This window comes from Taudactylus pleione, unplaced genomic scaffold (genome assembly GCF_031769625.1).
Source record: "Taudactylus pleione unplaced genomic scaffold, aTauple2 ptg000464l, whole genome shotgun sequence".
Lineage (NCBI taxonomy): Eukaryota > Metazoa > Chordata > Amphibia > Anura > Myobatrachidae > Taudactylus > Taudactylus pleione.
Window position 1 is genome coordinate 272,989 of NW_028284866.1, and position 288,358 is coordinate 561,346.

Consider the following 288,358-nt stretch of genomic DNA (forward strand, 5'->3'; position numbering starts at 1 on the left):
GAGATTGTTTTGCCTTAACATAATATATTTTTACAGTATAACCCTTTTGAACACAAAGGTGGACACAGGGGTGTTTTTAGAGAGGAGGGGGCCCGTGTGCCTGGCCCTCTCCTCTCTTGCCTTCAGCCGACTGGCGTGGCTGGCCGGCCACCGGAGCATTAGTAGACTCTGGGCACTAGTGTGTGCCCGGAGTCTTCTGCGCATGCGCAAAACGCCGGAAGAATGGCCGCAGCGGCAATTTTCCTGGCTTTTTGTACAGCGCTGACACCCAGCGCGGGACCTCGGAGAGGAAAGTTTTAAATAATATGGTTGCAGGGTGTGCGGTGCGGGCCCCCTGGACCCGGGGGCCTGTGTGTATAGATATGCCCCTGGGTGGACATATTTTGTGGTGTTATAAAACTTAATTTGAAAGCTGCAACTAGTTGATGGGAAATACAAGTGAATGAAACTAACATCGCATTTAAGAGGAACATTAATCCACTACAAACAGACACTAGTTTTCAGCGGATTTTGGGAGTGATCCAGCAGTGTGCAGAATGGGTCCTGCTAAAACGCTCACAGACTGGCAGCAGACTATCAGTGATTGACAGTCTGCTGCCGTTTGTGGGCAGAGAGGGGGCGGCGATGCCGTTGCAGGGGAGGGCAGAAGCCAGGGTCTCCGGCTGATGGAGATTTCCTGGCCTCTTCCTCTAAACTGTGGCGGCCGGCTACGGGACCCCATGGGTCGCCTCAGCTGGCCAATGTTACGCAGATTATCCGATGCTGCATTGCACAACGCAGCTCGGATAAGTAATGCACAGGAGGCGTGATGCTGCCTGCGTGCAGCTTTGCAATTACGATCCTTGCAGAATCAGGCCCTTTATTATGAGTGTGCTGGATGCCCTGCGGTACAACACATGGTCCTCCCAGTGCACATCTAAGTCTACATGTATTGTCCTCTCTCTATAGGCAGTTTAAATACATCCCATTAAACACATCATTTTACTCATTTAATACTTCTCAGTTTAGCCCAGAGGTTCCCAAACGCGGTCCTCAAGGCTCCCCAGCAGCTTAGGTTTTAGATATATCCACGGTTGAGCACAGGTGATTATATCAAATTGACTGCAGTACTAATTAAGTCACCTGTGTTCAACCATGGATATAAATAAAACATGAACTGTTGGCGAGCCTTGAGGACCGTGATTGGGAACCTCTGGTTTAGCCTGACCTGTGGCCAAAATGAATTATGAGATCAAGGGTACATTTGTGCAATATATGTTTATTGGATCCTCTGTTTTTCTTGAAAAAATACATTACAAAATAGAAGAGTGAGGAGAAGTGGGAGAGTTGGTAAATCTCAATTACAAATAGAAATAATTTCTCAAAAGAAGCGGCCTTTAGCAGGAGCAGTTACGTTAGAGCTAACAGTGTGATGATATCTGGGCACAATCAGCAAACCTTAGCTATGCACTTGAAGAATTGAATTCCAGCCGTGGGTACCAGGTAGAGATAGACTCCAGATTCCCCTCCGGGCTCACTCGGAGGTCCTCCATGGACATATATAAATCTATACGGGCAAACCACTCCTTAAGTGTGGGGAGGGAGTAGATCGCCAGCGTCCAGGAATCACGGCTTCCGCAGCGCTATTAAAAAACTTTACCAGGGACTTTAAAGTTTGAGAGATGGCCAGGGAATAAATTAGGGAGCCAAAAGAGGGGTTACAGGGAGTGTCCTCACCCACAATAGACTTAGCAATAGAAATCACCTGGTTCAAAAAGGGTCGTAAGAGACTGCAGTCCCACCAAATATGCACTGGGGAACCTATCTCCATATCACACTGCCAACATTTATCCGGTAGCCCAGGGAACATTTTGGCTAGCGTAAGAGGGCATCTGTACCAGCGAGACAAACCTTAAATTGTGTCTCAATCACAGAGTAAATAAAGGAACTAACAAATGTGTTTTGAAAAATTATGTTCCAATCGCAATCCTCGAGTCAAGTCAAGTTGTAGGTCTCGCTCCCAATCTTTAGCATACTTGGGGAGGGTAGGGTACATGTGTTCAATCAGGAGTGCATAGCCCCTCGAGAGAAATTGCGCCGGGCACAAAGGGGCCAGCCACAAATCCTCAAAGGAAGTCAAAGGTTTGGAACCAGCTGAGCGAACTCCTTTGTTGTAGAAAATTCTTCAATTGTAAATATTTCCAAATATCAGATGGGGAAGATCCCATTTAGCCTGCAGAGCAGTGAAAGAAGACAAGCTGCCCCCAACCACCAGCGGGCCAACTCGTTGTACTCCCTAGTGCCTCCAAAAAGCATACACAGAACCGGCGACACCTGGGGGAAAGTCAGGATTACTAAAAAGAGGGGTCAGAGGGGAGAATATGGAGGACACGTATGTTAGTTTCCTTAGTCTATGCCAACGGGCCAGAGTGGCGCCAATGGTGGGATGGGAGACAACAGGAACTTTGGACCTCCAGGGTACTACGCAGTAAGTATGGGAAGGGAATGATTCTCAAGGTGAACCCACTGCTTAATGTCAGTTGTCTGTGACCAGTCCATTATCCTACCCAACAGAACAGCGTCATAATAACCTGAGAAGTGTGGTAACTGGAGTCCCCCCCATGTGTCTGCGTCTAAAGAGGATTGCGTGCTGAAACCGAGGTCTTTTGTTTCCCAATACAAAGTTCCTGACGATATTATGTAAACCCCGAAACCAAAACTTGGGAATATGAATAGGCAAGGTTTGGAGGAAGACTAAAACCCTAGGGAGGACATTCATTTTACTTACACTGATTCTACCGAAGCACGAGAGCCACTTGGTACACCAATCTCTAAGTTCAGAGCGGAGTGTAAGGAGTAACCGTTTAAAATTGTCAATCAGACGGGAAGAATCAGTATGTAGGGTCAAGGGTACATTTGGATGTTTTTATGACATGTCACTTTTTTGTGTGAAAGCTTTTATTCCATTGTTTGTAGTTTGCCAAAGTGAAGTGTGAGAACGCAAAATTAATTTCATAAAAAGCAGAGCACTAGACACAAGTGGTTAAATTTACTAAGGGTCAGATTTTAAAATAACTTTATATCAGCCCATAACCATCTTACATGTAGAACCATCTGTAAGAGCACTTTTTATTTATAATGACTTGTAGTTGTTTTAGAGATATTTCATAATCAATTAAATATATAATATATACTTCCCTTAAACAACTACTAATTTAGGGCCTGATTCAGAGCCGTTCGCTATTTGCGGTCGTTCGTTCAAAAACAAGGGGTGGCTATTCAAATGATCCGTTCGCAAATTGCAGTCTGTTCACACCTCTAAGTCTGAACGAGCGAGCAAAACATACGCTCGTTTATTTGATAAAAACGCCCCCTGGCCGCTCGCACCATACGTCATGTCCGCTATTTATTAGATTAATCGAGTACATCGTACAGCGTATGAACTGCTCGCTATTCTTGTGGTTGGTTTTTTCAACCGCTATTTTGCAAGCAGTTCTGAGTTAAAAAAAACCAAGTGACGTGGTCAATGACGCTGGTGTATTATGCACTCCCTTAAAATGCCCGTTTTGACCTTTAAGCACGCCTGCGTTCGAATTCCACTCCCCCGTTTTCAAGCACCTTCCCCTGTTACCACCCACATACGCCTCATTCTGTCACTCAAAATAGCAGGCACTCGCTATATAGCGTACAAACGATTTTCGGCCGCACTGACTGCTTCGCGCATGCGTACTAAAAACCGTACGCATGCGCAGATGTGCGAACCTCGCTCGGAACGAGCGTACGGCCGCTAGCGAGCGGCTCTGAATGAGGGCCTTAGGCAATATTCATCCACAGTTCCTACTGCAGGATCAACTCTAAATTGTGACGGTATTTGTATTATATATTTTGTGGCCTGCAGATGTCGCTGTTGTAGTCTATAGTTATGTTACAAAGTGCTTCTGGGCCTCAAGTTGAAAAATACTGTACATATGTACAATTACATATATATTATTCTTATTATTATTAATAATATTGTTATTTTTATTATCCTTTATAAAACACTAACACATTAGACAGAGCTATACATTAAAGGGATCAAGACACAAGTAAATTCAATATGAAACAGAAAGTCGGGGTACCATGCCCAATATAAAGACCCCCACACACGGAGCAATATATCGGCTGATCCGAGGGTTTTGAACGATATCGCCGCTGTATCGTTCTGTGTGTGAGCATGATATCGCCCGCTGCGCGCTCCCTTGGGGTCGTCCGTTGCTCCTCCAGATCTTTCTGCATGTTCAATTGATCTGGGGGAACGATGAGAACGATCCCATGCAGCGCTATACGAAGAGGGGGGCGCAGGCAGATATATATATATATATACACACACATATATATACACAGTATATATGTACTATATATATATATATATATATATATATTAGGTCTTACACAATGCCCACAGTAGTTTCCCTAAAACACTAAATGCCCACTGTAATGGTGCCCCTTATGCCATGCCCACTGTAATGGTGCCCCTTACGCAGTGCCTCAAGTAGTAATAATGCCCCCTGTAGTAATTCCCCTGGTAACAATGTCCCCTGGTAATAATGCCCTTAAAAGTAATACCCTTTGTAGTAGTGCCCACAGTAGTAATGCCCCTTGTAGTGTCCCAGTTGTAGTGCTCCCAATAGTGCCCCCAATAGTAAGACCCCAGTAGTGCCCCCATATGATGCCCCCAGTAGTAAGGCCGCTGTAGTGCCCCATATGATGCCATCAGTAGTAAGGCCCCTGTAATGCCCCAGTAATAAGCCCCCCTCCCGCGCACACACATACATGCACAAAAAAAAGCAAAACTTACCTTACCTTAAACCCCGCATCAGTGCCACTACCATAGTGCACGGCGAGACCCGGAAGCTGGAGCTCAGGAGTAAGCTCCGTCCTCTGGCTGCAGCTGGCGCCAGGGGGGGAGAGAGGAGAGAAGGAGCCGGGCAGCCGCTGGTAACACAATCTCAGCGGGCACCCGGCAAATGGAGGGTATGATCGCTGGGCCGGCGGGCCCCATAGCAACCGGGCACACTCAGAAACGCCCTCCAGTGGTCCGCACCCCTAGGTAGCCGCCTAAGCTTGCCTAATGGAAGCGCCGGCCCTGCCCAGAATGTTATTGCATATTAAACTTGCAAATGATGATCTGCTGTAAAATATATAACTAAATCATATGTACCCTCATAACTATATATAATTATAAGAGATGACATCACAATTTACAAATATAACAATATCATGTAAAGCAATTTTATATACTCAGTACAGTGATATATACTCAGGATATTTTGGTAACTATGTTGCCCTTACATGTAAAAGCTGCTATCTAGTGATTAACCCTTTTCTTGTATTGGAGGTGCGCTCTGTAAGCTGTCTTGCTTTGCCATTACATAGTACTGGGACTCAGGTACAGGCTTAAATAGCGATACACAGATTGATATAATACTTGTGTGTGGGCATGACGTCACACCATGGAAAGTCACCCATACAGAGGCACCGCGGCAGGCAGACATAGAATAAGGTGAGTGTGGGGGCATGGAGGGATACTGTGAGGGCATGGAGGGACACTGGGGGCATGGAAGAACACCATGGGGGTATGGAGGTACACTGTTGGGGCATGGAGGAAGACTGTGAGGGCATGGAGGGACACTGGGGGCATGGCGGAACACCATGGGGGTATGGAGGTACACTGTGGGGGCATGGAGGAATACTGTGAGGGCATGGAGGAAAACTGGGGGCATGGATTAACACCATGGGGGTATGGAGGTACACTGTGGGGGCATGGAGGAATACTGTGAGGGCATGGAGAAAAACTGGGGGCATGGAGGAACACCATGGGGGTATGGAGGTACACTGTGGGGGCATGGAGGGATACTGTGAGGGCATGGAGGAAAACTGGGGGCATGGAGGGCCACTTGCCTACTTTTGTAGTTACCTCTCCGGGAGAAGCCCGGAGATGAGATGCAATTGGGCATCTGACCATTTGCGCCATTAGGCCCCGCCCCCTCATGGGGCAAAATTCAGAGAATCACGCATATTTGAATAGGAGGCAGGGCCAAATGACACAATTATCATAGAATCGCGTCAGTAAGTCACGCCCCCTCCTCATGGACTGCGAATTCCCATGGGGTGCGGAGGACTAACAAAAAAAATGTAGTGTTCCAGGAGGGTAGGCATGTATGGTATGTGTTAGAGAAGTTTTTAAAGTTCTATTGAAACCTAGGGCCAAGGAGTATTTTGCAAGCAAAACAAAAGGTTAAAAACAAGGGCGTTTGTGTATGTGATGCTGGTACATTTGTGTATATATTGCTGGTACATTTGCTACTAGTGCAGACCCGCACACAACGTGTGATAGTTGGCACTTAGTATATGCCCATAACGGCAGGTTTTTAGCTGATGCGTTTTCCGTCTGTGATTTGGGGCACATTTGCTTTCAAACTCTTCATCGGGCCCTTTGTGAGAATTTATACAATAAACATCCGTCAGCTCAGGATCCAGACTCCTTGGCTCTCTGAGGAATAAGCAGAGTAAGAAAGTTTATATAACTGTGCACCAGCTCTATAAATAGACCGGCAGTCTTCATGCGCATTTACTTACATGGGTTCACTTGCTCAGCTCATATTGCTATAAGCAGGTCAGTCTGTGCATACATCCCTTACACTAGCTAACACAAAGCAAATGTAACAAAAGCCTGGCACACTCTACATTACAATGAGCATGTGCAGGAGATTGTAAACACTATAGACTCATCAGCCCATGCATAGAAACATCTGGGGTGAGGAGCTCAGTCATATGACAGAACCCACCTGTGGAAAACACACGTATCAGTATCTTCGTAGTCATTTTGAGGAATAATAAGAAATAATAGTCGTCTTATTATATATCAACTGACATTAGAATACTGATTCTAGGCCAATAATTCATTATAAAGGATCAGTAAATCCTGGTCACCTGCTTACAGTCATATACCTAATAGCACAAAAACAGCAGCAATGTATTTAAAATGTGAGACTCTTTAGATAGTCCTATGGCTCCCAGGCTTGTCTATGAAGCTTGGGGGCTTAGTCAGATGCAGGGTCCATTTCTGTGTCTTGTGCCAGGATCTCATCTACGACTTTACACTAATGCCGCTACCCTTCCCTGGTGTACATCCATGCGCCTGAATGTGCAAGGACTGAGACGCCCACCTTGAGAGTCTTTACACGCTGAAATACTGCTTGGTGCATCTTTAGATGCATCAGTCCCGTGCTAGGTGCGGATTTTCCAACAGAATACGGCCTCCAATGTACGCAATTGTGTCTGAGTCACATCGGTCAACTACATCAGCGACACACCTGCGACGCTCCCCTAATATGCCCGTAAGACGAATCTTCTGAGTCACTGCCCGATACATTTCTGAGTCCCTGTATCTCTATGGATACTACCCCTTTTTGCACCTTTTTCGTGCCTTTGACGCATGTGCAGTTGAAAAACACAAGACCATTACTGTGATTATCGGCTTTGCTTCCTGACTCACAGATTTGGGCCCTGTGATTAAAGAGTGCACAAGAGCGAGCTCTGTACAGTCATGGCCAAATGTTTTGAGAATGACACAAGTATTGGTTTTCATATAGTTTGCTGCTTCAGTGTTTTTAGCCCTTTTTGTCAGATGTTACTATGGTATACTGAAGTAATATTACAAGTCAAAGGCTTTTATTGACAATTACATTAAGTTTATGCAAAGAGTCAATATTTGCAGTGTTGACCCTTCTTTTTCAAGACCTCTGCAATTCGCCCTGGCATGCTGTCAGTCAACTTCTGGGCCACATACCGACTGATGGCCGCCCATTCTTGCCTAATCAATGCTTGGAGTTTGTCAAAATTTGTGGGTTTTTGTTTGTCCACCCGTCTCTTGAGGATTGACCACAAGTTCTCAATGGGATTAAGGTCTGGGCAGTTTCCTGGTCATGGACCCAAAATGTTGATGTTTTGTTCCCCAAGCCACTTAGTTATCACTTTTGCCTTATGGCAAATTGCTCCATCATGCTGGAAAAGGCATTGTTCCTCACAAACTGTTCTTGGATGGTTGGGAGAAGTTGCTCTTGGAGGATGTTTTGGTACCATTCTTTATTCATGGCTGTGTCCTTAGGCAAAATTGTGAATGAGCACTCCCTTGGCTTAGAAGGAACCCCACACATGAATGGTCTCAGGATGCTTTACTGTTGGCATGACACAGGACTGATGGTAGCGCTCACCGTTCCTTCCGGACAAGCGTTTTTCCAGATGCCCCAAACAATCTGAAAGGGGATTTATCAGAGAAAATAACTTTATCCTAGTCCTCAGCAGTCCAATCCCTGTACCTTTTGCAGAATATCAGTCTGTTCCTGATGTTTTTCTGGAGAGAAGTGGCTTCTTTGCTGCCCTTCTTGACACCAGGCCATCCTCCAAAAGTCTTCATCCTGTGTCATACAACAGTAAAGCATACTGAGACCATTCATGTGTGGGGTTGTTTATCAGCCAAGGGAGTGGGCTCACTCACAATTTTGCCTAAGAACACAGCCATGAATAAAGAATGGTACCAAAACATCCTCCAAGAGCAACTTCTCCCAACCATCCAAGAACAGTTTGGTGATGAACAATGCCTGTTCCAGCATGATGGAGCACCTTGCCATAAGGCAAAAGTGGTAACTAACTGGCTCGGGGAACAAAACATCGAGATTTTGAGTCCATGGCCAGGAAACTCACTTCCCACTGCACCCTCCTGAATATACATACTAGATCACTTTCATTGAGTTAGAAAAATACTTTTTTTTCACCTATACTATGATGTCTATTCATCACCATACCTGGTAAGTGAGGTTGTTCCTCTGAATGCGCACAGCCACCACTTATAATGCACATATCTTGAAGCTGTAACATCCTTTAAATAACTTATTCTTTTTTAAGACCAATAATATTTAACCACTATAGCTTGAGTCTCCCATATAGAAATATTCCGAAATACGGAATATTCCGAAATACAGAATTTTTTTAGCATGACTCAGATAATGAAACCTTTGATTTTTGATGGTTCAATGTACACAAACTTTGTCTAAGGCACAAATTATTTTAAATATAGTATAAAATAACCTTCACGCTGTGTGTATAAGGTGTATATGAAACATAAATTAATTTCATGTATGTACACAAACTTTGTTTGAGCCACAAAATGATTGAAAATATTGTATAAAATTACCTGTAGGCTGTGTGTATAAGGTGTATATAACACATCAATGCATTATGTATGTATATTTGGGTCCTATTCCCAAGATATTTAATTATGGTATGCAAATATTCCAAACTACGGAATATTCTCTTATCCAAAATACCCCTTGTCCCAAGCATTTTGGATATGGGAGACTCAACCTGTATTAACCATATTAAAACAAGAGCCATTACCCTGGGAGTATCACCTGACAGCAGAGGTGGCATACTATGGGCTGAACTAGTGACATCACCGACGCATGTAGCAGCCTCGTGTCGCTGTGTGTAGCAGACAGATCCACTTTAATACGCCAGCCTGGTTTAACAATGTCTGCAGTGAAAATAGATTTTGGCATTTATTCCGCAAGCCCCTGCCAGATCCGTAACCGTTCTGGGGAACATCATTATCCTGATGTGTTGTGATGACTAAAAGGACTTTACTGACCAAAACCAGATAAAAGTCTTCACAAAGCAAGATGAAAAAGGACAGACGTCAGACATAATGAAACCCTTGTAATGGGCTGGCGCACATGCTTCATCAGAGTGTTTGTAAATACAGGCAGATCATTTGGCAGAATAGAGAAATCGTGTTGCATCTACATTTGTCCTTACAGATGGGAGATGTAAGCAGGTGGTCTCTGATTACATCCAGCCATTCAGGTCCTGCCTAGAAATGTGCTGGAGGACACTGCTCTTTGCTATGAGCTACCATGTAATGTCATTAATATTCTTTTAAAAGCTTTAAGACAATTTGATTTGCTCTCAGTAACACTTTCCAGTAACAGTAATTAATTGGGTTTCCCACTTTCAGACGTCTGTTTTTATTGGCTTGTTCATGTCACCATGGCACGTTTGCTAAATGTCTTCCTTTAATGTTTGTCTGCCATATATCTATATTCGTTCGCTTAGAGCTATTTAGTTTAGCCATACCATGATATTACATAGAGCTGGTGCTGATAGATGTATACAGAGCATTGAGTACTGGGGCAACTGAAATAATACAACACTTCCTGATGATATAAACCACATGACTGAATATAATAATAGAACGCTAAAAGATGATGTAATGTTATAAAACACCTAAGTAAAAAGCAAAAAGCATAACAGAAAGCTAAACGATAACTAACATCCTCAGTCTAAGGCTAGTGATACAATGGCCTTTTCCAGTGCAATGTATTCTGAATACTAGTGTGTTCATTACCCACCAGACATACTCCATAATTGGGTGTGGCACAACCTAACAATGGGCCTCATTCAGATGTGAACGCTAATGAAATCACAGCTTCTATCGCGTACGCAGCTGCTGAAAATGTATCCAAGTGCATACAAATATGCAGCGACCATCTCAGTAACCCTATGCTCGCGCATAATGGGCGAGGGAACTGATACCCTGGCGCCATATTATATGCGTAGGGGATAGCAGATATAGGCAGATACACGCCTCTAAAATGACACGACTGTGATTAGCCGCCACGCCCCGTAACCTCCCCCAAATAGTTCCTGAATGTCAATCACTGTGCAATTAATATCTTCACTGAAAACTGCAAAGCAAAGGTACCTTGGGGCATGCACAGTGCAACCGTCACGCATGCACAGTACCGGAACACTCGTTCAGTCAAGTCCTTCAAATGATGGCGCTATGAGCAACTGCTTAAATAGTCTAATGGCGGTGCCAACTTTGCCCACAAATGTGATGCATGAGGCCAAAGATAAATACCCAGCATAAGGCCAAAGAGACCCGGCCACAGCTATAACGGATCTGGTGGATGACCACAGGAATGCCCATACACCGCAAGAGAAAATGTCTTCTCCAGAAGCAGAAGAGGAGGTTCAGTTGAAAATAAATAGTGAAGGGCAGCAATGGCTGCCAGCAACTGGCTTGATATTGCAGCAGTGATTGTTTCATAGTTCTTGCATCCATCTTCACCTGTCTTTCCTAATGCCAACCGTACCACACCACCGGTAGCTGCACAGAAATGCCAGCCAGCAATGGCTGCTTTAATCCTGGTGGCGGATAATGCTGTTGCTTTTCCAGCACACACTTCCCACACCACCAGCTACAATTATTACTCTGCTACCTTATTTATTAATTGTTCCCCAAACCTATTATGTTGTAAGATCATTTGCAGAGAACCATTTTTACCATCTATCCTTGTATGTTATTTATTTGTATCATGATCTCCTCATTGTACATCGCTATGTAATATTTTGGAGCTTTCTTTGTTGTAAGCATGAAGGTTGTTTTTTTTTTAGATTGTAGACTTGTAATATCTCATTCTCCCCATCACGCTTGTTTCCCTGTAATGTTCACCAATGATCCTTTACAATAACCTCACTGCATTACCTCATCACATTAATTCTACAATGACGTGTGTGTGCAACTTCAGATCAATAACTCCATATAACCCAGTAACCGAAGAATCCCACAGGAGAATAATCATATCTTTGATGTCAGTCAGAGACTCCAAAAACAGTAATAAATGACAGATATTGTGCATTACGTAACTAAAGCTTAAATGTAGCCACAGAAACCAGTGGCTGAAGAGTACAAACCTGCATGTTATAGGGGTCTATTTACTAAGCAGTTTTAGGAGACAGAGTGAAAAGTGATAAGAAAGTGATAAGGTGCCAGCCAATCAGCTCCCAACTGTCATCTCACAGGCTGTGTTTGAAAAATGACAGTTGGGAGCTGATTGGCTGGCACCTTATCACAGACTTATCACTTTTCACTCTGTCTCTTAACACTGCTTAGTAAATAGACCCCATAGTCTTTTGTAGCTGCATCACTTAGCACAACTTGTTTTCTGATCTGATATTTGTTTAGCCACTACAACATGTACACGATAAATCAAGGTATGAAATAACAAAAATATAATATAAAGATGCACTGTTTGATCCTGTATGCATGCATGTTACCTTCTGTCAGTGACACAAATCAACCAAGATATGAAGAATTAAAGCTGCACAACCGCTTAGCAGTGGACGTTATCGGTCACCATTTTAAAAAGTGGGATGGGTGTGAGCAGAAGACCAATAAGAAGCTGCTTGTGGCTTCAGACTGGTCCAAGCAGGTACAGCTCCCTCCAAGTTAGGCCTGTGATGTGAACAACAGAGCCTTTCCTAAAGTGACAGCATCAAGCAGCGATAATGGTGCTTTGGTGAGGGGAACTGTGGGTAGGCTAATCAGCTTTAATGTATGCCATTTACTAATTCGAGGGCCATATTACGGGCAGCATGGCCTGGGGCTGAACATATTCAAGGGCCTATTATGAGAAGCAGAGGTGTGACCAGTGCTGTGTAAGTGTGGTCAGTGCCATTTGGGCATGTACACCCCCTACACTATCAGCCCCAATGTCTTCCTAAATATGCAAAATAATAAAAATCTCATCATTTTGTGAGGAAAATAGAAATACAATTTTAATACTTATGATTTATGGCTGACCATGTGGCCAGCTGGTGGCTGGTCACCATCATGCTGATGATGGGCCTATTTTTATGCGGAGGCCTGGAGCTGTAGCTCCATCCGCCCCATTGTTAATCTGGCCCTGGCTTTCACACACATAGTAAAATTCTTACAAAACATGTTGACATCCTTTTAAAATAAGGGACCAGTGTTGGATTTGCTTTCACAAATAACATTTTACTTCTAAGTCTAATTAAGCTAAATTTAAAGAGACAGATCTAATATTTTCTGACATATTGGATTCATTCTTAGTATATGGAAACGGCCAAAATCTCCCAAAAAATACACCAATGGCATGTCCATGTTCACCTGTGTATACCAGATATATGTACTTTTCCCAATGTCTGGGATAATTACAGAAATATTGTACCTCACCATTTATCACACAACAATTCTCCTGAATACCATGTGTAATGATTGTGGGGTCAGGAAGCATTCCGTACCATTACTGGGCTCCCCATTGTCAGTGGGACAACAGCCCATTACTGCCATCTTGAAACAGCGCCCAAGTGTGCCCATTATACCCCTAAAGCCAACAAGCAAGAACAAGCCTAATAAATAACTAATGACAAATTTTACATTATGATTTGGGAATTTATATTTCCATCCTTGAAAATTTTCTTTCAGAATTTTCTAAACTCATATTTCTACTTTCATTATGTGCTCAATCATTAACTTTCTACTCTATGGTTCCAAGTTGGAAGTGGTCCCCACCTAAGTACTATACCAGATGGGTTGTTCTACAGTTAGTGGTCTATCCCATTATGGACAACCATTTATTTAGCAAACTGGAAGGCTGTAGATAGGAGAGAAAGATGGTGGAGAGATGTAACGATGGTTGGCTGGAATAAAACCATTTCTAAAGTGAAATTATATTGTACCTCCTTTAAGTGATGCATTCCAGAGGAAATGATTAAAGTGGGCAATATCCACTGGGGTTAGCAGATCAGCAATTCAAGTAGCTTCCAGAATATAAACATAAGAAATGCCTCTAAAACACCTCTCTCCTCAGGAAGAGTTATACGTTACAGGAGGACTTGGAAGTTTTTCAATTAAAATTGTTCATAGAAATATTTAGGTTAAATAAAATATATTATTGTGGAAGTTATGGGGTAGATCAGTTAGAAGCACCATCAAGGGCCTTCATAAGTCTTCATAAGTCTCATGGGGTGAAATTGTCTAACTCCCTGGATATTTCAAATGCTATTGCAGAGTATTAAGCAAATCTCACTAATTTTAAAATGGACCCCGAGCACCCCCCAATCGACATCTTCTACTATTTCAGATTTCCTGTCTGGTTTATCATTACCAGAACGTGATACCCAAACAAAAGTTTCTCTTAATGCCCCTTGGATAGAGGAAGAGTTTAGATCTGTTATATGTGCTTTGCCAAGAGATAGCGCCCCTGGCCCGGGTGGTTATTCCACTCATTTATATGCCACCTTTGTGTCTGCACCAATATTAGTGGAAGTATTTAATGCGGGCACATCATAGAGTGCTTTTCCATCAGAAATAAAAGAAACTTGTTAAATCACTATCCTTAAACAGGGCAAGTACCTGCCATATGTCCAACACTATCGTCCAATTACTGAACACCACTAAATGGTCATAAACAGACTTTCAAGAAATGAACATCCAGCTTTACTGTCAAAACTTCAGTCTCTGCATGAATATAATTGACAAAAACAATCCCTCAGCTATTTTGGCATCTCGTTGACTGTTAATGAAGAGGATCTGCTAGAATATAATTAAGGCCCATTGCTACGGAAACTTGAGTCCTTTACGAAGTACTGGAAAAGTTATTAGGTTTTTGTAGATGGGTAGATTGACAGCAAATAAAATTATGGATCTCCTTATCCTTAGAACCATTTCACCCTTTTAGGTAAATAAATCTAATGCTCTATTTAATAGATATATTTGGAACAACAAGAGGGCAAGGTTTTCTAGATAATATATATCTACGCTTAAACCTTGGGCCAAAATGGAGAAGGGTATATTTGGAGAGTTCCCCTTGTGTGGATCCCAGGAGAATCCCGCACCCTTCCGCCATACACATCCAAATCAATAGCCACATTTAAAACGTGATACACACTGCTAGGTTATTTTTTATGTCGGCTGCCTTCGGCTAATTTATTCGTTCAAAGTCTGGAATTATTATTCCCAAATCTGGTTCTGTCTACCTGATTTAATAGTGGTATCTTTTCCCTAGAACATTTATTTTCTAATAACATGCTTATGACATTTTCTCGATTACAATCTGGCTATTCTCTTACTTGTAGAGATTTTTATAATTTTCTACAAGTTTGCCACGGGATTCAAACTTTACTCCATTTAAATTGTCCCCCGCAGTTCCCCCATCACTTCCTAATGTTTTTTATTACGACTACAGGCCTTAGAGGAGGAATCACTAAATGGTATAATTTTATTTTGAGCAAACTGCAACCTGAAAAGATCCCTGCACAATCAATCAAAATGGAAACTTGAACTGGGGGTGAGTTTAGATCCGTTAGTATAGAGAAATACATTTATGTCTCTATTTAAAATGTCAAAATGTATCAATCATATTGAAATGTTATTAAGATATTTTATCAAATGTATCCGACTCTGGATAGATTGCATAAAATATATCCATCTCAATCTAGACTTTGTTGGAGGAAATCTGGCCAGATAGGGGGGACACTACATTCTGGAGCTGTCCAGTGCGTACATCCCTGTGGAATGAAATAGAGTACGTTATATTTCAGGTGATTTGTGGTCTTACGGTTTCAGTTAATCCAGAGGTGGCATTGTTGCCTGTATTCCCTGATTCTATTCTTCAAATTGGACATATCCTCATATATTATAAAGCAGACACACAATAGCTCAGCTATGGAAACAGGGTACTCCTCACACACTCCTGGTAATTGTTTCAAAAATCACTCAGAGCTTTAATATGGAGACTTTAGATTGCTCATATAGCACTACTCCCAAATCTCCAATGCGGAAGCCCAGCAAGGGTGAAGATCCCGATCGTCCCTAAGGTAAGTATCGCTAACCTAATTCTACCCCCTAACAAACCCTTATGGGTGCCTAACCCTAATCTCCCCCCCAAGTGCCTAACCCTAATCCCCCCTCTAAGTGCCTAAACCTAACCCCCCCTTCCCCGCTGCATAAACCTAAGTCCCCCGGGGGGGTGCCAAACCCTAACCTCCCCCTGGGGGTGCCTAACCCTAACCCCCCCCTTCCCCTAGCCTAACCCTCCCAGGGGGGTGCCTAACCCTAAGTCCCCCTGGAGCCCTAAAACCTAACCCTCTTCCCCCCGGCGGCTGTCCGTGCCCGGCTTACCTTCGTTCGGTATGCCAGGCGTCGGTCTTCCGGCGTATGGTTAATGTCAAGCGTCAAGTTTTCGACACCTGTCATTAGTACCACGCCGGGATTAGAGAAACTGGAAGCCGGCAGTCGGCATTTAGACTGTCGACTTCCAGACTACATCCCTCCAATACAGACGTGGGATAGCTAGTTCCCATATATACCCTTCCCCTTCTGTGTTACACCTGTCTGTCTGCTCCCCCGTTTAGAATGTAAGCTCTCATGTGCAGGGACCTCTTCCCTCTTGTGCTACTCTTTACATTTTCTTCTACTCTCTACTCCCCATTAGGGCACCTAACACGTGACTGCCAATTCCCGGCAGCTTATTGTGAGTGCTTTAATCACTATTCCAGCAAATGTATATAAATCGTGTCCTTGTCCTCCACAGTAATGTACTGTAAGTTAATTGTTTCTTGTTCACCTATTAGTTCTATGTACTATGTAAAGCGCTGCGGAACACTTGTGGCGCCATATAAATAAAGGATAATAATAATAATAATAATATATTACAGAGGGACAGGGTTCTGATATAGAATCATAATATCTTTATCTTTAGGGATATTTTATTATTTTTAGGACTTCACTGATTTAAGATTAGTTGTTTTTTGGGGGGGATTTATGCCCTGGAGTTGTGGGTTCTTTGAAGCATGTATTCAAAGCTGTATCTGATTACAATCGATTACGATTACAAATTGTCAATTTCATATGGTTTCAAGCCTATAACTAGCTTAAAAACAACTTACCCCTTTGTCACTATTTTGAAAGAAAATGTATAACTACCATATTGTACTGTACCTACTTTTATGTTTCCTATTCCCTCCCTTTTCCTTTTTTTTGCTGTATCCCTATGTTCTTGAATGAACAAAAAATCAATAATTGATAAAAACTCAAGTAAAAAAATAACTATAAAACCATTTGTAAAGTGAAATTATATTTGTACCTCTCTTAAGCGCTGCATTCTGGAGGCAATTATTAAAGTGGGGATGTCCAGTGGGGTGGACTAGATAGACAGACAGACAGATAGATAGATAGATAGATAGATAGATAGATAGATAGATAGATAGATAGATAGATAGATAGATAGATAGATAGATAGATAGATAGGAGAGATATGAGATAGATAGAAGGACATGAGATCGATAGATAGATAGATAGATAGATAGATAGATAGATATGAGATAGATAGACCACATGACACACATTTCCATACATTCCTGGATTGAACCAGGTTTTATTAGGTTTACAAACAAATGACCCATAGAATATGGGGGATAAGTCACTCTTATTGGCCTTACAAGAAAATTATACCTTTTTGAGAGCACAGTCCAGTCCCAACTTATCTAGCTTACCATGTGATTACAATGGCATTTGTACAGGTTCTCTATAGCTCAGATAAAGAAGAGTAATGGTAATGGGGAACAAGCAAGTGTACGTTTGGCAATGAATGCAGAGCAGCAGAATTGATTAGAACTCAGCTGAAGCTGCTGCTCATTGTCTTCCAGACGCTTCTCTGCCTGCACAGAATGATCAGTAGGAGGCATCATGTAATTCGCCCATTCTTCTCTCAAGTAGGTGCCATTTTTATTAACTTTGGATTCAAAGGTTAAAGGTAGATAATACACTTCTTGCAATACTTCTAAAATGCTATCATAATGACATAAGATTAATTAAGAGAGGGTCCACAAAAAGATGTACAACATTCTTTAATTATCTTGGCTGTCAAAGGGGCTTCTGCACATGTCTCTGCTACGTTCCACGGTTGTAGCCCCCTTAGCATCTAAGTAAAAGAACAGTCTTTCTATTGCATATGGTATTATTGGAAGTATGTTATGATTGTGCTCTAGCAAGTTGCCTACCTGAGATTGGAAGCGACTACGTTTGTCAAAGAGTAAGAGATAGAGTAGTTGCTCGTCATAGTTCGTACAAAACCAGTCCTTTTGCTTTGGGAAACAAATCTCTTATGTTACATTATTTACAAGAGGTGACCTACGGTGCATGTGTCCTAATGTACACCTAAGCGAATGGCAGCTGTAATCTGTGACAGAGAACATTCAAAAATATGGCTACACTATGACTGACAGCAACTCAATGGGAGAGCAATAGGACAGGTTTGCAAGGATAATAAAAATAAAACTATTGCAGTATTTATCTATTGGAAGCATATTGTTTTAGAACAAAACGGATGTCCTGAGATTGGAACGGAAACAATACACAAAAGGTATAGTATCGTCCTTGTTCCTGCCCAATGACACATTGCTTTGGTCCTTTAGACATGTATGTGTGTATGTGTGCCAGTTGTTTTTTGGCAACAACACCAGCTGGAATGTCAAAGGTCCAGAAAAAGGCATATGCGGTACTTTAATGGCTTTAAATTTCTGTGGCTGTGATTTCTTCAAACTGAATCTCTGCACCATGCAGGTCAAAATCATCAAGCTCCCTTGCCTCCAGTTCTAGAGTCAGCTGTTTAATGTCTCTCTCCAGCTCCCGGTTCTGTTGGTACATCTGGATATAGTTGTGCTGTAATTGCTTTTGATAGCGAATCACCTTCTCTTTTTCCTCCTGCCATATGCGACGTTCGTCCTCAAAATTTTCCATTTGTTCCTGATTTCTCCGGCGTTCGTTCACCAAAGCTTCCCTGAGCCTCTCCATGTACTGCTTCAAGCCTTGCATGTTCTCCGTGTTCTGCCGCTGTGCTTTGGCCTCGTCGCTCTCGTAAAGCAAGAATGGATCTTCCTTCTCTTGGCAGTGGCACAGCCCGTGCCGAAGGCTGGCTACGGCTGCTTCTCTAAGACTAGACACCTCTTGGTCCAACTTACTGGCCTTCTCCCGTAGCAGTTCCGCCTCGTTCTTCTTGCGCTGTAGTTCATTCTCGCACACCTCCAGCTCCAGCGTCTTTGTGTGAGCAGTTTCCTGGAGCTCCTGGACTTGGTCTTCACTAACCTGGAGGTCTGATCGAGCTTCTCTCAGCTGGGATCGGAGCAGCAATATTTCATTGGACTTCTGAGCCAGCTCAGCCTGGACGTCCTTCAGCTGCTGTTTAAGCAGTGATATTTCACCCGATTTCTGGCAAACCTGAAAGTAGAAACATTTAATTGTAAACTATGGTAATGTGTTCCTCTGTCCACATAAAGAAAATACTTTTGAACAGAATATATTGTTTCATTTAAAGTAATAGTTTTGCTTTATTTCTGAAAAACCTTTTAAAGCCGTAGTGCCTGCAAAATGTTATTGCTAGATAAGTGCCTGATGACCATCAGCAGTGGCTCCTACCCTCTTGAATGAGGGGGGGCTTCCACTACCCAAGGAGAGGAGGAGACAGTCCCAGCACCTGCACAATGGATCTGGCAGGAGCTAGGACCGGCGCATGCACACAAGCAGTGCGCAAAACACTGGCTTCTAGGGACTGCATCGGCTGCAGCCCATAGAAGCCAGGAAGGGCTGCCCGAAAGGCAGAGGAGAGGCTTTCCACTGAAAGCATGCTCCCTGCTAATCCAGCCCAGACTGGCAGACCCATGGGGAGAAAACACCTCCCCCGGGGGACTGCTTGCCCTGTGTGTGACTGGCAGGTAGCGCTTCTATTTGGAGTCCACGTCACAGTGTAGCCAGTGCAGTCACGGACTGTAAATGGTTCACTGAGTTGGTGGATATTACTGGGGGAGGGGGTGGGGTGGGGGGGCTGCAGCTAAAATCCATCACTGGTTACTGTGATGTCTTAATGCTATATTTGTGGTATCAGTTAAAATGCATTGAAATAAATTATTCATTATCATACTGGTTTGTCAATCAGGAATTAATGTTTATACTGTGCGCTAATAACTACTGTAAAAGTTTCCTCCATGACGGCAAACTCTGCAAACCTGTCCAATTATTAATTGCTATTAACATACATTTATATAGTGTCAGCATACTCTGTAACGCTTTACAATTGGGGACAGAGTAATAAAATAACACATGTATGGAGAGATAGAAAAAGCAGTAAGAGGGCCCTGCTTATAGTATATGTGATACTAGAAAAGCTTTACCGACAACACATTTAGTAAAGAAATATTTTGGTAACCTATAGTACACTGGTTCTCAACTCCAGTCCTCTACTACCCCCAACAGTAAAGTAGATTGACTTATATGTGCATGATTAAAGAAAACTAGAAAACATGACCTGTTGGGGTTACTTGAGGACTGGAGTTGAGAACCACTGCATATAATACATTAAAATGTTTTCCTCGGACTCTTTGGGGCTTATTCAGAGTTTCAAGCACGGTAGCCATGGAAATAAATGCTGTTAATCTCCTATATGAATAAAGTTTGTACTAGATTCTGAACTGCAAATGAATCTTTAGGTGAATGCAACAAAATTCAACCCGAGATGTCTTCCCCCCCCCCAAAAAAAAAAAAAATATATATATATATCCATGGATACCAAGGTAAAAAAAAACCTCTAATATTGTTTTCAGGAGAGATTATATGTAAAGTACCTCCCACTTTGTCTCCTCCAGTCGCGGCCCCAGTTCTGTTTGCTCTCTCTCAAACGAGGCACAGCGTTTCTCCAGCAGCTCCCTCTCCTGGAGAAGTTGGGAAAAGTCCTCCTGCTGCTTCTTCTTCTCCTGCTGCAGCTGGAATATCTGAAGTTGCAGAACCTGCTGCAGCCGCTGAGCCTTCTGGGAAGCCTGCTTTATTTTTAGGGCACAGCTTTGGCGGAGATCCTCCATCTCCAGCTCACATCGCTTCTGTTTTTCTTCATAGACCTGTGAATAAAATGAGAAAATCCTATCAAAGCATTCCATCTACATCACATACCCAAAGCCTGTCAAATTATGTACGTAATTATGGACTGTATATATATATATATATATATATATATATATATATATTAGTCTACCTGTAGCCTACACATACTGAGGGCAGATATTTTGTAGGCTGAATATCGACATTCAAGAGAATGAATCCTATCAAATCTCATGAATAGAAGCTCTGGAGGCAACAAGTCAGCTTAAGATAATTACAACACCTTCTAGCTTTATTTGTATTTTCTCTTAACACAGAGATATAAAAGACAACTAATGGAAGCGCTTTACAGAGAATTACAGTGGAGTTTACAATCTATTTACCATATCACGTATACACACACACACTTACACACTAGAGTTAATTTTTGTCTAGAGCCAATTAACCTACCAGTATATTTTTGGAGTGTGGGAGGAAACCGGAGCACCCAGAGGAAACCCACGCAAGCACAGGGAGAATATACAAACTCCACACAGATAGGGATGTTATGAATTGGAGGGATTTCAAAGAAATGAGAGGAGACTGTTTGTTAAATACATACGGACAGAACGGCTGTGACAATTGGTCTGTCTTACCAGGGTTCATATAATATTGCTGACTATGAAAAAGTGATAATTATGTGTGTGTATTTTACCCAAGTGATGTAATCTAATCACACACAGGCATGAGAACATTATATACAGTAACCCAAAAGTCTTCATCAAGATGAAGTGACCATGAATAGCCTTAATACTGGCTAAATAAACTTCTTAAATTGTTGTGCTTTATTTTTTATCATCAATAGTTTTTTATTAGAAATTTGTCCGTGAAACACGTACAAAAAGGAGGTACAGAAAGGAGAAAAGGAGGGGGGAGGGAAGGGAATCAGGAGAAATTACAACATTTCCAATCGTACAAAATGTATAAAAAGCAAATAGTATGAACAACAGATTGTTCTCGTATCCTATGGTTACATTGTAATAAAACATCATTGGGAGATGAGACAACAACAAGCCTTTCAATAAAATAGGAAACTAAGGGGTTTCGAGGAGAAGTAATGCACCTTCCCCAGCTGCAGTAAACTTTGACCAACTAGACCACTTCACTAGAGGGGAGGAGGTCGAGGAGGAGCCCGGTAACCCTACAGTTTCCATTAAAAAGGCAAAATGAATCTTACGGATTATTTTAGAGAGGGGGGGATGAACATTTCCAATGTTGAGCAATAGCTGCTCTTGTGGCAATAAATATATGTCCTAGAACGTAGCAATCCGCCTTAGATAGACCCGAGGGGTAAATATGTAGCAGTGCCAGAGCAGGGGACTCCTGGATGCGTACTTGTAGGACTTTATAGGCTAATGTGAACACCTCGTTCCATAGGGGACGTATGCGAGTACAGCTCCAGAAGATATGGAATAAATCGCCTAATTCCATACAGTTTCTCCAGCAAAACTTCGATTGAGAATGCCAAATTTTATGTAGTTTAGCTGGCGTGAAGTAGAGTCTCTGTAACAATTTATATTGCATTTCAAGGAGGTTATGGCATCTCGAGAAGCGGTGGGCTGTTAAGTATATGGATTCCCATTGAGGAGGTGTAAATGTGGTTTGTAAGTCAGCTTCCCATTGAAGTTGCGAGGGAGATTTACCCGTTTCCTCTCTATCTTGGTATACGGAGTACCAAAACCGTATTGAACCTCTGGAGTTCCCTGATGACAATCTGGATAGGATGTGGGCAGGTGGAATGTGTAGCGAGCCAGGGATTTTAAACATACTCAATAACCAATGGTATATACGGGTATACATAAATAATTCCCTGTGAGGTAAGTTGTATTGTAGCTGAAGGGAGGCAAAGGTTCTAATAGATCTATTATTAATCAGATCAGAGACAGAAGAGATACCGCAGGATTGCCATCGAGAAATGTTTAGATCAGGTATTAAATGTGAGAGGGTTCCTAAGTAGAGGTTACTAGTCGGTAGAGAGAGTCCCCTAGTAGAGATTGCAGTTAAATCCCAGGCCATTAATGAGTCTACAACGGCTCGAGGAGTATCTTTCGCCACAGGACGTAGTTGTTTGGGGGTCCACAGAAACTCCCATAGGGGATATGGGCATAGTTCCCTCTCCAAATCTACCCATGGTTTGGTCCCATGGGGAAGGGACCAGTCGCCTATCTGAGCCACCAGACAAGCATAATGGTAAGCGAGCAGATTGGGGACTTCGAGCCCACCCAACTTGCGCTGTCTAGTTAATCGAGAATAGGCGATCCTAGGGGTTTTTCCCCTCCAAATGTATTTCAAAATTAAAGAGTGAATTTGTCGAATATAATTTTTTTGGACTAGATAGGGGATTGCTCGGAACAAATACATGAGCTTTGGTAAAATCGACATTTTGAACGCAGCCAGTCTACCCAACCAAAATATTTCAAAACTTAACCAATGTTTCAATAGGTCATCAATATGGGTCAAAAGGGGATTAAAATTTAATTCTGCCAAGTTGGACGTAGTGTTAGATATGTGAATCCCTAGATATGGTATGAACTTCTCCTTCCATATGTATTTGAAATTTGTTTTAAAACTTGTCAATGGGATATGGAAAGACAGGGCCTCTGTTTTAGTAGTGTTAAGTTTATAGAATGACGAAGCGCTATAATGATCTATGATGTTGTGTAAGGCTGGTAGTGAAGAGCATGGGTCGGTAACGAATAGGATTACGTCGTCTGCAAACAAACTCAGTTTATGTATTGAAGAACCCACCTTAATTCCCAGGAATGCACTAGAACCTCTAATTGTAGCGGCAAATGGCTCGACGGCAAGAATGTACATAAACGGGGAGAGGGGCAGCCTTGTCCAGTACCATTTTTTGTTATTTCAAAAATTGGAGATGGAAATCCATTGCTCAAGACAGATGCCGATGGACAGCTATAGGAGTGCCGAGATAGAGGTTGTGTTTTAAACAAAGTAAAATATATCTATATAATAAGCGAGAAAGTGTGTGTCTGTCTGTTTGTCCTTTATGCACGGCCAGAGTTTGGACTTAGCTCCCCCAAATTTCACATGGTGGCATAGTTTGACCAGGATTCGGTTTGTGCCTAGGTTTGAACTTCGTCAGGGCCACAAACTGTGACACTATCCCATAAAACCGGGATATCCTTAAATTACACAGGTTCTGGGGCTGAGGGGCTGGCTTCATACACACACTGTCACAATCATGAGCAGCTCAGCATATGGAGATTACAAACAGCAGGGGAGATTGATCGCAGCCACACGGTGCCACTGCGGGCGGGCCCCCTTTTTTTCCGGGAACGGGACATCAGTCCCGGCATACCCCCGATGGCAGCTCTGCTAGACATGGTCTTCAAAGTTGGTCTGCAGAGTGATTTCAGGGGGTGATTCAGCTGCGGACGCAGTGACAGGGATCACGCAGATTCATGATTATCGGGAATCTGCGCATGTGTCTGACCTGTACTGCGCATGTGCGACGGCCTCCGTTTCCCAAAATGGAGGCGTGTTGCCGACATTGGGGAATGGAAAGGCCAGGTCTCTGATGGCTGCCGAAGATTTCCTGGCCTCTTATACTCATCTGCGACAGCCGGCTTGCATGACCGCAAGGTCACTTAGCCGGCCGAAGGGATCACAGATGATCCAGTGCTATGACCTTAGAAGCAGCCCGGATCAGTAATGCATGGTGTGTTAGTAGCTGCTATAGCACAGGTATGGATCACTTCGTACTATGGTCCTGATTCAGAGTCACTCGCTATTTGCTATAAAAAAAATCCGCCCCCAGGCCGTTCGCATAACTGTGGGTGACCACCCACAGCTTGTGTGGGCGGCCTGGCGATGGTCGCGATTATAGCATCCATCGGGCTTGCAACAAGACCCTTGGGGTAGGGTCTCGTCCACCGCAAGCCCCAGTGAACGTCCTGCTCTAATAGAGCAGGAAGTTCACTACTGACATCACGTGTGATGTCAGTAGGGCCGTCCACAAACGGCAGGCGTTCCTTCAGGAGCGACTTCGTTTGTGCAGCCACCCCCCCGACCCGCCTACAAAACGGGGCGAGCTGCCGATCAACATAGACAGTGGCCCCCGTTTTGCTGTGACCCAAGTTCTCACTCGCTCCGGGGCTCGCGCGGCGTACGCACTGTCCGACCATCGACCCACTTGCGAGTGGGTCTGAATCAGGCCCTATATCTGTGATTAATTCTTCCTATGCTGCCAGCAAAGGTACAAGTACAATGTACCTCATTTAACGTTTGACTTGATTACTGACTGGAAGTTTTTTCTTAGTTACATATAAAATAAAACGACAATTGATTGCTCTCTTTACCACAATATATCTAAAGAGTGCCTGGAGCAATCAGTTGCTCTTCAGAGGCCACATAATTAATTGACTGGCATCTAATGTGTCTTAATTGATACAAAGATAAATACACCTGTCTGTAAGAGGTCCCGCCTATGGTTACAGTATTTATGAACAAGAGCTTCAGCGTGAAGATCAAAGAACATGCAGAGCAAATACCAAAGGGGGTGAATACTTTTACAGGAACTGTGGGCCTGATTCTCGCACGATGTGTATGCAAATTGAGTAGGCAGTACTATAGCACAACAAGGCATTAGCACGCCCACTATTTCTTAGAGAGCGATCACATAGTGTATGCAGACACCCACAAGATTGTTTTAAGACGCCCACTTGTGCACGTCATGTCCAGGAAGTGTATGCAACCATCGGTACATCGGGTAACATCGGATGCGATCGCAGCACTTGAGGTTGCCCATACCCTGCCACAAGCACTGCGAGCACTTCAGTGTAAAAACAAGCCCGGTGACGTGTAGTATGATGCTGTCTTATAATTATGCACACCTCTAAAACACTGTTGAAATATTTGCACCTCCACTCCTCCGTTTTTAATGCCCAGCCCCTGTTACCACCTACAAATGGCTTCCCCTGTCACTCACTTTGCTGGGCTGTCTATACGCAGCGAGCTAATGCATTGTGAACTTTTGCTAAGGTATGCACATGAGCACTGCAATGCATGAGCACAATGCATACACACTGCATACCATCGACAGCAGCGAGAGTATGCATCTTAGCTAGCCGGTCTGAATCAGGTCCTGTATTCTTTATTCTGTAATAACATGCAGAAGAATGTATTTAAATTCAAAGACTGAAATATTCTAAATCCTTACTGCTAAGTACATACAGAGCCTGCAGATCCATTCAGGATTGTCTTAAGTCAAAAATAAAAGGATAAAGTAATGATATCAGAGTGACAAACAGCTGTCCCTTTCCACCAATCACTAGGAGCCTTAGGAGTAGGCGGAGAAAGACAGAAGCAATCGCTGCCCTTTAGGCTCTGTGCATTGTTCTCCTGCCTTGCCCCTGCAGCCTGCTAAGCTGAACAAAAGTGTTTTCCCTCATACTGAAAGTCAACACCAGTAGGAATACGCTATAATAAAAGCAGCAGCAGCTCAATACTTCTCAGTCACTAACGTACAATGAAATGGCAAAAAAAACACGGTAAAGGGAAGATTGTAAAGAAACTCTGCATTATATTTATTTCTAACATACAAGCTTTAATCTGCGAAAGTTTTACACATTTAGATGGTGCCGACACTATGGTGTCAACATACCGTTCTGGAATCATGAAATCTGACAGCTAAAACTCCATACACACGGAGCGATCAGATAATGATATCGTTGTCTGATCGTCCTGTACCCTCCTGGTGTGCTGAATGATCGATATCGATCATCCAGCACACCACCTACTTACCATCGACTATAACGACCCCCGCGATCAACGATCATGGGTCCCTATAGTAACTTGCTCGATATCGAGCAAGTTGACCTGCATGCACGGGCGATGGACGATATCGATATCGTCCATTAAGTGCCTGTGCATCGCAGGTCGTTGGTGGGTTGGAAGAGGCCAAAAACTGAACGATTTGAACGATATCGTTAGCATTCAAATCGATCAGTTTTATCGTACTTTGTGTACGCACCATTACTTTGCTCATCTATAATGAGTATGCCCGCACTCCCACTGCTCATCAGCTACATGTAACACCTGCGAAACTGGAAAACCGGTTAATAATACACTAGTAATAGTCTGCTAGTAATAGGTTTATTGTATGTAACACATATATATTCCATCGTTGTAAGGAGCGATCATAATAGGCTCAGGGCTTGATCAACAGGATAAAACAAAAACAGGAATAAATATAGAAAAAAATAATCTGCATGGAAAAACATTCTGGAAAATGGCAGCCACTGGGAACCCACCATAAAAGGTGAAAGGCAGGAACACAGATAATAAATATTTGGATTTGCAACCCAAAATTGAAATTTGGGAGCAACTAACCATATAAAGTAGGGATTACAAAATGTGCTCCTTCATGGTTTCAACATGTACATAAATTGCACTTGCTTGGTTCAGTTTGGGACTGTGAATATGAATGAATATGTCTGACCTGGCAAATAGCCGCCTCATTTTCATCTAGATTTTCCTTCAGATGCTGCAATTCCATTTCTCTGTCTTTTAATTTATCCTCCAGCTCTCTGATGAGAATCTCTTCGTTAATGGGGGACCGGTCACATGAGCCACTATCAGAAGACGGGTTCCCCCTTCCACTTAACGACCCTGTGCTCTTACTGGACGATGAGCGGCCGCTGTCAGAGTTCGAAGGACGTGTCCGAGCTCTGGACGTTCGGTCAGAGAATCCATTAATACTAGGGTGATTGTCTAGGTTAATATGACTCATGGACATGCTGACAGGTTCTAGCTGGTGACTGCAGCTCGTGCTGTAGGTGGGAAGACTAGACAGCGAATTCCGGCCAGAGTCTGACATTGTTCCAGAGACGGAACTGTTCCGGCAGCTTAATGAGTTGTGCTTGTCACTCATCCCCATCGAGTTTCCGATGATAAGGAGGTTTAAACTGCCTTGGCTGTCAGACAGGCTTGGGCCTCCGTTCCGCTGAACCAGATACTGTAGAGAGGAGTTACGTTTTTTCGGCACCACTGGTTTGAAAGCTGTAGGTTTTATCAAGGTCTTCTCAATGTTCTGTAATAAGAGAAAAGGTGAGATAAATTGTCAATAACAAGGTATATGACACATTCTAAATCATTTTTCTCTTATTAACCAGACTGCACAGGTCGCTTTGTACGGCTTAAACTGTAAGCTTCTATCAACATGGAACACAAGTTACCCCACACTAATGAGCTGTAAGGACCTGATTAATTCAGAGCTGGATGCTGATGCTGCAGTGACTACATCTTTATGCCGACGCTGCAGCGATAAGCTTCCTACCGATGTGCCCACCAGCTGTGGCGATAATCCACCGCTGCTCGTATTAAGACACACCATCGGATGCCAAATTGGACGCACCATCAGAGATGGCACAGCGGGGAAAGACAATTGGGTAAATTATTCTTTTGTTTGTGTGAAAACAAAGTTCTAGAAAAAAAGTTTAACACTAGAGGTGTGTACACACACAACGATGTAAGTAATGAACGAATTTCGTTGAACGATTTTCGTTCAGTTTTTCCCTTGAACGAAAATCGTTTTATAAAGTAGTTGGTTTTACTTTACATAATAAACAATTTTCTGTGTGTTGAAGGAAAAATGTTGCAACTTCTATTGAAAATCGTTCAGTTGGCCAGTATGACTGAACTACAATCAACAAACTAGAACACGCATGAACGATAATCATTCATGGTTTATCGTTTTACACTGGACGATTTTTTGAACGATTGAACGATAACGACGTTGTTATAGTTAAATTGTTAAAAAAATCATTGTGTGTGTACGCACCTTAATCCTTCTAGCATGTAGTCACAAATGTATACACCAACGGCTCTGTGACAACCTACTAAAAGCTTGATGGGTGCATTACTGTAGGCCCTAACATGCAGTGTCATGGTCATTCGTATAGATTAATTATAGTATACGAGGCAGGCTGGAAAATCTCTCCTAAAGAAAAATAGAAACGTAAATTACTTGTCTAGACATTCCCATATCAGTATACCAATGCAGCTGGTGTCATGTTTAAATTGCTGAGGACTACAGCATAGGACTATATTTACCGGGAAAAGAAAGTCGGCATGATCTGCACATAAAACAGATCACCCGAACATTATAACGATTTAGGAAAGTTTGAACTTGATTCCTGTATTTTTTCAACTTCATTAAATTACATTGTTACAATGCTATTAATGTAATGTAATGCCCATATATATAGCAATACAATTGTCCTGACATACAAGGTAATTCAAATTATAAAGCCTGAACGATGTAATTTTCAGTTAGTCTCTAAGATCATACTGCATCATTGTCACTAAGAAGGCTAATCCCAGGAGGATCCCGGGATTTTGTCTTACAATTGGCTAAAGTGTGCATGCGCTATTAGGTATTTTATTTTAATGCCAGGCAGCGCTGAGCACATGCAAGTCGCTCATATTCTGCCTGGCTGCCCCGGCTGTGCGTGTGACATCAGAGGTCACACTGCGCAACCCCACGCCAGACCGCTCCTTCAGCCGTGCCTGCCCGCCCCATTGACTAACTCAATCGTGGATGTCCCGGGATTGAGCATTTTTTCAATCCCGAATCCTGGGATTAAAAAAACTACCCGGGATTGGCCTCCCTAGTTGTCACTGTAACAGAATTGCTAGCCTTTAAAGCAATATAAGCTTTAAACCTAGAACAAGAGCAGCATGGTTGGTGTAATGGTTAGCATCAGTGGCAGCTCCAGGGGTGGGGCTGCAGCGCAGTCCAAAATTCAAACAGGGGAGTCACACCAACTGCCAGTGAGTCCCAGCCATCTATATTAGGCAGCGTTTGAAAGGACAGTTGGTGAGGCTCCACTAATTGAATTTTGGACTGCGCTACAGCCCCGCCCCTGGAGCCGCCACTGGTTAGCATTACTGACTCTTAGCACTGAGATCTTGGGTTCACTTCTCCACCAAAGTCCTAACTATGTGGAGCTTGTATGTTCTCCCAGTGTGTGTGTGTGTTTCATCTGGGTGCTCCGGTTTCCTCCCACAATCCAAAAATACTGGTAGGCAAACTGGGTTCTGACAAAAAAAGGAACCCTTGTGTATATGAGTCTACATGTGATAGGGAACATAGATTGTAAACTTCAGTGGGGCAAGGGCAAAATACTCTCTGTAAATTACTCTCAAAGTGCTGGAAAGGTGTGGGGCCCAATAATGTCACCTTTGTCCAGTGCCTCACTGGTCCCTTAGAACAGACTGAGTATATTGTGCCACTTAAGCCACAAAGATCTGTCTACAAGTTCCTCCATGTAAGAGGACTAAGGGGATTTTAAGAATTAGTTCGACAAAATAACATTACCCCACTGGTGCACTGCAAGCTGGATGAAGGTGACCTACAAGGACAGTTGCTGTGGCCTGAGGGAAGCAGGACAGATAAAGGAGAGACGGGATGGCTGGAAGGTCAGTCTTGTAGCAAATCAAAATGAATGAGCTTCACTCTGACTCAGTGCACCGATTGTCCCTGTACTTGTACGTAGCTTAGTTTCATGTGTGAGACAAATACCCCTTTCAGACATACGACCCTGGAAATTTCATGCTCAGACCCGGGAATTTCTCCTGTGTAAAATCCTGGGTATTTGGTCGAGACCCCCCTTTCACACTACAGTGTCTGCCCGGGACATTCCCAGGTAAACCCCTTTCAGACATAGGGGCCCATTTATCAAAGTGCATTTGAGGTAAATTCCCCGAAAACACCTGTTTTCGGGGGTTTACCTCAAATACTTAGTATCCCCCGAATGTATGAAGGAGGGACCGCAGCAGGTATCTCTGATACCTGCTGCGATCCCTCCATTGCCGCCGGCAGCCGCCTCCCCCATAGGTTTCTATGGGGGATGCGATGCTGCCAAATGTATCAATATCAGGAATGCGAAGCATTCCCGATATTGGCCCCAGCAGCTAACGCCATCTGAAGATAGCGTTAGCCACTGTGTCCTATGGGCACCTACCGCATTTCAGCCGGGAGTTTTAGATTACCTGCCTCTCTGCCGTCTGCCCCTCCTAGCCTATCCCCTCTCCCGCTGCTGCTTATGAGGTCATCAAAATGCAGCAGGCAGCCGGCCAATCACAATCCAGCCATTTTATTTTATGTTATTCTATAAAATTATTTGTTTTATTCCATATTTGCCAAGCACCCCCCTATACGCCCGGGAAATTCCCTGCTCAATTGGAGGGTCGGCTCCTCGGGAACGTGTTCCCGGGCAGGTACCTTTCAGACATACACGACATCCCGGGAATTTGGCCTAGGCAGGCCAAATTCCCGGGACTCTCAGTATGTCTGAAAGGGGTATAAGGGGGACATGTATCAAACTTCTAAAAAGGACAAGTGTAGGTGTTGCCCATAGCAACCAATCAGCTACTAGCTATCATTTTAAAAAATGTACTAGATAAATGATAGCTCGTAGTTGATTGGTTGCTATGGGAACACCTATACTTGTCCTCTATAGGTTTGATGATAATATGCTACAGATAGAGGGGAATGTGTTGTTAGGGGAGTGGGGGATGCTACAGATGTGATAGATGGGATGAATGGGTTTTTCCTCACAGTGATGAGGAGGGGGCTGTGCTACGGGTGGAAGGTGAGAAGAAAATGGGACGGAAATGTGTCACTACAGTGGTGAGGGACTGGGTAATGTGCTGCTACAGGGGAGGGGGAAATATGTCACTACAGAGGTGAGGGGCTGGGTAATGTGCTGCTACAGGGAAGGGGGAAATGTGTCACTACAGTGGTGAGGGGCTGGGTAATGTGCTGCTACAGGGAAGGGGGGAAATGTGTCACTAGAGGTGAGGGGCTGGGTAATGTGCTGCTACAGGGAAGGGGGAAATGTGTCACTACAGAGGTGAGGGGCTGGGTAATGTGCTGCTACAGGGAAGGGGGAAATGTGTCACTACAGAGGTGAGGGGCTGGGTAATGTGCTGCTACAGGGAAGGGGGGAAATGTGTCACTACAGAGGTGAGGGGCTGGGTAATGTGCTGCTACAGGGAAGGGGGGAAATGTGTCACTACAGAGGTGAGGGGCTGGGTAATGTGCTGCTACAGGGAAGGGGGAAATGTGTCACTACAGAGGTGAGGGGCTGGGTAATGTGCTGCTACAGGGAAGGGGGAAATATGTCACTACAGAGGTGAGGGGCTGGGTAATGTGCTGCTACAGGGAAGGGGGAAATGTGTCACTACAGAGGTGAGGGGCTGGGTAATGTGCTGCTACAGGGGAGGGGGGAAATGTGTCACTACAGTGGTGAGGGGCTGGGTAATGTGCTGCTATAGGGAAGGGGGAAGTGTCACTACAGAGGTGAGGGGCTGGGTAATGTGCTGCTACAGGGGAGGGGGAAATGTGTCACTACAGAGGTGAGGGGCTGGGTAATGTGCTGCTACAGGGGAGGGGGAAATATGTCACTACAGAGGTGAGGGGCTGGGTAATGTGCTGCTACAGGGAAGGGGGGAAATGTGTCACTAGAGGTGAAGGGCTTGGTAATGTGTTGCTACAGGGGAGGGGGAAATGTGTCACTAGAGGTGAGGGGCTGGGTAATGTGCTGCTACAGGGAAGGGGGGAAATGTGTCACTAGAGGTGAGGGGCTGGGTAATGTGCTGCTACAGGGAAGGGGGGAAATGTGTCACTACAGAGGTGAGGGGCTGGGTAATGTGCTGCTACAGGGAAGGGGGAAATGTGTCACTACAGAGGTGAGGGGCTGGGTAATGAGCTGCTACAGGGGAGGGGGGAAATGTGTCACTATAGTGGTGAGGGGCTGGGTAATGTGCTGCTATAGGGAAGGGGGAAATGTGTCACTACAGAGGTGAGGGGCTGGGTAATGTGCTGCTACAGGGAAGGGGGAAATGTGTCACTACAGAGGTGAGGGGCTGGGTAATGTGCTGCTACAGGGAAGGGGGAAATGTGTCACTACAGAGGAGGGGGGCTGGGTAATGTGCTGCTACGGGGAAGGGGGAAATGTGTCACTACTGAGGTGAGGGGCTGGGTAATGTGCTGCTACAGGGAAGGGGGAAATGTGTCACTACAGAGGTGAGGGGCTGGGTAATGTGCTGCTACAGGGAAGGGGGGAAATGTGTCACTACAGTGGTGAGGGGCTGGGTAATGTGCTGCTACAGGGGAGGGGGGAAATGTGTCACTACAGTGGTGAGGGGCTGGGTAATGTGCTGCTACAGGGAAGGGGGGAAATGTGTCACTACAGAGGTGAGGGGCTGGGTAATGTGCTGCTACAGGGGAGGGGGGAAATGTGTCACTACAGAGGTGAGGGGCTGGGTAATGTGCTGCTATAGGGAAGGGGGAAATGTGTCACTACAGAGGTGAGGGGCTGGGTAATGTGCTGCTACAGGGAAGGGGGGAAATGTGTCACTACAGTGGTGAGGGGCTGAGTAATGTGCTGCTACAGGGAAGGGGGGAAATGTGTCACTAGAGGTGAGGGGCTGGGTAATGTGCTGCTACAGGGAAGGGGGGAAATGTGTCACTACAGAGGTGAGGGTCTGGGTAATGTGCTACTACAGGGGAGGGGGAAATGTGTCACTACAGAGGTGAGGGGCTGGGTAATGTGCTGCTACAGGGAAGGGGGGAAATGTGTCACTACAGTGGTGAGGGGCTGGGTAATGAGCTGCTACAGGGAAGGGGGAAATGTGTCACTTCCTAGGTGAGGGGCTGGGTAATGTGCTACTACAGGGAAGGGGGAAATGTGTCACTACTGAGGTGAGGGGCTGGGTAATGTGCTGCTACAGGGGAGGGGGAAATGTGTCACTAGAGGTAAGGGGCTGGGTAATGTGCTGCTACAGGGGATGGGGAAATGTGTCACTAGAGGTGAGGGGCTGGGTAATGTGCTGCTACAGGGGAGGGGGAAATGTGTCACTAGAGGTGAGGGTCTGGGTAATGTGCTGCTACAGGGGAGGGGGAAATGTGTCACTAGAGGTGAGGGGCTGGGTAATGTGCTGCTACAGGGAAGGGGGAAATGTGTCACTACAGAGGTGAGGGGCTGGGTAATGTGCTGCTACAGGAAAGGGGGGAAATGTGTTACTACAGAGGTGAGGGTCTGGGTAATGTGCTGCTATAGGGAAGGGGGAAATGTGTCACTACAGAGGTGGGGGGCTGGGTAATGTGCTGCTACAGGGAAGGGGGAAATGTGTCACTAGAGGTGAGGGGCTGGGTAATGTGCTGTTACAGGGAAGGGGGAAATGTGTCACTACAGAGGTGAGGGGCTGGGTAATGTGCTGCTACAGGGAAGGGGGAAATGTGTCACTACAGAGGTGAGGGGCTGGGTAATGTGCTGCTACAGGGGAGGGGGAAATATGTCACTACAGAGGTGAGGGGCTGGGTAATGTGCTGCTACAGGGAAGGGGGGAAATGTGTCACTACAGAGGTGAGGGTCTGGGTAATGTGCTGCTACAGGGAAGGGGGGAAATGTGTCACTACAGTGGTGAGGGGCTGGGTAATGTGCTGCTACAGGGAAGGGGGGAAATGTGTCACTACAGTGGTGAGGGGCTGGGTAATGAGCTGCTACAGGGAAGGGGGAAATGTGTCACTTCCTAGGTGAGGGGCTGGGTAATGTGCTACTACAGGGAAGGGGGAAATGTGTCACTACTGAGGTGAGGGGCTGGGTAATGTGCTGCTACAGGGAAGGGGGGAAATGTGTCACTACAGTGGTGAGGGGCTGGGTAATGAGCTGCTACAGGGGAGGGGGGAAATGTGTCACTACAGAGGTGAGGGGCGAGGTAATGTGCTGCTACAGGGAAGTGACATCCCTGGAGAAGACACAGGTAGGAGAATGAATAGACACTGAAGTTTAGTGTAGTGAGGGGAGAGTTAGAGTGAGTAGGGGGTGAGACAGGCTCCCGGAACTCAGACCCACCCCCATGTGTGCCTCCCCAGCCTACCCGTCCCTACTACAGGGGAGGGGGAAATGTGTCACTACAGAGGTGAGGATTGGGGGAATGTGCTGCTACAGGGGAGGGAGGAAATGTGTCACTACAGAGGTGAAAATTGGGGAATGTGCTTCTACAGGGGAGGGGGAAATGTGCCACTACAGAGGTGAGGATTGGGGGAATGTGCTTCTACAGGGGAGGGGGGAAATGTGTCACTACAGAGGTGAAAATTGGGGAATGTGCTTCTACAGGGGAGGGGGGAAATGTGTCACTACAGAGGTGAGGATGGGGGGAATGTGATGGTGAGGGTGTGGCTCAAACCCTGTGTGATATAAACATACTCATGGCCATGAAGCACTTTGGAACATTCTGGAAAGGTTTAAATGTTCACTTTGCAGCACCCAAAGAACAGAACACAGGATGCAACAAATGTTTTTTCGGTACTTGTGTACTTTACAGACTCTTTGCAGAGAGAACTCAAGTGTCCTACACTCATTATTATTATCAATCATGGTAATGTCTAAATCCCCTTCACGGAGAGGACCCTGACGTCATCAGCCAGTGTCTAGAGTCATTCCCTACCATCCAAGTGGGCATAGAGGGGGAATACAACCTTGTGGCGAGTGTAGCGAGCCACCGAGCCTGCGAGTGGACAACTTTCTTCTTTAGGTGGGGACAAGTTTCGGTACTTGTGTACGTAAAGTACACAAGTACCATTTAAAACATTCATTGGGTTCTCTCTGCAATGAGTCCGTAAAGTACAAGAGTACCGTTTTTCTTTAAGCACTAGCCCTTATTGTTTGTCACAGAATTACAGCAACAAATATAATACCTAATAAATAGTGTGGTTGGAATAACATGGTGACTGACAGCGTGAGCTACGTTGGGTGACCTATTCTTTTACTCAAGCATTGTTCCCACTAAATAGAAGCTCCAATTTTAGCTTTTATCTGGAAAATAGCCTTTATCTAACTCAAAAATGATTGACTGCTGGAGAATACTTTGGGAACTTCAGGTCTGCTTTACAGCAATACAGATGTGTCCACATACATCTATTCTCTGTGTACTACAAGTCGCGTTACACATAACACGTGAGTGTCGTGTGACTTTTGGTGCCACTTTTTACACCGAACGTCTTTTGGTGCCACTTTTTTACCTTCATATGTGTCTTATTCGCAGAGCGGCTGTGACACTGTAACATAGCGTTTCGCATGCAGATACACCCGCAGTCCCACACAGAATACAGACATCCCGCATATCGTTTTAATCAGCAGAAGCTGCTTGTCTGTTTTATGTGCATCGCTGTACGAATAAGACACATTTGTAGGTATGAGACAACTAGAAGGGCTGTTTAACACGCAAGGAGGCTAGATGTATGTGGATACCTCTGAATATAGTTAGTAACAGAATAAATAATAGAATCAGTAATAGAATATTGAAATGATAACTGTAATTTCTTTATCTTAATTTTTTCGGAATGGGTATGTAATACCGACAGTCGGGATGCCTCCTGTCAAAATACCAACAGCGGCATTCCGATGGGTTGGTATCCCGACAGGGGTCGGGTTAGTATACTAACCCTCCCCCACCCTTCTTGTAGCCTAGCCCTAACCCTCCCCACCCTGCACCCTAACCATCCCCATTAGTGCCTAAACCTAAGTTTCCCCCCTTCGTGCCTAAACCTAACCCCCCCAAGTGGTGCCTATCCCTAATCCTCCCCACCCTGCACCCTAACCCTCCCCGTTAGTGCCCAAACTTAAGTCCCCCCCCTTGTGCCTAAACCTAACCCTTCCCCCAGTGGTGCCTAACCCTAAGCCTACACCCTAGGGGTGCCTAACCCTAACCCCCCCCCAAACCTAACCCTGCTACGCTGCCTAAACCTAACACTCCCCTCCCCCACAGATAACAGCTAAGACGCCCCGGACATACCTCATTCGGGATGGCGTCCTTCTGGATTCTGGAGTCAGGATTAAGATAGGTGTCGGTATTTCGACGCCTATCTTAAGTCCTGTGTCGGGCTTCCCCCGTCGGGATTTAGACTGCTAACTACATCCCATTTTTTCATGTGCTGACCCTGAGATCTGTTAAGATACATTCTTACTGCTCTAATCTCACTATAAAATTGTGTCCTACTACAAAAGGTGATTGTAAGAAGTGTCTGGGAAAAGTTTTCAGTAAGCTTAACAGGCCTGACGCGGATAAAAGCTCTGGGGCTTGTTGTACATCCAGGAATACAGTATTACTAAGCTGGGTTAGCCATGTAAGTACCTTAGCATTCTGCTCTAAAAAGTCCTGATGCTGTAATTGACTCTCATTATATGGAAGTTGGGAAACCGAAGCTATGCGTGGTGAACCGCAAATTGTTTTCTCTGTCTTGTGTTTTTCTGAGATTTATAATTATAAGACAAAAATATAACAGTGAAATGTTACGTGTTCTGTTTGCTTTATTTCCTGGATGGTATAAAAACTATTACACTAAATTAGATGTTTTTGAAAAAGAAAAAAGGTTAAAAAACAAGAAGCACAAGGAATGATCCTTGTATAAGTTAATATCACAGCCACTAACTGGAGACTGCATGTTTTTGCATTCAACCAGGCAATGTTCAGTTGGCCAGAACTAGGTTGCAAAATGCTAAATATTCAAAAAGAAGGTGACACACATAAAGTTCCTATGTGACACAATGTATTTACACAGCGTGTAGGTTACGGGGTATCCCACGATTGCTAGTGATGTCTATCCCTCCTCCCTGGACATCCCACAAATTGCTGGAGGAGAAGGATGGCAACTCTACTCCCTCTCTGGAGCAAAAGGACCCATGGATCGGCACCTCATGCGCCATATAAAGAGTTATGTTATCAGTAGGTTATACAAGATATTTGCACAATATAGGAGAAAGAGATGAGAGGATGATGGATGAAAGAATGGTTGAAGAGAGTTGGTGGAGATACAGTAGGAGGAAGAGGGAGAGAGACATAGGAGGAAAAAGGATAGAGATGGGAGGTAAAGGGGAAAATTAAGAGATTGGTGGAAGAGTAGGAGAGACAGAGATGGGAGGAAGAGGGGATGAGAAAGAGATATAAGAGGAAGGCGGGAGAGAGATGGGAAGACAAGATCAAGAGAAAGAGGGGGAGAGTGGAAGACGGAAGGAAGAGGGGAAAACGGGGGAGAGAGATGGGAAGGTGGGGAAGAGAGATGAAAAATAAAGACCCTGCAACACCAAGAGCAAAAGCTACCAAACTGGCAAATTATGGATCCAAAATACTAGTATCTGTGGCTTTAATAAAGTGAATGTGTGCCCTCAAATTTTAATGGGAGTCATTCTACTGATATTTTATTGGGTGGAGTTACCCTGAACGGCCTTTGAGGTTCTTGAAACATATTATGTTATCCAATAAAGAATTAAGGCCCGTTACTATTTTTCTCCTTGGAACAATGCATAAGTGCTGCTGACACGTACAGTAAAGTGCCCCACTCAATCCCTAACTGCCCGGAACAAAGGTAAAGGAACAGTAAGAATCATATAAATGTAAAGATAAAGATGGCCTACACTGTATTTTAGCAAAATAAAAAAAAGTAATTATAGACGTTTTTATCCCGTTTTAAAAGTAAAGTAAATACATTAGCACTAAAAATATCCCGCTAAAGGGGCTACTAGGCCCCTTTAGAATTATCTGGAGATGATATATGGGTATATTTATAAATATCTAGCGATATGGTTGATTTTTTATCGCCACAGTGAAAATAAACTACTGTATCGCCATCAATTATTATTAAAATCTCTGCTGCCTCTGAAGCTGGCATGGAGTGGTAACGGGTAACTTATTGCTTTGCTGGGCAGCGATGGGGCATGCACCTCTATCACTCGGCTAGTCGGCTCATGCATCTGAAAGCGCAGACTTTAACCTTCATTTCCACTAAAATATATATCATTGATTCCAGTGAATATTAAAAAGTAACTTCTGTGAAACAACCTAATAATCAGCATGAGCGGTTCGGCTTTGGTTCTTTTTGCCAAATTAGCCCAAGTTTGGATGAATTCAGCTTTATCTTATCTCAAAAACACATGAGAGCCGGATAGCCAATATGAGGACGACTTTCAGTTCCAAACCGCTTATCTCTACTAGTAACATAGTTTTAATACAAAGTAGTCAGCAACAAGGCCTAAGTATGTTCACTGTGTTATTCCAAGCATATACAACTCAGCCCATAACAAAATAAATGCTACCTTTTCTAGTTTTCCAGATACGGGAATGAGCTTTGGTGGAGGTCCTCGTATATTCCCACTGATGGACCGGTCTTCCCGCATATCGTCCACATCACTGTAAGGGCTAGTGGGGGCTCTTGCTTCATGCCACTCCTCTTTAAAGTCCTCATTCACATAGGTATAATTCCCATTACTACCAGGCGCAGCAGCACAAGGTTTCTTTGTAGGAAGTCCGTTAAATAACGGGTCCTGGGAGTTATAATTGTTTTTTAAGAGCCCCTCCTGTTGTTTAAAAAAGTTTGGCATGCTGACAGGTTTTCGGCACTTGCTGCTAAATTCAGAGGCCTTGCACTGCTTGTCATGATAAGGTCTACCAGATATTAGACTGCTCACACTTCCCATTGTGTTCTCCGTAACCGGCGACCTTGAGCCTGGCAGGCTTTGGGGAACGTTGACCTCGGCGTTCTGGTCAATGGACGGGGGAAAAGCCTGCACTGCAGCCATTGTGTAGGAGACTGGAAGACGTAGGTCTACATAAGCAACCTGAAGCAAAAAAAAAGAAAACAGAACAAAGAATATGTTATATTTCTTAGTACTTTTAATCTCAAAGCAAAGTATTTGTGGTCTCGTTGGAGTATCCAACAGATAACCACTAAGCTCGGCTTCACATGGCTGAAGGCTGTTTCTCCCTACTTCCCTTTGGCCCAGTGTGCACTGTTTCCCTACATTTCAGGACACAGATGAAAGCACTGAAATTAAGATTTAATGGAGCAAATAAAAGGATGTTAGACTAGTTCTGTTCTGGAGGGATGTTTTCCAATTATTTATTTCTTTTGGTGGGAGAGCAACAGCATTTTATCAAAAAGTAAACATGGGAAAGAACATTATCTGGAAGAAATATTTTCAGTACTAAATTCACTTCAACGTCTCTGGGCTGTTAACCCTACAGAATCAGGTGCAGGCTTTGGATGGGGGGAGCAGCTCCTGAGCTCACTCAATTACTTTCGAGAAAGCGAGATAAAGGGCAAAATTTACTAAGTGGCGGGTTCTAAACCCCAGTGGTTTGGTGGCGGTTTGACGGCGTGTTCTATTGTGTTCTAAACCCCGGGGGTTTGGTGGCGCTTTTGCAGTGGTTTCTAAATGACAGCCCTGTTCTATTCTATTCTAAAATGTGTTTTGACAGCAGTTTTGCAGCGGTTTTGGCCTTAGTAAATCTGCAGATAGCAAAACCGAGGCTGAACCGCAGTCAAAACACATTTTAGAATAGAATAGAACAGGGCTGTCACTTAGAAAGTGCTGCAAAACCGCCACCAAACCCCCGCTGTCAAACCACCGCTTAGTAAATTTTGCCCACTGAATAAAAATTAAATAAATTCCAAGAACAAAAGAAGAAAAAAACAAAATAGGACATTAACAGTGCAGTGTAATGTACACATCATCTTTGAAAAACAATTGCTGCAAAATGTTAGCAAATATATATATTTTATAACATATACAGTGTATTTCATAACATATACAGTGAGCATGCATTATTACTTAACATCGTAGACACTGCAGTGATGGCGTGAGAACTAACCGATTATACCAATATCATTTACAGAAGTTTATACATATATCAGCATTACTTGTGTAATATAGCAATATTGTATTGACTTTATACTGTATACTTGTTTTATTATTATTATTATCCTTTATTCATACAGAACCAACAGTGTTGTACAATTATATATTGATACTAAAAGATTCAGACAAATAGAGGGTAATTGCATTAAATGTGATGTTATGATAGTCCAGCTTTGATCATTTCACTGCGCACCCCTGGCAGTGCAAAGCAAAATAACTGATATTGCAGACATTATGTGCCGCCATTAGGAGAACTCCCACACCGTTCCGACGACACATCCCCAACTGTATTTTATTTAACTGCCCTGATACAAACAGTAAAGAGGGCTATTCTTGCAATAACTATCTAGAGCAGAAGTTCTCAATTCTAGTTCTCAAGTACTCCCAACAGTTCATGTTTTCTGGATTTTTTGTCTGTGGAAACAGGTGGGATAATTACTGACCCAGCAAAACACATCAACTCTCCTGTGCATGATAAAAAAAATCCAGAAAACATGACTTGTTGGGGGTACTTTAGGACTGCAGTTGAGGACCACTGATCTAGAGCAGTGGTTCTCAAACCCGGTACTCAGGACCCCAAGCGTTAATTTTTTCCAGATCACCTGTGGCTCTTTAAAATGTGACAGTTGGTAACACACCTGTGCACCTGCTAGGTGATCTCGAAAACATGAACTGCTTGGGGTCCTGAGGACAGAATATGAGAACTAATGATCTGTTATTGACCTGTAAATACCAGCAAGTGCTGATGGCTTTCCAGGATCTGTAGTTCCACAACAGCTGGAGAGCAATAAGTTGCCTGAATCTAAGCTATAGGGAGGAAAACAATTAAACATTTATTTCCATAAATAGAAACAAAATAATTAAGATTAAAATAGGGAGAAAAATGGACAATCGCGATCTCTAAGGCTGGGTACATACTTGTACGACCGGCAATTGTGATGATTGTTGGGGTGATTTACCCCGGACCATGCAAGATTGTCGGTACACATTACCCGAGGTAATGAACGACAGAACCATACCCCATTCCGTGCTTCATTACACTGCACAGCCCCGCATAGGATAACGTGTGATCACGCGATATCGCATACGACCTGCAGGAGCGAGCAATTGGGCATACACACAATATGCCTGATCTGTCGTTTCGATTTGCTGAAGTTGGGTCGATATCATGCAAGTGTGTACCCACCCTAACAATGCAATGTTTCTAACTAAGGTAAGCATATAATGTAGCAAAAGTTTACCTCGTTATAAAGTGTGTCATGTACTGTAACTAGAACAATTGTAATTAATTTTGTGGAAACAGAATATAGTGTCACAACCAGTGCTATTTTTCAGCAGGAACAAGCAGGAACTCAGGGCCCGATTCAGACTCGCTCGCTAGGATGCGTTTAAACGCAGCCAACCGATTGTTTGGAATCTGCGCATGCGTACGCATCACAATGCGCGAGCACGAACTAGTGCGAGCGATCGGGAAGCGTTCGCTCGCTGCGCGTAGACAGCCCGGCTGAATGAGCGACAGGAGAAGCCGTTTGTGGTTGGTGACAGGGGCTGGCCGCTAGATACGGGGAAGTGGTGGTGCGAACGCAGGCGTGCCTGAGCATCTTAACACCGTTTCAGAGGTGTGCATAATTAAGAGGCAGCGTCATAGTACACGTCACCTGGTTGTATTTCACACTGAAGCACGCGCAGTGCTTGCAGTAGGGTATGGTCAACCACAAGTGCTGCTATCACATCCGATGGTACTCGATGTTACCGATGGTTGCATACACTTCCTGGACATGACGTGGGAAAGTGGGCGTCTTAAGACAGGCTGGTGGGTGTCTGCATACACAATGCGATCGCATGCTAAGACATAGTGGGTGTGCTAATGCCTCGCCGGGCGATCGCCTGCCTTGCCGAATTTGTATACGCATCTAGCGAGCGAACACATCTAGCGAGCGGGTCTGCATCAGGCCCTCAGTTCCTGAACCTCTCATTAACTATGATATAATGTCCTGGGCCACAATGTATTTTCCATAAAATGAGTTTAATTTTAAAGTCCCTTTTGAGTGCCTTCTTTTCTAAATACTAGCTCCACCCCCAGTAGCTCCAACCACAGTTCCTGAACCTATTTGCCCAGAAAAATAGCCCTGCTCACAACACATGATCACGCTTGGAAAATTTCCACTATTACACAACAGTCTGAGCTGCAAATCACAGTCAGTCATTTCAATAAATCTTTTAACCAAACAGGAAAAATTGGTTTTCCAGATATATAAAATTTACTAGCTTAGGTGCCAAAATAAATGGAAGTAATTGAATAGTAATATATCTATAAGGAGAAAGATTTATTGAGTGTCCCTGAATCTGAGATGCAATAGGGCAAATGTGTAATCATTATATGATAACAAAAACATTGGCCTTCCCTAAAAAAAAAAAAAATAAGCTCTGGGTTCTTAATACTAAACTGTATTTCATATACACTAATTAACACTGCCAAATAAATACAATTGATAAAACAGAGGGTAGATTTGATACAAGATTCTCGGACCCTAATTATGCTATTTACAGTTTTCATGAGGTTCAGTGTGAATTTCCTGGAGTTGCAGTACAGTATTCCTATTCATAAACACTAGGACGTACAGTAGTTACTATCTGTCAGGAGTGAGAGTACAGTATCATGGTCACTGCCTGCCAAAGGTAATCTTTATTCAATTAGGATTATAGCTCTCAGTTATTGGCTAGCAGAGCGTCAGGTGAGATGTGAATAAGTGGGCGCATACATTAATGTAGTTATGAGACTGGTCTCAATTCGGCCAGAGGAAGCCCGACAAGGGACTTAAAATAGGCGTCAACAAGGGACTTAAGATAGGGGTTAGGGTTAGGTACTAAGGGGTAAGTACGGGGTGCCCCTTAGTGTTAGCCACGCGGGGGGGAGGGGGAGGGTTAGGTTTAGGTAGCGTAGCGGGGTTAGCGTTGTTTCGGGGGGGGGGGGTTATGCATCACTGTGGGGAGTTAGGCTCAGGCATGAAGGGGGGAGACTTAGGTTTTGGCACTAACGGGGAGGGTTAGGGTTAGGCTACAAGAAGGGAGGGTTAGGGGGAGAAGGGGGAGGGTATGTATACTTACCCAACTCCTGTCGGGATACCAAACATTGGGATGCCGCTGTCGGTATTGTGACAGGAGGTATCCCAGCAGCTGGCATTACATAATCCCATTAAAGACACAAAACATACTAATGGGCATTGGGCACTATGGAACAGTGCGTGGAGTAATTACCCACAACTTGGTGGAGTTTTATGCAACTGTATATTGTAAACATAAAACCTATTGAACACTATGCTAAAATAAAGTACAACTGTAGCTTCCAAAAACAAATTTCAAAACATTTTCTGTGTGGCGCTGCTCTTCATAGTGATTGTGGATGGAAGGATAGCTGCGTGTCTGGCTCATGTCTGTGTGGCGCTGCTCTTCATAGTGATTGTGGATGGAAGGATAGCTGCGTGTCTGACATTATCAACAAACAGCACCAATTGTTTGATTTTTCCCATGAATGACAGAATCCCCAGATAATAGATCCCAAACCTGTATTGCCCAGACCTGAAAGGGTGAAATCCTTTCAACAGAACAGTTTTGTGTCTGGTATCTTTGCTGATGCAGCTTTTCTGTCATCACCCAAAGTCTCTGTTTAGCAGCACAATACATGATTTTAAAGTAAAAATGTGTTACTCATCTCAGGTCACGTAAGTCAAATATGAATAATGTCTCCCTGCTGAGTATTATTATTACTACTAAACCTCTTGTACAAAAAGAACAGGGAATTCTGTAGTTTAGCTTTTTGTTTGTTTTACATTGTGCAACATTTATTCAACTCTACATTTGTTATAGGCGTAGATCATTTATGGTAGAAAATCAGGGTTACTAACCATCAATAAATTTCATACTTTCCAAATGTCCCAAATTGGGAGTCTCGATTTCAGGGCACTGTCCCACCAGTTGGCACAACGGTGCCACTTCTTAGGAAGTTGCTAGGTGTGTGTGAGCTGGTGGCAGTGGCAATTCCAAGCTTATTTGCAGATCTAGAAGGGGTGTTGGGGACGTGGCCTTGGCCCAATGTGGTATGACATTGCCCCTTTATGTGTTAACTCCAGGATAATGTTGGAAGTACACTTATACCAATTTCACATCGCAAACTCGGCTCTGACCCGAGAGTTGGAACACGGGTCCAACCCAGCTGCGAATCGGGTCTGATCCCTTTCACACTGCACCTTCGACCAGGGTTATTCCTGGGTTGGCCCTGTTCACACAGGACCCGGGTGAGTCATGTAAAACCCTATGGATGTCATTAACAATTGATTTTTTCAGGCTCACAAAGATAAGATCACAAAAGGGAACAAAAGGGAGGGGTGGGGACTGCTCACAGTATTGCGGGAATCATGGCTGATGGATTACCACTGTGTAGTCCTAATTTCATGAGTGTTTGTGCTTTACTGCTGTTTGATTCAGCTAGTGAGAGCATGATGCAGCTTCTGACAGTATAGTGTACAGTTCACTTCTTTATCACTTCAATTAGTCTTCATTGTAATGACAGTAGTGGTATAAACGCCCTCCATGCTGCCATAATAATACCTCTGCTGTTGTCTGCAGTGTGCTGCCTATGTGTTTGGCTGCTGACATCATCAAGTGAGACCCAGGAACATCCAAATCAGTGGTGTTTGCTGAGTCCCAGGTTGGATAACCCAGGTTGGGCCCGTTCACACTGCACATCAACCTGGCTTGTTCCCAAGTTCAACTTTGGTCGATTGCAGGGTTGAAATGCAGAGTCGCCGGACCCAGCAATTTTTCTGTTTCACACTGCACCTCGACCCGGGTCAACACGGCAATATACCGGGTTACTTTTGCGATGTGAAAGGGGTATAAGTGTAATGCAGTCAGTAAAATTGATCTGCTCTACTATACAAAATACCAAAGTAATTCAGATGCCATGGTGCTGCTTTTGCAGATGACCCCATGTACTATTGTCCCCCTGATGTAGCACTACCCAGCCCAGGATATAGCTAGCTACTTATTTTAGGGATTGGCACACTTATTTGATATGTAATTAATTATTCTCTTTTAGGGGCCCATTATCATTAACTATTTGCGACATGTTCCCTGAAAACACACGGTTTTGGAGGATAACTGCAAATAATTAGTATACCCCAGATGTAGTATGGACCCCCCATTTCCAACAGCAGCCACAACCCCCATAGGTTTCTATGTAGATGCGATGCTGTCGAATTTATCAAGCTGTGGCAATGGCCGCGGCAGATGCTTGGTCTGTAGACCGTACATGTGCTGGAGTCTCGGCACAGGAGTGAAGAGACCGCTGACATGGTCACTTCACTCCAAGCACATCACAGGGACAGTCTCCTTTTGGAGCCTATGTCCCCGTGGGTGCAATTTAATACATCCGGGAGGTATGATCACTACTGCTATGCAAACATGGGTGCTAATATCGTGCCCAAATTGCATTGCTAATGTGATCATTGATATAAGGGCTCCTATAACAGTAAGGGGCAAAATCAATTAGCTGCAGCTTTTGTCGTGTGGTCTATTCTCCTGGGTAAAATGTCTGGGGCTATTCAATTAGAGACCCGCGATTAACCCGCGAGCAGCCGTTAGCGCTCATTTCTGCTCACACCACTGGAGGGCGACAGCAGAAATAAGAGCTAAATGTTGCCTCAGGACTGCTTGCGGGTTAATTATGGGTTTCTAAATAACTAGCTTTGGGCACTTCAACCAGGAGAACAGACAGCAGGACACAACCCTATGGCTAATTTAATCTGCCACTATATATACACATGAAGATGGTGTTATAATCACCAGATCATATCCTTACACCATGCCGTTACAACAGATAAGCCTCCTAGGAGATGTGGGCTCCATTCAGACTTGGTCGCAAGATGCGTTCGCTCGTTCCCAGCATATGCAAATTCGGCTAAGTGACAGCAAGGCAGGCGATCGCACGGCAAGGCATAAGCACGCCCACTATGTCTTGCTGTGCGATCGCTTTGTGTATGCAGACGCCCACCAGCCTGTCTTAAGACACTCAATTGTGCACGTCATCTCCAGGAAGTGTATGCAACCATCGGTACATCGGGTACCATTGGAAGCGAACGCAGCGCTTGAGGTAGACTATACCCTACCGCAAGCACTGCGAGCACTTCAGTGTGAAATACAACCAGGTGACGTGTACTATGATGCTGCCTGTTAATTATGCATGCCTCTGAAACGTCGTTATTTCGGTCAGGCACGCCTGCGTTCAGATCTACACTCCCCCCGTTTCTAGAGGCCAACCCGTTACCACCCACAAACGTCTTCTCCTGCCAATCACTCTGCTGGGCTGTCTATGCTCGGCGAGCGAACGCTTCCCGATCTTTCACAGTGGTTACCCAAGCGCACTGTGATGCATACGCATGTGCACAATGCAAACCATCGCCAGCTACGAGCGAACGCTTCTTAGCGTCCGGGTCTGAATCGGGCCCTGTATCTGGAGATGAAGCCTAGTCTAACCAGGCCACATCTCCACGTGTGCATGCCTCTACTATACATACATGCATGGCCGCAATCCACCTATCCAGCTGTAGGGGGCCACAACTTTGCTGGGTACAAACTAGATGATTTCTCAGACCATATGGCGAATTGGACCGATATATCGTCCGGGTCAGCTAGTGTGTATGCAGTTTGAGTGGCGATATCAAGGTCGTTCCGTCGGCTGAGCGACCCAGCTGCCGATGCCAGGAAGGTGAATGGTGCCAGTGAACGATGTATCGGGCGGTTGGACACAAGATCGCGCAGTGTGTATGGACCGCCCGATATCGGTCCATCGTACCATCGGGTTAGATAATATGTACTCGGTTTAAATGCATTTAGTGCTGTTACTCAGCATCAGGCCCAACACAATTACTTAAACAAATCAGAACTAAATACATTCTCAGAGGACTCCGTCCTAACCAAGTCCTGTCCCAGAAATCTCAGCGTATTCGTTTTCTGGGATCACAATTACAAATCAAATTGAATTAGATATCTATCTGGGAATATGGATCTTGATACTCTTTCACCACTTCCTGGAAACCTGGTTTACATCAGCTCCTAATGTGGTATAAACCCAAGTTCCATCACATCTCAGAGGATGAATCGACTCTCTGGCTTTTAACCTTCTCAATAAACATTCTGCTGCTGTCTGACTTTTACATCTGATTCCTGCGCTAATCCCCCTCCGCCTTCTCCGCTTTCATGTCTGCAGATGCCTGGGTTCCTCTGACCTCACTTTTGCTTTGTACAGGGATTTCCTTAGCCCCCTTCTCAGTTGCTACTCTCTTTCTGACTGTAGCCAGGAGTTCAAGAAGCCTTTGCGTGACTACTTCACATTTGTGGAAACACTAGACACCGGGCCTTGCCTTGTGCTAATGAAAACCTTTGCTGCCAATGACAGCGGAGAAATAACACAGACTCCTTTAATGCTACACCCTTGATAGCAAACACCTGCTGAGTGCTCCAAGGGCAACTGAGCCATTCTTCTCCCATGTTTTCACCTCTGCAGCAGGGTCATATATCACCATATTATCAGCCTGGGTAATGAACCTGGGGCAAAGTAAACAAGTGACAGCTTTTTCTCTGTCATCTGAACAAGTAACCTAAGAATGTCTGCCTTTGCTAGGTGACTAGACCAATGCACAAAAATAGAAGCAATTACAATGGTTTTATAATCTGGCGTAAGGGTTAGCATTACTGCCTCGTAGCCAGGGCTGCCATCAGAAATTGTGGGGCCCGGGACTAACAAAGTAAGCAGCCCCCCCGCTGGGATTATTCCATGATTTTTAAAGTGTGCAGACTTGTGCTTATGTGTATATATATAGATATATATATATATATATACACCCACACACATACACACACGCACATTCCTGATAGCTTAGTTAGGCAGTGTCCCATCTTCTCTCCGTCAGGGTCAGCTGTCACATTGGATCTTTCTCCCAGCACAAGCTGGGTGCAGGCCGCTCACTCTGCAGCGTCCCCCTGCTCCTGTGCTTTGCCATTTGCTCCTCCTCCTCGGCTCCTCTCAGCCTCCTCTACTCGATATGCAGCCGCAGGCACACAATAGAGCATACACGGCATGATGTCATTACGCCGTGCAAGCACTAACATGCCGTGACTAGAGGCAGGGGAGATGGAGCTCTAGAGCTTTTTCTTGTAACAGTTAGCCCCCCTGGTTGTTACCGAGCAGACAGGCGGCCGCGGCGCGGAGCAGACCGGAGGGTTAGTAGAAAACATTTTTAGCCATCTGGCAAATGGGTGGTTCGGTGCACCCCGGACCACCCCTTAGTTTAGCCTATGTAGTGAACGGGCCCCGGCGGGCACCCTCCAATTTCTGCCAGTGTCCGGGCCCGGGACTCCAGTCCAGACAGTCCCCCCCTGATGGCGGCCCTGCTCACAGCACTGCGGTCCTGGGTTCGATTCCCACTACGGCCCTAACTGTGTGGAGTTTGTATATTCTCCCTGTGCTTGCGTGGGCTTTTTCCAGGGGTGCTCCGGTTTCCTCCCACACCAAAAATATACTGGTAGGTTAATTGGCTCCCAACAAAAATTAACCCTAGTGTGTGTGCATGTAGTAGGGAATATAGGCCCTCATTCAGAGCCACTCGCTATTTGCGGTCGTTCGTTTTAAAACAAGGGGTGGCTATTCAAATGAACCGTTCGCTGTTTGCGGTCTGTTCACGCCTCTAGGTCTGAACGAGCGAACAAAACTTGCGTTCGTTTTTTGGAAAAATACGCCCCCTGGCCGCTCGCATCCTACGTCATGTCCGCTATTTATTAGATTAATCAAGTACATCGACAAGGGTATGAACTGCTCGCTATTCTTGTGGTTGGTTTTTGCTACCACAATTTTGCAAGCAGTTCTGGCTATAAAATAACCCAGTGACGTGGTCAATGACGCTGCTGTTTTAATTATGCACACCCATAAAACGCCCGTTTTGACCTTTAAGCACGCCTGCGATCGGATCTCCACTCCCCGTTTTCAAGCACCTTCCCCTGTTACCACCCACATATGCCTCATTCTGTCACTCAAATTATCAGGCATTCGCTATTTTGCGAGCACATGAATTTCGGCCGCACTGAGTGGTTCGCGCATGAGTATTACGATCCGTACGCATGCGCAGTTGGGCAAACATCGCTCGGAGCGAACGAGCAGCCACTTGCGTCCGGCTCTGAATCAGGGCCATAGAGTGTAAGCTCCACTGGGGCAGGGACTCATGTGAATGGACAAATATTCTTTCACAGCGCTGTGGAATACATGTGCGCTATTTAAATAACTGGTAAGAAATAACTAAAACAGTATATTATTTTATACGATTACTTTTTTTCAGTGTTTTTGGACTTACTAGTAAATAGGTTTTTGGATTTTTGGATAAAATATCCCTGTACTAAAGGTTCTTTGGTATCATTGGTGGCTCTGTGCCTACATTACCGCAGTGATACATAATACAGCATGGTCAGTATTTACCAATCTATAGCTATCCTGATGGCAGTAGTTACCAGTGAAAAGCAGGTCTTTTCGTCACTTGTTAAAGTGACTGTGGCTGCTACCTCCACACAGGTCTATGGGGATTGGGGTAAGGGGTGTAAAAAACAGTTTAGCATATGTAAAAATTGAGAAAAAGTGGAAATAAAAGCCGAATCTCCAGTGAATAACATTGGAGACTTGGCTTATCTCGGCTTCACACACCTTATACATACTTACAGGGAAAATCTTTGTCTTTTCAACTGTCATTAAAGTTAACGACTGCCGGAGTCACCCAGAAACTGACATGAAGATCTATCGGCTTCCTTGGTCATTATATTCAGTATTGAAACAGCTTTAGAAGGTATTTTGAAACTAAGCCTTGTTTATACAGATGCCCAGACTGACAGACTGAGTTCTGAGCAACTAGTAAGCTCTGAGCCACGTCCTGAATGTGAAGTTCATGATTTCACTGAAAGAAATGTGGTTCGTCCATGACACTAGTCCTTTATTCCCATGATGCACTGCAGCTCTGTACACACCAACAGGCAGATGACAGTAAAGTAAGGTGCCAGTTGGGCTACAGTATATCACTACAAAGTCAATAAGGGTTTCACATCATTTTGTATTTATGTAAAAAAGTACAAAGTGTTTATTTATTTTTTACATTATTTTGGCAAACAGTGATTTATTTGGGAGGGGGCTGATGAAGCAGAAAATATAAGGAGGCGATCCAGAATTACGTCCAGCTGGCATAGAATTACCTTTATTTCCTGTTACCTGGCTGTACCCTGCATTCAACTAAAACCGGATTAGTTTTCAGAACAAAAACATCTTTACTCTGTCCCACAATAAGACCAATTAAATAGCACAAGGGAAATCAGCTTTTGTCCAGCCCCAGGTGCAGTTGTTTAAGCAGGGAAACTACATACAGACTGCATTCAAATGACTTGAATTATTGGTGCACTACAGTTGGTGCATGTTCACTGGACAGTTATAATCAACTTTTATACATTTTAAATTATCCATTTTAATAAATATTGATTCACAACAAGAATATGAACTGACCCTGAGTATTGTATCCTAGATAAAACAACTAAGAGGTACATTTAACCAGTATTAAGAAATGGATAAAACTGTAGAAGGGCAAATCTTTAAAACCAGTTCCTGGGAAATAGGGACAGTTGGTAATGACGGTTCAATTACCTAGAGTTCCCACATGTACCAACATGGAATTTTAACAAATGAGAGGACCCGTGTGCAAGTTTTTGCACAGGGCCCTCATCTGCCTGAATAATGTAGGGATGGACATTGGAAGCCAGTGGTTAGCAACCATCGATGTTACCAATCTGATGGAAATTCTTGTTCCATTGAATTGTGAGTTTTCAATGGTTGCCAGCCATCGGATGCAGCATTCTAGTGCCCATTCTATGGCTGACAGACTTGTATGCAGCTGAAGTGGTGCCCGCAGCTCAGCTTATGTCATACTCGCCTACCCTCCCAGAACGACCATGAGGCTCCCGATAACCAGGAGGGGCAAGCAGAATCTAGGCAAGTATGGCTCCGACTGCTTCTCCGCATGTGCACGTAGTAACAATCAATAGTTTTACCATTGAATGGTTTTGATTTGTCGGAAGCCCCCAACCATTTGATGCCGGGCTTCCGATGTCCATCCTTAGACAAATGGCAGCAATGTCTCTGGCACAGTGCTATTTTGCACATGCTCCATGTATCCAGCAATTTTTGCAGAAATACTGTGCCAGCCTCAACCCTTTTATCTACCTTTTCCAGGGTGCTCTCCTTAGCCCAGGGGCCCGTGTGCGCCACACACCCTGCACCCATTGTGAATATGCTCCTGGTAACAACACAACATGTTCTCTTAAATAATAGCATTAGTTTATAGTGCATTATTAAAATAGTTAGTACTGTTTGTGGAATGATTTAATATGCATGAGAACCCAGCCTATCATTTTACTATGAGCTCTTGGGATCACCTAGAGCACAGGTTCTCAAACTCGTTCCACAGGACCCCAAACAGTGCATGTTTTCCAGTTCTCCTCACAGAATCACAAGTGAAATAATTAGCTCCACCTGTGGATCTTTAAATGTGTCAGTGAGTAATGAATACACCTGTGCACCTTCTGGTTGACCTGGAAAAAGTGAACTGTGTGGGGTCCTGAGGACCAAGTTTGAGAACCTCTGACCTAGAGGCATGAGGCAGTATCTTATATATTATATATTACTATCCTCTATGTATTGTTTAACAGTATTATTTATTTGTTTTATTGTACAATGCTATTCAAGTAGAAGCAAATACGTAATGCTTATCATAAAACAGGATCAAGTTAATAGGTTTCATAAAGGTGACTTTTGACAACTTAACTATAATAAACCATGTATATCTTGGATGGAAGAGACCACTGTAAGAAAGCCATGTCAAGTACTGTTCCACTGTCCTATAAAGGCAATTACAAAATAATTAAAAGGAACAAACATGGTTAAATAGGAGACCTCAACCCTGAAATTATTACCTTTGAGGACTTTATTCTATGTAATAAAAAGACCACCAAACAAAATGACTACGTACAGTGTCAGCTTCCGGTACTGGCCAAGGGCTGCGAGGTAGAGATCGAAAGACCTCTCTCCTTCCCCTGGAGACTCCATAGACAAACAGTAGTTTACACCATCTGAAGATGGTGTAAACTACCGATGCTAAACTCCAAAAGCAAAGCTTTTTGGAGTTTAGTACATAGGGGTCGGATCGTAGTCCCCATTGATAATAATGGGGACTGCGATCTGCAGTGCTAATTAGCACTTTGCCAAAGATTTCTGTGAAATCTCCTGCTTTGTGCTATTATTACATAGGATCGATACATAAAATTAATCAAAAACTGCAGTTTCTGCATAATTTTGTGATCTGTGAACCCCATACATTGCAGATTTTTTAATACAATCATCTGCAAATTGCAGAATTGCAAATGTATGGAGGCCTATACTCAATCCACTATCAGAGACATAATACTTACGGGAATCAATCGGGAAACCGGCTGACGTAAGCCCGACAGCCGGCTTCCCGATTGCTTTATCCAGGCGAGGGTTAAATGACAGGCGTCTAAATCTAGACGCCTGTCATTTAACCGACGCCGGAAGACCAGCGCCCGGCATCCTGATCGAAAGGATGCCGGGCGCCACAAGCGGATAGCTGGTGGGGGGGGGGGGGGGTGTTAGGTTTAGGGCATCCGGGGGGACTTACGGTTAGGCACCCACCGGGAGGGTTAGACTAGGGGAAGGGGGGGTTAGGGTTAGGCACCCCCGGGGGGAGGTTAGGGTTAGGCACCCCCAGGGGGACTTAGGTTTAAGCAGTGGGGAAGGGGGGGTTGGGTTTAGGCACAGGGGGGAGGTTAGGGTTAGGCACCCCTAAGGAGGGTTAGGTTAGTTTGTACTTACCTAGGGATGATCGGAATTTCCAGCGCTGTCGGGCTGCCGCTGCCGGGATCTCTGCATCTGTCGGGATGATGCTGCTGGGAATCGAACTGCCGGCCGAGCGTCAGCCGGTATTTCATACCGAATGCAATATTTACCTTGACACTGTTCCAGAACACATTTCCCAAACGTGTGATTTACATTATATATTTACCTTTGTTATCACTTGCCAGTCTGTATACAGCATGCTGAAAACCTTCACCCAGAAAAACTGTCCTCTGCCACCTATAGAGCCCCCCTTCTCCCATCTCTCAGATTAAATAAAGAGAAAAATACTATTATACTAATATGAGTAATTTGTTTTGACTCCATTTTCTCGTGTTTGCTTATGTTCTTATTATATTCATCAAATGATTCCATGGGGAGATCACAGCAGCAGACTGCCAGCATCGCTAGATTACCCGAATCGTGTGTATCTCTCGTTGGAAATCCACAGTCACCATGAAACTGCAATTTAATTTATCCTGGAAGGCATGTCAGATATCTCTGACCTTGTGCATGCGCAAAGGAGGACAGGGAAGCCAGCCGTGATAGATACTACTAACTCAGCCGGCCCAGCCAGGCCAGCCTGTCTGTCACATCGCTGTGCCGCGGGCCTGCTGACAGGCAGTGAGCCTGCTTTGTGGAGCATATTATTATTGGGGGGGCAGCAGGGGGTCTGGGGCACATGTGGGACTGGGGGGAGCCTGCGCTTGTTGAACATGGAGGGGCAGAACTGTAAGTGGGAGGAGTAATGAATAGAGAGGGAAGGAGTCCGTATTAATTCTTAAACCGCCCCCTCTAAAAGTGAAGTCTAGATCCGCCACTGCTCAGTGTATAGTATAACGATGGTGACAGGCAGGGCTGGCCCAACCTATAAGCCGGGAACGCGGCCGCGTAGAGCGCCAGACTGAGCAGGGCGCCACGGCAGTCACCCGGCCGGAGGCTCGAGTCCCTGCTGGAGGGGGAGGAGGGAAGCTCTCCTCCCCTCTCATCTATAGAGCGATGAAGTGATCAAATTACCAAAGTTGGTAATCCGATCCGAGGCTCCGAGCAGTGCTGGCTGGACCGGGTGATGGGTCATGTGCCTCCGGGCAGACTGTGACACAGCTGCCTGCGCAGGCGCGCCGCAGTGCTCAGGAGGGCGCCCGCCGACGTCACTGCCAGCCAGACCTGTTCCCTGCCTGCCGCTTTTGGAGCCAGCAGGTGAGTCTGAGTAAGGGGCTGTGATGGAGGGATGCTGTAATAAAGGGGCTGTGATGGAGGGGGACTGTAATGGAGGGGCTGTGATGGAGGTGACTGTGATAAGGGGGAGTGAGAGGGGCTATGTTGAGGGGCTGTGAAGAGGGGATATGAGGGGCTGTGATGGAGAAGCTGTGATGAGGGTAATATGAGGGGCTGTGATGGAGGGGTGCTGTAAAGGAGGTGCTGTGATGGAGGTAATGGAGGTGACTGTGATGGAGGTGACTGTGATGAGGGGGACTGAGAGGGGCTATGTTGAGGGACTGTGATGAGGGTCATATGAGAGTCTGTGAAGAGGGGATATGAGGGGCTGTGATGGAGGGGGGCTGTAATGGAGGTGCTGTGATGGAGTGACTGTGATGGAGGTGACTGTGATGAGGGGGAGTGAGATGGACTATGTTGAGGGGATGTGAAGCTGGTATATGAGGGGCATGTGATGGAGGGGATGTGATGAGGAGGATATGGGAGCTGTGATGAGGGGATATGAGGGGAGTGAGAGGAGCTGTGATGAAGGGGGTTGTGATGACTGGGGCTGTGATGAGGGGTGCTGTGAGGGGCTGTGATGAGGGGTGCTGGGCTGTGAGGGGCTCCATGAGGGGGATGAGTGAGCTAGGATGAAGGTCCACTGAGGGGTGCCAAAATCTATTACCGCTTACCAAACAACTTTGGCTCGGGCCGACCCTGGTGACAGGTCAATACTCTGTGTACAATAATTACTATGGTGACAGACCAATACTCCGTGTACAGTATTACTATAGTGACAGGCCAATACTTCATGTACAGTATTACTATGGTGACAAGCCAATACTTCCGTGTACAGTATTACTATGTTGACAGGCTAATACTCAGTGTACAGTATTACTATGTCAGTGGGGCCGGACCCAGATGGTAGGCGTTCCCATGGGAATGCCTCCGTCTGGCAGCCACGCCCCCGGCACGCCCACTGTCGTGCGCATGCGCACTAGGGCACCATCGACCCGCTTGCGAGCGCTCAGTGCTCGCGAGCAGGTCTGAATCAGGCCCACAGTTCACTAGGGCCTCTCTACAATACTGCATCGTTTCCAAGTATTATGGGATAGATACTTATTACATATTCTGGTGCTACATAACTAAAGGACAATAGTAGTAAAAATAATAATAATCAACATAATAATAATAATAATAATAATAATAATAATAATAATAATAATAATAATACAGGTTGAGTCACCCATATCCAAATATTCCAAAGTACAGAATTTTGTTGGCATGACTGAGATAATGAAACCTTTGATTGTTGATGGTTCAATGTACACAAACTTTGTCTAAGGCACAAATTATTAAAATTATTGTATAAAATTACCTTCAGGCTTTGTGTATAAGGTGTATATGAAACACAAATGAATTTAATTTCTATACACAAACTGTTTGAGATACAAAATTATTGAAAATATTGTATAAAATTACCTGCAGGCTGTGTGTATAAGGTGTATATAACACATAAATGCATTCTGTGTGTATATTTGGGTCCCATTCCCAAGATATTTCATTATGGTATGCAATTATTCCAAAATATGGAATATTCTGTTATCAAAACACCTCTGGTTCCAAGCATTTTGGATATGGGAGACTCAACCTGTACTAATAATCATCATAATCTATATGTACTGGATCGGTTATCTGGAATACCTGAGACTAGAGATGTTCCATGTAAGATTTATTTATTCTCAGAATTTGGAGCATTATGCCTAAAATATATGAAATTACATATAGAAATCCTGTCTTCTCGCTAAATCTTCCATCTGAATTTAGTTGGACCGTCCTGATTTCTGTATCCAAAAAACTATGTACTTTAGTGGCAGAACCATACAATTTAGGGGCTGGTGGACTAGTTTGGCTGGACTGCAGACATGGGCTAAGAAGAGGTGAGGTGTGTCACACTGTTACTGCATTCTCTTCTTTTATAGCGTAGCAGTGAAACCAAGGAATTACTAGTCTAAAAAAAAAACGGTGGTGTTGACCAAAGTAACTAATCAGATTCTGGGTACCATTTTCCAGAAAGTACTTAATGATAGCTTCCATCTGATTGGTTGCTATGGGCACATCTAATTTTCCATTTTAGAAGTTGTACTGCATTAAATGTACCTCATAGTTTTCATTTATAATATTGATCATAATAATGTGTGTGTTGTTTAACTCCGTGTTTTAAACTAATTCCATATCTTTCTGCTAAGACTTATTTTCCAATACCCATCAAATGAAAAACATAACATCTACCGAAAAGAAACCAACATAAGAAAATAGCAATCAAGTAACAAGCTGTACCCCATGGTATAGAAATAAATCTAATTTAGATCACGCGTGACTTCCATCTATTTTTTGCCCATCTGTTGTATGAGAACAATGCCCGTCATTCACACTTGTTGTTACAGGTGCTGCAGGCTTCCAGGATAACATCTGTACTCACATTAGATGATTAGCAGCGACAAAGCTTTGGACCTAGCGAGGGAAAATTATTTATAAAATTAATAACATGTTTTGTAATGTTCTCAGAAGGTCTGTAAAAATAGCTAAATATTCCAAACATCATCAAAAGGGACACACGCACCTTGTGCTTCCTGCTATATCATTTCCGTTCATGTGGCCATTTTCCCTGCTTCTCTCAGCTTCCTTCCTAAATAAGAACCAGGCTGCAAGGGTGTAACTATAAGCCACCGAATACCACCCTATGAGGCCCAAATTGATCTGTCACCATTTCAGTTCTCGTCTCAGGCAGCAAAATATTTGGGCACATCTTTCCAAACTGGTGTCCGTTGTGTTTCCTATATTGATTGCAACATCAAGTTTATCTGTTAAGCCAATTGTAGAATTCCGGTATATTGAGACATATATTGTAAATTGCAATTTATGTTAACTAGCATACAAAAGGCTGCCAGCATCGCTAGATTACCCGAATCGTGTGCATCTCTCGTTGGAAATCCACAGTCACCATGAAACTGCAATTTAATTTATCCTGGAAGGCATGTCAGATATCTCTGACCTTGTGCATGCGCAAAGGAGGACAGGGAAGCCAGCCGTGATAGATACTACTAACTCAGCAGGCCCAGCCAGGCCAGCCTGTCTGTCACATCGCTGTGCCGCGGGCCTGCTGACAGGCAGTGAGCCTGCTTTGTGGAGCATATTATTATTGGGGGGGCAGCAGGGGGTCTGGGGCACATGTGGGACTGGGGGGAGCCTGCGCTTGTTGAACATGGAGGGGCAGAACTGTAAGTGGGAGGAGTAATGAATAGAGAGGGAAGGAGTCCGTATTAATTCTTAAACCGCCCCCTCTAAAAGTGAAGTCTAGATCCGCCACTGCTCAGTGTATAGTATAACGATGGTGACAGGCAGGGCTGGCCCAACCTATAAGCCGGGAACGCGGCCGCGTAGAGCGCCAGACTGAGCAGGGCGCCACGGCAGTCACCCGGCCGGAGGCTCGAGTCCCTGCTGGAGGGGGAGGAGGGAAGCTCTCCTCCCCTCTCATCTATAGAGCGATGAAGTGATCAAATTACCAAAGTTGGTAATCCGATCCGAGGCTCCGAGCAGTGCTGGCTGGACCGGGTGATGGGTCATGTGCCTCCGGGCAGACTGTGACACAGCTGCCTGCGCAGGCGCGCCGCAGTGCTCAGGAGGGCGCCCGCCGACGTCACTGCCAGCCAGACCTGTTCCCTGCCTGCCGCTTTTGGAGCCAGCAGGTGAGTCTGAGTAAGGGGCTGTGATGGAGGGATGCTGTAATAAAGGGGCTGTGATGGAGGGGGACTGTAATGGAGGGGCTGTGATGGAGGTGACTGTGATAAGGGGGAGTGAGAGGGGCTATGTTGAGGGGCTGTGAAGAGGGGATATGAGGGGCTGTGATGGAGAAGCTGTGATGAGGGTAATATGAGGGGCTGTGATGGAGGGGTGCTGTAAAGGATGTGCTGTGATGGATGTAATGGAGGTGACTGTGATGGAGGTGACTCTGATGAGGGGGACTGAGAGGGGCTATGTTGAGGGACTGTGATGAGGGTCATATGAGAGTCTGTGAAGAGGGGATATGAGGGGCTGTGATGGAGGGGGGCTGTAATGGAGGTGCTGTGATGGAGTGACTGTGATGGAGGTGACTGTGATGAGGGGGAGTGTTATGGACTATGTTGAGGGGATGTGAAGCTGGTATATGAGGGGCATGTGATGGAGGGGATGTGATGAGGAGGATATGGGAGCTGTGATGAGGGGATATGAGGGGAGTGAGAGGGGCTGTGATGAAGGGGGTTGTGATGACTGGGGCTGTGATGAGGGGTGCTGGTAAGGGCTGTGATGAGGGGTGCTGGGCTGTGAGGGGCTCCATGAGGGGGATGAGTGAGCTAGGATGAAGGTCCACTGAGGGGTGCCAAAATCTATTACCGCTTACCAAACAACTTTGGCTCGGGCCGACCCTGGTGACAGGTCAATACTCTGTGTACAATAATTACTATGGTGACAGACCAATACTCCGTGTACAGTATTACTATAGTGACAGGCCAATACTTCATGTACAGTATTACTATGGTGACAAGCCAATACTTCCATGTACAGTATTACTATGGTGACAGGCTAATACTCAGTGTACAGTATTACTATAGTGACAGGCCAATACTCCGTGTACAGTATTACTATGGTAACAGGCCAATACCCAGTGTACAGTATTACTATGGTAACAGGCCAATACTCAGTGTACAGTATTACTATGGTGACAGGCCAATAGTATACTCCGTATACAGTATTACTATGGTGAAAGGCCAATACTTCCGTGTACAGTATTACTATGGTGACAGGCTACTACTCAGTGTACAGTATTACTATGGTGACAGGCCAATACTCAGTGTACAGTATTACTATGGTGACAGGCCAATAGTATACTCCGTATACAGTATTACTATGGTGAAAGGCCAATACTTCCGTGTACAGTATTACTATGGTGACAGGCTACTACTCAGTGTACAGTATTACTATGGTAACAGGCCAATACTCAGTGTACAGTATTACTATGGTGACAGGCCAATAGTATACTCCGTATACAGTATTACTATGGTAATAGGCCAATACTTCCGTGTACAGTATTACTATGGTGACAGGCTACTACTCAGTGTACAGTATTACTATGGTGACAGGCCAATACTCAGTGTACAGTATTACTATGGTAATAGGCCAATACTCAGTGTACAGTATTACTATGGTGACAGGCTAATACTCAGTGTACAGTATTACTATGGTGACAGGCCAATACTCAGTGTACAGTATTACTATGGTAATAGGCCAATACTCAGTGTACAGTATTACTATGGTGACAGGCTAATACTCAGTGTACAGTATTACTATGGTGACAGGCCAATACTCAGTGTACAGTATTACTATGGTAATAGGCCAATACTCAGTGTACAGTATTACTATGGTGACAGGCTAATACTCAGTGTACAGTATTACTATGGTGACAGGCCTATACTCAGTGTACAGTATTACTATGGTAATAGGCCAATACTCAGTGTACAGTATTACTATGGTGACAGGCTAATACTCAGTGTACAGTATTACTATGGTGAAAGGTCAATTTTCAGTGTATAATTTTAGAATGGTAACTGTTCTATATCTACTGCATTGTATTAACAATGTGATTACTAGTGTATAATATAACATTAATAATATATAATATTTAGTAACAAATGATGCACTGCTATTCAGGGTTTTTAGGTGATAGGTATAATATTTCTAGCACCATATGCCAATGGAGAATTACAATTCCATAATATATAACATACAAACAACATAGCTCTTGTGCAGGTCAAAGGCCTCAAAAACAGACCTTGTGTACCTCATCCGGCCTGAAACGCAGCTGGCTAGACAGCCAGATACAGCTACACAGTATTATCCTAACCAGACAGTACTAGACCTGTAATATATTTTAATCCCCTACTGGAACTGCATCCAATAACAGTTTATACCTTAGCACTTGTGTGTTCTCTTTCGCAGTAGCTTGCAGGAGGTTGGGAAGAAACAAACAGCATTTGTGCCATTAATTCCATTAGGGTGACCCACACTGTAAACTAAGACTGTAATTTGTGCAGTAATTGGTAACACTTCCTTGAAAACCTTATATACTAAAAGAATCTCCCCTCTACTCACACACGCTGCCTGATTGTTGGAGGCAATTTACTTAGTCATATAATATGAACACTTTAGTACAATTGTCATAAAATGATGCAAGTAAAAGCATTCTCTGTGCAACAACTGAGGCTAATCTATAACCCAGATCCCGGTTATAACAGAGATGAAGAGGAGACATGCACAGCATTGTACAGTGTATACATGTTCCCTGCAGCTGTCCATTAACCTTGCACTGTACTTGATGTGCAAATTATTTTGTTCACTACCTTGGGAAACAGACTGACCAGCATCTACTATCAGCAGGCAGAAAGTGCAAAGCTAGGCACAACAGACTTACAGTAATATACATTACATAGTAGTGAGGCACCAGGCAGGGATTCTGAGATGTGGGGGGCAGGTACAGGGTACATAGTCCTGCCAGTGTGAGGTAACAATACAATTATGTCCTCTTCTGCAGAGGCCCCTGTGTAACCACAACCCCACACACTGGGCCATGGTGCCCTTACCAGTGCCAACACATCTCTCGGCAGCCCTGGCACCAGGATCAATTTGGACCAAGTCTGCCTGTCAGCTATCCGATCATTTTGAATATGATTTTTCTCCGGCACTGTACTCATTGGACAATATCACCGGCAATAACAACCATGTGCGCTGCCAGCTTTACATTTGCTGCCCAGGCATAGGCTACTGCTCTTTGGGATCTGCTATTTCAGACAGAGAGAGGATCACACTGCCTGTGTACTGTATGTCATCTACAAGACGGCAGGCAACATCCTCTCACAACCACTTCTTTGTTCTGACAAGCTCCAGACTCTCTTCTGTATATACATATTTGACAACAAATTAAACAATTAGTTCGCAAAAGTATAGAGTTAAGGTGCATACACACGGTCAGATCTAAATGCACGATTTGAACGATAACATTGTCGTTCATAGCGTTATCGTTCAAATCGTGCATTTTTGGACCCCTTCCAACGACCAAACGACCATCGATGCGCGGGCACAAATGGTCGATAACGATAACGACCATCGACCGTGCATGCTGGCCAACTTGGTCGATATCGACCAGGTTAACTGGTTACTATAGGGACCCATAGTCATTTGGGGGTTGGTGCTGTGCTGCATGATCGATATCGATCATCCAGCACATGCAGGACGATAAGACAAAGATACCTTTATCACTGTCTGATCTGAACGTGTGTATGCACCATTAGTCTCTCTTATGAAAACTTTAACATTTTGGGAGCAACTGCTGAGATCTGTGTCATTCTGGATGAATGTCAAACAACCAAAGAGACACTGGACATCTGTTTAAAAAAGAACAAATGTATTCACAACAGCACTGCAAACCAATCAAATACATGGTAATTGTTATTCTGAATCTAGGAGCCATATAGACACTTCTAGGGGCCAAATGAAGTAATTGATACCCCTTTCACATCGCAAACTCGGGTCGCACCTGGGATTTTGTACATGGGTCCATCCCGGGTGCGACCACTTTCAGACTGGCAGCCCAAACCGGCTTATTGCCTGTTTGATGACGTCACCGCCATCACATGCCGAGCTGGTGCTTGGAGCTGAGATCATCTCCAAACGCCGGCTCTTCCTATGCTGTGAACGGGACCCGGGTCGATGCCAGTTCACATTGCACCACGAGACGGGTTGAACCAGTGTTCAACCCAGCTCGTTACCCAGGTTGAAAAGCCGGGTCGCTAGACCCGGGTTATTCAACTGGGCCCTTTCACACTGCACGGTAACCCGGGTTATTGCTTGTACTGTAAAAGGTGTATTAGTGGATTTGCTGGAACGCGGATTTGCAGATTCGTTATGAAACCTGAAGGTGGTGGACAAAGTGTGGGTCATTTCAGAAAACTGCTGCAAATACAAAGAGGTAGTGCTGACGATAGCTAGCAATCTACTACTGTCATTTTCTAGTATGGTCTACAAAATGACAGCAAATATGCCCCCTTGTTCCTATGCAGTCCAATATCTTCCAATGCAGAGTTGTTCACTCTTTGGCTTTATATAGGCGAGAATGAAAATATCAGTAATTATGTTTTACAGAGAATATTTAACCATCCACATCAACCAGAAAATAAAACTGCGCAAATTTGGAGAGAACATACAAACTCCACATCAATACTGCTGTGGTAGAAACCAATTCCTTGCCCCAGTGCTGTGAGTCAGTAATGTTAAACACTGTGCCACCATGCCGAATACAAACACAACTAGAAAATCCACCCAATTTAAACAATATATACATGCAATGTATACTTCTTATCAAAATATCTTTTATAAAAAAATTGTTACCCTTATGGTTATTATCTGAACAAAAACATCTAAAATATGTTACTGCAAAAACCTTAAACCCCAGGAAATTCATAACAAACAAACAATAATTAGAAGACATACTTTATAAACATAATATTTCTTGCGGAATTCCTCCTTTGTGATGTTTATGTCCAGATTTTATCATAGTTTTCTTTGTTGGAGTTAATTTATAAATATGTAAACATCGCCTGAGAAATGAAACATAAGAAGAGGATGAAATAACTCAATGTATAACGTAACAAGGCCCCACATTGTAACAGCCACGTGTTGTGCAGAACACTGTGCTCCTCTTATAGCAGTAGTGTAACAAAACAAGACAAACAAAGGTCTGTCATGTTAGAGGAAAAATATAACCCATGTACAACATAAATCATATCAAGAAATGAAACCCCCAAGTGATAAATCAACCTGCAAATATCAAGCTTTCAAAAGGATCCTATTGGCCAAGGTCTGTCGTCACAGCAGGTTTCACAACCAATAGGATGTATCCATACCTCAACAATGACAACTCAAATATTAAATTGACAATAAAAAAGTGTAAAAGTAAAAGTGAAGCATAAGTGACATGAAAACAAATTTTATAGTACTCCTTTAATTAGGGTTCAGGCATCCTTTTGTTAAGGATATTTGGGTAGAAAATCCAGAGATATTATATCAATTCAGATAATATTAACATGATCTTTAGCACTGTCATCATGTCTCTGTTCAGTATCTCGACATTCACAATGATGAAAGCAGATCATGACATTGATTATGTCGTCATGGTTAAAATGTCAACATAATTAATGTCGACACCTGAAAATTGGCAGCATTGTCATAATACAGACATTTCCATGAGGCTTACGGCTAGCATTAAAGTTAGAATAGGATTACCATTAGGCTTAGGGTTGTCATTAGGCTTGAGGTTATCGTAGTATTACCATTAGGCCTAGGGTTGTCATTAGGCTTGAGGTTAGCGTATGAATTACCATTAGGCTTGAAGTTAGCATAGGATTACCATTAGGCTTAGGGTTGTCATTAGACGTGAGGTTTGCGTAGTATTACCATTAGGCTTAGGGTTGCCATTAGGCTTGAGGTTAGCGTAGGATTACCATTAGGCCTAGGGTTGTCATTAGACGTGAGGTTATCGTAGTATTACCATTAGGCCTAGGGTTGTCATTAGACGTGAGGTTTGCGTAGTATTACCATTAGGTTTAGGGTTGTCATTAGGCTTGAGGTTAGCGTAGGATTACCATTAGGCTTAGGGTTGTCATTAGACGTGAGGTTTGCGTAGTATTACCATTAGGTTTAGGGTTGTCATTAGGCTTGAGGTTAGCGTAGGATTACCATTAGGCCTAGGGTTGTCATTAGACGTGAGGTTATCGTAGTATTACCATTAGGCCTAGGGTTGTCATTAGACGTGAGGTTTGCGTAGTATTACCATTAGGCTTAGGGTTGCCATTAGGCTTGAGGTTAGCGTAGGATTACCATTAGGCCTAGGGTTGTCATTAGACGTGAGGTTATCGTAGTATTACCATTAGGCCTAGGGTTGTCATTAGACGTGAGGTTTGCGTAGTATTACCATTAGGTTTAGGGTTGTCATTAGGCTTGAGGTTAGCGTAGGATTACCATTAGGCTTAGGGTTGTCATTAGACGTGAGGTTTGCGTAGTATTACCATTAGGTTTAGGGTTGTCATTAGGCTTGAGGTTAGCGTAGGATTACCATTAGGCCTAGGGTTGTCATTAGACGTGAGGTTTGCGTAGTATTACCATTAGGCTTAGGGTTGTCATTAGGCTTGAGGTTAGCGTAGGATTACCATTAGGTTTAGGGTTGTCATTAGGCGTGAGGTTATCGTAGTATTACCATTAGGCCTAGGGTTGTCATTAGGCTTGAGGTTAGCGTATGAATTACCATTAGGCTTGAAGTTAGCATAGGATTACCATTAGGCTTAGGGTTGTCATTAGACGTGAGGTTTGCGTAGTATTACCATTAGGCTTAGGGTTGCCATTAGGCTTGAGGTTAGCGTAGGATTACCATTAGGCCTAGGGTTGTCATTAGACGTGAGGTTATCGTAGTATTACCATTAGGCCTAGGGTTGTCATTAGACGTGAGGTTTGCGTAGTATTACCATTAGGCTTAGGGTTGTCATTAGGCTTGAGGTTAGCGTAGGATTACCATTAGGTTTAGGGTTGTCATTAGGCTTGAGGTTAGCGTAGGATTACCATTAGGCCTAGGGTTGTCATTAGACGTGAGGTTTGCGTAGTATTACCATTAGGCTTAGGGTTGTCATTAGGCTTGAGGTTAGCGTAGGATTACCATTAGGTTTAGGGTTGTCATTAGGCGTGAGGTTATCGTAGTATTACCATTAGGCCTAGGGTTGTCATTAGGCTTGAGGTTAGCGTATGAATTACCATTAGGCTTGAAGTTAGCATAGGATTACCATTAGGCTTAGGGTTGTCATTAGACGTGAGGTTTGCGTAGTATTACCATTAGGCTTAGGGTTGCCATTAGGCTTGAGGTTAGCGTAGGATTACCATTAGGCCTAGGGTTGTCATTAGACGTGAGGTTATCGTAGTATTACCATTAGGCCTAGGGTTGTCATTAGACGTGAGGTTTGCGTAGTATTACCATTAGGCTTAGGGTTGTCATTAGGCTTGAGGTTAGCGTAGGATTACCATTAGGTTTAGGGTTGTCATTAGGCTTGAGGTTAGCGTAGGATTACCATTAGGCCTAGGGTTGTCATTAGACGTGAGGTTTGCGTAGTATTACCATTAGGCTTAGGGTTGCCATTAGACTTGAGGTTAGCGTAGGATTACCATTAGGTTTAGGGTTGTCATTAGACGTGAGGTTAGCGTAGGATTACCATTAGGTTTAGAGTTGTCATTAGGCTTGAGGTTAGCGTATGCATTACCATTAGGCTTAGGGTAGTCATTAGGCTTGAGGTTAGCGTAGGGTTGTCATTAGAGTTAACGTTAGGGCTGCCATTAGGTTTAGTATAAGGTTACTGTTAGTGTTGTTCCTGTCATTCTCTTCCTAACCCTATGTCGTCATAACATCAGGGCTAACATGCTGAATATCGAAATTATGAACACGTTGATATTACGACCATGTAGACATTCTGATATTGACATTGTGAATGGCTAACAAATATACTGAACCCTTGGCACCAATATGACCCTCATTGTAGACATATCACATTTTCGCCATTCAGTAAAAAAAAAAGAGATTGGTGAAATGACAGCATTTTGCAAATGTATTTGAAGCAATATTCTGCCCTTCATTAACAAGATGAATTCCTCCGCCCTCCCCCGACCAGCCTAACAATGACAAATGTCAGGGATGAAATGCTGCTGCTTGATTTTAGCAAATGAAAAGCTCCAGGCTTTTATCTTGGTCATAAACAATATTTATGCAGTATTTATTCCTCTGGCCATTCCAGTGTCTCTGCTAGTCTTCAAGGCCAATTTATTTTTCAACCCAATCTCCTATTTTCAACTTTTGTGTTTAGAACGGTTAGTTACAAATCTCTGAAACAGCCAGACAGACGGAAGTTGTCAGGAAACACAATTCGTTTGGATGCTGAAGTAAAACATGATGGCAAGTTGAAATTAATAGTACAAATTGATCCTAAATACTATGGCATGAGACAACGCTCAGGAAGCAAGGAACGTAAACATTTACTGGTCTGTTCATTTTACTTATTAATGGTTTATTCTCAGAAAAGACTCAATGATTTAGTTGGTCCTTATCTGCCATTAATATTGGGAATTCCAGTATAAAGTATGTTTATTTTCCATGTCAAAAGTTCTAGGATCAATATAAGGTGTCTCCTAATTGCATGAGTGACTAAATTGGAAAGTCCTGATGCTTGTACCCTTGGCCAGGAGGCGGGCTGTGGGGGAAGCCCCGTTTGTGCCCCCAGAGTACCGATTTGGAAATGTATGAAACTCATATGGGCAATGGAGAATGTAAACTTTTTAGTAGGGTAACAGACACTATACCACAGCTTTATTGCTGTACATCCCTTTACTTGCCCTGGCCAACTTTTTTTCCCAGGTACCTCACTTTCTTTCCAGTATAAAGCTGGGGTCATAAATTAGAGCACTATTTATTTTGGCAACTTTTTTGCTTACTTACACCATGTCTTTTTCTCTCGCAGATTATAGGATACAGATGACTATTACGTGCTCAGTCACCTGGACTAAAGAAGTTGGTGTTATAGGATTCCATGCACTTCTCCCCTCTGCCACCATCTCTGCTAATACTCTGACTTCGGCCATGTTTGGGATCCCCAATGGCGATCAAGCATGTCCCCTCTTGCCACCTATTTTTGACCTCATTACAGAACTAATGGCAGCTACAATTCATGTAAATTCAGGGATATCCGGGGTTTGTGTGGGGACCACAGAGCATAAACTGGCCTTATATGGGATAGTCATATTATTAACCATCACAAATCCACTCAGCTCACTTCCACCCACCCTGACTGAACCTGAACTATATTACTACACCTCAGGATTTAAACTCAACCTTCATACAACAGAAGTCCTTGACTTTTACATTTCACAAGTAGGCAAGGCCTTCCCATTCAATTGGCGACTTCAGAAGATTAAGGGGTCTATTTACTAAGCTGTGTTAGGAGATAAAGTGAACGGTGATAGGGTACCAGCCAATCAGCTCCTAACTGCCATTTTTCAAACACAGCCTGCGACATGGCAGTTACGAGCTGATTGGCTGGTACCTTATCACCATTCACTTTATCCCCTAACACAGCTTAGTAAATAAACCCCTATATACGTTACCATCAGCTCTTTCAGGATAACTTCCCAAGCGCCCCCTAAGTCTTCAAATTCCTCAAACACCACGATTTGGGCAGGAAATCATCCTTGTGCACACCTCTGAGTTCTCCAGAGATCCGCTAGGGTGGTACACTGGGTATCCCTAATTTTAAACACTATTACCTCTCTGCGCAGCTTGCTCAATGCATCTTATGGAATAACATGGGTTCCTCTAGAGCAGTGTTGGCTAACCTTGACACTCCAGCTGTTATGGAACTACATAACCCAGCATGCACTGCTACAGTTTTGCTATTAGGGCATGCTAAAACTGTGACAGGGCATGCTGGGATATATAGTTCCACAACAGCTGGAGTGTCAAGGTTAGCCAACACTGCTCTAGAGTATGGGTTCATCTAGAGGCAGAAGCTCTTGGGCTGCTTTCCCCTGCTTCCCTCCTCTGGCTCCTACGGCTTGACACCCGAAAAAGGCTTGTGATCACCCCTTAGGGGCATATTCAATTAGAAGCGAAAAGTCCATTGCCAGACTTTTCGCCGTCATCGCTGGTTTCAGATGCGAAATAGTATCGTGCTAGTCCCCGCATATCCCCGTATTCAATTCCAAATTGGCAAAAACGGGACCCGGCGAAAACGAAATAAGCGAAAAGTCCTGTCATTTTTGGGGAAATCAGCCTGACACCCCCTCAAAGATGCTCTGACATGGGGGATCACTATGGGTACCCCCGAATAGCCCTGCTAAAGGTATTTGGAGTCTTTAAATGGTCTCAATAGGTGCTATTTAGCTTCTTTGGGAAAGTGGTGAAGAATAGCATTTATCCACTTTTTTGGGGAAAAATAAGTAGTGCCATCAAATTTGGGGTACATGAAAATGGGTACTAGCATATTTTAAACTTGCTGATGTGATGTCTTAAAAAAAGTGAAAAATCCCCCCCCCCCGAGTCTATTTCGCTAGTTTTAAAGTATGTCCCCCAACTTTTTTTTTTCACCCCCAAAACGGAAGCAGTTTTTGGGGTATCCTGTGGTACTTTAACAAAATAATTTGACACAGAATACCTTTGGGGGACTGTCCAATGGGTGCAGGGTGGTTTTTGGAAGTTTGCACCCCAAAACCCCAAATCTGCACTTTTTCTCGCCTATTCATAGGTGAAACATTTTCGCAGGTCCTGATGCAGTGACTTTTCGCACCGGCGAAAAGTCAGAAAAATTTAATATGGGGATAATTGAAAAGCGGCAAAAATGACGTCATCGGCGAAAAAGTATTGCCGATAATGGCTTTTCACCGGCAATTGTATATGGCCCTTAGTCTCCCATTCCCTGTTGATATGAACATTTGGCCTTTCTCATCCTCCCACCCCAATCATTCTGCTATTCAACTCTCCGGATTTCCCTCCTGGCCTGGTCCGATCAGCATTCTCTCTTTGGACAAAAGATGGTAAGAGAGACCTAAATGATTTTATTTGCAAAACCTCCTTTCCCCTATTCTCTGACATCCAGTCTACGTTTCACATTCCCTCTAAAAAACTTTTATCAATGCCAACAACTGCAAAAATGTCACAGCAAAGTTAAGCACCGCCCCTGACTTCTGTTGAACTGTTGTGTTTGCGTCAATCCCTCATCACTTAATTCTCTCTTCCTACTGTTCTTTCTCCTCTTCATCTTACGGTTCTAGCCACACCTCCTTCCCTCCCTTCCTTTTTCCGCCCAGTTCTATTTTCTCTCCACATATTCCCAAAATGGGTCTCACAGCATTAATTATGTTATCGTCCACTCAACCTCGCTCAACTGTTTATTTTAGTATTAGTGACCTATGGTTGGGTATTTTCTTCCAGATGCCGTGTACTGTGGTAACCACTAATATTAAACATACTATTAAAAATAAAAAAAAATATTCCATGCACTTCTGGAGGCTCTTTCTTAGGGGAATCTGGGAGGTCTTGAATCCATAAACGAGGCTTCCGTGGATTCAAGGGTGAGAGGATCCATCCCTACCATTGTAGCAGAGGTGGTACTTGGCCATGTGAGATGAGCACTTACTTTTTTGTAAGATGGGCAGGAAAGATCACTTTCCCATCATGCATTTGTTTGTGTTTTCCTCCTTTTGTGCACTACAGCAGGTGTGACTGAATCATGTACAAAATGAGCAGAAGATATTAACTGCATAGAAATCAGTGGTCAGACTCTAGTAAAACATATCTTAAAAGATACACACAAATGGAGAAGTAGCAAACCAAAAATTGACGTTAAATAAACATATATATAAACATAGCAGACGGTATCCATATGACTACAGCAGAGGATTGTGTTACACATAACACATCAGTGGCCATAGCTCCTATTTCACTGGGACAATAAAATGCAGCACGTCAGAAACACCACAGTGAGAGAAAGTGACCAACTGGAACATCCTCTCTCTCTAATTACTCTCTAAATCTCCTGCACTTACTTCCCAATATAATTACATACCAAGCAGACCATTAATCACCTGGGAAACACACTGTTTATACAGTGTTAGGCGTCTCTTGCATATACAGTGCCCTGACCTGCAGTGTTCAGACCCTTATATAGTGGTCATTTGTTTCTGAAGAAATAATTATATCACACATTTAGTCCAGTTAACATTTTTAATGAAAACTCAAATGTTGACACTGAAACTGTTTTTCAATACCAGTTTATTTCAGCAAATATATATATGAAAAAATGAAAAATGCTGCTTCCCTAATTAAACTGACTCCTCATATTTATATCTAGTGCTTTTTAAAACAGCATTGAGACCTGCACAGGTCATATGAAAGCACTGGGATTGAAACACAGGACCCCATTATAAAATAACTTTCCAACCTCCATTGACAATGTTCCCCCCAGTGGTCATAAATCCCTGTTTTATAAACCAACTACCCTGACCAGTCTATTTTTTTTTATTATTTATTATTTGTGTCTAACACAGGTGACTGCAATCATAGATAAGGTATATAGGGCCTGATTCAGACCCACTCGCGAGCGGCTGTCCGCTCGCAAGTGGGTCGATGTTCTGCACTGAGCATGCGCACGACGGAGGGAGCTCCGTCGTGCGCATGGGCCAGACGCGACGAGCGAAGGACTTTCCTTCGCTCGTTGTGTCTGATCAAAGGGGGCGTGCTGTCGATGTTGATTGACAGCACGCCCCCTTTGGTGGGCGTGCCGGGGGCGTGCCTCCCTGACGGGGGCGTTCCTAAGGGAACGCCTACCGTCAGAAGCCGGCCCACTGACATCACTAGTGATGTCAGTGGGAGTGATTTTGGCTCTGATAGAGCCAAAATCACTCCGGGCCTTGCGGTTGAAAACCTCAACCGCAGGCTCCGGCTCGCAGTTTCGATGGTCGCCATGGTCAAGACCATGGCGGCCATCAAACTGCTCGCTCGTATAGGCTGTGGGTGGTGACCCACAGCTATACGAGCGTCCGGGAGGACGCTCCATAGTTATGGAGGACGGCCCTCATTCAGAGCGTGCGCTCTGCTCAGAGCGTACGGCTCTGAATGAGGGCCATAATGTCCAGGAGCAGAGCATTTAGTACCTGCTGGAAGGGGTCATGTTGAAGGGTCTAGCAACCAATCAGGATCATGCTCTCATTGTGTAAACTATGACAGAAAAAAAAGAGACAGGTACATTCTGATTGGTTACTCCGGACAATAAACTCTACTTTGAGAATTACCATATAGGGCCTGATTCAGAGTTGCACTCAAAACCGATGTTTACATACAACTCTGATGGTTGGCAATCTGTGCATGCATCCAAAAGGCGCAGCTGCTGTGTGAATAGCGTACAACTTCTGGGCTGATATAAACCTATATAGTGATATAGTGCTCACTCACTAACATTGTACTAAACCGCTAACCCTGAATATATTCCTTATTTAAAATACAGTTCTTTATATAGCGCACACATATTACACAGCACTATACAGAGAATAGTTGGCCATTCACATCAGTCCCTGCCCCAGTGAAACGTACAATCTATATTACCTACCACATGAAGAACATACAAACTCCACGGTCACAGTATGAGGATGTCATGCTAACTCATGTACTATGCAATTCTATTATGTGTTTAATGCAAAGCAATACTTTCTGGGTATCTTTGCGTGTGCCACATCAAGTAGGGTGTCCCTAAAATTGTGCACTAAAGATGCCCTACTGGCAGGTGTACGTGGCAGAAATGTACAATAAGGATGAATCCTCGCCACACAATGAGAAATAGATCATTGGAGACACCTCTTGAAAACCAATTTTGCGGCCCAGGCGGTGACCACGGCCTAACGGACATGAAAGTTCTGGTGCCAAAAGGAACCTACCAATCTCGCAGTGAGAGAAAGACCCGTGGATATACATTTCTGATGATATTTGATACACTTATAATTATAACAGGCCTCAGTTTAGCCTCTGTATTTATGTAATTGTGTGTGATTGTCGCCTCGGTGATCCAAATCCCATTTAAAAGACTATAGGGGGTAAATTTACTAAGATGGGAGTTCTATTAAGAAGTGATGTTGCCCATAGCAACCAATCAGATTCCAGGTATTATCTTCTAGAAGGTGCTAGATAAATGAGAAGTAGAATCTGATTGGTTGCTATGGGCAACATCACTTCTTAATAGAACTCATATCTTAGTAAATTTCCCCCAGGCTTTCACATTGCTTATCTGAGACACAATCCTGAACATCGCTGGTTTATATACACTGGTTTAAAACTCATAACACCACATGTTTGTTTTTTTAACCCTATTTAAAAAAAGAACTGTATGTCTGAACATGTGTGCGTGCATACGTGTGCATATATGTTTGTAAGCCTATTTCTCCATTAAATGGTATCACATTCATGATATCTATTTTCTCCTTATTCATCTGATGACAATAGTACCAGCTTTCGCTTCTTATATTGTTGTGCTCACAAGTTGACCTTTCCGAGAAAGTCTAATGACATTGATATGCCTATATCACTAAGTAATGTCACACCGAACTGCAAGTCATGTATTGAATACAAATGCATACGGCCAGTTTCACACCAGAGCTACCACTATATGTGCAGTAAAATAATGCCAGCCGCACGGGCCTATAATTTAATGGGATTTTCCCATCGGATGATGACACACATATTCCAACACAGGCGACACGGTTGGAAAAAAAAAATGGAGCTGAGATCATGTGACTCATACTTTCAGCTTGGAGAGGAGAAACACCACAGTAACTGATGAGTAAACACCAATGATAAAGCTGAAATTTGGGAACAAAACACAAAATATTTTTTTATACTTTCTCTATGACAGCCACATAGATGTTCATATATACAAATGACAAAATGGCTGATGTTTTCTTTCCAGCAGAGCCTGCAGTGAGTCATCCTAACCTCTGCCTCCCATCCTTTCATCCATTATTCACGTGTGGGAATATGTTATTGAAGCACCCTCATGTTGGGTCTGGGATGGAAGAAAGTACTGTGGATGACTGCAATCATGTCACGCAGCTCCTCGGCACACTGTATGCAGACCATAGCCTCATATAACACAACCATAAAATGCTACTGGAAATAAGTCAAATAAGGTTTTAAAAGTTATTGTTTATTAAAAAACAATAAATAGCATGGACAAACAAGTGAGCGTTATCTGAGGAGTGATTGCAGGAACTGCTCTGTACAATGGGAAATCCTGCATTCCCTGAGCAGCAGCTGCAAAACAGATCTGCACAAATAGCATTTAAAGGCAAATATTGGCGGGATGGGAGCAGAAAATCTACCACATAACAGGAAATGTTCCTCAAGACAGGGCCGGGGAACTTCAACCGAAGTGGTTTAAAAATGTAAAACATGTTTCGCAGCCATTTGTAAGACCATAGGAATGACCCTAGACTAAGGCCTCACCCCAGTTTTTATTGTACATGTAAAATGTTGCAGCTCCAGTCCCTTGCAACGTGCCACTATTCTTTAGCATCAATAATAACCATGAAAAGTGGTTCTTATTCTTGTCTGACTTTCATTCCCATTCATCAGTGACCTCAATACAGAAAAATAATGAACGCTGTGAATGTTTTATTCCCTGTGGCAAGCTCATACTACAGTAGCCTAATTAGAAGCATACACTGAAATATGGGATTTTTGCTAAAGGGCAGATGGCGTAGACGTGAGAGAGTGGAAAGAAAGGCAGGAAATAGTGTTCCCACAAATCTGGCCATTGGGTCAGCACTGAAAGAGCCTATGTAACCTATAAACCTGATCTACTGCTCCATCCTTCACCACAAGAGTACAAGTATGTGCTTTGAACTAACCCACCATTGGCTGCTGCCTGTTTCGTTTGAATGCCATCAAAAACACGATTGTAAAACGGGCCAGGAATTACTGATTCCATTTGACATAAAATACCGTCCTTGAACAATCACCACTCCAATCTGATCCTGTGTTACTCGGAGTCTATTGCTTATGTGCATTTTCAGTGTTACTAGAATTGCTAAACATTTTGTACATTGGCAGAAAGACAAGCATCACCCTAGTGTCAAATAAGTACTAAAAGCAGGAAGTTTAAGGCAGGACACATACTCTACCAAGGAGCTTGCAATCTATCCTGCAGGAGTCAAGTTATGATATATGAATTTCAAAGTTCGGAATCGAATCTGTGAGACTGTGCACATTTCTATCAATTACTATTAGACTTGCACAGGTAACTGTAATCTATCATCAGACTGTGCAAGTATCAGTCTGCAGATTCCTATAAATTACTATCACAATGTGCAGTTTCCGATAAGACTGCCCAGGATGCTATAAATTACTATTAGACTGCGCAGGTTGCTATTGATTAATATCAGACTGCGCAGGTTGCTATAAATTACTATCAGACTGTGCATGTTACTATAGATACTATCTGACTGTGCAGGTTGCTATAGATACTATCAGACTGCACGGGTTACTACTGATAACTATCAGGCTGCACAGGCTGCTATAGATTACTATCAGACTGCGCAGGTTGCTATAGATTACTGTCAGGCTGCGCAGGTTGCTATAAATTACTATCAGACGGCCCAGGTTGCTATAAATTAATATTAGACTGCACAGGTTACTAACAATTATTATCAGGCTGCACAGGTTGCTAGAGATTACTATCAAACGGCCCAGGTTGCTATAGATTATCAGACTGTGCAGGTTGCTATAGATTATCATCAGACTGTGCAGGTTGCTATAGATTACTATCAAACTGTGAAGGTTGCTATAGATTACTATCACACTGCACAGGTTGCTATAGATTACTATCACACTGCGCAAGTTGCTATAGATTGCTATCACACTGTGCATGTTGCTATAGATTACTATCAGGATGCGCAGGTCGCTACAGATTACCATCAGGCTGCACAGGTTGCTATAGATTACTATCAGACTGCGCATGTTGATATAGATTACTATCAGGATGCACAGGTCGCTATAGATTACCATCAGGCTGCACAGGTTGCTATAGATTACTATCAGATTTAGCAGGATGCTATAGATTACCATCAGGCTTCGCAGTTTGCTATAGATTACTATCAAACTGAGCAGGTTGCTATAGATTACTATCAGGATGTGCAGGTCGCTATAGATTACTATCAGACTGCACGGTTGCTATAGATTACTATCAGACTGCGCAGGTTGCTATAGATTACTATCAGACTGCGCAGGTTACTATAGATTACCATCAGGCTGTGCAGTTTGCTATAGACTATCAGGCTGCGCAGGTTGCTATAGATTACCATCAGACTGCGCAGGTTGCTATAGATTACTATCACACTGCGCAGGTAGCTATAAATTACCAGCATGCTGTGCAGGTTGCTGTAGATTACTATCACACTGCGCAGGTTGCTATAGATTACCATCAGACTGCGCAGGTTACCACAGATTACCAGCAGACTGTGCAGGTTGCTATAGATTACTATCATACTGCGCAGGTTGCTATAGATTACTATCACACTGCGCAGGTTGCTATAGATTACCAGCATGCTGTGCAGGTTGCTGTAGATTACTATCACACTGCGCAGGTTGCTATAGATTACTATCATACTGCGCAGGTTGCTATAGATTACTATCATACTGCGCAGGTTGCTATAGATTACTATCACACTGCGCAGGTAGCTATAAATTACCAGCATGCTGTGCAGGTTGCTGTAGATTACTATCACACTGCGCAGGTTGCTATAGATTACCATCAGACTGCGCAGGTTACTACAGATTACCAGCAGACTGTGCAGGTTGCTATAGATTACTATCATACTGCGCAGGTTGCTATAGATTACTATCACACTGTGCAGGTTGCTATAGATTACCATCAGACTGTGCAGGTTGCTATAGATTACTATCAGACTGCGCAGGTTGCTATAGATTACTATCAGGCTGCGCAGGTTGCTATAGATTACCATCAGACTGCGCAGGTTGCTATATATTACCATCAGACTGTGCAGGTTGCTATAGATTACTATCACACTGCGCAGGTTGCTATAGATTACCATCAGACTGCGCAGGTTACTACAGATTACCAGCAGACTGTGCAGGTTGCTATAGATTACTATCATACTGCGCAGGTTGCTATAGATTACTATCACACTGCGCAGGTTGCTATAGATTACCATCAGACTGTGCAGGTTGCTATAGATTACTATCAGACTGCGCAGGTTGCTATAGATTACTATCAGGCTGCGCAGGTTGCTATAGATTACCATCAGACTGCGCAGGTTGCTATATATTACCATCAGACTGTGCAGGTTGCTATAGATTACTATCACACTGCGCAGGTTGCTATAGATTACCATCAAACTGCGCAGGTTACTACAGATTACCAGCAGACTGTGCAGGTTGCTATAGATTACTATCATACTGCGCAGGTTGCTATAGATTACTATCACACTGCGCAGGTTGCTATAGATTACCATCAGACTGTGCAGGTTGCTATAGATTACCATCAGAATGCGCAGGTTGCTATAGATTACTATCAGGATGCCGAGGTTGCTATAGATTACCATCAGACTGCGCAGGTTACTACAGATTACCATCAGATTGCGCAGGTTACTACAGATTACCATCAGGCTGCACAGGTTGCTGTAGATTACTATCACACTGCACAGATTGCTATAGATTACTATCAGGCTGTGCAGGCTGCTATAGATTACCATCAGACTGCGCAGGTTGCTATAGATTACCATCAGACTGTGCAGGTTGCTATAGATTACTATCACACTGTGCAGGTTGCTATAGATTACCATCAGACTGCGCAGGTTACTACAGATTACCAGCAGGCTGCGCAGGTTGCTGTAGATTACTATCACACTGCACAGATTGCTATAGATTACTATCAGGCTGCGCAGGTTGCTATAGATTACCATCAGACTGCGCAGGTTACTACAGATTACCAGCAGACTGCGCAGGTTACTACAGATTACCAGCAGACTGTGCAGGTTGCTATAGATTACTATCATACTGCGCAGGTTGCTATAGATTACTATCACACTGCGCAGGTTACTGTCACTATGAAACTTGCGTCTTGCAAAAGGAGATTGCAGACTAATCTACACTAAATGGAAGTGGCTGCAGTGTAATTCATGGGTTACTAACAAGTGAATTTCACAAACTGCTAAACAATAACAGACACAGATATAGAGGTTTAACTAGTATATTCACCAATTCCATAAAAGTTATATTAGATGACTAGCTAAATAAATCTAGGTGAGATAGGGACATAGAGAAATATCCCATATGTACTGTGCTCTCGGTGGAGCCCTGGAAACTTGAGACAGTAAAGTACTTTCTAATATGTAATCTTCAAATACATATGTTCCCGGCTCACATTTTCCAGACCCAGCTGTCTGAATGAGACTTTCTTTGAATCACACTTTTCTTAAAAGCTGTTAAGTTTGTGTAAAAGTCTCAGTCAGTCTGAAGGATTCCAACATAAACATCCGGAGTATCTGTGTCTGGGATGGACAGAGATGGAGGGGAAAATACAGGCATTTGTGGAAGCTGCCTGTACACTAACCCCATTCAGTGCTCAGTCTTTTATCCCTGCATCCCACACAAGCTTGCTATCCTCACATGTACATGCAAAGCTCTCTTACCTTTCCTTTTTTCCTCCATGGTGTCAAATATTCACCAACTTGCAAGTTCACCCACGGGCAATGCTTGACTGCAGAGCTCGCGGATCCACAGCTTCCTTTCCTGGCTGATTAGCGGACACACTTTCCAGATAGCAATGTTAAAGTCTTTGGCTGAAGCTCTTGTTGAACTGATCAAGTTTGAAAATGCTGCACTCCTCCTCCTGCTGGCTCGCTCCCACCCCATCCCCTTGTCAGGATTTCCCCCCCTCCGCCTCCCAACATTGACTGTATTTCCAGCCCACTGCCTGGAGCTGTCCCTTCAGTGGCCTCAGTGGAGAGAAAGAACAGACAGGCTACTAAGACTAGTCAGTGACCACCAACAGTCATGGAACGGTTACATACTGTAGGGCACAAACACATCTCTTGTTTAATGTCAATCAAATTTATAGTGACCTAAATTTACTTCAGCTGTAGCAGCATTATAGCTACCTGCGGACATTTCGCTCAGAGCTGACAGTCGTACTGTGCTGACAGCAAAGAAATAAAATAAAAGATATTGTACAGTTGTCAGTAACAGTTTTGTTTATAAGTTTTGGCAACTCTGCTGGCACGGACATAAGAGCTGGTTATTTACAAACTGAATAAACACTAATGTAGATTTCATTATTTCATTTTTGTTTAGAAAAATGAAAGACTTCTAATTAAAAGAAAAACACAAATGTATAATTAATAACATTACCGGGGAAAGGTCTGGCATAAATGGGATAGGATGCTTCATATACAGATGTGTCCTGGATACACCTAAAACGATTTCTCGGACAATATGCTCGATTCCGACGGATTGAGACGACATATTGTTCACATTGTCAGATGTGTACGCACTACGTGCGCTGCTGTGGCGACGTCCATCGCATCTTAAGGTCGACCGAATATGCAGCTCAATCTGTCAAACTCGATCAAGATTTCTGGCAAATCTTGCAGTGTGTATGTACTACCAGACAACCAGGCGATATGTTATAACGATCTAACCATCAAACAATGCCAGATATATAGTTCGGTTGTTTGGAAGATTGCGCAATGTGTATGCACTATATCGTTTGTCAGGGAGTTCAAGGGAAACCTGGACGAGCATCGCATCGTTTGCTGATCATCTAATGTGTACCCGGCTTTACTGTTTCAGTCGCACCAAATAGTCCGCCCCTGGCGCGACGAGCGACTGTTTCGCTCAAATGTGCGTCTTAGTCACATAATTAAAAACAAAGAAGCTGCAAAACGGCATTGCTAGCGTCCGCTGATGAATTTGGTGTGCGACATTTGTACACCTGCAAGTCTGAATCTGTGTAAAGAGCGCTCCAAGGCAGCCGCGGCTTTTCCTCACGCCAGATTCCGCTTCATCTGCGGCTCTGCATGTGTGGAAAACTAAATACTATGGCTATAAAGTAGCAGTCTAGTGTCTCTGGTACACTGTGAGTGGCTTTTAGCTGCGATTAAGATACAAAATGATCTCAGTTGCACCTGGCGTCTTTCGCCACATGACGTACAGACAACCAGTAAGGCCCAGATTTATCACCGAGTGATACTCTTTTATCACAGCCCTATCCTGAGTAACACATCTATAGTAATTCCAATCTCATTGATTGCATGATCTATAGCACACACTTCAACAATGAGGACATCCCATAGGTGAAGGAGATGAAGACTGAATGCAATAAGGTGCTCAGACCACAGCCCCCCTCATCATTTATGACCAGCTTGGCTAAATGGTGTAATAAACAAACAAAAACTTGCAATGTTGTGCCTTCATATCATCTCAGGACACAGACCATCTTTCCAATGTATAGTATAGAACACAGGCTCTCCAACTCGGTCCTCAGGACCCCAAACAGTGCATGTTTTCCAGGTGTTTTCCAGGTCCCAGGTCCAAATACCGGTGCCGGAATCCCGACAGCGTCAGGAACCCGGCTCTGGTAACATAACAGCCGGCATCTCGAGGGTAAGTATCTGGAGTTAGGGTTAGGTACTAGGTGGAGAGTTAGGGTTAGGCACTAAGGGGGGAGGGTTAGGTTTAGGGTGCGGGGAGTGGGAGGTCAGGTTTAGGCACAAGGGGGTAGGTTAGGTTTAGGCACAAGGGGGGAGGTTAGGTTTAGCACAAGGGGGGAGGTTAGGTTTAGGCACAAGGGAGAGAGGTTAGGTTTAGGCACTAGGGGGGAGGTTAGGTTCAGGCACCGGTGAGAGAGGGTTAGGGTTAGAGGTAAGGGTTAGCGTTAGGGTACTTAGCTGATGGTGTCGGGATTCTGACTGTCGGGATGCCGCTGTTGGTATTCTGACCACCGGGATCCCAAACCCAACCCTTACAAACTACACAAGGAATCCCTGATTGTGTCATTTCAATCCACGGCAGCCGAAGCAGATATGGAATGCTTTCTCTATGACACGTTAACTCTAATTTTGTAGAATTACTAATTTCCTGAGAAATAACACAGTGTGATTAAAATCATTAAATAAGTATCCAATTTTAGATATATTTTGAAACTCCAATGGAGTGTAGTGCCGCACAGTTCACAAAGAAAGAAAAAATTACATGAGAAATTTCTATTGTCTAGAAAGATATTTCTCCACTTTTCAAAATTATCCTTAAAACCATAAGTGCAGACTAAATGCATATCATTACATATGGCAGTAATTACCCACCAAGCCAAGAGCTGTTATTATCTAATCTTCGCAGTGCGGTGGAGCTGTCACTTAAATACATTGCAAAACATCCATTATTCATGTGGCCTAAAATACAGAAATGTATAATGTATCCCTGACGGTTCTTCACACTGGGGGGAACAACTATTGCACACCATTAAACTCATTTTATTGCTACAGAGGGCCCAGAGCCGTAACTAGGGTAGTGTGACCAGTGCCATGGCACAGGGCACCGCAGGGCAGGGGGCGCTGTTTGGGCCTGTCAATTTTCCTGTTTATTATCATTCTCACTTGTAACTTATTTTATCCCCAGCATCTCCTGGCCTCCCCTAGCTCTTCCCTGGCCCTTCCCCATGAGGCCATGGCCCTTTTTTGGGTTCGTTATGTCCCTATTTGAAAAATAGGGGGCGTCAATGATCATTCTGGCACAGGGCACCAAAAAGTCTAGTTCCGGCTCTGAGAGGGTCCATATAATCCATATTTAAGGGTAAAGTAAAAGGAAACACAAAAATGTTACAAAATATTAATAAAACTTGTTAAAGATATATGGTCATACCTTAAGTGATACACATCTATTGTATCAGATTTACTGAGGTATACCCTATACGACCCAGCCTACGGCGCAATGTGATGTACCAATACATCACGTACGCCGCACACACTGCACGAACGGAAGCCCTGATTCAGAGCCGGACGCTCTGACAGAGCGCTCGCTCTGAATCAGGGCATCGCTATTTTTTTTTTTAGAGCGGACCCTTGGCCGCTCGCGTAGCTGTCAAGACCATCACAACCATCGGGCTTGCGACGAGACCCTTGTGGTAGGGTCTTGTTGCCGCAAGCCCCAGAGAGATTTCGGCTCAGAGAGGTTTGCCCGTCGCTATCCGGGTCTCGATGGAGCCGGCTCCGTTGTGCGCATGCTCTCTGGGCCACCATCGATCCGGTTGCGAGCGCTCAGAGCTTGCGACCAGGTCTGAATCAAGCCCAGAGTGTACAATGGGCAGGTGTGTTGCTACATGCATGTAACGGCACCGCGTTGTCCACCACATCATCCCATCTGCCGTGCAGCACAGTAGTTGGGACAATGTGTTGAACAACCTCCTTGGATGCGCTATTGGGGGTACACAATGCAGAATCCGTACGATATATCGTTCCGATCTCCTCTGCAAAGACATAGCGTATGACACATCGTATAGTTTGTACCAGCTTTACAGCTTATGATAAGGCAGCGGACACAATGATATTCCTGGGGAAAAAAGGGCAATAAAGAGTGATAAAAGGTGCTACACACAACAAAATACAGCTGTAGCATTTTTATGTATAAATAGTAAATATTTCTGGAACTCACATACTGCAACTCCACTCTTCCCAATTGCCCTCCGAAATGCAGTCAGCTAAGGAGCATTATGTAAGGCAGCACTCGGGTAATTAAGTATTTGAAAAGTTAAATGGCTAATATTTTTTTCAAAACTTGCTTCTTTTTTTATTATTATTATTTAAGTTAAAAACATCTTTTTAAAACCAAATGTAAATATTTTAGTTGAAAAATATGCCATGGGGGAGCCTAGCATCTACCTTTCTTCCAGTGTCCATATGCCCACACTATAACATTGCCCTGACTCCCCAGTAGCATTGCCCTCACCAACTCCTGTTGTAATAGTTTCCCCCAGTAGTGGGAAAAGTATAACAAGCATCTTCGACATATCAGCAAAACGGGGAGATTTATCAAAATCTTCTACAAATGACAAGTGGAGGTGTGGCTTATAGCAACCAATCTGGTACTAGATAGCATTTTATAGAATGTAGCAGACAAGTGATAACTAAAAGGTGACTGGTTGCTATGGGTAACAACTTCACTTGTCCTCGTTTGAAGCTTTGATAAATCTGCCCCTTTTTTATATGGCAGCTGTGTGAGTCAATGCCTCTAGGTGGGTATACACCTGAAAGATGCAGATCACTCGATCTGCAGATATATCTGTAGATGATGGTCATTCATACACACTGAACAGCCATCATCTATCCGGCAGCCGCGGGTCCCGTTGGTAGGGAGGCGGGTTGGAGGCAGGGACGTCCCCCTCCCCGTGGCTGCCGCTGTGTGTGTACGGGCGGTCTGCACACTTGCCGATGGACAGACATGTCTGCAGATCTATCTGTCCAATGGCTGTGCAGCACAGCCAATGCGATGTCTGTGAACGACGCGTTTCAGACATATCGTCTGTACACACTGGCCAATGGCCAGCAGATATATTGCCTGATCAACTGATCGGCCAATATATCGGCCAGTGTGTACCCAGCATCACCCACTACACTCACCATGCTTTGAGAAACCATTATGAGGACAATGAATCACAGGCTAAGATCAAGTATAGATGTGCCTGGGTGGATTAGTAGGTTTCCCCTATGGGTGAAGCACCACCCCCGGTCCAGGGCCAGAAATCAATAACATGAAGGCCAGAGGTTACTCCAATGCTGTATGAGCAGGGGGCGCCATAACATGAACAGTAATGTAATAGGGGCCGGATTCAGAATTGTACTCAAACCCGATGATTTGCGTACAACTCCAATGTTAAAAAATGTGCGCATGTGCGGGATCTGTACTGCATATATGCAGAACAGTGCCCAGATGCCACAGCCTGATTGACAGGCTGCAGCAGTTTGGGTGCAGCGTCAGGCAGCGTCCCAGAAGAGGGGGTGTTATGTCCTTGCATGCAGCTCCACTGGCTTCATCTGCGTAAAAACACCGGCCATACCGAGTAACCTGAAGGTTACTCAGTTGGCCAATGGTCACACAAGAGTGATCCGACGTCACAGCTAATCACAGAAGCCGTCAGCAATCGTCTCCTTATTAGCATATTATTGCACAGTAGCTGCATCCTAAGACGCAGTTATTGTGCAATATCGTACATCGCTGAATCAGGCCCTATGTATCATGCACTCTGGGACACATAAACACATACAAAAAGATTCAATCAACACCTCTTTTTCCTTTTCCTTCACTTATAGGCAAAGACAATTAAAAAAAAAATGCTGGAATAAATGCTCCGTCTGTAAAGGCAGTATTTTTAATTTGTGTCATTTTTTTACAGCACTTCTGCCCTTATTTTGGGCTTTACGTTACATCTGTCCATGCCCAGAACGTGGGTGCAGGCTTACAACAGCACCATACAATTAGATGAATATTCAACTTTTTGGGGAAAAAAATATATGTTATTTTAAAATTGGTTTTCACGAGACCTTTTATTCTATAATAGGATCTCTTATAATTGCATAAAGTGCCACCATTTCCTTCCGCTCTTCCAATACTGCAATTATTTAAAAAATATGCTCCCTGAAGTATAGTGCTCAACAAAACCCCCAAATGTTTTGAATTAACATTGCTATCACTTACTTCTGGGTCCAGACCTGCTGTGCAACTGCAACATGCGTTGTGTATTGAGAAGAACTCCAGCCCATCAGGGAAGGATCAGACCATCCCACTCTGGTCAGGCTCATCACATAGAGCAGTGCTTCCCGATCTTTCTTCAATTACAGACCACTATAGTGTTAGCAGGTTTTTTATTCACTGTACCCCTAGGCCAAAAGATTCTTATTCAAAAATTCAGGAAAAATTATAAAATTAAGTAAATTGTGCTTACCGGTCATCCTTAGGTTCCGTTATGTGGTGGTGGACAGGGTTGCGCTCTGTCTGTCCACATATTTTATGATTGGCAGCCACTATCACTTGTTTTGCCTATCACATTGACCATAAATAATTTGATTTGATCTTGGACCAAAATTCACCTTGGCACCACGGTACCCAGTCTGGGAACCACTGCCATGGAGGAAAGTGGACTAACACCATCTTCAGGGATGACTAGCTTACGGAGATCACCTTTTCTGAACTTTTTAAATAGAAAACTATGGGAACGGCTTCTACGAGCAAAGTAGTTTGGTAAATAGATGATATCCCAATATCCCAGATATCTCCTGCTTTAGGGGGTGATACTTAATTCTGCCTTAAACAGCTATTAGCACAGAACACATTTGATAAATAGGCCGCTTACGTTACATGTACTGTACAGCATTTTGTGGCGTTAGTCACAGCCTGCGGCTACTTAAGGACATATATAAAGTTGGCACTGTCCTTAGGGATGGCACAAATAAATGCACGCCACATCCTCATTCCTCTGTACCCAACACAACATTCTGCAGGGTTAATGACTTAAACATTTTTTAACCAGAAGTAAAACTAAATTAACATAATGAGAATATATTAAAGTAAAAATATCTGTAAGTTTCCGATGGATTTAAAACGTATTTGATTATTTGGGTGTACTAACATTTAGGACCAGGGGCAGAAAATATATAGTTTGGCTATAATCACTTAGTAATCATAAAAACAATATATAATTGGATCCTGCACAGCCTAGCACTGACATTCAACGCTCACATCCGGACCCACAGGGTTAGCTCTTTATCTGATGGGTTGTAAGAAACACACTTGGCACTTGAAGTTATGTGTGGGATACCAGGATGTAAGGTTACAACCAAAACATTGCAAGCCTGATGGGAGGGAGTAGGACTAGTCACGGAATTCCAGTTCAAGCTAAAATTTAATTAGTGAGGATAAAGGTTCATGGACAAGAAGGAGTTGATATGAAAAATAATAATAAGAAAAATGTTAATAAGTTCACTCCAGCTGCCGAGAAGCTTCTGATGATGGAAAGTGTTCCAACCTAAAACAATGTGCTTTTTACAGAGAAGATGGACTTTTAGTCTTCACCGTATTCTCTATCATCATGCAATTTCAAACTTAACCTAGGAAACATTTTGATAGGTGGATGTTTGTGTGCCTACTTCTGTAACTGCTATGGACAGGGCTTGTGTTTCAGTGCGGAGCCTGATTGGTAGGAGTGGCAGCATGTTGACTTTGACCATGGAAAGATTGTTGGTTCCATATCGGGTGCTTTGAGTATCTCAGAAATTGCAGATCTCCTGGGGTTTTACACACAACAGTCTTGAGTTTACATAGAATGGTGTGCAAATGAAATAAAAATGTAAAAAAAAAAAAAAGAGTATTGTGGGCAAAAATGCCTGGTTACTGAGAGAGGCCAGACTGACAGGAAGACCAGAGTAACTCAAATAACAGTGGTATGGAGAAGAGCATATCTGAATGTACAGCACATAGAACCTTGAGGTGGATGGGCTACAGCAGTAGAAAATCACACAGGGTTCCACCTCTGCCAGCTAAGAACAGGAAACTGAGGCTACAGTGGGCACAGGCTCACCAACACTGCACAACTGATGATTGGAAAAAACATTGCCTGGTCTGACGAATCTAGATTTCTGCTCCGGTGACACATGTGACGGATTACGTCCGCGCATGCACAGTGGCTGCCGGGGACTCGAACCAGGAAGCAGTATAATAGCGTTAAACTATAAGACTGCTTCCAGCTCTTCACCGGGATAGGCACTTATCGGAGCCTGTCTCCTGGCAAGGGCATTTAAGTACATTTATTGTCCCATTGCAAATTTGGGAGAAAAATATTTAGGGAAAGAGAAATGAAACAATGGAAACTGTACTGAGATCTGTAGATCTGTAGGCAGACTTACAAGCACCCTTATAGGAGTGCAGATGTGCTTAATTTTTCCCAGGAAAACCAATTGCTTGCATGTTGTATATGCATTTATAAACTGAAGCACTGCTTGCTCAACAGAGTTGAAAGAGACTGTTTGCGCAATTCCATTAATCCAAATGATACAAAAGATGATTTGCAATACATTGGTGATTGTTCTGCTGTACTTTGCAATAATCCAGGGTCACACTCACCGTCATTAAAATTAGCATGGAGAGCATAAGTATCTATCTCAGTGAATTAGAGAAGTTATTCCGCAGCACTGTAGCAGACACAAGTGTGCCCCAGAACGTATCTCAGGGCTGCGAGCCACGGCTTTTTTCTGCAGACGCAGCAGCAGAAACGTGTTCTATTCATCAGGGAGGTGACTTCAAAGCATGGCAGGGTGGATTGTGTTGTGTTTATTGTTAGCTCCTTGGAGACAATGAAGATTTCCCAGGCTCTGCTGAGCTGTAAGGAATGATTTCTTTTCCAACCAGCACCAAATAATCACTGCCATTCTTCTCTTCCCATTTTCAATTTAGAGACTGCTGAGTAATAGAAAGCAGATGAAGGAAGAAGGGGCCTGGCAGCCTAAACCCTAAGTTTATGTGACCATTCTGGGCATTCATGCTCAAAATTTTGGTTCACGTGAAAGATTTCCACACCCTTCCCCCAAATGCTCTCCGCATTGTATAATAGAGCATTTTATTGGAAGAGGTTACGGCTAATCTGTTTATGCCACCAAGTTAATTTAAGGCAGATATTGTGGCACACAGTCCGGGCGTCACTGGAGCTTACAAACATTTCCTAATGACAGAATAACATGTAAGTCTGAAATCCTGATGTAGAGATGCTTCCACAAGATAAGGAGCCAGGGGAAAGCTGGCAGTGGGCACAAGGGTATCCAGCCCCTGGTCACTCTGGCTTGTAAAAATGAAGGTTGACGGTGTAGTCCACGTACATAGAATGTATATAGCTCTATATTTAATTGGTCTGACTGGACCAGCAGCCACACAGCTTTCCCACAAGATTACAGGAGAAGGATGTAGGAATATTTTGCAGGAACACGTGACGGTTCTCATCTGTATTATTTAATGTATTCACAATTTATCATTCTGGTGCGACTCCTGTACCGTGGCCGATTGTCCCTACTTCTCAGGACAATCACAGGTTTTTGAAATTTATCACTGAAATTGTCACATATATATAATAAGCGAGAAAGCATGTCTGTCTGTCCATCTTTTTGTCCTTTATGCACGGCCAGAGTTTTGAACCTAGCTCCACCAAATTTGGCATGAGCTTCATCAAGGCCACACACTGTCACACAATCGCTAAAAATGGGGACACTCTTAAAATTACATAGGTTCCAGGGCTGGCTCCAGTGGAAATTGGCAATCTGCCAAAAAAACCTGTGAGAATTCAACAAAAGTATCCTTTTCACCTCAGTCTGAGCAAACTTTATGACTCATGCAAGTTCATTATATCCAGAGCCTGTGTTTGCATGCAAGGGCGTAACCAGGGGGGCGTAGAGAGCCACCATGGGGTGTGGCCTAATTGCTGGGGGCGTGGTCACACCCCTTAGGAGCAAAAATCTTGTTTGCAGAGGAAGTGGTGCTGCGCACTTGGAAGGGGGGGGCACTGTGAGCCCCTCAGACCAGTGCAAATCCAGGGGGAGGGCACGATCAGTGTGATCGCTTTAACCCATAGGCAGAAAAGACTGCTGCAGCAGCAAGCAGTCTCCCATTGCTGACCAGCAGCAGCTGCTGACAGGTAAGAGGGAGGGAGGTTGGTGGTGTCGGACCCTGCCCACGCTGGGCCCCTCCAACAAGCCGGTCCAGTAGTACCCGCGCTCTCCCCCTCTCGGCACCCCAGGGCGTAACTAGAACTTTGTGGGCCACATAGCAAGATCTTAAAAGTGTTTACCCCAGAGGTAAAAATAAGACGTACATTTTTCCCCACACAGAACCCATTCATGTTATGCCACACAGACCCCATTCAGATTATGCCACACAGTAGTACACTTTATACCACACAGTAGTAGTGCCCCTTATGCATTATGCCACACAGTAATGCCCCTTACACATTATACCACACAGTAATGCCCTTTCCAGATTATGCCAGATAGTAGTGCCCACACAACAATAGTGCCCCTTACACATTAAGCCCACCCCAGCAATTCACCTCCCCAAGTCCCTCCAGCAGCCTCTCGCCTCCCCCATTCAGAAGCCAGCAGGTGTGGATTTGGGGCCGGGCCGCCAGCTAACTACAGCTGGCGCACCAGCAGGCAGCGGCAGACATGGACAGCCAGCGCAATTTGAATCTGGCGCCTGTTATGAGCCAATCAGAGCTTGCAGACCGGCAGCCAATCAGGAGCCGCCACTGCTGATTGGCTGCCAATCCGCGAGCTCTAACTGCCTGCCAGTGCGCCAGCTGTAAACAGGTGGTGGGCAGGCACCAAATCAACACTGCTAACACCTGGGTCCCCCTCGACGGCCCTGACTGGACCGGCCCACCTTGTGTGCATGACTGGGTGCAGGGGGAGCGGCGGGCCACAGAAGCAGCTCAGGCACCATAGCAGCCGCACCCCTTGCACCCACAGTAGTTACGCCACTGTTTGCTAGTATGTTAGCAAAACAGTGGGGTCCTTTTCAGGATAAATGGAATGGGGTTATAGGTGAGGACAATGTAAACTAATAAAGGCTGCAGGTGTACTTCAGGTTCCCGTCTTCAACCCAGGCAACACTGGGTATCCCAGCTAGTTTTTAATATTAACCAAATGCATAATAAAATTCCACTTAGGTGCAATTCTTACACTGTATTCAAATACGTTGGGATTTATAAAGGTGGTACCTACGGAAGGGTAGTATTTAAAAGGCAAAAAAGTATCATGTGTCATAATAGGGATTGTAGTCATACCTATCAACATTGTATGGAGATCTCACAGTGATATAGTGGTTAGCATTACTGACTCACAGCACTGAGGTCACGAGTTCAAATGACGACCAAGACCCATTCGGCCTGGAGTTTGTATGTTTTTCCCATGTTTGTGTGGGTTTACTCCGGGTGCTCTGGTTTCCTATTCAACTCCGATAGTATACTCGTAGGTTCACTGGCTTGTGAAACCAAAAAAAATAACTCTAGTGTGTATATGACTGGGACTGTTGTGAAGGACTAAATATTTTCTATAAAGTCTTATATATTTAGATATGTCACAGTTTATAAATAAATAAATACATTTAAAAAGTGCCAGTTGCTGTGCAACTCCACGTATCATGATACAGTATCCTGCAGCTGGGGCAAGGCATAATGATGCTATCCACTGTGGTCCATGAACTGTATTATCAAGTCGCCGGGAAGTTGCTAATATCCGGGATTTAGCATTCCAGAAAAACTCTGAAATTCGTGAGTCTCCTGGACATTATGGGAGAGTAGGCAAGTTTTACTCCCAAATCCAGTAGGACAGTAACTTGCTTAGTGTGCTTACATGCACCAGCTCAGTGGCAAACTGTCTGTGGAAACAGGTCATAAGCTGCCAGCCTCTCCTGTGGAAGGTCGCTACGGAATCCCATGCATAAAGTTGTTCCATACAACAAATCATTGACACTATGCCACAACCTCCAGTGTAATTTGCCATAGAGATGATAGCAGAAATGGTATTGCGGTAGCATTACAAACATGAAACTGCTGCCATCCTATGAACATGTGATTATGTACAGGGGATGTGACTGCTAAAGATGCTGAAACCCAGTGTAGACCGTTTTAGTCGTGGTGAAAATCCCAATGTAATCTGCAGCAATAAAGTCTGTACAATTGAATAGGAGTACTTGCTATTAAGCTCCAGGTACCATATCATCACTTACTAAGATGAGATCAACTGATGGGCATTGGGGTGGCATCAATGCTTATTAACACACAAATGGCAAGAGAGGGAATGGGGGTAATCCCACCTTGAATACCAGGCCAGGTTAAACACAACGTAACCTTTAAAAGGTACAATGGTGCTTCCTGTTCTCATATACCATATAGAAAGGTTCTATTTTTATTCTGATCTACCATTACATTCATAAAAAAGTGCAATAAAAAGTCACTGGTGAACAAGTGCAAGATGTTGCACAGAAGATGTGACATGGCACAATTGCCTCAATGAGAGGCTGAGAGGCTGGGAGACTGAGAGGCTGGGAGGTTGAGAGGCTGGGATGCTGGGAGGCTGAGATTCTGAGAGGCTGAGATGCTGGGAGGCTGAGAGACTGAGAGGCTGAGATTCTGAGAGGCTGAGATGCTGGGAGGCTGAGATGCTGGGAGGCTGAGATGCTGGGAGGCTGAGATGCTGGGAGGCTGAGAGCAGAGAGGCTGAGAGACTGGGAGGCATGCTAAATGGAGCAGCAATGAGTCTGTGGAAAGAATAGTGTCTGTATGACCAGAGAGGAGAGACCTATGCAAAGATTTAGGGGCTTGATTGTATTATAGTGGGGAAATGAAGTTGCACAGTATTTTCTTCAATAACACTTACTATACATTTATACGGGATGCCGCAAGTCTATATACCGACACCAGAAGACCGGCAAGGGACAGAACATAGGCGTCAAAATAGCGACGCCTATCTTCATCCCGACGCCGGAGTGCCGAAGGACGCCGGACCAATCGAGGTGAGTCCGGCCTTCCCAGCACTTAGCCGCACACCCCCCTTGTTAGGTTTAGACAACCCCGGAGGGACTTAGGCTTAGGCACTCCCCTGGGGAGGGTTAGGCTAGGGGAAGGGGGGGTTAGGGTTAGGCGCCGCTGGGGGGAGATTAGGGTTAGGCACCCCCCTGGAGAGTTAGGTTTAGGGTGCTGGAGAGGGGGGTTAGGGTTAGGCACCCCAGGGGGGGACTTAGGGTTAAGCACCACCCTGGGAGTTTAGGGTTAGGCACCTCTAAGGGAGGGTTAGGGTGGGAGAGGAGAAGGTTAGGTGACTTACCTGCCGCTGTTGGGAATTCCTCCTGTCGGGCTGACGCTGTCGGGATTTGAACCAGCAGCTAAACAGCCGCCGGCATTTCAATCCCATTCCCATTTATACATTGTCTTTTAAAATCCTGTGTGTTTACAATGTATACGATACAAAGACGTGGAAAAAGGCAATAAATCCCCTATTCCTGAGAGAAGCCCTGTTTGCAGTTTATTGCTTGTTAACTTGACTACTGGGAGTATTATTCTATTGTTACCGCGTTCGTACTGCCTGCACTCTATTATAAATGCAAATACACAGAGACATGAGGTGAGGAATCATTGTCATCCATATATTTTACTGAACTTATACAGCAACATAAACTGCAGTATATCCTACTATAAAAGTAGCACATTTTCCCTGCAAGGCACTTACCCAGCTCCCAGGATACTACATCAAAGTCAGAATTTTTGGCTAGCACAGTACATATATAAATGTACAGTATATAAGCCCTTTCCGCATGGTCTGCCTGGGTCTATATTAGTAATGCAGAAGTTAGCTTTGTTTTCCTGCGATTAGAGAACACTTTAATCATTTTGCATTCTGTATTCTGCCAAGCCGGCTTTATGGAGGCACTTTCCATGCACAGGCTGTCATTCATCAAATGTAAGTGTACTGAGTCACTTCAGGCTGTGTCTATTTATACACTATCTGCCATAATGCACCAACACAAGGCAGAGGATCAGTCCTTCAGGTACTTTTCACCTCAGCAGACCTTGACAATCTGGTTAATATAAAACACACATAACTAAGTTTATGTATATACTGGGTTTACCAATCTGCTTAAAAATCTAGGCAACGTATAAAAAAATCATAGCGATAAAATAAAAGAAATATGGAATAAAAGATCATATGACTATAGGAGCCTGTAAGTAAGACATCCCCCCACCATGTTAGGGGACCACCACGTTAGGGGCGCTTCCACATTGTTGGCCCCCATCTCTAACATTCTACAGAATACCCAGACTCATACCTGGAAACTTTTATAATCATATCAACATTGAATAGCTGCAACCTAAAGTTCATTCCTGAGCACAAGTTCTATATAAAGTAACTTGTACACAACGACTGCTTAGCAACCAAGACCTGTCGTAAACAAGTAGACTGTTGTAGCTACATATTTCAGAACAGTTGTCATTTACTAAACATATGGGCAATTTAGAGGCCTACATAGGAAATGCATGCATTTAAAATATTTAAAAAACCAGAAGCAGGCATGCAGAACCAATGGCTGAATAGTACAGCAGGCCTAAGGGAACAAGTTCTAGTACTCTTGCATCTGGAATTATGAAATTATTACAAAGGATGCAGATATAGTGACAAATGCAGTTACACGTCAATCAGACCTGCATTGTGCACCAACTACAAGATTACAATATAGGATCTTCTCCCACCATGTCCCAAGTGTAAAAATGCCTTATGCTGGGCATACACAGCCAGATAAAATGTCTGTCAGACCGACAGACATTTTATCTGGCCGGCTGCCAGCCGCAGATGTCGCCGGCATACACTGTGAGAGAAATCTCACAGTGTATAGCCCGACATCCGCTCTCTGCCCCCGGGGGAGGAGACATTTCCCTGTTCCTTCCGTAGGAAGGAACACAGGAAATGTCTGTCGGCTGCGCTGGGCATACTCTGCCCGATGCGGCCGACAGTTTACCGGGTAATATCGCATCGGACGGGCATGCTGGACAATCCAGCATGCCCGACCGAGCAATATTTAACCCTCGGTCACCCCCCCACACGCTACAATTATCGCGGCGATCCGCCGATATCGGGCGGATCGTCCCGATAATTGTAGCGTGTATGGCCAGCATAAGGAAGGTTTTAGAGTCAACTAATATCACAGTAGCCATTTCCAAGTCTGGCAAATGTCACGGCTGCAAACAAAATACAAAGAGTTACTTCCAATTGAGAGATATTTAAAATGAAACAAATAATCTGAGTGTCATTTATGTGGCAGAATAAATAGGGCACTGTACATACAAAGAGAGTCTTAAAGAAGCAAAACACAGCATGAGCATGTTACTAACATTACAGACAAGGGATGTAGGCAGCATAGCCCATCTCTTCTGTTTAGATAAAGTCACAAACACAATCCTTCCAACTAAAGTGCTTAGGGGAGGATTTCGGTTCCTAGGAATTTGCCAGGTGGGGATCATGTAAGCAAACATGTCATACAAGGAGTCTCTTTGAGTGATCACTTTAATACCATATGGTGTGGATGCAAAAACAGAAATGTCTCTTTACCTTAACCCATTCATGTCTATAGGGGAGATGTACTAAGCTCAGGAAAGTGAGACATTGGAAAGTGATAAATGACCAGCCACTCAGCTCCCAAATGTCATGTTACAGGCTGTGTTTGAAATATGACAGTTAGGAGCTGAGTGGCTGGTGGTTTATCACTCTCCAATTTATCACTGTCCAGAGATTAGTACATCTGCCCCATAGTAGGTTTGGTACATATTTGGGATGGTATTGAAAGTGAGGTCCATCCTAATTGTCTTTTTTTCATAATCCATTACTTAAAAAAAGGAGTAATGTGTGCGCACATCCCAGTGTGTATATAAGTGAATTACATTGATTATCTTGTTACAATAGCATCTGACAAGGAGTGGTATATAGGGGCTGATTCAGAGATGTACGCTAACCCGATAGTTATCACACATCTCCGATAGCGGGAGGACTGCGCATGCGCAGGAGGTGTACTGCGCATGTGCTGCGCTCCGTCTACGAGTTCGCTCGCAGGGCCTCACAATCAGGCTGCGGCGTTTAGGAGGCGGAGCGGGGCGTTCCTGGGCAGCGTTCCCAGAAACGGGGGCTTGTCGCCCTGTTTTCCGTGAGGGATGAGGCCAGGGTCCGCGTGGGTGCATGCAGACTTCCTGGCCTCGCAAGGTGCCGGGACCCAGTCAGGCTGCAGTAAGCTTCAGCTACTGCAGCCTGGCCGAAGGGACAACAATAGCGACCGATAGACGCGATTGTTTCCGATGGTGACCCCAGGCTGCGACTTCGGTCGAAGCACTGCGATCATGCAGATGCAGCAAGGAGGTGTGTGACACCTCCTTCTGCATTTGCATTTTAAATGGACGGAATTGCACAGCCGCTTGTGTGCGCTTGTGTGCGGCTGTATGCGCTTGTGTACGGCTGTGCAATTTCATCCAACTTGAATCAGGTTCATATTCAGCAGCAAGTGTACACTGTAAGGATCTGAGAGACTTTGACAAGGGCCAAATTGTGATGGCTAGACGACTGGGTCAGAGCATCTCCAAAACGGTGGGTCTTGTGGGGTATTTCCAGTATGTAGTGGTTATTACCTACCAAAAGTGGTCCAAGGAAGGACAACGGGTGAAATAGCGACATCATCATGGGTGCCTGCGTGTGGGGGGCAAAGGCTTGCCCATCTGGTCTGATCCACAGAGGAGCTACTGTAGCACAAATTGCTGTAAATATGTTTTTTTGCTGGCTGTGATAGAAAGGTGTCAGAACACACAGAGCATCACAGCATGCCGCGTATGGGGCTACACAGCCGCAAACCGGTCAGAGACCTCATGCTGACCCCTGTCCACCACCGAAATTGCCTGTAATGGACACGACAGTGTCAGAACTGGACTATGGAGCAATGGAAGAAGGTGGCCTGGTCTGATGGATCGCATTTCCTTTTCCATCATGTGGACAGCTGGGCATGTGCATTGTTTACCTGGGAAAGAGATGGCACCAGGATGCCCTATGGGAAGAAGGCAAGCCTTCGGAGGCAGCGTGATGCTCTGGGCAATGATATGCTGGGAAACCTTGGGTCTTGCCTTTCATGTGGATGTTAATTTGACAGGTACCACCTACCTGAACATTGTTGCAAACCAAGTACACCCCTTCATGGAAACAGTATATATACTAATATAATAAGAACACTGTCTGTCTGTTTGTTCCAAGTTGGCACAAAAACTACTCAACTGATTTTCATGAAAACTGCATCATTTTGTAGTGGAAACTCCTAGAATAACCTGCACTTTATTTTATCTCCATCCGTCAAGTTAAAGCTGAGCAATTACAAAAATAAAATTTATTGGCATCATCAAAGCAAGAGATAGATGTGGCACCATGCGCGCTGCCGGTAAGGGGGGCGGAGAGAGGTGCTTTGTGCCGGCGCTCACTTAAATAGGATAAGCTACATAGCAGTCTGTGCACAGGGCACACAGTGACATTGGTGTGAGTTGTGGGTGAATAGAATAAGCTACATAGCAGTCTGTGCACAGGGCACACAGTGACATTGGTGTGAGTGGTAGGTGAATAGAATAAGCTACATAGCAGTCTGTGCACAGGGCACACAGTGACATTGGTGTGAGTTGTGGGTGAATAGAATAAGCTACATAGCAGTCTGTGCACAGGGCACACAGTGACATTGGTGTGAGTTGTGGGTGAATAGAATAAGCTACATAGCAGTCTGTGCACAGGGCACACAGTGACATTGGTGTGAGTGGTGGGTGAAGGTGCTGCTGCCACCAGTCTGTATAGCACTGGGCCACTTCTGCGACAGGCCCCCTTTGCAAATCAATGCAACTAAAACACTTCAAATAAAAAAAATTAAGGCAAAGGAGATTTCATAGTGGGCAAAGCCATGGACAACAACTAGTTACTCTGTATACATCAAGCGTGAAACGCTTTGAACGCAGCCGAAACATGACCTGATCACTAATATAATAAAATGCTGCAGGCTACTCAACTTACATTTTAACCTATGCACAATCAGGCACCATGCAGGCAGCTGGATAGTGTCATAGGACACTCAGTAATATTAACTTTGTATAATACATAGAAGTGAAAAGTGTGTTTGCTTAAAAAAATGAAAGTTTCTAATTTAAGGGGAGATGTCTCAAAACCTCTAAAGAGGACAGGTGGAGACGTTTCCCATGGCATTGGGTCAGATGGTCGACAGTTACCATGTCAACATTCATAATGGCGGCACCACAATGTAAACATTAGAATGTCAACATGATTCAACATACAGGAAAGTGTTCCATTAGTAAGTAACCGTTTACTACAGCATTACAATAGTAAGTAGTAGCAGTTTAAGTGTTTAATTAGTTTACTCAATATTCTGAACAGGATTGCTTATGTTCTGAAGCCGCTTAGTTATACTAACCCAGGGGGCGCCATGTTCTGAACGTGAACCTAAATTACTTCCAGTATAATTTATAAATAACTTTATATCTGTCGTCTGTAGTTACACTATAATAATGCATACTGTGCCGCAAGCTACACTAACCTTTGCCGCGGGGTCGTTTTAGTCCAATGGATCAAACTGAAAACTACAACAACCCAGAGGGTGATAAAGAACAAGCAATGAAATGCCGAATAACTGGCTTGGGTAATGCCGGACCTATGCAAGGATGACTTTGTTTATTATCTTGTTTTAATGAACTGCAGCCAAATCTAAAGGGGGGTATCCACTAGACGATAAAGTTGAACGATTGAACGATAATGATAAAATCGTTCGATAATTGTTCGATAATCGTTTGAACATCGTTTGCAAATCGTGCAGTAATTGTTTCTAACGGTGTACGATGCGCGCTCCGGCTGGTTGTTTCCTCCATCGACTGAACATGCAGGTCAATTTCACTTGATTGCTTACAAATCGTTTACACATCGTTTACACATCGTTCAAGCTGAACGATCAAACGATGAACCACTATCTGCCCACTATAGCTGAAAGCTCTCAATCACAGATTGAAATAACATAGTTTATCATTAGATCTTTTGCAAATCTTTTGCAAATCTTTTACAAATCTTTTGCAAATTGTTCAGAGTGGAAGATCAAATTTCAAGGGAAACTTCAAGGGAAAATCGTTAAGAGGTTGGACAGGGATAAAATCGTCTAGTGGATGCCCCCCATAAGTTTTTTTCTTTTTGGGTGCAGTTCTCTTACAAGAAATACTTAAAAGCTTTTGACAATAGAAGTTTCCACTGTACCGTTTTTGAGAAAACTATACAAACTTGTACATTATACAGTTAATTGACTGGTGCTATAAACAGTTGGGTTGGGGGTGTTCAGGATGTTCTCTACTTAAATCAGATAAGTATTTTAGACCTAAACAGACACCCTGATTCTTTGTAGATCTGCCCTGGAAGGTTAGGTCAGGGGAAAACAGAACACTTGAATTCCCTTTGATGGATTAGCACGCTTCAGTTCCTCTATTTACCTTCTGCAGTAAATGTACACCTAGAAAGTTATCAAATAACCACAGGCTGAATGAAAAGAAACTGCCAAGAAAGACCCAAATGAGCCTTGTGCCTAGTGCTAGAGCGGACATGTATTGCGGCTTTTCGGAGAATTAAATTGCAAATTGATAAGGAGATTAGAGGCGTTTATCACCTGACAAATAAGCTTGGAATATGAAATGGTCATTAGATCATGGCGTGTTCTGCTATCACTAATATGATTTGGTAATATATAAAACACCCTTGTACTAGCCCCCTCCCCCCATATGGGAATCTTAAACTGAACATACCCATTTTTAACTGTTAAAAACATAGATGCAACTAAGTATACATTATCAGAAAAAGGAAAAAAAATATAACTAAACAGTGCACCAACATTAGTCTTTTCACAGCTCTCATATACCGCATATATAAAATAAATAGAAATTTAAATAATAATCCTTTTTTATGCTTTTTGACTTACAGAGTAAAAACAAAATACGATGAGCTAATGGAACAATGAGCAGACTGCCAGCACAGAGATTTTGCAACCCCACTTTTGCAGCCTATGTAGCCTCTAGTCTATACTGAGGCCAGATGGGAGGCTATGGCATGACAGGTCAGCATGAAATAACAACACACTGTATGAGGGAACAGAACAAGGATATTCTGGATCCTGACCATGTCATAGGGGCCAGTATAATTTCAATTGTTTTTCTATTATAACTTGTTAGTATAATGACACAGTTGTTTCCTAAAACATCGCAACAGACATCAACAACCCAGACAATCCGTCATGTGTAAATGATAACAGATAAATTCACCATATACTGTACTAGCTGTAGGTGTGTAATTTAGGTCATTGGGTCACATAGCAAAATTTGGAGATTGGGGGAATATTTGAAAAACGTAAGACTAACCTCTAACGCCACCCCAGGCCTCCACTTTACTCTACTGACACCTGAGGCCTCCCCTCTGCACTTATGGCTCTGCAATTCTGACACCAGAGGCTTCCGCTCTGCATTCTGACACCAGAGGCTTCCGCTCTGCATTCTGACACCAGAAGCCCCCGCTCTGCATTTTGACACCAGAAGCCCCCGCTCTGCATTCAATTTCTGACACCAGAAGCCCCCGCTCTGCTTTCTGACACCAGAAGCCCCCGCTCTGCACTTCTGGCAATGGAGGCCCCCGCTCCTGCTCTTCTGACACTGGAGGCCTCGGAGTTGCTCTTCTGAGAATGTGTGGAAGCTAGCATCTATGCAGTGTTACTCTGTTTGGACTTTCAGTTCCACTGTGATATTTATTCTCAGAAGAGCAGAGGTGAGGGGCTTGCAGAGCAGATGGACAAGCATCACCAAGGCCCACTCATTGCCAGACCTCTTAACAGATACATGGGCTACTCTGGCAGTAATTATTGGTTGTTATTATTATTATTATCCTTTATTTATATGGTGCCACAAGTGTTCGCAGCGCCTTACACAGTACATAAATATAGTGAACAAGAAACCAGTAACTTACAGTACAAAACAATGCAGGACAAGGAGAAGGATTATATACATGGCAGCATTAGCGATCATAACACTCAAATAAGCAACAGAGCGTGAGCAACCAAGTGCTAAGTGCCCTATTGGGGAGTGAGGAGTAGATAGAAGTATAAGTAAGGAAAAGCTAAAGAGGTTAGAGGGCCGTGCTCGTGAGAGCTTACATTCTAATGATTCCATGGATTAATTTAGGTCCATTAGCAAGCATTATTTTGCACAAACTACAGTCTTACAGACATGAAAAGCAGGCAGGGACGATGTTTTATGCTAATAAAAGTGATGAAACACAGCAACATAAAAAAGAAGTCATTTATATATATCCATTAACACGTACTCAGTCTTTTGTCTCTAAAAAACAGGGATCTCTGGATAATCCCTGCTGTCAGATACACAAGACTGACCAAACGTCATTAAGTGCATCTGTATATGATAATGCAATCCACACACCACTTACACTCTAGGTGCCCTGCTATATTAGCACATGAATTGCTGACAATATACATCATAGAGACCCCATTATTATGAGCTCAAGGCAATCATTGCATTTAACAACCCCGTCTATTCTATTTATGCCTGAAAGTGACATATATTGATCGGAGCCTTTCATTTTACCAGCACATCTAAAACGCCCAGCGTTCACCTCAGCGGGGGTACACTTATCAATACAACAGCAAATGCGAGGATGTACACAAAGTGGGGAGATGGTGTACAATATACAAGGAAAGATACAAGTTATAAAATGTAGCTATACGATTTTATCATACATTGATAAAAAACAAAACAAAATCAACATAAAGCAGTTTGTCTTCTGTATATGATACTGTGCTGCCTACGCCCAATGCCAGCTCATGGCGGCCTCCCGCAATACAATGTAGTCATTCAATCTGATTGTTTCTTTTACTGAATGAAAAGTTGTGTATAGCGAATGATCCACCCAGCATGGAACAGACATCCATGTATGAATAAGAAACAGTCCATGGGGCAATGAGATTAGTGTATATCATTATATATTGCACGTTACATATTATTTTATAAAGTATAGACGCAGATAACAAGTGTTTCCAAAAGCAAGCATTTAAAGTTACTAAATAACAGGAAAGATCTAAACCTGTCTGAACCATAGTATGTATCAGATCCTGCAAGCGCGAAGGGATCTCAGCCGCAGCAAATGGATTGGTGCTGTATCATAAGCAGGTGCTATGCGGCTTTACTAAATCAGGCAAGAGAAGGGTGCACGGAAAACATGTATAGTATATTTGCCCATATGCCCATTTTACGTATATCACGATGCAGCCGCATACTCCAAATTGTCCAAATTTTTTCTGGATAGTCCCGTTTTTCTATCACTGTAACCTGTCCCACCCACAGGCTGGAGTGTCCCATGGGGGGGCAATGCTCTCCTGAGTAGATGCATGAGAGCCTGGGGGCAGCTCAGCCCAGTACCGAGAGAGCCTGGGGGCAGCTCAGCAGCTTGGGAGCGCTGGGCATGACCCAGAGTGACAAGAAATGGGGGCGTGGTGCATGGAAACACCCAATGTCACACCCCACTGCCACAAGGCCACGACCATTTCTCGTGTGCGCAACTTCGGCATACAGAGTCCCAACTCCTGGATGTTATGAGGTATGAGACCCATCTGCACCATTTCCACCCAGTTCCGCTGCTTCCATAGTAAGTATAGATATGTAGATGTGATCATAGGCACAGCAGCAGTTTATATGAGGACAAGTGCAACGTAAATCTGGCCTGAGACTGTCACGAGATGCTGCTTATACATTTAAATGAATGGATGCAAGCGATGGGAAGCAAACAAAGAGAGTGGGAGTTCCGCAAGAAATTAGATGCAGGAATGGAGGTCCCTTAAGGTGGATGTGCAACCCTTCCCTGGGATAAATTAATATTCACGAGACTGCAGCCTATCAATGTAGAAAATATCTAAGTTTGGGCCACAAAATCTATTTTGTATTTAAAAATTTGTTTTACCAAGAAAATGTGATAAAAACAAAAACACTGCATCATTCGGTCACACTAAAAAAATGCAAGCTGAAAATTTCCAGTGAAAAATTCTATTTCCAATTAAAAGCTCAATCGTATTAGCCGCGAAGGGGGTGAACTGCCGTTGCAACGGTGTAGAAACATCGGGAACGGCAGCGCAACTCACCCCCTCGCGGTCCGATCTCACCTCAGACTGCGCACAAAAAAATCTGCAAGTCTGTCGGTACCATAAGTGTGTCCCGCAGTCGGTACCATAAGTGTGTCCCGCAGCCCACGTGGATAATTGGATTGAGTCCTAGGTATTCCGAGTCAGTATTTAATTTTTATAAGACAAAACAAAATGTGTATTCTATGTGCGGAATTAAATTCTTGGCGAGATGCCACGGCAATGTTTGGCTGTGCACATCATCGAGAATTTGATTAATTCTCCTATGCACCTCTATGGGATGCAAGGAAAAATTGCCAATTGCCGGTATCCGCAAGGTGCTGATATTCTGACCGTCCCAATGGCAATTCACATATATCGCCTGAAATTGTAATTAATTTAAAACATGCGGAGATTGTAGCGTAACCTGGGACTGTTAGGGAAAACAGGCACCTACCATCAAATGTAGATAACGAAATGTGGTACAGATGTGTCCTTGCCTGGTGTGAGCGAGCCGTCAGGTTCCATGCAGCTCTGCTAGCGTCTGGCATCTTTTTGTGCGGAAAATGAGTCTAAGTCACAAGGCGATGCGACTAGGACGCACCAGAACTGCGCTGATTAATGTTATATGTGACACTTGTATATCTGTGTGCACATGAAAATGTAAATGGCACTCGGCGTGAAAAAAAGCTGTGTCGCGTCGCATTGCGATTTAGATGCATTTTTGGCAAAAAAAACCGCAAAAAAGACGCCCAGCGCTAACAGAGTCTCACGGGACCAGGAGCACCAAGAGGGGCTGTTTGACGCGACTGCAGCAAAGACGAGTGAGGACCCATCTGTAGGTAAATAATAAAGATTTATTTGAACTCAACTAACCTCACCCACAATGATTTGCTTTGTTTTGGGTAAAGTAAATCTTTTGAACGAAAACACTACTTACATACAATGAAAGAAAGTCGGCATTTTCCATTTTCATGACTGAAAGAGCAAAATAAAGACGTGGCCTGGCAGTCCCTGGCTCAGACGGAAGACAACACTAGTGGGTAAGGAAAGGCCATAAATCCCAACTACAAAGCTAGAGGAAACAGGAGGGAAAGGTAAAGGGGAGTTTATTAATGGAAAACCTGTCAGCCTCGCTTGCTTTTTCTCCCTGCATGGCTGCCTTCCAATTAGCAATGGATTTAGTGCAGTGCTTAGAAGATACAGAGAATAGAAAAGGCAGCCTTAGAGCAGAGGAGCCAGTGGAAAACCGGCGAGCTGGCAGGAGAGTAACAAAAAGCAACTCAACGACAGCTCTGTGCATGAAAGGCTGTCAAGATCTCGAAAAGGCGTCTCGGCTGGAAAATAAGATCCCAGAATCTATCAGAGCTGGAAGAAGTCTTTATTAAGATCATTTTATAATTCCACATTTGCTGGCACCGATGGGCAGTGCCTTGGTTGCAGCTGCCTACCAGCAAAGGGAGACCTCAACCCTGAGAAGAAAGTCCACATTGTTCCTCGGGCTAAGTGAAGTCTCTCTGTTCACTTGTGGTCACCAGGGGCAACGCTCTGCTCTTTTTGTGGCAAAGGCTGTTCACACAGGGGTCGGATCAGGAAAGCTTTCTCCCAGAACCATGTTCTTTGTGAGGTTAAGTCAAGTAAGCAGGCCCTTGGTTCCCTTTACACTGGCTCAGCTTCTCACACCACAATGTTACAACATCAGACAAGAGAAGACAATGAGTACTATAACCTCTGCACCACACTTACTCTCCAGCCCTAGAAAGCATATGAGAAGCGCTCGGCTTATATCCAATGCTCTTACCAAGTTCAATTGGTCTCTTAATATTAAATAAAGGAACAAGACTGTCAAGTTAAAATTACCTCAATCTGCTATGGTAATCGTGTATATTGTGTGTGTGTCAGCATACGAGTCAGCTGAGTCGGATGCAGTACCGATGTTGGACACAGTTGAGGCATTCAGAGCCTATGCGCAGAGAGTCACAATTGCGATTAAGTCCCAAAAATGTCTTGAAAATGTATTGGGCCATCCTGGAAGGTGACAGGGGAGTGGCTAAGCGAACGCACGGAGATGGTCCATCTTATGGGCGTGTTATGGGACAGTCGCAGGCGTGTCGCTGTAGTGGTTTGCGAACTCAGCATTACAAATCGCTCACATTGGAAGCCATAATTAGCATGGGGCTGTTGCAAGTTACGATGGTGCGACCCATGGTTGCGTCTAAAGATGCACCAAGTGGGGTTGTTGTGTCTGAAGACGCCCAAAGTGGGCATCTCAGTCCTGAGCACCAGGGAAGGGCTGGTAGCTGTGTTTGCAGACATGTGGCTGGCAAAAAGAAACAGACATGGGCGCCGCTGCATGCAACTCAGAATCAGACCCTAAGGGGTATATTTACTAAAGTGAAAGTTTTTAGAAGTGGAGATGTTGCCCATAGCAACCAATCAGATTCTACTTAACATTCAACTAGCACCTTCTAGAAGATAATAGCTAGAATCTGATTGGTTGCTATGGGCAACATCTCCACTTCTAAAACTGTCACTTTAGTAAATATAGCTCTAATGCTGGCCATACACCTACATGATTTCGGGCCGATTGCCCAATTTTCGACGAGTCATATGATGGATCTTGTGAAAATCGTGTATTTTTTTAGTAAGATAAAATCCGATGCGCACTTCCGCAGCTCCTATAATCGGATCTTATGATCAGATGTGCATCTCTAATATGTTCCATCTTATCGTGTGCAGATCGTGACGTTTATTTTGTTCATGCGATCCATCATGTGACAATTCAAGTCATTTCAATGATTAATTCCCTAACGAGTGCGTGAGGCAAAGGATCGATCATACGACAGATCCTGTACTATAAAAAACAACAAATATGCTGCCGGGACTGCCAGGGAGCTCCGGGGAGTCGGATGGTGAATCGGAACTGATGCTGGTCGTGCAGGTGTATGGCCAGCATAAGTGTCACAGCTGCTGACACTGTAATGTAGCGTTTCGCATGCAGATACAGCTGCAGCCACACACAGAATACAGGCATGCCGCATATCATTTTCATTTTATTTAAAAGTGTTTTTTTTCTAAGTGGTATTACATGCCCAGCATAATTTAAAGAGTTACACAGGAGGAACACAGGAGGACAACAGTTATAATAGAACTCTTTCCAACTTTGAAACAATTTAAAAGGATCTTCTGAGCTTCTGGATACCCTGCAACTCAGCCACCAGCTTTCATTATAACCTGGACACACATTTATCCAACACCCTGCTTCAGCATTGCAAGCAACTATCAGTTAGTTTGATGCACTTTCATTTTTGTATTTATGTTTAAATCATTCCTGTACCACTGTCAATTTATCTCTATACCACTGTAGTATCTTCCATTGTTTAACAACTCCAAACTCAATTTATTTATTAGATACTACTGTAGTTGTACCTTTACATCTACCAGCACTGTTCTTCCTTTTATCTAATTTTTAGACATTTTAACTGTACTGTTCCTGTATCTCAATCTCATCACTACTACTGCTGCTCCCCCTCCTATTCCCTCATCTACACTATGGGGTAAATTTACTAAAGTTCGATTTTGATTTTTTAATGATTTGGCATTCGATTTTGCATTTGGGTATTTACTGAAGGCCAAATAAAATGTAAAATCGAATTTAAACCCAAATTTGACTCAAATCGCACTCAAATCCAACATCGGAAAAACATCAGTACTTTTACCAACACACAAATACCTTATTTACTATTATTCGATTTGAAATCAAACACAAAATCGAACTTCAAATGAATAGACCTGCTTCATGCTTTCGATTTCAGCATGAGCAGGTCAGATTGACACAGATACATGCATACATCAGTGAGATGCATGCAGGTATCTTACTGTAAAAAGCTTAGAAAGAGTTAAATTTAGAAAAAAAATTACATGGGGTCCCCCTCTAAAAAAGAACCAGCCCCAGACTTTTCATTGCCAGTCCTGGTTGTCTAAATACAGGGAAAAAATTGCGTAGGGTTCCACTGTACTTAGCACAACCAGCACTGGGCTCTGATCCTGTCCTGGTTCTAGAATTACAGGAGAAAAAATTGCGTAGAGTCCCTCTGTAATCTTCAGAACCAGCGCCGGATGCTTTCTAGTGGGGGGCTGATGCCACAGCCAGGGGAGCCCTATCATTGGGCCCCCCAGCCGCAGCATCAGCCCTGACCACTAGTCAGCCCAGGCTAGGGATCCCTGGGGAGTTGGGGACCCCTCCAATAAAGGAGTCCCCCTCTCCAGGACACCCCTAGTCTAGGCTGATAGCCTGAGGCTATCCCCTCCACCCCTGGGCGGTGGGTGGCGGGTTGATAGTGTAAGTGTAGTGTAAATATAGAAAAGTGTAAGCATTGTCTATACAGTACAACTGCAGGTCCCAGCAAGCCTCCCCCGCATGCTGGTATTTGGGGAACCACAAGTACCAACATTTGGGGCATTAAGGGCCCGCTGGTACCTGTAGTTCACCTGTAAATAAATGTTTAATTTCACGGTGTGTGTGTCTTGTTTATTTAAAGTTTTAATACATACATACACACTCACACATACTCACCTACATTACCTGGAGTGGTCCACTTCTCGCTGTAGACATCCATGGTCTTCTTAAAATAAAAAAAGGATAAAACCTGAACCATGCACTAAGTAACAACCCGAATGTAGAGCTCAGACTCGGCTTCTGCCTTTGTAGAGCCGTATCTGAGCGTTCATTGGCTGAGAGAGGCCAGCCCCCGCCTCTCTCAGCCAGTGAACTGCTCCCTCCATTAAAGTCAATGGTGGGAACCGCATAAAAAATTTTAATCACCCTGCGGCTCTCCATTGACTTCAATGGAGGGAGCTGTACACTGGCTGAGAGAAGGGAGGGCTGACCTCTCTCAGCCAATGAACGCTCAGATACGGCTCTACAAAGGCTAGAGCAACGTCTGAGTTTTTCATTTGGGAGATAACAACCATCGTGGTTGTTATCTGTTGCGTGGCTCGTGTTTTCTTGTTTTTTTATTTTAAGATGACCGTGGATGCCTACTTTGGACCGAAGAGGACCGATCCACGCATAGGAGAAGGTGAGTAAGTTTTTTTTTTACCACAGGTACCCTATGAAAATGTGTGAGTGCATGTATGTTTAATAAACTTATACTGTATATACTGTATACTGTATGTTTTTATTAGGACTACTGGGAGCACTACCAGGGGGGATTACTTCTGGGGGCACTACCAGGGGGGATTACTTCTGGGGGCACTACTAGGGGGGGATTACTTCTGAGGGCACTACCAGAGGGAATTACTTCTGTGGCCACTACCAGGGGGGATTACTACTGGGGGCACTACCAGCTGCTGCATTTCCCACCCTAGGCTTATACTCGAGTCAATAATTTCCCAGTTTTTTGTGGTAAAATTAGGTACCTCGGCTTATATTCGGGTCGACTTATACTCGAGTATATACGGTACTCCTATTTCACCATTGTCCTCCTATTCCACCACTAAGCCCTGCACGCTCCCCTTTCTCCAAGTTACCTCTCTTCTCCACCCACACCACACTAAACCTCCACCTTGCCCACCACCTGCTGTCACCCTTCCTCATTTTAAAGCCCACCATATATGCACACTATCCTTATCCCCTTGCTCTAAATCAATTTTAACCCCACACTACAGTAACCCTAACAATCTCCCTCTTCTCTCTCCTTCTAACTCTGTCCCTCTCTCCTGTGTGCTCTGGAAACCCAGTTCTGTCTATAAGCAACTGGTCCCCGTCTGTGACAGCTTGATCTCCAAATCCTTGAATCTCCTACCCATCACCAAATCCTGGATTTACCCATCTGACATCACTTCTCCTGCAGCTACCTCCTTTGGGGGCCTCACAGTATTTCACACTCCCTGGCCGGGATATTGCCACAGTGTTGGGGTACTTCTATTGTCTGTTCACCCTGACCAACTCTTACATACTAAACTCTCCATTTCATTCTCTTCATTCAGTGCTCATGGCATTCGCTTCTTCCAACTTCTTAGAGTAGCTATCTCTTTCGTCCCCCGGCCTTAGCTCAAAATTCCTTGAAAACTTTGTTCCCTGGCTCCTAATCTTCAAATGGGCTCTCGAGACCCCTTTCTTCTTCAAAGCTTTCCAGCGCTCATCCTAACCAACTACTCCATGTTCCTTCCTCATAATCCAGCCCATTTGTGTCACCCCTGTTTGTTTGCCCCTCCCCTTTATAATGTAAGCTCTCACAAGCAGGGCCCTCTTCCCTCATGTGCTTCTTCTTCCCTTACTTATATTTTAATTTACAACAGCACCTAACACTTGGTTGCTGACACCCTGCATGCAGCACTGTTATGGAGCAATTTTTATAAATCCTGTATTTGTCCTGCATTGTTTGTACTGTTAATAACTGTTGTTCTTGTGTGCTCATTTGTTTATGTACTTTGTAAGGTGCTGCGGAACCCTTGTGGCACCATATAAATAAAGGATAATAATAATCAGCATAAGCTGCTTGTGTGTCCTATTTGCATCATTTTGCGAATAAGACACAATTTACGGGGGAAAAAAAGTCACCTGAAAAGAGGCCCGGCAATACAGAGTCTATACATTAAAAATACAGCAGCTCGGTCCAGACCAGGAGTAGGCAACATGTGACAAGTCTAGATGTGGCACTTTCTAGAATAGTATTTGGGTTAAAATGACTACAGCATAAAGGTTGGTGGCCTGCATTGTACACCGTGTAGCCCTGCTTAGGAAACATGTCATTGAGCCCTTTAACAATAGAATTAGAAAGGGTTTCTTTGAGGGTTTTTTTCCACAACAGAGACGTCAAAATAAACCAAATTACATTGTACATGCAGAGGAAAAGTTGCAGTGATATTGTATGACCTGAAAGATTATAATTTATTTATGAACACATCCCCTGCTTCCTTTGCTGGTTAGATTCCAACCACAATAAAACCAAATTTATCATCTAGTAAAGGAATTAATGCCAGACAGGGGCCCATCCGGCTCATTAAGAAGAATACACCAGACTGATTTCAACGGATGGATATAAAATAAGAACTTAATTGTGTGTTACAGTTTTGCTGTTAGGTCATCCAAAAACTGTGGAAGGGTAAGCTGGGATGTGTAGTTCCACAGCAGCTGGAGTACCACACCTTGTCTACCTCTGCTGCAGACCATGGATTTTTAGATCTATAAAAACACACTGCACACAAACTATACTGATTAAACACGATAAGATTATGAGTTACATCCCAATTTCTACATGACTCACTGCACAACGTCTTGGAAACGTCTGGAAAGAAAAACACGTCAATATATTTATATGGCAGTACAAGGAAAATAGCTACAAAAAACTTTTTTTGTTTAATATCGGAAGTATACAGCAATTAAAGCAGTGCAAGGTTATTATATATATATATATATATATATATATATATATATATGGAATCGGTATGAGATGCTGGTGGTTCAAATACTGACACTGGAAGCCTGAATGGTATCAAATTCCAAAAGGGGCAGGAAAGTACCCTAACCCTCCCTTAGTGGTGCCTAACCCTAACCAACACCCGGTGGTGCCTAACCCTAACCCCCCTTTCCCGCACCCTATATCTAACCCTCCCGGGTGGGTGCCTAAGCCTAACCTCCCACCGGTGGTGCCTAACCCTAATCTCCCTCCAGGGGTGCCTAATCCTAACCCCCCCCCGTCCCCGGCTGACCACACATACTTACCGTCGTCCGGACGTTCAAGATTCCAGCGGTCGGGATGCCGATGCCAGTATCTTCATGCCATTCTGGATATCGGCGTCGGCATTATGCCGAGCGGCGGGATTCCAGCATCGGTATTTCGACTGCCAGCATCCCATCCACCGGCATATAAACTGCATCCATATATATATATATATATATACATATATATATATATATTAGGGGTGTGCACCGGCCACTTTTCGTGTTTTGTGTTTTGGTTTTGGATCTGGATCTTTCTTCGTGTTTTGGATCTGGATTGGTTTTGCCAAAACCACCCTTCCGTGTTTTGGGTTCTGGGTTTTGTGTTTTGGATCTGTATTTTTTTGAAAAAAAGCATAAAAACAGCTAAAATCACAGAATTTGTAGGTTTTTCTGCTCCTATGCTATTATTAACCTCAATAACCTTAGTTTCCACTCATTTCCAGTCTATTCTGAACACCTCACACCTCACAATAGTGTTTTTATGTCCAAAAGGTTGCACCGAGGTAGCTGGATGACTATGCTAAGCGACACGAGTGGTCGGCACAAACACGTGACCCATCTAGGCGTGATACTGCAGTGGCAGACAGGATGGCAGTTTGAAAAACTAGGCCCCAAACTGTACATAATGCAAAGAAAAAAAAGAGGTGCAAGATGGAATTGTCCTTGGGCCCTCCCACCCACCCTTATGTTGTATAAACAGGACATGCACACTTTAACAAACCAATCATTTCAGCGCCAGGGTCTGCCACACAACTGTGGCTGAAATGATTGGTTCGTTTGGGCCCCCACAAAACAAGCTGGCAATTAATCTGTCCCTGCACAAACTGGCTCTACGGAGGCAAGATGTCATCCTCATCCTCCTCATCCACCGATTCCTCACCCTCTTCAGTGTGTACATCCTCATCCTCACAAAGTATTAACTCGTCCCCACTTGAATCCACCACCACAGGTCCCTCTGTACGTTCTGGAGGCTGGTCTCCCTGGAAGAGCTGATAATTCATTTTGATGAACATCATCTTCTCCACATTCTGTGGAAGCAACCTCCTACGCCTTTCGCTGACAAGGTTCCCGGCTGCACTAAACACTCTTTCGGAGTACACACTGGAGGGGGGGCAACTCAGGTAAAATAGAGCCAGTTTGTACAGGGGCCTCCAAATTGCCTCTTTTTCCTGCCAGTACAGGTATGGACTGTCTGACATGCCTACTTGGATGCTGTCACCGATGTATTCCTCCACCATTTTGTCAATGGTGACAGTATCATATGCAGTGAAAGTAGACATGTCAGAAATTGTTGCCAGGTCCTTCAGTCCGGACCAGATGTCCAAACTTGGTCCTGCCTGCCCTGCATCACCGCCAGCGGGTTGCTTAGGATACCTACGTTTTTTCCTGGCAGCCCCAGTTGTGGGAGAAAATGAAGAAGGAGCCGTTGACGTGTCACGTTCCGCTTCAGCTGACAGTGTGTTCACCAGCAGGTCTTTGCACCTCTGCAGGCTTGTGTCGGCCGGAAAGAGAGACACCACATAGGCTTTAAACCTAGGATCGAGCACGGTGGCCAAAATGTAGTGGTCTGATTTCAACAGATTGACCACCCTGGAATCCTGGCAAAGCGAATGAAGGGCTTCATCCACAAGTCCCACATGCCGAGCGGAATCGCTCCGTCTTAGCTCCTCCTTCACTTTCTCCAGCTGCTTCTGCAAAAGCCTGATGAGGGGAATGACCTGACTCAAGCTGGCAGTGTCTGAACTGACTTCACGTGTGGCAAGTTCGAAGGGCTGGAGAACCTTGCACAACACGGAAATCATTCTCCACTGCGCTTGAGTCAGGTGCATACCACCTCCTTTGCCTATGTCATAGGTGGATGTATAGGCTTGAATGGCCTTTTGCTGCTCCTCCATCCTCTGAAGCATATAGAGGGTTGAGTTCCACCGCGTCACAACCTCTTGCTTCAGGTGATGGCGGGGCAGGTTCAAGAGTGTTTGCTGGCGCTCCAGTCTTCGGCACGCAGTCGCTGAATGGCGAAAGTGGGCAGAAATTTTTCAGGCCACCCAAAGCGTCTCCTGCACGCCCCTGTCGCTTTTCAGAAAATTCTGCACCACCAAGTTTATTGTGTGAGCAAAACATGGGACGCGCTGGAATTTGCCCAGATGTAATGCCCGCACAATATTGGTGGCGTTGTCAGATATCACAAATCCCCAGGAGAGTCTAAGTGGGGTAAGCCACTGGGCGATGATTTCCCTCAGTTTCTCTAAGAGGTTGTCGGCGGTGTGCCTCTTACTGAAACCGGTGATACACAGCGTAGCCTGCCTTGGAACGAGCTGGCGTTTCTGAGATGCTGCGACTGGTGACGCTGCTGCTGTTGCTGCGTAAGGTGATACATCTACCCAGTGGGCTGTCACAGTCATATAGTCCTTAGTCTGCCCTGTTACACTTGTCCACATGTCCGTGGTTAAGTGGACATTGGGTACAACGGCATTTTTCAGGACACTGAGGACACTTTTTCTGACGTTTCTGTACAGTCTCGGTATCGCCTGCCTAGTGAAGTGGAATCTAGACGGGATTTGGAACCGGGGACACACTACCTCCATCAATTGTCTAAATCCCACTGCACTAATGGCGGATACCGGACGCACGTCTAACACCAACATAGCAGTCAAGGCCTCAGTTATACGTTTTGCTTCAGGATGACTGCTGTCGTACTTCATCCTCCTCGCTAAGGACTGTTGGAGGGTCAATTGTTTAGTAAAAGTAGTGGTGTTCCTACTTCCTCTCTGGGGTGATGAACGACTCCCAGCAGCAGCAACGGCAGCAGGAGGCGTAGCAATGCAGGATCCTCCGGAGGAATCCGGGATAGGAGAGTCAGTCATGCCAGTGACATGGCCTGCAGGACTACTTCCGATCCTGACTAAGGAGGAAATTGACGAGGAGGGAGTTGACGGTGTGGTTTGCAGGCGCTTGGATACAACAGGACAACGGGATTTAGGTGTCCCTGGACTGCTTACGGTCTTAGCCAAAGTTTCTGAACTTGACAGTAACTTATTATGAACGCGCTGCAGGTGCCGTATAAGGGAGGATGTTCCTAGGTGGTTAACGTCCCTACCCCTACTTATTCCACCTTTACATAAGGTACATATGGCAAGACAGTTGTTGTCCGGATTTGGATAGAAATATTGCCAGACCAAAGAGGTGGAATGTTTGGTCTTCTGCCCAGGCATGACCGTGATGGGCTTTTTCATCCCACGGACAACAACTGTCTCCCCCGGAGCCTGATTTAAACAAACCACATCACCATCAAAATCCCCCTCGCCAACTTCCTCCTCAGCGCCAGCTACACCAGTATCCTCATCCTGTTGTACTTCAACAGTGACATCTTCAATTTGCATATCAGCAAGTGGACTGTGGGTGCTCCTTTCAGCACTTGCAGGGGACGTGCAAATGGTAGAAAGAGCCACCTCTTCCCGTCCAGTGCTGGGAAGGTCAGGCATCGCAACCACCACCACACTTGGACTCTCCTTGGGGATTTGTGATATCTTCTTAGAAAGCACAGTACTTCACTGTGCTTTTGCCAGCTTAACTCTTTTGATTTTTTTAGTGGGAGGAGGGCTTCCATCGTCATGTGAAGCTGAACCACTAGTCATGAACATACTAGGGATCGACCTTAGCCGTTCCTTGCCACTCTGTGTCGTAAATGGCATATTGGCAAGTTTACGTTTCTCTTCAGCTGATTTAAATGTTTTTTCAAGGTCATTTTCCTGAACTTTGTCATTTGGGATTGTATGTGCCCTCTATTATGACATCGGGCATCGGCCTTGGCAGACGACGTTGATGGCATGTTATCGTCTGTGTCATGACTAGTGGCAGCAGCTTCATCACTAGGAGGAAGTGATTCTTGATCTTTCTCTATTTTATTTTTATCGGAGAAAGTTTGGGCCTCCATTTATGTTATATCGATTTGATATAAACGTGTGGCTAAACACAGAAAATATTTTTTTATTTTTGCTGGAGAGTAGTGCACTTTGTGGGTTACACCAGCCTTTAAGAAATGAGCCAGCCGGCTCTTTACTTATGGGACACAGGCGCACGCTTGGCGCTGCTCCTTTGTTGATGCACGTGCGGCTACTGCGCACACAATTCACAAACACAGAAAATATATTTTTTTTTGGTTTGGAGTGTACTTTCGGGGGTTACAGCACCCTTTAACGGTCAAGCCAGCCGGCCCTTTACTTATGACACAGGCGCACGCTTGGCACTACTTTGTTGATGCACGTGCGGCTACTGCGCACACAATTCACAAACACAGAAAATAATTTTTTTTTTGGTTTGGACTGGAGTGTACTTTGGGGGTTACAGCACCCTTTAACGGTCAAGCCAGCCGGCCCTTTACTTATGACACAGGCGCACGCTTGGCACTACTTTGTTGATGCACGTGCGGCTACTGCGCAGACAATTCACAAACACAGAAAATAATTTTTTTTTTGGTTTGGACTGGAGTGTACTTTGGGGGTTACAGCACCCTTTAACGGTCAAGCCAGCCGGCCCTTTACTTATGACACAGGCGCACGCTTGGCACTACTTTGTTGATGCACGTGCGGCTACTGCGCACACAATTCACAAACACAGAAAATAATTTTTTTTTTGGTTTGCACTGGTTTGTACTTTGGGGGTTACAGCACCCTTTAACGGTCAAGCCAGCCGGCCCTTTACTTATGACACAGGCGCACGCTTGGCACTACTTTGTTGATGCACGTGCGGCTACTGCGCACACAATTCACAAACACAGAAAATAATTTTTTTTTTGGTTTGGACTGGAGTGTACTTTGGGAGTTACAGCACCCTTTAACGGTCAAGCCAGCCGGCCCTTTACTTATGACACAGGCGCACGCTTGGCACTACTTTGTTGATGCACGTGCGGCTACTGCGCACACAATTCACAAACACAGAAAAAATATTTTGTTATTTGGTTTGGAGTGTACTTTGGGGGTTACAGCACCCTTTAACGGTCAAGCCAGCCGGCCCTTTACTTATGACACAGGCGCACGCTTGGCACTACTTTGTTGATGCACGTGCGGCTACTGCGCACACAATTCACAAACACACAAAAAATATTTTTTTTTAGCACTTGGGGGGAGCACCCCTGATGGACAGAGCACCCCCTGGACAACACTACAGCACCCCTTTAGGACTGGGACACTGCACAGGACTTTGGAGTGGACACAGGCCCTATGGAGAACTGACTGCACAACACAGTCCAGCCAGCCCCTATGGACTTTGAAGTAGTGGACACAGCCCCTATTAACAACAGCAGCACAGCACAACACAGCCAGCCCCTATGGACTTTGAAGTAGTGGACAACAGCAGCGCAGCGCAGCACAGCACAACACTACTCTGCACTACACTACACTACACAGCCCAGCCAGCCCTAACTCCCACCCTCCCTCTTCACTGTCCACAGCCAAGTGAGAAAATGGCGCCGACGCGGGTACCTTATATAGGATCCAAAACCCGCGAGACTCGGAAGGCGGGATGATGACGTTTTGCCTCGATTTCAGATCCGTCAGGCGGGAAAAGTCGAGCCTGACTCGGATCTGCCTCGGATCGGGGGGGCTCGGGGGGGTTCGGATTTCAGAAATCCGAACCCGCTCACCCCTAATATATATATATATATATGTAAGGACAAACACAACCGGCACTCACCCTTCAATTGAGACTTGCCCAGATGCTGCAACCAAACAATTCCAATATTCCAAAGACAGTCCATCTAAACCCCACTGAACAGTCCCACCATAATTTAAGTATGAGGCTCATTAAGCGCTCAGCTCTTTACATTTTAGTAAGAATCACAGGTCTAACGGGTGTGGTATGATTGGTCGACAGTCATCATATCGACATTGATCAGGTCGACGTGAGACTGTCGACATGGTTGAACTGTCAACATGCATCATGTCTACATGGATGATATATCGACATGATGAACTGTCGACAAACCATCCCTGGTGGACTAGTGACTTCTTACCTTCTCCCAGCAGTGGCAGCAGCAGTTCCAGCATCTTCCTTTTGTTGCAGCAGCATACCATGATCCGAGAGTTCGTGGGAAAGGGGCAAGGCTAACATTATGCAAAAAGCGCCATTCAGCCCGCCATCTCCACACGGACCTGTGATTCCCAGTATTATCGCCCCATCCTGCCCAATCCATAAGGATATGGTCGGGGCGCTGCTCCTTTGTTGATGCACGTGCGGCTACTGCGCACACAATTCACAAACACAGAAAATATATTTTTTTTTGGTTTGGAGTGTACTTTCGGGGGTTACAGCACCCTTTAACGGTCAAGCCAGCCGGCCCTTTACTTATGACACAGGCGCACGCTTGGCACTACTTTGTTGATGCACGTGCGGCTACTGCGCACACAATTCACAAACACAGAAAATAATTTTTTTTTTGGTTTGGACTGGAGTGTACTTTGGGGGTTACAGCACCCTTTAACGGTCAAGCCAGCCGGCCCTTTACTTATGACACAGGCGCACGCTTGGCACTACTTTGTTGATGCACGTGCGGCTACTGCGCAGACAATTCACAAACACAGAAAATAATTTTTTTTTTGGTTTGGACTGGAGTGTACTTTGGGGGTTACAGCACCCTTTAACGGTCAAGCCAGCCGGCCCTTTACTTATGACACAGGCGCACGCTTGGCACTACTTTGTTGATGCACGTGCGGCTACTGCGCACACAATTCACAAACACAGAAAATAATTTTTTTTTTGGTTTGCACTGGTTTGTACTTTGGGGGTTACAGCACCCTTTAACGGTCAAGCCAGCCGGCCCTTTACTTATGACACAGGCGCACGCTTGGCACTACTTTGTTGATGCACGTGCGGCTACTGCGCACACAATTCACAAACACAGAAAATAATTTTTTTTTTGGTTTGGACTGGAGTGTACTTTGGGAGTTACAGCACCCTTTAACGGTCAAGCCAGCCGGCCCTTTACTTATGACACAGGCGCACGCTTGGCACTACTTTGTTGATGCACGTGCGGCTACTGCGCACACAATTCACAAACACAGAAAAAATATTTTGTTATTTGGTTTGGAGTGTACTTTGGGGGTTACAGCACCCTTTAACGGTCAAGCCAGCCGGCCCTTTACTTATGACACAGGCGCACGCTTGGCACTACTTTGTTGATGCACGTGCGGCTACTGCGCACACAATTCACAAACACACAAAAAATATTTTTTTTTAGCACTTGGGGGGAGCACCCCTGATGGACAGAGCACCCCCTGGACAACACTACAGCACCCCTTTAGGACTGGGACACTGCACAGGACTTTGGAGTGGACACAGGCCCTATGGAGAACTGACTGCACAACACAGTCCAGCCAGCCCCTATGGACTTTGAAGTAGTGGACACAGCCCCTATTAACAACAGCAGCACAGCACAACACAGCCAGCCCCTATGGACTTTGAAGTAGTGGACAACAGCAGCGCAGCGCAGCACAGCACAACACTACTCTGCACTACACTACACTACACAGCCCAGCCAGCCCTAACTCCCACCCTCCCTCTTCACTGTCCACAGCCAAGTGAGAAAATGGCGCCGACGCGGGTACCTTATATAGGATCCAAAACCCGCGAGACTCGGAAGGCGGGATGATGACGTTTTGCCTCGATTTCAGATCCGTCAGGCGGGAAAAGTCGAGCCTGACTCGGATCTGCCTCGGATCGGGGGGGCTCGGGGGGGTTCGGATTTCAGAAATCCGAACCCGCTCACCCCTAATATATATATATATATATGTAAGGACAAACACAACCGGCACTCACCCTTCAATTGAGACTTGCCCAGATGCTGCAACCAAACAATTCCAATATTCCAAAGACAGTCCATCTAAACCCCACTGAACAGTCCCACCATAATTTAAGTATGAGGCTCATTAAGCGCTCAGCTCTTTACATTTTAGTAAGAATCACAGGTCTAACGGGTGTGGTATGATTGGTCGACAGTCATCATATCGACATTGATCAGGTCGACGTGAGACTGTCGACATGGTTGAACTGTCAACATGCATCATGTCTACATGGATGATATATCGACATGATGAACTGTCGACAAACCATCCCTGGTGGACTAGTGACTTCTTACCTTCTCCCAGCAGTGGCAGCAGCAGTTCCAGCATCTTCCTTTTGTTGCAGCAGCATACCATGATCCGAGAGTTCGTGGGAAAGGGGCAAGGCTAACATTATGCAAAAAGCGCCATTCAGCCCGCCATCTCCACACGGACCTGTGATTCCCAGTATTATCGCCCCATCCTGCCCAATCCATAAGGATATGGTCGGGGTGCCGGAGATCCACCCATGCCTCCGGGGGATGCGGGGAACTACCCGAAAAATCAGGAGTCTCCCGCACCTTCCAGGAGAGTAGACAAACATGCAATGGACTAGAATAGTACTTGGGGTAAAATGACTACAGCATAAAGGCTGGTGGCCTGCACTGTACACCGTGTAGCCCTGCTTAGGAAACATGTCATTGTGCCCTTTAACAATAGATTTAGAAAGGGTTTCTTTGTTTTTTTCCATAACAGAGCTGTCAAAATAAACCAATTACATTGTACAAACAGGGGGAAAGTTGCAGTGATATTGTATGACCTGAGAGATTATAATTTATTTATGAACACATCCCCTGCTTCCTTTGCTGGTTAGATTCCAACCACAATAAAACCAAATTTATCATCTAGTAAAGGAATTAATGCCAGACAGGGGCCCATCCGGCTCATTAAGACCAATACACCAGACTGATTTCAACGGATGGATATAAAAATAGAACTTCATTGTGTGCTCTCAGCCCAGTAACTTCTCTCTCGTTCTGCTTGTCTGGAGAGAGTGGAGTTCTCCACTGAACTGACCCCATTGCTGTTCTGCAAGGACTATTCTTTCTCAAAGAGCAATATGGTCACGACGTGATTTATGAGTTTTGATTTTGTTTCGCTTACAGGGGTTACGTGATCTAATTTTATACAAAATAAAAAAAAAAAAAGTTCCCAGTGCGGCAAAGGCTGGGAGAGCTTTCTCTGTTCAGCTTAATGTTTGTGTTTGAAGCCGAAAAAAGATAAATAAATATATATATATATATTTTGCAAAGAATATATCCGAGGGCAGTGCTGGTCAAGACAGATTTATGCTAACAATGCAGCCGTTTCTGCAGATTGTTTTTAAGTCTAGAGGATACTGCACATTGACTTAATGGTATTTAAATAGGACTGTGCAAGTAAATGGTGTTTACTGAAGTGATGCTAATGTTTTCGAGGCTCTAGGGATCATTATGTGAACGCAGTTGCACGAGACGCTGATTGCAAAAAGATTCCTAGTGGAAACTGAATGCTTTATATTCTAAGGCTTGACTACAAGTCGCTGGGTTACTGGCCCTCTAAGCAGACCGACATTTAAATACATTTTATTGCTGTAAGACTAGAAGCACAGCCGTTCATGGCCATTTATGTAAAAAAAAATTGAGGCAATGACTAGATCCACATTAGTTTTTTATGGAAAAAAAGCTGCAAATATACAAATGCAATTGTATAGGACAATACCACTGGTAAATATAAAATAAGAAGTAATATCAACTGATTAATTCATACAGGTAAAGTGCTTAGAAAGAGCCCGTGAGGTCCTTAGCGCTATTATTGAGGCGTATCGTAGCAAAGTAGAAACTTTGATCTGGTTAGGATCACAAATGTAGTTTTTGTGTAGAGAGAACTCTGAAGTAAGAGGTAAGTGACTTCTACAGGTAGTAATTTACACTTTGAACTGGAATATTAATATTTATTAAAAAAAACATCTAAATTTGTCCGTCAGTAAATCCGTCATCAATGTCGATTGATTTTAAGGCGATTAAAATCGACATTTAATAACTAAACCCCTAACAATGGACTCACTGATAAAAACAATCATTAACACTTTAATTACCAGTGTAACTTTTTATTTACATCCGTCATCTCTTGTAGTTAAAATGTTTTTTCCATTTTTCCAATATATAGACAGTTACTTTACTTGAACACCAACATAGGATACTGCAGATAAAGAACTACTTACAGCGCTAGGCGCTATCTCCTCAGTTGGTTGAACGTCTTATCTCACACGATGCATTGATAATCAAATACCACCTGCAAAAGAGGAGAAATAACAAAAATGGTTACAAAATGGAGACTTTATACATGACCATGGGTAGGATATCAATATTTCTGAAGCAGAAGGTTGGTCTGTCCTTAATAGACGCCAAGTGAAGTAAAATAGACTTATTGGGGGCAAATTCAATTCTCACAGATATGCCACTGCGATGTCTGGTTCCGCACCGTGTATTATGGTAAGTAATCTTCACTCATTTTCCTCAGCACCACCATAAGGTGCAAGCATAAATGAGCTACAGTAAGTGGCTTTAGTTTTCTCGGGTCAGAGAGTTCCAAAACTGATTAAGAAGTGAATAAAAAAAATGACACAGAGATAAAATATAGATGGAGGAAAGATTAGTTGGAGACAGTGGGCAGGATTCAGAAATGTGCGCTAACCCGATGGCTAGCATACATCTCCAATGGCTTAGGGTCTGCGCATGTGCAGAATAGGTCCTGCGATCTTGCTCACAGACCCCCCCCCCCCCCCCGAACCACAGCATATGTCAGGTGGGTCGGAGCTGGGCATGGCTGGCAACAGATCCCAGAAATGAGGGCGTGTCGCCCCCGTTTTCTGGGAGGCACAAGGCAAGGGTCTGTGACGGTAGACGCAGATTTCATGGCCTCGCAGCTGCCAGGACCCGGCCAGACTGCGGTAAGCTTCAGCTATGTGACCAATCTATCCACCTGTGGGAGTAGCTGTGTGTATTTAAGGTACATTCTGAAGGTGAGACCCCTTCTTTGGGCTAGCACTCTTCCTGCCTGCCCCAGGTGATTTTAACTGGTATGGGTCCTTGCATTGCAGTACACACATCTAATGGGCTCTATGATAGGTAAGTCCTTGATAAATTAATTAGTGTGTCAGTATTAGAGATGTTAGGGACCCACCTGTATAAGGTTCACCGTGATGTGGTAGGTGGGCAAACATCTTTGGCCAAACATGTACTAAGAAACCTTACATTTAAAACCATGTTAATTATTGCAGTCTATTATAGATATTTTGATCATTTGTATTCTTAGTGCTTATAGTGTGCACCTGCTCCTCCCCCCCACTCTCCTGTTTGCTGTAACACTACCAGCACACATGTGCACCAGCCCTATACCTGGTGCAAGAGCTCCATATACCGACAGTCGGGATCCTGGCGGTCAGAATCCCGATGCCGGGATCCTAACAGGGTTAACATACCGACACTTGTTGGTCGGTATGTTAAACCTCCCCCTCTCCCTACCCTAACCCTCCCTCTTTGGTGCCTAACCCTAACCTCCCCCTCCCCGCACCCTAAACCTAACCCTCCCCCATTAGTGCTTAACCCTCCCCCTAGTGCCTAACCCCAACCTCTAAACCTAACTCTCCCCCCAACCCTGATACGCATACCATCTGAACAGCCTGCAGTTCAACTATCATGCTCAAGGAACAGTAACCTAATGTGCGTATGCCCTGTATGCTACAAGTTACACCCATTCAAGCCGCAAGGAAGAGGCGTAGAAATCTGAATTGCCACTAGATGCTCAAATTGCATATGCTTGGCTCAGACAGAATCGGTATGATTTATGAATCCCGACAGCGGCTGCCCAACATGGGTGAAAATCCTGATCGTCCCTAAGGTAAGTATTGACTAACCTAATTCCCTCCCCTAACCCTCCCTTAGGGGTGCCTAACCTTAACCTTCCCCCCAGTGCCTAACCCTAATCCCCCCTCTAAGTGCCTAAACCTGAGTCCTCCGGGGGGTTGCCTAACCCTAAGTCCCCCCCGGGAGCCCTAAACCTAACCCTCCCCCCCACCGTGCGGTTATCCGCGCTCGGCGCCCAGCGTCCCTTCAATCGGGATGCCGGGCGCCGGTCTCCCAGCGACGGTAAAGTGACAGGCGTCTACATTTAGATGCCTGTTATTTAACCCTCGCCGAGATTAAGCAGTCGGGAAGCCGGCTGTCGGGATTAGGTCCGCCATCTTCACGACTGCCTACCGCTCAGACACATGCAAAGTTGTTAAAAAACCACAAGACCTGTCTGCAAAGCGGACTTTTGTGTAACTCCTCAGCACCCCCTGGTTAGTAGTCTCTATGGCAAAGGCTAGGTAGTGTCATTTGTCATTTGCAACGAAGCTCTTTGGGCAAATACATTACCCATTAGGATTTTACAGTATTGTGTTGATAGATCCTGCAGGGCAGCCTGTTCCACCCTTGTTAGGACTCTATAGTAGCATTACCTTGGAGCCTAGTGAGTATGCTGTTTACATGCTATAAGTAAAGCCTAAAAGAAAATCTATAACACTCCACAAGTCAGGTGCTGACAGAAAGAGTGGGCGTGTTTATGACATTTCCTAAAACACTGTTCATCTGACCTGGAATGGCTCATTTGCACATTGCACCGCATTTAAAAACTCTTCCTAATATCTGAACCACATATTCAGTCACTCAGTGGCATGCGATTGCACACAATGGCCCATTATCCAGCAGCCTGTGTCCTGTAGAGAAAGGCTGTGTTTTTAATTGGGTGCAGCAATGGCCATTGCCTACAATCCTGAAGTGCTGCAACGTAATTGTGCTGCATGAACGTCAAGCAATTAATCACGTCCATTGACTATAACGAGACGATGGATTCATGGAATTTAATTCTTCAGCCTAATCAGGGCAGGAAATGTTACTGTGAGAAGAGTAATGAGTTTTCCAAGGCGATTAATGCCGCAAAGTAGCATCGAGTTTTCTAAGTGATTAATCTCGTGTAATCGCAGAGACTGAAAACAGCCTGAGCCTTTCATCCTTACTCTCCTCCTTGTTATAGAGAGTCCAGAACAAAGTCTGTCGGATGGGTACTGTGTATTGTGGTGCGCTATGCATTAAAGATAATATTGATTTTGGCATCAGGTCCCCTTTAATACTATAACACAGGCCTTTCCATGTCTTTCCCATAGTGGGTCATTTTTCTGCTTAGAGTAAAGTGCTGCAGAGTTTGTGAGCGACTCCCTGACCTCAGGGTCACGCCGCTACCTGCATCCTCCAAATATGTGCATGATTCAAGCAGTCCTGGCACCAATCTCTTCTCTTTCTATGGGCATATTTTTGTGCCTAGTGTGCAGCCAAATTATTACTAATCTGTAGACTGTAAATGGATGACTGCTAAAGAAACCATCTCTCAGAGTGTTACCATCCCCTCTCCTCCAGCTCTGTAGCTCACAGGCAGCGAGGACTCTGCACACAGAAGAGCTCTTGGGTCCAGCACAGGTTGCTAAGAACTTGCCTCATCGGTTTGCAGTCATATTGTCGACGACCACTAAGTCGACTTTCATAATGCCGACAATAGAATGTTGACAGCTGGAAAATGTCGACATGGACAGTGTTGACATATGAAATGTTAAAATAGTGGAAATGCCGATATGACCATTAGGGTTGAGGGGTTGTGGTTAGGCTAAGCTCAAGAAATCATTGTCAGCATTATGAACATAAAATAACTCCGGCGCTTATAAATGTTTAATGAAACTTAAATGAATAAATATATATATAATACCAATTCATATTTTTAGCTGCAGAGTCCATTAATGAGCTTGTGAATGCTCACCAAAACATCGAAATTTTGGGTCCACGGCCAGGAAACTCCCCAGACCTTAATCCTATTGAGAACTTGTGGTCAATCCTCAGAGGCGGGTGGACAAACAAAAGCCCACAAATTCTGACAAACTCCAAGCATTGATTAGGCAAGAATGGGCGGCCATCAGTCAGTATGTGGCCCAGAAGTTGATTGACAGCATGCCAGGGAGAATTACAGAGGTCTTGAAATAGAAGGATCAACACTGCAAATATTGACTCTTTGCATACACTTAATGTATTGGCAATAAAAGCCTTTGACACTTATGAAATGCTTGTAATATTACTTCAGTATACCATAGTAACATCTGACAAAAAGGTCTAAAACCACTGAAGAAGCAAACTTTTTGAAAACCAATACTTGTGTCATTCTCAAAACTTTTGCCCATGGCTGTACAAATGACAGCCGGCTGTCAGTAGGTTTCAGCAGTATCTCACAACAGCGTGTCCGGAATTGTAATGCTGAATAAATAAATCATCAGTGTCCTGGACAATCGGATATCAGCGCAGCTACAAAGGTAACAACTGGGGGATCCCACTGATGCGTTTCACCCCTGAAAATAGCGGGGGCTTTTTCAAAGAGTCATGCGCAGTACGGGTCCGGAGAATGCGCAAATTCTCAAACATGGGGAATCTGTGTCCAAAAATTAGCGGCACCCTCTACTAAATCAGGCACTCAGACTGCGGTCTGAAGCTTGGAGTACTTTCAGAGAATAAAATCAGGCCAAAGTATTATAAATTGTTTTGTGGCTCCTGCGTGTAACTTTGCAGCTACCGGTATTACCATATAAATGGCTACTGGGGCAGCTATAACAATGCGGTCACACTGTCATGTCTATACAGAGCTGCAACACAGCATGATTGAACCAGCTTTGGGAGGCACATAATTGTACTAGGCCTATTGCCAAATTGTATTTTAATCAAGCTATGAATTTAAAAAAAAATCTCCAACATCTTATGTTAGCCACTACAAAGAAATATTTAGTAAAAAATTATAGGTGATACAGATAATATCAATACAGTATATACTGATTCTGACTTGCTAGATAATTCCTGCAGATGGCAAGAATTAAAGTTTAGTGGATGCTTTTCAAAAGCAGAATTACAGTTCCTGAAAAAGTTACTTAGGATAGGAGCGCCACCTTGTGGTCTTGCACGGTTTAATTTCCACATTGAAATGAAACTAAAAACAAAAGAAACAGCCGGAGAGATAAACAAAACTGGTACATTTAGGATAAGATAAAAGGTTGATAAATGAATCTGAGGGACAGTGTGTATCAGAGCGGATAGAAATAGGCACAGCAGTATGTACTGTATTGATTACCAAAAGCTATGTCATTAGTATGTCCATTTCTCTGTCCTGTCCACAATTGGAAGCAATACTGTGTACATACACTATAACTCCCTCTTCTTTTTGTAATTCATTTTATTTGATTACTGACACTTATTCTATAGATGTATAATTAGGGGGATCCTATTTTGGTATATTATGTGTGCAGCCCAATAAAACCTCATTTACTTTAGGAGCATAATGTACAAAATGAAGAAGCCCGATGGATGACATTAATGTAAAGTATAATTCTCACAAACTGTACTCAGGGGGTCATGCAGGGCGCTCGCAAGCGGGTCGATGTTGCCCCACTGCGCATGTGCACGACGGAGGGAGCTCCGTCGTGCGCATGCGCGAGACCCGGATAGCGACGGGCTTTCCGTCGCTCCGGGTCTCGCACCAAAGGGGGCGTGCTGTCGATGTTGATTGACAGCACGCCCCCCTTTGGGGGGCGTGGCTGCCAGACGGAGGCGTTCCCATGGGAACGCCTACCGTCTGAAGCCGGCCCCACTGACATCACTAGTGATAGAGCCAAAATCACTCCAGGGCTTGCGGAAGCGAGACCCTACCGCAGGGTCTCCTTCGCAAGCCCGATGGTCGTGATGGTCTTGACCATCGCGACCATCATCATGGACGCTCGCATAAGCTGTGGGTGGCCACCCACAGCTATGCGAGCGGCCAGGAGGCCGCTCCATTTTCATGGAGGAGGGCACTGATTCAGAGCGAGCACTCTGGTCAGAGCATTCGGCTCTGAATCAGGCCCACAGTACTAGCCCAGAAAACTAAGTTAGCAAAAATCTCTCCCAAAGGAGGACTATGGAACAATGCTGTTGATTCTGTCCCAGCTTTTCTTTAATGTAACATGTATGTACAGTCAGGTGCATAAATATTGGGACATTGACAGAATTTTCATATTTTGGCCTCTATTCACCACCACAATGGCTTTGAAATGAAACAAACAAGATGTGCTTTAACTGCAGACTTTCAGATTTAATTTGAGGGTAATTACATCCAAATCAGGTGAACGGTGTAGGAATTACAACGGTTTCTATATGTGCCTCCCACTTTTTAAGGGGCCAAAAGTAATGGGACTATCAACTCAAAAGCTATTTCATGGACAGGTGTGGGCTATTCCCTTGTTATTTCGTTATCAATTAAGCAGGTAAAAGGTCTGGAGTTGATTCTAGGTGTGACATTTGCATTTGGAATCAGTTGCTGTCGACTCTCGATATGAGATCCAAAGAGCTGTCACTATCAGTGAAGCAAGCCAAAATTAGGCTGAAAAATCAAAACAAACCCATCAGAGAGATAGCAAAAACATTAGGTGTGGCCAAATCAACTGTTTGGAACATTCTTAAAAAGAAAGAACGCACCGGAGAGCTCAGCAACACCAAAAGACCCGGAAGACCACGGAAAACAACTGTGGTGGATGACAGAAGAATTATTTTCCTGGTGAAGAAAAACCCCTTCACAACAGTTGGCCAAATCAAGAACACTCTCCAGGAGGTAGGTGTATATGTGTCAAAGTCAACAATCAAGAGAACACTTCACAAGAGTGAATATAGAGGGTTCACCACAAGATGTAAACCATTGGTGAGCCACAAAAACAGGAAGACCAGATTAGAGTTTGCCAAACAACATCTAAAAAAGCCATTACAGTTCTGGAACAACATCCTATGGACAGGTGAGACAAAGATCAACTTGTACCAGAGTGATGGGAAGAGAAGAGTATGGAGAAGGAAAGGAACTGCTCATGATCCAAAACATACCCACCTCATCAGTGAAGCATGGTGGTGGTAGTGTCATGGCGTGGGCATGTATGGCTGCCAATGGAACTGGTTCCCTTGTATTTATTGATTATGTGACTGCTGACAAAAGCAGCAGAATGAATTTTGAAGTGTTTTGGGCAATATTATATGCTCATATTCAGTCAAAAGCTTCAGAATTCACTGGACGGCGCTTCACAGTGCAGATGGACAATGACCCGAAGCATACTGCAAAAGCAACCAAAGAGTTTTTTAAGGCTAAAAAGTGGAATATTATGCAATGGCCAAGTCAATCCCCTGACCTGCATCCGATTGAGCATGCATTTCACTTGATGAAGACAAAACTGAAGGGAAAATGCCCCAAGAACAAGCAGTTACTGAAGACATTTGCAGTAGAGGCCTGGCAGAGCATCAACAGGGATGAAACCCAGTGTCTGGTGATGTCTATGCGTTCCAGACTTCAGGCTGTAATTGCCTGCAAAGGATTTGCAACAAAGTATTAAAAAGTGAAAGTTAGATTTGGGATTGTTTAGTTTGTCCCATTACTTTTGGCCCCTTAAAAAGTGGGAGGCACATATAGAAACCGTTGTAATTCCTACACCGTTCACCTGATTTGGATGTGATTACCCTCAAATTAAATCTGAAAGTCTGCAGTCAAAGCACATCTTGTTTGTTTCATTTCAAAGCCATTGTGGTGGTGAATAGAGGCCAAAATATGAAAATTCTGTCAATGTCCCAATATTTATGCACCTGACTGTATGTCTGTTTGTTTGATTTTAATTTTGACTATTCTCATCATTATTATATAAATGGCAACATGCAGTTTTCTGTTACTGTAGCAGTCTGGCCAATAGAAATAATGCCTCCACAAGAATATTGTTAGATACGGTATATAACACTGGGCCTGATTCAGATGCGGACACAATGCCGATATTTTCTCATATTGAGCGATTCTTAGCCATTGCGCATATGTGTAAGCCCGACTGTGCACGCGCAGCAATTGAATTGCGATTACACTCTCACAGTCTCAGCGTTTGGGGGAGGTAACGTGGGGTGGTTAGAGAACAGCAGACGTTTCGGACTGTTTAAACACCATTTTCTGGTCGTGCATAAATCAGCCCCTGCGTCCATGCTGGCAGCAGGAGAGCCCTCTGTGTGTCTGGAGACCGACTATGTCTGTGACAGCTGAGACTTACTCAGAAGGCTGATGGCCGCCTGATCTACGTTTGATGTTTCCGGTTATGTGCGTGAGCGGCAGATGTGAGCTGCTGTCAGTGGGCGTCTCTAAGCACTGGGCGGTGCATTTGCGTCCATATCTGCATAAGGCCCATTGTAAAGTATGAGAGAGAAAGGATGGAGAAGTAGCAAGGAAACAGTACCAGGGGGAGAGACTAATAGCTAATAATAACGATTTGGAGAACTGGGTGGGGAAAAATAAAAAATATTTAGCAAGCAGTTGTTTAGTTTACATAGTGGATCCAGACGGCCATGCAGAGAAAGGGCCCATTCATCCTGGTGTTCTATGTGCTGCTGCTGCTGCTGACCTGCAGGGAGCAGAATGCACAATAGGACATCCTTACCCCAATATATATGGATGACTGATCACTGTGAGCACCGAGCAGCTGCTCACACACACACACAATGGCTGACTATTGGCCGCGGTGGTGCATGCAGCAGTTATAGGATCCAGATAAGCAAGTGAAGGAACCTGACGCTGCTGCTTAGAGACTATAGCATGGCCTAGGGCAGTGGTTCCCAAATTGGGTGCCTCGGTATGGTGGTCCAGTGTGATAGGCAAAACCAGTGCTAATGGCTGCCAATCAAAAATGATGTGGACAAAAAGAAGTGCAGCCCTGTCGCCCACCACATAACTGCCCTAAGGGTGACATAGATGCACAATTTACTTCTTTTAATTTTTGATGAATTTCTCAATAAGAAACATTTGTGTTAGGGGTTGCCGTGGAAAGAATGCTGATACTCTATCTAGGGTGCTGGGATTCCAAAAAGTTTGGGAACCACTGGTCTAGGGCTTAGATATTTCAGTTCAATTTTGAGTCTGGATGTAATGTAGGCTTGTATAAATGGATAAAATTTAGACTGTAAGATACATTATTATTATTATAATTAGTTTTTAATTTGATGCAGTAACAGGAGATCACCTTTGTCAAGTAATTGACTGGAAAGAGAAGAATTCAACAAGGGCGAGCTTTTGTCTTCATAGGCCACCATGTTACTAAGGGGACATCTCTTTTAGGTTCCCTTCTATTCATGTCCGTTAGAAAGTCTACTAGTGGCCACTTGTCCTGGGGGGCCTGAGCAAATGAGTCATATTAAAACAGGTGCGCTATATATGTTCAAGAACATTTATGTTGACGCAAGCATGTCGACTTTGACCATGTCGGCATTCTGCATGATGACACTAATGTTATATTGGCATTGTTAGAATGTCGATACACTGGTTTTCTAGTTATTCTGTTCCTAACCCTAACAGTGACCCTAACCCTAATGTGAATGTTGACATAATGTCAATGTCGACATGTCATCTGTCGACATTATGGCAATGTTGTCATTTTGACCATGTTGATATCATCAATGTCGACATTCTGCTGTTGACATAATCACCGGAGACATGGTGACTGTAAAACTACAATCCATTGATTTTAATGACCCAATATTCACTTGGGGGGAGATGTATCAAACTTTGGAAGGAGATAAAGTGGATGGAGATAAAGTACCAACCAATCAGTTCCTGTCACCTTACAGGCTGTGTTTGAAAAATTAGTTAGGAGCTGATTGGTTGGTACTTTATCACCCTCCAAGGCTTAGTACATCTCCCTCTAGCTCTTTAACTCGAGTTAGGGTACAGTGCTGCATTCAAATGTGTTTACTGCAAATAAACACTATGTGGAATCCTACAATGATCTCCGATCACCAGAAAATACTACCATACTAGCATAAGGTAACAAATACAGATCAAACATTTTTGACCTGTTGTCACTCACGATTTTTCTTAAGGTGGGTACAGACTGGACGATGTGTACCGGGACGATATGTTAGCAATTCGGGCTGACAGATCGTACCGCGGGTACACATCAGGACGATGTAATGAAGGACAGAACAATCACTTGTTCCATCCTTCATTAACATGAATGGGGCCGCATGCGTGCAGCACATCAAACCTGACGTCGCATGCGACCACGTGATCGTGCATATCATTCATAGACAATGCGCGATATGTTGTTACGATTTGTCCAAATTGGCCAAATTGTAACAACATCGTACCAGTGTGTACCCACCATTATTTCTCAATTTAAAAAAATACACCAGTTGGTATGTGTAGTGGCAGTGTAATAGGGTTAGTGTTATCAGGCAGTATATTAGGGTTAGTGCTATCAGGCAGTGTAATAGGGTTAGTGTTATCAGTCAGTGTAATAGGCTTAGTGTTATCAGGCAGTGTAATAGGGTTAGTGCTATCAGGTAGTGTAATAGGGTTAGTGTTATCAGACAGTGTATTAGGGTTAGTGTTATCAGGCACTGTAATAGGGTTAGTGTTATCAGGCAGTGTAATAGGGTTAGAGTCATCAGGCAGTGAAATAGGCTTAGTGTTATCAGGCAGTGTAATAGGGTTAGTGTTATCAGGCAGTGTAATAGGGTTAGTGTTATCAGGCAGTGTAATAGGGTTAGTGTTATCAGGCAGTGTAATAGGGTTAGTGTTATCAGGCAGTATATTAGGGTTAGTGTTATCAGGCAGTGTATTAGGGTTAATGTTATCAGGCAGTGTAATAGGGTTAGTGTTATCAGGCAGTGTAATAGGGTTAGTGTTATCAGGCAATGTAATAGGGTTAGTGTTATCAAGCAGTGTAATAGGGTTAGTGTTATCAGGCAGTGAAAGAGGCTTAGTGTTATCAGGCAGTGTAATAGGGTTAGTGTTATCAGGCAGTGTAATAGGGTTAGTGTTATCAGGCAGTGTAATAGGGTTAGTGCTATCAGGCAGTGTAATAGGGTTAGTGCTATCAGGTAGTGTAATAGGGTTAGTGTTATCAGACAGTGTATTAGGGTTAGTGTTATCAGGCACTGTAATAGGGTTAGTGTTATCAGGCAGTGTAATAGGGTTAGTGTTATCAGACAGTGTTATAGGGTTAGTGTTATCAGGCAGTGTATTAGGGTTAGTGTTATTAGGCAGTGTAATAGGGTTAGTGTTATCAGGCAGTGAAATAGGCTTAGTGTTATCAGGCAGTGTAATAGGGTTAGTGTTATCAGGCAGTGTAATAGGGTTAGTGTTATCAGGCAGTGTAATAGGGTTAGAGTTTTCAGGTAGTGTAATATGGTTAGTGTTATCAGGCAGTGTCATAGGGTTAGTGTTATCAGGCAGTATATTAGGGTTAGTGTTATCAGGCAGTGTATTAGGGTTAATGTTATCAGGCAGTGTAATAGGGTTAGTGTTATCAGGCAGTGTTATAGGGTTAGTGTTATCAGGCAGTGTATTAGGGTTAGTGTTATCAGGCAGTGTAATAGGGTTAGTGTTATCAGGCAGTGAAATAGGCTTAGTGTTATCAGGCAGTGTAATAGGGTTAGTGTTATCAGGCAGTGTAATAGGGTTAGTGTTATCAGGCAGTGTAATAGGGTTAGAGTTTTCAGGTAGTGTAATAGGGTTAGTGTTATCAGGCAGTGTCATAGGGTTAGTGTTATCAGGCAGTGTAATAAGGTTAGTGTTATCAGGCAGTGTAATAGGGTTAGCGTTATCAGGCAGTTTATTAGGGTTAGTGTTATCAGGCAGTGTAATAGGGTTAGTGTTATCAGGCAGTGTAATAGGGTTAGCGTTATCAGGCAGTGTATTAGGGTTAGTGTTATCAGGCAGTGTAATAGGGTTAGTGTTGTTATCAGGCAGTGTAATAGGGTTAGTGTTATCAGGCAGTGTAATAAGGTTAGAGTTTTCAAGTACTAAGCTCTGATTTAGGGCAAGCAGTTTCCCCTTTTTCTTAATTTTAGGTATTTTCCCTAATTTTACATTCGCCCAGATTTTTCTTGGTCCTCTGTAGACGGTAAGATGGGGTTTGGCTGTACGCCATTTTATATGCATGTTTGTGTCTTTTCCTCCTAGAAAGCCAGGAATGACTGTCTTGTTTAGCTCTGTAACCTGATCCTACACCTAGACATGAACCTGAGCTGAACTGCACAGTGACTGCCTTGCACCTGCCGTAGATAAACAAGGATCCTGAAAGTTACTGAGCTCCTAGGAGCTTCTTGTGACTTCTTCATATTCCCGACTCTACCCTAAATAAGTGATTCTGTATCAGCAGCCTGGAACAGCATCTCATGTGACACGACTCTCCCGCAGTATTAAATTATCAGCATGCAGCACAATGTATAAATCATTACCAGCATAGACTTTCATTGCGTGTTATGTAGTGCACAGTGACGCACAGTTCTCAGCCAATTACAACTAAGCGCTTTTTACATCAGAGTAGGTATGATTGATGGTAATTTACTAGGAGAAATGACTACATCACCCATAATGAAAAAGGACCAAAAATATTTTTGGCGGAGAATATACTTTATGGGGGTTATGTAATAGGTTCAAAGATTACAGAACCGGCGGGATTTCAGCGAGTTCCCCACTACATTTAAAGCGGCAATCAGTTATGAGGCTGGTTTTACCTTATAAATGATTTCCGCTTTAAATTTAATGGCAAAAACTGAGATCTGACTTACATGAGAAATGTTCTGCAAAATCCATTCCAATTAATACAATTCACAGGTAGGTATGCTAGGAACAGATAAATGACTGGCACTCCAGGGGGTAAATTTAAAGGTCAATTTTGTGTTTTTGGTGTATTTGTAGTCAATTTTAATTTGATTTTATTTGGTTTTGTAGTCGGTTTTATGGGTGATTTTGTATTCAGTTTTGTAGTGGACATTCCAAATGGACAAATTTAACACTATTTAAAACCGACCCACATCGAAGTCTATTTAAAAAATCAACCAAAAAAATGGAATGATAGTAAATGATTGATTTGGACAGTGAAATAGACAGTCTATTCTAGACGTTTTCTAGATGAAAGGGACTTAGTTGAACACTAAATAATAATCACAATCAGATCTGTTATTAATAACAAAGGGCCTGATTCAGACCTGCTCGCGAGCGCTGAGCGCTTGCAAGCGGGTCGATGCATGCGCGAGACCCGGATAGCGACGGGCAAGCCGTCGCTATGGGTCTTGCTACAAAGGGGGCGTGCTGTCGATGGTGAGTGACAGCACGCCCCCTTTGGTGGGCGTGCCGGGGGGCGTGGCTGGCCAGACAGAGGCATTCCCATGGGAACGCCTACCGTCTGGGGCCGGCCCCACTGACATCACAAGTGATGTCAGTGGGAGTGCTTTCGGCTCTGATAGAGCCAAAAGCACTCCAGGGCTTGCGGCAGACGAGACCGCACCACAAGGGTCTCGTCGCAAGCCTGATGGTCGCGATGGTATTGACCATCGCGACCATCTTTTTGGCCGCTCTCTATAGCTGTGGGTGGTCACCCACAGCTATGCGAGCGGCCAGGAGGCCGCTCTAAATAGCTGTGGGTGGTCACCCACAGCTATGCGAGCGGCCAGGAGGCCGCTCTAAAATCAGGAAGGACGGCCCTGATTCAGAGCGAGCGCTCTGTCAGAGCGTCCGGCTCTGAATCAGGGCCACAGTCTAATAGTTTGCATTGAAGAAACCTTCCACTATCACTTGTAACGCAAGCCGCGCATTCACTAGGCGACTAGGGAAAGACAGTACGATTACAACATCGTAATTGTACCATCGTTCCCCATCCCCTGCAGTGCCTACACTGAATGATATGTCGTTCAGTGTAGGCACCTTTCCCTCATCCCTGAACAGGGCAAATCTGTCGTTATCGGCAGATTGACCGGCATGTTCGGGCGATGATTGATGTCGGAAACAACCAGCGGGAGCAGCATCGTTGGTCGTTTCTGACATTATAGTGCACGATTTGTGCACGATTAATGAGCACTTGCACGATTACGGTCATAATCATGCGATCACTCATTAATATCGCCTAGTGGATGTATGCCTTAAATGCAAGCTTAGGAAACAAAAACAATTAAATAAAAAAATAAGCAGGAGAGACAACTCTTAGTTTACCCCAGTCACAGACACCAAAATCGAGCATTAGTGAATATAGCCCCAAATAACAAAACTAGTATTCTTATACACATCACCCTCTTCTCCAGCACATCATTGGCCTCCATGTCACACAGTTCCTTCCTGGCTCATCTCCCTCCAACCATCCCATTATTTTCATGGCTCAATGTAAAATGGGACCACGGTTGGATTCACGGGGCGAGTGACCTGGCAATCCAACCCAGATAGCTTGCAGGGTTTAACACGGGAACGACCAGTGTAACCCTGCAGTGTAAACAGGTAACCTGGGTCACCCAACCCGGGTTCCGTTTATAGCATGGGGATTTACTGATTTACCAGCGGTGGAAGATGTCATCTCCAAGCACCGGCAGCTGCCGGCAGCCATGTGCAGTGTAAACGGCACCGACCCGGGAATAATCTGGGTCGGCACCGCGGTGTGAAAGGGGCCTGTTCCGGGTCTGACCTGGTTTGGAACAGTTTTCCAAACCTCTTGTTTAGATCCGGGATTTAAGTGTAAAAGGGGTATTATTGGGGTCCCACAAGGCTCTGTTCCCGAGTCTCTGCTCCTTGACAGTTGACAGTTGGGAGCTGATTGGCTAGCACCTTATCACTTTCTTATCACTTTTCACTCTGTCTCCTAACACTGCTTAGTAAATAGACCCCACAGCCTTCAGTATCAACTCAACACTGACAATGTTATGGCTCTGTACATTAAATTTTACACCATATACAGCTCTGCATCTTATTTTTAGTACCACATATGGCTCTGTGTATTTCAGCACCAAATATTCCTCTGCACAAAATAATGGCTCTGCACGAGATATGACTCTGCACAAGATATGACTGTACTTTAGTTTCAGGACTAGCTAAGGCTCTGCACATTAAACTTGGCATCCACATTGACTGTGCACACACCTTGACGGGGTAAGCGTGTTTGTCATTACAGGGGAGATGTATCAAACCTTTGAGAGAGTTACAAAGGAGAAGCTGCCCATAGCAGCCAATCAGCTCCTAACTGTAATTTCATAGACTGTGTTAGATAAATGAAAGCTAGAAGCTGATTGGTTGCTATGGGGAAACTTCTCCACTTTATCTCTCTCCAAGGTTTGATACATCTCCCAGTGCATGCCATATTATTCCCCTTTTTGTTTACTTCCATTCAGTGAACAGATGTTTTTTTGCTTGTGTCTCTAAATAGCAGACAACGTATCATCCATTACTGTGATGCAGCCCAGATGGTTCTTGTTATTAAACACTGGGTTACTGATTGTATAACTTCATTTTACACTGAGATCAGAAGTCATCTGGTCACCACAATGAAAAAGAACCTTAGCATTAGCTCATTCTACTTCCAGACAGACGCTACAACTGCACTGGAGGGAACAGGACCCTTCTCTTCTTCAAAAGGCTTTAAGATGTTTTCTAGATTAAGGGACTGAGTTGAACACTAAATAATAGTCACAATCACATCTGTTATTAATAACACATGCTAATAGTTTGCATTGAAACAACCTTCCACTATGACATGTAACTAAATGCGAGCTCAGGAAACAAAAACAATTAAATAGAAAAATAAGCAGAAGACAACTCTTACTCCAGTCCCTATATACAGCTGTACTGGAAACTTTTCCAGATGGCATTGCTTACAAGTCCATTAACATCTTAGTGTAAAACAAGGAAATATGACAAAATCAATCATGCGTTAAAACACAGAAAAAAACCCCACCAAGAATAGTAACATGTCCGCATCTACTTAAAAAGAAAGCAGGAAAAACATAATGAAAAAAAATAAAATAAAAACAAAAACTTAAAATATTATCTTCAATTAATGGGAAAAAAATATCTAAAAATATATATTATTCAGTTGTTATACAAAGCAATATTTGATCAACGCTCAGGTATTAAGTGTGTTCCAAAGGAGCTGCCTGCAAGCAGAAAGGAGTCCTACCTTCAATTACTAAATATTTACTGTGGCACTCACTTCACATGTACCTCCCTTGACCGTGAGTCCTATTATCAACTCTGATTCCATTAACCTCACATTCAGAATCAAAAAAATGTAAATTAAATTGAGCAATGAATGAAAAATTAATTAAGAAAAAATAAAAATGAGAATAAAAATAAAAATCTAGGAAATCACAATATGAGGTGTAGTTCACATGTCCAAATAAACAGTGTCACGTTTCCTTCAATATTCCTCCAACTGTATATTGATAAAGTTCAGTAGAGTATGTCGCAATTCCATAGGATCCTTAAAAAGCAGTCACCAATCCACAATCCTATGCAGCCATCTCTAATCAAGTCTCATCGTATCCTGTGTACAGCGGTCCAGAGTCACAATTCCATCAATCTAGGGGATGATCCCCAACCAATATTCTATTAGGTGGTCCACTGGATCTCAAATCCTCTCCTCATGTCTGCATCAAAAGGGGGATACGGACAGTGGTCCTGATTCAGAGATGGACGCTAAAGCTATTTTCACACAGATCGAGCGATTGTTTGCCATTGTGCATGCGTATCCACCGCACTTCGAGTGCGCTGCAATCGCATTGCAATTACGCATGCACAGAGGAAGCCATCGCTAAGTGAGTGACAGACTGCCAGCGTTTGGGGGTGGTAATGGGGAGTGGTCTCAAAAACGCAGGCGTGTCTGTCTGTTTAAACGCTGTTACATGGGCGTGCATAAATTAGCCACTGCAATTGCAGCTCTGCTTGTCAGAAGAGAACCCAAGGTCAGACCTTCCGCAAGGGTAAGGTGGCCGCCAATGCGCTTCGATGTTACCGATGTTTACGTAGGTATGAGTCGCCGCACACAGGTAAGAAGGCAGCAGTGGCCGCCTTTATGCTCAGGTGATCTTTGCTACCATTAGCATATTTTCGCAGCTGCGTTGCATACAAATACGCAGTTGCGATTGCATTAGCGTCCATCTCTGAATCAGGACCAGTATTAGGTCCAGGAGATACTATTTTGCACAGATTGGGGGGGGTTGATAACGTAGGTTACTCACCTGTCCGATGTCTCCTATGCTGGTCTCTCACATGTGGTGTAAGTGGCCCAGTGAGTGTGAATTATAAAACACGCTGAGAAGTACTACGAGTAGTTTATTTAGCAAGTAAAGCAAGTATTGGTACATATTTTAAAACAAGTTAACAGTTTATAACATACAGACATTCCTCACTTAACGACCTACCTGCTTACCAACCGTTCGCACCCGCGCGTTACGACCCGCCCTGACTCTTTAGCGACAGGCAGCGCGCATGGCGTCCAAGCGTCAGAGAGATGAGAGATGTCAGCGAAGGAGAAATCAGAGAAAAGGAGCTCAAAGAAAAGGAAGGCTATTGATCTTGACATGAAAATGAAGATCATAAGTGATTATGAAGCTGGAAAAAAAAAGTTAAAGAGATAGCAGGTGACTTGGAGCTGGCACATTCAACCATTTCAACAATCTTGAAGGATAAAGATAAAGTGAAAGAGGCAGTGAAAGCATCAACAGGATTTAAAGCCATAATAACTAGGCAGCGGAAAGGCCTCATTCATGAAATGGAAAAATTACTGGCGATCTGGTTTGATGACCATATGCAAAAAAAAATGCCACTGAGCATTTCAATTACTCAAGCCAAGGCACGCAGTATCTTTAAAACTTTGAAGACGCGTGAGGAGGATGAATCAGTGGAAACATTTACGGCAAGCCATGGATGGTTTCAACGCTTTAGTCGGAGAATCAACCTGCATAATCGCAGTATCAGCGGTGTGGCAGCAAGTGCTGACGTAGAAGCAGCTGAAAAATTTGTTGACCAATTTGATGAAATCATCAAGAAAGGGGACTACCGCCCGGAACAAATCTTCAATGTGGATGAAACAGGACCTTTTTGGAAGAAAATGCCCGAAAGGTCGTATATACACAAAGTAGCTAAAACAATGGCCGGTTTCAAGGCTTTTAAGGACAGGGTCACGTTGTTGCTGGGTGGAAATGTTGCTGGGTTTAAGTTAAAGCCTTTGCTCATCTATCGCTCCCAGAACCCACGTGCATTCAAGCAGGTCAGTAAGCACATGCTGCCCGTATACTAACGTGCAAATAACAAGGCATGGATGACACCAGCTTTATTTGAGGATTGGTTTACCAACTGCTTCATACCCCCGGTCAACCGTTATTGTCTGGACAAGGGTGTTCCCTTTAAAATTATCCTCCTGCTTGATAATTGCCCAGGACACCCCCAGCATCTTGATGATGTAAACCCAGATGTAAAGGTAGTGTATCTGCCTAAAACACCACTGCTATCTTACAGCCAATGGACCAGGGGGCTATAGCTACGTTCAAAGCATACTATTTGCGCACAACTTTTTCCAAAATTGTCTCGGCAACAGAAAATGATGAAGTAACCCTTCGTGATTTCTGGAAATCATGCAACATTTTACAGTGCATAAAGAACATAGAATCTGCTTGGGAGGAAGTGACAGAAAATTGTATGCAAGGCATATGGAAAAATTGCCTAAAAAGTCTTGTGAATAATGTTGAAGTGGTTGACATAGATGAACAGGTCGATGACACAAATCAAACAACTGTGCAACTTGCTAACGCGCTTAATTTAGATCATGAAGTGGAAGATATTGAAGAATTAGTGGAATATGTTGAGGGAGAGCTATCTAACGAAGATCTAATAGAGTTGGAAGTGCAGCAGCACCTGGAAGAGTTGCAAGAAGGAGAAGAGGAAAGAACGGAAGACGTACAAAAGAAGTTCACAGTAAAGGGGTTAGCTGGTGTGTTCTCCAAAGTGAATGCGGCTATGTTACAACTAGAGGGTATGGATCCAAATGTTGAAAGGTTCACGAAAGTGGAACGGCAAATGAATGAACTTTTACGATGCTATAGTGAAATTTATGACAAAAAAAAGGAAATTACAAAGCAGACCACACTAACAGGATTCTTCTCAAAAGCTACACCCAGTACCCCTACCCCTACAAGTCCTTCAGTTTCCTTGCCATCGTCTCCCTTACCCGAGCCCTTTACAGATCCTGATAACACCAATGATGACGCATTACATGATGAAGTATTTGTTGGCTAGAATGTCTGTTTTTCATATCTATAGTTTGTTTGATGCCGATTGTCCTGTTTATGCTCTGTAAAGGTACAGTATGCAACAGTAATGCTAAGTCTAACTAGTAGTACATGTTAAAGTTATGCAAAATAAAACAAACAAGTTCTGCAAAGTACTGTACAGTGCTGTAAAGAGTTATGCAAAATTACTGTACTGTGTGCAAAGTAAACAGTTATTCCAAATAAAAGTTTTGCAAAGTAAAAAAAAAAAGCTAAATAAAACAAGTTATGAAAAGTAAAGCAGTTTCCGTTTCTGTATTCATAATACAATACAGTGCAGGTAAATGATTGCTGTGCATACTGTATACAGGTACAGTAAAGTTGTACTGTACCCATGTATACAAAACTGTACTATAGTTATGCATATACTGTATAGTATAGGACTGTATATCCTGTTGCTGCTTTCACTGACTCTTTCACTCTATTTTTACCATTTAAAATTGTTGAATGTGCCAGCTTCTTTCCAGCTTCATTTTATAATTGCTCGTTTAACGACCAATTCGTTTAACAACCGAGTCGTAGGAACGGAACTCGGTCGTTAAGTGAGGAATGTCTGTATATCATATACCATATATGCCAGTATCAGGTAAGTAATAGTGCCACCAACGCGTTTTATCCCATAACGGGATTTATTCAGTTGTTGCTGTCATTCACACCGAGACAGAATTCCCTGGACCGTCCTACTAAACCCAAAAGGTGTTTTGACTTCTAGGACAGACAATCTGTATTACTTTTACTGACTGCTAGGACAATACCAGTAGAGTGTTGATAAGAACTCTTTTACTGCTTTGTGAGGCCTTCACATCTAGGCTATCACCTTTCCCTTAAAGCTAGACACACCTACAGGTACTTGGGTGCCACCGGGTTTTCCGCTCAAAGTGATAGAGGTTTATTGCTACAAAGCATCGCGTAGGTTTAGTATGGACACTATATAGGATGTCCAAACACTGGGTACTAAATACCACACACATAGGTAAGACAGTAGCGGATTGGTACTAATGGAAAATTGGACTAGTAGCAACAAACAGAAAATGCTCTGCTGGGTCAAGGCTGAGAGAGTGGATCAGCAGACATGATAGGTAGGCTGGCGGCAGACAAGGTCAGTGGCAGACAAGTAAAAAATTATTTAAGAAACGAACGGAGACAGAAATGAGACAAACAGATACCGCAGCATCAACTCAAAACAAGGCAGGAAACTATCACTAGAACAGGTGGTAGAGACAGGAGCCTATTAAAACAGCCAGGTACCAATGGGGATTCGAGCTGCAACCACACCCCCTTGTAATTCAATTACTCATGGCTCCTGGGGAGAGCAGTGCGGCCCAAGAGCAGAGAGGAAGCTAACAGATGTTACCAAGGCAACTTGCCCAGCAGACAGAAGAGCGGTTGTCACATAAGCAGGGAAGTCGGGGTTGTTGTTTAGACAGTGGACTCTAGAGTGACAGTGACATGACAGTCTTTCAGCTACTGGCTACACATTTGTGTGAGTGACAAATGAATTTGATTCAGTGATGAAATTTGTCTACCATCAAAAAGGTGTAGACACAAGTACACAGTGCATCCATGTGCAATGAGGGAATCCTGTGACATCACAACAAACACTAGTGCGACCTGGAATGAAGGGGAAATATATATATATATACTGAGACTCATGCAGAGCTACACCAGTTTGTGAAGTTATCACACTGCGCATGCTATGGAACCCAGTGCATGCAAGTACAGGTGATGAAGAGTTGAAAGCTTTTCAATTGCATCTACACTTGTGATTGTGGCAGCGTAACTGGGCTGTAATGGGGCAATCTCACTTAAGCATTGTTTAGCGAGAGCATGACGACACAACTGCGTCCTACACAGAGCTAGACAGAGTTATTACGCTGGTTTCAGGGCGTAGTATTTGCCCAATTGTTGGCTGATGCAAGGCCACACTAATGACGACGACGAGTAGACAATGTGTACGGATAGGAGGACGCTGCAGAGCAATGATACATACAACTCTGCATGCGGGTAAATATGTGTTTATGTGCACACAATGTGGGAACATCCACAGCCGATTTGTGTCCAATTCATATTCAGCCCTGTGAGTTTAGCTAATGCTATCTGTAATGCACGACATTGCCTGGATTTTTGTATTTTCTGTCTCCACACTCTTCTCTTTCTCTCCAACTCTCTCCTCTTCCCTCCCACACTATACCCTCTCTCCCCTCAACACTCTTTCTTAATCCCCCTCTCCTCTCTGTCTCTACCCTCCATCTCTCTTTTACTCACTCCAACACTTTCCACCTAGCTCTCCTCACTCCGCCCACATTTTTATCAGCAGTCCATTCTATTATATAGCATAATAAAATACCTCAGTTCATTGAGGGATAACAATGCTCTTCTTTTCATTAACATAACTACATTACTTTCATTCATGTGCTGTGTTTAGCTGCATCAAAACTAAGGGCTTGATTCAGAGGCGCTCACTATTTGCAAGCGCTCGCTCTGAATCAGGGCGGATTTTTTAAAAAAACAATCCACCTCCAGGCCGCTCACATACTCACAGCTTTTGCGAGCGGCCTGGCGATGGTTGCAATTATTGCGACCATCGGGCTTGCAACGAGACCTTTGTGGTAGGGTCTTGGTTCCCGCAAGCCCGAGTGAACTTTCTGCTCTAATAGAGCAGGAAGTTCACTACTGACATCACGAATGATGTCAGTAGGGCCGCCCACAAACGGCAGGCATTCCTTCGGGAACGCCTCCATTTGTCCAGCCACCCCCACTCCCCGCCTACAAAACGGGGCAAGCTGTCGATCAACATCGACAGGTGCCCCGTTTTGTAGCGAGCCCCGGAGCGAGTGAAGTTCTCACTCGCTCCCAGGCTTGCGCATGTACACTGGCTGACCATCGACCCCCTTGTGAGTGCTGTGTGCTTGCGAGCGGGTCTGAATCAGGCCCTAAATTTCATTCATTCAATAGTTAAAAGAAAACAAAATGTCCCCACAGATTACTCCAGAGGCAGAATTTAAATACAAGACAATCTAAATTAACAATATCATGTAGCTAGAGAAACAGATGCTGATCCTTCATCTAATCTTTCTACAGACTCTCAACCTGAGTAGCCAGCTTAGAAGCCAGGAAAAAATCTTTCCAACCTATTCAAGATGTTGGACAGGGAGTAATAATAATAATAATAAAAAAAAAAAGAGTCAGTTTCTCAAATAGGAACCAGACTTAGGGGAAGAGGCAGAGGAGGGGGCTGTAATTGAAACCCCCCGAAATGCCCGCCCTTCCTGCAAGTATCCAGATGTTTCTTCACAAAATTCTTTCCACTGAATTATTCCCCTCTAGTGAAAATCTTCATGAAATGTGGCTGACTGTAGCAAATCTCCCTTCAGTCAAAACGTGACAACTACAAAGTGTTAAAAACGTTCTTACAAGACATGAAAGAGGAGGAAAAGCTGGAGTCGGCATATGGACAGGTCAGGGGAAGGTCTTCTCCTTAGTCTGAGCTACAAGAACTAGACAGTTTAAAGCACAGTCTAAGAAGGGCCTCTACACTGACTCATATACCAGTGTGGGTTCATGGAAAGTAATTAATTGAAGCATACACCCATGGGTAGACTATATATTCTGTATATGTGTGTGTGTATACTGTATATATATATATATATATATATATATTTATATATATATATATATATATATACATACACACACATATCTCTCTCTCTCTATATATATATATATATATACACACACACACATATATATTCCTCTGCACTACCACCAAAGACTCAAACAATAGTATGCATGCGTTACCTGATGGCATACCTGTTAGACTACTCAAGTTAAACATATCAACCAGGTACTTTAATTTTCTAAACTGCATTTGAAAAGATAGCAGCTAGAATCTGATTGGTAGAGCAGCTTTTCCTGTGGACCAGTTTCCAAAAATGTCCGCAGGCTAGCAAATATTTTTTTTTTTTGCATAATGTTGAGCACATGAGGGGCAGTGTACTTATTGAGTTGAAAGGTCATTTCATTGATCACTGGGGCCACTGCCTGTTGCACAAGCCAAGTCACTGACTTGACTGAATAAAATGACCTACTTGCTACCAAGAGAGTTTAAACACTTTATGATTTACCTATCAATTTAAAATAGCAAATAAAACAAAACCAATAAGAGATTAAAGTGATTATATGTGTAATATAGTCATAGGGCTTGATTCAATTGAATGCAAATTGATAGGGCCGGGAAGGAACTCCCGGACCTATTCAATTCTGTGTGCTGTTAGGTCGTGGAATGCCCGTTCTCGCGCCTTAAACAGGGTATTTAGTCGCAAGAACAGCGTTCTCTGACTAAACTTCTCGGCGCGATGCTGTTTCCGCCACGCTAAGGGCAGAAAACAGCATCGCGCCTGTAGTTTTAACGGATTTCTGCTCACATCTCAGTAGGGATGTGAGAAGAAATCATTAGTCGGGCTTAGCAGAACGCTGAATTGAATAGCTCCGGGAGCTCATTCCCGCCGCTATTTAATTCGCGTGGAATTTAATCGAGCCCATAGATTTGGCCAGATGCTTCATCGCAGACTTTCAATCCTGTATGATCTATTGAGTATGGATTCGGATATAACACTCCTGACATCCAATGTACTCACCAATCCAAAGTTACGTTGTCCAGCACGTGCATCGTGGCCACTCACTACCCAATTACACTGCATGCTAATGCCATAAAGAGAGACAGATTGCCGAAGCACTGAGTTCCGTAACACCTCTCCAGGAACTCTTATTTCTGCTACATTGCAGCACTAAGGGGTACATTTACTAAGATGGGAGTTCTATTAAGAAGTGATGTTGTCCATAGCAACCAATCAGATTCAAGGTATTATCTTCTAGGAGATGCTAGATAAATGAGAAGTAGAATCTGATTGGTTGCTATGGGCAACATCACTTCTTAATAGGACTCCCATCTTAGTAAATTTACCCCAAAGACTTCCCACGTCACTGCAATACATACCTGTATATAACAGAACATTGGTAGTGTAAAAAATAAATCTCTCCCAGCTAAATTGCTCTACCTGCACTGCCGGCTTGCTGACTTATTGTTTAATAGAAGAAATCTTCAATTACAGCAGTGTTAACCGGTTCCATATGTTGTAATACTGTACTCCCCGCTGCTGTATTTCTCTTACTCATGGTAAAGTCCTATATATTAACCATTTTTAATTGCAGCTTGGCAATGTCACTGCTCATTCCCAGCATCTGCTCTTTTCTTCGTTATAACACTCTGCCGTGTGCATAATATTTTCCTATTCCGTTCACTTGTTACATAATATTGTACCTGCCCAAAGACATAAAATCATTGCCAACCAATATAAAGAGATACAATATTGTGTGAAATGGGTGCGTTTTGCGGTGGAAGAATGAAAGCAGGACTCTATTACACCATTAGGAATATAAAGCACGGTGTAGAGTTCAAGGCAAGTTCATTTGCAGAGTGTATCTTGCATGCTTTTCAATCTGTGCATACTCCAGAACCCAGTGTACACAACTGTCCACCCAGAGTGGTGTGCAAACTGAATGTATCTCCGATTCCGACTTTAGGGGTGTACTGCGTTGTACAGGGGCCCTCCCACTTTGCTGGCTGTGCAGAGATGTACGGAAGCGTAATTAAGGGGTCAATGTACTAAGCCGTGGAGAGAGATAAAGTGGACGGAGATAAAGTACCAACCAATCAGCTCCCAACTGTCACTTTACAGGCTGTGTTTGAAAAATGACAGTTAGGAGCCGATTGGATGGTACTTCATCTCCATCTACTTTATCTCTCTCCAAGGCTTAGTACATAGACCCCTTAGCCTGTTGTCAGATGGATCTGTTGCAACTAGTACAGGGCTGGTACAAATGCACAGTGATAATGATGACGGCTATGAAGCCAAGCGAACGAATAGTATATGTGTTAAACTCTGTGTTTGGCTGAATATACGCGTTTAGGGGGTGATTCAAGCTTCAACGCTATTGCTACAGCAGCTGCGTCCATGGTAGCAGCTGCGATAGCACAATTGTGGTAATGCAGCAGGAGGCATCACGTCTACTGCACACATTACTGTTCCGAGCTGCGTCCATGGACGTAGCATCGGAATATCTGTGTGAACCACTGCCGGCTGAGTGACCATGGGGTCACTCAAGCCGGCGATAAAAAGAGGCCAGGAAATCTCTTTCAGCCGATTGAGATCCTGGCCTCTTCCCTCCCTGCCCCCCCAACGGCGGCGACAGGCCTCCTTTTTGGGAAACTGAGGCCATTGTCGCCCCCTTAATCACTGACAGTCTGCTGCCACTCTGCGTGCGATCATGCAGACCCGTACTGCATGTGCACTGTACGGGACTTGCACCAGAGCAGAACGGCTGCAATCGGAGATGTGCGCCAACTATGGGGTTAGCGTACATCTTTGAATTAGTCCCTTAGTTCTGTGTACGCAATGTCGGAGCAATTACGTCTGACTTTCATTCAACTCTATATCAGTCCCTATATTCTTACACCCGTTATCTGCCTGAGACAAGAAAGTATTCATTTGGAAAAACGCTAAGTTAAACAAGAAACGATAGCAAGCAGGGAAAAAACATTTCACATATCTGTAATATTGCTACACATAAAATCAGATGCATAGAAAATGTTTTCCAACCAGATCAAAGTATAATTATGTTAAAAAAATATATATATATATATTTTTGAAGTAGATTCTAACTGAACTAATATAACATGAAAGCGGCTAATTTTGCACCGGACGCAAAGCGGCTGTGTTTGCGTGAAGCCAGATTTACTACCTCGTGCTAATGCGGATTTCCGCAGGGCTAATGCAAGACTTCATATGGCTTCAAGCGGGGATACGCTCCACCACTGTTTTTCTATCCGAATCCGCAACCGTCATAATCAGTATCGGCACTTGCACCTGACCCATGCTGGGTGCAAGCGATCTGCAAGCAGCGGACTACCTTTCTCCGTACGCACAAGACAGAACATAGCGTTCCCGCTAGGCTGTTTTAGCGGGGCGCGGCGCCCTGCCCTCCTTCTGGAGGGCAAAAAGCACCCTGCCCTCCAGGAGGAGGGCAAAAAGCGCCCTGCCCTCACAGCCTGCGGGTGCCGTTCTCACCCGCGGGACGCAGTGTCCCGCGGGTGGAGACGCTGCGGTGTCGCGGTGACGTCCCGGTCACCGCCGGAGAATAGACGCCGGGCACATGCGCCCGGCATCTATTCTCCCTTTCTGCAGCGCTTGGTGGCTGCCCGGCATGTCCGTAAGCGCCGGGCACGCCCGCAAGTATGACGAAAACGGGACGCGTCTTATAGACACGCCCCCTTTTCATGACCACGCCCCCTTCTCGGGTGCGCACATAAGGCTGCCCTCTCTAGCTCCAGCGCCCTGCCTGCCACCGGAGCTAGAGTGAACACTAAGAACAGCTATGTGCAACGCACGGTCGCCACCCAGGGACCACCCCAACATGGCCATGATCCGGGCAAGATCCGCTCAACTCCGAATCACCTGGATATGCGCAAAAATGTGAATATTCCCTTCTGCGCATGTGCTGTATGCTAACACTCACAATTTATGGACGTGAAAGGAGATCCATCCAGACTCAGGCCCGAGAATCAGCATGTCATTTACATTATTAAGGCTGGGGAAAGTCTTTTAAACTTACTAAAACAAATCAGTGAAGCTAAAAGTGACCTTACAAGAAGCAGCCATCAATAACATTCACAAATATGGGGGCAATTCAATTATGTGCAATGTTGAGTAGCGCCTGGAATGGGTGCCCGGAGCTATTCAAATGTCCCCATCTCACCCTGCACTTAAGTCGGGAGATGCAGTTTACGGCGCCTAATGCCAGGTGTTTATTCGCGGTAAACGGCATTCTCCGTCTTAAGTGCCAGCTGCAATGCTGTTAGCGCACACGCTAAGCCCGCAACTGCCACCGCGCCACAAGGCTGTGAGCAAAACTTCTCTAGTCGCGGGTTAACAGCGCAGCCAACTGAATAGTTACGGGAACTTATTCCTAGTCAACATCGCATTTATTTGAAATGGCCCCCAAAAGGTATTGCTCTCTGCTATCATCATTTTCATAAATGAGCAAACCTGGCTGGAACTCTACAATTAGCCGCTTGCGACTAAGGGGTCAATCCAATTAGGTGCAAATTGCGAGGTGCGAGTTGCTATTTTCTCTTCGAATTCGCATAGCGAATTCATTTTGCTATTCAATTAGCAACTCGCACTGAATCAGTCAGACTGAATTTACATCTTTCCATTCGCACCTCCCAGAGGGTAAGAGATTGGAAGGAAAATCTTTATTTTAAGATTAAAATGTCGGGACACTGTGCTGCACCCCTTGGACACTCCCCCTTATGACTAATTAGGCATTTGGACGTTTCCAATTAGTTTAATTAGTCCAATAATTACATGTCATTTTTTGGGGTAACAAATGTCCTCAAATTACCACAAAATCAACCTTTTCCATTAGTTTAGGTGCCCCAAATATAATTACATTTTTTTTTATTGAAAAATAATTGGGGTTTTTTTTTTATAATTTTTTTACACTTTTCAAGGTGCCCTCAAAGTACCCCAAAATCACCCTTTTGAGATTAAACGGAAATTATTATTTTTTTTTAATTATTTTCTTGCATTTAAAAAATCAAAACACAAATCAGCCATTTGACACCATTTAAAAACCTACAGTACCTTCCTAATGCCCACAAACAGCCTCCTATACGGTCCTGCTAATGAAATGATCCATTTTGGGGGGTCCAGGATGGTCTCCCCACATTTCGTTGCACTTTTCTCAAATCTCATTTGGCAGTCAATTCACACCCCTCCGCTGTGAGTAGTGTGAGTAGGGATTTTTAATTGGATTGGAGAATTCTCGGGTTCGCACTTCGCTGCAAAGGAAGCAAACTCAGGAAACAAACTCGCTACTCGCAATTCGCACCTAATTGGAGTGACCCCTTAGACGCATTCAAGGGCAAAAAAAACACTTGGCACAAGCCAAGTCGCACTGGACCTGTCGGTTCACTTGCACCACATGGCATTTTGAGGCTAGGTGTATGAGGACACATCTGTAGGTAACTAAATTGTATAATAAATCCCATGTACAGTGTGACAATGTGCCCTGTATAATGTTGTATGAAAATTAACAGACTTTCTATTAATGAAACACTTCGTAGTCAGAAATCCAATTCTCTAATTAAATTTACAAACAAATTTAATTATTTAATTTAATTATTTTTAATCAAGGTCCCTTTTGTTGATACATAGTAAATGAAGGCACAGGGATGGCCAGCATGAACATGTTATTGAGGTAGGAATCCTGAGTACATCAATTCAGATTTTCTCCAGGGGTTTGTTCCATTGCTTTCAGTATCACTATTGCAGGCTGTTTATGTGGACAGAGAGAAATGTCATACAAGGCTGAGTTTGATACTTCCATGCCTTGGAAGGGACAATCACAGAGATAGCCAAAAAAAACATAGAAACACCATATGGATAGCTTTCATCTGAAGATTTGTAAAGGTCCAGAAAATGTTTGCCCTTGGCTGTAGAACAGGCATATTTTAAAAGTGTTGTTTTTAGAATTTAGGACCATAGCATCATTTACAACAAGAAAAAATAATGAAGGTAGCGCTAGTGTCTCAAAGTCAACTGGGATGCTGCCTGTGAGGAAAAACAACTAGGGGCTCACCTTCCCTAAATAGATCAATAGAAAACAAAACCTCTGGCGCTTCTCATATCAACTATGTATTCCATATAATGCACAGAATTGCAATTCATGTAAAGTTAAAAGGAATTTTTTATATAAAGCAATGGTATTCCATATGCAGCTTTAAAACTGATAAATACCGGTACATACATATAACATAAGACAGTGCAATCCTATATAGACCAAGTATATCAGATACGCCTCTGAGCGTTTTACTCTGTGGATACTTATATCAAATCTCTCTGAGATGCATGATACTCCAATATTGTGAATAATCGTCTTTAAATGAAAGGATTCATCTGAGGTGCAGTCCGTATGTTCAGTAAAATAGGAACTGTCTCACCCTTCCAGACTGAGTCCAGTGGTACCTTGGATGGTTCCGTCGATGGAGGTAGTTTGCCGGCAAACTTTGGGGACCAGTGACGCACTGCAAGCGTTCCTTCTTCCCCTCTCACGATCATCTACGCATTTCACCTATATAGATAGGCTTCCTAAGGATGGTGAGTTTGTAATACCTCCTTCTCTTTTATACTTTTAGGTCCACTTCATAGTCCGTCTTGTTTCCGGTCACGTGTTTACTGCTTCCGCGTGCCCGGAAGCGGAAGCAGTAAACACGTGACCGGAAACACATTTTCATGCATTTCTCGCAAATATCATTTGGCAGTCAATTCGTATGCCTCCGCTGCGAGTAGTGCGAATAGGCATTTTTAATTGGATTGGTGAATTCTCGGGAGCACGCTTTGCTGCGAAGTCTGCGAGTTTCAAGAACAAACTCGCTACTCGGAATTCGCACCTAATTGGATTGGTGAATTCTCGGGAGCACGCTTTGCTGCGAAGTCTGCGAGTTTCAAGAACAAACTCGCTACTCGGAATTCGCACCTAATTGGATTGGTGAATTCTCGGGAGCACGCTTTGCTGCGAAGTCTGCGAGTTTCAAGAACAAACTCGCTACTCGGAATTTGCACCTAATTGGATTGGTGAATTCTCGGGAGCACGCTTTGCTGCGAAGTCTGCGAGTTTCAAGAACAAACTCGCTACTCGGAATTTGCACCTAATTGGATTGACCCCAATGACTGGCAGCTGCAGCCTGTAAAAAGTGCACTAGTGGAAGTGATTACCCAGCAAACGTCAAGAGCTCAGGCAGCCGAATGACCACTATTTTACTAGTTGCAGCAACATGAAGTTAACTGCTCAGAATTAATCATCCCCATTATTAATTTGAAAACCTGCCCATTGGAACATAGATTATGTATTTATTACAAGTTATTTATATAGGGTATACTGGGGCCATACACATCAGTCCCTACTCCAGTGGAGCTTCCAATTTATATTCCCTGACACGAGTACACACATATACACACTAGGGTTAATTTTTGTCAGGAGCTAATTATCCTACCAGTATATTTTTAGATTGTGGGATAAACCCTCAGTGCTGTGAGGCAGTAACGCTAACCATTACAGCAACCATGCAGCCCAATCACTGTCATATAGACTTAGGGTAACAGAAGACCCAGATCCATACATCATGATACATGATCTAACCAATAGCACTCTACTTGACTATCAAATAGGCAACCAAAGTGGTCCAAGATGCCAGGCCCGGCCGGCACTGCCACTAGGTGAATCTAGACGGTTGCTTACTGAATGACTAACATAATGTCACTCATCAAGTGATTGTAATGCCCCCAAAGAGAGCGCAGGCTGGTGATATAAGGGGGCTTCTTACTATTGGCTATCGTGCCTGCATGTCAGGGTTACGCTCTGAGGACCTGATTCAGAGATGGGCGCTAATGCGATAGTAGCTGCATGGTACGCATCTCCGAAAACATGCTAATAGTCCCAAAGATCACCTGAGCAGAGGGACACCCACATCTGCGTACAGCGGCACTTACAAGTGTAAATATCGGCAACATTGACGTACATCGAGTAGGAATGTCTGACCAGCCACAAACACTGCAGCTCTCCTGACAAGCGGAGGGCTCTCATGGTAAATTCATGCACGCCCATGTAGCGGCCTTTAAACTGGAAGACACACCTGTGTTTTTCTAACCCCCCTCCTTCCCGTTACCTTCCCCAAATGCTGACTACCTATCACTCATTTTGCGAACGTGTTCTCTGTGAGTGCGGAATGAAATTAGACCAATACAGGTGGGAAAATATAGTTAATTTCTAAAGAAAAAGAAATAAGAAAATATGTAAAGAACGCCCTACATCATCTTATTTTTACATTTCTATTAGTATATTTAGCTTTGTCCAAATCCTTACATCAGTCTGCAGTAATTACTCCCCATCAGTATAAACCAGCCGTTCTCCCCCATCAGTATAAACCAGCCGTTCTCCCCCATCAGTATAAACCAGCCGTTCTCCCCCATCAGTATAAACCAGCCGTTCTCCCCCATCAGTATAAACCAGCCGTTCTCCCCCATCAGTATAAACCAGCCGTTCTCCCCCATCAGTATAAACCAGCCGTTCTCCCCCATCAGTATAAACCAGCCGTTCTCCCCCATCAGTATAAACCAGCCGTTCTCCCCATCAGTATAAACCAGCCGTTCTCCCCCATCAGTATAAACCAGCCGTTCTCCCCCATCAGTATAAACCAGCCGTTCTCCCCCATCAGTATAAATCAGCCGTTCTCCCCCATCAGTATAAATCAGCCGTTCTCCCCCATCAGTATAAACCAGCCGTTCTCCCCCATCAGTATAAACCAGCCGTTCTCCCCCATCAGTATAAACCAGCCGTTCTCCCCCATCAGTATAAACCAGCCGTTCTCCCCCATCAGTATAAACCAGCCGTTCTCCCCCATCAGTATAAATCAGCCGTTCTCCCCCATCAGTATAAACCAGCCGTTCTCCCCCATCAGTATAAACCAGCCGTTCTCCCCATCAGTATAAACCAGCCGTTCTCCCCCATCAGTATAAACCAGCCGTTCTCCCCCATCAGTATAAACCAGCCGTTCTCCCCCATCAGTATAAACCAGCCGTTCTCGCTCACAGACCCCTAAAATCTGCTTCTGTACTCCGGACTTTGACGAGAGCCAGCCATGACTTCATCCCTCCTTGTGATCACATCCCCGAAAGAGATGTATAGCCGTCCCCTTGTGACTGCATTTATCTGCTCAGCCTTCCTGACAGATCTCTCTCTAATATCTCTCTTCATTACCAGACAAGTTTCAATGTAGTTACTTCAAGAAAAATACAAGTCATGCGGTCAAATTAGCCATTTTTTATTTATTTTGTTAACTTAACTTTATTTATAATTTTACCCCATTACTTTTTGGTCGATCACAAGACCTCTAATGTAAAATTGTCTTTATAACGATAACTAAGGCTTTCTTATATTTTTATCCTATATTTTCCTAAAACTTTTCAAAGTAATAGCTATGTAATAGAAACAGTTGTGTAAGACTACAGATGTGTCCTCATACATGTAGCCTCCTTGCACGTTAAAAAGCCCTTCTAGTCGCGCCATGCCACAGCGTGAGTCAGTGGCGCCTAGCGTCATTTTGTGCGACTTTTTCCGTTCAAATGAGTCTTATTCACAGAGCAGCTTCTGCTGATTTAAATGGTATGCAACATGCCTATATTCTGTCTGCAACTGCGGATGCTTCTATATGCCAAACGCTGGCCGCTGACACTGTAACGTAGCATTTAGCATGCAGATATAACCCCAGTCGCACACAGAATACAGGCATGTCATTTTAATCAGCAGATGCTGCTTGTGCGTCCTATTCGCATCACTGTGCTACTACAATGCATTCAAAGGAAAAAGGTTGCACGAAAAGACGCTCGGTGCTACAGAGTCACACGGCACTCATGTGTTATGTGTAACGCGACTTCTAGCGCATGAAGGATAGATGTATATGGACACATCTGTATAAACGAATCTCAATCACGCAATGATTAGACGGTCAGACAATTGCAAGATTCATTATGTCACCAGGGGGCGCTGGTACAGGAAGAAAGGTTGGTTGCCTTCCTTATTTATGCTCTATTATTGTCTAGGCATGGCCAATAGGCAGTCCTCGATTAGCCTTTAATAATATTGATCTTATCCATGAACAACATTATTTAGCGCATGTGCAATTGGGAAGTCAGGAACCAGTCGCACATGCGCAATTAAAAGAAAAATTAAAAAGCCATGTATGTGCATTGGAGGAAAAGATGACAAGGACCTAGTAAGAAGATCACCGCTAGCATCATGATTTTAGGATCAATCCTGTTGATACACCATGTTTCCGGAATCGATCCAAATATCGTTATACATCGGGCATGGAAACTGTGCTTTCTGAAAGATCGGACATTGATGCCCATTCCCATTGTTGTCTTTTAACCTGGCAGCCATGTTGTCCCAGGTGGTTACAAATAAGGCTCTTATTACCCTGCCTAATCACAAGCCTCAGGGGAGAGACGAGACAGAATAAATCTCCTGGCCTTTGAGCTTGAGGTCCAAAAGTAGAGAAGCATCACTAGAGGGCTGAGCGTGTACTGTCACTCACGTTGTAGTAGCATAATCACGCAGCGTGACAAACCAATCGCATCATCACGTAGCAGCTGGCAGGGTTGTGATGACGCAAAACAAGAAGGAGAGATAGAGACTTGGAAGGCGGGACTACTATCCCAGGAGGACGCTCCAACATTTGGGAGTCTCCTGGACTTTCTGGGACAGTAGTCAGGTATGATTTTAGGGGTGTATGTTCACGAGCTGCAAGGAAAAATCTGCATTAAAACCAACCTCTGGGGCTCACCCAGAATCTATGGATTAATGCGTGTAAGCCATGGGTTTACCACACTGGGTATTTGCCTAATAATTGAATAGCTCCAGATGGGAGATCCAATGCTTTAGCCCCTTGATTTAGTGCAATGTTGATATAATTTGAGAGTTTACAAAACTCTCAAATTACTTACGTACTTTGGGGCTGATTCAGAGATGGACGCTAATGCTGCATGCAGCTGCTGTGAATTTGTACTCGGCAGATATGGAAAAATATGCAAATGTCACAGCCACCGGGATTATCGGAGTTCTAAGTAACCCTATGGTCATGCAGAATGGGCATCAGTATCAAGACATAAAAATTACTCCAGTAAGAGATCGCTGGCGCAGGCTGACATACGCCGATATGTCTGAATTTTTGTCGCCAACCCCTGCCCCCATTGCCGCCCACAAACAGTTCCTGTCTGTCAATTACTTTGCGAATAAATCCTCACTGCGAGCATTGCCGGCAATATACCTAGACGCATGCGCACTGCGAATCAGATGCATGCGCAGATCGCCAATAATCACTCAACTGCGTCAACATTGGTGTCCATCTCTAAATCAGGCCTTTCACTCCAAGGAAACATGCATGTAAAAAATGTGCATATTCGCTCATATGACAAGTTGTACGTATCTAGATATCCATCCACAAGAATATACAACCCAAATGCTAAGCTCTCTCTTTGGTACGCTATTAGTATTTACATTTATTTTGGGGTGGACATACTAACCTGAGAATGCGGTCAACACTCTGAAAACTGCAGTTTTCGGAGGTTTAACCACATTCCCCATGTGTATCAATCTCTTGTACCTGATAGGCAAAGCCTAATAGAAGCTTTTCTCAGAATTCCTTGAGAAGGATTCAATAGGATCCCTCCGAGTGTCCCCCATGGCTCGCGTATGTGCTGGCCGATGTCCGCCCATGCGGAGAAGGACTCCCGGGTCATAAACCTGGAAGTACTCACAACGCAAAGAACAACTCTTATCGGAAGAGCTGTCCTTTGTCCTTTCCAGTTTTAATCACAAATCTACATGTATACCTGCTCAGGGCCGGCACTAGGCTGTGCTGCGCCCAGCGCCGTCCTGTGTTGCCACCTCTTCCCTCCTCCGCTCCCTCCCCGTGAGCTTAAATATGTCCTATAGCGCTGAGAGGGAGGTGGGCGTTTCCTGCGCCCTCCGGAAAACAGTAGCACTCTGGGCGACGGACCTGCTTGCCCGTGCCTTGAGCCGCTACTGTACCTGCTATGCATGCGGTAAGTGGTGAGATGTATCGCATTCAAAAATGCAATGCTTGATACATTCCTCCCTTTGCAGCTTTTGATTTTCCAAAAAATACAAATGTAAAGCATTTTGGGCTCGATCCAATTAGCCGCAATGATCTTACAGGTGCAAGTCATCTCGGCACTAGCCACACTTTATGGCAGCCCAAATTCGCATAAAAGTGCTTTCAGCCCCATAGGGTTCCTAGCTAAATTATGCGAATTCGTGCTCGGAGTAGGCTGCGAGATGCGGTGCTGTTGCTGGCATTTTAACGTCGTGGCAACGGCACATCACAAACAATTGGATGGACCCCTTTGAGTCCTATTGGGAGAAAAGTCCGATATAAGTATTATTATTATTATTAGCTTGCACATCTTGTTTACTACTAGTCATCATCAGCACACAAGTACACCTGCCCTATGCTAGGGGAATAAGACACTGCTCCACACAGGTGCATTTTATTTTATATCCAACTCTGTATAACCTGCAGGTGCATACACACTCCCGCACTGGATTTTGCCTACACAGAGATAACCCACTGCAACCCCGTTGTGCTAAGTATGGATGTGACCAAAAGGTGTACAGTCTTGCATTGTCCATACTTGCGCATGGCCATTTCCAAAACATGCGCAATGTGAGTAACATGCAAGTTACCGGACACAAACAGGTTACATCAGCCCCTTAGGCTTTCCATATACTTTAATAATACAATGAACAGTCTCAGGGTAAAGGTAAACTTTTTATTACCAGCAGCCTAAAGTAGAGTAGAATGAAGCAGCTCACAATCAGGTGTCATGTGACAGCTATCTATGCATTGATCAGGTTTAGTATTTTCACCAGGAATATGCTGGGCACCCGGCTCTGCAGTGGCTGTACAGCATACAAGGTGCCACAAGTCACCTTGCAAGCCAAACACAGATACCACCAGGGCAGTGACGGTGCCGACCTCTAAATCCTGCGCCCTGGGCAGCGACATTGCCTAAATAACCCTGATAACAATTAACCTGTGGCTGTCAAACTTAATCCCTCAACACCAATATTTTACCCATTGCCTGCTCAACATACAGGTAGTCATTTTGATAACCATAACTAATATTGGTCACAAGTTCCTAGATAATAATGGGCTGCCACCATTACGTGTAAGTTGTCGGTGCATGATAAACTGAGCTTACGACATACATGTACTAGGCAGGGCTGGCTCTTGGGGTGTTCGGCCTGTGCGGTCGCACAGGGGTGCCACCCATAGAGGGCGCACACCTCCCCAACATCCCGCGGGTCGTCAAATCGGGAGGTTGGGGACCCCCACCGCCGCAGCTGTGCGGCGGTGCCGGACCCCGGAGACTCTGAATGGATGCTGCGTGCATGCGCGTGACATCCATTCAGTGACGGGAGACGGCTGGTGGAAGCCCAGCTAGTGAGGCTCCCCCCAGCCTGACGTTATTTGTAGGCGGGCACGCCTCCTAATAACGTCACATATGGTGCGTGACCTGTGGTAATTAGGCCACGCCCCATTTTTCGCGAGATGATAGGGCGCACTGGAGAGGGCCGGCACAGGGTGCTCCGACCCCTGGAGCCGGCCCTGGTACTAGGACATCCTGTACATAGACGTATCTCTCAGTGAAGCTTTATTAATACATCACCTTTGGGTAAGAACTGTCAGGGCTTGAGAATGAACACAGTAGAAGCCACACACCATTGTCTGCACTAACTAGAGCTTGTTTGACCTGGAACAAATGTTAGAAATTGCAGGCCCCAAGCAGAGAGAGTAAAGCTCCTACTAACCAGATCCAACTTCCTACCTTTTCCCAGTCAGTCCGATTTATAGACCTCTTATTTCACAAGGATTCCAGAGCACTGAGGCAATGTTTAATAAATGATACAGAAAAACACCCAGTTGGAATGCACACAGAATGCAGTGTACACAGAGGCAGCTTAATCCGATAGTATATACTAGAAGCACTATGCCCCCTCTTGCATGGATTCCAGTTATAGTTACGCTTCCCTTACTTGGTCATGAATGGGGCCTTTTACCATTCAATCAGATTTCAAATACTAAATAGTTTCCTCATCTTAATCACCAGCTAGCCGGAGTTTAAATACAGGCCTGCCTGCTCCAGGACAGCTGATGTGTAACTTTCCACGCTGTAATCACTGCTTTTCCGAGCCCCCCTCCGGCAGTCTACGTCACACGGAAAAAAATGTCAGTGGTGCCACTGACCCAGGTTTAACGCTACGGCAGAGCCAGCTGCCTGCACTTCCCATACGATAGATCTGTGTACGGTACTATAGGTCAGTAATGATTCCCTGTCAATACAAAAAGGTTCTGACATGCGGAGATGTACGTGTTATGCACATAATAAAGCAGGCGTGATATTAATGCTGCGCAGTATGTTTAAAATAAGGAAAAAAAGTGGTTAAGAATATGACTTAAAATATCAAAATGGAGGGGACTATGGGATGGCAAGATTTTACTCATTATGACAACACAGGATGGATTGGGGTGTTCCTTATATCTGCACATCGTGCTGTGTGTACGGGTGGTCAGCCAACACTTGCTGCAGAGGCCGCCGGTGACGGATATCACAACTGGGCGCCAGGCACATGTAAATGCCCGCCCAGATGGTCCATCGGGGCTCGTGACGTCAGGCCTGACATATCGGGACGACGATTGGTTAGTGTGTGTGTATAACCAATCGTCAGATAGGACGGTGGATCGGGGCAGAAGGACGTTCCGTCGTCCTAGTGTGTATCCAGCTTAAGGCACATTCCACCAATCAGAAGCGGCCGTCTTCATCATCAGCTCACAACTTGCACTAGGAGCTTCTTGCGCGCAAGTCCTCTTCCTCCAGACATTTCTAATTCCACCTTTTAAGTGGCTATTTTGGGCACATTTACTACATCCAACTCTGAATTTTGTCCTGTGACTTGTACAATATTCTTGGCCAGCGTTTATACAGCAATAAATAAAAGAAATGTAAGTGACTGATGAATGCACACAAAATCTGCATGGCATCAGCTGGCAGTCAGCACTCCCAGGGCACAGCTATGTTCTCGGAGCGGAATTTACTCCGGGATTCATTAAACACACATAACGTGTGAATAGATGTATTATTGCTTAACACTGCAGAGTGAAATAGAGATGCTATGCTTTAATATAGAGAAGGCAAGTTTCTTAAATAATCAGACAGAATTACACAGAACATTAAGTCACAGCTACTGTATATTTAAATTGCTCGTTCGCCAACAAATAAAGCAACTTGCCTTGTAGAGGGTCACCAAGGGAATTGCTCCAGACACCTGTCTTAATCATGGAGAATTAAAATGGTTACATAATACACTATTTATTTAACAATTATTCTACAGCTACTGAATTGATGTTGCATTTGAAATATGATAATATTGCTTCATTAGGTTATAGCTTCATTGGGTGTTTTATAATAACAAAGCTTCATTGATTTATATTTTCATTGGTTGTTTATGATAACATAGTTTAATTGGTTTATATGTTCAATGGTTAACAATTTGCATTCCTATATTAAAGGGATGTGTGCAATCTCTCCTTAACGTGACTTCTATTGTATACACATGTGAGGTTAATCAAATGTATTCACCGATTGGTTTTTTTATTAAATACTCCATGTTATATAAAATTTACTCTTTCCACTGTTATATTGTCTTGAGCGGACTGAAACAGCATACTAAAAGAATTATGCTTTCTACAATGTACAAAAATATATATTTACTGTGCATGAATCTCTGCCTCATTGGAGCTTAGGGGTATATTTACTAAAGTGCGGGTTTATAGAAGTGGAGATGTTGCCCATAGCAACCAATCAGATTCTACTTATTTATCTAGCACCTTCTAGAAGATAATAGCTATAATCTAATTGGTTACTATGGGCAACATCTTCACTTCTATAAACCAGCACTTTAGTAAATATACCCCTTACTACCTAATGTATATCTGTATCGTAGAGTCCATTTTTGTCAGAACTTTGTGTTTCTGAGGGATGTAATCCCGGCAAGGTACTAATGACGGGCAGCACAGACGGTGTAATGGTTAGCATTACTGCCTCACAGCACTGAGGTCATGGGTTCGATTTCCACCACGGCCCTACCTGTGCGGAGTTTGTATATTCTCCCTGTGGTTGCGTGGGTTCCTCTGGGTACTCTGGTTTCCTCCCACACTCCAAAAATATACTGGTACGTCAATTGGCTCCCAACACAAATTAACCCTAGTGTGTATGTGTGTGGTAAAATATTCTCTGTAAAGCGCTGCTGAATATGTGTGCGCTATACAAATAACTAATGAAATCCTGTCATTAAGCCTACGCCGGGATCCCGAAGCCCAGCATACCGAACGAAGGTAAGCCGGGCACGTACAGCCGCTTAGGTTTTAGGGCTCCCGGGGGAACTTAGGCCTAGACACCCCCCCCCCCCCGGGGAGATTAGGGGAAGGGGGAGTTATGTTTAGGCACTTATAGGGGGGTTAGGCACAATGGAGGGAGGTTAGGGTTAGGCACCCCTAAAGGAGGGTTAGGGAGGGGAGTAGGGTTAGTAAATACTTACCTTTTTAGCTGTCGGGATTTTCACTGCTGCCGGTCTAACGGCATCAGGACACAGGTCCAGCAGTACTTCATACTGATCCCGCTTCTGATGAGCAGCAAAAGTCATTGCGGACAACACTTACGTCATATCACTACTTGATTCACTACTAAGTAATACATTTAAAACCACTCCACATCCGAGAACAGCAAACTATAGCCCGTATTCAATTTGAGGCGAAAAGCCGTTTTCACGTGTTTTTGGTGGACACTTTTCGGGGATGACGTCATTTCGCCAGGCGGAAAAGTATCGCCGTATTCAATTTGAAAGACTTTCCAAAGTCAATGCAATGTAATAGGCAGAAAAGTTTTGCCTGTGAATAGCAGGCGGAAAAAAGTGCAGAATTGGGGTTTTGGGGTGCAACGTTGCGGGAACCCCCATGCAGCCTTAAGACAGTCCCCCAAAGGTAAACTGTGTCAAAAAAATGTAAAAAACACTAAAGAACACCCCAAAAAATCACTTTGAATTTGAGGCGAAAAAAAAATAAATGTTGGGGGACAAAGTTAAAAACGAGCGAACTAGACTCTGGGGGGGTCCCCAAGTATGCCCCAGGTGTTTTTTTCATTGCAGGTGCTTGCGGCAGGTGGATTTTTCACGATTTTTTAAACTTAACTTTAGCAACTTTTAAATATGCTGACCCCCATTTTCAAGTACCCCAAATTTGCTGGGATAAGTTATTTTCTGCAAAAAATACTCCTGAATACTATTCTGCACCACTTATACAAAAACGCTATTTAGCAGCTATTGAGCCCGTTTAAAAATAACAAATACCTTCAGCAAGCCAAATCGGGGGGTACCATAAGCTAACCCCCATGTCAGAGCATCTTTTGGGGGGTGTCAGGCTGATTTCCCCAAATCTGACAGTACTTTCCACTTGTTTAAGTTTTGCCGGGTCCCTTTTTCACCTACTTTCAAATTGAATACGGGGATACGCGGGCACGCGCGCGATACTTTTCCGCCTGCAAAACACAAGATGTAGGCGAAAAAGTCCAGGAGGCGAAAAAGTATTGCGGGTCCGCTCAAACTGAATACGGCTCTATATGACATTCTGTATACTGGCCTCTATTCTGACCCTGCATAGGATTTGGGCAGTACCATAGAGGGCTTAGTTGTGGTGTAACTCGTGAAAAGAGGATATTGAACGTTCCCAGGTTTCAAGAAGAAGTTGTAATGTTTTCCATCCATTTCTAAATATGCCAACAGTATTCTGTGTATTCTGATCTGGAATAAAGAACGAATTTACTACACTGCAATTTTACTAAATTGGGATTCTCGGCTAATTCTGTCAGAGTCTCATGTAAGTCTGTAGGGAGTACACAAGTCTGTAGGGAGTACACAAGTCTGGTGACTAATGATGGAGCAATTTACAGCTCTATAAATAGTACAGGACATTACTTAGATTCAGTCAGCCGCATTTATATATCAGCACTGTCCAAGTAATTACACAGTGAAGGCCCCAAATGTATTAAATATTAAAAATGATAAATATTTTAAAGAAATTATGTCATACGTTTTATGGAGGATAGGACGGAAGGCGGTGACCTGGAACCTGGACAGCCTTGAGATGCATAAAATGTATAGAGAAATATGAGATAGACAGTTTTAGCAGTTGACCACTCACAGTGAGCTGGGTTGAACAGGTCTTATTAAAAATAAGCCCCCATATTCCAGAACACTAAAACTATAGATATGTAGTAAAAAAGAAAAAACACAAAAAAGAAAACAACGATTTTCCTATGCCTAATAAACTAGACTAACATACCATCAGTGTGAATAAATAAAATATTTTCACCATATTGCTTCACAATAAACAAAATAACTATAATTAATAAAACATTCACTTAGGGTTGGCTGCACATAATTAAAGCGATGTAGAACATTTTAACATTAAGTCGGCGCAGTGGCACATTAGCAATGTCCTTATACAACATAAGCTAAATTGTGTGCTACTGTATATGCAACATTAGAGCAGTAGTATGTAATGAAACAGCAAGGGAAGCACAAGGCAATTGCAGAGTGAAGTAAACTTTGCCCAAGAGCTTAAGTAATTATTTATTTATTACCAGTTATTTATATAGCGCACACATATTCCGCAGCGCTTTACAGAGAATATTTGGCAACTCACATCAGTCTCTGCCCCAGGGGAGTTTACAGTCAATATATGTTCCCTACCACATGCTCACACATATACACACAAGTTAATTTTTGTTGAGAGCCAATTAACCTACCAGTATATTTTTGGAGTGTGGGAGGAAACCCACATAAGCACAGGGAGAATATACAAACTCCACACAGTTAGGGCCATAGTGGGTATTGAACCCACAACCTCAGTGCTGTGAGGCAGTAACGCTAACCATTATACCAGGGTTCGACAAATTCCGGGCGCCAGGACGCCATGGCAACTAAGATTGCAGAGAAGCTTAATTTGTCGGGCGCCTGCTGAAATTTTACCAGCAGGCACCCGACTCCCTACAGCTGCAGCCGTCGGGCTTCCCCACGGGCACTATGGGAGAGATGTCATGACGTCCCATAGTAACGAGGAGCGGCGGCAGACGGAGCTCACTCCTGAGCTCTAGCGTCCGGCTCCCCCCACGGGCACTATGGGAGAGACGTCATGACATCTCTCTCATAGTTCCAAAGAGCGGCAGATGGCAGATGGCAGAGGATCCTGGCCTAATGTAAGTTTTATGTGTTTTATTTTTTTGTGTGTTTGTGCGGCACACTTAGAGGGGGCTTAGTACTGGGGGCACTATTAGACTGGGCTTAGTACTGGGGGTACTATTGCAGGGGGCTAACTACTGTGGGCATTAATACCGGGGGTACTATTAGAGGGGGCTTACTACTGGGGGGCACTATTACAGGGGGCTTACTACTGGGGGCATTATTAGAGGGGGCTTACTACTGGGGGTATTATTAGAGGGGGCTTACTACTGGGAGTGCTATTACAAGGGGTTTACTGCTGGGGGCACTAATACCGGGGGTACTATTAGAGGGGGCTTACTACTGGGGGCACTATTACAGGGAGCTTACTACTGGGGAAACTATTACAGGGAGCTTACTACTGGGGTCACTTTTACAAGGGGCACTATTACAGGGGGATTACTACTGTGGGCACTATTACAAGGGGCTTACTACTGGGTGCACTATTACAGGGGGCTTACTACTAGGTTGAGGGGCACTGATCATTAGCCCCACTACAAAATACCGACACTCAGCATACCGAACAAAGGTAAGCCAGGTGTCTCAGAGTGTAGCCGCGGGGGAGGGGGGGGGACTTAGGGTTAGGCACCCCCGGGAGGGATCGGGTTAGGGCAGGGAAAGGGGGGTTAGGTTTAGGCACCACTAGTGGGGGGTTAGAGATAGGCACCCCCCGAGAGGGTTAAGTTTAGGGTGCAGGGAGGGGGGGTTAGGTTTAGGCACAAAGGGGGAGGCTACGGTTAGGCACCACTAAGGGAGGATTAGGGTTAGGGTAGGGAGAGGGGACGGTTAGACAACTTACCGTCGAGAGTCAGGATTTCCACCTGTCGGACTGCCGCTGTCGGCATTAAATACCGATTCCATAATGATAGTTAAGCACTGAACGTCAAGGGGAGAAAAAAAAACAAGCAGTGGGGAACGACTTTACGTTCTTTAACGATCTCAGACTAATTTGTGTAGCGCAAGCATGAAATATAGCATCATCAAAATCACTATAATCAACTACTGTAAACATAACATCAATAGGCGCCACTAGCGCACGTAACCTGCACGGATGGAATGACTCAGCAGCACTCTTATTAATATTTTAAGATTTTGGCAACTATGGAATTTTTTACAGGCTCGGTAAGCATAAGACCTAGCATTCAGATTGACTTAAAAACCACTTTGAATAAAACTCCCAAGTGTATGCATAAACATTACAAGAGTTTACGGAAACCAGAGACATGACATTATAGGGAGAGTCACAATAGACTTTCTGTATTGTGACCAACCTTTATCAGCCTAATTTGTCCACAAAGTACAACAGTGTTCCCACATCCCACATAAAGTAAATAAACATCTTTACTCCTGATATTGTCTCCTTGATATGTATATTTCAGATTTAGAGGAAATCCAATGATACACATTGCAACATAGATATATTATAAAGAAAACACCCAATAAATATCTAACATATAATACAATGTGCTTTAGACAGCAACTAGAATGATGCCGACTTGAATTCAAAAACAGTTAAAACAACCACATTATTCCTGTGCACTACTTCTCATAACTGTTGACAATTGTAATAGGGTTGATCGTCAACCATCAATGATCAATGTTTTTTAATTATTGTCGGAAAACAATTGATGGTTCACAATTGCGCATGTGCAGAGGAAGTGAGACCGATGCAGCCCATGCATGAGTAAAATAAGGAAAAGTGCATCATCGAACCGTCACAATCGATGGTAAAACCATTGACAGCAGAATATTGATGGTTGCTAACCATAAAAAGGTCAATGTCAACCCTAAATTGTATAGTATCTCATCAACCCTTATGAAAAAGTACCATATTAATACTTCTAAGAAAAAAAAAGCCACGAGATTACCATGGTCAATGGCCAAACTTTTTGGTAAGGATGGAAACTTATAGTCATAAAACACAATAAGACATTTATATATAAATACTGCATTACATACAGTATAGGCTACGTGACTGTTTAAGTAAACAGGTAAGACTGTATATCACGTGTAGTGGCTAAATTAACTCCACAGCCTTTTAGCAGCCTCTCCATATAAAGTAATGATCTAAAGGCAGACCTCAGTATGAATGTTGTAAAGGGAGAAAGAATGGATGTCCTGTCCACATTAAACAACCTTTATGTCTCCCTGAGCTCTGGTCTAAACCCAACATAATCATTTCAAATGCGGAATTGTCTCAGTTTATGGGTTAGCAGTGAGCTATCAGATATTACACCAACCGAGACAGCAGCGTCTTATAAAAGAGGATTTCATGCATAACTCTAAAGATCAACATTTAGGTTATGGGACATGAATGGGGAATAAAAAAATATTGCTTTATGTAACATTTCCAGACAACAACAAATAAGGATATGCACAAGATAGAACTGCAAAGATCCCATTAATGTGACTGTAAAGTAAGGAAGTAGCTTGTAGGGCTGTGCCACCCAGCGATGTAACGATATACACTGCGCAATCCGCCGTACTACGGCGCGATGTATCATTACATGCTACATGTAACTACTCTGCATCGTTCATTGAATCGTCTCATCTGTTGTGAAGCACAGCTGATGGGATAATTCAATGAACGAAGGGCGTACACACTGAGCCTGATTCCAAGATGTATGCTAACCCAATGTCTAGCGCACATCTCCGATGGTTTGGGCTCTGCGCATGCCCAAGACCCATTCTGCGATCTCGCTCACAGACCTCCCCCCCCCCCAAGCCGCAGCATGATTGACATGCTCCGGCATTTGGGAGGCAGAGCGGGGGCGCGCGGCAGACCACTGTTCCCAGAAACGGGGGCATGTGGCCTGTTTTCAGGGAAGGACGAGGCAAGAGTAGTGACCAAGACCCGGTAAGGTTACGGTAAGCTTCAGCTTCTGCAGCCTGGTCAAAGGAGCAACCATCGCAACCAATGGTCATAACGATTGTAATGGTGATCCCAGTGCTGGGATGGCAGATTCAGCAAGGAGATGTCTGTTTCCTATAGACACCTCCTGCTGCATTAGCATTATAGATGGACGGATTTACACAGTCGCTGTTGTGCAATTCCGTCCAGCTCTGAATCAGGCCCACTATACGATGTGTACAATATATCGCTGTGTACCCAGTAGTCACAGCCGTAACTAGACTTTTGGGTACCCTGTGCCAGAGACAGCATTGGGGCCCCTTTCAAAAAAATTTTTTAAATAGGGACATAAGATAGTGCACCTGAAAAAGGGTCATGGCTTCATGGGGAAGGGCCAGGGAAGAGATAGGAGAGGCCAGGAGATGCTGGGGATAAAGGAAGAGGAAGCTACAAGTGAGAATGATAGTAAACCAGGAATATTGACAGGCCCAAACAGCGCCCCCTGCCCTGCGGTGCCCTGTGCCATGGCACTGGTCGCACTACCCTAGTTACGGCCCTGCCAGTAGTACATGAGTTTACTCAGTATATCTTGTGTGAATTTGCACTGCACTTGCTCAGAAACTGAATGCACGCATATGCGGCTATGCATGTCTGCAGTTAGATAGCAATAAACAGATTTGAATATAATTGATCAGTTTTTATTATTTATTGTATATTAGATTGCGCCTAGTTCAAATTCAGTGTATTTAGATAGCAATAAACCTATATCTACAAAAAAACAAACAAAAAAAAACACTCAACAAGATGCAATGATTCTTTGCACATCGTATGTTTTACTAGAAGAAACACACGCTGCAGAGAGATGTAAGCTTTTAAAACATGTTAATGAAAGAATGTAAATATATAACCCAGTAATTAAAAGAGAAATGTTTTGCTACGTATGATGTTAAATGTATCGAATAACTTAGAAAAAATCTCTGATGCGGAACCTTGACATCTGCTGGGCAGAAGGCTGGCTATAACCGAATACGTTACATAGCTGCTGCTACAGTTCCTGCTATAGGGCTATGTACACACTGGCCTTAAAGTTCTGCATTTCAGATGTTTTTTTAAAACAAGTTAAGAATAAATAAATGGCCTTAAAAAATAGATATGACTGTACAAAATGAGTCAGTGGATATTTGCATTATTACATGCATTTAACGTTAATTGTGCTGTATTGTGGACATTAAGAGCATCAAGAGAACTTCCCATCCCTGTAAACACAACAATACGTTGCTAGCACGCATTTTAGCATGCATATGGATTGAACAACATCTTTCTGTTGCATGACGCATGTTTAAAATGTGCAAATTCAGTGCACGGTATTTAGTCAGGAAGCCGGCGGTCGAAATGCTGACCGCCGGCTTCCCGACAGTGAAATCCCAGCATGTGACTAATAATAGGCGTCTAAATACCGACGCCTATCATTAGCCCTACGCCGAAATCCCGATGCCCGGCATACCGAACGTAGGTGAGCTGGGCATCGGGAGCGGATAGCCACGTAGGGTTACATCTCCCGGAGGGACATGCTGCCCATCCACTAGAAGACAGGCAAAAGACTGCACAATTACGACATTGTAATCGTGCAGTCGTTTGTCAGTCTGTGATGCGCTTACACTGAACGAGCAGTCGGTCAGTGTAGGCACATCAATCATCTGCAAACATGCTGAACCTGACGTTATCGTAGGCACTAGGGTGGGAGTTTACGGATAGGCACCCCTAACGGAGGGTTAGGGTTAGGGGGGGGTAGAGGGTTAGGGATAGCCTACTTACCTCCCCTGTCAGGATCTTCAGAGGCCGGTATTCCGGCGTCGGTATTTCATCCGCCGGGCTAACGTCCGGCAGTATAACAAACAGATTCCGAGTGCACTAATAAACAATACTATCAAACACATGCACACACTCAATATTACAGGTTTCTATGTCTTTTAATTTGAATTTGAATATGTAATAAAGAGGCACTGAAAATGTCAGTGTCCCCATAGCCCTAATAATATTATTGTTGTTCATTTGTAAGGCGCCACAGTGACCGAATGCATCAGATAGTAGGGAAAACAGAACATACATAAAACATGGGATACACAGAAGACAAAATAAATGCAGATGTGAAAACAGGGGGTATGGGGGGAATTCCGTCATTGGGCTGTAGCCCTGGAGAAGTCTTACATTTGGGAATGAGAGGTTGCTAATAGAGAGGAGTGGAGGCAGAGTGAAGAGGATATTGAAGAGAAATCTCAAGGTGAGGTTTAAGATGTAAGAAAGGGTGTTGTTGAGGAATTTTTATTTGATTTGGATTCCAAAGGCAATAAGGATGCAGTGTAGTGTATCCCAGTGTAATGTGGGCTTTTAGGGTGGAATGAGGTGGGAACAGATGTGAGAAAGCCAGAAAGGAGGAGGTTGAGGTAGTTGAGGTGGGAGATGATCAGAGCATAGATGAAAGCTTTGGTTGCATCCTGGCTAAGAAAATTTAATGTTCTAGTTATAGTTTGTAGGTGGAGGTGGCAGGGCTTAGAGAGACTGGACATGGGCAGTAGAGCAGAGGGAGGTGGCAATGATGATGCCAAGGCAGCAGGAGACTGAGGAAATTGTGGTGAAGGTGAGCGGTGACTCTGGGAGGGAAGTAATAAGCTCTTTAGGTAGCACTGGAACATTTATGTGCAGATAGCAGAGAGACAATAGGTCACTTGAGAAGACAATAGGTAACGGCTTAAGAGTGGGGGAAGGGGTGGAGAAGTACATTTGGGTGTCAATGGCTTAGCGGTGGTGCTAGAGGCCAAATGAGCAAATTTGTTTTTCAAGAGAAGAGGTGTAATTTGAGAAACGCAGAAGGCTCAGAGCAGAGTCTTGTATGTTACAGTGCAGAGCTTTGAGATAGCTGTTAGATTCCTAACCTTTGGCTGTGCCATCTAGTGCAGGGGTTCCCAACCACGGTCCTCAAGGCACACTAACAGTCCAGGTTTTAAGGATAGCCATACTTGAGCACAGGTGTATTAATTAGTACCTCAGTTATTTTGATTTAACCATCTGTGCTCAAGCATGGATATCATTAAAACCTGGACTGTTAGAGCAAGCCGCAAGGAGCTCCGGAGCGGACAAAAAACTGACAGTCGCTGCAGATTGTATATAAACAGGAGATTACTGCTTCAGCTCCTAATACTGATGGGACCTTACTAAAGGTGGGTACACACTGACAGATATATCTGCAGATGATGGTCGTTCATACACACTGAACGGCCATCATCTGCTTGTGCCCTCGGGTCCCGGTGGCCGGAGGGCGGGACCCGGCGGCCGAGCACATGTCCCGCCCCCCTCCTCGCGGCTGCCGCTGTGTGTGTACGGGCGGTCGACACACTTGCCGATGGACAGATATGTCTGCAGATATATCTGTCCATCAGCTGTGCAGTACAGCTAATGCGATATGTCGGTGAACAACGACGTTCACCGACATATCGCGGGTACACACTGGCCAACGTGCAGCAGATACATTTGGCGATTAATTGATCGGCCAATGTATCTGTCAGTGTGTACACAGCATTAGGCAGCCTGCTCACTTGTGTTGCAAATGAAAGGAAGGTAAACTTATGTACTTTGCACATGGACACTTTCTAATCAGTCCACTGATACTTTGTATAAACTCTTCGTTTTTTCACCTTTTTCCGGGACGTTTACAGACTCAATCTACCCGGCTGTTATGCCTCCAGTTGCACATATTGATTACTTCTATTGAGCACATATGACATATACGGTTTATTTTATAAGTCTTTATTTTTCTTAACACGAGTATAATCATATATGAAGTTTATACCCTTTTCACATCGCTATTGGCAGGTCGCACCTAGGATTTGTACACGCATCGATCCCGGGTGCAACCTATTGTGTATCTACTGTTTACCTTATGTATACTTTATATGAATTATAGATACTCAATTGATTCAATAGTTACTGAATTATATTTTAATATACAGCACTTTATGCCCAATTAATAAATTATTAGACTGTGTCAATTGGTGGTCAAGAGTTAGCAATTTTCTCCTGTTTTTAACTGCAGCAGGCTTGTCTTGGAACATTGGTGGTTTCAGGCACTGGAGGATCTGTTTGAGCTACGCTGGGTACACACTGACAGATATATTGACCAATCAATTGATCGGCCAATATATCTGCTGGCCGTCGGGCAGTGTGTACAGACGATATGTCTGTGAACCGCGTCGTTCAAAGACATACCACATTGGCTGTGCTGCACAGCCGATGGGCAGATGTGTCTGCAGACCACTCGTACACATGCAACGGCAGCCGCGGGAGGGGGCGGGACACACCCTCGGCTCTCCCCCCCCCGGCCAGAAGCAGATGATGGCCGTTCAGTGTGTATGAATGCCCATCATCTGCAGTTGCAGATCACTCAATCTGCAGATATATCTGTATAGTGTGTACAGGGCCGGTTCTACAATTACGCATGGTACGCAGCTGCGTAAGGCGCCACATAGTGGAGGGCGCCTTGGCTGCGACCATGGTAATTTATTATTTAACTAACACAAGGCAGCGGGCGGGCAGACTTGCTGCACCGCGCTTGCATGTAATGGGATCCCCCTTGTAAGGAGCGACGTGACGTCATGACGTCACGTCGCAGACAGGGCTGGGGTTGGACAATTGAGTGGAGAGGAGTGGGAGCTGCTGCCGTCATTTGAGATGGATCGTGGCTAGCGCCCTGCTGCGGGCTGAGGCACAGCACCTCCCGTCCAGGCCGCCGCCCGCCATCCGCCAGTGACAATGAGATAGGCGCCCGCCATTAGAGAGGGAGCAGTGCAGCCGGGTCGGCACTTTAATGACGCCGGGCTCAACGAGGGGAGCCGCCGAGGAGAGGTAATGCCCCCTTTCTCGGAATCTCCCCTGCCCTGTCCTATCTTTCTAATTGCTGGGGCTGCTGACTGCAGCGTTTATAGTTTTATTTCCCCAGCTTAATGAGCCAACTCCAGGGCACATTGCTGGGCTGGCCCCAGCTTACATGTGCTTTTCCGGGTAGCTGGACCAGAGTGCACCTCTACAAGAGTTCCTCCAATCTCAGCATCATCGGGGGTTCCTTGCTGTGCAGTGGAAAGGAAGTTACAGGTGCCGCAGCATGGGAGGCCAGTGGGCGTGGAACTGGTGGTGTTGCTGATTCTGTGCTGCTCTTTCAGGTTAGTGACTCACTGTCTCTGCTTGCCCTGCAATATGCTGCACCCCCAGACCTGTCAGCTGCTGGTCCCTGACTGCTCCCTATGCCACTGATTACTCCCTATGTCCCTATGCCCCTGACTGCTCCCTATGCCCCTGATTGCTCCCTATGCCACTGATTGCTCCCTATACCCGACTGCTCCCTATGCCACTGATTGCTCCCTATGTCCCTATGCCCCTGACTGCTCCCTATGCCCCTGACTGCTCCCTATGCCACTGATTGCTCCCTATGTCCCTATGCCCCTGACTGCTCCCTATGCCCCTGACTACTCCCTATGCCCCTGACTGCTCCCTATGCCACTGATTACTCCCTATGTCCCTATGCCCCTGATTGCTCCTATACCCCTGACTGCTCCCTATGCCACTGATTACTCCCTATGTCCCTATGCCCCTGACTGCTCCCTATGCCCCTGATTGCTCCCTATGCCACTGATTGCTCCCTATACCCGACTGCTCCCTATGCCACTGATTGCTCCCTATGTCCCTATGTCCCTGACTGCTCCCTATGCCCCTGACTGCTCCCTATGCCACTGATTGCTCCCTATGTCCCTATGCCCCTGACTGCTCCCTATGCCCCTGACTACTCCCTATGCCCCTGACTGCTCCCTATGCCACTGATTACTCCCTATGTCCCTATGCCCCTGATTGCTCCCTATACCCCTGACTGCTCCCTATGCCACTGCTTGCTCCCTATGCCACTGCTTGCTCCCTATGCCCCTGACTGCTCCTTATGCCCCTGACTGCTCCCTATGCCCCTGACTGCTCCCTATGTCCCTATGCCACTGATGGCTCCTTATGTCCCTATGCCCCTGACTGCTCCCTATGCCACTGATGGCTCCTTATGTCCCTGACACCTCTGACTGCTCCCTATATCCCTGACATACCTCTGACTGCTTCCTATGCCCCTGACTGCTCCCTATGTCCCTATGCCATTAGTGATGTTAGTGGGGCCTCCCCCAAACGGCAGGCGTTCCCATGGGAACGCCTCCGTTTGGGCTGCCACCCCCCCGGCCCGCCTTCCAAACGGGGCGAGCTGTCAATCAACATCGACAGCTCGCCCCCTTTGGAAAGAGACCTGCTACGACCGGCGCTGTCGGTCATAGCGGGTCTCACGCATGCGCACGAGGGAGCCGGCTCCCTCGTGCGCATGCGCACTGGCAAAACATTGAGGCGCCCGTGCAGTCATAGACCGTACGGCCGCCTCTGAATAAGGTCCAGAGTACTGTTGAGGATTACTGTGCTCATGCGATCTGCACAAATTACATGCAGCCATTTTGTGAACTGAACCAATGGTCAAGTAGTCATGAGTATGCAACCCATTCATTCGCTAGTGATGTTGTCATATGGTACAAAATGTTCTGCTCTTCATATTCCAATTGAATTTCCTATTTCAATCATTTGGGCTTAATTAATTGATGCTGTAGAAAAAAAACACTACTTATTATTAATTTAGTTGTTGTTCCTGCATTAGGAAAATACGTGGGCCAATTGTAGAGCATTTGGTACCAGGTTAGATAGACCACATTGAAGGATCATGTTCTGTCATTGGTTTCTAGGTATTTGATTGGCTGACGTTGATTTAGTCCACAAAATTCTACTTCAGAGATTCGGCTTGCAAGAATCAAAGTCAGACTACCCCTACACCCAGGAGCCATGTGATATCAACCAAAGGAGATAAAACTGCAGATCAAGTTACCCATACACAATAATCTGGCACTAAGTGCTGCACATATTGACCCAATCCCAATTATTATCTGGCTAGGTTTAATTAGACCAGGGCTCGACAAATCCTGGTCGCCAGGTCGCCATGGCGACTAAGATTTTAGTCCTGGCGACAAAGTTTTCCAAGGATCCCCCTCGCCGTCATACTCCTTCCCCAGCCGCCGCAGGGAGGCTCCATTTGGCGGGCGCCCGACTCCCAGCAGCAGCAGATGAAGCTTACTCCTGAGCTCCGGCGTGCGGGTACCTCCACGGGCACTATGGGAGCGTCGTCATGATGTCTCTCCCATAGTTATCAAGAGCGGCAGACGCCGGAGCTCTCTCCTGAGCTCCAGCGTCCGGCTCCCCCCACGGGCACTATGGGAGAGACGTCGTGACGTCTCTCCCACAGTTACGAGGAGTGACGGACGCCAACGGACACAGGATCGGGGATTAAGGTAAGTATTCTGTTTTTGTGGGGTTTTTTGTGTGTTCGCACGATACAGGGGGCTTACTACTGGGGGCACTTTTACAAGGGGCTTACTACTAGGGGCAATTTTACAGGGGGCTTACTACTGGGGGCACTTTTACAGGGGGCTTACTACTGGGAGGCACTTTTACAAGGGGCAATTTTACAGGAGGCTTACTACTGGGGGCACTTTTACAGGGGGCTTACTACTGGGGCACTTTTACAGGGGGATTACTACTGGGGGCACATTTACAAGGGGCTTAATATTGGGGGCACATTTACAAGAGGCAATTTTACAGGGGACTTACTACTGGGGACACATTTACAAGGGGCTTACTACTGGGGGCACTTTTACAAGGGGCTTACTACTGGGGGCACTTTTACAAGAGGCAATTTTACAGGGGACTTACTACTGGGGGCACATTTACAAGGGACTTACTACTGGGGGAACTTTTACAAGAGGCAATTTTACAGGGGACTTACTACTGGGGGCACTTTTACAGGTGGCTTACTACTGGGGCCACTTTTACAAGGGGCAATTTTACAGGGGCTCTACTACTGGGGGCTCTATTACAGGGGCCTTACTAGTGGGGGCACTACTACTGGGGGCATTACTACTGTGGGCACTACTACTGGGGGCACTACTACAGGAAGCATTACTACTACAGGAAGCATTACTACTACAGGGGCTGGTATGGGCATGTTGCAGAATCTGATGACCATTAAAGAGGCATGTGTGGTGATTTGACGGCATGTGGGGAAGTTGAGGGGGACTGAAAGGGCATGTGTGGTGGTCTATACAAGCTTTCATATATTTTGGTAAATGACAATGGTCTGGCTCCTAAACTTTTAAGATGGCTCCTAGATTTTACAACAATTTGTCGAGCCCTGAATTAGACAGTGATTGGAATCACCGAAAAAAAAAAAAACAGTCAACCAATAACTGATTTGCCATCATTTGCACTCTTCAGTCACTTGCTCTAATTGGCTCCCATGTAAGCCGGTTTCTCGCCTCAAACTAAAATCTGCCGTACCCATGCAATTTCATCAACCATGTGACCACCTGATTGGCCTGGCACAGTTAATGGATCTTCATGCAGTATATGAGTGCAGCTGTAGAGTCTATATTTCTGTGAGCCTTACAACGGCTATTTGAGGCTCTCACCTGCAGAGCCCTAAAATGATTTTGTGCAGAAAAGGATGTGGAAAATAGTGTGTGTTGGAGTTTAACATAATTTATTCATTAGGAGTTTTCAAAATTGAAACCACATGGTAGAAATCCATGACTGCACAGCTTGGAATACAATTTAATATATAATGTTTTGACAATTTGGAAGGTCCTGTGATTAAGGCTCATTACATAAACTATATGTTAACCCCATATGAAAGGACATGTTTTAAAATTGTCAATTGTGTATGTAATTAAAAATGCTTATACACTGACAGAGCTGTAGATACAGTGGGCCTCATTCAGAGGCGGTCGGAGGATGCAAGCGGTCGCTCAGAAACTGGGCGGCTGCTTGCATCCTGACCGGCCGCCTCTGTTTAGGTCGTTAGGCTGTGGGTTAACACCCACAGCTCTAACGACCGCTAGGGTGATGGTCGCGATGGTCAGAGACGATGAGAGTGATGAGTCAGAGAGTGATGTCAGTGGGGCCTCCCCCAAACGGCAGGCGTTCCCATGGCAGGCGTTCCCAGCCCGTTTGGGCTGCCACCCCCCCCGGCCCGCCTTCCAAACGGGGCTAGCTGTCAATCAACATCGACAGCTCGCCCCCTTTGGAAAGAGACCCGCTACGACCAGCGCTGTCGGTCGTAGCGGGTCTCACGCATGCGCACGAAGGAGCCGGCTCCCTCGTGCGCATGCGCACTAGACAAACATCGAGGTGGCCGTGCGGTCTTAGACCGTACAGCCGCCTCTGAATACAGCCCGGTATTTCAATATGGATATAAACTTGCTACTGTAATGCTGGGTACACGCTGGAGCGATGTTGTTCTGATTTGTCTGATTTGGGCAAATTGTAACAACAAATCACTCCCGCGGTCGTGCTGCACATCAAACCGGATGATATCACATGCGGCACCGTAATGAAAGACGAAACAAGTGATTGTTCCCTCCTTCATTAATGGCTGCAGTGAGTGCCGGCAATCATACTGGACATCGGCACGATTGCCGGTCACACAAGTGTGTACCCACCTTAAGTCACCTTTATTCCTAGTGGTTCCCTGTGACTTTCAACAGGCTTCCCGACAGGATAGCTTGGTGTGTCATAGTCACAGAAGACGTACTATTATTCCCATGTTGTGCAGGGCTTCAATGGGCTTCTTTAAAGGAATCCTGCAGTATCATAAAGCATGAAGAGAGCTGCAAGAAGTTAAATGCATGGCATGGATAATTATATCAAAGTGCGTGATGGTTGGTAAATGCTCTGCAGACTGCTTTTAAATGTAGACAGTTATTTATACAACTGCCACACATTTCACATGATGAAAATGCAAACGAGAAACACAACCCCCTTCTCATGACTCACTACTTTAAACCTTGAAAATAAAAAAAACGAATAATATCCGCGAGTACTCCTCAAATGATCATCATCAGCACTACTTGCTGTCTTGGCAATGTACACTTGGTAACTGAATTGAAAACAAGCTCTCAGGCAATGCCTCTCCCAGATACTCTGTACTCACATTACACTGTGCTCGGAAACAGCTCCCGAGGTCGCTAAATTCTGCTTTCTGAAAACCTGTTACCCATTATTTTCATGGAGGTAGTAAGACACAAGGTCTCTTTTGTACTAAGCTCTGCAGAGGCAGAGAGCTGGATTCCCACAATATTAAATGTTTATGGCTTTGCACACTCTGAGGTGCAAAACGTTTTAACAACTAGCAATAAAACAGCTACAAAAAAAAAGAGCAATTGTACATATTGTATTAAGAGCAATGTAGGTATGTTACTACTTAGTGAATGTAAAAAGTAAATAAGCAAAGGTCATAAGACATATATATATATATATATATATATACCTTTTTCTTTGCTCATTCAGTAACATACTCTATGAAACTGACCGTCTCTATAAACTAATGTAGTTGTACCTGGATGTGCCATTTTCAAATATGCATTATTGTTTTCCTTGAAAAAATAACTAATTGTAGTAGAATCATATGCTGGTAACCTTACTATTATATCATATGAAAACATATTTTTAACAAAACACCACCACTCCCATCAATGAACAGTCAGTGTTATACGCAGTTTTCGAAGAGTACCCCCATCCCTGCCAGAGCTCCAACCACTGCTCGCCTCCTGCTGAAGGGAATGAGAAATCATTAATGGGGTCTATTTACTAAGCAGTGTTAGGAGACAGAGTGAAAAGTGATAAGGTACCAGCCAATCAGCTCCCAACTGTCATTTTTCAAACACAGCCTGTGAGATGGCAGTTAGGAGCTGATTGGCTGGCACCTTATCACTTTTCACTCTGTCTCCTAACACTGCTTAGTAAATAGACCTGTTAATGTCTAAACAAAAGGTGGCTATACACCTGACAGATATATCTGCAGAGCGAGTGATCTGATATATCTGTAGATGATGGTCGTCCATAGAACCTGAACGACCATCATCTATCTGGCAGTCGCGAGTCCCGCTCCCCGCGGCTGCATGTGTACGGGCAGTCTGCAGACCGCCTGTACACACTTGCCGATGGACAGATATGTCTACAGATATTTCTGTCCATCGGTTGTGCAACACAGCCAATACGTTCACAGACATAGCGCAGGTACGCACTGGCCGACAGGCAGCAGATATATTGGCCAAACAATTGATCGGCCAATATATCGGCCAGTGTGTACCCAGCATAAGACTTGCAGATCTGTTCAGGAAGCCCAAGTTACATACTGAAACAGCGCTATGTATATATTAATAGCAGAAGAACGATTTTTATGAGTGACATATTTCTATGATGTCGTTGTTTGAGCAGAGCACATCATACACCAAATTAAAGGTCTTGGGGGTTTATTCAGCAGCGCCTGATCGCAGATTCCCGATGGTCTGAAATATGTGCATGCGCCGGACCCGTACAGGATTTCCGTCGTCTGATGGAGATTTCCTTGCCTCTTTTTCTGAACTGCAATAGCCGCCCTGCATGAACCCATAGTCGCTCACCCAGCCAAGGCCAAGGCAGATGATCCGATGCTACGTCCATGGATGCAGCTTGGATCATTAATGCATGCAGGAGCCATGACGTCTCCTGCTGCATTAACATAATAGCGAGGATGGAATTGCAAAGCTGGTTGTGTTTGGCTTTGCAATTCTGTCCAGTGCTGAATCAGGCCCTTGGTCCATAGACATACAGAAAAATATTGGCGTTGTAATTGGTTGCTTTGTTTCGGAGTTTTGTGGCAAAACGTCTGCCTGCCATTTACAATGCATCACCATTGTGCTCTGGAAAATGTGACAGTTGGTGAACTCTCCCTGTGCACCTGCTTGATGACCTGGAACATGTGACCTGCTGGGTGTCCTGGAAACTGTGTTATTTGCAGACACATATATCAGCGCATTTTGCAGGGACCTTAATCAACGATCACTATGTTATTTCATTATTCACTTCACTTCGCATTGTTTACACCACACATTCCTAGAGGCCGGCCTCAAGGACGTTGACGTGGTGGAACTTACAGGTCGCCCCCACAGAGCGCAGTTCACAACGTATACTGTAACAAGATCAACTGATACGCCTCTTGCATTGGACATGACATATTCACCACAATACTACTCTTTGGTTGCTATGGAAGTGCAATGTGTGAACTGTGGAGCCCTACACTTCCTGGGAGAGGAGATTAACAGCCATTTTCCAGACTGCTGTCACAATGGAAAGGTTTTGCTGCCCAATGTGGTTGTTTCACCATATTTAGCAGAAATCTTTATGACAAATACCCTCAAATTACGGACTAATTATCTCCATAATCTCCTCAGTAACTAATATTCATAATATCCTCCATAACTGAGGTGGTTACCACCGGGATTCTCTAGTTTGTATTAGAATTCTCCCAGGTTGATAAGAAGCTGAAGTGCCAGTGGGGGAGTGGGCCCAGGAGAGCTGAGAGGGGGGTAGAATAGCTACACATTACATGGGCATGTATAAGGGGCCCTAGTCAGCGTGGGAGCTAGAGCTACAACCCTCTATCGCGAGAAGGGCCTTGCATGCCCCCATATTTGTTCACACCTCACTCTCTGAGTGGGCCCCTGATGTGCACCCCACATTTATTCTAGTTTGAGGTGGGGAGGTGCTATACATACTGTATACAGTAAATGACAGAGTAAAACTTTATAATAAAGAGCTCTATTTGTCTGACCATGGTTGTATTGATATGTGCTTTTGTACTACAGCTGCAGATTTTGCAGACCCTTGGCTATTTTTTCCCTGTATTTATATATTTTATTGGCACTATGTGCAACGTTTAAAGATGATGCAACAGAGCAATTTAACATTTTATTCATACAAAGACAGCTGCTCCCAAAAACTGCTGACCGAGCGATTATTATAAAGTGACTCTATCTAGCTGATAGCAGCAACAAAAATTTCCACTTGCAGGTTCTGTCCTGGCTGCATTTACTGTGCATGCAGGGCCATAGGTCAGCTCGTGCGCCCACACTGTACAAGAAAAGGAGCGCGACCTGGAGAGATCTCTTTACTTTCTTTATATAGGAACAAGCTGCTAACACCGTCCTCTGATGGCATCAAATATCAAGACTGATGTTTCCATAGAAGACTATAGGAACAGCAGTAATCAGTTGTACTTTGTTTAATGAGACATCTGCAATATCTCTTGTGTTAGAGCTTTGTTACATACCTCTATAACTGAGATATGCATGCAGAAACAGTCATTTCCGCTTGAATTATGTGGGGACAAAAGATGAATAAATAAGCCCCCTGGGCAGGTATTTAATAACCCTGCGTCAGGCGCACCTCTGAGACTCCCAGGTTCAGGCGCAGTGTGCCTGTCAGGCGCCTGTTATAAAATCGTCATTAGCACCTAATTAACTCAATTCTAACGTTCTTTAAGTGATCAGTGACCTTCATTAGGATGTACAAAGAGAGAATATATGGAAATCTGATTCACAAAACCACATTTATTAACCTTAAAGCAATTAAAACAAAATATACTAAATTTTAAGAGACGCAGTGTGCCTAAGAGGCCGCCCTGGACATACCTACATATTTCCGCAAAATACCCACAACCTTTATAATTTTCATTCATAAAATGAGCAAAATACACAAAATTGTAAGAAAATAAAAAGAAATACGTACTTTCAAAAGTCGGACGAGTTTGGGTGCAATGAGCCTGAAAGGCCAGGAAGGTCACTACTGCACTCCACGCAGGCGGCGGGAAAACTGACTAGGGGGGTTTCAAACAGCACCTAGAGATAGGAAGGTACTAGGAGGGGCAGGCCCGTGCCCCCTTGTGGCAGAGAGGTGAGCGAGAACAGCTTTGTGGCGCCTGTCAGGCCAGCTGCGCCTGACGCAGGGTTAACAGTGATGGGCAGTCCTTAACATATTTATCACAATACATATTCAAACCTACACTTGCTGCAAAACTGATGAGACCTGAGAGAGTTAATACACTTAAAGAGAGTGATACAGACTGTAGATTTACAGATATTTGCAAGTCGCATACATCTAGCCTCAGTATGCCACGCGGCGCCTGGTGTGAGTGAGCCGCCAGGTCCTGTGCAGCTCTGCTAGTGCTGGGCATCTTTTCACCGTACATGCATCATAGTGGCAATGCGATGCGACTAGGACGCACCAGGAGCCTGTGTTGATTCATTTGACATGTGACACTTGTATACACAAGTGGAACTGGGCATGGCATAAAGCCAAGGCCTCTGCATTGTAGCACTCTGTATACAGATTCAGGGACTCAGTCGCACACAGATCTACAAGTGGCGCATTTCAAATTATTACATATTAGTCGCACAAAATACACCTGGCGCATGCAGATTCGCAGGGGACCTGGCGCGCCAAGAGGGGCTCTTTGGTGCAACTGCAGCAATGACGTATGAGAACACATATGTATCTCAAAGCCAGAATTTACAGAATTGAATATAGTCTATTTCCTAGTGCTTGGGGTCATCAGTGACGGACATATATACGTTTCTGCTCAGCCTATGAAATACTTAGTCACTAACACACCGAAAAAGTGTTAGAAAGACTTATAAAACTATGTCCTATTAACTATCTATAATAAAAATATCCCCATTACATAAGCCAGGACATTTGGGAACATTGAGCACATGGTAAAGCCCTGCCTTAATGTAAGTGATGTTCTAGGAAATTATAGTCTCTACAGTGGAGCTGCTTATTTGTATAAGATCAATATGTAGGAGGCATAGAGTCAGGACAAATTAGGCTGCTCCCCAGATCTGCCGAATTCACAACCTGATATTCCACTGCCTATTTACTATGAGACCGCGCCCCTTTCCTTCAGGCCACACCTCTTTTGACCTCTGAAAATGTAGAAAGCGTGGAGCAATGTTAAAGACTGTATCATACTTCATGGATGAGGGAGGAACTATTTACATATTTGATCAGAACAATACAATACTCTGTATACAGTAATCAGGACTTTTACAATGATTCAAATATTAATAAAAGTCCTGTAGGACAGGTCCTGCCAGACTGGCCTGGTGAGCTGTAACAAATACACACAGCACTAATCATCTCCTATTGTAATTTGTTATAAGGAGTCTCCTTTTGGAACCTCCCCATGTTTAAGACATCATTCAAGAAATGTAGTCCCACAAACCACATGTATATTTAATAGACATCTGTACACAGTCAATTAAATATGAAAGCACCATTATTTTTTTCAAGCATTCACTAATAAACGTACTATTCTATAGCTACGTTATAACCACTTATAACCAGGGTATTTTAAACCTTTGGGACCAGACCACAGGGTATATGGAATAGGCCGACGACTCCAAGCATCAGCGAGTTCTGTGCGAGAGTGCCCGATGATTTAAAGTAGCAGTCATTAAAAAAAGGCAAAATCAACCTATTTTTTTCTTTTAAATGACTGCCACTTTAAAACATCGGGCAGTCTTGCACGGGATTCACCGATGCTTGAAGTCCGCGGCCTATTACATATACCCCCACATGTCCTAACATCCCCAAGTATTGGTTTAAAAATAAATAAATAAAATCAGTTAGTTATTCAGTGTACTCTGGAAATTTGCCTTAATTAACTGGTTAACTTTAAATGTGCATTTTATATATAATTTAATTTAGTGGCTGCCACTATACCAGGGCGCGACAAATATTTGTCAAATCTAGGAGCCGGCTTAAAAAGTTTAGGAGCCAGGCCATTGTCTATTACCAAAATATAAGAAAACTTGTATAAACCACCACATATGCCCCTCCTCTCCACATACCATCAGATCACAACACATGCCTCTTCCATGGTCATCAGATTCTGCCACATGCCCATACCTGCCCCAATTTAAAATATGCCACACAGCAGGTCCCAAATGCACATTAATATAATAAGAAAAAATTGCATTTGTATAACAGTATATGACCCAGGAGAAAGGTGCAGGAGTCTTATTAATTAAATTATAGTGGAGTGAGGATCGCGCAAAATACTGATGCCTATCTTAATCCCGACACTGGAATGCCGAGCACACCAGCCTGAATGAAGGTAAGTCCGGTGCGCCCTTAGCAATAGCCGCGAAGGGGGGGAGAGGGTTAGGATTAGGGAGTCTAGCGGGGTTAGGGTTAGGTTTGGGGGGGATTATGTCTAGGCACCCCTACGGGGGAGGGTTAGGGTTAGGCACCCCCATGGTGAGATTAGGGTTAGGCACCCCCCGAGGGTTAGGTTTAGGGAGCTGTAAGAGGGGGTTAGGGTGAGGCACCTCCGGAGGGAGGTTAGGGTTAGGCATTAGCGGGGGAGGTTAAGGTGGCTAAACAGCCACCGGTATTTCAAACCCATTCCATCTACATCACCAGCATGGGAGTGGCCTGTGTGGTATCAGGGTGCAGGCTGTAACAATTGATGCTGTGACAGGTGACATTATCAGTGCAGGTTGCAGGAGCCGGGTGGGTGGTAAGAGGAGGAGGAACAAGAATCTCCCAGGAGGCACCAGTGGCATGGCTAAAGGTACAGCTGCAGACTGCAGGATCCAAGAGTGTCGAACAAGGGGAGGTGAATAGCAGTGGAGATTCATAATGTGAATTGAGGGCACTTGTGGCATAATGTGAACTGGAGGCACTACATTGTAGCATAATGTGGATTGTGGGCACTTTGGCATAATGTGACCTGGAGGCACTGTGTGGATAATGTGAACTGAGAGCACTGTGGCATAACTTGAACTGGGGGCATTGTGTGGCATGATGTGAACTGGGGCACTACAGTGTGTTCCACATGTTTGTGGCGATGGTAGTATTTACATATTATACATTTTGTTAACATCGCCAGCATATCACTTTGACAATTGTATTGGCATAATGTGAACTGGGGGGGCCTAGAACGCAGTTGCACTGGGGCCTCCGCTAGCAATAATCCGCCCCTGATTAGGAGTTGCCAGGTCTGGACACACCAATGGATTCCATGTATGCGAGATTACAGAAAACAATCTGAGCGCTGCACAAGCTTTATGTGCGGATGGTGCACAGAAAAGGGTACAGGGGATGGATTTCATTAAACTTATAACAACTGACAAATTCCCCCACCCCCCCCAAAAAAAAAACACATACAAACATATTGATTTGAATGTTTTCTAGGTTTTCCTCAAAAGCAGCTTGAATGAGACAGATTAACATAGCATCTCCTGTCACATATCCAGAATCTTGCGCTGTCCCCATCTGTGAGGTTTAGGAGTGACTGACAGATATGGGCTTACTCACACCCCCACTTATTCATGCATTAAATGTTGAGTCAGGAGCTTCTTAGTTGCCAGCTGTCAGTCGTCTACTAATATCTTGAATTAGGGACATTCTCGTTATTCCAGCCTCGATGCTCTGATTATTCTATCTACATTACTACAGAAGACAATACATACAGGAAGGTATCAGATTGAGCGTTTATAACGCCTATTTATCAAACTGAAAAAAAAAGGGGGTTAATATTTAAAAAAAATGTCTGTTTCTGGATTTACTATTTAACATATCTGCTCCAGTGTTCCTGTTTACAATCACAAAAGGAGACTGCAAAAAAGTCCTATTAACCAAACGCTGACAATGTTTTAAGTTATTAATAAAATTTGAAGATGTATTCAATAAATCCAGTGGTCCCCAGTGCACTAGATTTGTATTATTATTTTCTGAAGACACGAATATATATCTGCATTTAGTGCTATAACATAGCCCCCCTGGCTGAGCTGGAACTCAAGTCCCGTTATGCTGTTCCCTCCATAGCTTTATTCTACCATAAAACCCAGATCTATGTTACAGATGTGTCCTCATACACTGTTGCTCAAGTCACTGCAAATAGCCCCTCTTAGCGCGCCAGTTCTTGAGCGACTCGGTTGCACCGTGTGTCTTTTTTCGCTCAAAATGTGCATCTAATTTGCATAAATAGAACTTCTAGGAGCGACAAAACTACATTGTTAGATTGCACTAATCAATTTGACGTGCGACTGAGTCTGAATAAGAAGGGCTCCGATGCAGCGGCCGCAGCTTTTTCTCACGCCAAGTTCTGTTGTGCTTCATCTGCAACTTTCTACGTATCTAAAAACTAATTCCTGTGCAGTTAAAGCCACAGCCTGATGCATATAGTACACTGTGAGTGATGTTTCACTGCGTCTGCAATGCAAATAAATTGCATAATCTTAAAAAAAAAACAGAGGGTCTCGGTCATGCTCTGCCATATTGTGTATGAGGTCATATCTGCAGTTCCTGCATTGCAGTTCCTGCAATGGATAAACAATCAGTAATATATAAGTCTATACGGGCATGAAGGGCTCGTAGTTCCACAATCACCAAAGTTTGCCAAAGCCAAGAACCTCACCCTTTAAGATCTTCAAATTAAACTTTCAATTTACCTTTCAAAAGTTACATGAAAAAAGCTTCAGTGCAGCAATCCTCCGAAACCACCTGAATAATAGGTCTTTCATACTGAAGAAGGTACAACACTCTTCCATTCCAGTCAATACAATAGCATAACTTGTAAGTACATAATAGCATCTTAACTAATGAAATCTCACAAACTCACCCTTAATTTATGGGAAATTAGAGCTATAAATTTGGAACTTACATAAAGGTCATGGACAGTACCAGTTAATCAGCAATTGTGTATTATGATACTATGAATAATTACAAAAATGGTGACATTTGAGATTGCATTAGATTAAGATTTACCAAATGTCAGGCCACAATTATGTACAAAGCAATCTAGTAATGTGTCTGCAGAAAAAATCTGTAGAGCGCAAGGCGGCAATGCTGTGTGCCTGATTCGGAGGTGGAGGCAGGCTAGACGCCGCATGCAAGCGCCCAATGTTTTTTTTGCCTGTGCATACATATAAGCTGCACTGCACATATGCCCCGATAATTACTGCTGGGAGCCGCAAAACGATTTTGAACGCAGAGAATGGCAATCTCATTGGGAGTTTCCAGGTAGTAACAGGGGGGAGGCTAGGCAGACGAGGGCGCGTCGCGGTCAGCGACTGTCTTTTCCTGCAACTGCACTGACACCTGCAACCATGTTCAGACAGAGATTCTGTGCCTCCATTGGGCTGGTGCAATATCTAATAGTGAGATGAATGGTGTTTCTTAATGCGCACAGTGCCGGTTTTGTGCCTCTGCCGGTGGGCATCTCTGCACGAATTCCATCGGTCGTGGCATCAGCATATGCAGTCATGCTGCACTTCTGAATCATGCCCTGTATGCACAGAGATTCTCATTGACAATAGTAGGTAATCCACTTCTGCAGCAAATTAAAGCAAGGGCGAGAGAGAGTAAGGATGGGTCAGACCAAACTTGAGTACTTTCCTGGAATGTCCTGAAGAGTCCTGAATTGCGGGCAGCTCTCCCGGACTCCCAAGAGAGTAGACCAGCCTTAACGAAAACTGAGTGATCCCGTGGCTCAATGACTAGATTCGCTGTGAATTTCATCATCTTCATCCTGTGCCCAGCTGCACAATGCCAGGACTTTTGTCATTTTACAGGGGGACTAGGGGTCGTGATTTGCAGCATCATATTCCATCCAGCATCGCTTCGGCCAACCAGGTAACAACTCTCAATATTCAATTCCAGGACGATTTTGCCTAAGCGGAAGCTCAATGCAATGTAATAGGCGTAAAAGTATCTCCAATAAATAGCAGGAGAAAACAAAAAGTGCAAAATCGTTATTTTGTGGTGCAAACGTGGGGAAACGACTCTGAACCCTTGGGACAGCCCCCCAAAGGACAAATCATCAAAAAAATGTTTACAAAAATTACCTCAGAACACCCCAAAATAGTACTTTTAAACTAGCGAAATAGACTTCTTGGGGTGCTGTAAGGAAGGGTCAGGTGTTTTGGGGATTGCAGGTGCATGTATGAGGGTGGTTTTTCACGTTTTTAAAAAGTTCACTTTAGAGACATAAAAATATGCTAGCACCCATTTTCAAGTACCCCAAATTTGACAGGACTACTTATTTTCACCCAAAAATACTGCTTTATGCCATTCTTCACCACTTTTACAAAGATGCTAATAACAAGCAATTTAAACAACTTAAGTACCCCAAACACTTTTATTAGGGCTATTAGTACACATCTACATTGATTCCCTGTTAGTGCATCTTTTTTTGGGGTACAGATTGATTTACCCAATTCTGACAGTACTTTCCGCCAGTTCCGCATTCGCCGCTTTCCGTTTTTCGCCTGTTTATGAATGGAATAGGGCGAAAAGCGTGGATGCGCACGGAAAGTGTTCGCCTCAAACAGGCAAAGGAGGCGGCAAGTCGGCCAGGCAAAACTTTTCCGACTTTTCAGCTCTAATTGAATACGGTCCTTAGTGTGTGATCCCCAAATATACAACGTGTGCAGTACATCCCCAAATATACCACGTGTGCAGTACATCCCCAAATATACCACGTGTGCAGTACATCCCCAAATATACCACGTGTGCAGTACATCCCCAAATGTACCACGTGTGCAGTACATCCCCAAATGTACCACGTGTGCAGTACATCCCCAAATATACCGTGTGTGCAGTACATCCCACATGCAACAACGGTTCTGCTTTCCAAAATGATATCCAGTAATTGTTTCGCACATGTACAAGGCGTCCTCTGGACTGGTTAACAGCCCTTCTAAATCTTCTTTACAGATAAATGTATTAGAAAAACAGCCTAATACCGTATACCAAATGTCTACTGTAACCACAGCATACAGAGGATAAGAGAACATGTGAAGCTAAGATACAGGTTTGCAGACTACCAGTGTCTTGTATACTGATCATTTCTTCAGACTCATCAATACCGGGGATGAAGTTACGAAATCTTATAACTGATTGCTTGATGTTCACTTAAGCAGACAAGCAAAAATCAATTTATATTCACATTTAGCACATGTAAATCACTACTATTGCAAGCTCTTTAGCATAAATTGGCATTCAGTAAACTATTACATAATCACCATGTAAAGCCAAGGTGGTGTCCATTCTTCATAGTCACACCCTGAGCTGTAACACTAAGCAGGCAATATAATTCCCATTCAAAACTTAACCTTCCCAACAAAACAACATTCAGTATAATATTCCCATTGTAACTCATGTCAGTTACACATCCTGCTTAGCGTCAATTATTTCCAAATGCGGATTATTTATTATCTCCTGGGGGGATGCCTAACCCTAACCCCCCCCCGGGAGCCCCCAACCTAACCCCCCCCCCCCCCTCCTTGGCTGTCCGCGCCCGGCTTACCTTCGATCGGGATGCTGAGCGTCGGCTCCCGGCGTAGGTAAAATGGCAGGCGTTAGGATTTCGACGCCTGTCATTAGACCGTTGCCAGGATTAGATAGTCAAGATGCCGGCGGTTGGCATTTAGACCGTTGGCATCCCTGCCCGACTGCATACCGTCATAGGTTGGGGATTCACTTACAGACAGTAACCTGCTATTACTGATCATTACTACTGGTGCTGATTCGCCACCAGAACGGCTGTAAGTATTCACTATGCAGTGGTGCCCCCAGTTGTAGCCAAGCTCTTTTACAAGCACATTAAACCACTTGCTGTAGTGTGGTAACTGCTGCAGCACCTCTTGCTGGTTACTAGATAACTATGGATCAGGAGTGCTGGGTTTCAATCTAATGAATTTCTGAGCGTTCAAGTCAATCTGTGGTAAAATGTATATAGCCCAGAATATTACTAAGCAGTACAAGCATTATACCCTCATCATAGGACAGCTAATTCTATATCTATTGTGAGATCATGCTAGCTAGCTAGATTTAGGAAGAGTTGAGAATTGATCCGCACATAGGAGCATATTTATCAATTATCGGATTTTAGACCAGAGGGTAATAATTTCCTATCGCCAATATTTGTGGCAATAGGAAATGATGTACCGCCGGAATGTTTTAATAATCACATGCAGGGACATGGACTCCGATAGGAACCCGTCCCTGCGATGTGTCATGTAAAGTGATCACTGATGCAATCACTTTACTTTATTCTGCGGGATCCCAAGGCTCACTACTGTGCATTCGTGGACATCAGTGCAACCACCCATTACTGAGAAGGGATTATAGCTATCCCACTCCCGGCAAAGCGCAAGGGGCGTTAGCTACCGGGGCCAATCTCCGGAATGCGAGCTTGACAAATCTGACAATATACTAGCCCCCATAGAAATTGCTATTGCGATCAGAAACAGGGAAACCACAGAACCCCTGTGATGCATTCTGGGGATGCTGAAATTTTGTGGGTATCCCCCGAAAATTTCAGTTTTCCCACAAGATAGGTTTCATAAATATGCCTCATAGTTTGTGCAGTTTGATTAAGGAACAAATGCTTTGCCAAAAGGTAGAATAATCTAAATCGGACGTAATTATATCCATATTGGGTGCATGTAAAAAACAGTAGATATTCGGTAATTTGCTGAGTTGTGCGCATCCGCCCCTATCCATACAGATTCATAGAGGGCGATTCAATTGTTTTATTGTGCCCTACCTCCCGTCGCTATTGTGCCCTACCTCCCGTCGATTGTTTTTGGGCACCCATGTTTTATTATGCATGTCATTCCCAAAGAGACAAGGTTTAGCCACGTAGTGGCTAAGCCCATCTAAAGTCGGCAGCTGTTTGGACGTCCAAAACAAGGACTTATCGAGCAGCACATTTCTGCTCGCCACCTCAGGAGGGTGTGAGCAGAAATGCCGGCACCTATCACAACCCGAACAGAGCAACTATTGAATTGCTGCGTTGGGTGCCAATTAGGCAGAGCCAACGGCGAAAACATTAGAATTCCCCCCATAGCCGTCACCATCATCATCAGAGAGCACTTGCACCAGTTCTATCCTTGGGGCAACAGGTCTGGCAGAAAACAGTTGTATTAACACTTCCACACAAGAGTGCACAGCCCACACGTCACGCCATCGCCCACACGTCACACCATCACTCACTTATTCTATCTTCAAATTCCCCATTGCCTCCCCTTTAGCTGCAAGTGGATATGTGGCTGAGGTGCGTATGTCTCATAATCACTTGCGTATGCTAGGCTCTGGAGCACCTGTAGAGCAAAAACATACAAGATACTGACTAGCATTCAGCTCTGCATCAGCTCCAAAATGTGATTATCCAGGTTTCTTCCAGAATAAGGTATTAAAAGTTTGTCCATCAATTGATCAGAATTTCTCATCTTTGAACTAGAATATGCTTCCCAGTACATCAATGAGCGCTATTATATGTACAGTAAAACTACTTACAGCAATATGGAATAACTACCAAAGCAGAGATTTAGCAAACTACTTGTACTGAGTCATTTTGAACAGAATACATATTTTTTTCAAAAGCACAGAAATTACCATTTATATAAGATTATGATGATAATGATATACTGTATCAGGAATTTTTAGCTACATATACCTTTTCTACTGTAGCAGAGTATATTTAGTGACTCTCCATACAAATGGTTTCCATGAGAAACTATATAGGATATGCAGTAACAGATATACAAACTGTGAGTGTCCCTGAGGAAAGACTGATTAAAGGCCTGAAACGGATAATTTTTTACTAGACCAATGTGATTTGTTTGTTTACCTGAAAAAAGACCTGTGATTAACTCCTCCTCTTCTACACACACACAGCAGAACCATTTGCTTCTATGACAGAAGGCCACGTTATTCTGAGACCTATGACCCCAGGAAATTAAAATCCTTAATACCTGGCTGGCACCGCAGAGAGCCAGTCCGAACTTATGTAACTGCGTGGCTCATGAACATACAGGAAAAATCTCTCCTATAATAGTCTAATGAGCAATGTTATTAGTGCAAACATGAGACGAGAGCATAGCAGAGCTGTAACAAAGATTTCACATACACACATAATATTCTAAAAGAGCTGATGTGTAGCTCAGGAAAAGTGCAGCAAGCAACATCTGCAAATAAACATCACATGTAAATTCCCACCCACTGCAAAAGTAACAATGACTGTTCTGTGCATTATATCAGAGCAGCACTGTATAGCACACTATTAGTAACAGACAAGGACTAGGTTTCTCCTCCTTAACTGGTTACAATGGTCACTGACTGATCAGACATATCCAATCTATCCGGAATTACTGGTTTGCACAGATATGGACATGCATTACTCTGGTACACTGCCACTCCAATCTCTGGGGGAGAAAACTCCCTCCTGTGCAAGTAATTCACTAGTCTTAAAGGGTAAGCATACAGCACCAAAAGCACCTTGTCACCCGGCCATTAATGCAGTAACTAGCTGATAAATATATATTGTAATATGTAAACTATCATCCATAATAGGTAAGCAAAAGTAGACCAGTTATGCAAGAAAGCAGAACAGTTGCAAGCATAGGGACCACGGTACAGTGTACCTATTATGCACAAGATCACTGTACGACAGCAAGGACAAGGACCACTGTATCCAATATGCCCAAGATCACTACACAGAACACAGGGACCACTGTATGGTGTACTGACTATGCATAATATTACTGCACAGCAGCAAGCATAGGGATCACTGTATGGTATACCTATTATGCACAAGATCACTGCATGGCAGAAAGCATAGGGATCACTGGCCCTGATTCAGAGCCGGACGCTCTGACCAGAGCGCTCGCTCTGAATCAGGGCCCACCTCCATTAATTTGGAGCGTCCTCCTGGACGCTCGTATAGCTGTGGGTCACCACCCACAGCATATACGAGCGTGCAGGATGATGGTCACGATGGTCTTCGCGACCATCGAAACTGCGAGCAAAAGCCTGCGGTTGAGTTTTTCAACCGCAAGGCCAGGAGTGATTTTGGCTCTATCAGAGCCAAAATCACTCCCACTGACATCACTAGTGATGCCAGTGGGGCCGGCTTCAGACGGTAGGCGTTCCCTTGGGAACGCCTCCGTCTGGCAGGCACGCCCCCGGCACGCCCACCAAAGGGGGCGTGCTGTCAGTCACCATCGACAGCACGCCCCCTTTGATGAGACACTCAGAGCGAAGGAAAGTCCTTCGCTCGTCGGGTCTCGCGCATGCGCACGACGGAGCTCCCTCCGTCGTGCGCATGCGCAGTGGGGACCATCGACCCACTTGCGAGCGGACAGCCGCTTGCGAGTGGGTCTGAATGAGGGCCGCTGTACGGTGTACCCAATATGCACAGGGACTGTCTGCCTAAAGGTGTGTACACACTGTACGATAAAAATGCATTATATGAACGATAACGATATCACCCACATTGTTATCGTTCATTTTTTGGTGCCCAACGACCAGCGATGCACGGGCACATATGGTCGATAACGATATTGACCATCGCCCGTGCAAGCAGGACAACCTGCAGGAACGGGCGATGGTTGAGCGTGGGTCGCTGGCCCGTCGTTGGTGGGGTGCTGGATGAACGATAACGATCATTCAGCACACCGGGAAGGTGCAGGATGATCAGTCAGCGATATCGTTATAGCTGACTGATCGTACCGTGTGTACGCACCATAACAGAGCAAAATGTAACACACTATAGCAGATCAGGGCTAAAATGATTAATAGGACAAACACTAGCGATTCCATGTAGAGGGTCATTGGACTGAAACTAGAAATTATTCTGATATGGCATAGATTTATATGTCAAAAAAGTTAGTAGCATAATACCCGTTTCAGACATACAACCCGGGAAATTTCCTGCTCAGATCCGGGAATTTCTTCTGTGCAAATTCCCGGGTATTTGGTCGAGACCCCCCTTTCACACTACAGTGTCTAACTGGGAAATTCCTAGGTAGACCCCTTTCAGACTTAAGCCGGGTTTTTCTGCTTAACTGCCTCTCCTCTTCCGTCTGCTCCTCCTAGCCTATCCCCTGTCCGGCTGCCGCTGATGATGTCATCGATGTCATCATTGGACTGCCGGAAGCTGGCCAATCAAAATGCTGCATTTTTATTTTTTTATTTTTTTATTATTTCATTATTTGTTTTAACTCTTTTATTGCCCTGGTGGTCCAGCGGGAGTGCTGGTGGCCCGCTATTGCTGAGACCAGTCGACTCCATCTACAGCGACACAGCCACCGGAGCGGGGGGTGGTGAGCGGCAGCTCTGAGCGTCCTATAGGATACTCTGCACTGCCAACTCTATGTAAAAGCTGCTTGGTGCAGCCCGGGAGTAGTAAATTCCTGGGTAGCACCATTCAGACATGAGCAGGGTAATTTCCCGGGACTTAAGTCCCAGGGAAAACCCTGGTCGATTGAAGGGTCGGCTACCCGGGAACGTGTTCCCGGTTAGGTACCTTTCAGACATACGCATCTACCCGGGAATTTGGCTGAGGCAGGCAAAATTCCCGGGATTCTCGATATGTCTGAAAGGGGTATTAGTGATGCCTTTTCTAAAAAGCCCCTTACATTTTAGATTTAGTCAGGGATAGATAGGCCCTGGCGTCCCAAGTCTCAGACAAAATGTCCCTGGCCTTTTTTTTTATATTCCATAGCTGAAGTCATTTTTATTTTTAATCTATATTTTTTAATGTATAAAAAATGTATTTGATACATTTAAATGTCATATGACATCATCACCAATACAGCTATAAATAAAAACAGAACTTTTATACACTTGGACGACGGACTCACCGACAGGGTGTTGTATAAAAGATAGACAGTAAATAGGTCGATACAGGACGATCGACAGGCAATAGGACGATAGGATCAAATGGTCAACAGTTAAAAGGTCGATATGGACTTGTGTAGTCTATGACAAAAGGACGACAGTGTCAAAAGGTTGATACACAAATGGTTAACACAGAAAATGTTGCCACTATTTTTTTATGTTATTTTAACCCTAATCCTCACACTACCCCAAGTGCCTAATCCTAACCCTCCCCCTAGTGCTTAACCCTAACCATCCCCTTCCGCAGCCTACACCTACCTCTCTGTCAAGTGCCTAACCCTAAAAATCATAAAGAATTATGAAAAACCATGTTTCAACCTTTTCTGTGTTGAACATTTGTGTGTCAATCATTTGACACTGTCGACCTAAATACAAGTCAACATTTTTGCGGTCGACCATTTGACCCTATTGCCTGTCGACCATCTGGTGTCGAGCTAGACTGTCTATCTAGAAACTGTAGATCTTCCATCCGTATACCCCACAGACCAACCAATTTTGGCACTCATAGACACCAACAGGCCTGTCTGGCCAGGAGAACCCATTTCAATACGCCCGTCCAGTTTTGAGGTCATATGAAATGGTTCTAGCTGCCAACATAACGTGCGGTCTTTTGGTCGTGTGTACACAATAGAAGATATGAATGATCAATCTGTACAATTTATTGCATCTGTTGTGCAGCACGGCCAATGAGATACAGATATATTGTGTGTACACATGTGCAGATGGACTCAACGATATATATCGTTTGTTGGCTTTACGAACTATACATCATCCAATGTGTACCCAGCATTCGTTTATGAGTGCGATTTAGCAATTAATAACATGTGCCTGGTTGTGGTATCTTTACCCCTGGGAATCAGATCTTAATCACAATGTATAATATATAACTAAGTAAATATTTCCTCTTACTAACAGAAAGAAGAACTAAAATGCCATATACAATTATCTATGCAGAACAATGTAGCGATCTATATGGAAACCTAGGATTAATAATTACAGGGGACTAAATGCATGGGAAACTCCTTCCTGAGGTTTAAAAGAACTTCTAACACAATACACAGATAACCAATGGAAACGTTTCAGCCCCCGCAGTCACTACACACCATCAGTGTTCTCAGGGACTGTAAATGGGCCAGTTTGAAGGGTTAACAGTTAGTTGCTGGTTTATTTAAATTGTAAGACTCAAGACTAACCAAGGCTGACAGCCAGGCTACAGCAATGCTCCCATTCTCGCCATTAGTGTGATGTCAGAGCAGAGGCAGCAACAATACCCAAATACTTCTCACCACCCAAGCTGGTGCTGCATGTGAGCCTATGTCTAAGCATTTTGGGCCTGATTCACAGTTGTACGATAATGTCACCACCGCTGCCGCGTCTGTGTACCCAGCTGCTGTGCGGAAATATGCAAATGTCGCAGCTGCCGGGATTTGAATTGAGACGCCCACCTGCGGCTTTGCAAATCCGAGCATATGCGTACAAAGACGAAGCATCGGTAACGGATCATTCGATTATCGCACTTCTGAGTTACCCTATGGATGCTCAGAAGGGGCGCGGAAACTGAAACGCTGTCACTGTGTACAAGATCGCAGATGCAGGCTGTGCAAACGATAGGAAAATGGCACGGCGGCCATTTTACAGCCGTTTTTTTACGCGCTGACGTGGGACTCCGGAGAGGTAAGTATAATATGGGTGCAGGGTGTGCGGTGCGGGCCCCCCCTGGACCCAGGGGCCCGTGTGCCCCGCACACCCTGCACCCATTATAAATACGCCCCTGCGCGCTGCTTTGATTTAGGAGCACACACACCAAAAGTGTAGATATAGAAAGAGAGAGTGGTGACCCGTCTAGTTCTTCAGCCCTAGACGATTGCCTTTTTTGCCTAATAGTTGAACCAGACGTGTTTCAAGCAGATTCCCACTGATTACAGAGCATTAAAATAAGTCGCCAATACCTCTGAAGCTACACGAGGATCATCACAATTGCCTATATCAGAAGACACTCACACAATTACGCTGAGCTTGTTTGAGAACAATATTAACCCTCAGGATAGGAAGCCACAGTAAAATAATATATTCTATTCTTTTATTTGTAGGCCTGCTGCTTCTGCCAGGCGGATTCACATTACAGTTAGTACTGGTTGTGTTTGGTTTCAACTAGCCCAGAAAAATTGGAGAGAAAAAAAAATCCACTGCATTTTATTTCATGTTATTTTACACAGTTTAATACTTCTTTGTTTTTATGCATTCAAGAGTCGCCACGTCTTATAAAGAAGGAGTATACACTGCAAATGCATAAACAGATATTTATGTTTATTACGTATGTTTTGCATTTTTTGTTACCTGTTCTTAATTAGTAAATGTGCTATATTAAACATGTAGACCCATATATAGGTATATATAGAGGTGTCAATTATTTATACTTTTGTTCTTGATTTTGTACAGAGCAGATTCAGCCTGGAGGGAAGGGAGGGTCAGGTCAAGCACACTATGGGGGGCAATTTTAATGGATGTCATTAAATGCATTGCAGCTGTAGGGTCACACGAGACTGTGTGTACAAGCAGTTTGTCCAGACACTTTAGGATGTCACATTGCTGTATGACCCTGCACATGAACATAACTGGCCTGCCATTTGGAGGAGGCAGGCTGTTACATCGCCCTGTGTATATTTACCAAAGTATTACAGACAATTCATATGACAGTAACGCATAGTCTTGTGACTAAAGGACAGATTACACAATCATCCTTATCCTGCTTTGTGTATTAATAAAGCATCTATAATGGGTGCAAGGTGTGTGACTGACGCGCATGGGCCCCTGACCCAAGGAGGGCTCACATCACGCACTTTGAACACATTGAATATACTCACCTTGCTGCTGAAGAAATCACTGGAAAAATGGCTTTGGCACCATTTTCCCGGAGATAATTAGGGAAATTAACGGGAAAATGGTGGAGGTGCTATTGTCTCCGAGATAAGCGCATGGCAGTAGACTCTGGCACAGTGCTAGAATCTATACTGTGCATGCGCCAATGTAAACGTCCCTATGAGTACGGCGGATCTGCTGCTAGACACCATCATCATCAATGCACAATTGTCCTATACTATATAGGTGCAACAAATCTGCCTGGAAAGAGGCGTATTTACGCTTAGAGCCAACTCTGCCTAGCCTGCAGCTGCGCCCTCACTAAACTTTGCTTAAGTGAGAATGCCTCATTACATCCCAGTGATGCCTCTTAGGTCCTACATGTAGATGTGATCCATACTGTAACAACTCTACATCGCCTGTTCCTTCTATGGGCTTAGTTCCAAAGCATGCGCAGTGCGAAAATACGCTTTGCACTCTGGTAACTGGCATAGGTTCAGCAATATACCAGCCCTTTACTGTCATTCCTTCCTATGATAAATCCACTTGAAGTTTAAATGACTAGAAAGTGTGGTTTGTTCCTGTATTTACAAGAGTAGTAGTAAATTACAAACAAAATTAAATAGTCCTGTTGTGCTTATCATATGAGATACCTATACCACACTATTGCCCCATAATGCCCTTGGGCCTGGCCCCCAATTATCCTTAACAAACGTGAGCAGACGCTGTTGTTGGATGGGATTTTTTTTAAAAGAACGTAACCTGGAAATGTACATGTAACATATATTTTTCCCTTTAAGCAGAAAGTATGAACAGCACTGATCTGAACCTAATCATGAACAGTCGTTTAAATTGAGAGACATGCCCAAATCACAGAGACACACTGCCATTGTGTTACCGTAATAAACATGAGACTGTATGTGACAAGTATCCCCCTGGTAATCCAGAGGTTAAAGGACACATACTGCAGATGTAAGCACAGTTAATGTGCCTTTCTGTAAGATGTCATCAAACATGTTACTGTCACTTATTCATGCAGCTGAGGCCAAAATGACATACGTCCTGCTGGCAATGCAAATCCACGCTGTACATAGAAAACAGTGGTTAACCCTTTGTGGTTACCGTGTGTTGGGCCTCCCATGAGACAGGGAAGGGGGTATAAAACTCTTCCTATGTTTAGATCCTTGGTACAAACAGGGGCATTTGTCATGCAAACAATGTGGGTGCCCAAAAAACAACCCCATTTAGGTAATGAACAGCCACAAATGTAATGAAGGTTTGCCATAGACTATGTGTAACAAGCAATGCAGCCATTTGTGCAACCTCAGCATAACAATATTCACCGCAGTGACACTCGCTACTGGGAAGATGTGACCCCAAACTGCAGCAGAACTTGGTAAATTACAAACTATGAAACTTTAATCCACCACATAAACCAGCATTTGGCCTTGTTTTACATGATATTTCAATTCAAATCAGTTTGCTTCTAGTTTTGAGTTATTTGTTCTTTAGTCATTTTCACAGCTGCAGAATGATTTAAACAACCAAAGTACTTGGTACTGTTTACAAGTATTATCACATACATATATCACCTAGAGCATTGTATATTTAAGTCTTATATTCTAACTTAAAAGTAAAAAAAACCCACAAAGGCAGATTTAATATATATATATATATATTATAGTTTGTTTTCTCACTTGTGTATCATTTAGGCATATTACTATAATGAGCTGCTGTAGAGCCTTCATGCAAACACATGCCAGTTTGCACTGCCATACCAAGAGGTTCTGCAGCAGCCTGGGCTTCGTGTGCATTTTATTATTCTGATCCCTGCACTTGAAATATCCTTTCCAGCTGCCTCTGCAGTTTACTCCTCATATACGATTCATTACAAAGTGATGCCAAAGCCTGATAGTGACCTCCCTGCACACAATGTACCAAGAAATAAAACGCTTACTTAGCAAGAGGTCAGTCACTCCCCAGACGCGTAGCCCAGGCTCAGGAGCAGCGATAATCCAGTAATCCCCCGTAGAGTTCCCCAGATCAGTGTCCCCGGGACCTCGCTCGCTGTACTAGCACTGTGGGAACAGTCACATCGGACGGACCAACCCCCCTGCTTCCTCCACACTGGCTGCGGCGCATGACCCGCCCTCTCCTGGGCAGCCGCTGGCCAATGGCGCTCTGAGGCGGACATCCAGCGTAGGGACCCGGATAGGGTCTGAGCGACAGCCGACAACAGATCTACAACACACAATTTCAGGCTCCAGAGTGTAATAAAAATTCCAGCAAGGAGATAACTCTGCCTGGAGCACAGTAAAGCCAAAGGGCCACAGCAGTACATTCCAAGCGGTGACTTTTAACCTAATGCGTGAAATAAGCACTTTTTATGCACTGTTCCTAATAGCTTGGTCTTGTTTTGTGTAGCCTGGGCTGGAAACATACATGAATAGACTTTGTGCCTTAAAGCTATCAATAAGCAAAGAAAGCATGTGCAATAAGAAAGGCCATACATACAGTGTTATCTAACAACCATCTAGGAAAGTGCCTTTGGCAGTAGTTAGTGGTGCCAGCACAGATTTACATTAAATGTATTTATTTCTCCCCCCCCCCCCCCCCCTGCCTTTCTTATACTACTTTGTCAGTACCAACTACCACATTTTTTTTAGTAAATATTTAGGAGCAGGGAGAGTAGATGCTGTATATCCGGGGTGCACAGTATAGGTCATGTTAATTACATGTTTTAAATTGAGATGTGCGCAGACCTCCTTGTTTTGGTAAAACCACCCTCAAATGTATTGGTTCGGTTTGGTTTTGGATTTATAAATTGATAAAAACAGCTAAAATCATGTAACTTAAGGTGCCTACACACTTGGCGATGTGCTCACGATCCAACATTGTGTCCGATTTCCCCTTGAACTCTCCGCGGCAGTCGTGGCACGATTTGGTGTTCAACACTGTCCAATGTGACAAACGATGTATCGTGCCTCCTGACTATTCCAGTGCATCGTGACTGAGATTGTCAGATCTGCCCTACAGCCCGGCAGATCTGAAGATGCGATGTACGACCTGCGGGGACTCGCATTGGCATCGTGATCGTGAGTGGACACTCACGATTTGGGCATATTTTACACGATTTGTCGTCACGATGCGTCGGAATCGGGCAAATCGTGTAAAATATCGCTAAGTGTGTAGGCACCTTTAGACCTGTTTTTATTCCTATAGTATTATTAACATCAATAACATTCATTTCCAGTCAATTTTGGCACCTGAAATCACAATTGAGGGAGTGACATGCAATCAAAAAAGTCACAAGATCTGGGGCCGCATTTACTAACGAGTTTTATCACCAAGACGAGTGATAAATGTCACTGTGTATGATAAATGGTGCTCCAGCCAATCAGCTCCCAACTGTCATTTGTTAGAAAAATGACAGTCGGGAGCTGATTGGCTGGAGCACCATTTATCATACAGATTGACATTTATCACTCGTTTTGGTGATAAAACTCGTTAGTAAATGAGGCCCTGGTCTTTAGATCAGAGATCCGAGTTTCGGGACTTGGTTCAACTCGGAACCCCAAAGCTCTGCAGTGGCAGGGGGGCAGGAGCAGCATCAGAAAGCCTGTACTGTGTATCATCACTCAAACAGTGACACTCCGGCTGCTGGCGCTGATGCTTCTTCTGCCGATCAGGACAAAGTTTGACCCGATTTCATGTCTGACATAGAAACAGGACAAACTGCAGAGAAAGAGGCAGAGCCAGGACACCCGCCGGTGGGCAGCACAATAAAGTTGACGTCATGCTGCTGGACACTGAAAAGGAGCTGAGCTGCAAGCAGCAACCCCGTCATGCAGGAGAAGTGTGGGCTGGGGAGACATGGGTCGGGGTTGGGGGAGCTGAAAATAAAGACACGGGCTGGGGAGACAGCGGATGATGAGGCCCACCAGAGAGGCACGGGGTTAATGATACTGAGAGACACAGAGGGGGATGTTGAGAGACACGGGGGAGGCCGTGAGGCACAGAAAGGGAGGCTGAGAGACAGAGTAAGGGGAGGCTGAGAGTAAGGGGGAGGCTGAGAGACAGAGTAAGGGGAGGCTGAGAGACAGAGTAAGGGGGAGGCTGAGAGACAGAGTAAGGGGAGGCTGAGAGACAGAGTAAGGGGGAAGCTGAGAGACAGAGTAAGGGGATGCTGAGAGTAAGGGGAGGCTGAGAGACAGAGTAAGGGAGAGGCTGAGAGACAGAGTAAGGGGGAGGCTGAGAGACAGAGTAAGGGGATGCTGAGAGTAAGGGGAGGTTGAGAGACAGAGTAAGGGGGAGTCTGAGAGACAGAGTAAGGGGAGGCTGAGAGGCAGAGTAAGGGGAGACTGAGAGGCAGAGTAAGGGGAGGCTGAGAGGCAGAGTAAGGGGGAGGCTGAGAGACACAGTGATTCTGGTAAATAGCCGTAAAGCGTGTTCCTACATCGCCATTAATAGTGACAATAAGGAACATTAGGTTTCAGGGCATTTATCACCATTTTAGTAAATAGGTCTCTAAAACACTAATCTCACTTCTGTTTAAAAATATCAATATTGAAAAATGTACATGGGTAGTTATGGCATATCCACCCCTTGGCCAGGATGGCACTCACCAGGGACTCCTGCCAAGGGAGGGGACTCAGCCCGTCAGTGCCACTCGCAGCCAGGGGGTAGAATCACAAAGTAGTTCTGTCTGTCAAAAATCTGTGCAATGCTCTCTAGTCCACTATATGACTGGCAGCAGCGCAGCAGAAGCATCAGCGCCGATAGCCGAAGTGCGACTGTGCGATTGATGATACACAGTACAGGCTTTCTGATGCTGCTCCTGCTCCACTGCCGCAGAGACACAAGGGACTGGAGTGGATACAGGGGTGCAGGAGGTGACACAGGGGGCTGTAGGGGACATGGGACAGGAGGTGACACAGGGGGCACGAGTCTGGTTGTACCTCTGTTGTATGAGGATGACAGTGGTTATATTTCTACACAAACGGGCATCTTCCAGAACATGTGGTTTCCTACATGAATACTGATGGAAATCACCATTCCCCGTTTCAGATAAACCACCATATAAGTAAGAAAAGTCTGCGGCCGACCGGGATTTACCTGGGGAAGGGAGGGAGGTACCAGGCCCCTAGATTTCTGTCGCCGGTCGCCGCCATAAATGTTAATGGAGGAGGGGCCCCCAGACCGATATCTTGTCTAGGGCTCCATGGGGTCTTAATCCGGCTCTGCCACGGATTGTCAATATATAGTGTGACAGAGCTCTGGCCGGAAGCCTGCACTGGAGTGCACATCACAGTAAGGAATCTGGCCTCTTGAAGTTGTAATGTACTTGAGTAGTTTAGATGTTGCTCCATTCAGCTGCCAGTGCCAGGTGTGCGTGTTCTATAGCACGAGGTTTAGCCTCATATAGCCGCTAGCTCTGTCTAAAGTCCTGCTTTGCCCCCACAGCCGACTTATCGCACATTTCTGCTCCCCCCCCCGGGAGTCTGCAAGCAGAATTGTGTGCAGTCGTGGTTATTCGCGTCCGAATGGAGCAACAATTGAATTGCACCGTTGAGCGCCCAAAACAAATAGCCACGGCTAAAACAATTGGATCACCCCCTCGGAGTCTCTCTCTCTCAGCCTGCTTCACTAGACACCTGCTGCATTAGCTCCGCCTCCAGGCAGCATGTATCAGCCTCCACCGTTGGACTGTGCAAAACATTCTACTGTCATAGGAAGTGGCAGAGAGAGAGCCTGTACAGCTGAGCTCAGTGGAGTTGGGAAGTTTCCACCTTCGCTCAGCTGTAGAGACCTTCTCTCTGTCACAGCAGGCAGACGATCGGATGCCTAGCGCGTCCCTCACCCCTGACAGAAGTGTGCCAGAGCAATGACTGTACTACTGCAACCAGTGACCTCTCTCCCTTCACAGTGTGTAATTATTCCAACAGATATGAAGGGGGGGGGGCGCCAGTCCCTTTCTTTGCTAGGGGCGCTCTGACCCCTAGATACACCCCTGTATAGGAGCTTTGAACGGCAGTATCGGATGCTGTACGCGTATAATCAGCTGTGTCGTCTGGACCATTTATAGCTGATGAAACATTGTCCAGCGTGCCCACATGCAGCAGGGGTTGACACAATGGTGCACTAACTTTAACCAAGCTCAAGTTCATGACCCCTACAGGTGCCCCCACAAACTGTAATCCAGCCATGTGACGCCTCTACCACTAGATCAGATCAGTAAACAATTTGGCAACTTTGCCAGACAGCAAGGTTGCATTGCCACTGTATGTTTGTTCAGATAACTAGCCAAACAAATGGATGACAGTATTTGATTTGCCCCCTGTACTTCCTGGTGGAACAATGAAGACAAGCAGACAGAGGTGGGCGGGCGGCCAAAATTGCGCCAGTATGACCTGTATAACATATATCCGTTGTAACACTGTGATGTCTCACTCTATCCTTATCAGCTTTGCACTGACTGCTCCCACAGAAACTATCAACCTTCGCTTAGTGCCAGCCTCTGATTTGCCATTGTCAGCAGGGAATCCATGACTGGGCCGTAGCCAATGTGGGCTTGGCCTCTGGCATAGGCCCGTATTCAATTTGAGGCGAAAAGTCCGGATCCGCAATACTTTTTCGCCGATGACGTAATTTTCGCCTGTTTTGCTTTTACCCCGTATTCAATTTGAAAGTCTTTCCGCCTAGGCGGAAAGTCAATGCAATGTAATAGGCGAAAAAGTTTCAGTTGAATAGCAGGCGGAAAAAAGTGCAGAATTGGGGTTTTGGGGGTGCAACATTGCGGGAACTCCCCTGCAGCCTTTAGACAGTCCCCCAAAGGTAAACTGTGTCAAAAAAATTTTTAAGAACACCCCAAAAAATATCTTTCATTTTGGGGGCAAAAAAAAAAAATGTTGGGGGACAAAGTTAAAAACTAGCAAAATAGACTCTGGGGCGATCCCCAAGTATGCCCCAAGTGTTTTTTTGATTGCAGGTGGATTTTTCACGATTTTTTCAAATTCACTTTAGCAACTTTAAAATATGCTGGCCCCCATTTCCAAGTACCCCAAATTTGCTGGGATAACTTATTTTCTGCAAAAAATACTCCTGAATACTATTCTGCATCATGTATAGAAAAACGCTATTTAGCAGCTATTGAGCCTGTTTAAAAACGCCAAATACCTTCAGCAAGCCAAATCAGGGGGTACCATAGGGAACCCCCATGTCAGAGCATCTTTTGGGGGTGTCAGGCTGATTTCCCCAAATCTGACAGTACTTTCAGCCTGTTCAAGTTTCGCCGGGTTCCGTTTTCGCGTACTTTGAAATTGAATACAGGGTAAAGCGGGCATGCGCGCGATACTTTTCCGCCTACAAAACAGGCGAAGTAGGCGAAAAGTCCGGGCTGCAAAAAAGTTTCGCGGCTCGGCTCAAATTGATTACGAGTCATAGATTGCAATAGGAAAACAGGTAACTTCATTAATGTGAATGCCCCCAAACATTCAACAATCATCTCTATAACATTACTCTGTACACGTTTAGAAAATGATCTCATTAAAAATAATATAATACAATACATATAATATACTATGTTCCTGATTCAGAATTGTACGCAAACCCAATGGTTATCGTACAACTCCGATGGTGGCCGATCAGCGCATATGCAGGATCTGTACTGCGCATGTGCCGACCAGTGTCTGTGAGATCACTCGCAGTGCCGCCTAATCCGCTGCATGATTGACATGCTGCTGCCGTTTGGGGGTGGGGAAGGGGTGGCGAGCACCAGCGTCTCAATAAACTGGGTCTTGTTAGCCCCGTTTTCTGGGATGCTGAGGCCAATCTCTGCATCGTCCGACGCAGCTTTACTGGCCCTGGCCGCTTGAAAACACCGGCCAGCCGAGGCTTAATCAGATGGCCGATGTTCACGCAAGTGATCCGATGGCTGCGTCTCCTGCGGCATTAGTATATTTCAGCATGCTAAACGTGTACAACTCTGACCCTATAGTAATATAATGATATACTGTACTTCATTAATAATTGCAAACAACCAGTAGAGACCAATTATACATCAATCCCATACTACAGTATTTAGGGACATTATGCCACCACAATAATACAATTATGTTTAATGCTTCTACAAAACACCTAATTATTGGTAAGACTTGATTTAAATTTCCCAAATCCAGCAAATGACAGCTCTGATAACAAATAAAACAATTTATGAATGACAAACTGTAAATAATGACAAATGCTAACAACCACAATCATTACCTATTTAGACCCACCTAGAATTTCCATAAGGATTTGGTCACCTTATAAAACATTTGGCTACGTGCATCGATAGGCCGATCATATCGCACTAGATTAATGAAAACTGCAGCAATAATTTAAATGGGACACAGAATAGACATGCAAAGCTTCTTACAGATGCAGTTACATAACCAGCCAGAGGCAGCCAGCCTATATGAGCAAGTGATACAGGAGGCAGGATTATCTGCTATTACATTACAGAAAGATTAAATGGTCTCTGGATGGCAGGGCTGACACAATGTGATTACTCAGGGTAAACAACAATAAAAAAAGGAAAATGATAGAAGGCACATACAAAATATCTGGGTTTTTTTGGGCTATGTTCCTCATATGAAAGAATGATTGTGGCTGATACCTGATGTTTAAGTGTCAAGCCACTATGCAGAATACCACCAAGATTCTGTGTTTTGTAGCTCTGAACCCCAAGCATTAGTCCTGTTATTTGTCTATGCTGCAGCTTTGTCCTGTGACCTATAATTCGGGACCTCAGTTTTATCAGGTTTCAGTCGCAGCCAAATGGCACTCATCCACTCGTGGAGCTCAGCTTGACAGCCATTTATGGTTGGCATTGGGTTCTCACACATACTGTACCAGGGCTGTTTCAGTGCTATGTCTTATCCTGAATCTTGACTGGAATGGACCATAAATTTCATGGGTTGAAAGGCGGGTTTCTAGCAGAGTTGCCACCACTTTCTCAATATCCTTTCCTAGAAAAGGAAGGTTTGATACTAGTCTGTAGTTGGTCAAGCAGTTAGTCTAAAATTAGTTTTTTTAAGAAGTGGTCTAACAATTGCTTCCTTTAATGGTTCATGAAAAATGCCTGTCTGCAAAGAGCATTGAACTATTTTTGCAAATACAGGGCCAATCATGTACATACACCCTATTAGAAGCTTGGTTGAGGCAGGGTCCAGATCACAGGTGGTGGGGCGTAACATGCAGGTCATTTTAGCAATGTCTTTCACATCAATTTTGTCAAAGCTGTTCCATGGAGGCAGATGGCTTACCTTGAAATGCTTGGTAGTTTGGCACTCCTTTGATGGCACTGTAGGGATTCCAGCCCAGATGGAAGATATCTACATGATTATCTACAAAGAATTTTGCAAACTCATTGTGTCTCCTGATTGGGAGAGAGATTCATCAGGCTGCCGGCATGCTGGTTTACAAAGTATCTCCACTGTACGGAAAAGCTGAGCTGGCCTATTGTTTGATGCCATGACCTCAATTGAAATGAACTCTGTTTTCTTATGGTTGATTGTTGATTAATATTCTCCAATATGTATGATTAGTTTTAACTATCCTCTACCAGGTTTGTCTTCCTCCATCGCCTTTCACGAGTTCACTAACACTGTTGTCAAACCAAGGGGCTTGACAGCATGATATGCGGGGTCAGGGGCGATAATATCCATTGCAGCTGTCAGATCCCTGTTATAGTAGCGGACAAGAGAACAAGGATCTTCACAGGCCCCCATTACTGCTGAGAGATCCAGGTTTGCTGCAAGAGCCTGGGGAGTCATACCCCTCCTTGGGTGATACCTTGTCAGCTCCATGGGTAAAGTTGTATTTCGACTGGTCTGACCACGTAACTGAGTTTATATTTAGGTCAGAGACTTCTAATCCAATCTGGAAGATAAGATCAAGAGTGTGACCATTTTTATGCGTAGCAGAAGGAATGACTTGTTGGAGGCCCAAAGCATTCAGTGTGCACAGAAGGTCTGGGCCAAGGAGTAAATAGAATGGTGTAAATTTAGCACTAATCGGTTTTACATGGGTTATTTAGTAATATCAGACCATAAAACATATCCCATCCACCGCCAAACGAAGGAAAAACAATGTCTTACTTAGGTAAAATGAATTGCCAGACGTAGGAGAATTAGGTCCCAATCAGTAATACAACCAATCCTTTTTCAAGGTGCAGTCTCCAAAATGTGCTGGTTGGTCAAATAAACTTCACACTCTCCTCACATACTTGTCATCTTTTCCATAAAAATGGTCAATGAGTCAGCGATAAATGGCCCGGTAACCATGTGGAAACACAAGTTTCTGCATATTTAAGTTACCGGCCCATTCATCATCAGGGGTCCGATATTATTATTATTGTTTATTTATATGGCGCCACAAGTGTTCCGCAGTGCCTTACAAAGTACATAACCAAAAAAGTGACTAATAGTACTATACAAATAAAATGCATGACAATGACAGGTATAATATAAATTGCTATATTGGTGACCAAAACACCCAAATAAGCAACAGAGCATAAGCAACCAAGTGTTAGGTGCCCTAGTGGGGAGTAAGAAGTAAATGAAAATAAAGTAAGGAGAAGCACAAGAGGGTAGAGGGCCCTGCTCGCAAGTGCTTACATTCTAAGGGGGAGGGGCAGTAAACAGGCGTGACACAGCTGGGGTAGACAGGGAAGAGGGAGCATGGAGTAGCTGGTTAGGATGAGAGCTGGAAGGCTTTGATGAAGTAGTGGGTCTTGAGAGCCCATTTGTTGGATTGTAGAGAGGGGGAGAGTCTGATGGGGAGAGGGAGAGAGTTCCAAAGGTGGGGAGCAGCACGGGCAAAATCTTGGAGGCAGGAGTGGGAGGAAGTAATCAGTTGACATGAGAGGCGGCGTGCATTTGTTGAATGAAGGGGCCGGGCAGGAGAGTGAAGGAAGATGAGGTCGGAAATGTAAGTGGGAGAGGAATGTGTGAGGGCTTTGTAAGCGGGTGTGAGAACCTTGAATCGGGTTCTGAAGGGGAAGGGGAGCCAGTGGAGAGCTTGTAGAAGAAGGGAGGCAGATGTAGAGCGTTTGGAGAGAAAGATAAGTGAAGCGGTAGAATTGAGGACAGACTGAAGGGAAAAGAGATTGGAGTTGGGGAGGCCAGAAAGGAGGAGGTTACAGTAGTCCAATCTGTAGATAACCAGTGAGTGCATTAGGGTCTTAGTAGCATCCTGGGTTAAAAAGGGTCTGATCCTGGAAATATTTTTGAGATGGAAATGACAGGACTGTGAGATGTTCTGGATATGTGGTTTGAAGGAGAGGGAGGAGTCCAGGATAACTCCAAGACAGAGCACTTTGGGGCTAGAGGAGATAGTTGTGCCATCATTTGATAAAGAAATAGTGGGAAGTGAGGTTATGTGGGAGGGTGGGAAGATGATCATCTCAGTCTTAGACATATTAAGTTTAAGAAATCGCTGGGACATCCAGGAAGATATAGCAGAGAGACAGTTGGTCAGGGGAGGAAAGGTAGATCTGAGTATCATCAGCATAGAGATGATAATGGAGGTCAAAAGAGCTGATGAGTTCACCTAGAGAGGATTTATGGAGGGAGAATAGGAGTGGTCCAAGAACAGAATCTTGGGTAACACCTACTGTAAGAGGATGAGTGGGGGTGTCACAACCCGCATCTGTTTCCCCTGCCACCGGGTCACTTACTGGTGCTGACAGCATTCTCTATCACATCACAGACACACAGGCTTCAGTGTTTCTCAGCCTGCTAGGCCTCAAGCAAGATCTAAGCCTGCTACAGAGTACTGCAGTGACAAGTCCGGTCACCTGTCTGCAACAGCCAATCAAGTGGCTGCCATCAGTGGGGGACTGCCGGTCCCCCAGGCTAGGAGAGAGAGGGGGCCCGGGTGGCAGCAGCAATCCGGCAAGGAAGATCATCAGCGCTGTGGCATGTGACTGGAGCTGGCTGAGAGCCAATCATAGCTCGCAGAACGGCAACTAATCAGAGCAGCCGCTACTGATTGCCTGCCGTTCCACGAGCTGTGATTGGCTCGCGGCCGGCTCCAATTACAGCTTGCGGAATGGCAGCCAATCAGAAGCGGCTGCTCTGATTGGCTGCCGTTCTGCGAGCTATGATTGTCTCACGGCCAGCTCCATAGTTCACATGCCACAGCGCTGATGCTCTCTCCCTGCCTGCCGCCCAGTGAAAAGAGCAGGTATGTTGATCCTGCCTTGTGCCCCCCCTCGAGTCCAGCCAGCCTCACCTGCACTGCTCCTCCAATCCAGCCAGCCATCCTGCCTTCCCTGCACTGTCCCCCAGTCTAGCCTGCCTTCCCTGCACTGCCCCCAGTCAAGCCAGCCTGCCCACCCCCCAGTCCAGCCAGCCATCCTGCCTTCCCTGCACTGTCCCCCCCCAGTCTAGCCAGCCTACCTAGCACTGGCCCTCCCCAGTCCAGCCAGCCTTCCCTGCACCCCAGTCCATCCAGCCATCCTGCCTTCCCTGCACTGTCCCCCCCAGTCTAGCCAGCCTTCCCTGCACTGTGCCCCCCAGTCCAGCCAGCCTTTCCTGCGCCCCCCCATTCCAGCCAGCCAGCGTTTCCTGTCTGCCCCCCCATCCCCAGTCCAGCCAGCCTTCCCTGCCCAACCCCCATTACAGCCAGCCTGTCTGCTCTCCCTGCCCCTCCCCCAGTCTAGCCTTCCCGAAGCCCCCTCCCCTTCCCAGTCCAGCCAGCCTTCCTTCCCTGCCCACCACACCCCAGTCCAGCCAGCTCTCTAGTTTAGACAGCCTGCCTCTCCCTCAATCCAGCCAGCCTTCCCTGTGCCCCCCCCTAGTCCAGCCAGCCAGCCTGTCTTCCCTGCCTAAGTCCAGTCTTCCCTGCATCCCCCCCATGTCCACCCTGCCTGTCTTTTCTGCCCTGTCTCTCCCCAAGTCCAGCCGGCCTTCCCTGCCCTTTGCCACCTCAGTCCACTCTCGCCAGTCCAGTGCCCCCACTTGACCAGCCTTCTCTGCCCTGTGCCCCCCCCCAGTAATGTCCATCCTACCCTGCATGGTACCCCCCTCCACCATATATAGCATCCCAGGTTTATGCACCAATTAATGCACCCCCCCCCACCCAAGGTAGCTCCACCCACATTATCCACAGCTCCACCCAAATCTGCCCCATACCCCAGAGGGGGCCCTGCCTATTTTGTCAGTACCAGGCCCTGCAATTTCTGATGGCAGCCCTGCTCACCATACCACCTGTCTCTGCTAAGCCTATCCCAGGTAACCCAGTGGCTGCACAGAAAATCTCAACCTGTTCCAGCTATCCAAACCTGCAACTCGCCTGTGTATACCATTCTCATTACATGGTGTGTGTTCCTGGTTCCTGCACCATTGATGCCACTCCTGGTATTAGCATCCACTATCCATTACGGTGTCCGGTCAGCATCCAGTTCTGTCTATGCCTGAAGCAGCTATCCCACTAGTTGCACAGAGAATACCTACCTGTTCCAGTTATCTGAACTTACAACTCGCCTGTGTATACCATTCTCACTACATGGTGAGTGTTCCTGTTCCTGCTCCATTTGATGCCATTCCTGCTATCATCACCTACTACCCATTCCGGTGTTTTGTCTGCATCCAGTCCTGCTACCATCTGAGTGCTCCTGGATCATGGACTACAGCGACAACCCAGTTTCAGCCTGGTGAATACGTTGCCAAGATCTACCACTCCAGCATTCCGGTTACAGTAAGAAGAGTGTTTTATTATATTATCTACAGTATTAATCCAGTATCAGCCTGGTCAATCTACTGCCACACTCTCCACTGATTGTACATAACAACTTGTCTTCAACACCGACACCCCTGGTGTCTAGTGGGTACGATCCGGCATCTCTCTGCCAAGACCCGGGTTCGATTCCTGATCAGGGAAGTGTTCTTCATTACATGCCAGGAGATCTCCTTAGGCTTGCCAGTTTTCTGTACACAACCCCAGACACCAACACAGATGAATATCAGAGACCGGGTTCACAAACAAGTGACAGGGGGGAAGAGGAGTCATGAGAGGAGACAGAGAAGGATCGGTCAGAGAGGTAGGAGGACAGCCAGGAGAGAGCAGTGTCACGTAGACCAAGGGAGTGAAGGATTTGCAGCAGGAGAGGGTGGTCAACAGTGTTGCAAGCAACAGAGAGGTCAAGGAGAATGAGCAGAGAGCAGTGGCCTTTGGATTTGTCAGCAAGGAGGTCTTTGCTGACTTTTGTGAGGGCATTTTCAGTGGAGTGGAGAGAACGGAAGCCAGACTGAAAAGGGTCAAGGAGGGAGTGGGAGGAAAGAAAAGTGGTAAGAGGGTTGTAAACAATATGCTCAAGGAGTTTGGTGGTAAAAGGGAGGAGAGAGATGGGTCGGTAGTTGGCGACAGTGTTAGGATCAAGAGTAGGTTTTTTTAAGAATGGGGGAGACAAGGGCATGTTTAAATGCAGAAGGAAAAGTGACAGATGAGAGGAAGAGATTGAGGAGGTTGGCAAGATGGGAACAGACACAAGGAGAGGGGTAGCGGAGGAGACGTGAAGGAATAGGGTCAAGGGGGGAGGTGGAAGGGGTGGGAGGACCAGATGAGGGCCATGACTTCCTCTCCAGAAACAGAGTAGGTAAAATGGAAGGGGAGGGATAATCCAGGAAAAGAGGAGGTGCAATGCTGGAGGACTGGTGGGATATGATGTCCTGACGTATGGAGTCAAGTTTACATGTAAAGTAGGTGATAAAGTCAAGGGCAGAGAGTAAGGAGAGAAGGCGAGGAGTGGGTGGGTTCAAGGTGGTGAAGAGATGGGGATTTGAGGACTGGGAGGAGATGAGGTGCTTCAAATATGATTGTTTAGAGAGGGAAAGGGCAGCACTGAAGGATGAGAGCACACATTTGAAATGGAGAAAATCTGCCTTAGAGCGTGATCTTCTCTACTGTTGCTCGGCGGTTCGTGGACACTTTTGCAGGTAAGTGGTGCATCTGGAATGCCAGGGTTGAGGTGTGGATCTGTGAGGGTGAGTAGTGATTGCCAGAGCAACCGATTGAAGACCATTGTATAGAGAAGCAGCTTGTTCAGGGCAGGAGAGAGAGAGGATAGGGGAGAGAAGTGAGTCAAGCAGGAAAGAAAAAGAAACGGTGTTGATAGCCTCAATGTTACACTTAGTGATGGTGGCCTTAGGCGGTTGAGGAGGGGAAGGAGAGAGGGATAAGTTAAAAGAGAGAAGGTGATGGTCAGAGAGGGGGAATGGGGAATTGGAGTAATCAGAAATATCACAACAATGAGTGAAGACCAGATCAAGCGAATGCCCACTCACATGGGAGGGTGAGGAGGTCCATTGGGAGAGACCAAATGAAGATGTGAGGAGTTTGGAAGCAGAGTATTCAGTGGGGCTATCAATTGGAATATTGAAGTCTCCTAGGATACTGCAGGGAAGGTATGAGAAAAGAAAGTGATGGAGCCAGGAAGCACAGTTGTCAAGAAATTTGGAGGGAGGGCCAGGGGGACGGTAAATGACAGGTGTACTGGTTGGAAGAGGCATATAGCATAAACCTCAAATGTAGAGAATGTAAGGGATGGTTCAGAGGGTATGAGTTGGTAGGAGTAACCAGGGGATACAAGGACCCCCTTGGTTTTCAGCAAACTTCAAAAACTGAAAGTTTTCGGAGTGTGCTGCCAAGAACAAGCGCCATCTTCAGACGGTGCTTGCTCTCCTAGCCCTACTCCTTTCTATGGGAAGGAGTTCCGGGGATACGAAGAAGGATCAGAGCAGATCCCTCTGCCGCCTCCTTACTACCTCCCTGGCGGGTTTGAGCATGCGTGACTTGAGGTCTCGCATGCCTAGCTGGGACAACGGGGAGCAGGTAAGTAACACAGCTACAGAAGTAGCTGCAATACTAACCACGGGGACAACTGCTTTTCGGAGCAGTTGTCCCCTCACCAGAACACTGATGAATTGCTCCGGGGTCACATTTCCCCCGCTGCGAGTTGGATACTTAAGTATCCCTCGCAGCAAGTCCAATACTTCATGATCTGAGGCCATATGGCCTTCGATGATGAATAGGCCCCTTTGGCTTATCTAATCTGCCACATATCATTTGTGTTCCTTTGTAATTTTACCTTGCAGTCCCCAGGCTTGTGTCAGACAAGGGGAAACCCAAATATGTTATGTTTTGCCAGAATTGACAGATGGCCAGTCTGGCCATTGTCGAAGCTGGATAATTGGCTGAGACCAGATCAGTTTAAAATTAAATCGCAGCGACGCCATCTTGCGACTGGCCGCAAGACTCCATTTTGGAAATGAGATCGCAAGACACCATTTTGCAAATGGCCGCCTAAGCGCCATTTTAGATAAACTCACCCTTTAGTACATGTGGCCATATTACTATTAGCAACATGCGATTGCATCTTTCATAATTTCTCATACACACATTAATACGCACAATTGCGCTGTTAACTAGTCGCAAATTAGCGAATGCATATGACTTTGTATGAAACCGCTGTATTATTAGCCTTATGCGCACGCATCTGCCCCAAGTTAGATAGCGTCCTAATATCAAACCCCGAATACTCGTACATTACATATTCACACATAAGGTTTAGTACGTTTTAAAGTATATGATTTAAGTTGGTTCAGTTAGTTTAAATGCTGTGAAATAAAGATATTTGATAACTTAGGTTCTGTACATGATAAGAAAGCAGTGTTTGGGTTCGTACTGATGCATACTCTTTCAACAGAATTCTGGTACTATCGGTGTGGAGATCGCATCATGCATTTGCAACTTATGGACCGCAGAGACTACAAGCAACAAAATGTATATTTTAGGAACAACTGTTAGGATGCAGCATTGGGGGTGGGAAGGGAAGACCCCCAGCTGTTAGAGGCAGGGAGAGTCTATTTGAACCAGCCTGTTAAATGCTCTGTAACAGATGCTTCTCCCCTGGGAACCAATGACATCAGCAACAAACTCCTCTATTGTCCGTTCTATTCTAGGGGGTATAAAATGTGTGCTCAAACCCTGGGTTCTTGTCTTCTTGCTGAATGTTGAATGACGAGGAGTCTCTTGCTGATACCTATCACCGGGTCCGGAAGCTCTGCATATGTATACTGTGCTTGGGTCTGTATATTTCCTTTGCGTCTAATTGTGTATGGATCAATAGCGTGTAACTGACTGTACTTTTACTTGAATAATACTTTGTGCTTTGGAACCACATGTTCTAAGTCTGGAGTCTCTATTTACTGTATGATTGCGTATGCAAATTAGCATTATTCTTAGAGGTTTATAGGAAGGATTTTAGGAGGTATAGGCAGGGGTATATAGAGGTTCTGATCCAGTATCGTCAGATGGGGGCTCATCGAGTGAAGTCACTTACCTACTTACAGAGCACATACGTCTAGCATTATCTCAGCAAAGGGTGGAGTGGCCACATACAGGGTTTTCCTGTAACCGCTTTGTGCTGAAAGATCACTATCCGTTTTCGTGTGAACCAAGGAAGCTGACTAGAATCTAGGGACAAGAAAGGAAAAAGTTTGTTTTCCTTTGTTGATAGAACCTAACGTTTAGAGGGGTGCCGCAGTATTGAGTACGTGGCTGAAATGCATTTTTGCGTACGCAGTTAAAAAGTAATTATACGGTTGTGTGGCAGTCACATTATTGTGTATGCGGCTGGTCGCACAATAGCGTATATGCACTTCCGGTTCTGCTGCCACGTGTTTAAACAAAGCAGTCAAGGTTTATCTTTTTCAATTGTTATCAATATCTGGGTTAACGTGTATTTTTCTGAGCAGGAAAATAGTGTGTAACAGTGAATATTTGTTGGACAAAGTTGAGGATATCGTATGATCCTTAAGGGCTAGGTGCAAGGGTTAGTCTAGCCGCTCGGTAAGTAGCTTTACCGTTCTATACACAGTAGCAGGTGTGCATGTTGTCTTTGTTGTAGAGAGGTGCGTAGGAGCGGCCGACATATAAACTCCTATAGGTGTGGAAGTTGCCTTACTAAATCTTATCCGGGTGTGGAAGTTGCCTTTTTCAAATCTCATCCAGGTGTGTGGGCGCCGCCGACTTAAATCATCCACAGGTAAGTGAAAGTATCTTGATTGTCTTTCACCAGTTTAAATCTGTATTGAAAAGCGTAGGATTTTGTCTCAGAATGGGAGCTATGCAAACAGTGGAGATGTTAGACAATGATGTGCTGCTAATGGAGGCGCCGATCGGATCGGCCCATCGTATTATGCATACTAAGTACGGTACTTATGCAATAAGGTATTGTGATGTATGGTTTAAAATGATGATGAAGAGTGTTAGACCGTTTCCCAGAATTGGTAGTTTTGAAAAGGATGTATTAGATAACGTCCAGGATCACATCAGTCTGATGCGCTCCCAAGAAAAAAAGGTCAAATATTTTGAAAGTTTAAAATTGTGGCAGCATGAAGGGGATGCGTGGCTTAAAAATGTGCAAGCGACGCAAACTAGCGTTGCGAGCGCATTGCCAGAAAATACATCCGCGACGCTAAATTGCAATAAGGGCGAGCCGCAAATTGGCGCGCACGTGCAGCAAGGTAGCATTGTGGAGAGTATTGCCAGCAGTTCACGCTCACCTCCCCCACCTTATGTGGATGGAGGTGCAAGTACAGTTACCAAAGATACCCATAAAAATGTAACAAGCAATTTGTACCCCCTCTTAAGTAACCATAAAGAAAATGTTTATGATATGGATGATGAGCCTATTGTAATGTCCGCCATTTCCCATGCTGTGCAGATGATGGATGCTGCATCACCACAATCATGAGTGGTACCGCCATCTCCATCGGTAACACCAAGGGAAGTGTTAACAAACTCTGCACCCATAGAGGAAGTTGTTAATACGATACGTAGCAGCAGCAGATTATACCCCCAGCCAGGTAACCAGGTCAGAGGTAGCAACGCTACTGGTCTGCATCCCATTCGGACGATAACTGTTCCGAACGGAAATGCAGATGCAAACGGTGTAGTGCCCATGAAGGAAGTAGTGATGCATTGGCCATGGACAAGAGCAGAACCAAATTCCATCATAAATGATTTCCCCGATCCCAAAAAGGAACTAACCAAATGTCAAAGATTTTTGAGAAATTTGGGTAGTTCTCACGAGCCAACTAATAAAGATTGGCGTGTGGTGTTAAGGGCCTGTCTGCCACGCAATACCGACGTGACAAAATTTATCACGGATTGTGTATTGGATGGTAACGTTCCCTTAACAAACCAAGTAAACCAAGGTAACATTTCCCGCATTGTGACTCAATTTTGTATATATTTTCCATTAGTAGTTAACTGGAACAAAATTTTCACAATCAAACAAAAGGAGAGTGAAACTGCAGAAGACTATTGCAACAGGGCTCTGCAGGCTATCACCCAGTACACTGGGATAGAAGATATTAAAGATAGCACTCACCACAGGGGAATGATAGTCATGGTACTAATGGACGGTCTGAAAGAGAATTTACACACTCGGGTTCAGACCTCATAGCCTGGCTGGAGGGGACTTACAATAGATAACCTCATAGAGTCTGCCATAGAACATGACAAAAAACATCTCAAAAAAGAGGGAGATCCAGAGCGAAAAACTAATGGCTGTCTGCATACAAGCTCTGGAAGGAATGACGGTAACATCACAGCCAACAGACACACTCGCACCTGCACACACACTTACACCTGCCCTCACTAACCTCACACAACAACAAACACAGCTCTACTCCACTAACCCAATACAACCACAGGTCCCATACTCATATCCCCCACAATACCCTTACCCTCCCTATCCTTACCCATATCCACCACCTTTACCCTCTGCTCAAACTTCACAACAACACATGTTTTCACCTGAATCACGGACATGTTTCAATTGTAAACAAACAGGACACTTAAGTAGAAATTGTACAGTAAAACGAGTAGGAATCCCAAATCAGGGGAGATCTGGATATCCCCATAAGGGATATGCACTGAGACCAGCAAATGTTCAACAGGCACCAGCTCCAATTGTGGCCGTAAATGCTTTATTGGAGAATGGTAGCCAACGCTAGGGGTCAGGTCATACCTGTAGTCTACAGATAGTCAGGTTACCGGGAAGTACTAGGGAAGAACCGGTCATGATGGTTGATGTAGCTGGTACTGAATATCCTTTTCTTGTAGACACAGGGGCGACCAGGTCAGTGATGAAATCTCTCGTTAATTTACAGGTGACCAAAGAGACAGTACCAACAATGGGTGTAACAGTTAAAGTGGAAAGTTATCCTTTAACAAAGTCCACAGAGGTTACTATTGGGCCGTTGCATACCAGACATTCTTTCCTTCTGGCTGCTGCGACTCCTACTAACCTACTGGGAAGAGACTTGTTATGTAAAATGGGATGTGTTATATATTGCACCCCGGATGGTGTATATTTAGATATCCCAGAGAGAATGGTATACGAGGTGCGGGATATGTTAGACACTCCTCAAAGGATAATGTATCACTCTACAGTTTTAAATAAAAATCCATCACAGGTAGATGAAATGTTGTCCCAAATTCCCTTTGGACTAAGGATGGACAGGACACTGGATTAATGGCAAATGTAAGCCCTGTAATGGTAAACTTAAAAAGCGGTAGACAAGCTCCAAAAATTCCCCAGTACCCACTAAAACAGGAGGTAGAATTAGGGGTGTTTCCAATAATTGAGCGATTATTGCAACAGGGAATTTTAGTCTGTACAGCTAGTGTAGCCAACAGTCCCATCTTTCCAGTAAAGAGGAGTGGTGGGAGGGGTTATAGGCTGGTGCAAGACCTTATAGGTGTTAATAAGGTAGTAGAGAGCCAATTCCCTGTAGTGCCAAATCCAGCTGTCATCCTGATGCAGATCCCACCAAATGCAACCCATTTCACTGTCATTGACCTCTGTTCTGCTTTCTTCTCTGTGCCTCTCCACCCTGACTGTCAGTACCTATTCGCATTCACATACAGAGGTGTGCAATATACATGGACACGAATACCCCAAGGTTTCATAGACAGCCCTAGTATCTTCTCCCAGGCATTGCACGACTGTTTACAATCTTTTCAACCTGCCAATGGATCTGTTCTAATTCAATATGTGGATTATTTATTGCTATGTTTTGACTCGTTTATGTCATGTTTGAATGATACTAAACTTTTGTTACTTCATCTCTCGCATACAGGACACAAGGTGGCTAAGGACAAGCTACAACCGTGAGTAAAATATTTGGGACACTGCCTAACCCAGGGGTTACAACATCTTACAAATGATAGAATCCTAGCCATACAAAACATGACACTGCCGCAGAATCAACAGCAAATTCGTACCTTCTTGGGAATGTGTGGATATTGCCGAATGTGGATCCCAGGTTTTTCTATTCTGGCCTTGCCTTTACAGGAACTAGTCTCTTCCTCAAAGCCCGATCATGTCATACACACAGAGGAATCAGAGCAGGCTTTCCTTAATCTTAAGGATAGTCTGACAAAAGCTCCTGCATTGGGAATACCCGATTATGAAAAACTTTTTGATTTGTATTGTATGGAAGCCGATGGTTGTGCTGCAGGTGTCATTACACAAAAATATGGTGATGCCAGTAGGCCCGTAGCATACTACAGTGCCCAATTGGACACGGTAGCAAGATCACTCCCCTCTTGTTTGAGAAGTGTAGCAGCTACTGCTCTATTGGTGAGTAAAGGTGAGGACGTAGTATTGGGCCATGATATGATTGTCTACACTCCCCATGCTGTATCTGCTCTGTTGAGCTCAGCTCAAACCAGACATGTCTCTTCAGCTAGGTTTACCAAATGGGAATTAGCCCTAATTGCACCCGCAAACATCACTGTTAAACGTTGCAGCACGCTGAATCCAGCAACGTATCTACAATATGTACAACATGATGTACAAAGGGTGGAGGGAGATGAGTTGCTGGTGGGAGGTGAGTTCAGCGGACATAATGATACGCACGATTGTATGACATATCTCAATCAGACCTTTACTGCTAGACCTGACATACATGACACACCTTTAGAGAATGTGGATGTGACTTTTTATATGGATGGGAGTTGTCATAGACAAACAGACACAGGTGAATTATGTACAGGTTATGCTGTTGTAGATGACACAGACATCATGGAAGCTAAACCTCTTGGTCCTCCTCACACAGCCCAGGTGGCAGAGTTAGAAGCACTAACTAGAGCGTGTGAGCTGGCAGCAGGCAAATCTGCTAACATTTACACTGACTCGAGGTATGCGTTCGGGGTGGTGCACGATTTTGGGGCTCTATGGCATCTGAGAAATTTTATGACAGCAGCAGGCACACCAGTTGCACACTCCCGACACATAAATCACCTTTTAGAAGCAATCCAACTGCCCAAAACAGTGGCAGTAATTAAGTGTAAAGCCCATACATGTGAGGATGACCCGGTGTCATTGGGCAACAACAGGGCTGATGAAGCTGCAAAATGGGCAGCAGGGTTGAAAATGTTTTCCCCAACTGAAAAACTTATGTCTTTCCAAACAATTGACATGCTGAAATTAATTGAGATGCAAAATTTGTGTTCAATTCAGGAAAAATCCATGTGGAAGTCCAAGGGATGTGGCTAAGAGTCCTCCGGGCTCTGGAGGGACGGACAAGGTAAACCAGTTGCCCCCAAGGCATATTACCCCAGCCTGGCTGAGGCAGCACACGGTCTGACTCATCTAGGCAAGTTGGTGAGGGCATATTGGTGCGCACCAGGATTTTCTTCACAGGCAGAAAAGATAGCAATGTCCTGTCTGACCTGCTTAAGGAAGAACATAGGGAAAACGATCCCTACCGAACCGTCCCACATTCCACAAACTGATGGACCTGTCCAGGTGATACAAAGTGATTTAATCCAATTACCACCCTGCAGGAACCTTAAGTAAGTATTAGTATGCACCGATGTATTTTCTAACTGGATTGAGGCCTACCCAGCGGCCACTAATACTGCTGCGTTTACTGCCAAGAAAATAGTCCAGGAATTTGTATGCAGGTACGGTATCCCTAAAATCATCGAGAGTGACAGGGGTACTCATTTCACAGGTGATGTGTTCCAAAATATGTGTAAGCTGATGGGTATTAATAGCCGACTTCATACCCCATACCGACCGCAAGCCAGTGCCAAGGTAGAGAGGATGAACGGGACTATTAAAAATAAATTAAGTAAAATTATGGCAGAGACTGGACTAGGATGGCCAGAAGCGTTACCTTTGGTCCTACATAGCATAAGGACCACTCCTAGACCCCCTCTAAATCTGTCCCCATTTGAAATACTGTTCGGTAGACAACCTCATTTGATTATAAGTCCTCAGGAAGACTTGAAGGGTAACAAAGAGGTAACTGTTAAGTATCTTATATCAATGTGTAAGCAGTTAAAGCAACAGCAGCAGAAACTGAAATTGTTGTCTAATGATATGCCTGAAACTAACTGTCATGATGTTGAACCAGGAGAATATGTTATGATCTGAAATTTCTTGCGTTCAGGTTGTTTGACTAATAGGTGAGAAGGTCCAATCCCGGTGTTGCTGACGAGTACTACATCTTTGAAGGTGGCCGAGAGAGATACCTGGGTCCATTGCAAAAAGGTCAATCAACCGGTGGAGAAACAAGTCGGAGACAAGGCTGATAGTGTGGACCTGTCGCTCGCGAGCTTGTTCCGGGAGGATTGAAAAGGTCGTAGTGAGATACCTGAACTGAGAGAAATTTTGCAGGACTTGTTGTTAAAATGGATGGGCCTGCTGTGTTCATTTTCATATTCTCTTTTAGAGTGTTCACCATCCTGGTCAGTTCGGGGATATCCAGTGTCTGTGATGGGGGACCGATTGAGGAAACGGGAGCTGATGGCAGTGCTGATCGAGTGGAGACAGGAGGAGTGCAATGCCAATCAGGGGAGTGTCTGACCAATCTTACCATGTTTCCCCGATAATAAGACACTGTTGGTTCCAAAAAACACCATAGGGCTTATTTTCGGGGTAGGTCTTATTTTAACTAACATTGACAGCAGTGCCCCTTATGCAGGCCCCCCCTGTAGCAGTGCCCCTTATGCAGGCCCCCCCTGTAGCAGTGCCCCTTATTCTGGCCCCCCCTGTAGCAGTGCCCCTTATGCAGCCTCCCTTGTGTAGAAGTGCCCCTTATGCAGGCCCCCCCTGTAGCAGTGCCCCTTATGCAGCCTCCCTTGTGTAGAAGTGCCCCTTATGCATGCCCCTCCCTGTAGCAGTATTCTTTATGCAGACCCCCTTATTGCAGTGCAAGCCCCCCTGTAATTGATCCCCCACCAGTACAGTACCGTACTTACCTGAGTCGCCGCCATCCGGGATGTCCCTCTCACTTGTGTGCTGACTGGATCTAACATGATCTAGCAGGTGCGGCCGCACAGGATGCTCAGCACGCGGGTAACGTCATGACGTCACCCGCGCACTGCATGACTGGGAACGCTGGTCTCTGCAGCGTTCCCAGCTCAAAAAGAGATTAAGGTAGGTCTTATTTTCGGGGTAGGGCTTATTTTAGACCGGGCTACAAAAGTAAGGGTAGGGCTTATTTTCAGGGTAGGTCTTATTATCGGGGAAACACGGTAGTACTGTTATTGTTAAGAGAGCTATCATTCCGGATACTCGGGAAAGGTGTGGAGGTTTATCATCTGAAGATTCCTGTATTTGTGAGCTTTGTGGGTCCCTAGTTGATGAGAACTCTATCCAATGGTGCCAACCTAAATATAATCCGTACTGGGGTGGGTATCCTCTAGAGGATTATCATAGCATGGTAGGCAAAGTGTTAAATCAAACTGATTGCTGGGTGTGTTCACATGTGCCCCAGGGACAGCATAACGTAGGGTTGGTGCCATTTCCGCTGAATACCACGGAAATTTTAGAATTGCAAAAAGGGAAAACCTTGGATGGAAACTTTCTCTCATCCAAACCACCTCATTTCAAACTCTATCAATTTCAAGTAGATAGATCACTTTTGTGTTTAAACATAACCAACCCCAATAAACCCGGAGGCTGGGAAGTGACGGGGAATAATCAGACGATGACCTTCTCACAAAGAGCTGATAATGAGCCTATAAAATATGATCTGTTACGCTCAATTAAATCAAGTGGGAAACATTTTAGGTACCAGTATACATTGAGTTCCGCCAAAGAAATTATTGGTAAGGTACCAGATGGTTATCGTGCTAAAATAATACAACCAGAAACTTACATATACCAGATGGAAGAGCCTGAGATAGGATTGTTTGCAAGGGAAATGTGTTTAATGATAATGATGCATACCATTCCTTATGTTCTCACCGATAATGTATATTTTATATGTGGAAGAAAGGCGTATAAATGGCTCTCCCCGAGTTCCGAAGGTTTGTGTTACCTGGGAAGAGTAGTCCCAGAAGTTATGACCCTCACACATGTTGAAATGCTTGGTATACATAAAAACACACCATCACCATATCTTCACATGCAATATGAACACAGGCAAGAGAAATATGATACCTGGTGATATGCATAAAGCCGCTCAGTTAATTAGTGACACAACTGGCTTTCAAGTTTTAGTGGCATTGGATCCCACCAGAATTGCTCGGGGTACATTAAATTTTAGATATATTCAGGACCTTGCTAAATTGATAGATAATATCACCGAGATGTACGATGACACATTCAGGTACACAGGGAGAGAATTGCAAGCGTACAAGAAAGAACTGGTGCAACACAGGCTAGTGTTGAATTATTTAACTGCTGTTACTGGAGGGAATTGCGTAATGTTAGCCACCCAATTTGGAGTAAAATGTTGCACTTATGTCACCAATGATACCAGTGACCCTAAGGAGGTGATAGACCGGAAGATGGATGAGATTCTGCAGCTAAAATGGGAATTTCGTAAGAACAATAACGCTTCAGTGGCTGAAGTAGGGGAAAAGATAGAAGGATGGGTGACATGGCTGAACCCAGTGAAATGGTTCTCAGGTCTAGGGGAATGGGTCCAGGAAGTGATAGCCAGCATAGGCAAATTCTTGATCCTTATACTAATTGTCATCATAATACTTGGCATATGCGTCCGGTGTGTTCCTATTGTGTTGAAGTGTGGAAAATGTAAAAATAGAGTGAAATGAAAAAATTAAATGATGATGGTAGCCAGTATGAATACCGAGGTAAATACAGAACTGCATTACAACCCTGAGCTAGGAAGTACCATCATTTAATGTATTATATTTAGACATGCATAGAATATATTATTGAAATGTTATTTTTCAAACACCTCAGGTAATATCAAGTCTCAATTCCCCTTCAAGACTGCTTTTATAAGACTGGTGCATCCCCACACCTTTCACATGATCTTCCAAGATCCGCGGTGTGCGTATAATAGTAGTTTTATGTCCCCACTCAGAGACACATTATTGATGGAGTAAGAACCACCTTGTGCCATCCCATAATAACATTAAATAATATGTAAATGTAAGCCTAAGTTAAAATTCCAACAACAGATTGTGATAGCAGGTTGTTTGCTATCAAAGGGTGGACTGTCGAAGCTGGATAATTGGCTGAGACCAGATCAGTTTAAAATTAAATCGCAGCGACGCCATCTTGCGACTGGCCGCAAGACTCCATTTTGGAAATGAGATCGCAAGACGCCATATTGCGAATGGCCGCCTAAGCGCCATTTTAGATAAACTCACCCTTTAGTACATGTGGTGATATTACTATTAGCAACATGCGATTGCATCTTTCATCATTTCTCATACACACATTAATACGCACAATTGCGCTGTTAACTAGTCGCAAATTAGCGAATGCATAGGACTTTGTATGAAACCGCTGTATTATTAGCCTTATGCGCACGCATCTGCCCCATGTTAGATAGCGTCCTTATATCAAACCCCGAATACTCATACATTACATATTCACACATAAGGTTTAGTACGTTTTAAAGTATATGATTTAAGTTGGTTCAGTTAGTTTAAATGCTGTGAAATAAAGATATTTGATAACTTAGGTTCTGTACATGATAAGAAAGCAGTGTTTGGGTTCGTACTGATGCGTACTCTTTCAACAGAATTCTGGTACTATCGGTGTGGAGATCTCATCATGCATTCGCAACTTATGGACCGCAGAGACTACAAGCAACAAAATGTATATTTTAGGAACAACTGTTAGGATGCAGCATTGGGGGTGGGAAGGGAAGACCCCCAGCTGTTAGAGGCTGGGAGAGTCTATTTGACCCATCTCCATGTGTGCCTCCCAAACAGGTTAATCAGGTCAACACAATAGAGGCAGTGAATATTGTAATGATGTAATCAGGATGGCAGAATAGGGACACTGGGGATTATTACTAATTTATGCAGGTCTCCACAAATGCCCTGCGTGTGGCTGTTGGAAGAGAAACTTCCTGCAACCACCAGTCCCATAGGGACCTCCCGGTCCCTCTGCAACTATGTATTCCACTCGTGTGTGCTGATCACTGCCGGGTACAGTGATCAGTCAGCCCGGCGCCCCCCCCACCCGCCCACACCAGCCGCCGGAGAAATATAATGGGTATAGCCACCTCCCCCCCCATGTAAGTGAACAAGCAGCCGACCGCCTCCCCATCCATGATCAGACCCGGCGATGCTCCTTGCAGATGCCGGGGTAATGAACATAAAGCCGCCACCTCCCTCCCCTGATTACACCCAGCGCTAGCTCCTTGCAGACGCCTGAATGGAGCCTGTGCTCCTGTGCAACCCCGGCGCTGCAGTCTCGCAGACGCCGGGGTAATGCACACACAGCCACAGCCCACCCCCTCATCTCCCCACCCCCACCCCTTGATTAGGCCCGACGCTGCTCCTTGCAGATGCCAGGTTATTAGTATGAAAGGAGCTTGTGCTCCTGTGTAACCCCAGCGCTACTCCTCACAGACACCAGGGAAGTGAATATACAGCCACCGCCCACCCCCTCATCTACCGACCCCCTGATCAGTCCCAGCGCTGCTCATTGCAGACTCCGGGTTATTAGAATGAAAGGAACCTGTGCCGCTCCTCGCTGAAGTAAACATACAGGAGCCTGTGCTCCATGTCTTAAAATAGTTAAAAAGTGTTTAATGTTCAAGTTCATTAATTTGAAAAAAATAGCTATTTTTATGGTAAACTATGCTTCAAAAGGAACAAAAAAAAAAAAACAGAAAAAAAAAGGTTTTATAAAATAAAATTGTATTGAATAAGTTTTAACTAGATGTTCTTGACCTAATTCAATCATGAAAAAATAAAGTCAATTTCGGAGCGGTTTTTTGAAAAAAAATTAGTCAGTTAAGTGGTTAATGCAGTAAATGAGTTTTACAGAAACTGCACAACAACCATTATTTTAGCTGCAATAACAAGAGATATGGTAAGAACTTACCTTTGTTATCTCTGTTTCTACGAAGTCCATAGGGTCCACAGGGTTGACCTTGGGGTATAGGTTGGGAACCAAATCCGGGCACCACGCAGTTAAAGCTTTTAGCTCCCAGGATGCACTTGGGTCCACTCTCCCTATAACCCCACCCCCCAGCCAGAGGCACCTCAGTTTGTAAGTAGCCAAAGGCCGGAGGAGGAGACAAAAAGAGAGAGAAAACTGGAACACTCTAGAACCATACTCACAGAAAAGGAGACGGGAAACCGGTGACCAGTAACACAGCCCATATGAAGCCAGGTGCGTCAGGGTGGGCGCCCTGTGGACCCTATGGACTTCGTAGAAACAGAGATAACAAAGGTAAGTTCTTACCATATCTCTTGTTTTCTACTTCAGGGTCCATAGGGGGTCCACAGGGTTGACCTTGGGGATGTCCCAAAGCAGTTCAACCAAGGGTGGGGACGCTCCTGTGCTGAGAGGAAAATCCGTCGCCAAAAAGGAAGCATCCTGAGAGGCAAAGGAAACCAATGCCTAGAACCTTAAAAAGGTATGGACAGAAGACCACGTGGACACCTAGTAAGGCAAAACAGCCGAGGCGCCACAACGAGCCGCCCACGAGGGTTACATGGCCCGAGAAAAAACAAGCCTCAACGACAGAAATGCCTACCTATCGGTAGGCCCCTGAGGAAGACATACGAGGCCATCCAGCCAACATTTCATTATAGGCCGGCCATCGTTTTCTGTGAAAACCAGAAACCGCAGACCACCAATAAGGAGTCCGATTACCATAAGGAACTTGAACGGATCATATAAAGCCAAAGAGGCCGGACCACAGTCAATGAGGCCACACCAGCCGAGAAGACTGGGGACTGAATGGCCGTACCATAAGTTCCAGAATAATATGGAACCTAAAAACCACTCTAAGAAGAAATACAGGGCGAGAGCAACTCACACCCTGACATGATGCCCTGCAGAAGAGGGAGCCACATGAGAACGCTCCCAATTCAGACACTCTCCTGGTTGATTTAAACACCCTGAGAGAGAGAGAGCTTAAACAATAGACCATGTAATGGCTATCACAACCAGCGGTTCCATTGACTGTCCCCGGAGGGAACAAAGAACCACTACTAACTCCCCAGGAGTCCCTAGGGAGGACAAGTGGAGGCATAATCCAGAAAACACTCCAAAGGATGAACTGGATACCAGAGCGGAGCAATTCCATATCTTAACCATACCGACAGTGTAGAGATCCGCACTGTCAGGAAGGCCAGGCCAAGGGTGAAACCCAAGCCAGCCGGAAGGAATGCCAGAGTATCTGAAAATCCTGGACACCGGAGGATCGTATCGACAGGTACGATACCATAAGAATTATGTATGCCACAGTCCGTGGCAGATCCCAGCAAAGTCTGGCCTATCTGCTCTAAACATCTCAATGAAGACAGAGCCAGGGAAGCCCTAGGACCACAGTAGGGGCACAGTCAAAGACAAACGATCCAGGTCCAGGGAAAAACAAGGACCCTGAGACAACAGGTCCAGATAGTGAAGCAGTAGGAACGGAGTATCGATGAGGAGACTCCGAAAATCTTAGTACCAGTGATGTCTGGGACGAACTGGAGCCCCCAGAAGGAAAGCCCCTCCATCTCGAATTAAACTTCCGAAGACCTCGAGGAAGAAGGGAGACCGGAGGACACAGGTACACAAAGTGGAAGGACCATTTCACTGACAAAGAGTCACTGAAGGTAGCTTCAGTACTCCTGGAGCTGGACTGTAACACCGGTAATGTGTGATCAAGTCAGAAGGCCATGAGGATCAATCCCCTCAGGGAGGCCCCCTCTGCTCACCAGGAGTTGAAACCTCTCTTGGAGAAGAGACTAGTCCCCGGGATGCACGTCGCAACGGCTGAGGAAGCCCGCTTCCCAATGGAGAGCTCCGGGAATAAACACTGCAGAGTTGGCCAGGAGAAGACCCTTGGACTATGTCAGAATGGATGACATACCTGACATTGCCACCCAACTACCAGTGTTGCCTAGATGGAAGTAACTGTTGTGACACTGTCGGACTGAACCTATTCAGGTTTACCGTGACATATGGGTTAGGCCAGAGTGAAGGTCCAAGACAGCCTAAGGTATCAACAAGTTAAGTGGCAGGGCAGAAACGACAGACGTCCAACTGCCCCGAAACGAATGCGGACCAGACACTGTCTGTAGCAAAGAACACCCTGGACGAGATGGCCATAGCCACCCGGACAGAGTTACCAACTCACCTCCGGAGAAAGTATCATCGTTCGAACAGCGATCCGATGGGAAAAACTCGATCCATCTGGAGGGGAGTCAATTATGGCAAGGCCTGGAATGGAACTGAGCACATTCCACCCTACCAAAAGGTAGACACTCTGGTAGACCGCGCATCACAAAGAGTAATGACATATGTCGAATGCGTAGATATCCGCACACTCCAAGTTGAAGAGTGGAGATCTTGTCTTACGCCAGAAAAATTCTCAGAGTCTGAGAATCCAGCAGTGCTCCCAGATGAAGAAAACCCTGTGAGGGATGTAGGGAGGACTTTTTCTCCGTTGACTAATTATCTGTGCCGAGAAGAAGCCACGGTTATCCTGACCTGGCGGTAAAGTACCTTGGTGATCCTGCTAAAAGCAGGAGACCGTCCAGAGAAAGGAGCATTCGGATACCCTGAACAGGTGAACTGTCAGAAAATCCATAAGGCTGGCAAACCCCGGTGGAGTTGAGGACAGTCCCAAAAGGCAGAGCCCGAAACTTACAAGTGTTGCTGTGGCACAGCAAACCTGAACCCATGCTGATGAGATGGCTCTGTACGTACCCGTAGGTACGTATCCTGAATACTCAGATATACCCTAAAATCCCCAGGTTCCAAACATCGGATGATGGAGCATGGACGATTCCACCTGAGTCTAGGCACCGTTGGAATCTGATTCAGGGATTTGAGACAGAGTATAGGCAAATGAGGACCAGTCGGTCACCGCCCCAGAAAGAAAGTAGAACAACCAGTCCCTCACTGAGATAGTGAGGTTGGCCGAAATAGCTCTGCTTACCACAAAGACTGTATAGCTTTCTGGGATTGTCTGATCAGGTCTGAAGAAGGGCCCGTGTAACAATGCCTGTGAGGAGGCTGCCTGAGCAATGAGAGGCCGTTGAGAATCAGTACCTCACTCTGGAAATTCCCCAGATGTAGACCTGTCCCGTCAGGCTGAGGGTATATCCTCAGGTGTAGAAACAGGGTCGTCCGGAAGTCCAGGACTGCTCGGTACTGGATATGGTGGCCCCCATGGAGGCCAACAGCCTAGGAAAAAACAGGCCTTTAGGCTGACCCTGAGGACAAAAAGACTTAACAGAGTTAGTCCGAATGTAGTGGGAGTAGCTAAAGACGGTATCTCCCCATTAGTGATACTGCCAATGATGCAACGATCTTGTCAAGGTCAGGACCAAACAAGATCTTCCCCATGGAGGGAGTGTGCACCTCTGCTTTCCCATAACGCAGCCATAGGGTACTGCGGCGGATACAGATGCCGCCGAAACCCTGAAAGTTAGAAGACCGGCATCCCATGAGGTAATCCCACATATGACCACTGCATATTTTATGTGAGCGGCAAAAGATATTTGAACCTCAGGATGTGTTGGAGGGGAAAAACATCACAAAAGCATCACCATGCAATGGCCATGGTAGGACGGGCAACAGGCCCTGAAAACGAGTACATTGATTTCAGGCAAAGTTACCACCTACGGATCCGTAAAATCCGTCCAGGCCGGGATGGGAGGCGTATTAATGCCTGTAACCCGATGATTAACATACAAATCCATCCCAGAAGGGGATTTCCATTACTTGTGAGGACCCTCAGGGAATGGGAAACAGGAGGCCCTTGTGACTCCTCGTATCTGGCGACAGCCAGACTCCCGCTATGAGATCCACCCGCTGGGCAGAAAACGGGAGATGTATGATACAGGTGCAGGATCGACATTCTCTATATCCAGAATGAACCTGGCTACCAGCCCCAAAGCAGGGATAATAATACTTGAAATCGGCTCCCCCCATGTGAGAGGGAAAGAGCCGAATATATACCATCCAGTTCACGGCAGAGCCACTGGTCAGTAACCACAGGGCGTATATCACGCCAATTAGTATTTCGTATAAAACGACATCCACCAGGGTGGCCGTTGTGGTAATCCCTGCAAGGGGAATGACAGACCGATGTGGTATCGGAGGTAATTCATGTACTGTGAAAAACCCCGGCGGGGAGCGACAGTCTGTTGCACAGGGGTAAATTGCAAGAAATTGCGAGATACCCCGAGTTCAAAAGGGCAGTTCAAAAGTAACTCCAAGCGAGTGATGACAATGGGGCCCGCCCGGCGATCCTCAAAGGAGAGGATCCTGCGAAATAAACCGCCCTTTAAGGGGGTCGTGCAAGGGGCCCCGCACCAGATGGTGCCGCATACATAAACCTTTCTGAGTTAAAATCCTCCGCACTAATTCCTGCAGGCTATGACTTGCAGGATAGCAATAATGGGTGCAGTATCGTGTGCAATCTCCTGGTCAGATATATCTGACTATCTTGACGGAAATATTAAGCAGCGCCATACCGGTCCTGACTGACGCTAAGATTAGCTGCAGGGACCCATTATCAGCGTATGCAACTCACAGTTCCATCTAAAATATGGCAACGTGCAGCACGCAACAGTATGTGACAAACCACAGATATTAACAAATATATATATGTGAGGTCTCAGAACCACCCCAGGTACACCTGTATTAGGGCAGATAAAGAAAAGGGATAGATATACACTGACAGGTGAGAGAAAAAGCAGACAGTCAGCACTAGCATAAGTCACATATAATGCAGAAAAATATATATACATACATAAGCATGACATATAATATACTGCACAATGTCGCTACATTCAACTGCCCAGATTCAGTGTCTGGGAAGGCTATAGCGCTGTGTACACTCACCCAAAATGGCCAGGTACGCAGGGGGACTGGGCTCACTGACATCCTAAGAGTTCTGCAGCACCACAGAGAGAAAATGGCCACTGGAGACCTCAGAAGAAGCGTGGCCCGCGGAGGAAGCAGCTCAGCGACGCCAGACTGTATTATTGAAAGGCGCGCTGAGCTGAGGGGAGGAGCCGCTAGACAGGGAAGGCTTCCTCCCCTGGCTAGCAATTAACCCCCCAGGATGCCGGCTCCCGCTGCCGCTATAATCCCTGGTGGGCTGTGGACACGCGGGGTATGCCTCCATGGAGGGGGAGCCCGCCGCCACCGCTAGCGCCTCCGGTCTGTCCCCAGAGACCGGAGGCATAAGGCTGCATGTACACGCGGGTCACCGCAAGCGGTGACCACGCGACTTACCTGTCCCCGTCGATCCGGCAGCAGCCCAGGGATTCCTCCAGAGCCCGGCTAGTACAGACTCTGGGGTCCCGCTGCGATCCCCAGATCTGTACTGGCATCGCAGCGCCGGCGGGGTGTAGGAGCGGCAGCTTAGACGTCCATTGGACAGTCTGATGCTGCTGCTCTGAAGAGTAGTAAAAAAAAAAAAAAATAATAAAATAAAACTCTTTTAAGCTTAGGGGCTGCTAAGCAGCCCCCCTGCAGTAACGGTGACCCAACTCCGGCCGGGCACCAACTTAAACTGAGGTGCCTCTGGCTGGGGGGTGGGGTTATAGGGAGAGTGGACCCAAGTGCATCCTGGGAGCTAAAAGCTTTAACTGCGTGGTGCCCGGATTTGGTTCCCAACCTATACCCCAAGGTCAACCCTGTGGACCCCCTATGGACCCTGAAGTAGAAAATATTACATTATTCATTCATTATTTACAGCTTTCTAGCACCAGTTCTATTTTTGTTAGCTGATTAAATGTCTGGGGGCATATTCATTAACACATACAATTCTCTGGAGATAATTAGGTTTAGAACTCACATGGAGTTCTACCTAATTATCGGAGGAATTCATCATTCCTCCTCTCCATAACTATTCCGAAAAGCTGTCATTTTTCCGATGACAGCTTTTCAAAAAATAAATACTTTTCACTACCTGAATCCACTGCCATCCTCCGTCTCCCGTGCAGCAGAGATCTGTCCCCCCGGTGGCATGGCTCCAACCAGCTGCCTGCTTCATCCACTGTGTTTTGACCGACAGCGGTGGCTCCGGACCCCTCTCCTGTGTCCTATGTGCCCCGCAAATCTCCCCCACTCCCTGGCCAGGCCTGCCCGGCTGACAGATGTGTGGCAGCCACTGGCACAGACCCCTGCTGTTGGACCCACTCTGCCTTACACTTACAAGCGTGGCCGGGGAGAGCTGGGCAGAAGGTGCTGCAGGCTTTTTAAAATTTTTTATACTTTACTAACTTTTCCCAGAGTCCCAGCCGCAACATGCCACTGCTGCTGCTGCCGGGAAGCGTCTCCCTTTGTTCCCCAGAAGCACTTGTAAGTTATTCTTCAATGAATTGTTTATAGTAAATAAACAGTTAATTGAAGAAGCACTTACAAGTGCTACCGGGGAGCAGAGGGGAGACGTTTCCCGGCAGTAGCAGCATGCAGCGGCGGTGTGAACAGTGCATCCGCAACCGGAAGCCTGAGGAGTGAGCTATGGAGCGCAGGTAAGAGTATACTGCTGCAACACAGGCTGCTGTCTAAACGGCAGCGTGTGAGTGCTTTCGGGGTCTGAATGCCGTCTGGAGATGACGTACATTTACAACATCAATTACCAAAAATCTAAGATTTTCGTTGTTTGATGAATACAGTAATTGCGACATCCCCATATTTACTATATGGGGAGTGTGGAAATTAACGATGACTGACTTAAACAGGAGATAATAGTCATATCTCCTGCGTTAAGTCCTTTAATGAATACAAGACATACATAAACATAAATATGTTAAAAATAGCATGAAAAATATGGTTTGATGTATAGACCCCTGGGTTATAAATTAATTTTGTGTTCCAGAACAGGAAGACAATCTGCCTACAGAGTTCCCATTATTTCATTAGACAGACAACGTAATTAATTACTCCTATAATCTGCTTCCAGAAAATAAGTACATAATAAATTACTATTTCACTATCACCATCTGGTGACAGCAAAATAGTCATCTTGTCATATACTTCTTTTTAATGATCTGTAAGAAGGAAAATGATTGTTTGACAAAGACAGAGGACTATTCTGCAATGCTTAATATTTTATAAATGGTTAAATTAATTTCATAATTTGTATTCTACGTAAACTATATTGTTTTCATCAGATCTATTGTTGAACTTAATAGACTTAATGTAAAATGTATTTTAATGAAACTGACATTGAAAACATATTTTTGTAGTTCTTCGAAGGAATTAAAACAAATGTATTCATATTCTTTTGCCACAGACATTGCAAGTTAATATACCATAAACTGGTAAATATGCCCTTTAGGCAAAACCAGTTCCTGTGTTACTGGTAAAGTATAAAAAAAAAAAACTTAAAAGAATAAAATTGGATCGAGCCCTAAAAGTCAATAAAATAAAAATTCAATCCCATTAAAGAAATACTGATTGACTCCGGCTGTATGACCTGCGATATCAGGTCATACAGTATTTGCCGACATACAGTACTGGCTGGGGAGGAGGTGCAGGGAATGTGATGAAACCAGGTGGGCGGTGGGAGGTGAGCGGACGAGTTGCTGCATTTGGGTAATTGTGGCCCCGTCCTTGCTATACAAAGCTGTGATTCCAGTCATTGTGAAGCGGGAGTGGGGTCATGATGAGGTAATTAAACGTGAATCACTTTATCAAGCCACCTGGACCACACATGTCATTTGGAAAGTGGGTAACATGGAGAGGCATGTGGGAGAATTGCTTACATTTCCTGGAGAGCCACCCGATTCTGGATTCTTCAGAACATCCCGGGAGAGTAGGGGCCTCATTTACTAACAAGTTTTATCACCAAAACAAGTGATAAATGTCACTGTGTATGATAAATGGTGCTCCAGCCAATCAGCTCCCAGCTGTCAGAAAAATTACAGTTGGTAGCTGATTGGCTGGAGATCCATTTATCATACACAGTGACATTTATCACTCGTTTTGCTGATAAAACTCATTAGTAAATGGGGGCCTAGGAAAGTATGTATCAGGTTACACATTTTTTCTGAAATTAGCTTGAGAATGGAAACAAATGCATCAGCTATTATAGGAGAAAATCCTATGACAGCTCCACATTAAAAATGAGCTCCATGTTACAAAGATACAGAGCTTGTTATTTAAAGAAAACAAAAAGTCTATGTGGCATTAGAGCTTTAATGTAATACAATTTCTGTGCTGTCCCATTAGCAGTATTGCTCCTGCAGCATCCTCATATGTCGTTCAAATAAAAAATATAAATATAGCACAGGTTATCATAATGACACTTGCACTAATTATCATGCTCATTTATTCACTGTCCAATATTTGTCTATGGGCTATATTTAAAGCAAACAAGGAGGCTCTCTCTCATAGTAATAAATGAAAATAGTGGTACATTTTTCATGAAAATAAATTATTACATGACTTAATGCTGAAATGAAACATATATGATGTATGGGATTAAGAAAAGTCCTGCAACCCGTGACAGACAAGAAACCAAAAAGTTGTAGACCCACTATTTTTGGAGATGGGATATTTGAGGAGATGGGGTACAAACAGTAACTTCTCAAACCTGGCTGTGAAGGAGGAACCACTCCTGTCCCTCTACCACACATTGTGGTGCATTTGCCCTGCCCCCAAAATGAAATAATTGTTTTGAACATACACCACCATTATATTTGCTATACTTAAAGATCAGCACACTTGTAAAACAAAGACATAAGTCACAACACGCAAGGAGCAGCAGGGGACTGGAAGCTATTATCTTCTGGGGATGGTTCACCAGTAGTCATACGTATTATGTGCATGTTGGGCGTAAGAGTATATTTGCTGTCCATATGTTGTAAAGATATCTTGTGTGTATAAGATATTCTGTCATATTTATGTACTGTTATCGTGGGTTATCTATAACAAACATAGGTGTGTAATGCACAGTGTTGATACAGGGACTTTGCCAAGGTTAACTGTTAGGGTTAATTGTTAGTTTTAAAAAGAATGGACTGGTCAAATAAGCATAAGGAAGTATGACGTGGCTACAAGTAATTCAAAAGACTATCTAGGAAGGGTATATCAAACAGTGGGGCTGATTCAGCACTGAATGCAGATTCACGATTATCATTCATCTGCTCTTGTGCAGGACCCGTTTAGCACATGTGTAGAACAGGTTCTGCGTGATCGCACATAGCCCCCTACTACGCTTCTACACGATTGACTGTTCACCTTGGTTTCAGTCTAGTATCCTTGAATATCATAAGTCTGTGGTTCCTACGGTATGCAATCAGGAAGCCGGCGGACATAAGCCCGACAGCCGGCTTCCCGACTGCTTCATCCCGGCGAGGGTTAAATGACAGGCGTCTAACTCTAAACGCATGTCATTTTACCGACGACGGGAGACCGGCGCCCGGCATCCCGATCGAAGTGATGCTGGGCGCCGCTGCGGACAGCCGTGGGGGGGGGGGTTAGGCTTAGGGCTCCCGGGAGGGACTTAGGGTTAGGCACCCCCGGGGGGGAGATTAGGGTTAGGCACCCCCGGGGGGGACTTAGGTGTAGGCGGCGGGGAAGGGGGGGTTAGGTTTAGGCACTTAGAGGGGGGATTAGGGTTAGGCACTGGGGGGAAGGTTAGGGTTAGGCACCCCAAAGAGGGTTAGGGTTAGGGGGGTTTGATTGGGTTAGTTGATACTTACCTGGGGACGATCAGGATTTCCAGCCGTGTCGGGCAGCCGCTGTCGGGACTTGTGTTCGGCGATAATTCGTATGTATTCCGTTCCTACAATGTCGATCTTCATCCATGTTGACCTTTTGTGTGTTGACCTTTTGTACCTGTCGATTTATTGCCAGTCTACCAGTTGATGTCTACCTAGACACTGTCATTTTTTTACTGTAGATCTTTTAATCCAAACCCGTCCTCAAGAAGGAAAAGTTAAAATGCTTACTATATTGTTGCTATCATCCAGACAATTGCAGTAGCAAGAACCCCAATGCAGACATTTGCCAGATGTGGTGATCACAGGGGAATTAGGAATGATACGAATTTAACTACTCCCAAAACAAACCGCTAAAAACATTAGATCATAGGTGCCTACTCTCCCGGGAGCCTCCAGAAAATCAGGTGGCGCTCCCCGCCCCCCACAAGAGTAGGCAAGTCTCCCGGAATGGCCGCCGCCCCCCCCACACCGGCACAAGTGGGTGATTCGCACTGAATTGTGTCATCAAAGCCCCGCCCCCTGCTTTACAATGCTAATAATATCTGCATTATAAAGTGTGGGTCGGAGCCGCGATCGCCTCGGCACGCCCAGGCACCATCCACTTTAGACCGGCACACAGATGCACATATGTCTGTGAACGTTGTATTATTTGTGGGTGGTTGAAGGCAGGTGTTACTTAGGGGTCTATTTACTAAGCAGCGTTAGGAGACAGAGTGAAAAGTGATAAGTCTGTGATAAGGTACCAGCCAATCAGCTCCCAACTGTCATTTTTCAAACACAGCCTGTGAGATGACAGTTGGGAGCTGATTGGCTGCCACCTTTTCACTTTCTTATCACTTTTCACTCTGTCTCCTAACACTGCTTAGTAAATAGACCCCTAAATGATAATGACTGTTGCCAGAACTAGCCTGGTTGCCTAATTATGAATACGCCATTGGTGCTGATAGGTGTGTTTTGTTGCTCATGCATATATAAAGTTTGTGTGCTTAGTAAATTATTTTTAATTGTACATGAGATGGAGAGTTATATCTGATGTATTAAAGAAGTTTCTTGGGTTAAAGGTTTTACCATTTATCATTACAAATTTCTCTCTTTTATAATAAAAGATCTAGGGTCACATTTAATAACGATCCTGATTACCAGCGACATATTTTGTTTATTTTTGTGGCGATACTAACAAACATGAATGCCATTAATATTTACCATAACTTATCCCTTCGACAAGGCCCAGCAATGTATACTCCCTCCTCGCCGGCATCCTCCACGCTGATTCTGGAAGCCCATCGCTGCCAGCAATGGGTTGTTGTGTCATGCACATACACGACGGCCAGTCTGCACATGTGCATTACACTTTAACCCGACAAAGAATCGGCAATGTCTGTAAAGCTTCGCTGAAGCTGGAGAGGCTGTTGCTGGGTCCCCATTGCCGGTAATTGGAATCGTATTGCTATCACCACATATATGGTGTAAAGGTACAGTGATAAACAGCGGTACGCTAAGCTTAGGGTTTATGTCTCATTGTTAAATGGGGTCCCATGTTTTACATTTCCCTTTGGACTATACAATTTAAGTACATTTTGGTTTAAGAAACTGTAAACTTGGGGAACTAGACCAACTGCCAGTGAGTCCCAGCCGGCGATGTTTGGCAGTGGCAGTTTGGGGTGGCAGTTGGTGTGGCTCTCCTATTTGAGTTTTGGACTGTGCTGCAGCCCCACCCCTGGAGTCGCCACTGGTACGAACTATGAACGTATAAAATAGACAGTTTATTTTATTTTTTATTATTAGCTGTATTTGCAGAAGTAGGATGTGAACACCAACAGGTTCTAAAGCACCTTCATTTAGGGGCAGATTCTGAGTTCAACACAGTCGCAAACACGTCTTATGCTAATGCCGCGGCTGATTTCATTAATACTGTGTCTTTAGATGCATTGTTTGTGCACCATCAGATTCACCAGCGACACCTGCACCAGCCCTATGGAACGTGCAGTTTCTCCGTCCGATTATGGCCTCCTGAGTGAGCAGCTGTGCGTCTCTGGACGAAGCCGCAGTGACCTTATAACCTCCTAGGAATATCCACTGAATTCCACAGACCGTGCGTCCGTTTCTTTCCTGCTTCTAGGAGCGCTAACAATTATGATGCATGCACTATGTGACTGGGGCCCATGCACAGACTTAAATCATTGGCCAGCTACGTGCGGCATGGAAGCTGTGCAAGTCTCACAATTAGGCCCTTAGTTCCAAGATCGTCAAAGATTTATTTTTTTCTGAGCTTGGAAGCCAAACTTAGCATAACTTACTAAGCAAGCACCCTGCTCCAGCATGTGCCTGTCACTACCAAAGGGTCCCAGACAATTACACACATCTACTCTATTCAGGACAGCTTCAGTCTTCTGCTTTAATAGTGCCAGGGAGTGTACAGTAATGAGAAGAAGTCACAGTTGTCCCTACACGTCAGGAGGACATAATAGTTCTTTATTGAATATATAAAAAATTACTGCTGGTGAACACGGCGAAAATGGAAAAAAAAGAGATGTTTATGTAAGCACAAATATAACAGCGTGTAAGCGGTCAATGAATGGTCTGTGTTCTATCAGGAAGACTGTCTGTGTGCATCTTATTACAGTTCATTATGATAAGGCCAGAGCTGCTGCTTCCAATACAGTTATGTGAGCTCTAATAGACTAACATTAAAGCAGAAGTACAAAATCATAGCACATCTGTCATCCATCCGTACCATAACAGGAGTTTTGCGGATCACAAATATGAAGTGCATGGGACGGTTTAGGAACAATAAATATTTACATGGGAAAATAAAACATGCATACACACTAAGACTGGCACATTTTAGGAGTTCTTAAGAAAGCAGCCCGGATAAATCTGGACAAGAGCCCAATATAAGTCCGGCTCCCCGAGGGAAGACAACGCCGGAAGTTAGAAAACACTATACCTCCCAGCAGACGTGGTGTCCCCTACCAACTGACACAACTGCATAACGCAGGTGCATGGAATTACATAATAACTTATACCACCCTCGTTAGATAACGAAACATCTAAGAAAAGTCCTCACATTATAGTCACCCGCCAAGTGAACGACCAAAACCGATAACAAGAGAACTGTCGATAATACTTTTCATTCAACATTCAATTTGACAATTTCCATCGCTCATACTCATATACCTTGGAAATATATTCGAGACATACTTGGTTATTTACATGGAAAAATACATGGCTAAACAGCAGCGGGGACCAAGAGGGGGAATATCCCCAAAAACAAAGAGAAAAACACTGTTGCTGACCAACCTCGCCTTTCGGGATCCCCAGTAAAAGAAAACACACCTGACATGTCCGAAGAGAATTCCCAGTATAGTGCACAGTGACTTCAGAGGGCTCAAGAAATATCAGAAATCATATCCCCATTACTGGATCAAAAATTGGCAGGACTTTCTGAACTAAAACAGTCTGTAGAATCAGCATTGAGCCACTTACTACAAGACTCACAACGTCTCAATGAGGCAGAACAACGAATCTCAGCTTTGGAAGATGAGCTCACAGAATCTAAAGCCCTAGTTCAAAAACATGAGTCCGCAATGGCTGCATTTGATGATAAATTAGAAGATCTGGAGAACAGGAACAGGCGCAATAATCTTTGTATCATCGGCCTGCCTGAGTCTGTAAAAACAAGAGAATTGATGGACTTAGTGTCACAATGGCTACCTACAACACTGGGCATAGATATTAAAAATCACCCTATTCTAATTGAACGGGTCCAGAAAACTGCCCTGATCAACGCAGGACAAGACCAGTCATCCTAAGAGTCATAAATTATGCTGAAAAGATTAATCTCCTGGAAGCATATCGAAAACACCTTGATTTGAGATACCAGGGTGAAAAACTGCTAATTTTCCAGGACTTTTCTTACAATGTTGCTATGCGCAGACGTGCGTTTTCCCCAATTTGCAAAGAACTATTTGAAAACAGATTTCGATTCGCCTTACTATACCCCGCTAAACTACGCATTCTACATAGCGGCAAAACTCTCTTCTTTGACTCCCCGAAAACCGCATCCAACTTTCTTAGTTTGGCTCTACAGATATCTTCTCCTACTGGCTCAGGTGGCGATAGATCACCACACAGCTAATCAGTGGACAGTTCTCAAAGCAAATATATCCTTTACTACAGTTTAAATGCTTAGTCTTATATTGTATTTGGGTTTGAATTTAATACTGATAATATGTTGTTCACATTTTGTCTTGCTAGACCATTTATCTATGTTTTACAGACATAGAAATTTATGCAAATGGGTACATGTCACATGTACATTTTTCTTTTCATATATGTTTTATTTGTTGTTAGCAGAACCACACTGGTCCCTAATCTGGGTTCATAAAATGACACAAATTGACATAATTAGATATAGTAAGTATTTGTTAATTTATTTGAGGTATATGGTTGTTGAATTGAAACTAGGTCGCTTATTGTTCCATCTTAAACCATGGTGTGATGACTGGGACATGCCATGGTATAATAACACATTCAAATATATGCTGCTTTGGGCTAAAACAGGGATTGGCTAGATGTCAGAACAAATAGATGCAACTTTAAACTCAGTTAGGGTTAAACAATCAGTTAAATTTGTATCTTGGAATGTAGAGGGACTCAACACACCGATAAAAAGGGAAAAAATAGTGCAACAATTGAAAAGGTTTAAACCAGACATTGTACTACTTCAAGAGTCACATTGGAAAAACACAGATAATAATGTAATCCGAGCAAACTGGATAAAAAATTTCACTGCAGCCACATATTCCACAAAAACGAGAGGTGTGATTATCCTATTTAGTAAATCTATACAATATGAGATCATTGACACTCTTATAGATACTCAAGGATGTTACCTATTCATAAAACTACACATAGATGGGGAAAAAAATCACAATTGCCAACATTTATGGTCCAAATGATTCTCAAACTTCTTTTTTCTCGGAAATTTTTACTAGCCTGCAGGGTTGGATGGAAGGTTCGCTAATCCTGGGAGGTGATTTTAACATAGTATTATGCCCATCTTTAGACAGATCCGGAGTCTCAGGTAGGTCAGGGATGAGCGCACCTTTTTCTCTGTCATACATGCAGGAATCTTTGCAATTAGTAGACCCTTGGAGATATCAACACCCAGCCGCCAAGGAGTACACCTTCTATTCTCACCCCCATGATACACTCTCCAGAATAGACTTTTGGTTAATATCCCCTGGCTTACTCCACAGAGTGATAGACACTGGCATATATAACATTATGATTTCAGATCATGCCCCCATTTGGCTCACTCTTAAATTAAATACGCAAGTATCCAGCTCTTACAACTGGAGATTCCCCGCTTATCTTGCAAATTCAGAAGACTTCAAAAAAACACTAGAACACAACTTTACAAATTACACCACAGATAATTCACCACACATTCCTGACATTAACCTATTCTGGAACGGCTCAAAACCTGTGATGAGAGGTCACATTATTGGCTATGTCACTCACCACCATAGAAACTCAGTCAGACATTATCAGTGACATACTCCTGCTTCTTACAACATCCCACAGAAGACAACAAAGATAAGTATAAGGAGGCCAAAATGCTGTATGACAATGCATGTGCGGAACACGCTTCATTAGGCGTCACATTCAAAAAACACAGATATTTCAAATGGGGTAATAGATTTGGCAAATTGCTAGCTTTCATGCTCAAACAACACACGTCTCCCAAACACATCACTACAATTCACTCTGCCACTTCAGAGAAGCTTACAGACCCTAATAAAATAGCGGAAGAATTTCTCCAATATTATCAACAGCTTTATAAAGCCCCAACAACTTATCAAAACCTGGGAATGGAAATCTTACGTCAGGCAGGGTTACCTAGACTCAAAGAGGAGGAACGCTCTAGACTAGATGATCCAATAACCGAGGAGGAAATTAAATATATTATCAAATCTTTGCCGGGAGGTAAAACCCCAGGCCCTGACGGATTGAGTGCAGAATATTACAAGATGCTGTTACCGCACATCACCCCCTATCTTAAAGATTTATTTAACTCCATTCTGAATGGTAATGCAGACCCACCACAATTTAATGTGGCTCGTATTATTGTCCTCCATAAGCCTAATCGAGACCCTACTCTAACTTCGTCCTATCGCCCCATTTCTTTGTTAAATCGAGACCTTAAAATATTCTCTAAATTAATAGCACAAAGATTACAGCCTATCCTTTCTAGAATCATACATCCATCCCAAACGGGCTTCATAAAGGGGACACACTCTGTACACAACATAAGAACCCTGATAGCGGCAATGACACACACACACATCAGGCTGGAGAATCCTCCAACATCATTGTCAGCTGCGATGCAGATAAGGCATTTGACAAGGTTTACTGGTCTCACCTGACAAGAATTTTCCACTTCCAAGATTTTGGTCCGCACTTTATACATATCTTTGAAACACTATATAATTCCCCATCTGCATTCTTAACAATAAACAATGTAAACACTAGGAATTTTTCTTTACACAGAGGGACACGTCAAGGCTGCCCCCTATCTCCCTTGCTGTTTAACTTAGCAATTGACCCATTAATAAGACACTTTATACTCCAGACGGGATGGAAGGGTATAAAAATAGCTAATCAAGAACTTAAAGTCTCGGCATTTGCAGATGACTTACTATTGTACTTCCAAAATCCCAGACAGGCAATCCCTTTACTTCAAAATATACTTATTACATTTGAAGCCATAGCAGGTTTCCAAATTAACACAGTTAAAACGGAGGCTTTAGCTTTTAATTCACAAACACGCAGTAACTGGGGGGACACTTTCCCCTTTAAATGGGCTTCTACACAGATATGCTATTTAGGCATTAATATAACTATACATCCCTCCCAATTATATAAAGCTAACTAAGGGAAAGCTGTCACTCAAATGCTGAGAGATTTCAAGTTGTGGTCCAACTTGCCTTTATCGTACATTGGACGTTGTCATGTCATTAAAATGGTGAGTTTTCCACGTATTTTATACAAAATTCAGATGCTGCCCTTATTAATTAAGAGAAAAGATCTCAATCTTCTGACCAAAGAAATGCGGAAATTTATTTGGGCTGGAAAGAGACCCAGAATCTCCCTTTTTAAACTCCAACAAACTACCGATTTAGGTGGGGTGAACTTACCATGCATTAAGACCTACTCATTAGCGGCCAACTATAGGATCACTATGGACTGGATAGGAGGACATAGTCACTATAGTAATTATGGTGTTGAACAAGCATTTAGCCCTGGAACACATTTGGCAACTTTATTACATATGCCCCCGTCTTCTCTCCCGGTGGACATTAAAGAGAATATACTCTTGTCTACCACATGTGCGGCCTGGAGACAAACTCGCTCAACATTAAAGATATCTTGGTCTCACACCTTCTTTCTTCCACTATCAGATAACCCCCTTTTTCCTGGCGGCTGGACATCCCCCTACACGAAAGCTTGGTCCCTTCATGGTTTAAGATACTTATGTCACATGATAGATGCTGACACTCAACAGCCAAACTCACATGGTCAAATCCAACAGCGATTTCCTAATTTAATCATTCCTATCTTTCCTTATTTACAAGCATCTAGTTATTTACAAAGAACAACGAGAGGGTTTACAGGGACAGACAACCAGTTTAAGCTTGATGACGCACTCCGTCTTAAACTTAGTGATCCCTTTTCTTCTTCCGTTATATATTTGTATATAAGACCCACAATGGATTTATTTAAAATAGCGGGTGGACTTGCCAAGTGGAAGTGGGACTTTCCTGAGTTAGACCTCTCCTTCTTAACTCAAGCCACCAGACGATTAAATAAGGAATTGATATCCATTTCTTATGCAGAAATGAATTACATACATAGTAGCATATTACACTCCTAGATTACAATATTTAACTGGGAAATCTACAAATGCCAATTGCTTTAAATGTAAAGCGCCAGACGCTGATATCTATCACTGCCTATCGTCATGCCCATGTGTTCAACAATTTTGGGAACAGGTCTACTCGTATATATTAAAAACACGTTACATATAGATTTCGTGATGACTCCAGAATGGGCCTTTTGGAGCAGATATTAATTATCTTCAACACACACATTGACTAAATCGGAAAAATGTCTTTTGACAAAAATAGCAGCTACAGCCAAAAAAACTATTTTATCCTGCTGGATAGAACCCAGTTTACCCTCTATTAATCTGATGTTGCCAAGAATACTTTATCTGTTTAATATGGATTGGTCTTCTACATCTATTGATAAAGAAAAATTGGCAGTGAAATTTTTTTCAATATGGCTCCCTCTCATTCATACATTAACGCCTGAACTAAAAACAGCCCTTAAGCGCAGTTTTCAATGGACGACTTGGTACAGTTTAGCAACTATGGAAGGACAAACACCTTTCTAATGTTTAGGTAAATATAAATGTTAACGGATTATACAAGTCTATATGATTTTTGTTTTTCTTTTTCCTTTTCTTTTTGTTAATTTGCGAATATATATGTGTTAATAAGTTGATGATCAATATATTGATTAAAACAAGACATTAGTACTCCAGATGGCAGGTGGAGTAACTTACTTATAATTTTAACAGATAATCATAATGTCTTAGGTTTGTTTGTCTGTTTGGTGAAAAGAAAGGAAAGAGAGAGAAGACAGTTACTGTTTTTGTTCTGTAATAATTTTATATTGTTCAAAAGAATTTTGTAACAATGTAATATTTTGATTCTATGTCAACCAATAAAAAAGAAAGTTAAAAAGAAAGCAGCCCGGGAAAAGCTAAACAAACTAAGGTGATCGATTACTACTCTCCTGGAACGTGAGTGGGTATCCACAAAAACTTCATTTTGGCCCTGCATTCTCTTCTTAAGTTGTGTACACACTATGGGCTCTATTCATCATCACTTTATTTCTACAAAAGCAGGTAAAAATTAACATTTTCACCTGCAATTGTAGAAATGAAGTGTCTGGGCCATTCATCAAGAAGGTAAAGCAGGAGATATCACATATATCTCCTGCTTACCTTTCTCTCCCGGAATGGCCCGCTGTCCCCATACACTAATATGGGGACAAAATTCATTAAGCTCCGAAAATAGAAAATTTTCAGAGCTTGACTGCGGGAGCATTCGCCATCTTCAGATGAAAATTATGAATTGCTCCGGCACTCACGTCAAGTAAGTATGTTAATTATCGGGGTCCGATTGGACCCCGATAAATAACTTACTGAATAGACCCCTGTGCACTATATTGTTCAAATAGCCTACGAACGATATATCGCTAAGTACATCAGCTTGTGTGTACAGCCGATATGTGTATGAATTACATACTTTATTTATTAACAGTTTCTTATATAGCGCAACATATTCCGTTGCGCTTCACAATTGTAAACATTAATAGAACAAAACTAGGTAATAACACACAGACATAAAGGTAGGAAGGCCCTGCTCGCAAGCTTACAATTTATAGGGAAATAGGCATTGATACACAAGGATAGTTGCTATATATTGCATTTTGGTCCAGCTAGATTGCAGAGTTTATTGGTGGACTGTATGATCCAGTCACACAGGAATGTCGGCCAAATGTCAGGAGGATGTGTAAGAAAGACTATGTGTGAGGTTATGTGTGGACTGTTAAAGGGGATGTAATTAGATATGGAAGCTATGAAGGTTATGTGAGCGGTTCTGGAATCTGATAAGCTTGTCTGAAGAGGTGAGTTTTCAGGGAACGCTTAAAGGTTTGTAGACTAGAGGAAAGTCTTAAGCTGGCCACACATCTAACGATTATCTGTCCAACCAGCCAACTAGTTGATTGGTTGCAATGAAAATCTGGTAAGGTATGGGAGTAACTGATGATCAGCAATTTGCTCCTAAATGCCAGAAAACAGATGAAAACAGGTCGTTCTAAACAATTTGTTCAAACAGCAGTTTTTGTCCATTTTCCGGTGTTTGGGAGCAAATTGCTGAATGTCATTTGCTTTCATACTTTACCAGATTTTCATTCCAACCAATCAACTAGTTGGCTGGTTGGAAAGATAATCTTTAGATGTGTGGCCAGCTTTATTGTGCGTGGGAGGGCATTCCATAGAGTAGGTGCCGCCTGAAAAAAAAAGTCCTGTAACCATAAATGGGAGCAAGGAATGCGTGGAGATGAGAGACGCAGATCTTGTGCTGAGCAGAGAGGTTGGATTGGGAGATATTTTGAGAGGAGTGAAGAAATGTATGTTGGTGTGGTTTGGTTAATAGCCTTAAGTGTAAGTAAAAGTAGTTTGTATTGAAAACAGTAGAAAACCGGTAACCAGTGGAGGGACTAACAGAGCAGCAGACGAAGAACGTTTGGCGAGGAAGATCAGCCTCGAAGCTGCATTCATAATAAATTGTAGTGGTGAGAGCCTGTTGTCAGGAAGACTAGTAAGAGACTATTGCAATAGTCAATGCGGGAAATGAGTGCATGGATTAGAGCTTTTGCAGGGTCTTGTGCAAGATATGGTCGAATTTTGGATATGTTTTTTAAAATGTATGTAACACGATTTTGAGACAGATTGAATGTAGGGAACAAAGGACAGTTCAGAGTCAAGGATGACACCAAGGCAGCGAGCTTGAGGGGTAGGGTGGCTTGTTGAGTTATCAACAGTGATAGAAAGATCAGGTTGGTAACTGTTATTGGCCGGTGGAAATATAATTAATTCTGTTTTAGAAATAATAAGTTTGAGTTGGCAGATGAAGTCCAAGATGAAATGGCAGAAAGACATTCAGTGACTCGGACCAATACAGATGGTGACAAATCTGGAGAGGATAGGTAGATTTGAGTATCATCCATGTACAGATGGTATTGAAATCCAAAAGAGCGGATTAGGTTGCCAAGAGAGGTGGTATAGATTGAGAAAAGCAGAGGATCTAAGACTGAGCCTTGAGGTACTCCAACTGATGGAGGCAGTGAAGAGGAGGCAGAATCAGACATATTGCGTTGGCTGTGCAGCATGTCAGATGGCAATATATCATGCAGATCTATTGATACATCTGTCTGTGTGTACGGGCAACACACCCACCGACCCATATGCCAGCCGCAGGAATCGTCAATTACTGGTTTCTGTGGCCAGGTATATCAGGCAGTGGATTGGTAAGTGTGTATGTACAATTTGTTTGTGCAAAATATTACCAAATCGGTGGATCGGTTGGCCCATTGGGCGGCTGGCCAATCCATTGTTCAGCTTTAGACACCAGATTTGCGTGATAATGCCACGATGTGGAGAGGCTTAATGACACAAAGCACCCGCCCCTCAGAGACCAACCTGCAACTCCTCTCTGTGCTTCTGGAAAAGAGTTAAAAAAACAAGCCAAGTATGACTTACTTTCACTTTACTTCCGGGTTCAGACCCAACCTCTTTAATATTTAAGTGCGGCCATCGGCTTTTCAAAAAATGGGGCATTTTAGCAGTTTGCAAGCATAAAAATGAAGACCACTGCATTGTAAAATAGCCCCAATGCTCAAAAATTGATTGACTTCATTCTTGGGCTTAATACATATAATTACCAACTGATGAGAAATAGGTTGCAAGAGATTGGCTCACACCATGCGGGGGAAGAAGTAGGGCTGCATGCAATAAAGCAAACTAACAGGCAGCATGCCATGCCCTGCTCTAGCTGGGTATGGGGAAGCTCCTTACAGTAATCCCAGAATCCTACAATCTACTCAACGAGTGAGATAACCAATCACAAATGTCAATAAAGAGACCGGCTTGTGATTGGTCAATTCGCTTACCTCGTCCCTTTCTGCATTCATTGATTGGCTGACAGAAGAGGTAAGCCACGTCACAGTGTTAGGTTCCCCGTAAGGACTTGAGTGCATCCAGCAGTAATGCAGGACAGAAACCCCACTCCCCAGCACTAACCTACCTTGTTCTGTCACTGTGTGTAACGGCACCAAGCCTTGTTATGCACTGCTCTCCTTTTTGTAAGTGGGTGGTCCTGTGCATACCTGGACCACCCCGTAGTTTCCTCTATGGAGCCGAATGCCCCTAGGTATTATAGTCACCCTAGGCATTTGATTAGAATGCCTATGCGTAGGGCCGGCTCTGCTAGAGAAGAATTAGGTGGTTAGAAGAGATGTCAAGCAAGAGCCAAGTGTTGGAAATACAGGATGTAAGTTCAGGCTTGAGGATATAGCAGAATTTCTGTACACACCAGTGGATACTACAACTATGAACAGCCCAGTTACTTAGCCAGTGGAGTGGTTTATTGGTGTTATACAGCGTACGGCTTGAGTGGAGCAGGATGTGATGCAGCTCACCAGTCGGTGAGTGTATGCAGTACAGGATGCTGGAAAGGTTTCTGGATGCAGGTAATTCAGGCCTCACTGGAGCTAAGTGGAAAGCCACTGTCTCTCACTGTGCCACGATGGTGCCGTGTATGTGCAGCCATCTTGGAACAGGGAATGAAGCCTGTACCAAGAGATGCCTTAATGTGGCTTGGTGGCTTACCATATGTAATCGTTACCTCTAGGGTCGTAACTAGGGTAGTGCGACCAGTGCCATGGCACAGGGCACCCCAGGGAAAGGGGCACTGTTTGGGCCTGTCAATTTTCTGTTTATTATCATTTCCACTTGTTGCTTCCTCTTCTTTTATCCCCAGCATCTCCTGGCCTCCCCTATATCTTCCCTGGCCCTTCCCTATGAGGCCATGGCCCTTTTTCAGGTGCACGATCTTATGTCCCTATTTAAAAAATGGGGGGGAGGGGTGCACCAATGCTCTCTCTGGCACACACACCAAAAAGTCTAGTTATGGCTCTGCTTATCTCTACATTGTACATCCTATTATATAGGATGAGCATCTCATTTGCTGGTCCTTTGCAGAGTGCTGGGGAAATTGTGTGTGTGTGTTTTCTTGTCTAGAACATGGAGTCTCTGCATTAGCATACTCCACTCTCAACGCCAATATGGGTTATTATGGCAAATAGAAGAAGAGATGCTAAGCAGGAAAAAGAAGTAGATGTACAAGGAGTGGCAGAGGAGACACAGCACAGTCGGTATTAACAGCACATTCAGTTGGGTCCTGTAGAAGCGGGATGCGGTTATTAATATCCCGACTGCAGGGATTCTGGTCTTCAGAATGCCGGCGCCAGAATCCTGACACTTGTAAGAAAAGTAAGTAGCGGGGTTGGAGGGAGGGTTAGCATTTGGGTTTGGCACTAGGGGGAGGGTTAGGCACTAAGGGGGGAGGGTTAGGTTTAGGGTGCGGAGAGGGGGAGTTTAAGTTTAGGCACTAAGGGGGGGGGTTAGGGTTAGGCACCGGGGAGGGATGGTTACGGTTTGCATAGGGAGAGGGGGAGGGCAGGAGCATTTTAAGAGAGGAGGAGGCCCAAATGGAGGCTGCACACGGGCCCCCTCCTCTCTTAAAATGCCCCTGCCCTCCCCCTCGCTGACAGCACACTGAGGCCCTGATTCAGAGCCGGGCGCTCTGACAGAGCGCTCGCTCTGAATCAGGGCCGTCCCTTCTCCTTTTTGGAGCGGCCTCCTGGCCGCTCGCATAGCTGTGGGTGACCACCCACAGCTATAGCGAGCGGCCAAAATGATGGTCACGATGGTCAAGACCATCGCGACCATCGGGCTTGCAATGAGACCCTGCGGTAGGGTCTCGCTGCCGCAAGCCCTGGAGTGCTTTTGGCTCTATCAGAGCCAAAAGCACTCCCACTGACATCACTAGTGATGTCAGTGGGGCCGGCCCCAGACGGTAGGCGTTCCCATGGGAACGCCTCCGTCTTGGCAGCCACACCCCTGGCACGCCCACCAAAGGGGGCGTGCTGTCATTCACCATCGACAGCACGCCCCCTTTGGTGCGAGACCCATAATGACGGCTTGGCTCGTTATTCGGGTCTCGCACATGCGCACGACGGAGTCGCCTCCGTTGTGCGCATGCGCACTTGGGCAACGTCGACCTCAGCGCTCGTGAACGGGTCTGAATCAGGCCAAGAGCGCAGTAGATTCTGGCTTAATGCCAGAATCTACTGCAAATGCGCAGGTCTTCTGGAAAATGGCGCCCAAGCCTTATTCCCGAAGACCTCTTTTCTGTGCATGCGCGGGTCACAGGGTAGATGGCCGACTCCATTTTCCCTGTGATATTTGATGCTCTGCAGCGCTGGCCTGGGGCTGCAGAGCAGCAATCTGAAGACAGCAGAAAGCTAACTAAGTATAAACTACATATGGGTGCAGGATGTGTAGTGTGGGCCCCCCAGGACCATGGGGCCCGTGTGCATCGCACACCGTGCACCCATTATAAATACGCCCCTGGGGAGGGTTAGAATACTGACTGTATCCTAACCCTGTCGGGATGCCGGCGTCGGGATTGTGACCCCTGGGATCCCGAGCGTCGGCATCCTGTACCCATCTTGTGGGAACACACCATGGGACCACTAGTCTATAGATGACCACCTGATCAGTGTTGTAGGGCAGATGAGATGAATGAATCTCAATCACACAACATTCTGCCATGCAGGGCCAGATTGGACTGCAGCCTCAGGTCTCAAAATAGGCTCATCACTACCTTGTAGATCCCAAATCCGTTGCTACTTAACCTACAGCACAGGTTCTCAAACTCGGTCCTCAGTGCATGTTTTGCAGGTCTCCTCACAGAATCACAAGTGATATAATTAGCTCCACCTGGGGATCTTTTTTAATTGTGTCAGTGAGTAATGACTACATTTGTGCACCTGCTAGGAGACCTACAAAATGTGAACTGTGTGGGGTCCTGAGGACAGAGGGCCTGATTCAGAGCCACTCATAAGCGGCCGCTCGTTCGTTCCGAGCGATGTTCGCACATCTGCGCATGCGTATGGTTTGTAATGCGCATGCGCCAACCAGTCAGTGCGGTCGGAAATCGAGCGCTCGCAAAATAGCGAATGCCTGCTAATATGAGTGACAGAGGCGTTTGTGGGTGGTAACAGGGGAAGGTGCTTGAAAACGAGGAGTGGAGATCCGAATGCAGGCGTGCCAAACGGTCAAAACGGGCGTTTTAAGGGTGTGCATAATTAACAAAGCAGCGTCATCGACCACGTCACTTGGTTGTCTTTTAGCCTGAACTGCTCGCATGATTGCGGTAGGAAAATGCTACCACAAGAATAGCGAGCAGTTCATATGCCTTTCGGTGTACTCGATTCATCTAATAAATAGCAGAGATGACGTATGATGCGAGCGGCCAAGGGGCGTCTTTACAAAATAGCGAGCGCATGTTTCGGACGCTCGCTCAGACATAGAGGCGTCAACAAACCGCAGTGAGCGAGCGCTCAATTTAAATAGTCAGCCCCTTTTTCTGAACGAGCGTCCGCAAATAGCGTCCGGCTCTGAATCAGGCCCAGAGTTTGAGCGCCACTGATCTACAGTAACACTGGAAGGTTGCAAGTAACATGAGCGTGACTCTATGATATGTAGTATTGTCTCGGTGCACCATCTACTGGATTGACATGTATACTGCAACTTAATGAGTCAAGATAAGCTGCCTAATCAGTGCTTAGTATATAGTTGGATTTTTCAGCGAAATAGATCTTGAGATATATATATATATATATATATATATATACACACACACATATATAACTGCTTGCGTTCGGAGTGTGCATGTGTGTGTATATATATATACACACATATACATACATACACACACTATGTAGACAAAAGTGATTGGACACCACGGCTCTGGTGAAATGGTCCCATGGATACCATTGCACACAAGTTCCAAATGGCCACTAATGTGGCGGTTTTGACAAGAACACTTCATAGGGAGGCCCATACACTTTCAGTTCTATGGAAACGAAAAATGTTTTTCGCAGGATGACAATGCCAGCTGTCATGTTTCCAGGGCAAGGCTGGTCTGGTCTACAGAAAATTTGGTAACCCGGATAAACTGGCCAGCTCAGAGTCCAGATCTTAACCCCATTGAGAACCTATGGGATGAATTGGAGCGACAAGTACGTTCTAGGCCAACTCGGCCTTCTTCAGTGTCACAGTTGGTCACTGTACTTAAGGCGGAATGGCAAAATATACTGCCTGCTGTTGTCCTGCAAGGATGTCTACAGTAATCACTGCACGTGGTGGACCTACAAAGTACTGACGTCAATAAAATCTTGTTTATCTATTTGCTGGCAGTGTTCAATCACTTTTGTGATATATATATATATTTACACACATACATACACACTTGCGGAGCCTGTGCAATATCCGCTAAAAAACATTATTTGTCTCCTTAGTTCATAAACAGTCCCTAAAAAGTGTATTTGATATATTTGCCCCCCAAAATATATTTATATACATCTAGTCATTTTTGGCTTGAGGAGCCTGCACACTGCACATGCCGTGTGCCAAACTTCTGGTTTTACCTTTATTGCTCCTACCCCTGATGTCACATTGAGATAATACAAACGTCAGTTTCTTTCTAGGTGACTAAGCTATACAATATTGGAAACGCATTCCAATTTCATCCCATAGTTTTTGCGTGATGCCGGAACGAGCAGACAGACAAACCAAAATTTAAAAAAAATATTTTGTCTCCATAGTTCATACACAGGGCCTGATTCTGACCCGTTCATGAGCGCTGTACGCTCGCAAGCGGGTCGATGGTGCCTAAGTGCGCATGCGCTCGACGGAGGGAGCTCCGTAGTGCGCATGAGCGAGACCCGGCGAGCGACGGGGAATCCGTCGCTCGGGGTCTTGCACCAAAGGGGGCATGCTGTCGATGGTGAGTGACAGCACGCCCCCTTTGGTGGGTGTGCCAGGGGCGTGGCTGCCAGACGGAGGTGCTCCCATGGGAACGCCTACCGTCTGAGTCCGGTAGTGATGTCAGTGGGAGTGATTTTGGCTCTGTTAGAGCCAAAATCACTCCAGGGCTTGCGGCAGCGAGACCCTACCGCAGGGTCTCGTCGCAAGTCCGATGGTCGCGACCATCGCGACCATCATCATGGACGCTCGCTATAGCTGTGGGTGGTAACCCACAGCTATGCGAGCGTCCATGAGGCCGCTACAAGTTGAGGTAGGAGGGCCCTGATTCAGTGCGAGCGCTCTGGTCAGAGCATCCGGCTCTGTATCAGGCCCACAGTCCGAAGGAGTACATTTCTCCAATAAAAAGTCTATGTCCATTACAACTTTATTATAAGTATAGATATCATGTTAGAATTTCAATTAGAATGTGCCAGTAATAATACAGTTAACTGCACAAAAAGTGGTTTACCCTGCATTCATAATATAGGCATATCTATATTTTGAATGTCAGCATTTTGACCTAATTAAAACATAGGACAGTCAAAATGTCGACATTGACAACATAAGTAGGTCAATATTTTGAATGTCAACATGTTGACAAAATCAAAACACAGGGATTTATTTAAAAAGCGCTTGCCGGCGGGTTGGAAGTGAAAATGAAAAAAGGGTACTTGCTTTAAACTGATTAGGAGTGTCGTTTTACACTTTCACTTCCAACCCTCCTGCAAGTGGTGGTTACAGAAGCCGCTGCTTTGTAAATAAAGCCCATAAAACAGTAAAAATGTCGACATTTAAAAAAAAAAATAGGTCACAGCACTTACTATAACCTGCAGTCAAATTATAGGCAGCTGTGCATGCTTCATTTAGAGCAACTAAATAGGGGATTACCGCTACTCTACTTGTCATTTATTTAGTGCTACTGTGAATGGGATTATTGGCCGCAGCAATTAATGTATGCTGCCGTGAAACTACACGTCCCAGCATGCCCTGCCACAGTTTTAGCATGCCCTAAAAGCAGCACTACCATCATGGGGTTTAGTGGCTGTGGTCGTAAATGATTGTAATTAACATGCTGGTATATGTAGTTCTACAGCAACTCATAGCATACAGACTGTCATATGCTAATTACATTCAGAATGTAACATTGCGATTAGCAGTACAAGGGCATACATGCCGACATTGGAGTTTTCCTCCCTGGGAGAAGCCTGGGGAGGAGAAGTAGGTGGGATGTGATGGGGGCGGAGCCGGACGGGGTGCGTTATTAAGCCCAGCCCCCTCATGGCAATTTGCTGTGAACAGTGCATATCTAAATAAGGGTCGGGGCCAAAATGACACGATTCTTATAGAATTGCATCATTAGGTCACGCCACCTATTCGCGGACCCGCCGGTCTGCAAGAAAATTCTCCTTATTCTGCCCACTTCACTAGGAAGTGGGCAGAATGCAGGAGAAGTGCCTACCCTTCCGGGGGGTGCGGGGGGTTACCTGAAAAATCGGGAGCCTCCCGCGACCTCCGGGAGGGTAGGCATGCATGTATAAGGGTAGTATTAATTGCTAATTGTAATTTTGGTTTTCGACTATTTGATTTGTCTACATTTTAACTGTGTCTATATTTTGACTGTCAACATTTTGACTCGTCGACATTTTTGACTGTTGACATTTATTTTTTCGTTGTCAATCTTTTGACCTTTTGATTTTCAACCTTTTTTGACCCTGTCGACATTATGACAGTCGACATTTTGGTGTCTAAGTTTGACTGTCTATGATTTGACTACATCCTGCAGGAACCATATGTGAGTGAGATGTAGATGGTTGGAAGGAGGCACTGTCCATGCACTGGGTATGCCCACACAGAAATAGCCATTCCTACACAGCACTGCCCATACCCACACAGAACTGACCTCACCCACACAGCACTGGCCTCACCCACACAGCACTGGCCTCACCCACACAGCACTGGCCTCACCCACACTGCTTCTCACAATAGGAACTTCATAATTTTCAGACCTAGAGCCATGTGGTCCTAATCTGGCCCTGCTACCATATGGTAGATCAAAAAATTCCCACACAAAGAAAATCGTTCCTGGGGATTGCTGCCAATGCCATGGTGCATGCTAAGATTCAGGGACCTGGATTAGCCCGAGAACTACACCCAGGAGTCTATTTACTAAGCAGTGTTAGGAGACAAAGTCAAATGAGATAAGGTGCCAGCCAATCAGCTCCTAACTGCCATGTCACAGGCTGTGTTTGAAAAATGACAGTTGGGAGCTGATTGATTTACCTTATCTCCTTTCACTTTGTCTCCTAACACTGCTTAGTAAATTCTATAGACCCCCCCAATCTTTACTGTTAGAGGGACAGACACTACATCCACCTTAACACCAGCATGTCAGGCTCAACAGGAACAGAGTCATCATCTCTGTAACAGCTATCAGGGCTGTAACTAGGGATGTTCAAGTTGTGCTGTTGAACAGGATGCAGGGCATTGGGGGCAGCACCGTTGGTGCCCTAGGCCTCTGCCTCGCTGCTGCAGTGCCACTCATGCACCCTGCAGCCTGTACAGCCAGCCCTGGAGCTTCCTGAGGAGGCTTTGAGCAGTGTCATACTTCCCAGGTGCTCATGGATCTGCTCCGTTGACGTGATAACCTCATGCGCTCAGGGAGCGGGGCTGGCTCAGGGTGCACTGCCACACTAACAGGTACGGCACTAACAGGTATGATTCCTTCACCCCCACTTTCTTTCTCAATAACAGGCACTAATATGTCAATGTCATGTTTGCATCAGGCACAGCTGAAAGCGACAGTAAATTCACTTTACTTCACTTGCCAGTTAATTATCCTGTATCACTGTCACCTTCCAAAAGCAGTGCCACTTCCAGAAACTACTACAAGTGAGGTTGAGGAAGGCAGGGAGTGCAGTCTTTACAGGACTTGGTGGGGAGATGATGTCCAGCAATGCCAGGTCATCCTCCCAACGCACATGTTCTGCTCTCATTCCGCATTTGGCTGCAGAACTTGTTTCTCCAGCACAGATTACCCTTAAGTATAAGAATTCCCTATATGATTGCACCTACACTAAACACACCATAAAACTTTCAACCTAACTGCTACTTCAGCAGATTTAAATAGAGATACACAGATGGGAGATGTAGAAGGAGATAGCAAGGAGAGGATAGAGAGAGATAAGGGGACAAAACAAACAAAGAAAAAACATGACCAGTACTGGTCAGGGACGTGCAGTCAGGAGAGGCAGGGGAGGCTAAGGCTGTCATACTCCTGAGATTTGATATAAAAATGATTAGAATAATACAAAGAAGATATTTATAACTTATATCTTCTTTGTTTATTGTAATAATTTTTATATTTAACAATGAGAGATGAGGCAGCAACAGCTCAGCCTCCCTACACTGCTTGCAGAGCTGGGGGCGGGGCCAAATCACGGGCAGTAAGCTGCACAGAAAGAGAGCTAATAGAGGCGTGCCTTGAGCACTGTTGGACACCTTGGATGTGTCATGTGACCAAGAAGTGCACTGCAGTATTTAGAGATCGAAGCTCAGTAAGCAGCAGCACAGTGAACAAAGGCCCTGATTCAGACCCACTCGCGAGCTGCTGTGGGTGGTGACCCACAGCTATACGAGCGTCCAGGAGGAAGCTCCATTTTTATGGAGGGCGGCCCTCATTCAGAGCGTGCGCTCTGCTCAGAGCGTACGGCTCTGAATGAGGACCAAAGAGAGAACACACAGTGTTGATAAAAATAATACAATGAGGATATTTATAACACAGATTCTGTGTCATAAATATCTGCTTTGCACTATTCTACAGTAAAAATCAGTTGGAAGGCAGTGAAAGCGCTTCCTCCTGCTGACAATAGAAAAGTTTCTGAAGCGGTGGGCGGGGTGTGCCGTGGGCTGTAAATGCCCATTGAAAATATAAGGGAAAGCGGCACCTATAGAAATGCCTCATTGACAGGGACGTGGTATCAGCCCACATGAAAGCATGCCCGTCGGTTAGGCAGATGTGATTGGACAGCGGATCCAGTGACACTGCGGAGGTGTGGGCGTTAGCGGTGGAGGGATGCAGCGGAGGTGCAGGTGATGGTGACCACGGCATCCGGTGGAGATAGCTGGACTGGCGGTAGGCCTGGGTCTGAGAGGATGCAATTGTTTGCTGCAAGCATATGAAGGCTGTGTGAATGCATAATAAATGAATAAGTCTTTGTCAGTAAGTGTGTGTGTCAGTAAGGGGTATCGGTTAGTAAGTGTGTCTGTGTCAGTAAGGGGTATCTTTGTGTCAGTGGTGTATTTGTATTTTGTATCAGTAAGGGGTATCTTTAATTAACGGTGTCTGTGTCAGTAAGAGGTGTCTGTGTAGATAAGTGTGTCTGTTAGTAAGTGTGTGTGTCAGTAAGTAAGTCTGTGTCAGAAAGTGGTATCTGTCAACAATGGGTATCCGTGTCAGTAAGGCAGTGTGTGTGTGCGTGCATCTACTGTATGTGGGCAGTGTGTGTATGCGGCTACGGGGGCAGTGTGTGTGTGTGTGTCTATGGGGGCAGTGTGTGTGTGCGTAGCTACAGGGGCAGTGTGTGTGTGTATGTGTATGCGGCTACGGGGGCATTGTGTATGTGTATGCGGCTACGGGGGCATTGTGTGTGTATGCTGCTATGGGGGCAGTGTGTGTGTATGCGGCTATGGGGGCATTGTGTGTGTATGTGGCTATGGGGGCCGTGTGTATGTGTGCAGCTATGGGGGCCGTGTGTATGTGTGCAGCTATAGGGGCCATGTGTGTGTATGCGGCTATGGGGGCAGTTTGTATGTGTGCAGCTATGGGGGCCATGTGTATGTGTGCAGCTATGGGGGCCGTGTGTGTGTGTGTGCGGCTATGGAGGCAGTGGGTGTGTGTATAATTGCATGCAGTTGAGGGAGTGGGGTCCAAAACTGATACCTTGCTTAGGGCCCCATGAGGTCTAAATATTATTTTTCTATTCTATTATTATTATTACTTCTTACATTATTTCTATTTAATTTATTATTATTATCATCATTTATTTATATGGCGCCACAAGGGGTCCACAGCGCCTTTGTAAGTGAGTGTGAGGAGGTTGAATTGGGTTCTGTAGGGTAGGAGAGCCAGTGTAGGGATTGTAGGTGAGGGAAGGCAGATGTAGTACGTTTGGAGAGGAAGATAAGCCGAGCAGCAGCATTGAGGACAGAATGGAGCGGAGAGAGATGGGAGTTGGGGAGGCCAGATAAGAGGAAGTTACAGTAGTCCAATCTAGAGATGACCAATGAGTGGATAAGTGACTTTATTGCCTTCAGGGTGAGAAGGGGCCTAATCCCTGAAATGTTTTTGAGATGGAAATGTCAGGATTGCGGCAGGTACTAAATGTGAGGTTTGAAGGAGAGGGAGGAGAGGAGATGGTTATGCTGTCAGTATATATAATAAAATTGGAGGTGTGGTTAGGGGTTTGGAAGATTATCAGCTCAGTCTTAGAGATGCTAATTTTAAGAAAGTGCTAGGACATCCAGGAGGAAATAGCAGGGAGACAGCTGGAGATACGAGTGAGGAGAGAGGGGAAAAGGTCAGGGGAGGAGAGGTAGATTTTAGGGTAATCAGCATAAAGATTATTTTGGATGCCAACAAGCGGATTAGCTCACCTAAAGAGGATGTATAGAGGGACAAGAGACAAGAGTAGAGGTCCAAGAACAAAACCATGGGAGGCACCTACTGGCAGAGGAAGTAGGGGGAGAAGTGGAATCATTAGAGGAAATAGAGAAAGAATTGTCAGAGAGATAGGAGGACAACCAGGGAATGGCAGTATCACGTAGACCGAGGTTGTGTAGGATTTGCAGGAAGAGAGGGTGATCCACAGTGTCAAAAGCAGCAGCGAGGTCAAGGAGAATGAGCAAAGCGTAGTGGCCCTTGGATTTGTCAGCAAGGAAATCATCACAGTCTTTAGTGAGGGCAGTGAAAAGGATGAAAGAGACTGAAATGGGTCAAGAAGAGAGTAGGAGGAAAGAATGATTGTAGACAATATGCACAAGGAGTTTGGAGGCAGAGGGAAGGAGAGAGATGGTGGCGGTAATTTATTTTGGAGATGTTCACAAGAAAAAGGTGAGTTTGATCTATTGTATCTGTCCTTCCCATCTATTGATATCATGATCTCTTAGCTGCGCCATTTGTTATTAGAGCATGGTATACTTAATCTAGTTTTATTAGGGGCAATCTGATCTGGACCTAACCTGCACTATTAAAGGATTTTCTTGAGCTCACACCGAGTATGGTGCTCAATTGTTCATGCCTGTTCCATGGCCTATTGATCTGTCACTGACAGATCAGGCGCATGTATTATTATTATTATTATTATTATTATTAATTTTTATAATTAATTATTATTTATAATAATAATAGTAATAATAAGAAATAATAATAATAATTACTAATCTTATTTTAGTTGGACGCTGGGAAGGCAAGACTGGGCAGTGGTGAAAGAAAAGGAAACTAAGTATACAAAACCATAATTTATCACAGTGATAATTAATGCTAAAAAAAGTTTTTATATTATTTGTCAGAAAATGACTACACATGTATTAAAATTAATCCTGCATCCTGCAGTGAAAAATATGGGCAACAGAAGTCACCTTGGGGTTTCCGCAATCACAGATTTTGCCATTTCACAGTCAGGACTGCATTATCCCATATATGTGTATTTCTTTCTGATTACGTCATTGCTGCTAGGCAATAATTACAGTATAGCAGTTTAAGATTTTTTCCTATCAACGGGAGATATATGTTTAGGAGCATATGTTCTGTGTTAAAGAGCTCAGTACACCAGGGGATGTAATTAGGACCACTTCATGAAATCATCATGCTATGATAAAGCTGTTGTAGCTGTTGAATTGTTCAGCAATTAACGGTGTAACAGTTCACCAAAGGAGCAGTGTTCAAATACGAGCTAATTGTAATATTCTTGTAGTCTCATAATCAAAAGCAGATAGGTTCATTGCAATCAAGGTGGCACTACTGAAAAAGGGTTTCATAAATTGTAAAATTACAGACAATTGAATATAATTCATCTGAATAACTAATTATCATATTTTTTTAATGTTATCAGCTAGGAGATTTGATATAATACAGCAATGGCATCACTAGATTGTAAAAAGTCCTTCAACTTTATTCATACAGTATACCATACATCCAGGGACGTGTTGTCAGGGACACCTTGGATGTGTCATGTGACCAAGAAGTGCACTGCAGTGTTTAGATATTGGAGCTCAGTAAGCAGCACAGTGAACAGAGGGCCTGATTCAGACCCGCTCACGAGCGCTGAGCGCTCGCAAGCGGGTCGATGCTGGCCCAGTGCGCATGCGCATGACGGAGCCGGCTCCGTCGTGCGCATGCGCGAGACCCGGATAGCGACGGGCAAGCCGTCGCTCCGGGTCTCACACCAAAGGGGGCGTGCTGTCGATGGTGAGTGACAGCACGCCCCCTTTGGTGGGCGTGCCGGGGGCGTGGCTGCCCAGATGGAGGCGTTCCCATGGGAACGCCTACCGTCTGGGTCCGGCCCCACTGACATCACAAGTGATGTCAGTGGGAGTGCTCTCGGTCTGATAGATCCAAAAGCACTCCAGGGCTTGCGGCAACGAGACCTTTGGTCACAAGGGTCTCGTCGCAAGCCCGATGGTCGTGATGGTCTTGACCATCGCGACCATCTTCCTGGCCGCTCGCTATAGCTGTGGGTGGTCACCCACAGCTATACGAGCGGCCAGGAGGCCGCTCTAAAAATTAAGAAGGACGGCCCTGATTCAGAGCGAGTGCTCTGTCAGAGCGTCCGGCTCTGAATCAGGGCCAGAGAGAGAGAACATACAGTGATGTAGGTAGGAGAATCAATGGACACTGAAGCTTAGTGTAGAGAGGGGAGAGTTGCAGTGAGTAGGGGGTTAGACAGGCTCCCAGCACTCAGATCCATCTCCATGTGTGCCTCCCCAGCCATTGACCTCACCGGAAGTCACTGCATACATCCATGGGAGTTGAAATGAGGGAAGGGGGTGCCCACCAACCCAACATATGAAAGGCGCTGTGTCAGTGGATGGTCAGGAGTTGTGCTTTATAGCAATAGGCTGCACGGCCGTTGCACTGAATGGACATCAATGTTTTTTTTTGTGATGGTAGAGTTTTCACAATTCAATGATGGCTTTTTCAAAGGCCATTCGATGTTAAAATACAGCTGAATTCAGCTATTTAACATCGAGAACAGCAACAGGTCATTATTGTGCGTGCACAAACATGTTTTTTCGCACATGCGTGAACCATCGCAATGTTTTTTTTCCATCAAATTATCTTTATGCTATGGTTACCATTGCATTGAAAGTTTTGATGGCGGAATCCCAGCCATCATTCAATGGTGGACTTCCGTTCAGATAGCTGCTGGGCCTGGAGGGCGTGACCAAATCTGGGAGGCATGACCACTCCTCCACCAGAAAAGTGCGCTTGCAAGGAGGGGATTCGCAGGGACAGAGGAGGTATTCAGACCCGCTCACGAGCGCTGATCAGGTCGATGGTGGCCCAGTGCGCATGCGCACGATGGAGCCGGCTCTGTCGTGCGCATGGGCGAGACCCGCATAGCGACGGGCAAACCGTCGCTCCGGGTCTCATACCAAAGGGGGCGTGCTGTCGATGTTGAGTGACAGCACGCCCCCTTTCGTGGGTGGGCCAGGGGAGTGGCTGCCCAGACGGAGGCGTTCCACAAGTGATGTCAGTGGGAGTGCTTTCGGCACGGTCAGATTTTTCATCAGATTTGAACGATAACGATTTTAAAAATCGTTCAATCGTTCAAATCTGATGACAAAATCGTTCATGTGTACAAGCATGAACGATGGACGATGCACGTTTGTTAGAGAACGATATCTGACATCTGACATGTTTGCAGTCAGATTTGTCAGGTATCGTTCTTTTTCTTCAGATATCGTTCAAATCGTTGAGTAAATCGTTAGCAAAATCGTTCAAATCGTTTGAAAAAAAAAAAAAATCGTTCAAACGATATCGTTCAAAAGAAAAATCTGACCGTGTGTATGCTCCATTACCTATGGTCATCAGATTATCTGTCAGATTTTTTAAGGTGTAATGAACGAATTTTTTTGAACTACAAACAATTTTTGCATATTCCCTTAATGAAAATCGTTGAGTTGACAAGTCTGACTGAACTACAAACTACAAACGTGAACGCGCATGAACGATTATCGTTCATCGTTTGACTCAGAAAGTTAACGATTTTTTCAAACGATTATCGTTAAACGATATCGTTTAACGATAATCGTTAAAAAAATCGTTGTGTGTGTATGCAGCTTGAAGCTGCATACACACACAACGATTTTGTTACCAACAATTTTATGAACGATTTTATGTCAGATTATCTGTCAGATTTTTTAAAGTGTAATGAACGATTTTTTATGAACTGCAAACGATTTTTGCATATTCCCTTAATGAAAATCGTTGAGTTGACAAGTCTGACTAAACTACAAACTACAAACGTGAACGCGCATGAATGATAATCATTCATCATTTGACTAAGAAAGTGACCGATTTTTTCAAACGATTATCGTTAAACGTTTAACGATAATCGTTCAAAAAATTGTTGTGTGTGTATGCAGCTTATGAGCTATTTCACACTCTCCGGTTCTGGCCGGCCAGGCAAGAACCAGACGGTAACTGGCCGGGGTTTTTCAGGCACTCTGTGCCTTTCACAAGCAGCGGCTTTGAGCCGCTTTTATTTTTTTTTTTATCCTATTGGACATGCGCAGCAGCAGCAGCTGCACAAGCCTGGCCGGCAGAAGCCAGTGTGTGAAAGGAAACATTGTCACCAGCACCGTCCTGCATAGTAGTTTTTTCCGGCTATAACACAGCGACCGTGCCGTTGCCGTGCCTTGTGAAAGGACCCACTGAATTCCTGCATGTACTAGATTTTACACCAGGCTGAAAACCGGGCGGCTTTTTGCCGCCTGGTCAAAACCGTAGTGTGTGAAATAGGTCTATGGGTGCAGCCATCTTAACGCTGGTCATGTAATCATTGCTACACCAATCTGGTTCATGTAATTCTCCAACATGATCTCTGCACCCTATCTGCTCCCAGGAGAGCCTATTATAAACCCTTCCAGTTCACCTGCACATTGCCAGATCAACAAATCATATTCCTGACTCATACGATCCTTGTAATGTTATGCCTAGGTGACAGCTCTGCTATTACTTTCATTACTCTAATACCCCTTTCACATAGAAAATTAAATTACCGGGTAAAGCACATTTACCCGGTAATTTGCAGATTAATACAGGGTTTTTTTTCTGTGTGAAAGAGTCAACCCGGGTTGAAATTGCCAGGTCTCCGGCCCTGGTAAAAAGCAGGGTCAGAGACTGGGAATTTTCGACCCCGGTTGACCCTTTCACACAAAAAAAAAACCCGTGTTGATCTGCAAATTACCGGGTAAATGTGCTTTACCCGGTAATTTCATTTTCTGTGTGAAAGGGGGTAAATCTTTGAAAGCAAACACACCGGCATTTAAATGCCGGGTAAAAGCCGGATATTTTCTATGTGAAAGCGGTATTAGCTGCAGTCTTCATAGTTACACCTGTGTTCCTACTGGCTAGGATTACATTCCACAGATCTGCTCTGTGTCTGCATTATAGAACTTCAGTGAGTCTACTCTGTGCTATCCACCTGAGCAGGGAAACCCCGCAGGCAGCCGCCCACGAAGGACCCACCGAGCGCATAGAATGCGCTGTGATTGAGTAGGTGGTTGCTTTGATGCAGCCAGATAGGCTTGTCTGATTGTCAGACAAATCCATCTAGAAATAGTAGCCTTAGAAGCCGGCCAGCCTTGCCGCGCCATATCATATTGAACAAACAGCGTATCCGACTTCCAGAGGGATGCTGTCCTATCAACATAAATCCGAAAAGCCCGGAATACATCTAGGTATCTGGAAGCTGAAGAATCCTCTTTAAACACCGGAACTACTATCGGTTGGTTGATGTGAAACGCCGACACTACCTTAGGCAAAAAGGATAACTGCGTACGTAGCTCAGCCCTATCCTCATGAAAAGTTAGGTAAGGCGGATGACAAGAAAGCGCCCCTAGCTCAGACACACGCCTAGCAGAGGCGAGTGCCAACAGGAGAACCACTTTCCATGATAAAAATTTTTTAATTCCACTGTTTGTAGAGGTTCAAATAGGGAAGATTGGAGAAAAGAGAGGACCAAATCCAAATCCCATGCGGCCGTAGGAGGTACAAACGGAGGTTGTAATCTGACAACCCTTGTAGAAAAGTCTGGACATCCGGTAATAATGCTAGTCGCTTTTGAAAGAAAATCGACAAAGCCGATACTTGAACTTTTAAAGATCCCAGACGAAGACCTGCTGCTAAACCAGCCTGTAGAAAAAGAAGCAGCCTGGCTAAGTTGAATTCTGACGGTGGCGCACCCTTGCGTTCACACCAAGCGGCATATGCCTTCCATATGAGATGATAGTGCTTAGAGGTAACTTCCTTTCTAGCCCTTAACATAGTAGGAATCACCCTGGAAGGGATACCCTTCTTTCTTAAGAGAGCCCTTTCAAAAGCCACGCCGTCAAACGAAGCTGCTCTAAGTCCTGATAAATAAATGGACCCTGTTGCAGTAGACCTTCTTGCAGAGGAAGAGGCCACGGGTCGTCTATCAGTAGAAGAAGTAGGTTGGAATACCACGCCCATCTGGTCAATCTGGAGCCACCAACAGAACCTTTACTCCTTCTTGTTTGATTCTTTGCAGCAGTTGAGGAAGGAGTGGGAGTGGCGGAAACAGGTAGACAAACTGAAACCGCCAAGGAGCTGTTAGAGCATCCACCGCCACTGCCTGTGGATCCCTTGTCCTGTCCTGGAGCAGTAACATGGCAGTTGATGGTTCAGTCTCGATGCCATAAGATCTACCTAAGGGAGACCCCAACGCTGAATCAGTTGTTGGAAGACCTGCATCCACTCTCCCGGATGAATGTCCTGTCGACTGAGGTAATCGGCCTCCCAATTTTCTACCCCATGTATGAAAATTGCTGATATCACTACCGCATATTCCTCTGCCCAGAGAAGAATGCGGCTTACCTCCCTCATGGCGGACCGACTCCTGGTACTGCCCTGTTTGTTGATGTACGCCACAGCCGTGATGTTGTCGGATTGCACTCTGATGGCCTGGCCCTTCAACAAAGGATGTGCCACCTGAAGAGCATAGAACACGGCCCTTAGCTCCAGAATGTTTATGGGCAGTACTGCCTCCAGCCGAGTCCCAACGGCCCTGAAAGTGTGTTCCCTGAGTCACTGCCCCCCATCCTGGGTGACAGTTAAACTTTCTGGTGAAGGAAGAGGTGGGACCCTGACCACTGAGAGAGAAGGTCCAGTTGGAATGGACAGGCATGGTACCTCCCGTATTGGATGGCTTCGAAAGACGCAACCATCTTTCCCAGAAGGCGAATACACAGGTGCACTGACACCCTGTGATGACGCATGTGTTGAATGGAGGTGACTTTTTCCTGCGGAAGAAATATCTTCTGCTCCACTGTGTCCAAAATCATCCCTAGGAAAGGCAGATGCTGTGTAGGCTGCAGATGAGATTTTTTGGTAATTCAGGATCGATCCATGTTGCAACAGCAGACTTTGTGTTACCCGGATGTCCTGCAGCAATTGAGAGACTGACAGAGATTTGAGGAGTAGGTCATCCAAGTAAGGGACGATAGTAACCCCTTGTATCCGAAGAAGGGCCATCATTACTGCCATGACCTTCGTGAACAGTCTTGGTGCTGATGAAAGACCGAAAGGTAAGGCCTGGAATTGAAAATGAGAGGCCCACACTGCGAACCGAAGGAATGCCTGATGAGGAGGTCAAATGGGAATGTGGCGATAGGCATCCTTTATGTCTAAGGATACGAGAAACTCACCCCTCTCTAGCCCTGCAATGACGGATTGCAGGGACTCCATTTTAAACTTGAAAGTCCGCAAATAAGGATTGAGATGTTTCAAGTTCAGAATGGGTCTCACCGATCCGTCCAGCTTGGGAAATACAAACAAACTGGAATAAAAACCTTGACCCTGCTGGTGGATAGGGACATGCACTATTACCTGAGAAGACAGTAGCTTTTGTATTGCCTCCTGTATAACAACCCGTTTGTCCGCAGATGCCGGCAAACTGGTTGTGAAAAAACGAGGAGAAGGTTGGATCTGAAAATCCAGCTTCAATCCCTGAATAATGATGTCCCGGACCCACGCATCCTGGCAAGACTTGGTCCAAACTTCCTTGAAGTAGCAAAGGCGAGCTCCCACCCTGAGGTCCCCCAGGAGAGAAGGGAGCGCGTCATGCTGGAGGCTTAACTGAAGCATCCGCCTGCCATTGTCGCAGCCACGGGGCTCTGCAGGCTGAGACAGCAAGGCCGAGGATCTAGGAGAAAGACTACAAATATCTTTAGAAGCCTCTCCACAAAAAGCAGCAGACTCTGCAATCTGTTCCGCTAGAGGAACCAGATCCTCCGCCGGAGTCCCATTCTTAAGGCTCTCAGTGAGCTGCGTAGCCCATGCTTCCACCGCCTTGTTGACCCAACAGCTGACTAATGCGGGTCGATGAAACACCCCTGCTACAGTGTACATTGACTTCAAGGTAGTTTCTAACTTCCTGTCAGAAGACTCCTTTAAAAGACACTGCACCTGGAACAGGGAGCACTGTCTTTTTAGACAGACGTGACACTGAAGGGTCCACTGACGGAGGTGTTTCACATAAATGCCTGCTTTCTGCAGGAAAGGGATAGTATGGTAAAAGCTTCCTTGAAATCTGAAACCTTTTATCAGGGTGTTTCCACGCTGAGGTAAGGATCTCGTCCAATTCCGCAGACATTGGAAAGGAGGCTGCCAGTCTTTGCTTTTTATTAAAGATAGACAGCCTAACCTCTACAGGATCCCTGTCCTCAACATGTAACACCTGGTGTATCGCTGCAATCAGCGCCTCTACTCCCTGATATACAGGCTCCACCTCCTCTGGCACCTGTTCCTCTATAGGGTCCTGTACCTCCCCTTCCTCCATATCAGGCATGTCATCCTCTTCCGGATCATTCCACATAAGAGGATTCGGTATAAGTCTCCTGATAGGGACACAAGAGGACGATGCCACGGGAGGAACCTGGGCTGACATAACCCTTGTGAGCCCTTCTACAGACCTGGCTAAAGACCGCACCCAGTCTGGCTCAGAGAAGGCAGACCTCTGAGATCTTTCAGCCACTCTCTCCCTGCGAGAAGCTTCCAGCTCTGCAGACATTTGTGACATGACTGATGTAATTTGATCAGTCCATGAATTTTGTAGGGATGCTGCAGTCTGTGTTTCTGAAACACACTTCTCACACAACAGGGAACTGGATGATAGTCCCTGTGTAAACTTCTCTGCACAATTCTTACAGGAGATAGTTTTTTGTGCAGCCGTAAACCCCTTAAATGAAATTCTACCACTTCACTGTACAAAGCACACAGAGAAAAGTGATACAGACAAACACACACACACACACACACACACACGCAGACTGTTTGAAGAAGAGATAGGGGCATAGAGGGAGATTATGTTATCAACCCCGCCCAACCAGCTCTGCTTCAGAGACCAGTGCTATTAACACAATATAATGCTGTAATCACTGTGTAAACACAGTCCAACCTGATCTTCACAAGTCTATCCCCACTGTGCAGGCACAATCTGGGCAGACAGATCTTATTCTCTGCATGTGTCAGCAGCCTGTGTTTGTAAAATGGCCACCAGCCTCCTTCTGGAAGTGCTGGGGCTGCTGGAAGGCAGAAGCTGAACTGTGTATTAGGCTCCGCCCCCTCCATTCTTGCTGCTTAGTGTTTTTAATGAACGCCTGCCATTTCCTCCTGGTCACCCTGCTAATCAGAGTGCCAGGAGTCACTGACCCTCTGCTGCCAAATGCTGCCGTCGGCGGGCTTGCTAATGGGGGAGCATGACAAACACCGCACGCAGCGCATCTGGCTACCCCCCAGAGATAGTGGTCTCTGTAGCTGAAGACCCCAGCGCGTGCTGCAAGCAGCGGCGATGAGGTCTCTTGGCAGCTCCAACGAAGCAGACAGGCAGGGGCAGTGAGCTGCCTGTCTGATCCTCATGCTGATCGAGGATCCATTGATTTTTAGCAGAGAGCTCTTTTATGCAACCAGCTCCCTTGGCACAAAATTTAGACTGACCTGTAGGGGGGTATAGAGAGGGAGGAGCTAGCTACTATTCAGATTTATTAAAGTGCCAGCTCCCGGTTATCCCACATCTATACCCAACTGTACTGGGACTCCAGTGTCCCCTAGTGGATGAAGGAGAAATAGTATTACAAAGTGTACTGGAGGATGTTCAGTGCTACAGCCTTAGCTTTTTGCCTAGATGTCCTGGGTGCATAAACTAGGATTTAGGTGTGCGGAGAGTAGGAACATCTAGGAGGCGCTCTGTGTAAGTGTAAATCTCACATTAATTGTCCAACCTCCTTCCACTGTATGACAGCCACTCTTATTACATGAAACTGTGTTTATCCTAAAATACTGCTTGGATTAGCATTATTTATGGCTGAAATGAATCATGAGCACAAGGGTGCATTGCTTCTGCTTTACATATGTATTGTGCAAAGAACAACTAGAAATGTATTTCTCCACAGATTCCTCTATAGAAGAAGAAAATGTTTAATGAATGGAGAAAAGACTGAAAAACATGGGTGGAAACTAAAGACGTGAGGAAGGAAAGTGAGCTAGGAGAGAAAAGAGAGTGTTTTGTAAAAATAGCTAGGGTCAGCAGCGTAACGAGGGTGGGGGAGTGGGGCAAGTGCCCTGGGTGCCATGGTAGGCCGGCAGCAGCATACCTACAGGCTTATGGTGTACTACTAACCTGTGTAATTCACATTGCCATTGTATGAAAGGGCTAATATGAACAGCCTATTTGTTATGGACTTAGCATTTGCACTTTGTTTTGCAATCGCAGCAGAGTAAAATCATGCTATGCTGTGTGGTGGGATGTAAGGCAGGGCTCAGTCATATCGCGCCCCTCCCCCCCCAGTCTCTTGCTTGTTTTCCATAATTGGTGGGATGCACTATCCTCTATTATGCAGTCAAACCCCCCAAAATGCATTTTTGTGGGGTTTGACCGCATTTCTCATATGCTTTCTGCAGCTTGGGGCCAGTGGGGCGTTGCCCAATAGAGGCCTATGGGCCTCTTTTCACAGTCAGCACTGAGAGGGATCCGATCAGATCTCTTCCACTGCCCCCTGCGGCGCGCACAGCGTTCTGTGCATGCGCAAAGGGACTTATGGGCCCTAAACCCGGAAATCCCTCTATCGCAAAATACAGCTCTTATCCGGAGATCTGTCCTTTGCGACTTTCTTCATGCAAAAGGCGTTATTGATGCTGGCTGGTATGCATGCAACGAGTGGCGGGATGCATCACATGCAAAATGCAATGCTTGATGCATCCCGCCCATTACCATATATTGCGCACAGCTATAGCATGCAAATACACTAGTAGTGTATCGTGTACCTTGTGCTTTTGTCACATGGTGCACCGCAGTCACATATTTCATGGATAGGTGTATGTGGAAACATCGGTACTTGTTTATGCAATACTGTATGTTTATGTAGAGGCAACACTCTGTAAGTTAACTATACCTGTTATGTACATCAAAGTTTATTTGACTTTACTCAGAAATTAAATATATGCCTATAGAAACAGTAACTTTTAAATAGATAATTAACAATTAATCTTATGAGCATTTTAGCAACTTTGCATATGTACTTAAATAGCAGTAAAGAAATTACAAGTGTGAAAAGTCATACAGTAATGTATACATTGCAGCTCAGAGAGACGTTTACGTCATAGTGAACCTATAGGGCATGATTCTGAGTCACAGACAAAGCGTCCGCAAGTGCGGAGGGGCCGTGCATGCCAAATTGATTATATTAGCCCACAGGTTCTCAAACTTGGTCCTCAGGACCTCTAACAGTGCATGTTTTCCAGGTATCCTCACATAGGGGTCTATTTACTAAGCAGTGTTAGAAGTGAAAAGTGAAGAGTGAAAAGTGATAAAGTGCCAGCCAATCAGCTCCCAACTGTCATTTTTCAAACACAGCCTGTGAGATCACAGTTAGGAGCTGATTGGCTGGTACCTTATCACTTTTCACTTCTCCTAACACTGCTTAGTAAATAGATCCCATAATCACAAGTGAAATAATTAGCTCCACCAGTGGAACTTTTAAAATATGTCAGTGAGTAATGAACACACCTGTGCATCTGCCAGGAGACTTGGAAAACGTGAACTGTGTGGGGTCCTGAGGGCCGCGTTTGAGAACCTCTGTCTTAGCCTAATAAAAGTATCCACATGGCTTCATGCACATAGTCACACCACCCACATAAGGTCCCTCGGAAGCAGGTGCCCCTTCGCCATACACACGTTTCATAACAGCACAGAAGTCTGACTACATGTCCACCACGTTCCCTTGAAATCTTTTTGCATGTGTTCACAAGGTAGCCGCCCAGCTGACACCCAGAAACATCCATTTCAAGGACAGAAAAACCAGCTCCTCCATCGAGGGGCAGCAAATGCGTAGTCTGCTTTTGGGCTTGTGTGCAAGTCAGGCCTATATCGTATACATTTTATTTCACTTTAGTCACATTTAGAAAATATCCCATGAAAAATAGTGAAACTTCAATTAGCTATGCTGCAGATGTACTGGAAGGTCACTTTTTGTCCTGTATTGAACATAAAGGGGCTCATTTATCATTCAATATTTGTGGTGTATTCCCTGAAAACACCATTTTCGGTGGATAGCCACAAATAATCAGTATTCCCCAGATATATTATGGAGGGATTTCAGCAGATGTCTCCGATATCTGCTGCTGTCTCTCCATTTCGGCAAGCACCGCAACCCCCATAGGTTTCTATGGGGGACACGATGCTGTCAGATTTATCAAGTTCCAGAATGCCAAGCATTCCGGTCCTTGATCCCCGCAGCTTATGCCATCTGAAGATGGCGCAAGCCGCTGTAGCCTATGGGCTACACATCGCAAATCAGTCTGGTAGAGGGTAATGGGCCGCGGCGCATGCGTGGTCTATGGCACAGGAGTGAAGTGACTGCTGATGCCGTCACTTCAATCCCAGCACATAGCAGGGACGGGCTCCTTTTACAGCCCCTGTCCCTGCGGGTGAAAATTGATAAATCCGGGCAGTATGATCACATCCTGCAATGCGATAATGGGCGCTAATGTGGCGCCCAGATTGCATTGCAAATGCAACCATTGATAAATGGGCCCCAATGACAAATATAACATATATACAGACACAACAACATTACAGTACCGGTAAGGCAGGAGAATGTGCTGTATAATAATTTATAGTGTAGTGCTTGGAGTCCTTCATGCTTACCAGCTGCCATTACTAATAGTATGTCGGCCTCTCTGGAATTGCATTTATCTTCTAGAACAAAAATTCAAATCTAAGGTGGGTCCCCAAAGAGAGAGTAAAGATAGTCTGGCCACATGGCTCCTAATTAAGGCAGAATTTTTTTCTAGGCTTGACAGCTAAGAAGGGAAATGGGCATAAAAAGAAATGTACAGTTTCTAGATCATGAGAAAATAGAAATATAAAGTAGTAAAACTAATGCACTTAAATTTTTATGCATGTTAGTTACTAATACAATGGTGGGTGAGGGGTTCCATAAATAGGTGCATGGATTTGTATTTAATCAGTTTAAAAACAGGGTGACATACTGTACGTAATCCATTGGTCTTTTTTTAGAGTGAAATAGAATAAAAATAGAAAGCAGTTATTCAGCAAGAAGACATCACAGTGTGAGCTGTCTTATGAAGGGGTCCCTGCATTGTATTTAAAACAGGGAGAGGGAGGGGGAGATGTACTAACCAACCAATCAGCTCCTAACTGTTATTATTCAAGCACAGCCTGTAAAGTGACAGGAGCTGATTGGATGGTACTTCATCACTCTCCACTTTATCACTTTTCAATGCTTAGAACATTTTCCCGGGAATGTTGGTTTCACATATTGCAGTATAGTACATGTTATGCTGCCCAACTTATGCCAAAGTATTCCTGTCGGGGGAGTCCTACACGAAACATAAACATGCATTTCTATGCTGTAAATAATGGCCATTGCTGTGCTTTTCATTTTGGTTACATCTTTGGTTAAATCGCACAGAGGGCCTGATTCTGAGGTGGACACACTTTTGCCGCAGTCGCTGCTGTGTCTTTAGTGGCACCATGGAAACGTGCGCCAGCCCTATGGCAGGTGCAGTCTCTGTCTGAGTATGGCCTCCTGTGTGAGTGGCTGTGCCCTAATGCATACCTCCCAACATGACCCTCTCCAGGAGGGACACAATGCTCTGGTCCTGGATTTCCCTGGTAATTTATGGTTGGTGGGGCTGCAGCAAAGTCCAAAATTCAAATAGGGGAGTTACACCAACTGCCAGTGAGTCCCAGCCAGTGATGTTTGGCAGTGTGTGAAATGACAGTTGGTGTGACTCCCCTATTTGAATTTGGAACTGCGCTGCAGCCCCATCTCTAACCAGGGAAGTCCAGGACCAGAGTATTGTGTCCCTCCTGGGGAGGGTCATGTTGGGAGGTATGCCTGATGCAATGTACTGCGCATGCCAGTGCTTACTTGCCTGTAGCTTTTAAAGGCAACTACATCCCAAGCACTAGTTGCAGGTATTAGGGAATCACTGGACATTTTTAGCGTATATATAATGCAGTCCCACGTCGGCCAGCTCTGCAGACAGACATCACTGGGAAAATGGAGCAGTGGTTCTTTTCCCTGTGAGTTGGCATTCACAGTAGAAAGGAACATACCGTGGACACCATGTTCTTGGAGTCCTGTGCAGTAGACTCTGGAACAAATGTAGCAGGGGCCAGTACAATAGTGTAGTCACTGGCCCTGCTAATGTGCACCCTCATCTTCCATGCCTGGGGGGTGGGAGTGTCTGGGTTTGGAGGGGGCCCTGGGCATCGTGGCGGTGGAGATCCTGGCCCTGTCCACTGGTGTGGTGGGGTCCGTCTGCAGCAGTGGACAGGAGGTGGGCCAGGATCTTGTGTGAACCAGTCCATGCCCACCATGGTGGCAGAAGTCGGCAGCAAGCGTGGAGGTAGTGGCGGATTTCCACATACGCGATAGTGGTGGGCCTGAATCTGCAAGGATTCATGCCACACCAATCAACATTTTGAATTTGACGCCGGCTGCAGGCCAACTATGGCTTGCAAACTGTTGACCAATCAAGGATGCGAGCCAACAGCGGCTTACCGCGTCATCACCCTACCCTCTGGCGCTGCCTTGTAGGGAATGGCAGGCAGTCAGGAAGAAGCAGAGAAGAAGAGCTCCTGAAGAAAGGAGAACAAAGGAGAAGACGCCAGAAGTCCTGGAGGGCAGTGACCATTGAAAAAGAGCTTAAACAAGCTGCCACCCGCCAGGTGGAAATAAAGGAGACGGCTCCCACTGGAAGTGGGGCCGGTGAAGTCCTCGGAAGCCCTGGAGCAGCAGTGGGCCATGCAAAAGAGCTAACAATGGCCACTGCTGCCCAGATGAAGGCTTTAGGAAGCCCGGAGGTCATGGCAGATGAAGGCTTCAGGAAGCCCGGAGGTGGTGGAAGGTGTTCCACCTTCGTTGAATAACCACGCGGTGGCTGAGCTCAAGACCAGAAAGTTCAGTTGTAGTACTCCTATACCACCAGGGTTGGGCATAAGGCCTGTGGGCACATTCTGGCACTAGGCCTGAGCGTAGTGGACAATATATATATATATATATATATATATATATATATATATGGAATGGTGATCTTGGGGAACGCCAAACTCCAATCATGCAGGTTCAAATTTTCCCTTGATATTTTCTGTTTTAATGTACTTTTAAGGGGATAAAGATGAAGATGTTTGTACAATGATACCCTCAACCAGAGTGATGGCTGGCTCGAGGCATGTTCGACCAGTGCAGTTGAGCAGGGGCGCCACCCCATAGAGGGCGCACCCCTCCCAGCCATTCCCAATTTCAGCGGGGCAGTCTCATTTTTCGGGCACTGCCCCATTGTGGTGCTGGCCCTAGAGAAGAGGATCCATTCAGTGCCAGAAGAGAGCTGGGGACAGCCCAGCTACTGACGTAGTGCTGGGTTCGCCCCCAGCCTGACGTTAACGGGAGGTGTACCATGCGGGCACCACCAGCTCACCGGGACTCCAGAAGAAACTGAATTCTACGGAGGTATTTCCACCCGAGGACACAGCTCACCACCAAGGTAACCTGTATTTACAGGACCCACCACCCTTCCCATAGCGGACATTGGACATTGAAACAGCCCCACTACACAGGATGCATTCACCCGGGAGTTAGTGGCTAAACACCACATTCCCGGAGAGTTTTAGACCCCATTGGAATTATTACTTTGGGTCTCATTAACGGACGTGAGTAAACTGCAATTAGTGTATCACTCTATTACATCAATTTTTTTAAATGAATCCTTTTATTATTGTAGAACAACACAGAAGCACTGCATAGGTCACACTGATCTGTTCATGCTTCTACTAAACACGCTGCTGGGGAGGACGTCTATTTCATAATTCTATTTTGTCCCGAACGTTTAGCAGACATGATTCTTTGTAAATCTCTGTGCTGTATTCCTATTTATGAAAAGTACTTGTTAGTTTGGACGATGGTGTATTAACTTTTATTTGTGTTTTCAGCCGTGTTTTGTAGATAGATTCTTGTTTTAAACACCCGTATTTGTCACATGGTCAGTATACTGATGTGAAAAATCACCTCCTGCATGCATTTTGCCATTGCTACTTAGATATTTATTATCTATCCATCTATCTATCATTTAGATTAAAATAAACTTACTGTACATTACAAGGTCAGTAGACATATTAACAGATACCATTGAAAAATTAGAGTTCTATAGCAAGTCACATGATCAGCATATTAAGGTTATAAATCACATCCTACTGCATTTTACTATCTATCTCTATTCCTCTAACATAACTTTCATACGCAATATAACATTTAGGTTAAAATAGACATACCTTACACTGTGAGATGTCATATCAGCAGATACAGTTGATAACTGACAGTTCTTTACATTCTCCTAAAGCTGAGTGACATCACAAAGGCTGTTTATGATGTAAGTCACATGGTCAGTATACTGAGGTGACAAATCACCTCCTGCATGCATTTTGCCATTGCTATCTATTTATTATGTATTTTTAAACATCTATCATTTAGGTTAAAATAAGCTTACATTACAAGATCATTATCTATCTATCTATCTATCTATCTATCTATCTATCTATCTATCTATCTATCTATCTATCTATCTATCTATCTATCTATCTATCTATCTATCTATCTATCTATCTATCTATCTATCTATCTATCTTACAAGATCAGTAGACACTTTAACAGATAAAGTTGATAACTGACAGTTCTATAGCAAGTCACATATTCATCCTATTAAGGTTATAAATCATATCCTACCTGCATTTCACTATCTATCTATCTATCTATCTATCTATCTATCTATCTATCTATCTATCTAAATGCATGACTTATATGAATGTGTCTGATACAGTGTAATATTTATTTATTAACTGTTATTACATGTAGCATATTTTTTTGCATCAATTATCTTTATTTATAATTTTCATATAAAACATTTAGTTAAAATATGCATACCTTAAATTGTGACATGTCATATCAGCAAATACAGTTGTTAACTGACAGTTCTCTACAAAATGATGAACTTTCTACCCAAGCTGGTAGAAATCACAAAGGCTGTTTATGATGTATTTATAAACTTCTATCATTTAGGCTAAAGCTTACATTACAAGATCAGTAGACACTTGAACAGATAAAGTTGATAACTGACAGTTCTATAGCAAGTCACATGTTCATCCTATTAAGGTTATAAATCATATCCGATTTGCATTTCACTATCTATCTATCTATCTATCTATCTATCTATCTATCTATCTATCTATCTATCTATCTATCTATCTATCTATCTATCATTTTCATATATAACATTTAGTTAAAATAAACATATCTTACATGGTGACATGTCATATCAGCAGATACAGTTGATAACTGACAGTTCTCTACGAAATGGTGGCCTTTTTTACCGAAGCTGAGTGACATCACAAAGGCTGTTTATGAGGTAACAAGTCACATGATCAGTATACTGAGGTGAAAAATTATATTCTCCATGTATTTTGCAATTGCTATCTTTCCGTTTATAATCTATCTACTGTATATCAATCATTTAGGTTCAAATAAGCTTACACTACACAGTCAGTAGCAGGGATGTAACTAAAACTGTTAGGGCTCCACAACGCAATTTTGAAGGGGCCCCATCCCCCAGCTGTTAGAGTCACCTCTTTCCACAGCATTCCCCCAGAGTAAGTATTCCTCTTGGCCTGGCTCACCTCCCAATGTGAGCTCTTGGGAGACTGTACCGCATGGTTGGGTGGGCTGCAACTTCTAGCAGGTGTTTGGCTGTGGGAGCTGCTGCAGTCAGAGTTGCATAGGTTCCTCTAGGGTGACCTGGGATTACTGGTCGGGCCTCATATCAGCTGCACTCCCTGCATCCCCCCAGCATCTCATAGCGAACCTATGCCATATCGCCATAGTCCCCTGCATTTCACCACAGCCCCCTGCATTTCACAAAAGCCTCCTGCTTCTCACTCCTACCCAGGACCATAACTAGGGTGGCGTGACCTATGCCATGGCACAGGGCACCGCAGGGCAGGGGGCGCTGCTTGGGCCTGTCTATTGTCTGTTTATTATCATTCTCACTTGTAGCTTCCTATTATTTTATCCCCAGCATCTCCTGGCTGCCCCTATCTCTTCCCTGGCCTTCCCCATGAGGCCATTTCCCTTTTTCGGGTGTGTTATCTCTTTGTTTTAAAAATATAGGGGCGCCAATGTTCTTTCTGGCACAGGGTACAAAAAAGTCTAGTTACGGTCCTGCTTCTACCCCCTGCATCTCACAACAGCCTCTTGCTTCTCACTCCTGCCCACTGCATTTCACCATAGCATACTATATTTCACCACAGCCCCTTGCATCTCACCACAGGTCCCTGCTTCTCATGCCTACCACTGGTTCTCACCACAGCCCCCTGCATCTCACCACAACTCCCTGCATCTCACCAGTGTCACCGCAAGCCCCACCTGCGGAAGTCCTGCAGCCGTCTGGGGCCTGGCCACTGGGATGTGCTGGGAAGGACAGGAGATTTGTATTGCAGCTACTGTAAGCAATATCAGCAGCATGTCCCCAACACTGGGGCACCTGTGCATAGTTCTGCAGCCTCCATGCACACCCCTCCCCGGTTGCCAAACATGGCGATGAGCAATGTCCTCTTTGCACAATGTACCGTGTATTTCCTGGGCTTCCTGTTGAGCTTCCTCGTCATGGTGCTCCTGTCCGAGAATACCGCTGAATTCCATGGGAGGTGCCTCCTGTTCCCCGAGGGTGTGTGGCTGAGCGGGAAGATCATGCTGGAGAGGGAGCACTTCACGGTGGAGGAGTGGTGTCCGGAGTTCAGTGTAGGGATAGAAATTGGTATCCTATGGTTACTAACTATCAATGTTTTTGTTCCAATGGTAGTGTTTTTACCATTTGATGGTGGGGGTCCGATGTTTGCCATCATTGAATGGAAATCATTTGTGGTGTTCCGATTGTTAATTGTTTTGTTTTTTTTAATTTCTAAAAGCTATGCCTCCCCTGGCTCCTTCCTGGCTACTGTGTCTGTAACAGGGCATCTTCATGGGTTCGTTGGAGGCTGTCTCTTACTCTTTGTCAGCCTCAGACGTGACCCTGCTCAGTCCTTGGCTCCCTCCCCTCTCTAGGCTGCTGCTAAGCAACAGGGCACATTGATATCTTTGTTTGTCTCTCACTGTCTCAGAGAGCCAATCAGAGTGCAGCCCTTGCTAGGGATGGACATGGAAAGCCCACCATCAAATGATGGCTGGGCTTCCACCATAAAACTTTCGATGCGATGGTAAGTAACCATCGCATTCAAAGTATTAGATGAAAAAAACTATTCAATTGATATTGGCATTCGCAAAAGATCCTTCTATTTCCGGCCTGGCACTGGGGGGCCGGACGTCACTGGTGGCAGTACGGGGTGGGATCGGGGCCGGAGTAAGAAGCCCGATGCCTAGAGCTGCAGGAAGGGACAGTGCAGCTCTCAGCATAAAAAACAAACATCACAACACCATCGAATCATTAACATTAGATGGCGACAAACATTGGAATGCTGCCATCAAATGGTAAAAACACTACCATCACAAGAAAAACATTGATCGCCGACAAACAAACCATCGATGTCCATCCCTAGCCCTCGTCCCAGCAACAGCAGTCAAGTAAGAGCACAAAAGTTTTTCTGTGACTTGTTCAGTAAAATCGTCATTGCTGGGCTCCCTTCTGTCACAAATTAATGGTTCATACACCCAGGGGCGTATCTATAATGGGTACATGGTGTGCGGTACACACGGGTCCCCGGGTCCAGGGGGGCCTGCACCCATAGGAAGGAGTAGGGCTACAAGAGCAAGCGCCGTCTGAAAATGGCTCTTGTTCTCGTGAGCAAACTCCGAAAACTTTCAGTTTTCGGAATTTGCTAAATATCAGGTGGTCCTATCGGACCCCTGATGATGAATGGCCCGGTAACTAAAATAAGCGGAAACTAGTGTTTCCGCATGGTTATCGGGTTATTTAATGATGATGAATAAGCCTCCTTATCACAGAAATCTACGTGGACATATATGTGGCCACATTCATGCAGGAAATGCTATGGTTGAGCCCTAGCCAAGATAGAAAACACTGTTTTTACTGGCTATATGGCTTCTGACCTTTACATAAATAGGACCCAAAGTGCTTCATTGGTTGCTATTAAATTGATATTTTGAATATTGGTTGACCCAGTAAAGGACTGCAACAACTAGCGCTCTCCTATGAGATCTGGACTCAGTGCACTCAACGGAGAGCATTGTATGTATATGAAACTTTTTTTTTTTTTTTTTTTAACTCATTTTAGTTTACTGTATTGGCTTAAACTATGTTTCCTACTTGGACTCCGTTGTGATAAATGTACACAGTATAAATTATAAGGATATTACAAGGACCAGATGATTTATGTAGCCATAAGTTCTCTTGAAAACTATGGAAATTTATGGGTTTATTCAACATTTTTTAAGTCATTCAAATCAATGCTTTCCTTCAACATCTGAAAAACATACAGAAACCGGAGCTGGTTCACTGCCAATGTGCTGCAATATGTTACAGGCTTCAAGAGGAAGACAGAAAGTCTATCAGCCAATGTTATATATTTTGGGACGATTACTCATATTAATTGCATTTCAATGGTTCCGTTACTTCCAGGGAATTTAATTTATTAATGTAATGAGAACCAGAAAATGAACAACGCTTTTTCATTTCATTATACAGTATGTTCACATTGGGGCAGATGCAAAGCTGAACACATGTAATTTGCAGAGCGTTATGTATCTTGCATGATGTTGCGCTGTGCATGCACCGGGACCAGGCGCATGCATCGGCAATGCAGATTATAGGCATACCGATGGTAGCACCACTGGGGTGTAACAGGAGTGTAGCGGGCCATTGTCACAAGATGGTCGCACAGGATGGCAACTGGAAGGGGGACGCCGGAACAATTTTCACTGCGTACAGGACCGCAGTCGCAGGCAGTGCAACGAAAGTGGCCGTCTGCATTTGAGTAACCACCTCCCTGCCTGTCAATCAGGGACGGTTCTAGAGACGGGCTAACAGGGCTGTTGCCCGGAGCGCTGGCCATTTAGAGGACGCCGCTGAGTCCTTGTAAGAACAAAAAAAAAAGCCTGGTGCTTTTTTTTTTTTTGAGTGCCCACCGCCACACTCCTACCCGCACCCACCCTCCTACTGTGGGGAGCCTCCATATGCCAGGCACCCGGTGACATTGTGTGATCAGCAGGCTCTGGGCTCTCTCCCCGCAGCAACAGCCAATAGGGGCATTACTACTGCGGGCACTATTACTGGGGGCACTACTATAGGGGGCATTACCAATGGGGATATTACCACTGCAGGCACTACTATAGGGGACAATACCGCGTGTGGCATAATGTGTTATACAGGGCAATACTGCATGTAGCATAATGTGTTATACAGGGCAATACTGCATGTGCCATAATGTGTTATACAGGGCAATACTGCGTGTGGCATAATGTGTTATACAGGGCATTACTGTGTGTGGCATAATGTGTTATACAGGGCATTACTGCGTACGCCAATTATTCACTGTGAGGGGAGAGCTTGGGGGAAGCCCAGCACCTCCGTAAGTGCTGGGCACGCCCCAAAGTGTGATGAATTTGGGGGTGTTCCGTAAGGACCATGCCCCCTTTTCGGGAGCACGCGAAGACCATCTATAAAATGGAGGGGGAGCGCAATTGGGAAGTTTCGCCCTGAGCTCCACAATATCTAGAACCGGCCCTGCTGTCAATCACTTTGCGAATAAATCCTCACCATGAGCGACATCGTAAGCAGCGCGACTCAGATGCATGCAAAGACCACAGATAATCACTCAACTGCCTAAACATCGGCATAGTGGCCATCTCTGAATCAGGCCCACATTGCAGGAGTAACTACGGCTGGCTTGCGTTCCGCTCTGCATCAGGCCCGTTGTCTTTGTATGTTTAATCTTTCCTCATTTTCGTTTCTTAAAATAGCAAATATAAATAATTAGTCACATCTTCCAAACTATACACTCAGAAAAGAGGGGGAAGAAAACCTGAATATCCCATCTGAAAGCAGGGTCGGTGCAAGGTTTCTTGGCACCCTAGGCATAGCTTCAGCCTAGCGCCCCCCTTCCCTCGGATAGCTACACAGGCCCTTATACAGTGCCCCCAGTAGTGCCCCTTATACAGAGCCCCCAGTAGTGCCCCTTTTACAGTGCCCTCCAGTAGTGGTCCCTTCTATGCAGTGCCCCCGGTTGTGGTCCTCCCTATGCTGTGCCTCCAGTAGTGGTCCCCCCTATGCAGTGCCCTCAATAGTGCCCCCAGGAGTGTCCTTTATACAGTTCCCCCAGTAGTGCCCTATGCTGTGCCCCCAGTAGTGCCCCTTATACAGTGCCTCCAGTAGTGGTCCCCCCTATGCAGTGCCTTCAATAGTGCCCCCAGTAGTGTCCCTTATACAGTGCCCGCAGTAGTGGTCCCCCCTATGCTGTTCCCCATACACATAAAACACACACAGACAGACATTAAACATTATACTTACCTGAATCCTCGCTCCTGCATCCGCCGCCGTCCTCCCGCTCGGCACTATGGGAGAAACATCATGACGTCACTCCTATCACCCACTGCGGAAGCCGGAAGGCGGAGCTCACAAGTGAGCTCCAGCCCAGCTCCGGCCGTGGTGCTACAGCCAATGAGAGTCTGTCTGACTCTCATTGGCTGCTAAAACAAACACACCACCGGGTAGTACGAGTGTACTACCCAGCGCCGGCGTGTTTGTTACTTATGTGCTGTCCGTACTACACTTAGTGAAACCACGGACATGTTTTTTGGTCTGGACCCAGCGGCGCCCTCCAGTGGCCGGCGTTCTAGGCAGCTGCATAATGGTAGTGCCAGCCCTGTCTGTAAGACTGCTTTGCACTATGTATGGTTTTACCATAAACAGGATATTGTATTCTAAGAACAAAATTAATGGTAAACTCTCTGAATTCTATGGATAACAACAGCACATACTTACCTACTCTCCAGCACCTGCCGGGAGACTCACGGATTTGCTGGGAATCTCCTGGACCCCCGGAGAAGTGAGTAGGATAGAAAGGGATGATGCTGGGAATCGCTGGTCTGTAGGAAGGGGGCAGGGCCAATATGATGTGATTCTCGATAATGACGAGAAGCACTAGACTCACCCCTTTCACAGGCCATCTGCATCTCGTCTCCGGGCTTCTCCTGGAGAGGAGACTAAAAATGTAGGTAAGTATGCAACAGCAGTATGCGAGTGCCCCCCCTTCCCCTATATCCAGAGAGGTAAACCCTAATCTTTTTCTAGTATAGACCAGATTGTTATCTAGATCAGCAGAGACCGCAAAAGTCAGGATCCAGATTTGTCTAATGTGCGGAATGGAACACGTATGACACATACTAGTCTTCGTGGCTACAGACATAGCATACACTAGCACAATCCTGAAAACATGTTTCACCAAGAACAGCACATTTGTGGTATTGCAGAGGTGTGTTTCCTACATTGGTGAAGATGTAGGATGTGAATATATTACCTTTTAGGGGTATATTTACTAAAGTGCGGGTTTACAAAAGTGGAGATGTTGCCCATAGCAACCAATCAGATTCTATTTATCATTTATTTGGTCAAATGCCAGTTATATCCTTCCTCTGTTACATCTCTTTGATCTGCTGTTCCTGTGTTTGATTGATCTAATCATAACAGTAATAATCATGTTATGTTATTGGTCCTGGAATATTCCCTGTAATCCTCATGAGCAAAATAAAGTTGTAAAATCTAATTAGCTTCATATTATCTTTTTTGTCTTAGAAGAAAGTCAGAAAGTGGTGTTTGGCGGGGTGTGAGTGCCAGGAAGACAATTGGAATTAGAGGAACATCTGTATTTTCTATCTTTGTAACCTCATCAGATGGTGCTGTATTAAATATACCAAAAAATGCATATAGAACACTGGCTTTTCCATTTTTGAAGCCTTGTTCAATTTAGTTTAAAGGGTAATCAAACTCCTTTCTTTATTAAGTTTTTGTGATCAAACTGGAACATTTAGGGGCAGTTCTATAGAGCGGATGCCGCAGGCACCCATTCTGACGGCTTCCGCTCATTAACTTCTGAATGCAGATTCTGCTCGCAGCCTATGGAAGTGTGAGCAGAATCTGCCTATCGTAATGGGAAAACAAATGTATTATGCACCTTAGTTATTACTAGGACCCCACCACCACAATCACCAGGTGTTTCAGCACTCATTGCATGTTGACGTACAAGTGACTGTCATGAAATCCAGAAGTGCCCACATACCTATCCTCAAGCCCCGCCAAATAGCCCCTTCTGGTGCAGCCCGGACTTTGTGACTACGCCATGCCATGCATCCATGCTAACCTGTGTATAAAGACAAAGATGGTGGTCTGATACGAGGGAGCCGTGCCCTGCATCACATCACGCATCAATGTGCTTAATCTGCAACTTTATACAAATTCCTTTGGGACAAACATACTAATCCTAAGTACACTATAAGAGACTTTATATGTGGCTATGATGTGAATAAGACACTAGATTCAGTAATAGAGCAGGTGTGAAGGTATACCAGTGCTAGTAGTATAGGTGTGAGTAGTATAGGTGGAAGTAGGGTCGGCATGAAGGATTACCTGTGTGAGAAGTATGGTAGGTGTGAAGGTATACCTGTGTGAGTAATATAGGTGAGAGTAGGATAGGCATGAAGGATTACCTGTGTGAGTAGTACGGTAGGTGTGAAGGTATACCTGTGTGAGTAGTATAGGTGGAAGTAGGGTCGGCATGAAGGATTACCTGTGTGAATAGTACGGTAGGTGTGAAGGTATACCTGTGTGAGTAGTATAAGTGGGAGTAGGATAGGCACGAAGGTTTACCTGTGTGAGTAGTATGGTAGGTGTGAAGGTATACCTGTGTGAGTAGCATTGGTGAGATTAGGATAGGCATGAAGGATTACCTGTGTGAGTGGTATTGGTGAGAGTAGGATAGGCATGAAGGATTACCTGTGTGAGTAGTACGGTAGATGTGAAGGATTACCTGTGTGAGTAGTATAGGTGAGAGTAGGATAGGCATGAAGGATTACCTGTGTGAGTAGTATGGTAGGTGTGAAGGTATACCTGTGTGAGTAGTATAGGTGAGAGTAGGATAGGCATGAAGGATTACCTGTGTGAGTAGTACGGTAGGTGTGAAGGTATACCTGTGTGAGTAGTATAAGTGGGAGTAGGATAGGCACGAAGGTTTACCTGTGTGAGTAGTATGGTAGGTGTGAAGTTATACCTGTGTGAGTAGCATTGGTGAGATTAGGATAGGCATGAAGGATTACCTGTGTGAGTAGTATTGGTGAGAGTAGGATAGGCATGAAGGATTACCTGTGTGAGTAGTACGATAGGTGTGAAGGTATACCTGTGTGAGTAGTATAAGTGGGAGTAGGATAGGCACAAAGGATTACCTGTGTGAGTAGTATGGTAGGTGTGAAGGTAAACCTGTGTGAGTAGTATTGGTGAAATTTGGACAGGCATGAAGGATTACCTGTGTGAGTAATATAGGTGAGAGTAGGATAGGCATGAAGGATTACCTGTGTGAGTAGTACAGTAGGTGTGAAGGTATACCAGTGTGAGTAGTATAGGTGGGAGTAGGATAGGCATGAAGGATTACCTGTGTGAGTAGTACAGTAGGTGTGAAGGTATACCAGTGTGAGTAGTATAGGTGGGAGTAGGATAGGCATGAAGGATTACCTGTGTGAGTAGTACGGTAGGTGTGAAGGTATACCTGTGTGAGTAGTATAGGTGGGAGTAGGATAGGCATGAAGGATTACCTGTGTGAATAGTACGGTAGGTGTGAAGGTATACCTGTGTGAGTAGTATTGGTGAAATTAGGACAGGCATGAAGGATTACCTGTGTGAGTAGTACGATAGGTGTGAAGGTATACCTGTGTGAGTGGTATTGGTGAGAGTAGGATAGGCATGAAGGATTACCTGTGTGAGTAGTACGGTAGGTGTGAAGGTAAACCTGTGTGAGTAGTATTGGTGAAATTAGGACAGGCATGAAGGATTACCTGTGTGAGTAGTACGATAGGTGTGAAGGTATACCTGTGTGAGTAGTATAGGTGAGAGTAGGATAGGCATGAAGGATTACCTGTGTGAGTAGTATGGTGGGTGTGAAGGTATACCTGTGTGAATAGTATAAGTGGGAGTAGGATAGGCACGAAGGATTACCTGTGTGAGTAGTATAGGTGAGAGTAGGATAGGGATGAAGGATTACCTGTGTGAGTAGTATGGTAGGTGTGAAGGTATACCTGTGTGAGTAGTATAGGTGAGAGTAGGACAGGCATGAAGGATTACCTGTGTGAGTAGTATGGTAGGTGTGAAGGTATACCTGTGTGAGTAGTATAGGTGAGAGTAGGATAGGGATGAAGGATTACCTGTGTGAGTAGTATGGTAGGTGTGAAGGTATAGCTGTGTGAGTAGCATAAGTGGGAGTAGGATAGGCATGAACGATTACCTGTGTGAGTAGTACGGTAGGTGTGAAGGTATACCTGTGTGAGTAGTATAGGTGAGAGTAGGATAGGTATGAAGGATTACCTGTGTGAGTAGTATGGTAGGTGTGAAGGTATACCTGTGTGAGTAGTATAAGTGGGAGTAGGATATTATTATTACATTTTATTTATATGGCGCCACAGGTGGTCCGCAGCGCCGTACATGTAGTAAAGGGTACACAGAACATTACATTACAATACAATACAGTAACCAAAATATAAACAGAGCACAAGTAACAATTAGCAACACAATTCTCCATACACCAAACAGCTGGGAAGGTGAAGGCTGTCATAGACGTGCTAGAGAAGAAGGCTGTGAGACAGTGGGGAGGAGGACCCTGCTCCTAGGAGCTTACAATCTAGGGGAGACAGACAGATGACATGAGGCTTGAGTGTGTAGAGGGGGACCTGAGTGCAGGAAGTAGGCAAGGTAGAGATGGCTGAGGCACGAGGGACAAGAGTTAGTGACAGGCTTATGTGGTGGAAGGGTATGCTTTGATAAACAGGTGGGTTTTCAGTGCACGTTTGAAGCGCTGCAAGGTTGGGGAGAGCCTGATCGAGCGAGGGAGCTCATTCCAGTGAAGGGGGGCTGCACAGGCAAAATCTTGGATACGAGCATGAGATGAAGTAACCAGGGTGGAGGAGAGGTAACAGTCATTGGCAGACCGGAGTGAGCGGGAGGGAATATGTAAGGAGATTAGGTTGGAGATGTAGTAAGCAGTGCAGTTAGAGAGGGCCTTGTATGTGAAGGTGAGGGGTTTGAAGAGGATTCTGTAGGGGAATGGGAGCCAGTGCAGGTTTTGACAGAGGGGAGTAGGATAGGCACGAAGATTTACCTGTGTGAGTAGTACGGTAGGTGTGAAGGTATACCTGTGTGAGTAGAATAGGTGGAGGAAAGTGGCATGGAAGGAATCTTGTATCTGGGAGTAAGAGGTGGTAATAACTTAAGAAAGGAGGCAAGTTTGAGGACATAGGTAGATCTAAGAGGGTGTTATATAGTATTTTCAGAAGAGACTTGAGATGTATGAAATCATGAAATCGGGATGGTGAATATGAGTAATTTGAATTGAATTCTGCGGGGCATGGGGAACCAGTGTAGGGATTGGCAGAGTAGTATGGCCAGTGAAGATCAGTATTGTTGCAGTATTTATGATAGATTGAATCAGCAATAGATGGGTGAGGGTAATGTCAGATGGAGGTTGCAGTAGCCAAGGAGGGAGATGATGACAAAATGGATGAGCTTCGGTAAGATCTTGATAAAAGTTAAAGGTGTATTCCAAGAAAATTTCCAAGTTGGAGGCCATAGGACTAGGAGAAAAACTGAATGTAAAGAATAAATCAGAGGTGTGACCCCAAGGCAGTGATTGGGGGGAAGAGGCTGGACCATGAGACAGTTTCTTTACATTTCATGAGATGAGCATGTGTTTATAGTGGAGGAAATCAGCCTTGGAGCTTAATTTCCTCCAATGGTGCTTAAAAGTGCAGAAGCAATGTTACAGGTTCTGTGCCATGGCTGATTTTGAATTGGTGGAGACTGTATGCTGTGATCGAAGAGACTTTGTCTAGGGGTGTAATGAGTGTGTGTTATTGTTGTACAACAAGGTATGCAGATCAGAGCAGGACATGGTAGTTATGGGAGAGGAGTACAGTAGTTCTATTGAAGATGAAAATCGGATTTGGTTATTATGTATTTAGGTGTTGGAGAGAGGAGTAGTCTTAGTTAAGTGAAAATTGGGCTGTGTGTATTTAAGTTTCGCTTATGTGTTTAGATTTGGGTGCGGGCAGGACCATGAGGTAAGATGATGCTAAAGAGAAGGAGGTTGTGGCCAGAGAATTTGAAGGCGAGTGTGAGGGGAATAAAGTCTAATGGGAGAGACCAAAGTAGGTGAAAGAAGTTTTGTAGAAAGAAAATATCGGTAAACAGTTCTTTGCAAATATATGCAACGAAAGTCTCCTGGATTTCTATTGTCATGTAGCATTCAAATCTTATTGCTCGTCTATTGCAGTGTGCTGGGGAACATTTTTTTCTTTCTTTCTAGTCTAGATTAAAGCCCCTCCCTTTCATGTACATGTGAAAGACCATTAAGTTGTTCTGAGCAACCAGTATTTTATATTACTGAAAGAAGTTTTGTAGCAGCAGAGACAATAGGGTTGTCAATGGGAATGTTGAAATCATCTAGTTTTAGAGTAGGCAGGTCACATGATGCGATATAGGTGAGTCAGCCATCAAAGTTGTCAAGAGCAGTAAATGACAGCTCAACGAAAGTGTAGTGGAAAGAACAGATGCAAAAAAAATCTGTTTTTACATGATTCAACAGCATAAAAATTAGTGCAATAAAAAGTTTAAATACCAATATAAAGTTAAAGTGTACAATTTATTTAAATTTTTTGGGATAATAGACAAAAAAAACCACATGGCAATGTTGCCCGATTGTATTCAGGACAACAATGCCAGTAATAATAAAAATAGGAAAAAGAAAAAGGAAAATTGACTGCGCTTAGAAAAATATGCCCAGTGTAAATTTAATGTATAGTGTGTGCCACATAAAAAAAAAACTTAATAATCTAACAATATGAAAATAATGATGAAAAAGATGCAATAAAAAACAGGATGTTAATGATAATAATAAAATGCTATTTCTTAGAAAAACTCCAAGTATACACTTTGAAACCATAAATAGAAACAATAAACACATAAAAAATGAAACAATGTTTCTCCTTTTAAATTGATGTACAAAAAAATAATCACAATTCGCCAGGTTAGGTCCGGCAGGAATACATACCGATTTTGTCGCTCCATTGTAGCTTTTCATGCTATGCTACAACCGAGATGTATATTTATACAGACAATTATATGCAGCACACAGATCCGCTGGCAGAGCAGTTTAGAAAAAGCTTCATGTCTTATGGTGGAATGTTGGCTCTGTATGTGTCCAGCAAAGTTATTTCTGCTGGCAGAACAAAGCTTTAGTAATGTTTCTATTTAAGAGATACTACACTCTGCATATCAGAAATGATAATTCATTCAGTTTGTTTATAATGAAGATTAACCTTTAAAGGGGAACTGCATAAACTAAGATTAAGACACAAGGACATTAAATAATGTTGAGTTTGCATAAGATATATCAGCTACAGTAATGTATGTGTAAGTGACCTCAATATGCTTTATTAGAGACGTTAGGGATAATTTTTAGCATTCTCCGAAGCTGAGCAAGTCTGAGTCATAGGCACCTGTCACAATTCCACTAGCGGCTGAATGGACCACGGATGGCAATGAGGAGTTTGCACGTGCGCTAAGTTTTGTGAGGGCAATGGACCTGATTCAGATTTGGGAAGATCGAGCAGGTAACTGAGGGCCTGATTCATTACAGATCGCAACTGCAAATGCAAGAGCGATTACGCACGCAGTTCCACTGCGATAGTATGATAATCCATTGCGATCGCTATGCTGGCGCAGCACAACATAAGGACGCCCACTTTACCTTACACACATCCATAAACCTTAGATTGAAGAAAGAGAGTGTAAAAAAAGAAAACACAATTGATGTGCGCTGCCTAAAACCAATCCCTGTGTGTGATACACAGTCCTCAGAAACCGCTAATCAAAATCAATATACAAGCATAAAAAATTATATATATACATATATATATATATATATATATATATATATATATACATACAATAGGAATGCTGCCATATAAGCTGGGTAGTCCCACAGGAAGAATATCAAGAAGAAACTAAAAAAATGGCTTTTTAGAGCACACGGTGCAAAATTGCAGTATTAGATTGCCATAAAATGACATGCATAAATATATAAATACATGGATAAAGCTTGATGTGAGATAAAATTGTGAAATACAGTATATATCACCAACCAATCAGCTCCAAAGTATCATTACTTAAACACAGCCTGCAAAATGTAAGTTAGAAGCTGATTGGTTGGTGATATATATCTCACATCAAGCTTTGATACATATGCCCCTATGTGAGCAACCTATGAAAATATGTAAAACAAATTTAATAAGCACAATATACAATCTGAATTTTTCAAAAAGTGCATAAAATAAAGTCATATGAATAACATTAGACTCAAGGTATAAAATGGGGTATATTAAAACACCAAAGAAAAGGACCAATCCATGTTTGCAGAAACACTGTATAGTAATAAGATGGAGGATCCAAATATAGTTAACGGGTGCCTGCTCAGTCCTTTAGGGTGCAATTAATAATGCACTTGTTGAAAACTTCAGATTGTATATTGTGCTTATTAGATTTGTTTTACATATCTTCAAAGGTTGCTCACACAGTATTCATTTATCATTGTATATATATATTTATGCATGTCATTTTTTGGCAATCTAATATTGCAATTTTGTGCTGTATGCTCTAAAATGCCATTTTTTAGTCTCTTTGATATCCATAAACCTTAGCAAGACTGTGAAACCATCGGTACCATCGCAGCCTCACGCACACTTGCACAAGCTCTGACCTTACTCAGGAATTGCTAACTTTCTCGCACGCTGTGAGTACTCAGGCTGCATAGGGCATCGCAGTGGCTAACTTATGCACGCCCATTTAACAGCATTTAAACGCACCGGCACACCTGCGTTTCGCCGACCCCCCGTCACCACCCACAAACGGCACTTCCTGTCAATCACTCTGCGATGGGTCTACGTAGTATCTACGATCGCAGTCCTGATCTCAGTGACTGGTTTGCGCATGCGTACTGCAAAGCATGCGCAGTATGCAACAATCGGCCAATTGCGTGCGCATTGGCAGTTGCGATCCTTGCTGAATCAGGCACTGAGTACCTGGACAAACCATGTGGCAATGTAAGGGGTGTACAGTAAATGCTTACAATTTTTTTGCATGCAGGGTAAATACTGGCTGCTTTTGCATGTAGCCCACAAATGCTGGATAGCTTTATTTTTACACTGCAATTTACATTTCAGTTTGGACACGTCCCTCCCAAATTTAAATCTCTCTGCACATTTTACATCTGCTCCACCTGCAGTGCAGCATGGTGTTACCAAGATGTAGTTACTTGCGCTTTCTTACTCTGGGCCCGATTCAGAGATGGACGCTAATGCGTTTGCAGCTTCAATTTCGTATGGAACGCAGCATGCGAAAATATGTTAATGGTTCAAAATGTCACCTGTGCATAGGGACACCCAGTGCTGCATTCTTACTGTACCTGTGTACGCCGTCGCTTACCAGCGTAAACATCGGTAACATCGATGGACATCGAGTAGCCATCTTGCCCGCAGGGGACTCTCAAGCTTCATATGCAGTCATAGTGGCTAATTTATGCACGCCCATGTAACACCATTCAAACAGCCAGGCACGCCTGTGTTTTTTCACTTACAACTCGCCGTCAACACCCCCAAATGCTCACTTCCTGTCAATCACTCTGTGATGTGTCTCCGTGGCCTGCGTGATCGCACTGCGATCGCAATGCTGCCTTTGCACACTGGCAAACAATAGCTTTATCTGCGTGAAAATTGCATTAGCATCTATCTCTGAATCAGGCCCTCTATTCCCAAATCAGGCCCATTGTGCGCAGGGGATGCAATCGGGAAACCGGCTGCCTCAATACCGACAGCCGGCTTCCCGACTGTCATATCCCGGCGAGGGTGAAATGCCGCGAGTCTAGATGTAGACGCCTGACATTTTACCGACGCCGGGAGACAGGCGCCCGGCATCCCGATCGAAGGGATGCCGGGCGCCGCGAGCGGACAGCCGCACAGGGGGGGGGGGAGGGTTAGGTTTAGGGCACCCAGGGGGGACTTAGGGTTAGGCACTCCCCCGGGAGGGTTAGTGTTAGGCACCCCCGGGGGGTACTTAGGGCTAGGCACTTGGGGGGGAGGTCAGGCACCCCTAAGGAGGGTTAGTGTTAGGGGGTTAGGTTAGTTTATACTTACCTTAGGGACGATCGGAATTTCCAGCGCTGTCAGGCTTCCGCTGCCGGGAACTCTGCTTCTGTTGGCCTGCTGATGCCGGGAATCGAACCGCCGGCCATGCGGATACCGATTCCGTGCGCAGAGATCCGTCTGAATTTAAGTGTGCGTCAATAATGGCGGCTATTTGAACAAACGTATGGATAGTGACAGTTCGGTTGTATAGATGTGTACAACTCGGCCTACAGGCAAACATCCACAATAGTTCTGTGCATGCATTATGAGTGTAATCGTGGTCGACTTTAATAGCAACTTTGAACCATCCCCTTAATTTATTTAATGCTCAGTAACAGCCAGGTCTACCATAGAATTACATGGGGAGACACAGTGCTGCATTTCACATATTGTCTAATCACTACTACAACTCTGACGCATAGTAATTGGCTAGATTTTAAATGTATAAGGAGAGTTTTAAAGTGTAAGCACACAAAAAGAAATTAATACATCAAAGTGTGTTAGTCACCTCAATAATATACCTGAAAGTGATGTCATAACTCATTTATTAGCCTTTTGACCCTTTTGGCACCTAAAAATATGGGAGGAGCTACAATTGTAGTGGTAACTTTTTTACCACAGCTGCAGTGGAATGTCAGGTTCACACTGAACAACAGGGCCAAATATTGCCGTAAATATTGACTGGAATCTGGCCCCTCATCCTGGGCAGCACAGTCTCACTGCCACTAATTCACGGACTCGACAGTGGCTGTCTATGGAAGGCCCGGCCCCTTGTTGACATAATGTCGCGATTTGCAGTTGCACATTTAGGGGGTGGGGCCTAATGCAGTGAAGTGCCCGCCCCCATCAGAAGGCTGATGGGTTGCCTGCTGCAAGAGGTTTATGTGTGCGCGCGCCCTTCCTCCATCTCTTTTCCCCTCCTCTCTCTCCCTCTGTCTCCTTCCCCATCCCTCTGTCTTACTCTCTCTCTCCTTCCCTCCCTTTCTCTGTCCCCTTACTCCCTCTCTCGCCACCCTCCCTCCCTGTTCCTCTCTCTCTCTGACCTTACTCCCTCTGCCTCTTTCCTCTCTCACTCCATCCCTCCCTCTCTAGCTATTTATATATATATATACACCCTGACGAAAGTACATGATTGAAAGATTTGAAACGTTGGTTTACTATACCGTGTCGTGTGTTCATTATACCGAGTGCCGCCGAATCTCAAACTTGTATCAGGCTACCTGCACCAGTGTTAGCGCGGAGGGCACCAATGTATTTATTTTTTTCATTGCTTTTTCTACAATTTTCATTGAAGAGTGCTGCTTCTCTAATAACATAGATATCTCTCTATCTCAATTTATCTATCTATCTATCTATCAATATCCCGCACTCTAAATCCTGCATTTTAGCCTTTTTTTTCCCACAATCCTGAATCTGGCCCTGCTGAACAATGTATCTTCCCTTCATGTTTCATGTCTGAAAATTGTATTTCTGTGACATAGATGCAGTGGCGGAACTTCACTGCCAGCACATGAAGGCCAGATCTCTTCTGACTTCCTGATTTGAAGTGCATCCCCCAAACTCCCTTGGTGTTGAAGTGATGCATGGAGAAGGACCACGTTATTGCCCCCTCTCAGCACCACCCTCCACAACCAGCCCCCACTTGTGTTACACCTGAATTCAAACGCTCCCATTGCCTCTAGGAGTT

General features: G+C 44.6%; 1 protein-coding gene and 1 long non-coding RNA gene across 7 annotated transcripts; one reads left to right on the forward strand and one right to left on the reverse strand.

Moving 5' to 3' along the window:
* Positions 1 to 17,234: 17,234 nt before the first annotated feature.
* LZTS2 (leucine zipper tumor suppressor 2) lies at positions 17,235 to 195,487 on the reverse strand. Of its 6 annotated transcripts, XM_088448686.1 has the most exons (6): positions 195,373 to 195,487; positions 119,005 to 119,075; positions 38,917 to 39,438; positions 27,255 to 27,845; positions 20,506 to 20,775; positions 17,235 to 19,105 (listed from the first exon to the last, which is right to left on the reverse strand). In XM_088448686.1, exons 3-6 carry the CDS (start codon positions 39,397 to 39,399, stop codon positions 18,401 to 18,403), a joined length of 2,049 nt encoding a protein of 682 aa, XP_088304812.1. In that variant the 5' UTR covers positions 39,400 to 39,438; positions 119,005 to 119,075; positions 195,373 to 195,487; the 3' UTR covers positions 17,235 to 18,400. The 6 variants fall into 6 exon arrangements, with proteins under 6 accessions (XP_088304812.1, XP_088304814.1, XP_088304813.1 ...); XM_088448688.1 differs by lacking the exon at positions 119,005 to 119,075; XM_088448687.1 differs by lacking the exons at positions 119,005 to 119,075; positions 195,373 to 195,487 and adding an exon at positions 78,080 to 78,278.
* LOC148504626 (uncharacterized) lies at positions 168,597 to 171,367 on the forward strand. The gene is made up of 3 exons (XR_015869916.1): positions 168,597 to 168,770; positions 168,865 to 169,084; positions 170,678 to 171,367. It is a non-coding gene; the product is annotated as an uncharacterized LOC148504626 (long non-coding RNA).
* Positions 195,488 to 288,358: the final 92,871 nt, after the last annotated feature.

Excerpts from the sequence above, each read along its gene's own strand:
- LZTS2 (XM_088448685.1), bottom strand. The coding sequence starts at position 50,311 with ATGACAGTTGAAAAGACAAAGATTTTCCCT. Across the intron at positions 39,439-50,281 it reads AAAAGACAAAGATTTTCCCT|GTTGCTTATGTAGACCTACG; the intron begins GTAAGTATGTAT and ends TTTTTGCTTCAG. Across the intron at positions 20,776-27,254 it reads ATGAGGCGGCTATTTGCCAG|GTCTATGAAGAAAAACAGAA; the intron begins GTCAGACATATT and ends TTTTATTCACAG.